The sequence below is a fragment of the Crinia signifera genome, chromosome 3, assembly GCF_055691185.1.
Source record: "Crinia signifera chromosome 3, ASM5569118v1, whole genome shotgun sequence".
Taxonomy (NCBI): domain Eukaryota; kingdom Metazoa; phylum Chordata; class Amphibia; order Anura; family Myobatrachidae; genus Crinia; species Crinia signifera.
The window spans coordinates 138,664,661-138,875,124 of NC_139219.1; the positions used below are offsets into that span (position 1 = coordinate 138,664,661).

Genomic DNA, 210,464 nt, shown 5'->3' on the forward strand with positions numbered 1-210,464 from the left:
ACTCTTCCATCAGGATCTGCTGATTGCACCTGGGATTCTGCTACTGCTACCAAAACCTGGTCTTGATCCTCCACATTACTTTCATTTGCTCTTCCACTATATATATATAGGACCTACAGGTGTACATTGCTGAAATTAATAGACAGCTGTCAGATGAAAAAATCTACAGGAAGCTGCATACAGACCCTACCATCAGTTTTAAAAAGGAGATCGATATCATTCTTACCAATGCAGTGAGTAACCAACTTATCACCAATACAGTGAGTGAGGCTCTGCAAAAAGAACATCCTAAAATACCTGCACTGTATACTATCCCTAAAATGCACAAGGATGCGGCCAACCCCCCTGGAAGGCCCATCATAGCAGCCCGAGATTCACTGTACTATGACATTTCTAAATATCTTGATCATTTTTTGCAGCCATTAATACAAATGCACCCTAGATTCCTGAAGGACACGACAGCATTTCTTTTGAAATTACAGACATGGTCGTCTTTGCAAAAACAAGTACTTTTATGTACTATTGACGTGTCAAGTCTTTACAGGAGTATTCCGCAAATGGCAGGAATCCAATCCATCAGACGATTCCTCTCTAACAATATCCACTACACTGGTCCTGACCTATCATTCTTCATGCAGTTGCTGGAACTGACATTGACAAGGAACTATTTCCTTTTCAATGGGGAGATATACATACAAAGCTCGGGGTGTGCGATGGGTTCTTGCGTGGCCCTGAGCTTTGCTAATGTGTACATGTTTGAGGTGGAGAACAACTTCTTTTTCACGGATTCATCTATTTCATCTAAGATTGTAGGATATACTCGCTACATAGATGACGTGTTTCTGTTATGGTCTGGGACTCAGGAAGAATTTACATCAGTCATTAACAACATCAATAGCATGGACTGTCCCATCAAGCTTACCCACGAGTGTAGTTACAGTACTGTCCACTATTTGGATGTAGAAATCACACAGGACTCAGGAGGCCTGTTATCCAGCTCCATGTTCTACAAGCCGACTGACAGGAACACACTTTTACAAGGAAAAAGCCACCACCCTGAGTCATTAAAAAGGTCTTTACCTTATTCACAGTTTCTACGAGTCAGACGGATTTGCAGTAACCCCGAAGATACTGAGAAGCAAATGCATAGCATGTTGTTGAAATTTCTCAAACGAGGGTACAATAAAAAATCTTTGATGCAGGCAAGAGCAAGAGCCCTAGCCATACCAAGACAGCAAGCATTAACAGCCAAAAGGGATCAATCTACGAAGCAGTCGATTGTATGGACACAAGAGTTCACCACCACCAGCTCCCTGCTCATGCAAAAAGCGAAAGCGATATGGCCCATTGTGACACAAGACCCTTTGCTACCCTCTTTGAAAGACACCAGGATTCTCCCTTCATACCGAAGGAGCAAGAATATTAAAAATGTGGTGGTTCACAATGATGTCACGGACATGTCAGTTAGCAGACCCAGTCATTTCCTTACTCGAAAGCCAGGCAATTATAGGTGCACAGGGTGCACGACGTGTAGTACCATGGAAACAGGAGATAGATTTAGCCATCCACATACAGGCAAACAATACACCATTAAGTTTCCCTTGACTTGCACCAGCCGTTTCGTGGTATATCAAATAAAATGTCCGTGTGGCTTGCTATACATAGGCAAGACCTCACGTCAGATAAAGGAAAGACTGGCGCTTCATAGATCCCACATACGGGCGGCAGTTGAGGGTCGAGCAGCGGACCAGCCAGTGGCTCGCCACTATAAGGAATTTAAACACAGCATCTCCAATATCAAGTTCAAGATGATTGATTGGGTACCACCCAATAGAAGAGGCGGCGACAGGGATCGCATTCTGCTCCAGAGGGAAGCCTTCTGGATTTTCACCTTACAAACAGTTTACCCTAAAGGACTTAATGAGATGCTGTCATACACTTCCTTTCTTTCAACCCCTCAACGTATGCTCCCTTTTGACCCATTAATCTGTTCGTTTGCAGGTTCTGATTAGTATATGATGCTGTGGATTGATCACAGTATTTGATCACCATGATAGAAGTTTATCTCATGTCTCAGAATGTGCTGTTCATGATTTTGTTCTTTCTCTCTCTCCGTAATTTGGTATATGTTACATATACATTCCCCTCTGTTTTTAATACATTTTTCTTTCACATTTTCTTCACAGATGTTATTGCCATGTTTCCATGCTCCCCTGTACCCCCGAAAGGAATCCGGCCGTCAGCGTGACTTAGACAGCTTTCTGGACTTCTCCCAGCGGGTAGGTGTAAGCCGCAGCAGTGTGCGCTTGGTTTCTCATGGCAACGTACAAACATCGGGTGATAGCCACGCCCCCCCGGGGGTTGTCCGGCAGTCAATGCAGTCGCGCGTGTATGACGTCACCGGACCCTGGACGGGATGCGTGGCCGGTGCTGGGTGCACGCAAATTGTAAGTCTTGTCTTTGTACTATAAATATGTGTATGTTTGCAATAGTTTCTCAGGTCTTGATAAAAGGGGTAGCTCCCTGAAACGTTGGCCGTGGAAACTGTTTCTTGGTCGTTATTGCTGTGATATTATCAGTCTTTGAGTGACATCCGTTTTTTTGGGCTTACATATTGTTTACATTGGATGCGCACCAGAGCCAGCTGCAACTCACATTTAGAGTGCCGGACACCTTGGACACTTACTTATATATAGATAGATAGATAGATAGATAGATATCTATATATATATATATATATATATATATATATATATATATATATATATATACATACATATACATACACACACTTAATTGGTGGTAGCGGCACTCCGGTCCAATGTAGGGTGAGTCTTAAAGCCTAGCTTGTTGCTTATTTCAAGTACTGCCACATCCACATTCCTATATATACCGAGTATATATAGATATCTATCTATCTATCTATCTATATATATATATATATATAAAGACCAAAAAGACACACTCTCCAGACTGTTTGATGCAAAATAAAAAGCTGTGTATTTGTATTCACATAAACATCAAATGTAAAAAGAAGGTACTCAACGTTAGCGTTTCAGTCCATAAAGGACCTTCCTCAGGAGTTAGACAACAAGGGCATCCATTTGGGGTGAAGCACAGCGTGGACCACACAGCAGGTTCCTACAGCCACGCTGTGCTTCACCCCAAATGGATGCCCTTGTTGTCTAACTCCTGAGGAAGGTCCTTTATGGACTGAAACGCTAACGTTGAGTACCTTCTTTTTACATTTGATGTTTATGTGAATACAAATACACAGCTTTTTATTTTGCATCAAACAGTCTGGAGAGTGTGTCTTTTTGGTCTTTATATACATGGACTTTGTTTCTTGTAAGGAAAGTTCTGGACGTCACCCCAACGGTTGAATATTTTTTGTATGGAGTGCGATCTTATTGCATATATATATATATATATATATATATATATCCACACAATAAAGATGGCACTCACCAGGGCTTGATAGCTCATATCAGACTTGCTACTTTAATTCATCAGCAAAGTATACACAAATACATACATGTCAGGTCAATGTTTCGGCCATGTAACGTGGCCTTACTCATGACCACATCAAGAGACAGACAAACAGATCCCTACTGATAGGACCACCTCTTATACCCGTTACCGGCAACACCCACTTATATAGTATAAGAGGTGGTCCTATGAGTAGGGATCTGTTTGTCTGTCTCTTGATGTGGTCATGAGTAAGGCCACGTTACGTGGCCAAAACGTTGACGTACATGTATGTATTTGTGCAGGCACTAATGCAGACACACAGTTGTTCTAGATTCTCTAGAACAACTGACTTCACCTCCCACCTCCCTCCCAAATTGCCTTTGCATCTCCCCCAAATCGCTAAGCCCTATAACAGTGGCATCCCATGCACCCTATATATAGTTAGACCATGTCTGTCTATGTGCCCTCCCATCCATCTGTCTTTGACACCTCCCATCTGTCCTTCTAAACCCCTTCCCATCCATCGTTCTGTGCCACCTCCTGTCTGTCCATCTATGCCCCATCCTGCCAGTATTATGCCCCCTCCTGTCACTATGCCCTCTGCCCCCTCATGTCCGCCCACCTGTCTGTTTATGCCTCCATATGGTTCTTTGTCTGTCCACCCATTCTCCCTACCATCTGTCCGTCTATACCCCTAAATGGTGCTCTATCCATCCGTTCATCTGTCTATGCCTCTTCCTGTCCATCTATGACCGCTCTTGTCTATCTGCCAATCTATGCCCTCTCCTGTCCATCCATCTACACTCTCATGTGGTGCTTTGTCTGTTTATGTCCCCTCCCATCCATACATCTATCCGTCTATGCCTCCATATGCTCTGTCTGTCCATCAATGCCACCAACATCCATCTATCTATGCCCCTATATTGCTCTGTCCATCTGCCTCTCCCGCCTCCAAGGCTAGTCTATGGCCCCCGTCCATCCATCTATGCCTTCACTCCTGTCCTGTGTTCAATTAGGGTCTCTTAACCTCGTTACTTCTCGCTCTCTCTTTTCCCTCTCCCTAACACTCTCTCTTGCTGCTCTTTTCTCACTTTCCCTGACATTGTCTCTCTCTTTCTCTCATTCCCTCTTTTTTTTCATGAAAGCCCTCTCCCTTTCTTTCCCTCTCTAGCTCACTCCCCTCTCTCTCTCTCTCTTTCTCTCTCTCTCTTTCCCTCCTCGTGACACACTATTATTCTCTCACTCCCCTCTCTCTCTCTCTTCTGCCCCTAAGGGTAATTTTCGTGACAGAAGCATGGGGTTCGGGGCTTTCAAGATTTTGCTATGGGATGCACAAATTTCTAGCTATACCACTGCACACATACCACTGACGCTAAGCCAACACTACTGCATACCTCCCAACATCACCCTCTCCAGGAGGGACGCAATGCTCTGTTCCTGGACTTCTCTGGAATGATTCAGTAAGGCTCACTAAGTAGATAGAATGTGCTGCTTAACGAGCCCTCTAACGCTGCCTACCAGGTGAGAGAATACCCACCCCCTGCTAAAACGCAAAGCGGAGCGGAGACCGCCAGTGTTAAATTCGGGATACTTAGGGGGTTATTTTGGTTCAATCTTTCTGAAAAATTCCTTCTTAGATGGACAAAACCATGTGCACTGCAGGGGAGCAGATGTAAAATGTGCAAAGAGAATTAGATTTGGGTGACTTATTTTGTTTCTGTGCAGGGAAAATACGGACTGCTTTATTTTTACACTGCAATATAGATCTCAGTTTGAAGTAAAACCCCACCCAAATCTAACTCTCTCTGCACAAGTAACATCTGCTCCCCCTGCAGTGCACATGGGGCCTTATTTTGGTTCATTCTTTCTGACAAAATCCTTCTTAGATGGACAAAACCATGTGCACTGCAGGTGGGGCAGATGTAACAAGTGCAGAGAGAATTAGATTTGGGTGAGTAATTTTGTTTCTGTGCAGGGAAAATACTGACTGCTTTATTTTTACACTGCACTATAGATCTCACTTTGAAGTAAAACCCCACCCAAATCTAATTCTCTCTGCACAAGTAACACCTGCCCCACCTGCAGTGCACATGGTTTTGCCCATCTAAGAAGGATTTTGTCAGAAAGAATGAACCAAAATAACCCCCTTAGTCCTCCTTGTTTTAAAGAGTATGGCAACTTTGTAATGGCTATCCAGAGGCTATCTGTCTATTTACTAACCAGAGACTGGGGACAGAAATATTATTAACCCCTGATGAGCTACCTACTAACCTTCTAAAACCACGGAAGCCAAGTGCCGGTATATAACAAAGCACAATAATTAGGATCTACTAACCACTGGAACTTTAGAAACCACTGGCCGGTGAGCATAATTCTATCTGTATTTTATTGATTATATATTGTATTCTTTATTCTTTTTGTTGTCTATTTTTATCAATTATAGTTTTTAATTTATATACTGTCGCAATTGGCTATTAATTATTCTATTCTACATAATTGAACACACAGTTTCGAGCGCTGTCTAATATCCATTTCTTCTGTTTTTGACCCTTGGGGATTGAGTATCCCCACCAGACAGGTGCTAAAACAGGGTATATTCCCCTAGCACTTAACAAATTCTCATTTCTTGTTTTTCTTTTAAACAATACAGCATCATATTATGTAGAATTAATTAAATTGCACTTTGAAGATTGGTGAGTGACCACATTTCTCTGGATTTAGATAGATATTCCATTAGACCAGTGGTCATGGAACTCGGTCCTCATTACCCCACACAGTGCATGTTTTGCTGGTAACCCAGCAGGTGCACAGGTGTACTAATTACTCACACACACATTTTATAAGGTGCGCAGGTGGAGTTAATTATTTCACTTGTGATTCTGTGAGGAGGCCTGCACAACAAGCACTGCGTGGGATAATGAGGACCGAGTTCCCTGACCACTGCATTAGACGCTTGCCTGTCAAGAAAAGGTTACATGATATGCAAACACTACTAGAAACATCTGTTTGAGTTACAATTTTGTTTATGTGTAATACCACTCTGCACCACACGGTGGCGATGACATGTTAATGATACACCAGTACGGAGACTGGAAGAAGCGCCGTAACTTGTGCGTCAGTAACCTACGACAAAACGTCGCCGACGACGTTCATCTTATGTTATCTCGTCCTCCCGGTCGCCAGGGGCCGTTGTTGCCTGCACTCCTCCGTCCGGTCGGTGAAGCCAGGGTGCCCGTGTTACATCCGGTTCCCCAGTTCACGTCTGTTTAGGACTTGTGTGTGGGGCGACGTCACTCCGGGCCAGTTGTAAGCCGTTCGCGAAGATCTGGTGCGGGCGGCCGAGGCTGGAGGCATCAGGAAGAAGTGAGCGGGACATGTAGGGGCGGCCCCATGTGGTGAGGGGAAGTTATCACCTGCAGAGGTGCGTCACCCCCCACCTGCTGCTCCCGCACCCACCCTGCGCACCGAGGGTAGGGGCCCCCCTACGGCAAGCCCATGTGTTCCTCATCCCCAGCCTCCAGTATCTGACCAGCACCGCTTCCCCCATGAGGGCACAGCCCACATCCTCTCACTGTGCCCGCCTGTGGACAGCAGTGGAGTAACCCGGTGTATCCCTGTGCTCCATGAGCTCTGCTCACTGCATAGCTCTGCCTGTACCTGCTCCCCATTAATAGTTGCTGTGGCGGCAGGAAGGGGTGTGTTACAGACTCTGAGCAGAGAGAGTCCCGCTGGGACCCCGGGCAGCATGGAAGGACTGTCACTGAGTGATGCTGAGCAGAGATACTACTCAGACCTGTTTGCCTACTGTGACACTGACAGCACCAAGAAGGTGGCATCCAATGGGCGAGTGCTGGAGCTTTTCCGGGCGGCTCAGCTCCCCAGTGAGGTGTCCCTACAGGTAATGTCTGCTGATCTCTGTGGTGCTCTGTGCTGTTGAATGAAGCAGATCTTGCTCTTGGTGTTGCATTCACCAAATAACGTGTCTCCCAGACAGGAATACTGTATGGGCAGTGAGGGAAATCCTTACAATCTGGCTTCCTCCCCCTGTACAGCAAGAGCCAAGCCCCTGTATAACCGTTTTCAAATGCTTAAATTCAGGATGTGTGTGTTTCTAGTGCAAATCGAAATGCACGTCGGTATTAGCAGACAATTTTTGGAGAAAGTTCCAGCGGAACTGAGCAGAAAGCCAAATGCTGGTTACCTTTATTTCTTGTGTAATTCTGTAGTAATCCTCTACCTAACCCTTTTTATTAAATATTGTCAGAGTAGTTTCAGGATAGAACATTTTGTTAATTTTCTATCTTTCTCAACTAATTTATATCTGATACATGTTCTGTTAATGTGTTGTTCAGATTAGTGTTTTGAGAGAAGTTGTTCTATACTGCTTAGGAAATAGTGATGATGTTGGTAGCATTGGTTGTTCTCTCTGCTGGTTAATAATACCTGAAACAGTCCAGCACTGAAGTATAGCAATCGTAAAAACTTTATGGGGCAATTCCAATATGCTATGAACTTACTGCAGAGCCTAAACTCAACACTGGTACAAGAGATTGTCATTGTTCATCCATTTGAAATGCTTTTGCTAATGGAGGGAAAATATTTTGATTTGTTTTTGTTTTTTTTAGTAATCAATGTTAATTGTCTTTTAAACTATCGGTGTTCAATTAATGATAAGAATATTATGGCCATTCTTTCAACAGTCTGCATATAAAGTATTAAGTAAATGATCACATAAAGGGAGATACTCATCTGATTCAGCATGTACTGCCCACCTGCAGTATTCAGTTGTTTCTGCTGATGGGTGCCCTAACATTTCAGTTCATTACCTTTGGAGTTGGCAAGCCGAAATGCGCAAAAGATCACCTGAATTTGGGCTTTTTGCATTACGCCCCTTAGTTTGGTCGTGTGTGTATATATATATATATATACACTAAAAGATAAGATGAGAGCGCTCCATTGTGCAATATCACAAAAAGCTTTTATTTTAAGAACAAAGTTTTTCTTCGGTAAAAACAGGTACAGGTTGAGTATCCCGTATCCAAAATGCTCGGGACCAGGAGAATTTTGGATAACGGATTATTCCGTATTTCGGAATATTTTAATATTTCAATGATGTATTTTGAAGTATCTTGCATTTATGCTGTATAAACACATAATATACACACAAATATATTTTATTACCACATAAAATACACACAAACATATTTTAATTGTTCAAAAAACAAGGTTTCAAAACGTGAAACAAAATGTGTGTACTATCTCAGCACTGAATTTGAATGCCAAGCAATCATTGTCTTGCACATATATAGTGCCAGTTACATATCATGTCCCCAGTGATGCTGTTACATATGTCCCCAGTGAGTTTTTAGCAAAAAAAAAATTTTTTTTCACTTTCTGGAATGTCCGTATTTCGGAATAATTCGGATAACGGATATTCGGATACGGGATACTCGACCTGTATATAGTAACGTACCACAATGAGCGGTATAACCACCGCAAGATATTCGCATGAAACGTGTCTCAAAACACGTGTTGTAGGAGAGGTTACACTCAGGGTTCTCTGCGTCCCAAACACGTCTGGAGGATAGACTGCAATGCCAGGCCACGCCCCAACGCGTTTCGTAATCACGTACTTCGCTGCTGGATAGGGCGGCTCCCTGGGGTGGATTGCACATACCAGACAGCGCCTTGCTCTGTGTGCCAGCATTAGGCCTCCGATGTCAGGCTGCGTCCTGGCAGGCCCCCGCTCTGACCGTCTCTTGCATATCATGTAAGGGCTGTTCGCTGCATCTTCTGGATCCATGTGTATGCGGTACTGTCATGGTGGCTGGAGATGGAAGTCATGGCTCCGGGTATGGGTGGAAGTCAGCGCTGATGGCGGAAGTGACACGGTGGTGTCTAACGCTCCCGTCTGCGCATGTGCAGCCTTTTGGGGGCTATTTAAGTAGTGCTGAAAGTATCCTGTACTTGGAATTATGCACTTCCTTCTATATTATGGATCCTACTCCCCCTAAGCCTTTAAGTGCCATGCAGAGTTAAGTCCTCATAGAGGCACTTCTATTTGTTTTCTGCTGGATAGTTTAGTGATACTGTAGGTCTTTTTGTCTATCTTTAGTGTGTCTAAAGCTCCTGGAAAGAAGACTGCAAAAATTAGGCATGTTTCTAAAAACTGTGACCAGATTTTCTCAGCTGAGAAAGGGTGTAATATCTGCAAACAATGTAGTGAGTCTGAGGCACAGCCAGTCAATTTACAACAACTCATGGAATGGATGAAAAAATCCTTTGTAACTAAATATGAATTAAGAGACATTTAGTGGTTGAAAAGAGCTAGATCCCAGACAAGCTTAGACCTGGAATATGACTCAATCACTTATATTGGATGTTGATGACTCAGGGGAGTCTGAGTTGGAATCGGGTGAAATCTCTGAAAACGACAGGTCATTTAACCTGGAGATTGAGGATAGTCTTCTAAAACACATATTTAAGACAATGGATTATAAAGAGAAGGAAACTGTGGAAGATCACGATTCTCTATTTAAGGATAAAGTTGTTAGAGCCAGAACCTTTCCTGTTCAGAAAGTCCTTAAAGATGTAATAACTACCCAGTGGAAAACTGTTGATAAAAAGTTTAGTAACTTTAAGAGATTTGAACGGATATATCTGATTAAAGATGAGCTGTTTAAGAAATGGACATCTGTGCCTAAAGTTGATGCAGCTGTTTCAGAGGTAGTGTCTAAAACCACTATTCTACTAGAGCAGGCATGTCCAAAGTCCGGCCCGGGGGCCAATTGCGGCCCATGCCATCATTTCAAGTGGCCTGCAGCCTCCAGCCAGAAGCGGGCGGAGCATCAGATGCAGGTTGCACAGCAAAGAACACTAAAGGTGGGGTCCTGGCGAGCGTGCCTTTACCTTGCTGTCTGCAGCAGTGAGGAGGTGCCGGCCGCCACAGTGAGATGTGTTTGACGGCTTTCGGGTGAGTGTGCGTCCAATCCCTGGCATTCAGAGAAGGGGGGGGGGGGGCAAGCTACAGGACAGAGTGAATGGGTGCAAAGTGGGGAACATACAGTGAATGGGGGGCAGGCTGGGGAATATAATGTGAAGGGGGCAGAGTGGAGGACATACAGTACAGCGAATGGGGGCAGGCAGGGGGACATAAAGTGAATGGGAGCAGAGTGGGGGACCATTCTGATGTGATTAAGGATTCAAAGAATGTCAGGCTGAATGGTCGGCCCCCACACATTTTCACCTTACCAAATCTGGCTCTCGTCGCAAAAAGTTTGGACACCCCTGTACTAGAGGATGGTGCTAATTTAACAGATGGTATGGATAGGAAAATAGAGAGTGCTCTGAAAAGATTGCATAATACCTCAGCAGTTTCACTTAAAGCAATTGCAAAAGCAAGTCGCAATGGTATCAACTTCCACATCTCTTAGATTGTGGGGTTTGTCTATTTCCACTGATTTTGAAGAGAAAATTTCAAGGCAATTTCTTCAGAAAAGTTTAAACACTATGGTAAAGGCTATAAAGTTTTTTTTTGAAGCCTCACTGGATGTCAAATATGCTGCCAAATTGATGGCTGCAGGGGTCACAGCTAGGCGTGCGATTTGGCTTTGCAGTTGGTCTGAAGAGGTTAATTCTAAAAACTGATTGCTGTAATTACCCTATAAGGGTTCTCTGCTTTTTGGGAATAAACTTGATTCACTAATACAGAGAATGTAGTGTGGCAAGTCTGCAAGATTGACTGCTATATTTTGGCCTCCAGTCCTGAGGCAATCTCCTAAACCATATTTTAGAGAAGCTGTAAGCTACAGTCCTGGAAGGCAATATAATAGATCTGCCACAGGTTCACAGAGACAGTCCTTTCACCAGCCTGTCAGAAAAGGTCATAGAAGATTCTACAACCACAGTCTGAAAGTCCCTCCAGTAGGGGGGGGGGGGGGGGGGGGAGACTACAGAAGTTTGTGGAACAAGGGCAAGACTCTATTCAGGACAGGTGGACCCTGTCGGTTTTGAAAGGGGGTTACCATATAGAATTTGAGAAATTTCTCCTAAAGTAAAGATTTCTGAAGTCAAGAGATCCAGAGGTGCCAGACGAATTTCAGGCCTTACATCTGATAATTTAGGATCTCATAATAACAAAGGCCTGTTCCCCTCAAGGAGAGAAGGAGGGGCTTCTACTCCAAGATGTTCCTGGTCCAAAAGTATTCGGGGGCTTTCTGTGCAGTTTTGGATCTAAGGAATCTGAACAGAAATACAAAAGTAAAGAAATTTCATATGGAAACCCTAAAATCGATATTGGGAATAAGTAGACTTGAAAGACGCATACTTCCATGTACCTATTTGCACAGAAGATTCCTTCTTCAAGTTATTTGCCTCCTGTTGGCCTCTCCGAGGGTCTTCACAAAGGTCCTAGTAATCTAATCGCTCACCTAAGACCTCGAGGGTATAGCAATATGGTCCAACCGAGACTATTTTATAATTGCTGCAAGACATAAGTGGTGGATCCGGCAATAGGGAAAAACGTTTTAATTTTACAAGCACATGGATGGTTACAACTGAGAAAAGAGCCGGTTAAACCCTGTCAAAAATTCCTGTTCCCGGGTGAGATGGCGTATGAGAATCCTCCAAAGAGAAGTCCTGCACTTTATAAAGAAGGACATAAGCTTAGATTACAATGTACAACTAAGTCAAAAGGCTAGAGACTCCCTAAGCTGGTAAGGATGCAACTAGAAGACCGAAACACCTCTCTTTCTTAACCTCTCTAAACATTATTAACGGCAAGCTCCATGGTTTAAAGAGCTCATCTGCTGGGAGAAAAGCAAATGTCTTCCAACCAGAGAGATGTGAACAGTATCGAAAGCAATATGTCCTTTTCAGGACAGTATTATGAATACTCACCTGAGGGTACAGACAACACGAATGTGGTAGCTTATATAAATCGTCATGGTGGAACCAAGAGTCCTTGTGGTAGGTGGTCTCCGGTATCCTGTCTTGGGTAGAGCCAAGTCTGCTTTCTTTGTCGGCACTACACATTCCAAGCGAAGACAATATAGTGGCAGATTTCCTCAGCAGACAACAGGTACTGCCTGGGGAATGGGAGCTGTACCAACAGATATTCACAGAAATAGCAACAATATTCAGTGTGCCACAAATAGACCTACTGGAAACTGATCAGAACAAGAAGGTTCATCGGTTTTATTCAAGGTGTCAATGTCCTATGTCAGAGGGAGTGGATGTTTTCTCCCTGAAATGGGACTTCAGCATCGGTTACGTGTTTCACCACTTCCCGATTGATCTCCCGCATCTAGAGGAAAATCAAAGAGTGTCAGGCCACGGTGATTGTCATTCTCCCCTTCTGGCCCAGAAGAAATTTGTTCCCGATGGTTCTCAGAATGACGATACAAGGTCCATGGCGTTTATCAGTAATGCCCGATCTTCTTCAACAAGGGCTCACGTACGCATCAGGATATCAGAAATTAAGAAACGTGGAAATTGAGCGGTCAATTCTAGAGAGGAAAGGAGTATGACCAAGTAGCTCAGTTACTCATAAAGGCAAGAAAGAAGGTGTCTTCAGAGATTTACTATAGGAACTGGACACAATGTATATCAAGGGCGGTGTCTTACCCTGAAGATGTCAGGTTCAGAATTCCTTGCATTTTACAATTCCTTTATGAAGGCTTTGAAATGGGTCTGGTGGCCTCAAAGTCCAAATTTCTGCATTATCCGTTCTTGTAGACCAGGGGTAGCTAACTCCAGTCCTCGAGAGCTACCAACAGTTAACGTTTTCCAGGTCTCACAGAATCATAAATAAAACAATTAGCTCCACCTGTGGATCACTTATAATGTGTCAATCAGTAATGAGTGCACCTGTGCCCCAGCTAGGTAATCTAGGTAATTTCACCCCTCTTGGCATCGAGCAACCCCCCTGGCAACAAGCAGTTTCACCCCCCATGGCAACGAGCAACCCCCCTGGCAACAAGCAAGCATTTTTAATGACATCCACAAGAAAAAGCAGGGCTGACCCAGGTTCGGTGTAAATGGTGCAGACCCAGGTCGAAGTGCTGTGTAAATGGGGTATAAAGCAGGGTCAGATCCTGGAAACTGCAGTGTTCAAAGACCAGGGTCCGACCAGGGATTTTGGTGTAAAAGTGGTATTACACAGCACTTCGACCAGGGTCGGACCTGGGTCTGCCCCATTGACACTGAACCTGGGTCAGCCCTTGAGTATCCCTTATCCAAAATGCTCGGGACCAGGAGAATTTTGGATAACGGATTATTCCATATTTTAATATTTCAATAATGTATCTTGCATTTCTGTTGTGCAAACACATCAAACGCATGAAATACACACATATATTGTATTTGTTCAAAAAACAAGATTTCAAACATGAAACAAAATTTGTGTACTATCTCAGATACTGAATTTAAATGGCAAGCAATCATTTTCTTGCACATATATAGTGGCAGTTACATATCATGTTCTCGGTTGTGCTTTTACACCCAAAAATTCACTTTCTGTAATGTTTGGTTTTCGGAATAATTAGGATAATTAGTGTTCACTCTAGGACGCAGGGCGCCCGCGGGAGCAGACCGGGCCACAGCCGGGGGTGGTCTGGGGCCGCCGGCGTCATCAAAGGGGCGTGCCCGGGCCGCCGGCGTCGTGAAAGGGGGTGGGACCGGCCCCTCCGAAGCCACTATGCTGCCGGGGAAGCGCCGGCCATCGCCGTCTACGGCGACACGGGGCGCTGCGAGAGGGGCAGGGCGCATTTTGCCCTTTAAAAATCTGGCAGGGCGCAGCGCCCCGCCCCGCTAACACAGCCTAGCGTGAACACTAGATAATGTATATTCCAACCTCAACCTGTGTGTGTGATATATATATATATATATATATATATATATATATATATATATATATATATATATATATATATAATGTCCAGGTGATGATCGGCACTCAAGGGGAGGATGAGAGTAGATGGCCTGGGTGCCTTCTTAAGTCATAACCGGAGTTAATGCTGAATATAGCTGGATGTAGCAAGCGGGACTCACAGGACTTGTCAAGTAAAACAGATGACACAGACACCTAGTCTGGTAGCAACGTTTCGATCTTTACTGATCGTTGTCAAGCTCAAAGCAAACAATGTACAATAACATATATAAATACCTTTTCACCACACCAAGTGAACGGGTGTCAGCTTCCCACGGCGATTCAGGATCAGGTGACGTCACCATCCGGCGACGCGCACCCGCCGGTGCGTCCGGAGCCGTTACGTGGGTTGCTAGGCGACCCTATACACAAAAACAGAGAAGTGTCAAACAGCATGTGTAAAACATAACACAGAATACAATCAAGCATGTGTAAAACATAACACAGAATACAATCAAATACGAGGATAACATGTAACATGTCCTAACATAATGCACAATGAATAAATGCTATATAGAGAAAGCGTGTAGGACAGAGGCACATGGGCAGAGAGGTCGCAGGAAGGGTTTAATAGAAACAAGTTCTCACAGGAATGGGAGCTATTTATTAGTAAGGATAAAGAGTACCCCGACCTGTACATCTGAAACAAGGCTTCAGAGGAAGCATGACATACTGATACTCTCATTGAGTCCAGCAGGGGTGACGGTGTTCAGCTTGTGGATCCACCGGGATTCAATCTGCAGTAATTTCCTGTCCCGATTACCCCCTCTTAAGTTTTTGGGGACCTGATCTATTATGGTATACCGAAGGGTAGCAAGACCATGTTTGAATTCCCTAAAGTGTCTTGCAACGGGTTGTTCAATGGGTCCAATTTTGCCCTCTAAGGATAATCGGATGCTGGAACGATGTCCAGCCATCCGTTCCTTAAATTGTCTAGTGGTTTTTCCTACATAGAGGAATCCACATGGACAGCGAATAATATATACAACATGAGTGGAACTGCATGATAATACATGTCGGATGGGAATTCTGGCGTTGGTATGAGGATGGGCATTCTGGCGTTGGTATGAGGATGGGCAAATGATGGACCTGTTTCCATGAAACTACAAGTGGTGCAACCGATGCATTTATAGCATCCAGGTTTACGGGTGAGGAAATTTTGTGGAGGGGTACAAGATTGGTTGGTAACATCGTTATGGATGAGCCAGTCTTTCAAGTTTCGTGGCCTTTTGTAGCTGGGAAGAATAACATGTTGGGAAAACATGTTGAGATCCGGATCTGCCGGTATCATGGGCCACAGACTCTTTGCAATCCTACTCACTGCATTACTGGCGGTGTTATGCTGCTGGACAAAAGTAATTTTTTTGTTTAGCGGAGTGCGGTTTTTCGCAATAAGAGTTTGCTGCCGCGGTATTGCAAGGGCTTTCTCTTTGGCTTTGAGTAAAGCCTGCCATGAGTAGCCTCTGCACAGAAAACTCTTCATCATGGTATCTATTTCTTTCTTTGATTCCTCAGGGTTATCGCAGATGCGGTGCACCCTAAGAAACTGAGAAAAAGGCAGACCTTGTTTGGTAGATTCAGGGTGAGCACTACTGGCATGGAGCATAGTATTGCGATCCGATGACTTTTTATATAAGCCAGTGGTGATTTTGTTACCTATGACAGTGAGTTGTACGTCTAAGAAGTGAACCGATTGTTCGCTAATTTCGTACGTAAATTTGATGGAAGGATGGGCAGCATTGGCTTCAGCCATAAGTTGAATGAACTGATTTTTCGACCCAGTCCATACCACAAGCAGGTCATCTATGTATCTAACAAATAGGTGGATACATTTAGATACAATGGGGTTATTGAAAAACATCTTATTCTCAACGTTGAACATGAAGCAATTAGCAAACGCAGGAGCTACGCAAGATCCCATTGCGCAGCCCCTGCGTTGGACATACCATTTACCGTCAAACATAAAGTAGTTCTTCTCCAAGGTTAATGTCAAAAGTTGAAGAAAAAATTCAATGTGAGGTCCTTCATAGGAAGTACTATTGGATAGCAACAAACGTGCAGCCTCAATCCCTTCCTGATGGGGAATGTTAGTATAAAGGCTTACTATATCCATGGTACATAAGAAGAAATGATCAGGCAAATCTGTCAGGGACTGTAGTTTCAAAAGTAGTGCGGTAGTGTCCTTCAGGTAAGTCGGTTGAGATTGGATGCTGGATTGGAAGAAAAAGTCTAAATATTTGGCAATTTTGTAATAAATGGAGTCTCTCGCCGCTATAATAGGGCGTCCGGGTGGATTAGCCATGTCTTTATGTAACTTTGGTAATGAATATAGCAAAGGAGCTATGGGATATTCTTCGAAAAGAGCTTTGGCTGTATTCGGATCAATATGACCGGACAGGGTTGCTTGATATATATATATATATATATATATATATATATATATATATATATATATATATATATATATATATATATATATATATATATATATATATTGTGTGTGTGTTCCCACTAGGCTGTTTTAGCGGGGCTCTGCGTCCCTTTAAAACAGCCTGGTGCCTGCCCGACTGCTTGCATGGGGCAGCCCAGCGCCGCCTTAGACGGCAATGCCTGGCACTTCCCCGGCATCACGGCACCTTCCCCCTGTAATGACGGCATCTTCGGCGGGGCCAGGCCCGTCCACTTTAGTGACGGTCGTGGCTGGGCCCGCCCACTTTAGTGACGTCTGCGGCCCGGGACCGGCGCCCTGCCCGACAAAATTCCTAGAGTGAAAAAAAAAATATATATATATATTCATTCACTCACTCACTCTTTGGGGGGGAAATTGTCCCTCTGTCAGGCTGCTGAGTGGGGAGATGGAGGGGATGCTGGCCGTGGCTGCTGTCGCCAGCACCGCCTTCGTATCCCCCCTCAGCAGCCTGACAGCTTCTCCCCCCCTCTCAGCAGCAGTAGACACCCCCTAATCCTGCAGCAGAGGGGACAGCGCTCAACCCGCAGCGGGACCATTTACACCAGTCTCTTCACGGGTCCTGGCCGTGTTCTTCTGCTAATGGATTTGCCAGGGACTTATAGTATAATCCCTGGTGCCAGCACAAGAGAAACTACATACGCTATGAGTGCCGCAAAAATATGTCTGCCGCTATTCACTGGACCCATTTATTTTCACACTAAAAAAAGCAAGGGTTTTTCATGTGAGCTAATAGGATCAGAGTGGTAAAAAAAGAAAAAAAATTGTGGCTGCAGCACTGTCGCAGGAAATTAGGTTTTTATTTTTATATAGTGGATTTAGAAATATAACTATTTAACCATAGAACTATCCTTTCACTTGAACAGTATATGTTTTAACTTGTGTGGGTTTGTGATTTATGCTCCACTCTGTCCTTTAATTGGTGCACTTGGCAGATATAATACCCAGCAGGTTTTTTTTATGCAAGAAGGAAATTTCAAAGGTGTCACTTAGCTTGCGCTGATTCAAAATGTCAATCCGAAGGTATATGGGTCCCCGGGATGGGAATGAATATCAATACAAATAAAATTCATCACATCAAAATATGGCAGTGGATTGGATAGCTTTGCACAAAAATTACCAGAGAGGGTGTGAACTGGTATAGCAACACAGTTCATATAGAGCATAAGAATTTGCAGAATACCCTGGGTGATAGCTGCTCCTCCTTGCTTCTGATGTATAAAGTGCCCGTGCTCTGTGCAAAATTAGCTGACTCTGCCGTCCGTCCACCGCTTCACCAACCTAGGTTTTTTTTATTTTTAAGTGCTGGAACTTGGTTCACAGATTTTATTTAGAAGAGGTGTGCCTTACCATTTTACACACAGACCAACGTAATATATAGTATGTGTGCACTTGCTTAAATATAGAACATAAATTATATATGTGCTAACTTTGGACCCATAAAGTTGTACAGTAATACATAGGGAGGGCCAGTCCCATTCCTAATTAGGTGCACCTCCCTATAGCAATTTGTGATGTGTCACTCCTTTTATAATCAGTGCTGCTCCCAATTGTAATATGTGAGGGTTTTAAGTCAAGAAAGAGAAAATGCAATTTTTGTAGTTTTGAAGTGATCATTGAACCTGATTTGTATGTCTACATCTCTTCTTTTAAGTGTTGTAGGGCCTCAGAAGTTCAGTTTGTTTTATGTATTGTAATATGCTTGTTTAGAATGCGCATTTATAAGATGTGGTTTTGTTGAATTTTTATTTTCTTTAAAACCACTATTTAATGAAGCGCTTCATTATGCCCCAAACACATTAGGAAATTATATTGGCAGTGGTCACTTTGCAGACGACAGTGCAAAAATATAATTTAATGATCTTGTTCAGTGATATCTCCAGGTCTCCTGTGGTGCATGCAGTTGCTGACGATCTTGTCAGATTGAGCTGCATGCATAGATGATGGGGGAGGGGAAGCAGTGTTATTACCAATGTGTGGAAGCACGCATAATACCCCTTTTACACATACAAGCACCTGGCTTGTGACCCATTTTACACCAGAATCCCCACAGCAAGCCGGGTTAAATGAGTGTTCGACCCTGCTCGCTACCCGGGTGCAAATGGGAGCGTGTACACTGCCTGCAATCCTAGGTTTTTGTGATGGAAAAGAGTAGTACAGGTTGAGTATCCCTTATCCAAAATGCTCGGGACCAGGAGAATTTTGGATAATGGATTATTCCGTATATTGGATATTTTAATATTTCAATGATGTATCTTGAGGTATCTTGCATTTATGTTGTACATATACATCAAACACATGAAATAAACACAAATATATTTTATTTGTGCATAAAACATGGTTTCAAAACATGAAACAAAGTTTGTGTACTATCTCAGGCACTGAATTTAAATGCCAAGCAATAATTGTCTTGCACATATATAGTGCCAGTTACATATCATTCCCTCAGTAGTGCTGCTACAGATGTCCCCAGTAAGTTTTTAGCAAAAAAAAAAAAATTTTGTTCACTTTCTGGAATGTATGGTTTTCGGAATAATTCGGATACGGGATACTCAACCTGTAACAATATTCAGCATACTACAAGTTTATAAACCATATTGCTCAGAGAGGCTTTAGTTATGAAGATTGTGTGTATAATCCCTAATAAATACAGTATATTTTGTACTAAAGGAATGCAACGGTTGCACACAGATAAAGTTAAAGGCTCTGTTTTGAATCTTTTTGGTCATGTCTATTTGTTGTCCATAGTTACAGCAGTGTCAAAATATCTTAAATAGTGTTTGTGAGAGATTGTTTGTACAGGTTGAGAAACTCTTATCCGAAACGCTCTGGGCCACGAGGGATTATTGCGAATTTCTGAATGTCTTTTTTTTTTTTTTTCATACTCACCTGGCCCCCTGCCAGTGCCTTTATTAGTCCCTCCAACATCCACGGTGTTCCCTAGCATACACTGCGGCCTTGGGATTCCTCTTCCGCTGCATCCCCCTGTCTTAAGGATGCATTGTGTGGGTGCGCCAATGACATCACTGGTGTGCCCGCGCAACGCATTTTTGGGACTAGGGATGCCGCTGAAGCGGAGTCCGATGGACACCGGTGGGCGAGGTAAGTATAATAAAAGGTGGAGGGGGTGGACAAAATAAAAATATTCTGAAAACCTACGGTTTTCATATGTGATATCAAACCTGTACCACCAAATTTTAAAAAAATAGCAAGCTAAGATGATACAATTTATAATTAGGCAATATAATTTCATTGGCGGGGGTCCCTGCCGCGAATAGGAAATAGCGGAGCCGTTCATTATATCCGCATATTTAATTAGCAGTGCATTAGATATGTGCATATCTAATGAGCCGCTAATTAAATATGCGCACCTTTTAATGAACGGCTCCGCTATTTCCCATTCGCGGCAGGGAGCCCCGCCGATAAAATGACAATCTCCTAATGGACCTTCCTCCGCGTCCTCCTCCTGAGCACTGACGCGCTGCCCGGATCCCCAGTGCCCCCGCTTTCTGTGCACCAGCCTCCTCCTGCATGATGCTTTCAGCAATCAGTCTGGGACCTGCCAACTATGCCCCCTGCCTACCATGCTGCCCGGATGCAAGGTACCAGGGGAGGGGGGGGGGAGCAAGCTACCAGGGAGGGGGTACCAGGACGGGGGGGGGGGGGGGGAGTGAGGGTACCAGCTGGCAGGTACAGGGGAGGGGGGGCAGGACAGGTACCAGAGGACACGAGGGGTTTAAACGGTATTACTGCAATGTGAATGGTACTTAAACGGTAATCTACTGCAATGTGAAAGCTAATACCGTTTTAAATACTGGTTATTTAAACTGCTTGGCAGTTGGCAAACAGCATTAGTTTCAAACCTGTTTGTTAATTACACATTAGTAAATGGACCTGGTATTTACCTTGCTACCTTAGCCGTTTCTTCTGTATCACTCATGGTAGTCTATTGCCCTTTTCAGACCGCACTTAAAAACCAGTGTTTTGCCGATTTTTAACTGTTTTAAAACGGTAATCTGTGCGGTCTGAAAGGTGCCACCGTTTAAAAAAAGCAGTTTAAAAAAAAAAAAAGCAGTTTTTTTTAAAAACGGTTAAAATGGAGGGTCCTACCCGTTTCGGACCCGGTATTTTGGCATCAAAATCGGGTCTGAAAGGGTATTTAGGACCCAGCCAACGAGCGGACTCAGCGCAGTTAATATTTAATGATTGCTCATTAAATATTCACTGCGCTTAACCCCCTGCCGTGCAGCCGGTACCTCCTGCATTGAGGATCCCAGCAGTATGTACGGATGCGCTTATAAAAAAAAAAAAAAGTGACTTTCGGAAAATGGCTGCCCCCATACGAAAGACAGTTTTTTTTTTAACAGGTTTTCCTATGGGGCAGCCATTTTCCGAAAGACACTTTTTCTTATAAGCGCATCCGTACATACTGCCTCAACGCAGGAAATACCAGCTGCACGGGGAGGGTTCTTAAAGACCGGGGGCGCTGAAGACCGCACCGGCTTTGACCCTGTATTTGGAAAATTTCTGAAAACGGGTCTCCCAATGTAAAAAAAAAACGCACTTAAACAGTAATATACCGTTTAAGAGATGCGGTGTGAAGGGGTTTTACCTGGCAGTCCCGTTTTTGGAAACGTTTTAAAATACAGGGTCAAAGCTAGTTATGCGGTCTGAAAGCAGCATATCCTAGCTGTCTGTGCAGTGGAAACCTGCAGAGCACAACCTGACTTCTTGGCTGTGTGCTGTGATGTAATTTTAAATCACCAATTTGTTTTATTATATAAATGTTATTGCGCATGGATAGTCCTAGTGGTTTAGCTGTGCCTTGTTTGGGAAGCTTTGTGAGTTCTGATGTCTACTTCCTTCTACAGCCATATGCAGGCTGATGGCATTGCTCCATTTTCTTAAGCATGATTTTCCATGTGATACACTTGCTGCGGTCGAGATTAGTGCTTCTGGCTTCACTTCTATTTATGCTGTCATTAAGAACAAAAACTATTGTATTATGGATCTGTAGTTACTAGCATGGGATAGCAGAGTTGATTTAACCCTTTGAGTGCCAAGTGAATTTGTCAAAATAGTTGTAAAAAATTTTTTCATCTTTTTGGAGGCTAGAAAATAAAGGCCTTCACCATTATTGGCACCTTTATATACATGATCATAGTTCTTCTGTCCTGAGTACCACTCTCCTATGGAATTAATTAGGTGATGAGATTACAATTTACCTAAAAATGGCTCACATTTATCACTGACATAAAGGATAACTGAATATTAGTAGATTATCAACCTAGGATAAACTAATAGTAAAAACCAATTCTATTACTTTGGCTTTGAACATCTATTGTGGAGAAATCCATTTAAACTCCATTAAAAGTTAAACACCATTGAATCCTTAAAGATTCATACTAAAAGTATCGAAACCCAGATGAAGTCTCTAAAGCAGGCATTCCCAACCACGGTCCTCAAGGCATACCAACAGTGCAGGTTTTAGTGATATCCAGGCTTCAGCACAGATGGTTTAATCAGAATCACTCAGGTACTAATTAAGTCACCTGTGCTCAAGCCTAGATATCTACAAAACCTGCACTGTTGGTGTGCCTTGAGGACCGTGGTTGGGAATGCCTGATCTAAAGAGACGAAACGCGTCGGGTATTTGGTATGATCCCTAATCCCAAGAAAATACTTCCATTTCAAGAAAACTTGTTTTTTTTTATGTGTTTTATATTTAACCCCTTCCTGACAGAGCTAGTTTTTGCGTTCCTGACAGAGCCATTTTTTTCAAATCTGACATGTCTCACTTAAGTGGGGATAACTTTTTTTTGCTTTTACTTATCCCAGTGATTTTGAGATTGTTTTCTCGTGACACATTGTACTTCAAGTTAGTGGTAAATTTTCGTCGATACAGTCTGTGTTTTTTTGTGAAAAATACCAAAATGTCGGAAAAAAATGGAAAATTTTGCGATTTGCAAAATGTTAAATTTTCTGCTTGTGAGACAAATAATCTTACCACTCAAAATAGTGAATAACTAACATAGACCATATGTCTACTTTATGTTGACATCATTATTTCAACTTCCTTTTAATTTTTTGGGACACTAGGAGGCTTACAATATGAATAGCAAATTCTCAAATTTTCAAGAAAATTTCAAACAATGATTTTTTTAGGGACCAGTTCAGTTCTGATGTGACTTTGAGGGACTTGTATGTGAGACACCCCCATAAATGATGCCATTTCAAAAACTGCACCCCTCACAGTATTCAAAACAGCATTTTGGAAGTTTGTTAACCCTTTAGGTGTTTCACAGGAATTAAAACAAAGTGTAGGTGAAATTTCAAAATTTCTTTTTTTTTGCAGAGTTTCAATTTTAATACATTTTTCTAACGAATACAGTAGATTTTACTAGAGAAATGTGACTAAAAATTGATTCCCCCAATTCTTTTGTTTTCATAAATATCCTATATGTGGCCCTAGTGTGCACGGTGACCAAACCACAGGCTTCATAATAGAAGGAGCACCTACTTGATTTTGGAGCCTCCTTTTTATGAGATTATTTTTTAGGCACCATGTAGGTTTCTAGGCACCATAAGATGCTAAAAGTTAGGAACCCCCCCACAAGTGACCCCATTTTGCAAACTACACCCCTCAGGGAATTCATCTAGGGGTATAGTGTACATTTCAAACCCCCAGGGGTTTCACCAATTTTGATACAACTGGGATGTGAAAATGAAAAAAATTAATTTTTCATTTTCACAGCTCAGTTGTATCAAAATTGGTTAAACCTCTGGGGGTTTGAAATGTACACTATACCCCCTGATGAATTCCCTGAAGGGTGTAGTTTGCAAAATGGGGTCACTTGTGGGGGGGTTCCACTGTATAGGTGCTTCAGGGGTCATTCAACCAGAATCTGTGCTGCAAAATCCAAAAATCACTCCTTCCCTTCTGAGTCCTGCCATGCACCCAACTGGTATTTTTTGGTCACATGTGAGGCATTGCCGTACTCGGGAGAAATTGGGGCACAGATTTTGGGGTGCTTTTTCTCCTTCATTCCTTGTGAAAATGAAAAATTTTGAGCCAGATCTGCATTTTTGTGTAAAAAATGTAATTTTTCATTTGCACAGCCCAGTTGTATCAAAATTGGTGAAACCCCTGGGGGTTTGAAATGTACACTATACCCCTAGATAAATTCCCTGAGGGGTGTAGTTTGCAAAATGGGGTGACTTGTGGGGGGGTTCCACTGTATTGGTGCTTCGGGGGTCTTGCTAATGCGACATAGCACCCACCAAAATTCCACCAGAATCTGAGCTGCAAAATACAAAAATCACTCCTTCCCTTCTGAGTCCTGCCATGCACCCAAATGGTATTTTTTGGTCACATGTGAGGCATTGCCGTACTCGGGAGAAATTGGGGCACAGATTTTGGGGTGCTTTGTCTCCTTCATTCCTTGTGAAAATGAAAAATTTTGAGCCAGAACTGCATTTTTGTGTAAAAAAATGTAATTTTTCATTTTCACAGCCCAGTTGTACCACAATTGGTGAAACCCCTGGGGGTTTTAAATGTACGCTATACCCCTAGATGAATTCCCTGAGGGGTGTAGTTTGCAAAATGGGGTCACTTGTGGGGGGGTTCCACTGTATTGGTGCTTCGGGGGTCTTGCTAAAGCGACATAGCACCCACCAAAATTCCACCAGAATCTGAGCTGCAAAATCCAAATATCACTCCTTCCCTTCTGAGTCCTGCCATTTTTTGGTCACACATGAAGCATTGCCGTACTCGGGAGAAATTGGGGCACAGATTTTGGGGTGCTTTTTCTCCTTCGTACCTTATGAAAATCAAAAATTTGGAGCCAGAACTGCATTTTTGTGTAAAAAAATGTAATTTTTCATTTTCACTGCCCAGTTGTATCAAAGTTGGTGAAACCCCTGGGGGTTTGAAATGTACACTATACCCCCTGATGAATTCCCTGAAGGGTGTAGTTTGCAAAATGGGGTCCCTTGTGGGGGGGTTCCACTGTATAGGTGCTTCAGGGGTCATTCAACCAGAATCTGTGCTGCAAAATCCAAAAATCACTCCTTCCCTTCTGAGTCCTGCCATGCACCCAACTGGTATTTTTTGGTCACATGTGAGGCATTGCCGTACTCGGGAGAAATTGGGGCACAGATTTTGGGGTGCTTTGTCTCCTTCATTCCTTGTGAAAATGAAAAATTTTGAGCCAGATCTGCATTTTTGTGTAAAAAAATTTAATTTTTTACACAAAAATGCAGTTCTGGCTCAAAATTTTTAATTTTCACAAGGAATGAAGGAGACAAAGCACCCCAAAATCTGTGCCCCAATTTCTCCCGGGTACGGCAATGCCTCACATGTGACCAAAAAATACCAGTTGGGTGCATGGCAGGACTCAGAAGGGAAGGAGTGATTTTTGGTGGTGGAATGAATGGCGGGTGCTATGTCGCATTAGCAAGACCCCCGAAGCACCAATACAGTGGAACCCCCCCACAAGTGACCCCATTTTGGTCACCAGCTTTGGGAGGGGGGCTGGCGCTGCGGCTGGCGGGGGGGTGGGAGGGGTGCTGGCGCTGCGGCAGCCGGGTGGGTGGGAGGGAGGGGGGCTGCCGGGTGGGAGGGGGGGGGGGGCTGGCGATCGTTGGTGATCGGTGCGGTATACGCACACACACACACACACACACACACACACACACACACACACACACACACACACATATACATATATATATATATATATATATATGTATATATGTGTGTGTATATATATATATATATATATATATGTATATATATACATATATATACACACACATATATATATATATATGTGTGTGTGTATGTATATATATATATATATATATATATATATATATATATATATATATATACACATTTGCCCATTATTTTTTATTTTATTTTATTTTTCACTTTTCCAGCAGCAGCATGATGATGCTGCTGCTGCTGCTGCTGCTGCGGGGGGGGAGGGGGGAGGAGGGGAGCGCAGCGTGCGCTCCGGACGTAGCGGTGGAGCCGCTGGAGCTGCTGCTGCTGCCGGGTGAGTGCCCGGCGGGTGGGAGGGGGGTGCTGCCGCTCGGTGGTGATCGGTGCTGCACCGATCACCACCGTTTTCTGTGTTACCGAGCGGCTTAGCCGCCGGTAACACAGGAAACGCTGTGATTGACTGTTCAGATTTGAACAGCCAATCACAGCGATCGCCGACCGGGGGGGGCACCCCTGCCCCCCCTGGGCGGCGAGGGGGGATGTCTGCTGTCAGGGACAGCAGACATCTCTTAACTGTCACCGCGTCTATAGACGCAGTGACAGTTAGAAACCATGACGTACATTTATGCCATGTGTCGGGAAGTACTTCCCGACCATGACGTAAATGTACGTCAAATGTCGGGAAGGGGTTAAGAAGTAGTCTTGGTTGGTTTTAATTGTATAATAAGTAGGAAAGACAGAAACTATTTCATTACGACTCATTAACCATTTATGATGGCTGTATAACACTATTGGGTTTTACATTGGATTGTGTGGATCCCACTAGAAGGGGATCTAGTGTTGTTAGTGGCCTTTACCATCTAGCGCAAAATTCTAGTGATATTGTCTGTATACAATATACTTTTTTATTTTTTTTTACAGATTTATTTTGAATTTATGTAACAAATGTGAGCAATGCTGACACTTTTGTGGATATTTAGGCAATCAAGGGGTTAAAAAAACAATTTGGAGAACATGCTGATTGCTGCAGTATATGGCTGCTCTCTGTTTATGCTGTAGCCTAGTTCTGTAAAGTGATACTTCAGCTATCTATCTTTTTTTAGACTGCTAATTATACTGCTATTTTACATAAAATATAGAGTAGATGTCTGACTACAAGATAACCTATATATTCTGAGTGTGATTTTTTTTTTTTTTTTTCAAAAACTGTCAAAACATTAGTGATGTCCTGTATGCATGTAGAATTAAGAGGCTGTTGAATACATTATATGGTAGACTGGTTTAAAGGAGCAGTGCAGGGAATCAGTGTAAGGAACACTGGCCCTGACAGATTGCTTAGTGGCACATTGCTATGCAGCACAATCTAAGCGTCTCTTAGAACGCACATCGCCCCATTAGACAAGATGGGAGGAACAGCTGAGAGATTTGTGTGGAAGTTTTCCCCTTCAGATCGGTTGTTGCTCAATATTCCATTTTTTTATAGTATAATTCTAGACATATTGGGGCAGATGTATTAAGCCTGGTAAAAAGAGAAAGTGTATGGTAATAGTGCACCAGCCAATCTGCATTGTTTTAAAAATGTTTAGTTGATTGGCTGGTGTGTTATCACTACTACTTTATCACTTTACCAGTCTTAATACATAAGCCTCATAAGGCTTTATTCACCCTTCTTTAAGTTCTTCTGCTATTTTGATTATTAAAATAAAAAGTATACAGCTTTGGGTATTTATGTAGTATCTGGGCTTCCGATTTTGTGATTGTATGCCTTACCTTAAGGCATACAATCAGATGCGATGCAATTTTGCATAGGATTCAATGTTAAGAAGGTCCTGTTCATTTCCCCACTATCCAAGTGGGCATAGAGTTGATTTTATATAGCGTGGCGAGCGCAGCGAGCCACCGAGCCCGAAGCGTGGCGAGCGAACGCATATTTCTTAAAAAGTATTCTGTGTCCCCTCGCGGGGCTCGCTACGCTCGCCACGCTTGGGGCTCGGTGGCTCGCTACGCTCGCCACAGGTTTATATCCAACTCCATGCCCACTTGGATAGTGGGGAAAGGAAAAGGACCCCTTTTTCCCATTGAATTCTATGTTAAAATGGACTCAGACCATTTTAACATTGAATCCTATGGAAAAATCTTGACCATCGCATACGATTTGGTCGCATGCGATGCGATGCAATCCAATTTCTAAATCGGACGCCCAGATACTACATAAGTACCCAGCTTTGTAATCTGCATAATGTGTTTAAATGGGTGACTAGGTAAAGAAAACTATGCCAGAGTAGTAATGTCATACTTATCTGGTCTCATCTTAAGCAGGTACTTTTGAGAATTGTGCAATAAGTTTCAGGGTGCACAAAAAATATTTACAAAGCACCATTTTCACCAGAGTAGTTTTAAGCAAGTTATATGCACTCAAACTATTTGGTGAAGCCGCTGTCCAGTCTGAGCAGGTATGTTTTGTACATGCTAGATGATTGTCTCTACTGCAGTTTCTACAGACTCCAAAGCAAGCCCATGAATTTGGTGCTTGATTTGTGGAAACACAAAGAAGTTGAAGTGGGCCAGGTTTAGACTGGCCATACACTTATGCAACTTTTCTGAGGGAGAAGTTGTATAAGACTTCCCTTGAACTGCCAGTGAGCTTCCCAGGTGGCAGAATCGCAAGTACTGCCAGATCCAATATCTTTAGTGCAGTACGGTGCAATCTAGGGGCTCCAATCTTAAATGCACAGGACAGTGGATTGGATCTAAAACACGTGCCAATTTTCACTCGATTCCTTGGCTTGAGGCAGAATCAGGGTGAATCGTGCAAAACAACGGTTTAGTGTATGGCCAGCTTTTTTTATTCTCATAGATGCATCCATAGGCCAGAAAATCCGCCACTTTTTTGTGGTCCAGTGAATTGCCATGATGGAGAAGGACACCGTGAGCATGGGTTCCTCGACGGCGCATGGAAATATCCTCCAGCACTTGCAGCAGGCATTAGTATGTGTAGCGTACCATATGCTGCTGCACATGAGATGGTGGCTACATGACCAGTCTTGGATGCATAAACAGCCATCATTTGCTTGTTACGCTGCACTTGCGTCGGAACTTCTGTAGTGGCGCACCTCCAACTAGGGTCAACTAAACCAACTGTCAAGCCCCTCTTGTTACACCAGTTCACTTAAATATTTTTTAGCTTTGGACAGTTACCCCACCAGGTTACCCCGCAAGGTGGTCGATGCTGTCCCACACCATATGGATCCAATGCCTCTGCAGTGCTCGAGGTATGTATGGAGTGGTGGGGGGAGATAGTGCATGCTACCGCTACACAATTTCTCTCCAGTGGCCTTTGTTCAGCTCCATAATGAGTTTCTGAAGGAAGTGAACATAAAAATTTATTTGGTGCACAGTGCTGCTTACATACAATTCTGATCTTCTGTGCCTTCATATTTTACAAGAACTTTAGTCTGAGATTACCGTTGACAACCAGAAAATTGTCTACTCTACCTATGCATTGTAAGTCTGGAAATTTTCAGTTTCTAAAAGCACACTTGTCAATTAAGCAAGTGCTGCTGTATTCCTGAGGCAGTACTTAATATGATCATGTTTTTGTGGGCTTAATATTTCAAACAGTCTGAATTATTGGCACACATCTATTCAATGCAGCCATTTTTTTTTAATTGAGTCTTTATTTACATTTTTTCAATAAACAAACATGAATTTACATTTATAAAACCCTCACATAACACACATTACCTGCATATACTACAAACAATACATACAATGCACTTTGCAATTCCATAGTTTATATGCCGGGATCCTCACACCTAGGAGGTCCTACAGGTTGGAGTATGGGGGGGGGGGATCTGCACGGGGGGTCCGATGGGGATTCGAAAGGGGAGAGGACATTGTGCCATTTCCCTATCGCTCCACTCCGGTAAAGAGTGTGCTATACTTCGTTATGTAGATTGAGTATAAACCCATATACTATAGGAATGGAGCGTTATAGGGAAGGGGTAAGGAGAAGAGATTCGCCAGTGGGAGATGTGTTTTCTCCTGATCCGCTTTCGATGGTTCATAGGACTTAGTGCTTCATATAATCTTTATCTAGTTTTCATTTATCGACATTCTGGGACAGTTCTCGTAGAAATTATATCCCTCCCCCCCTTTTTTTTTTTTATATATATATTTTTTTTTTATAATGGTCGGGGTAGCGTGACATTAGCATAGGATACTTTTCACAAGATACAAGTTACATAAAATATAACAATTAGAATATACCCTGCGCACATCGTCAACGTGAGACTCTACATACACAGTTGTGGCGAAAATTTTATAACAATCATTCGTTCTTTTTTTTTTTTTCCAAGTGAAGAACAAATCTGTGACTGTGAAAATGTACTAATGTACTGCCCGCCCCTATTTTTATTTTTTTTCTATATATATATATATATATATATATATATATATATATATATATATATATATATATATATATATATATATATATATATATATATATATATATATATATATATATATATATATATATTTTTTTTTCTATTTTCCTTTCCTTTTTCCCATTTTTAATTACTACTAAAATTGGTAACCTAAACTCCTGTAAATTTATACCATTTAGATTGATACCACTGGTGCCAAATATCGTGGAATTTGGTGAGCTCCCCTTTGGAGGCATAATAATATTTCTCATGCTCATATATCGCATTTACTAAATTAGTCCATTCTGTGAATACCGGGCCTGTTTTGGCCATCCAGTGCCGTGCAATTATCATTTTGGCCGAGGCCGTGAGGATTATTAGAAGAGAACGCTGCTCTCTAGATATGTGTCTTTCTTGCCAAATTCCTAAAACCATTTTTTTCGCCGTGAGAGTATCCTGTGGTGTCCCTATGTCTACCAGGACCTGTCGTATCTTATCCCAAAATTGACCTACTGAAATGCATGACCATATCAAGTGCCAGAAGGTGGCCCCCGACTCGTCGCACTTTGGACATCTATCAGAAACTGATCCTGCCATTTTCTGTAAGCCTACCGGAGGTGAAGAACATTAAATTGGACCTGTTGGATGCGGATCGACCCCGTTGCCCATTTTGGAGCAGCGAACGCTTCCTGCCACTGTCTATCCGTTAAAGACGGGAGGTCCCTGGCCCATTTCTGCCTTAGCTGTGGTATCCCCTTGTCCTGTTCAATTATAAGCAGGAACTTAATAATTTTTGATATCCGTTTTTTCGGGGTTTAGTTTTTCAAAAATAATTTGACCGGAGTATCCTCTAACCATTTGTCCCTCCCCCTGTCAAAAGACTTCATGTTGTTATTTTGGAAGAGTTCGCCCAGGGTAGTGATCCCATATTGGGACCATAGTTTTCCACCTTGCTGTTTGTAAACCTCCTTGTCTGTTGGCATCAGGAGAAACGATATGTCTGGATCTACTTCCTCATAATTACCCATTTTTTTTCAACCATATTCCATATTTTGATAGCCTGGATAATGATTCCCGGATATTTTTTCCGAACATTGCCCAAAAAGCAATGTCTGGAGAGGTGTTATATATGGGTCTATACACTTTAAAAGTCTATATAGATCTGGTGTGTATTCATCTTCCTGTATGCAGGAGCTAAGATGTACTAGTTGCGCCACCATATAATACCTTTTGAAATTAGGCAGTGCCAGTCCCCCCTTCTCTCGACTTCTCCAGAGGGTGGCCAGCTTAACCCTGGGTCGTTTATTGCCCCATATAAAGGAGGATAGTGTACTGTTAAGATTTCTAAAGTACTCATCCTTTATATAGATCGGAGAGTGCTGTAGAAGATACAGTATTTTAGGAAGGATGACCATTTTTATCAAGTTGACTCGACCTATTACTGTAAGGGGGAGTCTGGCCCATATCCTACATTTCGATCTTACCTCCTGGATAGCAGGGTAGATATCCCTAAGGTATCCTTCTGTTTTCCCTGTGACCACTACCCCCAGGTATTTAAACCCCTGTGTTTTTACTAGTGGATCGTATCTCTGCCCTACCTCCTGTGGTTCTTTTCCCAATATTAATAAGTGGGATTTATCCCAATTTACTGTTAAACCCGAAAATTTCCCAAATGAGTTGAGTTGTGCCACTACTACCTGGAGATCTTGCTCTGGATCCGCCAATCCGACCAGTAAGTCGTCTGCATAAAGTGAGACGAGATTATATCTGTTCTCTCTGGCCGGGTCCTGACTATATATATATATATATATATATATATATATATATATATATATATATATATATATATATATATATATATATATATATATATATATATATATATATATATATATTATATATAATGTGTGTGTGATCTACAGACCACCAGGTCAGGAAGAGGAACTAGACAAGAGCCTATTGCAGGACATCAATAAAATGGCATTAAAAGGAGAGGTGATAATCATGGGAGACTTTAATCTACCTGATGTAAACTGGGAGCTGCCTGTTGCAAGTTCCACCAGAAGTAGGGACATGCTGAATTCCTTGCAAGGAGCATCCCTCCAGCAATTGGTGAGGGAGCCCACTCGTAAGGACGCAATATTAGACTTAATACTTACAAATGGTGACAGAATATCTGACATAAATGTGGGTGAAAATCTGGGATCCAGTGACCATCAAGCAGTATGGTTCAAAATAAAGACAGAGACTGACTCATCGCACACAAAAACAAAGGTGTTAGATTTTAGGAAGGCTGATTTTGTAGAGATGGGAAACTCTGTAAGGGATTCTTTGGCAGAGTGGAAGAACTTGGAAGGAGTGCAGGATAAGTGGGAAAAATTAAAAAGTGCAATTCTAAAAGCAACAGAACTTTGTGTCAAAAGAGTTAGGAAAAACACAAGAAAAAGAAAGCCATTGTGGTTTGCAAAAGAAGTAGCAAGTATTGTGAAAGCAAAAAAGTTGGCCTTTAAGAAATTTAAGCAGACGCAGAAGAATGAGGACAAAGAGGTGTATCTTGTTAGACAGAAGGAGGCTAAGAAGGTAATCAGATGTGCAAAAGCTCAGGCTGAAGAGAAAATGGCCCAGTCAGTGGGTAAAGGGGGGAAAACTTTTTTTTAGGTATATAAGTGAAAGGAGAAAAACCAAAAGTGGAATAATTAGACTGAAGACAGAGAGTGGAAGTTTTCTTGAGGGGGACAATGTAATAGCAGATAATATTAATAATTATTTCTGCTCAGTATTCACTGCTGAAAGCGAGGGGAAGGGGCCACAGTTAAGTTGCAAGTATAGTCAGAAAACTGAGGGAGAGACAAGTACATTTACAGAGGAGAAAGTCCTCACAGAACTCTCAAAACTGAAAGTGGATAAATCAATGGGGCCAGATGGGATACATCCAAGGATACTAAAAGAGCTTAAAGGGGAGCTGGTAAAACCAATAACAGAATTATTCAAACAGTCACTAGCTACTGGAGTAATCCCAGAGGACTGGAAAACAGCGAATGTAGTCCCACTGCACAAAAGTGGAAGCAAGGAAGAGGTAAGCAACTATCGACCAGTGAGCCTTACATCAGTAGTAGGGAAATTGATGGAAACACTCTTAAAACAAAGAGTTGTAGAATATCTCAAAACCAGCAATTTACAGGATCCAAAACAGCATGGGTTTACTGGGGGAAGATCATGTCAAACAAATCTTATTGACTTTTTTGACTGGGTGACTAAAGTAATAGATCACGGTGGGGCTGTAGATGTAGCTTATCTAGACTTTAGTAAAGCTTTTGACACTGTCCCACATCGCAGACTGTTAAATAAACTTGAAAGCTTGGGATTGGATTCTAAGATAGTTGAATGGATAAGAGCGTGGTTGCAGGACAGAAAACAGAGAGTTGTAGTAAACGGAGTACAGTCAAAGGAGGGAAAGGTTACAAGTGGAGTACCCCAGGGATCTGTACTTGGACCGGTGCTTTTTAATATCTTTATTGGTGATATTGCAAATGGAATTGAGGGTAAAATGTGCCTTTTTGCAGATGACACAAAGGTATGCAACAGGGTAGACACGCCAGGAGGGGTAAAACAAATGATTGAGGATATAGGCAGATTAGAGAAATGGTCAAGAGAATGGCAACTACAGTTTAATGCCAAAAAATGCAAAATCATGCACTTGGGTCTCAGAAATCCAAAGACTCAATATAGTATAAATGGCACTATAATGGAAACTACTGAGGAAGAGAGGGATCTAGGTGTCACTATTTCAGGGGACTTAAAAGCAGGTAGGCAATGTAACAAAGCAATGAAGAAGGCAAGTCAGATGCTTGGTTGCATAGGGAGAGGTATCAGCAGTAGAAAGAAAGAAGTAATAATGCCACTGTATAGGTCATTGGTACGACCTCACCTAGAGTATTGTGTTCAGTTCTGGAGGCCATATTTCCAGAAGGATATAAATACATTAGAGACTGTACAAAGAAGAGCAACTAAAATGGTGCATGGCCTACATCACAAAACGTACCAGGAAAGACTAAAAGATCTTAATATGTATACTTTAGAGCAGAGAAGGGAAAGGGGGGACATGATAGAAACTTTCAAATATATCAAGGGCTTTAACAAGGTACAGGTGGGAGACATTCTTCACAGGAAGAGGAGCAACAGAACACGAGGACATGCACTGAAACTAGAGGGAGGAAGATTCAGGGGAAATGCGAGGAAGAATTTTTTCACAGAAAGAGTAGTAGATAAGTGGAATAGCCTCCCAACAGAGGTGGTAGACGCAAATACAGTAGTACAATTTAAACATGCTTGGGATAAGCATATTGATATCCTTACAAAAAAATAAGGATCAAATATGGTTTGAGGTAACATGTTTAAAAAAAGGGGCAGACTAGATGGGCCAAGTGGTTCTTATCTGCCGTCAAATTCTATGTTTCTATGTTTAGATCTTAACAGGCAGACGAGGGGCTCAATCGCCACTGCGAATATAAGAGGAGAGAGCGGGCAACCCTGCCGGGTTCCTCTGTTTAATGAGAAGAATGAAGATGTATATCCATTTATGGAGACCCTGGTCCGAAACCAAAGGCTCCCAGGGTGCCCCATAAATAGCTCCACTCAACCGAATCGAACGCTTTGTTCGCATCAAATGAGGCCACTGCTGCGCTCCTTCCTCTTACATTAGCATGTTGGACATACGTAAACACCCGTCTTAGGTTGATAAGAGTGGGTTTTCCACTCATGAACCCTGATTGATCATGGTGTATTATGCCTTGAATTACACGACTGAGTCTATTCGCCATAATCTTTGCTATTATCTTCGCGTCTGACACTAGCGATATTGGTATGTATGAATCAACTCTCGTCGGGTCTTTATCCTTTTTTGGTATAAACACCATGGAGGCGTCCCCCATAGATTCTGGCAGTTCCCCTTCCTTTGATACATCTTGACAGAGAGTAACTAACCGTGGGATTATAATTTTGGCATATTTTTGGTATACCTCGGCCGGCAGGCCGTCAAGGCCTGGTGCTTTTCCTGTGGGCAGAGCTTTGATTACATTTTCGACTTCCTCAAGGGAAATAGGCCTCTCTAGGGATGCCAATCCCGGGGCATTTTTTCAATCCCGGGATTGAAAAATGCTCAATCCCGTGGATCCCGGGATTGGCATCCCCACCAAAAAAAAAACATTTTTAGCATAGGACCCGACCCGCACATCTACTTACATTAGGGTGCGGCCGGGAGTGGGTTTGGAGGTGCACGGTGCCTCCCGGCAAGTGCACCTCCATAGAAGACAGTGGGCGGAGGCAGGCGGGCGGCAGAGAAGAGGCGGGCAGGCGGGCGGCGGAGAAGAGGCGGGTAGGCGGTCACTGGTGACGTGTGGCCTGCGCAGCGTGACCTCTACTGTCACGCTACGCAGGCCCGCACGCCAGGTCAGGTTACGGGAACAGCCGGGCAGCGTCTGAGCGAGTGCTCAGACGCTGCCCGGCATTAGACTGCGCATGCGCAGTCTAATCCCAAAATCCCGGGATTGAAATCCCGGACTTTTTTAGGCCGGATCCCGCCGATCCCGGGATTGGCCACACTAGGCCTCTCCAAGAGCTCCCGGGCTTCCGCGGACAGACGAGGAAGCTCAATGTCCTCCAAGAATTTCCCTAACTCCTCTCCATTCGGGGACACAGTGGATTGGTATACTTTTCCAAAATGGGCAACAAACTCGTCCGCTATTTCTGGGGTTGTGGTCAATATATCGTCCTGTTCCGTCAGGATTTTAAATATTACATTAGAGGGTTTGTCAGTTCTAGATAGATAGGCAAGTAATTTCCCCCCCTTATCGGCGTTGGAATACCATTAGTGTGATTGTAACTGGAGCCTTCGATAGTTTACTTCTTGAAGGTATTCCAGCCATTTAGCCTGCATATTTTGCCATTCCTGCTTATCTATATCTGCCTTACTTACCAAATATGCATTTTCTAATTCTAGGGTGCGCTCCTCCATCTTACGTGCCTTTGCCCGATGACATCCCTTTACATAGGCAATTTTTTTTAATAAGTATACCTCGAAAAAAAGCCTTAAAAGTATCCCATAAGCAGGAACTGGAGGTTGACCCCTCATTTAGTTCAAAAAAGGCCACTATCTCTTGCTCTATCTCATCATTATTGAACTGTGACAGCCAGAATGGTTGTAGCTTCCAATATCTCTACCCCTTTATCTCTGCTAAGTCTATCTGCATTGTTATTGGAGAGTGGTCCGATATGCCCCTAGCCTTGTATTCTATTTGAATTACTTTATTAATTATGGTGTCTGAGACGAGGATCATGTCTATTCTTGAAAAGGCACCATACGATGCTGAATAACACGAAAACTGAGTGAGCGTCGGATGTCTTATTCGCCATGGGTCTATCCAACCGATCCCTTCCAAAAACTCTGCAAACCCCCTCCCTCCCCTATGGGTTTTTGTAATACCTGTAGAACATCTGTCTAATTTTGGGGAGACTACGTTATTAAAGTCTCCTAGGCAGATAAGATGGTTTGTTGGGTAAAGAAGGGAAAATTCCACGGCTGCCCTCATTTCGTCGTATGAGAAGAGGGGGGGGGGATATATACATTTAGACGTGTTATATCCACCTGATTTATACAACTGTCTACAAAAATGTATCAACCCCCAGGATCAATCTTTATGTTACGCCCTTCGAATACTACCGTCTTCTTTACCAGAATTGAGACCCCTCTAGCAAGAGATGTGAAGGGGGCATGGAGTGTACCTAGCCATGGCCTTTTCAAGGCTGCGAGTTTGTCCCCAAACAAGTGAGTTTCTTTCAGGCAAATATCAGCCTCCAACATTTTACAGTGATTTAGGACCAGTGATCTCTTGACTTTGTCAATAAGTACTCTGACATTCCATGACATGAATTTAACCATAACCCTTTACTTTGAACCCCTTTCCCTTTTTTTTAATCTTTCCAACTTTCCTCTCTCCCTCTCTCCTCCCTTCCCGTCTTCCCCGTGCCACCCCAGATCTCCCCCCTCCTCCCACTACCATCCCATAGTGGGAGTTTTGGTTTGCAATGTGCACACATATAACAACAATACAGTACAAAATAACCCCCCCTCCCTCCTCCCCTCCCCCACCCTGTACTACCCGGAACTCCTGGCGTACCTATTTCCCCCCCTATTGCCCTACTTTCCCGAGGGCTATTTATAATTGGCCACCAATTGCGTGGCTGGCTCTCCGTTGGTACCCAAATATCGATCTCCTATACATTGAACTCCCCCCCTCCCCCCATGCACCAATCCTTACTACCCAACGCATCTATGAATCTTATCAACAATTATCCGGGCCCGGCCAGTGCTGGCAAACTATTTCCTTGAAGAGTACTGAGAGAGAAGAAAAAAAACACAACCACAATATATCAAGGAAAAACTTAACCTGCACTCTGCCAGACAGCACCAGAATGGGGCTACTGTCGAGCTTTTACCAACTTTTCACAGAGAAAAGAAAAAATATCACAGCAAGCAAAACACCCTTATAGTGTATATCTTTGGCACAGTCATTGTCATATTATTAAAGCAGCGGACCACTTGTTTGCAGATTGGCCAACTGTTTTAATCCAGGATAAGTCCCATCGAGCCACCTTGCGACCTCTCCTGGGGAGAAAAAAAATTGGTACTTATGTAGTATCTGGGCTGCCGATTTCTAAATCGGGTCGGATCGGGAGATCGCATCGCATCGCATGCGACCATGCGATTCGATGCGATGCGATGCGATGCGATGACCCGATTTTTCCATAGGAATCAATGTTAAAATGGACTGAGTCCATTTTAACATGGAATTCAATGGGAAAAATGGGTCCTTTTCATACCCCTACTATCCAAGTGGGCATGGAGTTGGATATAAACCTGTGGCGAGCGTAGCGAGCCACCGAGCCCGAAGCGTGGCGAGCGAAGCGAGCCCCGCGAGGGGACGAATACCGTCCCCTCGCGGGGCTCGCTTCGCTCGCCACGCTTCGGGCTCGGTGGCTCGCTACGCTCGCCACAGGTTTATATCCAACTCCATGCCCACTTGGATAGTAGGGGTATGAAAAGGACCCATTTTTCCATAGGAATCATTTTAACATTGATTCCTATGGAAAAATCGGGTCATCGCATCCGATATCGGATGCGATATCGGATGCGATGCGATGCGATATCGCATCGCATCGCATCTGATTGTATGCCTTAACTTAAGGCATACAATCAAAAAATCGGCAGCCCAGATACTACATAAGTACCAAAAAATTTAGTAGACCTGTTTACTTCGACTCTTAGCTTGGAGGGATACAGCATCGAGTATTTCAACTCTAGCTCTTAGCCTGATTTTAACCTCCCTGAACTTTGATCTCTCGCGCTGAACTTCAACTGGGAAGTCTGGGAATGCGGAAATCCTTTTCCCGCTATGGCCAAAGTCATCTTTATTCCTTGTCAGGCGAAGTACTGAGTCCCGATCTTTATAATTCAGAAATTTGGCAATAAATGTACGAGGGGGACCCCCAGGAGGATTCGGTCGCGCCGGCACCCGATGGGCCCTTTTCTACCACAAACTGTTAGGAGAATGACTCCCTACCAAAGGCCTGTATCAACCAGTCCTCCAGGAACTTTTCCGGGTGGCTCCCTTCCACTCGTTTTTCCAGGCCTATAAATCTAATATTGTTCCGGCGAAGTCTCCCCTCAAAATCTGCCATTTTTAAACGTATATCGGACAGTTGGCCAGACATCATTTTTACTTGTTCCTGTATAGTGGCAACCACGTCTTCCACAGAAGATACCCTGTTTTCAACCTCCGTAACTCTTTCCCTGGTTTTCTGAGCATCGCTCCTCAGTAGCATTAAGTCCGACCTGAATTTTATTAATTTGATCTGACAAGCGGGATTCGCATGTATTTATCGCCTCTTACACCTGCTGGAGAGTTACCTCAGTGGGGCGCGGCTCACCAGGCCCTTTCGATGGGGTAGTTTGGGCGGTGTTGGGCTGTGAGTTGGCAGTTGTATTACCCTGTGTTCTTGCATACTTCTCTAATCGGGCTGCGGCGGTGTTTTGCCCGGTCTTGCCCATTATCCTTACTGATGCCCTTACGGATGCCAGCTATTCCTCTTGAATATTAGGCTAAGGGGATTGGTCTGGTACACTGAACGAAGTTCACCAAACCCTTTTGCCCCTGTCTGGGTGCACCAGGTTGAATTTTAAGCACAGTCAATTACCATAGATTTATCCCTGGCTTCTCTGCACCTGACCCCAGGTAGACCTATACCTGATTTGCCTGTACTTTTCGGCCAAGCAATTACAGTCTTATATATATTTTGCCGGTACCTTTTTGGAGCTTTCAGCTGGCACTGCTCTTATCTCAACTGGGTAAACGAATACAGCTGCTCCCCTGGGTTGTCTGGGAACAGGGTCTCGGGCAGAAGAAATGATGTGGAGATCCTGATGCTTTTCTGTCGCTGCGACCTCCCCTCGCCTAAAGACTCTTGCAGCTGTAAACCGCGCTGCTTCAAGGCTCCGGCTGTAGTGCTTTCTGCTGTTTGAAGGGTATGGCTTGCAGGCGTTTTTCCTGGAGCTGCTTTCAGCGTCTCCTTCGCCCGGATCACACCGCTCTCTCCCTGCTTGCCACACGAACTTTGCGGCCCCGGCACGCTCTGGGGGGGATGTCTGGGTTGAGACTGCAGCCGGTCTGTATTGGTGCCTCGCCGCTTGTCGCCGCTGCTCTGTGTTTGCTCGTCTGCCCTCTCCGTTTGTCCTCTGGAGACGGACGGAAGCTGCGCCGGGTGCCTGACGCGTCACTCTCTCTCGCGTCACTCACGCTCTCCCAGCTCACGCGACGCCGGCCCTTCTCCGTATCCAGGTCTCAGCAATGACTCGGCTGCACCATCTGGCTGAGCCCGGGTAAGCGAAGCTGGTGGGTTTGCTACTTTAGCCTTTAGATACTGCAGGTGCGTGGGGGGATTATGGAGCTCATTTCCACAGGAGAGCCAGCTCCTTCCTCCCTCACTCACATGCCGCCGTGGCCGCGCCCCCAATGCAGCCATTTATGACCACATTAAAGGCATGCAGATTCGACCTTTTTAAAAAGTCACTTCTGCATTTTCAAAAATAGCTGATGGATTGTTGAATCCATTGACAATCTGCGTCCGTTTTTGACAATCCGCAGCTGGACCGACTGTCGGATCATTTCCGATAGTCTGAAGATTGAATTCAGAATTCTGACGGTCTGAATCAACATTGCGTTCCCCCCCCCCCCATAACCTTCGCATACAAATATTCAAAATTACTGTGACAAAAACATTGATTATCTGGATATTTTCTAGTTTAAGACCATAGGGTAGACAGGCCTTGACTATGGTGGCCAATCTCGGGATCAGCGGGATCCCGGGATTTGGCCCCAAAACTGCTGGGATTTCAATCCCGTGATTAGAGTTTCCAATCCTGGGATTTCCCGGCTGTTCCTGATACCTGGCCTCCGGCTCTGCACAGCGTGACGGTCAGAGGTCATGCTGCGCAGGACAAGTCACTGCACCCTGACTCTACCACACACTCCTGCTCCGGCCACCGCTGCACTTTTAAGTTAGGGATGCCAATCCTGGGAATCCCGGGATTGAGCATTTTTAAATCCCCGGAAAATGCCCCGGGATTGGCATTCCTAGCCTTGGCATATTTTATGACAGTGTCCTATTATTTTTTTTTTCATACCTGCAAATCACAGCTGCCCATTCCTGGGCCGTTTTTCCAAACCTAGGATTTTGGTTTACAGAAGTCTATCCCAGGGTTGCATTATGGATTCCTATAGGGAGTGGTGAGTGATGGTGTGTGTTAGAGATCAGTGAGGATGGATGTAGGGAGTGCATACCTCCCAACTTTTGAAGTTGGGAGGTCGGATGCGCACAGCGTCTATTCTCGGCAAGCTGGGGGGGCTCCCAACTGTCCCCCCCCCCCACCGCGGGACAATGGCGGGACGCGGGAACGTCCCCGAATATCGAGATGTTCCCGCGGTAAGCGTGACAGTTGGGAGGTATGGGAGTGTGTACACGGCACTTAATATTATGCCAGCAGCCATAGATACACAGCGCCATTATAAATGTAGTGCAGACTACCAGCCAATCAGAGCTGGAGGTTCTGAAGCTTATCAGGAGCTACTGCTGCAGCACCTTCTTTGATTTGTCTGCTGGTCCTCTAAGTCCGATTGGCTGGTGAATAGAGCTACATTTAAATGGCCATGTCTGTGTGTCTATGGCTGCCTGCCTAAGCACCATAAAGATCACTTTCACCAGGTTTGGACAGTTGGGCAGAGCCTGACGCAAGTGCTGCTAATGCTGCCCGGTACATCTGTGCATGTGCAATCCAATCCTATGAATTCCAGCAATTTTTTTGTGCAAAAATCACAGAATCCCAACAATCAAATGCTGGGATTGCCCTCCCTAGCTTCAGCCGATTTTGGTAACATTGGATGGCTGTCACATCATGCAGTCTGAATGTGAAAGGAAAGACTTTATTATTGTGAAATGGCCTTAATAATGTGCATATTGGTTTCACAGATAAAATACAGATGTTGTTCATAGGGAAAGGATTAAATGAGCGCATTAGTTAGGTTGTGTTTATCTTTCCCTCTTGGGTGTGCTCTTGGAAGGCACGCTATAGCAAGGGGAAAACCTGTTTGGTTGCTTTTTTTTGGCTTTGTTTATAGAAAGCTGTCTTTCACAATTACATAGCTGATTTAATCTAATGTGGTTCATGGTAGGTATATTTAAAGGGATTAAACGTCTTAATTTAATTTAAGATGTTTTTCTATAGTGTTGTAATGTATACAGTTATTGAACCACCTGTGTTAAATATTAACCTGATCTACAACCAGTTATGATCAAAAATACATCTTCAGATACATTACAGTAATGCATTTGCTTATGGTCACTTATTTCTTTTTTCATAATTCCTATACATAATGAAAACTTGTGCGCAACTTATTCCCAAAGAGAGAAATTCTTCAGACAGAAGCTGACTAAAGTCATTCATTAGTGTTTCCCGTACACTCTGTTCCTGAGCCCTTAGTAACTGTTGTATGGAATGTTACAGCTCAGACAAGTGTAGTTCCTTTCTCTATTTATCAAATGCAAACACCTCTGTCATGTACAAATGTACTGATTTGAGCTTTTTACAGAACACAAATGTCCTTTTTTTTTTTGTTTTACTTACAACGCTTAATTTTTTATAGACTTTGAAACCGAAAGTCTCTGTATGGTACAAGTTTTAACCTGTCATCTTAAAAGAAAAGTTTTTATTTTCAGTAGTCATGTATGGGACATTGGTACTTGTTTCATGGAATGGCTGTTTTGCATCACTACCTCCGTTCCTATTCGGTTTTTTATTATAATTATTATTTTATTTGCTTAATCAGCTAGGAAAACATTTTCTGCAGGAACAGAAAATTGAAGTGCGGAAAAAAATATTTTTATGCCAGTTTGATAAGGACTGCCCCCTGATAAAACCCGTACATTCTCAGGGAGTGATTCAGTTGTTTGAAAGATTTAGATCCCCTCTAAAGTCTTTGAGCTAATTCAGTCATTGGCCAGTATTCAATGCTCCCGATTCACCGTTTTTTCGGTGAATCCGGCTGATTTCACTCCTTGCGGTGAATTTTCTTCACTGAAAATATGATTCGCCCTATTCAATGTTCCAGTGTTCCCTCTAGAAATGAGGGCGGGCAGGGCGCCGCAGCGCAAGGGGGGCAGACCGGGCCCGCCGACATCACAATTGTGGGCGGTCCTGGGCAGCGGTGTCACGAAAAGGGGTGTGCCCGGGCCGCGACGTCACGAAAAGGTGGTGGGCCCGGCCGGCGCCGTCACTAAAGGAGGCGGGGCCGGCACCCCTGAAGTTACCGTGCTGCCGGGGAAGCGCTGGGAATCGCCGTCTAAGGCGGCGCTGCGCTGACCTGTGCACACAGCCAGGGCACCGGGGTGCTGCTAGCAGGGCAGGGCGCAGCGCCCCGCTAAAACAGCCTAGCGGGAACACTATGTTCACTGTTCACCAAAAGCAAACCGAGAATGCCAGCCAGTTCTCCGTTTCATGCTCGCTGTAATTCGCTGGTGTATTTCAATGGGGTTTTCACTGGGATTCGCCGAGAGTGTCTTCAATGCTCAAATGGAGAACTGCTTTCTCCATTGATTTTTCGGGTACCTGTTTCCTAGAATGGCGCCAGCAATAAAAATTGTATCCATCGAGTCCTAAAAAATCGCATGCAACCAAATCGCATGCGATGCGATCGATGCAATTTTTATATTGGAACCAATTTTAAATGCCCCCCAGACCCCAATTTTCATTGTATCCCCACCCTGATGGGTCAAATGCCCCCCATTGTTAACGCCACCCCACGATGAACACCAACCCGAAGCGTGGCAAGCGCAGCGAGCCCGCGAGGGGCGGCGGTACTCGTCCTCCGACCTTTTCATACCCCCACTATCCACGTCGGAGTGGAGTTGATTTTATATAGTATGGCGAGCCCCGTATGTCACAGGTATTACGTGTCCCCTCGCGGGGCTCGCTGTGCTCGCCACACTATATATAAAATCAACTCCACGCCGACGTGGATAGTGGGGGTATGAAAAGGTCGGAGGACGCGTACCACCGCCCCTCACGCGCTTGCCATGCTTCGGGTTGGCGTTCATCATGGGGTGACGTTAACAATGGGGGGCATTTCACATACAAATTAACCATTAGGGTGGGTATACAATCAAAAATTGGGTCTATTGGGCCATTTAACATTGTTCCCTATGTAAAATCGGGTCCATCGCATCAGTCGCATTGTATGCCAGTATAATGGCATACAATGGACCCGATTTTATATATAATTTAATATAAAATGTGTTGGCTTCTGTTACTACTTTCAATAGATGGCTTATTGCAGTTTGGTTTCTTTGTATTTTTCATGTTTTTATTTGATTTTCTCAGTATTTTAGTGTGTTCCCTCTTCCTCAGTTTACTTCTTTTTTTTTTTTGCACACTATAAATCATTTTACAAATTTGGTTTCCTTTAATTAGTATTTGTAATATTTTTTCAGATAATGGAACTCTGTGGAGCAACAAGACTTGGCTATTTTGGAAGAAGCCAGTTCTACATTGCGCTGAAGCTTGTAGCAGTGGCACAGTCTAGTTTGCCATTGCGAGTTGAAAGTTTAAACACTGGTAAGCATGGTTTCTTAGCCTGATCGCTTTTTGATGTCTGTCGTCGAAAACCAGCCATCAAAGACACTCGCCATATTCCATCACATTCCGAGATCCTCTTAAATGGCGAGGTTTGCCTTGAATGCGGCGAGCCCGCTGCATTTTATGATGAGCCCCGCCGTTTTAATGGGCACACTCGCTGTTTCCACCTTGCTGAATAGAACCAGTGAGGTGGAAACAACAAGTGAATACCGAAGGTGATCTACAAGCACTGCTCACAGTCATAGCATATGGTCATTATTGGGGAACCATTTTGGAATACGGCTGTAATGTAACAAAAAGCGGAGAAAGTGAAGCACCAGGAATACTTTCCAGATGCACTGTACAGTTATATTACCCAGTTATGTTTGGTTAATGCTAACAGCGTCTTTTCACACCTTAACTAGACCTTATCACCTGAGAGCCTCTGTTTTGTTTTTTTCCTCTCTCTCTCTCTCTCTCTCTGGTACTGGTTGCATTCCGTTTTTGATCTCATTTACTTTGGATTTGTTATCATTTTTTTTCATTGTCATTTCACACATTGCTTTTTGGGGGCTTGTAGGCTTCTTTTCTCATATCATATTGGTAATGAATATTGCATATCAAGTACATGTTGTAAATATTGCGACCATTAATTACTGATTTGTGATTTTTGACAGCCATATTTGTGTTCTCAAAACATTTTATTTTGCTCATGAGTTGATGATAATTGTACATATATCTGTACAGGAAATCTCTCTCCTTCGTTTCCGTTCCGTGTATGTAATAGGTAGTAGACAGTGGCCCTCAGTGGCTTGAAAGCTAGTCACCCCTGGATCGCACATTAGTGAGAAGCTAAGGTGTTAGTGATTTTTAACCCTTTTCAGTCTGGGTGGAAAGAAACAGAGGCTAGGGGTTTAAAACTGTTACACCTGGAGAAAAAAATATTAAGTGGTTAAAAAAATTATTATTTTTTTTATTCCATAATTACATAGTTTGCCACACCAACTTAAGTGGGGCATCACCCAAAACTCATCCCTAAAACTGACTAATTGTAAAAATAGTTACCTATATTGTGCCTTTAGTTTTACTACATGCAGTCTATAAATACTAGAGACCAAGATACAGTAGGTAAAAATGACTATTAAAAGTACTCAGAAAAGTCGGCTTACTGTTGAATTATTGATCTCTACTTCAGCTTCCATTGCTGCTCAGTTCATCATGCTTTGAATGGTTAATTACTAATGTTTTTTGCCTTTGCTTTTTGTGGTTTTATATGTATATATGTTATGCACACCTTTTACTGCATTACAGTTGTTCTGCATATAGCCATTGGTTCATCCATTTATTCTTTCCAGTAAAGGACCTGCCTCTGCCAAGATTTCTTGTGTCAAAGAATGAACAGGATTCAAGACATCAGTTTCCTCATGGCTCAGAGGGTGACAACTCCGCTTCTTACTCAGGGGTTATACCTCCTCCCCCTGGCAGAATACAAGTCAAGAAAGGTTCAGTTAGTCATGATGTTATTCAGTCACGTGGTCCAACGGAACAGGTAGGATTTATTTAGGTTATACCATTCTATATTTAAGCTTAGTTCAAATGATGAAGTGGCAACATGCAATTTGCTAATATTACTCTGCAGAAGTTGTTTTACAGCAGGATATCATTTTGTCTTAGTTGTGTTTCTTACAATTGAAACTTTCTTTTTAAATTGAAAGGCAGAGATTGTGTGCATAATAGGTAACCAAAAAAATGAAAAATGAATCCTGGCCTTGTATTTTGATGTCATCTATTTTTTTTTTTTTTTTATAATAATATTTTTTTTATTCAATAAAAATTCAAGCGTACTTGTTTCGTAGCACGGCGCCCAATTTTTTCATCTTATGGCATCTTATGGCATCTTATGCCATTGCATCGCATTGCATGCCATATAGCCACATGAGATGCGATACGATTTTTGATTGTATAAGCACCCTAATGGGTGATTAAAATGTTAAATGCACCCCCACGCCACCCCCACTATCAACGCGAACCCAAAGCGCGGCGGTACGCTTCCTCCGACCTTTTCATACCCCCCACTATCCACGTCGGCGTGGAGTTGATTTTAGATAGTATAGCGAGCCACCGAGCCCGAAGCGTATTCCGTGTATGCTCACCACGCTTCAGGCTCGGTGGCTCGCTGCGCTCGCCACACTATATAAAATCAACTCCACGCCGACGTGGATAGTGGGGGTATGAAAAGGTCGGAGGACGCGTACCGCCGCCCCTCGTGGGCTCGCTGCGTTTGCCACACTTCAGGTTGGCGTTTAGTGAGGGGGCATTTAACATTGTAAGGACCCATCTGGGTGGCTGTACAATAAAAAATCGTATACTATTGCATTGTATAGCATACAATGCCATACAATTTTTTATTGTACAACATTGCGTCCCATCACATCACACACCATATTCAGTCTTATGGTATCCAGTGTGATGGGCGCCGTGCTAGGAAACCAGTACCAATTCAAGATTGCAGGTATATACGCAGTTTTGCAACTTTAAAACTTTATTTCATTCCCCAATGATCAGCCTTCTGAACTAATTAATTTTTTCTTATTTTAATGTTAGGAGTCCACCTCCCCAGTCGTATCCCCCCAGCAGTCCCCTCCTTCATCTCCACATTCTTGGAGGAAGCATAGTCGGCATGCCAGTGGTGGAAACAGTGAACGGCCTGTGACAGGATCTGGTCCGCTCTGGGCACCGTACAGTGAAGCACAAACAGGTATGGTTTGTAAACTGCCCTGAGATCACCTGAAGCAACAACAACAAAAAAATTTAGTCCGAAGTGAAATTTTTTTTGTCTTTTTAAATTCAGCTTCTATGAAAAGTTTTCTTTTTTATATGATAAAGTTGTTCAAATTTTATTTACAGCGCATTTTTATTTGTTTTGAAGTGTCTTTAATGCTTTTACAGTTGTGTTCCTAAATATGACATGCTTGGATTCAGCAATACAATGATACATTTCTGAAGTATAATATTCTTGGTAGGTTTATGTTGCATTTCCACCATATTTTATAATTTGCAGCAGTTTAGACTCCACTTCCATCCCTATAATTGTCTCAAAAAATAATAAATGAGAGCTTTAACCCTGACTTCTCACAAAAGCCTCTAATGAACTTTCCCAAGGTTCAGCTAGAAACTATGGTGCCTCTTCACAGATGAGAACCACAAGTAATTCTTGGATAAAATGCACATATAATGAACAGTGGAAAGTGGTGCTGGTTTCCATTTTCAATTCAGTAGGTCTCGACCACAGTTGATTTGTTTCGGGTTCCAACACATAATGTAATTTAAAATATGGTGTAAGAGAACCATTCAAAGCAATGAAGAGAGGGGTGAGTAACCCCTATAAATACAGGGCGGACCCAACTCACAGGGAGAAATGCTGTGTCTATAAGGTTTCTTTCAGGTCAAGAAAGTATCTTTATCTTTCTTGACCTGAAAGAAACCTTTATAGACACAGCACTACTTCTTCTCTCTAGCAAAGATAAAGATACTTCTATGAGAGAACTGCAATTTACACCCGTGTGAGTACGGTACTCTTACCGAGAGGGATCATTGCCTTGGGTATTAAATGTTCGAATATATGGAAATATGTATATATGAATGTAGTGGTTATAGTGTTGTGACAAACATTAATTGGATTTACACAGGTATGACACAAGTGTTGCACTAATATTAGTAATGAAAAAAAATCTGAAACTGAACAGGTCCTGTAAGACACGTTCCTGCAATAAAAAAGAAAATCCAGTTTCAATTGCATATTGAAAGTTACTGTAAATCGGCATAGTGGAGAGTATCACAGCTTGGGCTATCTTCTACCTGACAATGGCCGATCTGGTGCAGCTACACAGTGGAAGCATAGTGCAGCCTCAGTTACTTTCTAACCTCTGAACAGTGATGAGGCCGCATTTGTACTCAATTGCGTGGCGACTTTGCAATTACTTGACACGTAGTGCAATCGATCACCCAACCACTGATAAATGGCTGGATAAGATTGCAGTATAGTCTTAAATGGCATCAAGGCATCTGAATTATTTTCAGTTTTTACTTCTGTTATATGAGGACTATAAAGGTTTTTTGTTTTTTTTTAGGGGGATTCTGGTATGATTTAAAAAAAGGTTATTTGTCATACAGAGTGATATTGTTCCATGTAGGACTGACTCCTGCAACAGAACTCCTAAAGTAGGACATACATGATTTTAAACTCTGTAATCCATGCATATATTCTGATTTTGGTTGAAATTTTGTTACTGCACCACTTAAGTCTGTTTGATAACATAAGATTATCAGAGATCGTGGTAATAGGATGAACATAAGTAGCAATCTGGATAAAGGCTAGAAGACTAAGGCTAGCAGGAAACAAAACCTATTAAAATGGGAACATGATATTTAATTGCTTGACAATGTGATTAAGCCCCACCCCTTCCACTATAAGCATAGTAATTATGTGATTTAGCAGACCAACAGTCGTGACCCGGGATTGAATACCCCCTAAAACTGTAACACCAAGCCAACAGTTTGGGACCTGGTGAATGACTGGTCCAAAATGCTAATACAATAATAAATCCGAGATTAAAAAAAGCTGCAGGTGACATGACATAATGTAACAACATCTGATGTAAAGTCAAACATTTGATATATAATATACATTTGATATATAATCTAGCACACTTGTGAGTTGGACACCAAGGAGAGCACATGTATGCTGGAGTGGATAGAGGAATTGGCGATAAAAACCCATTCCTCAAATAAGCAAATTTGCTTGTTAAAGAACGATCCTCCACTAAGAGGCTACTATTCCTCACCTTATCAAATTGTCTACTTATAATGAGGCCTTAAAAATCCTCCCTCTGCTTATTTATAAAGTTGTAGATCAATTGTTTTCCCCTGATGAAGTTTCTTGATAAAACAAAATGTGTTGGGTTACTGCTACAAATTGTGATTGAAAAACAACTGTTAAAAACCGTGAATTACTTCAGCCACAAGGAGCCGTGTAAAAGAATTGTCAAAAAAAACTTTTTATTGGACTTTTTAATAAATATTTTTATATAAACAAATGTATTTTTGTATATAAGTACAATAATCATAAGTGTATTGGGCGCTAAGGAAACACTATTGGTTGGTTGTGCGAATTTTTAAATTAAAAACAAAAAAAAGATCACTAAAAACTAAAACAAAATCTCTAAAAGATGCTCACCGAATGCACAAACAACTTCTGCTGATTAGTGATTTACAGCATGCCTATATTCTGTTTGCTACCATTGCTGTATCTGCATATGGAATACTACACTACAGTGTTTTCCTAGAAAACGAGACAAACTGTACAATTCCATTTCCTATGTAGACACAGGTGTGGTCGCACACAGAATATAGGCATGTCACATTTTAATTTGCAAAGATGCTTGTGTATTTTATTCATACAACTACGTGACTAGGATGTATTCTCAGGAAAAAAAATAGATGCCCAACACGCAAGGGACCTTTCAGCTCATGCAAGATGTCAGAGGACACAGAGACTTTGCTTGGATGCCTTTTTTATTTTATTTAATTATTATAACGTTTATATAGCTAGGTATTGCCATTTTTGGGCTCTGGAAGGACTTCTTTGACATTGTACAACCAAACGGTTTCACTGGGGCTTGCTTGGATTTGTATAATAGATTCTAATATGTGAAAGATTGTTTATGGGCTTGCCTTGAGGTATTTTAATAACTACTATGTATTAATGTGACTTGATTACTTTTCATTTCATTGCAGGTAGTTCATCTGGGGAAGGAACGTGGCCAGCACACTCTCCGCTTCCACATCAGGAAAATTGGGTCAGTTTTGCAGATACCCCACCAAGCAGTGCTCTTTTAGCCATGCATCCTGCCTCTGTCCAGGTGTGACATTTTATTAGTTGCGTATTCATTTGCTTTATTTGATTTGCTTCATTCGGATGGCTTCCTTTTTCTTTCATTTTGCAGTGGTTTACTTTTGAATGGACAATATAATGTTTATTAGCTGTTTTGGCACTCAGAGTAACTTTAACTATGGCTTTTATACCGATTTGTATTCAAAACATGAGTGATTCAGTGTTAGGGTTTTCAGCCAGTGACCAGAAGTATTAATTAATATACTTCATTATAATCTTACCTAAATTGTTAAGGGTGTTCTTACTAAAGAAGAATTCTAAATAATATGCATTGCCCATTTCAGAAGTTTTCTCTCACGGTGAGCGAATTGTGTGTGAAATTTATATTTACTAATAAAATTATTAAGTATATCTAAGTTTCTGGTTTCAGATAACCTATTTTGATGATACAGTAACTTGAAATTACTGAACAGAAAGTCCTTCAGTATACTGTTCTGATATAACTGAAAGCCACACAGTAAAGTACATATTACCAGTAAAAGTTATTTGGCCATATTTGGTTTGTTTTTGTGTTTTGGTACTCCTGTTGAATAATTAACTTTTTGGGTCAGCTAATGTACCATTAAATGCAATTGTAGTGTCTTGTAACTGGCTTTATTGTAGTTGTCCAGGTCAAATTGCTTTGCTTTCATCCACGTGCACTTTCCACTGCTTGGTTCATGCTGCTTTCACTTTTGAATTCCCCATTTGTTCTTTTGCTTTATCACCAGGCAAATCCTTTTACACAATGGAAACGCACGCACACAGGCTGATATGTCATCTTATGCGTATTCGTTCCTCAGCATTGTTTTTAAACCTTCTAATATATCTAATTTGAAAGTAGAAAAAAAAAATTCATCCCACATTGCGTTAGGACAGTCTCCCCGCTCTATTGTAATGTGTGATTCAGGCTGAGGAAAGAAATAACTTCTAATTCCAGGACCAGACAACTGTTCGCACTTTGTCATCAGCCTCCACTACAAATGAAATCCGTAGACAATCCACTAGCTATGATGATCCATGGAAGATCACCGATGAACAAAGGCAGTATTATGTAAATCAATTCAAAAACATTCAGCCGGACCTAAATGGATTTATCCCAGGTAAGGACTTCTGTGAATAATTCTCAACTGCTTAAAAAGTTGCATGCGATCTAGCGTATAAAAATCTCAGCATTAATCAGCTGGAAGAATACGGAGTGCTGTTTTGAAATCTAGACATGTACATTAACAACTCGAAATAGAAAATCACTATTAAGCTTATTTATCTGCTATATTGCCACCAAGGGCATACAAAATGTCAACCACAACAGGATTAGGATTTTTTTAGGGCAGAGAGCTGAGCACAGAGAATGGCAGATCTGTGAGCTGAAGGCATGCCAGAAAATAGGTGTGGCCTTTGTTTTAGTTTTAGATTAATAAAACCAGGGACTTCACAAAGCAGAGTGTGTTTGATACATACTGTATTACAAAATGAGTGCATATAAGGCAACACCGCTTCCTGGCAAAGTCTGATTATCAGCAACAACAACCAAACTGGGGGCGCAGATTCCAGTATAGGTTTGTGTTACTAGACTAGTGCTACTAGATGAACTATAGGCTTCTGTTCATCCATTTGTCACATGACAGATCACATTATTAATAGTTCAAACAGTGCTGAAAACAACATTTACATCTAGCTCTATGCACAAAATACAGCAAATCTTAGCCCAGGGATCTATGCAAACTGCTACAGAAACACAACAAATGATCCTACAAGGGTCCTCTCCCTGACTGTCCATAATGCAGGAACAAGGGCAGTGGCAGTTAGTTACTGAAGGTAACCACAGAGTGGAAGAGCCGTTTAGGAGACCATTAATGAGGGCATTTAACGGTACTTGTGAGTTATGCGGGCTGCCGATTTTGTCCTTAAGTTTAGTTAACTTAAGGACACCCGACCGACGCGATGCCCGCGATTTAGCCCCAAATCGGGGGCATCGCGTCGGTCGTGGCCGTTATAAGGGGCCGCGACGCGATGCCCGCGATTTCCCATAGACAGTAATGTTAAAAGACGCGATGGACCCGATTTCCCATAGACAGCAATGTTAAAATAAAATGACAATGTGAAATTGGCCAATATGGGCATTTCACATTGGATATGTTTTAAAAAAAAATGTTTCATGGCCCTCCACGACCGTTAACGCCACCCCGCTATTGACGCCAACCCGAAGCGTGGCGAGCGCAGCGGTACGCGTCCTCCGACCTTTTCATACCCCTACTATCCACTAGGGCGTGGAGTGAGAATAGAATAGTGTGGCGATCGCAGCGAGCCACCGAGCCCGAAGCGTGGCGAGCGCAGCGAGGGGACGCGGATACCTTCACAGGTATCCGCGTGCCCTTGCGGGCTTCACAGGTGTCCGCGTCCCCTCGCGGGGCTCGCTGCGCTCGCCACGCTTCGGGCTCGGTGGCTCGCTGCGCTCGCCACACTATTCTATTCTCACTCCACGCCCTAGTGGATAGTAGGGGTATGAAAAGGTCGGAGGACGCGTACCGCCGCCGCTCGCCACGCTTCGGGTTGGCGTCAATAGCGGGGTGGCGTTAACGGTGGTGGGGGGCCATGAAACATTTTTTTTTTTTAAAACATATCCAATGTGAAATGCCCATATTGGCCAATTTCACATTGTCATTTTATTTTAACATTGCTGTCTATGGGAAATCGGGTCCATCGCGTCTTTTAACATTACTGTCTATGGGAAATCGCGGGCATCGCGTCGCGGCTCCTTATAACGGCCACGACCGACGCGATGCCAGCGATTTCGGGCGCGATGAAAAAATCGGCAGCCCGGATAACTCACAAGTACCCATTTAACTCTCTCTGTTCTGGGAAGTGTTAAAGGTGGCAGTATAGGAATACAAGGAGACTTCCACAGGATGCAGCTGCTTCCATGCAGTAGTTCTCTAGTATTCAATTTGTCAGATCCACTTCCTGCCCCAGCAGGCTTGCAGTCCATGGAACATCACAGGGGGATGGTCAGGAAGGTGGGCTCAACCAGCAGGGAATACGGGGATTATCTCACTAGTGAATCATGGGTGCTTCTGTGGAGTTGATGCTCATTAAAATCTTTGTTACTTGTGTATTTTCATGGCGCCCATTAAGCAAATAATGTAGTGTCCTTTTCAGAGTAGTGAGATCGCATTGCATGCAATTTGCATGCAATGATACTCGTTCAGTTTCACTGCACCCTTGCCCGCGGATCGCATCGCACGCAAATCTCATGCGATGCGATTTAGCACAACCCCACTACTCCACACCGACGTGGATAGTGGGGTCATGAAAAGGTCGAGAGGACGCTTCTTACTACAGACTCAAACCTTTGTGGTTGGGGATCAGTGACTTTCAGATATTTGTTCCAGAGTCTTTGTCTATAAACATCCTGGAGCAACGCGCCGTGTTCTACGCTTTGCAACTGGTGCATCCTCTTCTAGAATTCAATTGGACAATGCCACCGCAGAGCATACAGTATATTAATCGACAGGGCAGCGCCATGCTGGAAGTCAGTTGGGTCCTGGTTTGGGAGGAGGAACATGCCAGCGCCGTCTCTGCAATATTCAGTCCGGGAGCAGACAATTGGAAAGTTGGCAAGATATAGATCCTGGAAAATAGGCCTTTATATCTGAAGGTCTTTTGCATGTTATCCCAATGGTGGAGCCTTCCACACGTGGATCTAATGGCATCTCGCCGGAATCATCAGCTATTAGAATATTGTTCACGGACAAGCGATCCGGTAGTGCAATTACCAGTTTGTGTACCTGTTCCCTCCTTTTCCCTCTGATTCATTACCTTTCTGCTGCGCATAAAGAGAGACTGTCAAGGTCATTTTGGTGGTTCCAGATTGGCCCCATTGTGCTTTGTATTCAGACCTGCAGAGGCTTCTGATAGACCAGCCCTGGCCTCTTCCTCTTAGGGAGGTTCTTTTGAAGCAAAGTCCTTTTATCTTTCCGGACTTAAAGCGTCTACTTTTTAATGGCATGGTTGTTGTGAGGGCCCTCTTGAGATGCAGGGGGATTCCCCAAGCTTTCATTCCGACCATGCTTAATGCCCAAAATGAGGTTACCTCAAAACACTTTCACCCCATTTGGGATGCTTACTTCTAGTGTGAAAGTAAGAGGGTGGCCCCTCCTGAGGTTCAAGGTGTCTCATCGCTTGCTGTTCCTTCAGAGGGTCCTTATGCCAGATATTCAGATGTTACAAAAAAAAAAGAAAGGGACTTCAGAGGACACAACAAAGGGACAGGAATGCAAATTTAGTAAACCATCATAATACAATAATGTTGGTCTTTAAAAATGCAAATATGGTTGACCCACGGTAGTAGGAAAATTCACATGTGCTTAGTGGTTTGTCTGTCATGGACAATCTAATACTGAGAAATCAAGACATTATGGGAGATGGGCTCTGAGTTTCTCTATTCAATCTATCTACCCCACTTAATGTTTTGAGATGAAGTGGCTGAAAAATACTTCCAACCTGCAGTCTCTAACAAAAGTGCTTCTACGCTTTATTTCCAAGCACAGCAGCTAATTTCCATTCTTGAGCTATAGCTGCTTTTGTGGTTATCCGTATATAGCCTGTGATATATTTATCTTCTAGAGAGAGGCTTCTAAGGTAATGAGGTAAGGGACACTATAGGGTCAGTCATTACTGGTTTCCTCGTAACTTTACTAATTCTAGTAAATGCTTAAAAAAAAAACAAAAAAAAACCTGTAGTGTAATTTTCGGTACTCTTTACTTAGAAGGGCGCCCACGATTTTGATCGTGGGCATCGTTAGTAAAAAATCTCGGGCATCTCGGGCATTGAATGCACTAAAAAATCGGGTGCGATCAACCGACGAGATGCCCGAGATTTCCCATAGGGAACAATGTTAAATGTCTCAATTGACCCAATTTTCCTGTTCAATGCCTCAATTGACCCGATTTTTCCATAGGAAACAATGTTAAATGGGCCACAGAGGCCAAATAGGCACCCTGAAGTGTATAATGGCCACCCGAATTGTTAACGCCACCCCACGATCAACGTCAACCCGATGCGTGGCGAGCGCAGCGAGCCCGCGAGGGGCGGCGGTACGCGTCCTACGACCTTTTCATACCCCCCAATATCCACGTCGGCGTGGAGTTGAGAATAGAAAGTGTGGCGAGCGCAGCGAGCCCCGCGAGGGTAAGCGGACAGCTGTGAAGCCCGCGAGGGGACGCGGATACCTGTGAAGGTATCCGCGTCCCCTCGCGGGGCTCGCTGCGCTCGCCACACTTTCTATTCTCAACTCCACGCCGACGTGGATAGTGGGGGTATGAAAAGGTCGTAGGACGCGTACCGCCGCCCCTCGCGGGCTCGCTGCGCTCGCCACGCTTCGGGTTGACATTGATCGTGGGGTGGCGTTAACAATTCGGGTGGCCATTATTCACTTCAGGGTGCCTATTTGGCCTCTGTGGCCCATTTAACATTGTTTCCTATGGAAAAATTGGGTCAATTGAGGCATTGAACAGGAAAATCGGGTCAATTGAGACATTTAACATTGTTCCCTATGGGAAATCTCGGGCATCTCGTCTGTCGCATCGCACCTGATTTTTTAGTGCATTCAATGCCCGAGATGGCCGAGATGGGCGCCCTTCTAAGTAAAGAGTACCTAATTTTCCTTATTTACCTGCAGCACTCCCCCCTCCTATCTCCCTGTCAATTGCTACCATACTGTGGAGGGCAGTAGCATGTCCTCTGGGCTAGCTTCATCCGTAAACTTCCCTTCCAATGCACTTTTATTGAACCAGGGTTTTACAACTTTACTGCAGAAAGTAATACTACTGTATGTGCCTGCCCGCTTGAGATAATGACTTTGAACAATAGCCACTGAACTATGGGCATATTTTTGAATGCATTCTGTATGCATATTAATACTGTTCTATGGGGCAAGGTTATACAGAATGACAAAAAATATTATTACAAGAGTAGCTGGAAACATCTTGGAAGGAGAGGGAAAAAGCATACTAGAGGACAAGATAGTATTAACCATGGTAAAATGTACACATCCTGTCTCTTATGATTAATGCTCAAAACATGTACATATAATTTCTGAGGACCAGTTTACCATATAATAGTATTGCAATATGTGCAGGCTACAGTAACATGGGAGGGGCACACAACAAAATTTCTGACACATTATACAAGGAAATATTACTGAATCGGACATCTCCCTATTAGTCTACACCAACAGATGTTCCATGCTTTGTAGCCGCTTTGAGTGTAAAGCTGCTCTTTAATGCAAGTGTTTGCAATGCATGTATGCTCTATTTTACATGCCTCTGCCAATGGTAGTAGATTAGAAGGTGATTGCAGTCTAAGTAGATCAACAAATAGTGGTCTGTAATGCCCCTTTCCCACTGCAGCTCTTAAACGGTAAATTGCCGTTTTTTCCCCACTATTTACCATTTAAGGCTGCAGTGGGAAAGCGCCAGAGTTGATTTACCGGTTAAAGTTAACCGGTATTTCAACCCATTTAAAAAGCAGAGTCCTACACGTTTAGATACCGTTTTTTAGGCAGTGGGAATGCCTCTTAAACGGTATTTAAAATCCCACACTACTTCCCCCTCCCCTGGTACCTGCCCTGTGCCCGCCCTCCCCTGATACTTACCTGCATGGGGGATCCGGGCAGCGGGGTTCACACACTGCTGAGGAGTAAGCGGGGTCCGGCATGGGCACAGTACTTTGGGTCCCTCTGCATGCTGGGCAGTGGGGACGCAGCGGGGTCCATCCCGCATGGGCACTGTGCTGGTGGTGCATTCAGGGTCCGGCCAGTCCCTGTAGCTGATGGGAACTAATAGTTCCCACTATGCGCATGTCTAATGAGTGCTGCCCATATCAATGAACCGCTCATTACATATGTGCATATGTAATGAGCGGCTCATTGATATGCATGGCGCTCATTAGACATGCGCATAGTGGGAACTATTAGTTCCCATCAGCTGCAGGGACTGCCCTGACGCTGAATGGACCCTGCTGAACCGCCAGCGCCCACAGCACAGTGCCCATGCGGGATAGACCCCGCTGCGTCCCCACTGCCCAGCATGCAGAGGGACCCAAAGTACTGTGCCCATTCCGGACCCCGCTGCCTCCTCAGCAGTGCGTGAACCCCGCTGCCTGGATCCCCCACGCAGGTAAGGATGAGGGGAGGGTGGGCACAGGGCAGGTACCAGGGGAGGGGGGGTTATATTACTGGTTAATTACCGTTTTGTAGCTTTCACAAGGGGTGCAATGTGAAAGGTACAAAAACGGTAATTAACCAGTAAAATACTGTTTACTACATGCAGTGGGAAAGGGGTTACCTGCTTTGACCCGTTTAAAAAAAAAACGGGTCAAAGCAGGTTTGGCAGTGGGAAAGCAGCATTAATCACCCCTTATTTATAGTCAATGGACTGCTTGAAGGCCTGTTTCAGGGAAAAGCAGGAACAAGCACAATGGGTGGATATTTGATCATGCATACATACCCTTAAATGGCAGTATATAAATAGCCACAGATATAAGGTCTCTAGAATGGCAATAAAACACAGACAACATTATTATGCTGTTATGCATGATTGAGTTAATCTAAAGCTACATTAGCAATGCATTATTGTGTAACACCTATTAGTTATTAATCACTGGACAAATTGCTCTTTCTACATGGTTTTAATGTTTTAAATAAGTAAAATAAATGCAGTATATTTAGTATGCAAGCTATAGATGCATTTTTCTGTAAGTCTTGTGGTGTCAACCAGTGACCCCATAAACAAGGATTTTGGAAGTTCAAAGCCCCTTCAAATTGTAACTTTTGCCAATTTATATATTAATTTGTGTAATAAAGAATGTTTTCTATTTAGGATCTGCTGCAAAGGAATTCTTTACAAAGTCCAGACTTCCTATTCCAGAGCTTTCTCATATTTGGTAAGTTTTTTTTGTTTTTTTTTCTTGTTTTTGTTTGGTATTGATGTACAGGACAATTGGATTCTTTGTTCATGCATTTTAGGCTTGCTAGAATTTTACATGACGACCAAATTTAGCCATTCAGTTTTTGTGGTGCTTCCACATCTTAGTGGCCACCGCTTACGCTACGCCACCCTCCTGTGTCCACGCCGCCATGTATTTCTTTTAGTAAAGTTGTGGCAAGGGAGGGGACATTGGTGCTGGTATTCCGCCATTTGGCTGCCCCCCAAATACTCTCCATTTTCTGCCAAATATCCTTACATAGCTGCGAACGTAACTACCGTAGCAGTGACCGCAAAGATGAGGAAGTATCATTTTTGTTTTTATTCCAAAGTGCAGTCCGTATGCAGAACGAATAATAATGTTGTACCTGTGCTGTGTGTCAGGGACCCACAAGGATTGCAGAACTGCCAACTCAATTATACCTCTGCCACGACCAACAATAATCTTAAAACTAATTGAACCAGGAGAGTTGTGGGACCCCAACGCCTTATACACTAATTGCACTAAAGTTTAGCAATATCCACATCCACGCAGTCAGGGATTATGATCCCTCTCGGCAATTTAAAAAAGGAGTACTATTATTCAATTGCACAAGGCCTGAATTCACATGATCATGCTAATGAAACCTTCCAGAGCAAAAAAAAATTCCTTTATCTGTCTCCTAATGAACAAATCGGACTTGAATCATAGAAATGAATCTGCTTATAGCTAAATGGGCAGCAGATTCCTAATCCACTTTAAAAACAATATAATACCAACTACTGTATCTAAATATTGAGATTCTGTTCTAATTTCTCTGAACCCCACACCGACATTCAGAATACACGTATCCTGTATGCTCTGATAACGAAATGTATGGCTAACTTATTATTTATACTTCAATATATGGATAGTGAAATGATTAATTCCCTGAAAAGCATAATTATTTTGTAGCATTAGGAGCACTTGTGTGTTTAAATAATATATGCAGAGTAGTCTAGTAATAATATAGCCCAGCTTCAACTGCAGTCAGAGAAGAGATTCCAGCACAATTGCTAAACTTCCCCACGCTAAATTATAAGGATATTAAATGTCTTAGAATAGGTTTAACTACCAAAATGGTTTTCCTCACAAATCGAAAAAGTGGATTTATATTCCATGACCCTCTTGCACCCAAGTACTGCCAATTGTACAGCAAAAAAAAATGTAATGTCCAACACCCATCTAAAGGCCCATACACACTGGGCGAATTTGAGAAGAAAATCGCTCAAAACACCCAGTTTGAGCGCCTTTCAGCTCAAGCCGCCCAGTGTGTATACCCCAGCGAAGAGCGCTGCTGCGCGCTCCCGCATCATCGCTGGGAAAGCCGCTCATCTGCTGGTAATACCAGCAGATGAGCGGGTTTGAGGACTACTTTGCATAGCGCTGCGCTATGCAAAGCCTCCCTCTCCCCGATGGGCAGGGGGAAAACGGCTCAGTGTGTATGCACTGAGCGGCTTTTCCCCCAGCAATGAACGCGATCATCGCTGTCCATACACGCTAGGCATGGTCGTCCAGTGTGTATGGACCTTTAGAGAGAGTGTCAAAATAACTATATTTAACAATATCCCATCTGGCAATTTTTCTAACAGAATTAAAAATGCTTGGTAAAATTAACATCCCAATTTTCTTAGGTGCTTAACAAAGTTGTACATTACTACCACAAAAAAAAAAATCTGCATTATTATCCATTTTATAATGGAGAAAAAAAATGTATCAAGTTGACATTTGATTACTGTTCCGCATACATAATTAACACAGGAAATCTTAAAATCTTAAATCTTTAATGTACTGTAACTTGAGTGCATAATTTAAGTTGAGTCAATAATCACATTATTTTTCCTGTATTGGAGAACTTTTTCTTGCTTTCAAAGACTGTTTTTCAGACATTTAAGTTGCATTACCTATGTGTTTTTCCTTGCGACCTACGTGGTATGTTAGTGTTGCTGCAAGAAGTAGTGTTCATTCTAGCACCCGCAATCTTTGAATACCCATGCAGTTCCTTTCCCCTGCCTGGGGTGTCACTGTCTGCTGTAGTGCTTCTAGCACAGTGTGGTCTGCATATCAGCACTGATATGCAAACCAGACCTGTGCTAGAAACACCACAGCAGACAGCGACACCCCAGGCAGGGAAGAGGAACTGCGTGGATTTTCAAAGATAGCGGGTGCTAGAATGAACACTAAGAAGTATGCATTCTGTGTGGTTGCAAACTCATGAAAATGTAGGACTAATGGTTGCTGCTCTACAGCTAAATATAGACTAACTGAAATCCTTGTTTGATGAAGAAGAATACAGGTGTTTGAGACTGGAGAACAGTGTGTTAAATGCCCAGTGCTTGAAGCACTTCAGAAATGCAAGACTGCAAAACCAAGTTGCATAGTCATCTGCAAACAGCCTACACTGTGGCTCGTCACAGATTTCAACCTATTAGTAAGTTAGTGTCGCCACAGTCAAAAAAACATAGACAAAAGTGATCTGCAAACTGTAACATGCATAGCAGCAGTGGATATTGGGTATATTATTCAATGTAATGAGGAGGAACAAGATGTACTTAAACTCCTCAGAGCCCAGGGGCCATGAGTGGTGGTGGGGTTTGGTGGAATCAGCCAGAATAACCCCCCAGAACCGGTTGTCTATCTTCACTTTAAATTTTGACTGTGCGGTTTGGTCTATGACCAAATACAATACAAGTGACATAGTCAAAATTGCCTTGCTTGCACAGTCTATTCTATCCATGCGATACCAACCTCGTGGGGATGTGAATCAGTATCACAAGCAGGGTTAAAATTTTAACTAACTTTCTATCCTATTTAGTCAAAATTGTAACACAAAATCACACCAGGTGTACACAACTATTTAAGTTTTTTATGTTAGTGCCTAGAAAAAAAACTGGGTACTTATGTAATATCTGGACTCCCGTTTTTCTTATGAGACCGCGTCCCCTTGCGGGGCGCGCTGCGCTCACCACGCTTCGGGCAAGGTGGCTCGCTGCGCTCGCCACACTATATAAAATCAACTCCATGCGTAGTTGGATAGTAGGGGTATGAAAAAATGGGGTGCATTTAACATGGGAGTCCAGATAATACATAAGTACCTAAAACTGCTAACTAATGACGATTAACCTAGGGTTTGTGTGTTCAATGTGCATTTTTGCTGTAACTCAAAATGTAGGGCAAAGTAATTTGAGTTAAAAGTTTGGATTCGGGATGGTTGTGATTTATTTAATGAACACCTGTGAAACTTCTTTCTATTAAGAAGCCGCGATTAGAAAACATTAAATACATTGACAATATGTTTATTAAATAATGATTTTTTTCAAACAGTTGAAATATTTAACTGAAATTGCTGTTCTGACATCCCGTATTAATAAAATAAGAAATTGTAAAAATCTGAGAAGGATGGTGGACACACCTGGTCGATGTGGAATAACCCCCTGTACATGTACTTGCATGTGACAGATTTCCATTTAACGGTCTTCTCCAATGTCTAATGAATTATTGGAAAATCCATAAATATCATACTGTATGACACCCAAGTGGTGTGTTTTTTTTTATTTATTTTTTGCTGATTTATGTACCCCTTGTTTTGAAGGTCACTGTTAAAAGCAAAATCATATTAAACCTTAAGTTTTTAACGCTCGAGTAGGAATTCCAGTTTAGTGACAGATAATTTGCACATAGTTTTCCTCAGGTTATAGTTCTGTTATTAGTCCTGTGATTAATATTACACCTGGATTATGGCCTATAAACACTGCATTAGAGGCAGAGGATATGCACTATAACGATATTGTTCATTAAGTTATTGTTCATATCATTAAGTTAGTACAAGCGATAACAATGTGCACTCCCTTGGGTCGTTATCCACCTCCTTTGTCATCTCTATGTACAGTCCAATTTTGCCAATGTTTATGACTAGGTGCATATTGTTCAGCTTGAATGAAAGATAAAGATACATTTTTCATAAAACAAGATGCTCAGTGGTAAAGCAACTCTGGCCAGTATTCAATGAGAAAAATTTGCCTTGTTTTATGGCTATTTTCGCGTTAGAAGGAGCATTTTGCTCTCCAAAAGTGAACCACCCTATTCAATGTGATATTTTCGCCGTCTTTTTAAGTGATTTTCGCCGTGTCTCTCCGTGTAGCAATTCTCCATCTTTTCATGGAGAACTGGAATGTGAACTTTTAAACTAAAAGTTTTTTTTTTTTTTTTAATTTTGGTGTCAAAAAATCAGGATTTTTTTTCTGTGAAGGGGCATGTTATTTTTATTCATGTTCTTTTAGCACATGAATATATATTTAATTAAAAAAATATATATTTTTTTAATTTATTTTTTTTATTTTTATTTTTTTACACAGAGCAGCCAGCAGGGGGCCGGAGCTCTCGAGCCGCTCATTAGATATTCATATATGCACGATCGGATGCAGTGAATACACGGTCCCCCGCTGGCTATAGGGGGGGGGGGCAGCTTGTGCTGCCTGGGTCCCAGGGAGCCCTCCTCCCCTCCACATATGTTCTGGGGCAGCCAGGGAGACTTTAATCTCCCTGGCTGCCACTGTCCCCCGGCTCTCTGCCGCGGACGCTCGTCCGCTGCAGGGGTTAAAACTCGCCACGAGTGGCGGCGAGTCTTAACCACATTGAATATTGGGAGCAGGAGTGGCAGCGAGCCCACGGGAACAGGGCGAGTGCATAAATCTCTCGCCATGCACAGAGCATTATTCTCATTGAATACTGCCCTCTGTCTTGGTCTTTATCTTTTGGAATATTTCAGTGTCTGTATGCTCTATATCGTTCATTCTATGGGCAGTATCCAATGAGTATCCAATGAGCAAAATCGCTCGCTGCCCCTGACGGCGAATCTTAACGCCGCAGGGAGCCGGGGGATGGTGGCAGGCAGGGAGATGGAAGTCTCCCTGCCTGCCCCAGAATATATGTGGGGGGGAGGTGGGCTCCCCGGGACCCAGGCAGCACAAGCTGCCCCCCAGGACAGCTAGCAGGGGACCGGGTAGGAGACGCTAACACTGCTCCTGATCATGCATATCTAATGATCGGGAGCAGTGAATATATAAATATTTAATGAGCGGCTCCCGGCCCCCTGCTGGCTGTTATTTATTTATTTTTTTTAAACCCATTATTTTAGAAGTTCACCATGAAAAGATGGCGATTGCTACATGGTGACACACGGCGAAAAACACTTAGAAAGCAATTTGCTATCTTCTCCTTGAATACACTCGGCAAATCACATTGAAAAACCACAGCGAATTGCGGAGACTATCAGACGGCGAATTGTCCGTCATTCACTGTTCGCAGACGGCGAAAAGTGCACGTTGAATAGGGTGATTCACTTTCTGACACAAAAAATCACCTTCCAAAGCGAAAATAGCACAAATTCACCATGAAACATGGCGAATTGGCCTCATTGAATACTGCCCTATAGCACCGGGGAGTTCAAGGGAAATCGTTAAGGATATTGGGGCAGATGTATCATAGCAGCGCTTATCGCGCCGCTATGATACTTCCTGCTTCGCCTCAATAGCGAGGCGAAGCAGGAAGGGACATCGACAAGATGTATTAACATCTTGTCTGCCGAAGCGGGGGAGCGTTAACTCCCCCCTTCGGCGATGTCCCTTTCTGGAGATAGCGCATCAGTATTAACTGATGCGCTATCTCCTGTCCCCCGGCCGGCCGCACTGGGCATGCGCGGGATCTCGCGTGATCCCCAGCGCAGCCCAGACCTAACAGCAGGGACAGCGCTGTCCCTGCTGTTTAGATAGGGCTTCGCCAGCCTGATGCTGGCGAAGCCAAAGTAGGCTTCGTGCGGAATGGTCAGCGATGCTGACCGTTCATACATTCGGCCTGCTATCATTTTGATAGCAGCGCCGATATGGACAGGGGAGCATAGCGCCCCTGTCCATTACCGCACGCTAGCTCCATCATACATGGGGGAGAAGCGGTATCAGTGCACATAACGTGCGCTGATACCCTTCTCCCCCATAACGACGGATAATACATCTGCCCCAATGTTAGCTGCCTCTTATTGCATGGTGTGTATGCAGCTTTACACTCACTCGCTGGACAAGAATTATGAAAAATAAAGGGGCGTAATGATCTTAAAGCATTTTATTCATGGGATTTTACAAGCACTGCATTTGAAAGCTGCAATTAAAAAAAAAAAAAAAATATTTAAAAAATAAGTCTATTTTCATTGTCCATCATAAATGTTTGTTCTAGAATCCACAAATGCAGAAAGTAGCAAACTACCATCATAATGTTGATATTTTGTGAGCAATTTTACAATGTGTTTCTTATTTTCACTGTAGATTTATGTATTTTTATTACTTTTTCATTGCAGGGAGCTGTCAGATTTTGATAAGGATGGGGCATTGACTTTGGATGAGTTCTGTGCTGCTTTTCATCTTGTCGTGGCTCGAAAAAATGGATATGATTTACCTGAAAAACTGCCCGAAAGCTTAATGCCTAAACTTATAGATTTAGAAGAGACTGCAGGTATTTGAAACTAGGAGTGCCGTGACACAATGCAAAGCGTAATCAGTTCTATAATAATGTATGGTGTGGTGGCTGTTTAGAGCACACGCACTGCCCCCAAAGATGGTGACCTTTCTCAAAGTTTTTTAACTTTAAAGTTGCTTGTAGGGGAGCGATGGGGACTTTTGACCTCAGTATCTATTTTCAGACTCTAAAAATGGAGTTGAGTATTGCTGCCTAATGCCCTCTTGTCGCACAGCCATATTTTGGCTGGGTACCGGGTCCCACTACTTCCTAACCCACATGGCTGATGGGGGTTGTGACATTGTAGGGTCTACCACCTGCTGCAGCACCATATCCAAACAGAACCATCGGCACCATGTGGCAAATTTAACATGGCCTCTAGGCACCATGTTTGAATTTAATACCGGTGCAAGGCGCCAACTATGTAAAAATGTGAAATGTTAATGTGTTTTGATGTGCCGCAGCAAGGCTTCTTGTTATCCTCATATATATATATATATATATATATATATATATATATATATATATATATATATATATATATATATATATATATATATATATATATATATATATATGATAAACACAACAGCGGCACTCGTGAGGAAATTTTCAGCGTGTATTCAAATAAATCCAACGTTTCGGGGCTGGTAGCGCCCCTTTGTCAAGGTGTGGGTAACGTTACCCACACCTTGACAAAGGGGCGCTACCAGCCCTGAAACGTTGGATTTATTTGAATACACGCTGAAAATTTCCTCACGAGTGCCGCTGTTGTGTTTATCCTTTATTTATTCGCTGCGTCCAGAAGGCACCGGAGGTGGCTGAAACCCGTTGGGTGAGTGCCGGGCCGCCCCCCCGTACATATATATATATATTTCCCCCCCCCCCCCTCCCCTTGTTTCGTGTGTGTGTGTGTGTGTGTGTGTGTGTATATATTTATTTAAGGGGTATCTAATTTAAAGCAATTAAAGGACCAGTCTTTTTTGTGCAAAAAGTGTTATTAAGCTGCTTGTGGAGATACCATCTAGTTCGTGGGTGGTGGTGTAATGATTCTTTTGACTCAAAGTTACCAGTAATTTCTCCCCTTTTTTTATGCGCAAGTCGCAGTGCGTGCGATCACAAATGATCAGATTCCCTTTATGGCCAAGCATTTTCCAAATCTCAGGAAAATATAAAAGAAATGTGTATAGCATTTTTGCTGCCTTTTGGGGGTGCTGAATGATTTATATCAGATTTGACTATCTAAAAAGACGTGTGCACCTAGGTTTAACAGCAGTTATCTTATTTGTGATTGGTGAGAGGGGTTTGAGTTTTGGAATTGAATGTATTTGTTTTAGCAAGATATAGCATACTATAAAAAACAATATATATATTCAGTTACTCTACGGAGACAAGTGGGAATAGTAAAGCAATAGGTGTTTTCACAATATAAAATCATACTTCTAGACCCAGTGTATACTGTGATTAGAATAAAACTGTATTAAAAAAAGAAACCATACAAACTTTTTAATGACTATCGGCTTTTGCGTGTAGTTCACAAATGATGGAGTTTTTAGATATCCGTTTTTTTATTTTATTTTTTTTCCTAACCCAGAATCATCCTATATATGTTCTATTGGAACACGTTAAAGCAAAATTATCATTGTTTATGAATATAGACTCTGATGTTATTATCTCAATTAAACCTTATTCATGATGTTATTTTTAGTAGTAGACCTGTCTTTACACTCGAGCCCTCACAATTTTGTATATGTTGAAGGACTGTAAAAGACGAATATTCTATGTGTGTAGATATAGTAACAAAAATTATTTTCTTCAATTACGCTGCCGCCATAGCTGGTGAACAGTCTGGTGAGGTCGGATTTTCGAGTTCTCCTGTAGATCCTCCTCCTAGTAAATCACCTTCCATGCCATCTTTGAACCAGACATGGCCTGAAATGAACCAAAGTAGTGAGGTAAGAAATCTTTCACATGTCTAATCTTAACATATTAAAGTTTGATTTTATTGCTTCTTAGAAATGATGTACTGTAATTATAATTTTAGTAAATGCAAAAATAAAAGGCTGTATATTGTAGTTTATGTTTAGGTAATATGTGAAGGGTAGTTTACTCTATAATTTGGCAGTTTCAACTTTAAAAAAAAAATGTAGTTAAAATAATTATATCTTAGTACTGTGTACTCCGTTAATATCAGTAGTGGAGAACATATATATGTTTCCTCTAAAACCAAACAAGGGCATTCTAGCATTTATATTGTGGAATTGAATAAACTATGTCCCTTTTATTTGTCTGACTGCGTCTGTGTACTTATAGTAATGTTTGGTACTTAAGCTACAGTTATCTGTTATGTTTTAACCTATATGGCACTGCCGACACTTTGTGGTGCCTTCTAAATTTAATACAAATGTAATTACAAATGACAAATTTGTCTATGAAGGGACACTAGTATCGGTAAAAGTAAGCAAGCAGATCACTATTATGCAATGATACATCGATACGATTCAGTACGCTGCTCATTACTTTGATACTTTAAGGGACTGATTTGGTTGCAAACATGTAACCTGATCATGTACATTTACCACAGTGTAAGACTGAAGCAAATTAAATAATTAAATTCAGGCCTTCAGCTCTGAACAAAAGGGAGAATGTTTTTGTTTAAATTCCAGAACAAATTACGGATATTCGTACTGCTTGGACAAAGTGTTTGGAAATATATTTTACAAATGGTAGTAGGTACTTCGGATAAATGTTCAGCAGATGTAGCTGGATGACCAATTCTAAATGAATTGCTTTGGGGTAAAGTGGCTACCTCCTACCATATGTAAGTTGAATGATTAAAATGGCTTGTACATTTCTGTCTGAATTTGTAAGGACATTTTTAAACAAGTCAAAGACTGCATATGTTTTGCTGTACTGTATAATGAAAGTGTATTTTGGTAAATCTTTGGGGCAGTATTCAATGCCACCTGCGAGGGGGGGGGGGGGGGTATGCCTCCCGCACTGGCCGCTCACCCTACTCAATGTTCCGGGGGAATCCTTGCCGTCAGAGGACGGTGAGGATTCCCCCAAACGGTGAGGTTCGCGGCTAATGCAGGGAGTCCGCTGCATTTAAGGTGCCCATACACTAGTAAGATTTATCTTCAGATCTGGCTGGTTGGAACAAAAACATGGTTATGGATGAGTGACAGTTTGTCAGTTTTCCAGCATTTCTAAGCAAATGGTCAACTGTCATTTGCGCTCATCCATAACCATGTTTTTTGTTCCAACCAGACAGATCTGCAGATAAATTTGAGTGTGTATGGCCACCTTTAGCCACAAGCCTCGCCGTTTTGGTGGGTACACACGCCATTTCCACCTCGCTTTAAAAACCCAGCTAGGTGGAAACGGCGGATGCAGGTGGGTCAGTTGAATACTAACCCGTGAGCAGTGACAGCGAGCTATCAGCACTGCTCCTCTTCACAGCTCGCTAAAGAGCATTGAATATACCCCTTAGTTTCATTGTCCCCCACACCCATAACACACACATTTATTATATCCCCTTTTTCTTAATCAGAGTTGTAGGTGCTAAGTAATAGGCTAACTTTCTTCCTGTGCGTGCTTATGCTTGATGGTCTTCATTGGGAGATTGTGCATGTTCCTCACTTTAAAAATAATGAAATGTGTGCTCATATCTCTGCACAGCCTGTTATAATGTGTATGAAAGAACACAGGGAATATATTTTTTTGGCAGAAGTAGTAAACCTGCTTAAATCTACACAATTATTTTCTAATTCCCATTGTTAATAATGGCACTGTAGTGTAGCTATAGCTTTAGGATAATCTTTTTGCCCTTTGAATGCTTTGCTAATCTACAAGTTGTTACTAATTCATATACAGCTTTGTCACTTCATGCTGGCTGTTTTTCTGCCTTGTGTAAAGCACTAGCTGCTTTGCCTGGCATAAAGTGAACTGTTATTTGTTAGCCCATATCGTATCTCTTATATGAACTTAATAGTAAAGGATGAGCATGTTTCATTATTTTTGTAGACGCGGTGTGTTTGCTTTATAAGTCAACTGACTGAAGCATCTATGTTTTGCATGATACATAACCTCTGCCCTGGCTTGTCGCTCTTATAAACTCTATAAAGCAGCAGTGTGATGGAAAGCACATTACTGGGGTGTCACACTTTACATTTTGTTCTCCTTTATTACACAGTTCTTGTTATCCTGTCTCATTAATCAATGATATCAACTAGTTTAATTTCTGCAGATAAATGGGTTACACTGCTAAGCATTTAGATTTGCCAATTACAAAAGAGATCCTACATGTCCAAAGACATTGTATGCATAGCACTTGATGAATCTTGGCTCCATTATAATATTAGACTTTCCATTCCTGAGGCCTGTAGAACTGGCACACCTTACAGTGTAACCCATGAGTGTGGGTTTAATTCTGCTTGGATCTTTTCCTTTCCTCTTTATCATGCTGACCTGTGTCTCCTCTGTCTGTTCAGCAGTGGGAGACATTTAGCGAACGTTCTTCAAGCTCACAAACTCTGACCCAATTTGATTCTAACATTGCACCAGCTGATCCTGTAAGTCAATCACGTAGCTTGCTTGTTTGAAATTAATCAATGTATTAACACTGAATTCTGTACATTATATGAGCTCAATAATTCTTTATTGCATGATCAATGACTGCTGCTATCGGTGGACAGTTCTGATTGTTATATATTTCTGCTGGAATGTAATGAGTTTAATCTTCCTCTCTGCGTTTACAGTTTCTTCTAGTAGGACACTGGACATAGTGCTATGACATGAACGAAATGAAAAGCATTTAAATGTGTAGAATTCCTAGGATAAATTTCCCTAGACAGAGCTACAAACACGTGATCTGGTTCCAAAAGAGTACATTGCTGTAGTAAATAGAGCTGCAACCACATAGAACACATCCCAAAACCTAGCAGACAGTGCTTTTTTTGTATTTTTTTTTTTTAAATTATTATTATTATTATTATAAATTTTTATTTTAAGTTACTTTTCTCTTTCCAACTAAAAGTATACACATTTCCTTTCATTCATGAAACAAATGCAGTTACTGTTTAAAGCAGGGGTGGGGAACCTCAGGCACAGGGGCCGTATGCGGCCGCCGTAGCCAGTCTGAGTGGCCCTCCCACCCGCCTGGCAGCTTTGTCGGGAGTCAAGTACAGGGGAATTCTCGCGAGATTCCACTTAATCAACAGTAGCCGGAGACTGTCAGTAGCCGGAGACTGTCAGTCCTATTCAGCAGCAGGCTCCAGAGCGTGGGACGGCTGCAGCAGGACAATTTGTAAGAGAAAATTTTACATATGGCCCCCCACCCCTGGTTTAAAGCAAGGGCAGATAGAGCAAGTTTAGTCTTTGCTGGTATTTACATATACAACATGTATAATAATTTATAAAGTCCTGTAAATAATATCTGCATAAGCACAACGGTGTTCTGAACTCCAGTGTTAAATAACTAAAACCTGTGTTTTCAATATAATCGTGCACATCCTACTGCAGCCGTTGTTAAACTAAACATCCTAGCATGCCCTGCTACAGTTTTGCCATATGGCCATGATAAAACTGTTGCAGGGCATGCTGGGATGTTTAGTTTAACAACAGCTGGGGTGCCAAGTTTCTCTATCACTGTCCAGAATTGTGACTTACTGATGAAAAGAAGACCTCTGTGACTTGATAACAGGCTTGTTCTTTTATATGGTTGTGGTATATTCAGGTGTAGTACCTTTTTTATAATATAGAATAGTATTTAATATACTTGTTTCCTAGCAGGGCGCCCACTAAGCAAATAGCTTAGTGTGCTATTCTGCGTAGGAAAATCGTATCGCATTGCGTACCGTCTATAGTGCTGTGTGATGTCCATGTTAACTGCACAGGAGTGTTTATACAATGAAATATTGCATAGGATCGCATGGCACCAAATGCAATGCGATATTTGATTGTACATGCCATGAGATGTGATGGGTGCTTACAATTGTAAGCACTTGCACCTACGCCATTGTTTAGCGTCAACCGCAGTATCCACGCCACCCCGAAGCGTGGCGAGGGGCGGCGGAATGCGTCCTCCAACCTTTTTATACCCACACTATCCACGTCAGCGTGGAGTTGATTTTAAATAGTGTGGCGAGCGCAGCGAGGCGAGTGGACGTGGATAACTTTGCATGTATTCCGCGTCCCCTCGCGGGGCTCACTGTGCTTGCCACACTATCTAAAATCAACTCCACGCCGACGTGCATAGTGGGGGTATGAAAGCACCCATCACATAGCATCACATCTCATTGTAATCACCCATCACATCTCATTGTAAGCACTCATCACATCTCATGGCATGGGTGCTTGTACAATCAAATATCGCATCGCACTCATCGCATGGTAAAAACGTACCATGAGAATGCGATTTCACTACGTTTGCATATGTAAGAAATCTGGGTGCCCTGCTAGGAAACAAGTACCTATTTTGATTTCACTTTTTTTTTCTTCTTCTGAAACCCGTCCATTACTTTTGCAGGACACTGCTATTGTTCACCCCGTCCCCATAAGAATGACTCCCAGTAAAATACATATGCAGGAAATGGAGCTAAAGAGGACTGGAAGTGGTGAGTGATCTGCACTTCCCATTTACTTCCTCTTTGTAATTAAAAAAATTAAATAAACAGCATTTAATAGACCTATAAGCACTGTCATCTGATAGTAGAAAAACATGTATATTACTTTAGAGTTGGTCATCACTTTAGCAGACGTGTAATAATTGTGTTGAGTTTTGCCTGTTTGTATTTTATTTTGGTTCTTTAGATACTGCTAATCCCACAAGTCCTATGAACATAAAACCACAGGAGCTAACAGAAGAAAGCAGCATAAGTTCCTCTGTTAAATTTGTTTCTGGAAATCCTGTTGGTAAGTACTTTTTCTGCTTAGTTTTTTTTTTTTTAATTTGACGTAATATTTTATTACATGTAATGGGTTTTAATGTATCTGACCAGTTTTTGGTCAAACACATGTACAGTAAGAATGCGCTGGCTTCGTAACTTGTGACATTGAAAATCTGGAGTTAAAGCAATTTTGAACCTGTATACATTATAAAATCTGATGCTGCAGAATTACTACATTTTTTAGAATGCGCCTTCAAGAGCATTTTTTTTTCTTTTTAATTAATGTGTGATTATTTTATCTGTTTGCATAATGAATTGATAACCTGTTTCCTGGCTGTAAATCTGAACCTGTGCAAACCCTTGGAAGACACTGTATGAAAAGCTAAGCTAAAATCCCATACAGTTACAAACTAATTGATGGTATACAGGTTGAGTATCCCTTATCCAAATATCCGTTATACAAATTATTCCAAAAACCAAACATTCCGGAAAGTGGAAAAAAAAATTCTTTCTAAAAGCACTGATGAGTACATGATATGTAACTGTGTTTGTACAACGTAAATGCAAGATACCTCAAGATACATCATTGAAATATAAAAATATTTTCAAATATGGAATAATCAGTTATCCAAAATTGTTCTGGTCCTGAGCATTTTGGATAAGGGAAACATGAAGTACAATTGTAAGATGGCGCCTCTCTTGTTGATCTCACAATTAGATCAATATAGCCTACATTCCTTAGAAGCATACAATAGAAGTCTGTATAGTTCAAAAATTTAATGGTATTATTCCAGACAGTATTGATGTATTTTTCTGGTATTTCAAACATTTGAAGATAGCAAACAGGAGTCCCCAACACGGTTTGTCCCGTACCGGGACTTCATCAGGGGTTTGCAAGTATGTTATCCGTGACAATATTTACAAGATGAGTATGGTCTTAGTATACTGGTTGATAGGTCCTTATATAGGTGGAATACCTGAATATAAAATGATATGACACTTGTTCTTCACTTCTCCCACTATCTGGATCAATGTTATTTTGAAGAGGAAAATAATCTTCTTAAAAGCCTTCTAATGCCATCCGAAAAGATGATATGAAGCAAATTAAGAAGTTGAAGTAAAATATGGAACTTCTTATCCTTCCTGTAAGGCCGTACCTTTATTTGATTAAAGTTGTGGTAATGGCATCGTTGAGGACTGGATGGGCTCAAAAAGATATTTTGGTCTGGCTTAGCCTCCTTTAGAGATAAAATTGCAGGTATACGAATATAGTCTGTGCAGATGCAGTATGTTGAAAGGGCAGGGTCTCCTCCTGGAGATGTGCTCATGTGTGCTGCACTGCAAGAATGGCGTATATATACACAGTATCCCTTATCCAATATCGGTTATCCAAATTATTCCAAAAACCAAACATTCCGGAAAGTGAAAAAAATATTCTTGCTAAAAGCACTAATGAGGACATCTGTAACCGCACTACTAAGGACATGATATGTAACTGGCACTAAATATGTTTCAGGAAAATGATTGCTTAGCATTCAAAGTCAGTACCTGAGCTAGTATACAACCTTTGTTTTTCATGTTTGGAAACCTTGTTTTATGCACAAATAAAATATATTTGTGTGTATTTCATGTGTTTGATGTGTTTGTATAACAAAAAATGCAAGATACCTCAAGTTACATCATTGAAATATAAAAATATTTTGAAATATGGAATATTCCTGAGCATTTTGGATAAGGGATACTCAACCTGTATACAATATTGCCAATGTTCGTGCTTCTAAGCAATATTGTTTATAGTGGCAATGATAGTGGCAGTGAAGTGTATCAGCTAGTGTGTATGGGGCTTAAGAAACCTCTCTCAGCTTCATTTTGTTTTTAAAATTTGCCTAAAGTAGAATCTGATGCGTTTCTCTCCTTCTTTTTTCTTTCTTTCTTTGCAGTAAGCACATATGGAGTTTTTGGTTTTGTATGCTCTATTAATGTATTAATGCACTAGCATTAAAGTTACATTTTTTTGTTTTGTACTTTCTGTAGCAGATGGATATAGCAGCTCAGACAGCTACAACACTGATCCTGAAGAGATTGGCAATGTGGTTGCTAGGCAGCGGTAAGTGCTATATTATGTATTCTTTGTGTTTAAACATAGCAAGATAATCTAAACATTTTGCAGTTTTTTATAATATTAATTATATAATATTTAAAAAAAAATGTAGATCGCCCTGTTTAAAAAAAAAAAAAAAAGTGGATAACCCAACCAATGTTTTAATCCATAAGACTGTTCGTTATATATTGCATATTTTAGATAGAGAGAGGCTGACGGATGGGAGACTGAGGGACAGATTCAGTTATGAGCAAGGTGCTGCCGTAGTCTTAAGGTTCCCATACATGTTGCGATTTTAACATGCGTTTTGAACTTTTAAAGTTCAAAATGCATCGCATCGGTTAAAATCGCACCGTGTACCTGCGGGGATGCGATGCGTGTCCCCGCGGGGACAATTTTGTATAGCACAAAAAGTATCTACAGGCAGTACTTTTTGTGCTACATCACATCGCATCAGTTTTGTAGTACATGCGATGCGATTAGGTAACTAATAACCGTTCGGTAACTATATACTAAAAAAAGGATACAATCGCACCCACACAGTACAGTAGATCACATCGCATCCCCCTACAAAATCGCACGGCACACATATCTGCACGTGTATGGGCACCTTTAGTGCTACGTTTCGTTCTCTTTTGTGCTCACTGCCTGTGGAGGTGCGAGCAGAAATGATTGTAAACACCTTGCTTGTTTTTTTTGTTATGTGCAGACAAATATCTCCAAGGTTATTGTACTATATACGGTAGGACACACTGGGACCCTTGTCTGTGCAACATTTTATAAAGATTAAAACAAAAGGTTTTATTGTTATTATACTGTATGGCCATATTACAGACCTGACCAAATTAAATTTGAAGGTGCCCATACACGGTACAATTGCTGGGTGCGATGAGATGGGCGCCTCATCGCACATCTCATCGCACAGCTCAAAAAGTATGTGCTGCACTTACTTTTTACTAGATCTCATCTCATTGCATGTTGTAATAATGGCATTGGTTACAGACCTGTACTATATAGCCATGCTCACTGCACAGGCAGCTGTCTTTGCTGCACACTCACTGGGCAGTTAGCAGCTCTTGGTATTTAATCTAGATTCACATTAAGTTAATACTGAAATGGACTCCCCTAAGGACACCTTAGTGGAATCAATCATTCTATGGCTGGAAGGTGATAAAAAAAAAGGAAAAACTACTGAAACTGTGGAATTTTAGCAGCTAGGTCTTGAGGGAGAACTGGCCTCTAACACTGGTGTCATAGCGGGATCAGTGACAGGATATCTGGTAGAAACAGACTCTGGAACATCACTATATGCAAAAACCGCTGACAGCTCCAGCGATTATTGAGGAATATCTGAGGGTCACCGCAGAGAAAGGAAAAGCAGATACCGCAATCTTCAGTGCTACTAATGCACGTCATTATGAGCCTCATAAAGGCTGGAATACCTATTCATTTGGACACTCTATGAAAGACCATTCTGCATTGTTTTTTGGGCAAAGTCGAAGTTGATTAAAACATGTGGAATGTATTTCACAGGGTCATGCCCATATTAGATGAAGCATTAAGGGTGAGCTCTAAAATAATAGTTACTGTATTGTCAGTATTTTCACTTTGTGCGTGTCGGGAGTTATGACTTACTAAAGTGGTAACGCTCATTATTTAAACATTAATACAATCGTAATCATTTTATTTATTTAGTGCTTTACTCCAGCAGGACTATTTCCGACGGGTGAAATAGTGGTGGGGGCCTATTCAATGCTGTCTTTCTCGACAGCATTGAAAAGGCATCTCCGCAAAACAAGCCCAACTTTAAAAGCAGTCAGGCTCTTTTTGCAGAGAACGACTGTGGATTGTGCAGCTCACAGCAGGATCTCTGAGATCCACGTCCGTTTCTCGCCCCCGAGACTCGGGTGAAATTCTGGCCAAATCGGACAAGTATATATGGGGATCTTAAGAAGCAGAAGGAAATATTGTCACAGCAGCAGCCAATTTAACGGGCGCCCTTTAAAAAATAAATCCCTATTGTTAGCGTCACTAAAATGTTGACCCTTTCCAGTCCTAATGAGCAATTTTTAGTTTTCATATATATTACTGCAAACATTCAGGAACTTCTAAGAACCAATTGCATTAAATGAAGCTACTACATGGGGTAATTTTCATTTGTCGGTTATCCAGCTATCCATGATATTTAAGAAAACATCAGTTAAACCACGGTTTTTGGAATAATTCGGATAATGGATGCCCGGATACGGGATACTCGACCTGTATATACATTAAATATGTTAAGTTAAAAAGGTCATGTACAATTATGAAATTTCCTTAGAATTTAGGAAAGGTAAAAAAAAAAGCCTGAACATGAGCATGTGACCCTGGCAACAGAGCAAAAAAAAACAGAGCAACTTTATTTAGTCCATTATATGTAATGGACATTACAGCATGTGGTATAATATGGGCATTACGGTGTACATTTTTGGCGCACTCCTTCGTCGCGCACTGACCCTGTTTTTAGTGTGTGTGGTGGCCAGGTTAAGAGACTTTTGTTGCAATGAGTGTCAATAGGCGGTGCTAGACACACACCCTATGACAGTGCAGCGCCCCACTTTTTATTGTGAAGTCCCCACTCGCTTACTTCTTGATGCCACTCTGTTAGAAGAAAAATTTTGGGGAGAGCACGGATGTAAGACTTATGTGGGTTGTGCAGTATATATGTCACCTTCATAGGTGTAAGGCTAAAGCTGTTTACACACGGGGAGCGATTTCAGCACATATCGCTGAGCGACCATATTGCCAGTGATTTCATGTGCTGTGGGAGATAATTCACCAGGAGAGCTCTCCTGCAGCCAGCCCTTCATGGTCGCTGGTCACAGGCGCATGCACCTCCGATTATGGCTCAATGTGCTGTGCACCAGCGATTTCTAGTCACAATGAGGTTGAGACAGAATAGCTTGCAATTTTCAGCCAAAATAGCTGGTTGCTGATGAAAACAGTACACTTAGCAATCTATTGCTGAGCGATTTTTAAGCAAAGATCGCTCAGCGACCAAATTGCACCGTGTGTACACAGTTTAAGAGTGACTTTCCTTTCATTCAGCAGGACACATTTCTCTTTCTAAATATATTTACAAATTAAGAAATGTACAGAAAAGCGGTGATTGTACAGGTGACTTCTAGTATTTTAAATGTTTCTCTGTACATGTCTTTTCTTATATTACAGGTCTCATTCAGGCACTTCTCCAGACAATACAGCACCGCCGCCCCCTCCACCAAGACCTCACGCCTCACATTCTCGCTCCTCATCCTTAGACATGAACAGGACATTTGCAGCCTCAACAGGTGAGGATCTCCCCCTGTCTCCTGGGTAACTAACACATAACTTCAATAAAAAAAAAAAAAATGCACCACTACCTCCTTGGTCTTAAATATACTAAGTAGATGGACTGTTCAGTTATAAAGATGACGGGGGGGGTCATTATCTCTTAATTTCTATGATAGGTATGTGTCCAGCAAAACAAATTCCAGCATGAAGGAAATTTTTGTATGATTATTTTATTGTGTGCACCAGGGATTTGGTATATACAGAAAAACGAATTGCAAATCTAACCATAGTCAGCCGTATAAACAAAGAGCTGGTTACTGTGTTCCGGACAGGATAATATATACAGAACCTATAGTTGCCTTTTATGCTTCTCACCACCTCTTACTGTTGTGTTGCATCATTTCTTTTAATAGCATTTGGATCACAAACCTGTAGTTAAAAAATATTTTCCTGCTCTCCTGGAACGGCCAGGAGGTTCCCATTAATCGTGTTGAACTACCCCCCACCCCCCATTCCTTTACATCCATCCGCACAATCCATGCCCACCACGCATTTGTAGACTGGCAGGGGACGGGGCAATTATGTGATACACACTGAATTGCATCAGCGCTTTTTAAAGCTGGTAATCTGGGCATTTTTTTTTTTTTTTTAGTGCCATCTTTATTTAATATTTTACTTTTAAAAAAACAATGAAAACTGGTTTACATTCATGACGTTTTTCAAATTAGTGTGCAGTGGTTAGAACATCAGAGCGGTGTACATCTGCTCCACCGTGATATGGGCATTTTAAAGCAAGGGGCGGAGCCATGATGAGACAAGTGCATCTCCACGCACCCGCATAAAGCTATGAAGTGCATATATATTCTTATACTTTTATTATTTGTGGTGTAATAGAGTTTTCTCTACATACTTATGTTACTATTTAATGGCACATTAAATAGTAACATTGTGCTTTGAGGTGCACGCCCTGACCATTGTTGCAGGTGACAAGTGTCAGGATAATTTGCAATGTTAGCACCCCCTTTCCAGTCCCTTTCCTGTAACTATGCTTAACGTACACTTAATTTATTTTAAATTTACATTAATGGCCTCCTGATGTACAAACCAGTAAGTGTTTTATTTCCTTTTAATAACAGGACAGCCGCAAGCCACAACCGTTACGCACCCTCCTGCTGTTCCTCCTCGCCCACTGCCTACACAGGTATAGTCACATTATAATGCAGAGCCATCTGTAGTCTTGTGAGTACTGAAAGAATGTTAATTACTGTATCACTACAAGATACTAACCTAGCTTTTTAGGTGTGTGTTCAAAAGATCTATTTAGTAAAAGCAAGTATAGAGCAACTTTATATCTGTGCATTATGATTCGGAAAAAATGATGTGCTATGTTTTTCATAGATATGTGACGTTCTACAGTAAATCATTACCTTGTGTACTGCACATTGGGAATGCACTCATGGTTCTGCAGTTCAAGTCCATTTCTGTATTGTGTGACCAGATGTCCTCACGCACACACTGTTGCTGTATAGCCACACATTACTATGCTCTTGATTTATTGAAATGTATATTTTGTTACCAATGTTTCATGTCAGTGGGAACTAGAGCACTTCCATAAACTAGTAGTTTGTCCTGTTGAATCTGCTCGAAGTCACTGAAAGTAAATAAATGATTTAAGAAATATATTAAAATCTAAATTATAAAGAAATATGGCACACTGGGTCTGATTCAGATGCCATTGTTAATGAATTACAGCTGTGATTCCATGTGCAGTTTAATGTGCAGAAATATGCTGGTGCCATCGCCAGCAGCCTCACTAATATCAGCTTGGGAACTGAGCTGCTGGCTCCATGTTTTCTGCATGTAGGAAGACACGCACAGGAAACCGCTATGACACACCTGCGCTTTTGCCTCCAATTCGTTACCTTCTACAGTACAACTTCCTCCTGTGCAACATTTGTAAATACTTCCTCCCTGCGAGCATCCTTGCAAAAGTACCTTTTATATGTGTAATATTACACTGCGTCAGCTGCACTCATTAACAACCAACACCCATAAAGTGCTAGCTGATATTGTGTCCATTATTGATCTGTATTTTTGTTTCCGATATACACTGAGGGCCTCATTCTGGTTCACTTGCAAAAACAAATTCTCTCTCTAATGGACAAAATCATGTGCTTTGCAGGTGGGGCAGCTGTAACGTGCAGAGAGAGAGTTACATTTGGGAGGGGTTTGTACTTTAAACTGATATCTATATTGCAGTGTAAAAATAAAGCGGCCAGTATTTTTACTCTGCACAGAAATCAAACACCCAAATCTAACTCTGCACAGGTTACATCTGCCCCACCTGCAGTGCATATGGTTTTGTCCATTAGAAAGAAAATTCGATTTTGCAAGTGAACCAAAATCAGGCACTGCGTACATAAGGAGTGTGATAGCATTTACTATACAATACAAACATACTATAATAGCTGCACCCGATTGTGTACTGTAGTAACGGAATGATAATGCCTCATAACATACCATAGGAAACCCATGTAGCCAAGCTGATACTTATGCAGACTGATCAGCGTGTATGTAGAAGGGAATTTCTAAGAGCAAAGAAAAATGTTAAAGGACTGACCTTTGCTAAGCACAAAGCCTAACATTTTGTTAAGAAAGAGTAGATCGAGGTGTTGAGTGCTGCTGTCTGTTTATGGTGGATCACAGACTACTAAGAAATGTAAATTTGGTTGATAAATGTAAGCTCCTCGATGGACTGGTTCAAGAACACTACTGTATCCCTTCAGCTAAGGAACCATGGTATATGCCTGCCTGGAACTGATAATGCATGGCCAATCTTAGAAAGCTTTGTGTTAAGTAAGTTTTGTTTATATGGTGCAGTGGTCAGGGAACTCGGTCCTCATTACCCCACACAGTGCATGTTTTGCTGGTAACCCAGGTGCACAGGTGTACTAATTACTCAGACACATTTTATAAGGTGCGCAGGTGGAGTTAATTATTTCACTTGTGATTCTGTGAGGAGACCTGCAAAATATGCACTGCATAGGGTAATGAGGACCGAGTTCCCTGACTTTCTCCAATAGGGCTCAAGGCACATTCGGTGTGTCCAGTTGATGTCTCACAGCAGTGTATGTCCATCCGATCCCCCTTGAGCTGCCCGATACGTTGTATGTGCTTTTTTCACATGTGATCCGGAGGGGGTGAATCTGAAGATCATATGTGCAGCACATATGATCACGGAATGTGATTGAATGCACACAGGGCAGTGAATCGAATGTCAATACACAGCTGATTTGGCCAGCATTCATCTGATCTGTCGGAATCTGATAAAAACAGGCCAAATCTGACCTGTGTATGGGGCTCTTTAGTAAGCCTAGGTGTGTACATTCTAGTCCCTATAGCATGCCCAAATTCCACATCTTTCTTCTTGTGCTCTTCACAAAGTAGCTAATTTTATTTCTGTAGGAGGTGATCTGTACATCCTCCCTCACCAAAGGCAGTGCATCCCTTAGAGCACCAATGCTTTCACACTAGTGATTTTTTTTCTTTGTTAATTAGAATTATACCAATAGTATTTGGTGGCCAATGTTATTTCCTTACTCACTACTATATCTACAATGATTATTTTAAAGGAAAATATTTATTCATTCAATTCCAGCAAAGTGTCTCTGTGTGCGGTATGTATGACGATATACTGTGACATATGTGCTGTGCCCTTTGTTTCATTATGTGCTTATTCTTGTACTTCTCAGACATCCGGCTCACACACACATCGATCAGTGGACTCTGAAGGGGTTTTATCTCTGCCTAGTACTTCTCCCAAGCAAATACCAGAGCAACCAAATTTTGCAGACTTTAGCCAGTTCGAAGCATTTGCATCATGTGCAACAGAACAAGAAGCTGAGGATTCGGAGAACCATCCAGAAGTTTCACAGGTTAGTCTGTTAGAAAAAAAAGTGTCCTTGCTAACAAAATGTCTGTGTACAGTTTAATTTACAATCTGGTATACAAATGCTAAGAACTAGATCTGTATCCTTCCCCTATTAGCAACATTATTATTATTATTTTTTTTTTAAAGTAGAAAAGTACATGACCTTCATATCTCCATAGGTTGAGAAGCCACCAGCGGACGGTGTTCGAGGTGCCAAGTTAAACGGACGTGTTGAGGACAAGCCAGTTACAACTGTCCCTACCAATCTGGTATGTAGGATTGTCGATGTCTGTACAATACTAGATGTTTTAGTCCTATGATCCAGAAATATGAAGTATTGCTCTGAAATCCAGTCTGAGGGACACAGGTAGTCTGGGCTGCTGGTGGGAGCATATGAGCTGGCATTTAAATTAAAGTGATTTCTGCAAGCCTAAGCTCCTCCCTTTTGTTAGTATTTTTTATTTGAGTGCACTGCTTTGCAGCAGCTGGAGATTGCTTTCAAAACTCCTGTTAATTGAGATAAGGTTTTTTTGAATCCGCTATTTAACATCCTTAACGGGCATACACACTTACAAGTCTTCCGCCACATGTGTTGTGCCTGATGTCACAAGTGGGCCCGTCCAGAAATAGCTCTAATTTCAGTATAATGCTGTAGAAAGACAGTGTCTGCATATGGGAATTTTTATCGGATTCATGATCACTTTTACTAATAAGCCCCCCAAAAAATATTGTTACAAATAATATCATGGAAAAACATAATATATAGCAGCATGGAGAAATTACAACTTTTTCATCAGTTATTCTAAAAATAACCCTTCATTTCTCCTTTGCTAACAAAATAACTTCTACACAAATGTCTTCATTTTCAGTGCATTATTTATTTAGAATTTTGCGATGGCTAGTTTCTGCAATAAATGTTTTCTGAATAATACCAATGTATCTATTTTCCTACAAAATCCTCAGGGAAAGGTCAGCACGCCACTTGCTCCTCCTCCTAAGCCTATTCGAAGGCGATTAAAATCGGAAGATGACCTCCGACCAGAAGCTGAAGAACCCAACCAGAAACAGAGTAACGTACTGGCCCCCCAGCCAACTATCCCAAGGTAATACTATAGTAAATACTGACATGTCAGCTAATGTTATTCTTTCAGTTGTTGTCTTAGTATAATGTATACAAGCTTTTTTTATAAACATTCTTGATTTTAATGGCTTTAAATATAAAAAACTAAATGGTGTGAGATGCGCTTCCCTGGACACTGCTGGGCACTCCAGCCGAGCTGCACATTTTAAGCTTAAAGCATAATCATCACAAGAACTTTATAAACAATGTAACAGATCGATAGCTACATGCACGGCCAGGATAAAATTATCTAAAATAGGCATGTCCAACGTTGGCCCTCCAGATGTTTTGAAACTACACATCCCAGCATGCTTTGCAATAGTTTTAGCATTCTCTAATAGCAAAACTGTGGCAAAGCATGCTGGGATGTGTAGCTTCACAGCATCTGGAGGGCCAACGTTGGACATGCCTGATCTAAAACATTTTATATGCCAAAATAAAAAAAATGTACTGTACATAGAAGTTCATTTAAGAGTGGTGAATCAGGCAGTAGGGAGGGGTTAGACATAGGGATGGTTAGGGTTAGGCTGCAAAATGGGGGAGGGTTATGGTAAGGCATTAGGTAGGGAGGATGCCACTGTCGGTCTTCAGATCGCCGGCATCCCTACCATCGGTCACGCATACGTGTTCCTAAGAAACTCCATGGTAATTCTATACACTACAGCTAGATTTCCATTTGCTTTCTTCATGTTTGCAGTGCAGTGTGAGATGCAGGAGTGGTGAGATCTCCAGGTATGAGATAGGTATGTCAGGCTTGGGTCCCAGTTAACATTCATGGATAACATGTGTGATTTTAGATCAGCTGGAAAAGACAAGAAAGCAATCCAGGCTTCAATACGACGCAATAAAGAAACAAATACAGTTCTGGCACGGCTGAACAGTGAATTACAGCAGCAGTTAAAGGTAACCCCACTATTTTTGTACACTTGAAGACAAATTCCGTTTGCAGCTAGTTCCATCCACAGATTCCGCAGGCTATATTACCACACACATTGCATGTTATTTTCTTCAAGCACGATCCTGCAAGTTGTGCTATTTGTGGCAGTGTTGCTTCGGTACTTGTGTATTATCACAGCGCCCCCGATATTAAGTTGCACGATTTTTAATCGCATCACATGTCATACAACCGATGCACAGCGATACGATTTAAGCCCCCTATACGATTTTAAATTGTATAAGCACCCTAATGGGTGCTTACAATGTTAAATGCACCCCCACACCTCCCCCAGTATAAACACCAACCCAAAGCGCAGCGAGCCCGTAAGGGGCGGCGCTACGCGTCCTCCGACCTTTTCATACCCCCACTATCCACGTTGGCGTGGAGTTGATTTCATACAGTGTGGCGAGTGCAGCGAGCCACCGAGCCCGAAGCCTGGCGAGTCCCGCAAGGGAACGCGTATTACTTTACATATATTACGCGTCCCCTCGTGGGGCTCGCCACGCTTCGTGCTCGGTGGCTCGCTACACTCGCCACACTATATAAGATCAACTCCACGCCGACGTGGATAGTGGGGGTATGAAAAGGTCGGAGGACGCGTACCGCCGCCCCTTACGGGTTCGCTGCACTTGCCATGCTTCGGGTTCATAGTGGGGGTGGCGTGGGGGGTGCATTTAACATTGTAAGCCCCCATTAGGGTGCGTATACAATTTAAAATCGCATGGCATTCTATGCCATATACAATGCTATACAATTTTAACATTGTATGACATCGGGGGAAATATCGCATCGCATGCCTTATGGTCTGTGATGCGATGTGCGCCGTGATAGTACACAAGTACCGTTGCTTCGTTATTCTACAGTGGGACACTAATGGTGTGTACACACGGTAAGATTCCCTTGCTATTCAACTTAAGATTTGAGTTCTATGCAATCTTTGCTAACTGTACTATTTATATACAATTCATACAATCTACATACGATTTGCACTATATAGTCATTGCTACCCTGTCTATCTGGGTTTCGATTTGTGCTGTCATAGGAGCGCGCATTGGGATCTCAAGGTAAAAAACCTGTGTGATCTGCATGCAAATTTGACTAAATAGTCAAAATCTTATGTCATATCTCACCGTGTGTACACAGCATTAGGATAGGAGCTTGAAAAAAGGTGCAAGCACTGATTAAATCGAGGAGAGTGGCAAATAAGATTGCATAACCGCATAGAAGGCAATTGGTGATCACAAGCAAAGTATTTTAGGCTCTTAAAAGTTGTCAAGATTAGAGCTCATTGATTTTATTCACCCTGAGGTACTGAAAGGCAACGCAAATGCAACACTGCAAACGCCTTCATATTAAATTACATACAAATGTGTCTTTTTACAACTAGCCTTATACGCCATATTGCATAAGATGCTTAATGTGTGTGAGCTGCCCGGTATTGTACTAATCTGCTGGTTCCGGCCGCGACCCAAAAATGTGCTAGTCTACATGCGATGTGACAAGGACGAACCAGGAGTCTGAGGATTAATTTAATATTAGATACTTGTGTTATCTGTGCAACTGAGGGCCAGATGTATCAAGCTTCAAAAGGTGATAAAGTGGAGAGAGATAAACTACCGGCCTTGAGTCTTTTTGTACAAAGCGTAATGGAGTGACACAGATATGCAGGTGTCAAGCAAATCAAATTAATCAGCACAAACTACTGGTGCACCCTGGTGACATATCGGATTGCAATGAAACTGCATTTTGGCAAAGAAACACGCTTGACACTAGCAGATTTTTTGGTACTTGTTTCCTAGCACATCGCATGCGATTAGATTTTTTTAATTGTACAAGCAATGTTAAATGCAATGCCACCCCCACTATCAATGCCAACCCGAAGCGTGCCAAGCGGCGGTACGCGTCCTACGACCTTTTCATACCCCCACTATCCACATCGGCGTGGAGTTGATTTTAGTGTGGCGAGCGGACACGGATTACTTTACATGTATTCCGCGTCTGCTCGCCACGCTTCGGGCTCGTATTCTGCGGGGCTCGCTGCGCTAGCCACACTATCTAAAATCAACTCCACGCCGACATGTAGCGCCACGCTTGGGGTTGCCATTTTTAGTGGGGTTGCCGTTGACAATGGGGATGCATTTAACATTGTAAGCACCCATTAGGGTGCTTGTACAATTAAAAATCGCAACTCATACCATTTACTGGCATGCAATGCTATGCGATATTTCATTGTACAAGCACTCCTGTTAATTTAACATGAATATCACATCGCACACCAATAAGTATGGAATGCGATGGGCGCCGTGCTAGGAAACAAGTACCGATTTTTTTCAGGACCTGACGCCACTGATCGGGGCGGTCTGGTGCGACTGCAGGTGTGCACCCTGCGGGGCTTATTCACACACATGTTGCGTGTCTGCGCATGTGCAGACATAGGCTGTGTGCACCCACGGCAAACTTTCAGTTTGCGGAGTGCACGCACCCTACACGGCGTGCGGGGGGCACCGGGCTGCCCCATTATCATATGGGAACGCCCAGCGTTACATGGGCGTTCCCATGAGAATGCTGGGTGTTCTCATGGTAATGAGGCGGTGAAGCGGGGGGCTGGCAGCTGACATCACCGGATGTCAGCTGCCCATCCATATCCGTCCCAGCGTGCACGCATATGGAAGGGACTTAAGTCACTTTTATATGCGTGTACCTTCCACATCTTTCGATGGTCGGCGACCATCGAAAGATGTGGGAGGTTACCCGTGGCATACGAATGGATGTTTATGCTAAACATCCAATCGCAGCCTGTGCGGGCAAACCCGCGTTGCGGAGAGGGGCGGATGGGCAGACATGCGCCGGGTGGGGTTTGGTGGATTTACAAGGCTGCGAATTCGCAGCCTTGCAAATCAACCAGAAAAAAAACCTATATCTGTATTTAACCTTGTCAGTATTAGTACATTCAGTTATTACAAATTCTATTTTATTTTAGGATGTTCTTGAAGAAAGGATATCTTTGGAAGTTCAACTGGAACAATTGCGGCCATTTTCTCACCTGTAAACGAATGGCCACTATGTGATAACAGCCTACCTGCTCTATACCAGCCCCTGGCTTCCAGTTCCGCACTACAATGATGATGTGCCTCTGTTCCTTTGCCATATTCCTAGGACTTCACACTAGTTCAAAGAACTGATAACCATCTGACCTATGCCAACCCTGAACCTCCCTTACAGTGTCTCCTAGCATGCACATTATAATGCTCTAGTCATGTGTAAGGGACACTACAAGATGCTTTAAGTCTTATTTTATAATATGGTGCAAAGACCATGTGCTGTAACCCGTAGCAACAAATCAGATATTACGCTTTAAGCAATCTACTTCAATTTAGACAATGGAAATAAATATTTTGGAGCCCACAGTGACCAGAGATATTTGCACTATGTTACTTCATACGCCTGATAGAATCCGTCACGTATACACTGAATAGTGTGCCATGAATTGCGTTCACTTCAGAGAGCTTCAGGCTGGATTGTTTTTATCAATCCGGATGGAAAATCCTCTATTTTGTACAATAATGTCTGTGTACCAAACACATGACTACCCTAATGTATATTCTAGTGAACAGAGGGTTTAGGTCCATTAGTATATTGAAACCTACTAACTTCAGAACAGTACCCAATAGTATTCCATAGTTCATAAAATAAATAAATATCAAGGTGAATCGCCAATCATTGCCATGATCTACATGAGTTTTAAACTAGCATTTGTATCTTCCTATTGTGTTTGCACGTCTGAAGAATGAATTTGAACAATCCCCTCGTCAGTGCATATTGCACTTTTTTTTTTCCTTCATCCATGTTCTGACAAATCAGTCTTTTCCAAAGCAGTATGTTTCTGGGTTATTTCCCACCTTGCCCGAAGGCCTTACTCTTTTGACATAGACAGGCTTTACTAATAGCAACAAACTCCCTGAGTGTATCCTGCTCTTCAGGTTGATGTACTGTAATAGGGTTTTGTTCTATATTGTATTATAAACACCTTTTGATCTCATATGTAAATTTGCATTGAAAGCTGACTAACAGCAATTATTGTATTTAATAGCTTATTCTGGCTGTGGGATCATAGATGTTACAGTGCATGGATGTATCTCTGCAGAATCAGAACTAGCAAAAGTGTGATTTTTACACCAATAAAACAGCACAATATTTTAACCATTCTGATGTTTTCCTTTCTGGGTGTGCATAGAAGTATTTTGGTGATAGCAACTCTGGGTTGTTAGTTATTGTGCCCAGGGATGCTGGGTTTTGTTTACTCCTGTTATCTCGGGTCCTCCATTTCTAATAATCCTCAAGAATTTAGCATTGTGCACTTGATTATTGAAGAGCTGAAAGGGATCACTCAGACAACGTTGGCACTTGCAGAAAACCAGGTATCAAAGTGCATGCAGCACTGGAGTCAGATGGAGAGGCTCGAACAGATCCAGCTCTGAAAAAAAACCACTCTTCAGTAGCCCATAGGCTAGATAAGGGGTTCTCAAACTCAGTCCTCAGGACCCCACACAGTTCAAGTTTTCCAGGTCACCCGCCAGATGCCCAGGTGCACTCATTACTGACTGACACATTTCAAAAGATCCACAGGTGGTGCTAATTATTTCACTTGATTCTGAGAGGAGTCCTGCAAAACATGCACTGTGTGGGGTCCTGAGGACTTATGCTGTGTACACACGGTCCGATTTCCTTTCCGATGTTGACGATATAGTCAACATCAGATCGGCATCGGATGCGATCCCGATCCGATCCCGATGCGCGTTCATGTATCGGAAGCCAGAAAGTCTTGGCTGCCTTGTCTATATAGTGCAGATCTGCACCATATAGTCAAGATAGGATGCAAATCGGATGTGCCTTAAGATCCTATCTGATCAGATCATGGATAGGATCTTAAGGCACATCTACCATGTGTACACACCATTAAGATAACCTTTGGACTAGATGGTGTTACAGTAGCCACTGATGGGAAAGGCTACTGCTGTTGTATTTATCAAGCTTTGTATATCTCACAGCATAGCAGCCCCTTGCTTTTCAGTCTGAAATGGGAGGCACCATGGCAGATGTTCTGTGAAAAATAGGCACTTGATATGCTATCAAAACCCATATGCTACCATGTTCCTTCAGTGTTGTCATTACCTATAGTTTGTGTGCACTCTTTTCTGAAGGTGCCCATACACGTTACAATTATTGCATACAATAATGTATATAATATCGCATCTCATCACATCTCGGTTTTGCACATACTTTTTGTACTAGATCTTATCTCATCGCAAAACCGAGATGAGATGCAATATTGTATACAATAATTGTAACGTGTATGGGCACCTTTTAAGTTTTCCGGTGTACCTGATAATATTAACCCTTTGAGTGCCAAGCAAATTTGTCAAAATGTGTGTGAAATTGCCAAGCAAACATTTTTATTCATCATAGTGGTGAGGGTTTTTAGGTAGCGCTCCCCAGGAAAAACTCGCCCAGTGGGGAGCACTCCCTAAAAGAAACCCGCCACTGAAGGGGTTATTGAGCTTCTGGAATTATTTCACATTACCCATGGAGCATTTTAAGAGAGGAGAGGACCTATGTGCAACCCTCCTCTCTCTGGCATTACAGAGTCCACTGAGCATGTTCAGGTCTCCTGGAAGATGGCGCCTGCGCATGAGCAAATCACTCGGAAATGCCCACAGCGGCCATTTTTAGAATGATTTCGGTCTCCAGAGGTGGGATGCTTGGGCTGTGTGGCCCCCCTGGTCCTAGGGGCCTGTGTGCACCCTGCACCCATTATAGAAAAAACAACAAAGAAGAATGAGCGCTAACATAACCCTAGATCATGGGTCTTCAAACTGCGGCCCTCAAGATGTTGTGAAACTACAAATCCCAGCATGCCTTGCTACAGTTTTGCTATAAGGGAGCGTTAAAACTGTGGCAAGGCATGCTGGGATTTGTAGTTTCACAACATCTAGAGGGCCACAGTTTGAAGACCCATGCCCTAGATCAACGGGGTTCCAGCTGCTGACTCAGCGGGATAACCAATCGCTAAAAGCCAGACAAGAAAATATCAAAGGAAGTCATGCTGGGAACCACTCAATGTAATTAAACCAAAATTAATTTATCAATAGGAGAAAAAGAAAAAAAAATCGATAAAAATGGTGAGTAAAAATGAAAAGACTTCAATTGCTTTGTATAAAATTAAGTGTGCAGAAATCACAGGAGTTTGTTTCCTGGATATAGACTGATTGATGATCCACTGAATTTCAGTCATTCAAAGCATCTTGAGACAAGGGCAGGTATTCAATGCTGTTTGCGAGTGGTGACAGCGAGCAGGGCTTCCTGCTCGCTGTCACCACTCACCCTGACAGCATTGAACACAGCCCCCTCATACGCCAATTTCCCCTCGCTCCGTTTTTTGAGCGAGGGGGAATTGGCGGATGCGGCTCCAGAAGCAGCGAGACTCGCGGCTAAAAACTGCGAGTTTTCTGCAGTAGCCGCGGGTCTCGCTGTTTTGGGGAATTCTCGCCGTCCTGTGACGGCGAGGATTTCCCGAGAACGTTGAATAGAGCGAGCGGCCGGCGCGGGGGTTAAACAGCGAGGATCACTGGTTTTCTGCAATCCTCGCTGTTTAACCCCCTCGCCGGCCGCTCGCTGCGGCATTGAATACCCCCCAATGTATCCATTAACTGGAGAGATTGCTGAAATGGTAACTGTTGCTAAAAGCCAGAGTACCTTGTTATTAAACAACTTCTGCCCAGGTTCTCAAGTCACTCCCGCGTGTCGGCCGGCGTTGGATGGATAAAAAGATATGCAGAACTGACGGGTTTCCTCGCCTTCGTCTGTCGGCGGCTTTATCAAAGATCAAGTGTGTGTGTGTGTGTTTATTTCTTTTCATTTTTACTTACAAAATAAAAAGAAAAAAAAAAAGATAAAAATGGTATCGGCCGGTACCTATATGTACATTTATTAAATGTTATGATATAATTTTTTATGCCTATATCTTATCTTTGAATAATATAAAATGCTTTATTAATTATCCATTCGACTGTCTTATTATTATTAATATTGATATTATTCCTATTGATAAAATAATTTTGGTTTAATTACATTGAGTGGTTCCCAGCGCGACTTCCTTTGGTATTTTCTTGTCTTCCATTATAAAAAAAGCCTATGCTTGGCACAGAACGGATTATTAGGGTAGGGAGAGCTGTATCTCAAAAATCCAGTGATCGATGTTTTCACACTATTTACACATTGTGTTATTCTTATTGCAATCAGTTTTAACATTATTTTAGTGAAAAACATTGATAAATATGCCCTTTATACCCCTAATGAAATAAATGCAATATTATATTGGACAGATTTTAACCCTTTGCAAGCCAACATCTGAAATATGCCAGCGTTGCTTACATTTGTTATATAAATTCAAATAAAAAAGTTGCGCCAAAAAAAACTTTTTCATATAAGGGAAACATTACAGGTCATTATGATGAATAAAAATGCTTCCCAATTTTCACACCTATTTTGACATTCACTTGGCACTCAAAGGGTTAAGAATTTAATTTACAGTAAGCAAGGAATGGGTTATTGAAGATTTATGCAATCATTTATACATTAAGAATATGCCCAGCAAATTAGCAATTTCATGAAAGATTTTAATTTAATATACGCCAAGTTTCTATTTTTATTCATGATTGGTCATGCAAAATTTCTAGGGGATATTCAATTAACCCTGATTATTTTTCTCATGGAAAAAAATAAAAAATAAACTAGGTTGATTTATTTAATTTTATTTGATCAGGCTATCCAATTAAAGCCCATTTTTCTGGGCAATTTTTCAGACAATAACATATGGGATCAGGGATATCTATCAGAATTCCATATGTTATTGCGGTTTTGAGTGCTGCTTATAGGAATTTTGCTCTTCTGGTGTAATACACAAATAAAAGCGAATTATTGCAACGGTTTCTAGTTTCCAACAATGCACTCTTGTTTGATTTATCACTTAATACTGGCATGGATAGCCCTTTGAATTGCAGAGAGCCAGGTAAACTTGTCCTCTTCTGTCGCAGTAGAACAGATCCACTGACGCTTTGGTCCTCGTAGAACAAACGCATTCTTTGCATCTGTAACAGCAAAATAACAATAAATGTTTACTAATTTAGATTTACCACAGTAATCTTCATAAAGGTCATTTGTATTTATCTGATTTTATTCTTGCAGTTTTATGTTCAGTGACCAATAACTTGTACATATATAATTGACAGAGACAATAAAATGTGTGTATATTACTCTTTTTTTACAGTGCTTTCTTCAATAGGTCTCAAGACGCTTAAAATATAGCACAGAAGCTTTTCATAAAGTAGAGAGAACATGGAGATACTAAAGGGACAATAAGGAAATGCTGGTATTTGTGTAGGTTCATGGCGGCACTTCCCTGCAGATCGCATCGCATGCAAATATCGCATGCAATTTGCATACGATGCGATTTAGCACACCCTCACTATCCACATCAGTCCGAAGCGTGGTGTCCTCGCAACCTGTTCATACCCTCACTATCCACGTTGGCATGGAGTTGATATTATAAAGTGTGGCGAGCGCAGCGGAAAACAAGCCCGAAGCATGGAGAGCGGACACGTATTACTTGATGTGTATTCTGCGGGGCTTGCTGTGCTCGCAAGCCCCGCAGGGTAGCCAGATCCACAGTAAGTCACATGGCTAAAAGCTGAACAAAAGATGAATTCTGGGGGATTCTAGGTACTGCTCACGGGCCACCTATAGATTGTAGCAATTGAGTAGGGAAGTATGGAAAAAGGAGGTTTATTCAGATACCTTGGGCCCTGGTCATGTAGGGATTTTATTGTCAGTAAGCCAATCTTGAAACATCGCCATTTTACAAGCAGCCAGTGGAGGTAAGAGAAAGTGTTCTGCTCCTCAGATTAAATAATTCTGTATAGCAACCAGGTAACCATTAGCCTGTGTCCAGGTTTTGAACATGTAATAATTATCGTTAATTGACCCTTTTTACTGTACAGACCATTCAATAGCATGGAAGGATCACATTACAAATAAAATTATTTGATGGGAAAGAGTCTATTGTCAATAGGAAGAAGAATCTGCAATACTGTACCAAATGTTCACAATTAATTTGTTTTGCAATGACTCATTAACATTCAGCAATTCTTCAGTGGCTTTAATGTATATGCTGTATTTACACTTACATTTAGTGTCTGCAATGTCTTCCATGAGTATCCGTGGAAGGGAAACCGATGCCATAAACTGGTGGGAGGTCTTTGATGTGCGCTTAAAGGGTATATAGGATATATGCCGACTGGATATCACCAGAGCATCGTTGAATAGAAAAAGGCTCAAGTCACTGATGTGGTTGTAGATCCTGATATAAACATTATAAACATATGGAAATCAGAATTATCAGAACATTGTCATTATTGAATGCACACAATATGTTCCAAAAAATACTAGTCAGAAGGGAAACCAGGAGTAAATGAACAGGGGGACAAAAACATGAGCACCAGTGATTAGGTGATCAGCTTCACATTGTCCTTATCAGTCAGCCTTTGGCAGGTATAATGTTATGTTTTCCATGAAATAGCAAAAAATACAACGCATGCATAAAAAATTTCAGCCAAATTGTATATCATGCCAAAGCCATTAAACTAGTTTAAAAGATAATTATTGCCCTATATCTACGTGTGTGTGTGTGTGTGTGTGTATTATATATATATATATATATATATATATATATATATATATATATATATATAATCTCAAAAAATGGGGGATACTGTAAAGCGCTAAACAACCCAGATTTATCTGTATATAAGTCCAGATCACTTTTTGTCACAGGAAGATCCTCTTCCGACCACACACCCTTAATAAAGGTGACTGCTAAATTTTTTCCTTTTGAGGCGTTGTTACGACGTCTCGGGTGAATGTGTACTAGAAGAAAGAATGAGAAAACAGCGCTCTCTAGTGTGGTAAGTTGAAATCTACAACTGATTTCAAATTAAATTGTGCGTACCGTGTTTAAATTATAATTGTGCTCATCATAAATGATGTCTGGTTCTCCTGTCCTAGTGGGTTACCAAGATGTCACCTGGATACTGCAATTTGCCTTTCAAGGCAAGAATTCCCCCACAGGCATTTGTTTCAATAAAAATTACTAAATTAAAAAAAAACAATCATCTTCATATACCCGCCATAACTTGAGAGCGTTGGGGTTCTTCTAAGGAGTCTATAAAGGGTATCCATTTTTTTTTAAACAGGGTTTTAGTCGCGTATAAATTTCGTGTTAGCGAGCGCTTGTCAAATAATAGAATTTGGAGTAGTTTGCTTTTGAGTTCGCACAAAGATGGGGTGGAAGATTCTGTCCAGTGCAAGAGGATGGTTTTTTTTGCTAGTGTCAAAATAATGGATATGAGAGGGGTGAATTGAGTCATGGTATATGGGATCGTCCAGTTATTGAAGTTGAGGCATAGACATGAGGGTCAGGTGGGAGGTCAGGGTGATAGTGATTTGATGAAATGGAGGACCTTACGCCAGAACTTTAGTATTTTTGAACATGCCCACATGCAATGCAGGAATTTGGCATTACTCATTCCACATTTGTGACATTCACCTGTTGCGTCTATGCACAAATGTTTGGTTTGGGCAGGGGCGATATAAAGGCGATGGATTGTCTTAAAATTTACTTCTTGGAGGTAGGATGACTGGAGTATTTTAAGAGAGTCTGTGTACGTTGCAATCAGGACTGCCGGGGAGGTCACGCCAGGTATATCCGTTACCCATGATTGACATAAGCTCTCACTGGATTTATCCGGGAGTGTGTCTAACAGCATGTCATATATGTAAGAGCAGTGCTATTTTTCAGCAGGAACTCCGTTCCTGAACCTCTAATTAAATATGACATCATCAGGAACTGAAAATCTACTTTTCATAAGATAAATTGTATTTTAAAGTCACCTGTGAGTGCCTTTGTTTCTAAATACAATATATAGATCTATCTCTCTCTCTCTATTATATATATATTTTTTAATTTAATTGATCCGCCCCCAGACCTGGAGTTCCTGGACCTATTTTTCCAGAAAAATAGTACTGTGTAAGAGGTTTTAAATCTGGAGTTATAAAGCTTCATAAAGGTCTGGGTAAGAGGATCTGGGTGTGTAGGGGATATTATATGAGAGATTATGGGGTTTATATAGTGACGGGCTTGGAGGTACATAAAGAAGTGTGTGCTCTGTAAATGATATCGGTTTTGTAGTGACTGAAAATAGAAGAGTCAAAAGAGGGTCAAAGAGCTTGGTGGCTTAATCTAGGCCTTTATGGGACCATTCTTTGAAGTGCGGGTTGGACAGAGATGGGGGAAATCTGCGTGAAGAAATTGGATAAAGGCTCTTTGCACTGATCTGGAAGAATCCATCATGCATCCGGCCAAGCAAAACAACTTTCCATGAATGAAGAAACAGAGGCAAAGACGTTCACTACATATGTGCAACTGGAAAAACACCACGCCATCTATCTGCAAACACATTAACCCACTGTGATTACATACAATGCCAATACGGCAAAAGTCTCCTTTTCATTTGGGCACACCTTGTTTTATAAATTATAATAAATGACAGAAGGGTGCAGCACTCCAAGCTTCTTTAAATTAATACTTACCTTTTAAAATAGCAATGTTTCAATGCCAGTGTGGCATTGTCATCAGGCTGAAACAAACAGTGCACAACATACCTTATGCAACACATCACAGATCATCTCAACTCATCTGCGTGCCGTCTTCGGGGGGCGGTGCGCACCACTGATGCACCTTTCTGTCACTTTTTGTGCGGGCACCCAGCAATGATGAGAAGTCAGTGGTTTTGCCGGTCCCCTGGACATTGGTTGTTGCATATTGTGAACTTGGATTGGGGTAGAAGAGGGGGGCCAAATTACATTTTCTTTTTTGGGCTCCTTGGTAACCACAGGGTGACATCGGGGTTGTTGTAGGCGGATCCAGAGGACCGTGGCACCAATCAGCAAAGCTTTCAAAGTTTCCCAGGATGCCTGGTCCCTCTCCCCTATAACCCCGCCTCCATGCTCAGCCCCACATTTTTTTGGGGTTCCAGTAGGAAGCTGAAGCACCATTAAAATCAGCTGAGATTACCTCAGAGATCATCCCAAAGAAGCTTTTATTTTTACACTGAGCATATGCAGCTGGGTTGCAACTGCCATCAATCACTGACGGCGGTGTGGCAGCTCCCTCTCTCCTGCCGGCACTGGAACTCCCCCATGACCACGGTCAAGAGAGGTACTCGACGAAGGAGCCTTCTACCTCAGACAGCGTGGCCGGAGTGCAGGCGCCAATCTGCCACCCAGATAGCTGTTCTTTCTCTTTTCCTGCTCTCTCAAGAGTCCGGCAGCCTCCCTAAACTATATGTCCTACAAATGACCCCTCTTTTAGTAACCAAACAGGACTTAACATCCCTAAAAACTGCTATCTCGCGCTTTATCTGGCATAGAAAACGCCCGAGAATCAGCTATAAGAAACTATCACAAATGCCCTCCAGAGGGGGTCTTAACCTACCCAATATTAAACAATACAATCTAGCTTGTCTCGCACGCTATGCCTTGGACTGGGTGCGGTCTTCGGGTATCTACACAGACGTAGCACTGGATTCCCAGCTCTGCCCCCCCCTACTCCCTGGCATACCTTTTACATGCTAAACCCTCCCTATTGGGAACCCTAACACAAGACAATCCACTTATACTTTCGACTGTGCAAGCCTGGCAAAAGATTCGGAAATCACTAAAACTCCAGCACTACCATTCCTTATTCCTACCCTTAACAGGAAATTTGGATTTCCAAAATGGGAAGGCTCAATCCCCTTTCATAGAATGGAAACGGATGGGGATTGTGGTCCTGCGAAACCTATTGGATACCTCCAATACCCCACTCAAATTTGCAGAAGCTTCGCAAAAATATAGTCTACTACCTAGACATAGATTTGCATACTTCCAAGCATCTCACTACCTCCGATCCATACTATCCAAACTACACGCCAAAGACTTCACAAACCCCCTCGACTCCCTTTACCGCACTACATCATATTCTACATCCATTATCTACTCCCGTATTCGAACAGAACTTGACCCGGAAACAGAGATCCCAGAGATTGCCAAATGGGCCACAGAAATCCCCTCATACTCCCCGGAGGCAATCGTGAGGTCATTCCAACTTAATCTGAAACTGATCTCGGCAAGTACATACCAAGAAATGACATATAAGATGCTCCATAGAGCATACTTGACACCTAAAAGAAGACACGCTATGGGTCTTTCAACAGACTCTAAGTGCCCTAAATGTCTTACAGATAATGCTGGCCTCATGCATTGCTTCTGGGAATGTCAACCCGTCCAGAAATTCTGGAGAGACCTCTGCTTTTATGGCACAACAAAATGAAATATCTCTTTCCAATGCACCATCCCTTGGGCACTCTTTGGCTGTCTAGCTGATCAACCCCAAATTCCCAAATATACTAAGAAGCTGGTGATGATCCTGTCCACAGTGGGCAGGAAAGCCATACTGCAGCAGTGGATTCACACTGCCGCCCCCACCGTTGATATGGCCACGACACGACTTTTATTTTTATTCACCATGGATTGGCTGGAAGCCTCCCTTCATAAAGAAAAACTTACATCTTCTCTCTTTCGATGCTGGGAAAAATGTATACAGACCCTACCCCCTCAAACTAAAACAGCAATACGTAACTGTTTTCACCGCACCACGTGGTACTCTCACCAACTACTGGCCAATAGCGACCCTATTCTCCTCTGACCAACCCTAATTCCTTTCCCTATATCTGGCTCAACCTATGCTAGTGGCCTCTCTGTGGATGGACCGATGGCTTCCGGATACTGAAAGAAGGTGATGCGTTGCTCTTGTTCTCTGTTAATTTGTTTTGTATAGTTTGGTTAACTATTATCCATATATGTTAGAATTAATAGTAAAATAAAATGTTGCAGTTCTATGCTATTACATCAGAACACATCAACATCCCTTGGCAGACAGGGCACTTTCTCTCAAGAATCTGCTGTACAATCTACATCCCAGAGATATCGTGCTGATATAACACCTTGTCTATGAGTAATTTTTCTACCGCAAGGATCAATCAAGAAGACTCACAGAGACTATTTAACTTCATTGTACTTTATTAGTGCTTTACATACACAGGACTATACGCTGTCAAGATATCATAGTCATTATAGCATCACTAATTGTTGTCCCAATTTTCATCTTCACTTTTCTTGTTGTATTGTGTTTTATACGCTAACTCTCAATAAAAACATTTTGGAAAAAAAAAGAGTCCGGCAGCCATCTTCTGCATCGCGGCCAGAGTCTCCTAGAGTGCGGGTACAGTCTCCCCAGTGAAATCGTCCACACGCTGTAACGTTTTCACAGGCACCTTCATCCCACTTAAGCCCTGTACACATGCATCGATTTTTCCCGATTCGATTTTGCTTATAGATTTGCTTTTACAAATGTAAAATCGGGTGCATCACATGCCATTATAATGACGTGACCCGATATTACATTGTAAGCATTGTATGTAATGTTAAATTCCTATGTAAAATCGGGTCCATTGTATGCCATTATAATGGCATACAATGCAACCAATGTGATGGACCCGATTTTACATAGGAACCAATGTTAAATGGCCCCCCATACCCAATTTTTGATAGTATACCCACCCTGATGGGTAGTTTCTGTCAAATCCCCCCCCCCCCCCCCATTGTTAACGCCACCCCACGATGAACACCAACCCGAAGCGTGGCAAGCGCAGCGAGCCCGCGAGGGGCGGCGGTACGCGTCCTCCGACCTTTTCATACCCCCAGTATCCACGTCAGCTTGGAGTGGATTTTATATAGTGTGGCGAGCGCAGCGAGGGGATGCGTAATACCTGTGAAGTAATGCTCACTGCGCTCACCATACTATATAAAATCAACTCCACGCCAACGTGGATAGTGGGGGTATGAAAAGGTCAGAGGACGCGTACCGCCGTCCCTCCCGGGCTAGCTGTGCTCGACACGCTTCAGGTTCACGCTGATCGTGGCGTGGCGTTAACAATGGGGGGGCATAGAATGAAAAATGGGGGGCATTTAACATTGGGGCCAATGTAAAATCAGGTCTCAGGGACCATTTAACATTGGTTCCAATGTAAAAAATCGGGTCGGTTGGGTCAATCGCATTGCATGCAATTTGGCCCGATTTTTGCAACCCGATTGCATACAATTAAAATCAGTGGCGCCGTGCTAAGAAACAAGTACCGAAAAATCTACTGTGCAGCCAAAGGAATATCGAATTCGATCTAGTAAATTGAATGTGTACATTCGATATCTAATGCAAAAGTACAGATCTAATGCCAAATCGAATGGAAAGATGTAATGCCAGATATAATAGAAAATCGAATCTAGCATCGAATCATAAGCAAATCGATGTGTGTGTACAGGGCTTTACTCCATAAGGTACAGTGGTTGATCGGGGTTCAGTATCATAACTTTGCTTCAGCCAGCTACTTTGGTAGTGATTGTGTATGTGACTTAAAGTGCTAGTCTATTTCTTTTCCTGCTCTGTCAGTAACTTGTTGCTGTCCCTGTTTTCTCTTATATCTTCTAAGGAAGATTTAGAGGTTTATCGGTACTTGTGTAATATCTGGGCGCCCGATTTTTTCATTGTATTGCATTGCATCGCATTGCATCGCATTGCATCGCATCGCATGCAATATGGTGGCATACAATTCAGGCAATGCGACTTTTCATTGTAAAGACCAGATTTTTAATTGTATAGTCACCCATGGGTGATTTCATACCCCCACTATCCAACTACGCATGGAGTTGATTTCATATAGCGTGGCGAGCGCAGCGAGCCCCGCGAGGAGACGCAGAATACATGTAAAGTAATCCGCGTCCGCTCGCCTCGCTGCGCTCGCCACACTATATAAAATCAACTCCATACGTAGTTGGATAGTGGGGGTATGAAATCACCCATGGTTGACTATACAATTAAAAATCGCATTGCATTGCATTGCATTGCATTGCATGCCTTAAGTAGTGGCATGCAATGAAAAAATCGGGAGCCCAGATAATACACAAGTACCGGTTTATCCTCTCATCCTCTCAGGTCACATACATTTGGTGTATAACTCTAGGTTTTCCTCTCAGGTTATACCTATTGTATACTGCCATTTCCCCCCCCCCCCTTCCTTGGGTTAATTCATTATGTCCAAATGGGGGCGCATTCAGAGTCTCCCAAGCTCTTGTCATGCAAGGCTTGTGCTGCAGTCTTGTCTGAGCAGGATATCATCCAGGAGGGGCTGTGTGTCAATTGCTATATCCCCCCTGGCCAGTCCTCTGCCACATTAGTTTTCCAACAGTTGTTGGGCACCCTAATGCAGTGGTTCCCAACCCTGGTCCTCAAGTATCCCCAACAGTGCACGTTTTCCAGGTCACCCGGCAGGTGCACTCATTATTCAGACACATTTTAAAAGATCCGCTAATTATGTCACTTGTGATTCTGTGTGGAGACCTGGAAAACATGCACTGTTGGGGGTACTTGAGGACCAGGTTTGGGAACCACTGCGCTAGTGGATTGCCTTCCACCTCCTATAGCAACACCCCCTGTGGTACAAACCCCTCCGCCATGGGTTGATACCTTATGGACCACAGTACAGACCTTGGCACAGAATATGGTAGCCATGCAAAAACTACTGCCTAATACCTTGCTGGCTAACCATGACACTCCAGAGGTTTTTAAACTACACATCCCAGCATGCTCTGCTTCAGTTTTTCTATTTTGGCCATGCTAAATCTGATGCAGAGCATGCTGCCATTTGTAGTTCAACAACAGCTGGAGTGTCAAGGTTAGCCATCAAGGGCCTAATACAATGCAGCCTGCTAGGCCTCAGTGGCTGCTAAGCCCTATATCTTTTCGTGCTCTATGGATTCTACAAAAAGGGTTGGCCAGCGAACAAACAGACGCTTGCTCGCTGGATCCACATGGCAATTCATCAAGCCTACCAACAGGCTAATCTTCCCATACCATTGTCAATAAAGGCACACTCCACCACAGCGGTAGGTCCATAATGGGCAGCACGCCGTGGAGCATCTGCAGAACAACTGTGCAAGGCAAGGCTGCAACGTGGTTGTCTGTTCATAAAGTTCTATGCATTTGACACGTTCACCTCCCAGGTCGTCGGGTACTTCTGACACCTCAGGCAAATTCCCTCCCTTAAATACGGCTTTGAGAAATCCCCTATGTCATCCTGTGGGAACTATGGAACCCGAAGAAGTAGAAAATGAGAGTTATGGTAGACCTACCTTAGGCTAACTCGTTCTTCGAGGTCCATGGTAACCACAGGGCACCCCCCCTAAAATCAGCCTGAGGAAAATATAGCCCACTGTGACCTTACATGACCTTAATCATGTCTTTGTGCTATAGAAGTATGTATGGGTACTTGGGCATGTGTTCTATCTGACCTCTTCCTTCTCCGTTTCCTGCTAACGGCTGGCTAACAAAACTGAGGAGCTGAGCATGGAGGCAGGGTTATAGGGGAGAGGGACCATGCATCCTGGGAAACTTTGAAAGCTTCACTGATTGGTACACGGTCCTCTGGATCCGTCTACAACCCCAATGTCACCCTGTGGTTACCATGGACCTCGAAGAAAGAGAGTTAACCTAAGGGAGGACTTTTTTTTGCACCTGAGCTCACCACCCACAAGTTCCGCCATGGGGTTCAACAGTATATAAACATTTCTGGTTTAAGTCATTGGTGTCTGCATGCAATAATTACAATACAGTAGATTAATCGGCACAAACAACAAATTATCTAAGCACTACATTACCTTAGGGATGCACTAATGTCCTCATTGGTACAATTGAGTAGATATACATCTTGCACATGAATAAGATGTCTATTTGCTTCTACTAAATTCTGCAAAAAAAACAAAAAAACATGTCAATGTTTTTTACCATTGGAGGGAAAAAATACATAGTTGAATAGTCAGTAGTAGGGAAGCCAATCCCGGAGCATTTTTTCAATCCCGGATTTCGGGATTGAAAAATGCCCAATCCCGGGATTCCCGGGATCCCGGGATTGGCTTCCCTAATTTAAAAACCGCACCCCGGCCGCCCCACATATTTACTTACATGTGGGGTGGGGTGGGGTGGGGTGCGGCCGGGTGTGTGGGTGGGCAACCGGCCAGCTGGCCGGGTGTCTGTGGAGCCGGGCAGCCCAGTGTGTTGGCGGGCGTCAGGGGATCCGGCGGGTGGATGGGCTGGGAGCCGGCGGGTGGATGGGCAGGGAGCCGGCCGGGTGGATGGGCGGGTAGCGGCTAGCAGGGCGGGCAGCGAGCCGGGGGTGGGGGGGCGGTCTTCTGGGGAGCCAGCCGGGTTGGTGGGCGGACGCATGCTGCACAGAGCCACACTGGCTCTGTGCAGCTGCTTGGCCTGCGCAGCGTGACCTCTGTACTCGTCACGCTGCACAGGGATGCACTGCCGGGGAAGGGAGAAGCCGGGCAGCGCCTGAGCACACGCTCAGACGCTGGCCGGCATCCGAAATCCCGGGATTGGAAACTCCAATCCCGGGATTGAAATCCCGGCGTTTTAGGGGCCAAATCCCGGGATCCCGCCGATCCCGATCCCGGGATTGGCCACCCTAGTCAGTAGCATACCTTGCAACTTTTTTCTCCTTGGAATAGTGTCCTGCTGTGCCAGAGCCGCATCCAACCAGTAAAAAGGAGGTGTAGCCACATGAGGGGTGGGCGTGGCCTTGGGTGGAGGAGGAGCTACCCTCTGTTTTAGTCATTTTGGGGTATGCCCAGAGATCCCCAAACAGCTGGGCAGCCCCTGGCTCCCTCCCTGCACTGCAAGATGCCATGCACATCTATTCAGTGATTACCGGCTGCTTTCCAGAGTAGAGCAATGGTGATCACTGGCTCCTCCAACTGTCCCCTGCACACAGGACGCTGCGATCCACATGTGTGACAGCGGGACAGTGTCCAATTAGTGGGACTGTCCCGCTATAATAGGGACAGTTGGCACTGCACAGCCTGTGATGTTCGGCTGTGCAAATAACCACCTATTATATTAATGGGTGTGGGTTGTTAGGTCTACACCAACTAGGTCGACAAGCATTGGGTTGACACCACTAGGTCGACAGATGGCAAAGTCGACATGTCGACATGGGTCAAGGTCGAAGGTCAACATGGGGGTTTTCCCTGTGTTTTGAACTTGAATGTCAACACAGTCGACACAGACACAGTTTGAAGTGCTCGCGATGCTTCAGGCACGGTGCCTCGCTACCCTCGGCACACTATTTTATTCTCCCACCACACCCTAGTGGATGGTAGGGCATAAAATACCGCCTGTCGGCACATGTCGGGTAAAAAAAAACAGTGAAAAAACCCATGTTGACCTCGCGACCTGTCGACCAAAAGTCATGTTGACTTTTTTACCTGTCTACATTCTATATGTCGGTATTTTGACCTTGTCTGGATTTTAAATGTCGGCATTTTCACTTTGTCTGGACTTTGACCATGTTGGGATTTTGTCCTTGTAGGAATTTTAAATGGCGGTATTTTGACCTTGTCGGGATTTTGATCGTCGGTCAATGGTTGTCTGTATTTTGACCGTCGGGATTTTGACTGTCAACCTAGCCCATGTCGACCTAATGCTTGTGTCAATGCTTGTCGACCTAGTTGGTGTAGACCGAATGACCGTATCCCGTATTAATATAGTCAATATCAGTAGTTTTCTCTTGCACCTCTATGGGGTACCTGGGAAAAACTAGCAAAGTTTCTGTCTGAGAGTGTCCTTCTGGCTCAGCACAGTACAGCCTAGCCGCTAATTACATCACCCTCTTATAATAGATTTCTTGGCACAGTAAAAGGGATCTAATCTCTACAATTTACAATGAGTTTTACATTCATTATGTTAACACCACTTAAAAGTGGACACTGAAAAAATATTGACATTTTGTGAATGTCGCAAGGAAGCCTAAATATAATTACAGCCTAAGTGTCAATAAATATCAGCGAATTTTACTTTTTTTTTTCATATTTGTTCACATGAGGACATCTGGGAGGAAAGTCTGGGCAGACATCTTTCCAACTGTATAAAAAGAGGCAACCACTAAACCCACAGGGATGTGTATTTTACTGTACTGTATATATTCCCTGATATTTATTCACTCTGTTCCTGTTATTATTATTATTTTTTTCTCTTTGACCAAGAAGGGAACGCCAAGCGGTGCACACCAACCTGATATATATATTATGTACTTATGTTGGAGGTTGTGGAGGGTACGCCATAGTGTGTATAACCACTATTGGGAATCTGAAGAGCCCAGATTCCCAATACCCTTTTCTCAGACTTCAGTTTAATTCTAACTGCAGCTTAACCATAATTTCATGGGTTGACATTCTGACATTTTTATGTCGACTGTTATGAACATGCTAATGTTATCATGTTGACATTCTGACCACGGTGCTGAATTTTTTTCCTTAACCCTTTAAGTGCCAACTAAATTTGTCAAAATAGGTGTGAAAATTGCCAAGCAAACCTTTTTATTCCTCATTGTGGCCCTTATTCTGATCTCGGCGGTACGGCCCGCGTGCGGCCGTACCGCCGATGTTTTCACTCTGCACATGCGCAGAGGTCACTCTGCGCATGTGCAGGCGAAATCGCCGCACAAAAATTTTATACGCCGCAAAGGGGGCGTATAGGGGCGTGAGGGGCTTAATAGCCTCATTTCCCTATGCATACGCCCCGCGTTTCATGGGCGTTCCCATGCAAACGCGGGGCGTATGCATGGTAATGAGGCTATGACGCCAGTGATGGGGGCGGAAAGCTGACATCGCCGGATGTCAGCTCTCCGCCCCCATACAAGCTTTCACACGGACGATTGTCCGTGTGGTCTAAGCTTGCGTGAGCTGGTGGAGCGTGCGGCCCTGCCTTCGATGGTCGTCGACCATCGAATGCAGGGGGCAGCTCCCACCATGGTGGAGGCGTACGCCCCACCATTTTCATGCGGATCGCCAGCCGTCCGCGTACGGACGGCCGTGGCGATCCGTCTTGTAGGCGGGGATTGGTTTGTGCGGCCGGAGCAACGTATGCGGCTCCGGCCGCACAGATCAGAATAAGGGCCAATGATCTGTAATGTTTACATTATATAGGAACTCTTTTTTTACACACTTACATTTTTTATTTGAGTTCATATAACAAATGTGAGCGATGCTGGCATTTTTAGCAGATATTTTGAACATTTCAACAATCGGGTTGTTCAATGTGCTTTTTTTTTTTTTACCAAAAAAAAACTAGAAATATGCATAGTTGGCAAATGACAGAGTTGGAAGTTTTGTTCTTGATGGACACTGTAACTATGAAATGCAAATGTACACAACCGAACCTAGACTGAGCTAATCAGATGATTATAAACTCCTGTATGCTAATGGAGAACATGTAAATTCACAATTTGCGCCAGCATGATCTGGTTATGCCTTAAGGTGCCCATACACTAGTCCGACTTGTCCTAAGGCAAGTCGGATCAGTTTGCCTTTGAAAGACCCCCAGCAGCCCCCCCGGAGGCAGCTTACAATTTGGCACTTGATGTGCCAAATTTTACATGCAATAAATCGCATACGATTTATTGCATGTATATCCCTGGGGAGCTGTCAGAGGCGGGAGGTGGGCAGGGGGGCCCCTGTGGTGTGTGGCGAGCAGCAGGGTCCCTGTGGTGCTGGGCATTAAGTCAGCGGATCCCTGCAGTGACTTGGAACTAACTAGCGCTATTCGCCGGGCAACAGAGCGGGAATCGCTGCTCAATTTGAACACACTGGTTGGAAACTGATTGGCTGAATCTCAGCCAATCAGCGTCCGGCCAGTGTGTTCAAATTCAGCAGTGCTTCCCATGCTATTCGCCGGGTGAAGGCGCGGGAAGCAATGCAATTGATGGGTCCGATCCGACAGATTGAACCTGCAGCAGACCGCGCATCGGACCAGTGGGGATGTCAAACACATCTGATTTGGGCCAATTTTTCTGCTTGATTCGTCTGGATCAGGCAAAATCGGCCCAAATCGGACAAGTGTCTGGGAATCTTTACCCTGTGTGAGTTCTTCTAAACATCCTATAGAACTAATTTTCCCTACATTTATTATGAATACTACAATGAATCACAAATGTTTTTATTTTACTTCGTTTGTATACTTTATAAAGCTCATCTCAAATCCAATAATTCACCAATGAATAATAGTAACAAATATTACTTACTGGGCAGCCCTGAATGTGTTTCTGTATGTGTACCAGCTCAGTCTCCTTCTCCAAACTAGCCACCAACTATTAAAGAATACATTTAACTGTTATTATAGTCACCACAGTGAAAATATATATCATAGTGTCTTTTATAGAGGACATGATTAAAATGAATTTAGCGTTAATAATTAAAATACAGAATATGCCATTTCCCCTACAGGCCATGTTTAGTTGGTTATCTATGAGAAGGGTTGGGGCACCTTCACATCAATGTTTCATAGGTTTCAAATCAGCAATAAATACTTTTCTGTCACCCTTAATGCAATGGGTACAAGCTTAGGAGTTACATTTGTTAGAATGACATTTTTAAAAGGAAGAGACCAACCTGTACAATATAATCCTTGTACTGCTTTATTTGTCCTATGGCAGCATTTAGATCTTTCCGATCGGGGTGCTCTGGAGGTGTATGCAGGCGAAGAGCATACAAAAGATTCACATACTCTTCAAAGCGAGTAGAAGGGAAAAGCAACAACTCCTGTAAACTACAGCAAAACACAATAACAAAGCTACAAAATTAAAAGATACCCATGTATATGGACTAGCAAGACCATTTTAGGCTTTTTGTATCCATACAAGAGAAAATCCACTTGGTAGTGAAAAAACCCAGATACAACTATTCTGCTTCATGGCTTCATTGTTGGGATTAGTGGCAGCTCCAGAGGTGGGGCTGAAGCCCAGTCCACAATATCAATAGGGGAGCCGCACCCAATTGCCTCCCCAAATACTGGCAAACATCAATGGCAATTGGTGATGCTCCACTATTGTGGTGAGGTCACTCTGCTTTGGTAGGATAAGGCTGTATCCAGCACATAATTACTTATCTGATTGTGAACAATGTTGTGCTGTACATTTTAACTTTACACCTTGGCAAAACCAGGTTGCACAGCAGGTGGGGCTGATTTGAAATGGGCACATTAGATTTGGGAGAAGCATGCCCTGGCTGAAAACTAAATTATAGTGTAAAACCAAGCATCTGTGGGCTATATGTAAAACCAGGGATGGTTTAAGGGCCCCTATGTAGGCTCTGGCTTTATGCACGAGTGCAGTGCACGTTTGCAGGTCTCTGGGAACATGGTGCCCATGCCCTGTTCCCCAGACATCTCTATTGTGCCATGTGCAAATCACCAGGAAAGCGACTGTGATAGCCATTTTCCCTGTGATTTATTTCTGCAACGTGGAACTACGAGGGATTGCACAGATATGCTGTACTTTTAGATTGCTTTGCTTTTCTTTGCCTGCAGTGGTGCAATTAGGTTTTCTTTTAACATGCATAAAAACTGTACGTGGTACCGTGCCACGAGAGGCATGGTCATATGTCGCCCAGGGCATGTACATGACACTACCATTTCACTCTGGGCCTAGGGTTATGCTCAGTGGTCTGGAAACTGCTGGGCTGCCCCTGGTTACTGACCGCCCAGCACTGTGATGCATTCGGTGGCACAGCTCATGGTGTCGGTGATAGGGTGTACAGCATACTGGCTACAAATTAGTACCACCCTACTTGCACCACTGATTACATATGTAATACCAAAGGTCACAGGAATTAGGAAATTTATAATATGTCAAGCTGCAATTGGCGGTGGGGTGGTAAGGGTACAGCATACCGGCCTTTAATTTCCTGATGGTACCCTGTACCACCTTATCTGCTCCACTGCCAGGGTCTTCAGTTAAGCCAGCTCGATGTGGTTTACATTTGGTGACTGTACTGGTCATGCCATGGTTTCAAGACTGTCATTTTGATTTTTTCCCTAAAAGTCGTTCTGATATATAATGTAACTTTGGTTGTTATCTTGCTATAGGATGAACCCATGACCAACTATGTATAAACCAGAAAGTATTGCATGGTGCTGCATACAGATGTATCCTCATACATCTTTCCTGTAGTCATGCCAAAAGGCCCCTCCTGGCATGCCATGTCACAACAGAATCTTCTAGCTTTGCCTGTATTTTTTGCTTTTACATATGCCAAAATGCATCTTGTCCGTAATGTGATGAGGAAACACAAGGAGCCTGCTGAGTGCTGACCAATTGTGTATATCTGTGAGTGTCTGAATCTATACACAAAGTCGCACCTTGTTTCCTATAGAAGTTCTGCTCTGTATACAGACTCAGTCACACATAATATACAAGTGTCATATACTGTATCAAATGAATCTGCCCCATCTCCTCATGCATCCAGGTCGCATTGTGTTGCAATGGCAACTGAGATGCCTTTTTGGCTGCTTTCTCACACCTCATGCTGCATGATGTACTGAAGCTGGATGTATAAGCACACATATGTACCTTATTAGTTACATTTACGTATATAGTTTATCTGTTTGGAATTCTATAGCAATAAAACTACTAATAACATGATAAAACTTAAGGCCCCCATACACCTGAAAGACATTGCACCTAATCATATAATCTCAATGGATTGTATGTACACAATCGTACAATGTCGGCCCTGGGGGATTGGAGGATTGGTCTTCTGATCTGACGTGCTGCATGTCAGATCAGTTGGGATTGGGAGCGGGAGCAGATTGTAATTTGTCATTAGATGGCTCACATGACCCTGGACACTCCCTCCCTGACTAGCAGAGAAGAGAGGTGCAGCTTCCGGACGTCCCGTGGCAGTGAAGATGCTGGGAGCCGCATAGCGGCAGATGGGTGGGCGACTGAAGAGAGCGGTGGACGTCCTTTGCACAATTCTGTCACTACAGTTTTCAGAGGATTACTGCATTAGGGCTATTTAATAATGGAGTAGAGCAACAGATGTGAGCAGATTGGTAGTTGCTGGCAACCTGTAAATTAAAAAACTGGATTTTTTGTACCTGTCCTTTTGATCCTAGTAGGCCAGCCTCCTATTTAAATGCAGCTTCAATCATACAGCAGCTGGATTGTATGACAGATTGTGAGTACATTGTGTGTCCGAAAACCACCAAGCACTGACAGGCAGTTGAAGGGAAATTGGACACAATCATGATTGTAAAGCTGGGTACACATCTATACAATCCCTGTTTTCTTGCGACCATTCGACCGGCTGTAGACGCGTCGGACAGTCCACAAACAACAGCCTATATGCACGTACACACCTGTACAATTTTACTTGCGACGTCCGATGTTCTCCCATCCAAACAGTCGCAAGAAAAAGATTGTACCACCGTAAACAATCTCTCGATTTGGGCTATTGACACAATATATATATATATATATATATATATATATACACAAAATTATCATAATGGGCTGGGTTAAGGGCATACCAAAACTGAAGAGGCGTGAGTACAGAACCTAAACAAAAGTCGGGGTATGCGTCTACAGTCAGCCGGCAGTGTGACTATGGACAGATACGGCAAACTGCTATAAAGACAGGGGAAAACGTCTACAGTCAGTTTGAGCTATCTGTCCATAGTCACCCTGCTGGCTGACTGTAGACGCTTTCCCCTGTCTTTATAGCAGTTTGCCATATCTGTCCATAGTCACCCTGCTGGCTGGCTGACTGTAGAATGCGTTCCCCCATCTTGGGGTGCATGTATATTATTATTTCTTTAAATACACAGGGGGAGAGGTGAACACTTCTTGTGCTGTAGGAGACATCATGCAGCTATGGAACGCCCACATGGACCTTCCAGCTTTGGCAGTATAGTCGCAAGAACGGCCAGCCTATCGATCGAACGTGCGTACACACTGCACTTTTGTTCCGATATGGGCCCGTCCTGTCGGATGAAAATTAAACAGCACTGAACCTTCGTCCGACCGAGTATGGACGGAAAAGACCGTTTTGGGCCGTTTATCGATCATACAGAGCGAGTCGGGACAGCGTACACACCTATACAATTGAACGGCCGTCCGACCCAAAATGGAAGAACGGCCCGACGATTGTATATATGTGTACCCAGCTTAAGACAGGTCTTTCTGATGTATGGCCACCTATACTTTTATGGTTTTAAGAAACAAGATTATAGGAGAACTAACCTCATCATTTTAGTTAAAACAGTCTGGTCATGCCTTTTTAAGAAGGCTCTGAAAATTGGCATTGCTTCCCGGCACTACAAAGAAAATAAATAGCTTTAAATATTTTCAGCAAATGTTTAACATTTAATATACCGAAGGTTTAATAATTGAAATAGCATCAATATCTTGGAGCTCAGCGAGTCTTCCCCAGGCTTTACACTGGCTCTTCTTCCAAATCAAACCTCTCACACTCACTAATAAAGCCCCTCCAATCTCATCTTCCCCCACACTCTTGCATACTATGGCAGCAGCCTCTCCTAACTATTTACTTCCCATCTCCCCACTAATGGAACTCTCCCGTTACCCATCAGACTGTCCACAGCTTCACTTCTTAATTAAAGCCTCCCAGCTCTTAACCACTGATCTATAATCCTTCTCGCTGTCCCTGTCCTGTATCACTCCTTTCTTCCAATCCGTTTAGACTGTAAGCGCTCAAAAAAAAAAAATCCTAGTATATGAAGGTATACTTGGCCAATGAAGCTGATTCTGATAAAGGGTCCTCTTGCTTTACTTGACTCTGCCATTATCTTCTACGCGCTGGCGCTGCCTGTAATGGCACAGAACCTCTACATTCAGCCAGTACTGTCTCTGTGCTCCATGTGCAGCAATGTTTCTATAGTTCGTATCCCATGTTCTGAACTGGAAGTCTTTTGCACTTGTTTTGTTTGCATTGTTTCTGCTTTATGTACTCTGAAGTGTCGCAAACCCCTTGTTGCCACATATACATAAAGGATAATATTAACATTAATAATACCTTGTCAATAGTTTTTAGAATGACTGTGTAGTTGTTGAAAAAATTGTTGTAGGTCTTTAGCCGTGATCCAAACTTCATAAAAACATCTCCCAAGCACTGCGCCGGGCCCCATTCCTGCAGCCTTTCTGCCAACTCTGTTAACAGTTGGCTGAAGTAAAATGAAATATGGTAAATATGATGACAAGTAATGTTAATCATATACTTTAACTGGTAATATAGAAAGTTATTTTATAACTTGTGTTGTACTAGACCACAGGGTCTAATGCAGGTTTGGAGTCCTGAGTTAGACCCCTTTGCTCCTTATATAACTGCATTATTATGATCCAGTAATTCGCTATACAATGCACCGTAAAATGAGGGGGGCCTACGATGATGCAATTAAGCTTGAATCATACCAAAAGACGTCAACTTTACTTAGAAAATGGGTTTCAACAGGCAGATGCAGGCATGCTCTGAGAGATTTGAAAACTCTTCTGGGAAGCTGAGAGCACCACCCAAGATCGAGAGCCACCTGGCCATTCGGAAGAATAAGCCAGTGTGATCCGGAAGCACTGGCTGACTTGCATTATGCCATCAGAGATGAACAACCATAAATGTAACGTGCAAATTACTATTTTGTTCTTGTTAGAACTCATCAGTGGGGGTCGATTACTTCAGAGCGTTAACATTGTTTTTAATACATGTGGTGTCTGCCTGGTCCAGGGATCAGGGCAGTGTATCACAGCCACAGCTACATCGGAACACAGCAGTCAGCATCCTCCTCCTGTATCTGCCCATAAGACTCGCATTGGCTAATTACACAGGTGTCTGGGGGATGGGCAGATATAGAATGGAGACACTGACGACTCTGTGCCGGGGGACAGCTGCAGGTGTGATATACTGCGCTAATCCCTGGAGACTGCCAGGAACAAGCATAAATGAAAAACAACATTAATGGTAATAGTCAAAATTGATCTGCCCACACAGTCTATTTTTGCTTGGGATACCCACTGTGGTGCACATGGGCATCACATGTTGTATGCACACGGTGCAATATGTACTATATTTGCTACCAATATGGACTATATAGCCCACAACGATAGTTCATATTGCACCGTGTGTATGCACCTTTAGGGTTTTGTATTTCCATACCCACAATCCCTTCCTCCTTTGCTGTTTGTGGAATATCTCATTAGTGCAAGATTATGGTTTCCACTGTGTAGGACTTGAAGAATACCATTTCCAGAATTACTAGCTTGCTTTAAAGGCTAGCACGAATAGGGAGACCTATATTGGTTCTGAGTTAACAAAGTATTTAAAGCTTAAACATGGAATAATCACAGCACATGCCTGTTGACTTGTAAAATACTGAGAATATCAGAGAAGATGATCTGCAGGTTAGCGATGCTTAGGATGGCACGGTTTGAGGAAAGTGCAGATTTCAGTGGAGCAGCATACACATCTCTGACAATCTCTAGGACTTGCACATATTCTCTCTCGCTCCTCAAGATTTCTCGAGCACATCTTGAACGCTTGTCTCCTAGATCAGCCAGTAATTTATTATCCTGTATTCACAAAAAATATGTTACTTTTCTGATTGTTTTGTATGTACTATTTAACTAAATTATTCTATATAGAAATTTAATATGTTAAAAGGAACTTTGAGACTTCCATAGACAATGAGGGGTAAATTTAGTATGAATTGTTTTACTTCTAAACACAAATGCTAGACATCGTTGGAACGAAGATTCGTGTTTGGTCACGTTTACATTCTTGGGTGGGTTCAGCCACTTTTTCAAACATTTACTAAAGCCAAGCATGGGAATTTGAAAACACGGGTTAAATAACCAATACAGTCAATGCACCAGTGGCCAAACTTGGGAGTACTTTCCATATGAAACAACATGGAACAACGCGAAATTAACAAAATTTTTGTTTGCAAACACAAGTTAGAATTAGGCAAACTCAGACCAAAATCCACTTTAGAGTGACTTTCCCAGTCACTCTAGTGCAGGGGTGTCAAACTCAAATTCATCGGGGGCCGCATCAGCAGTTTGGTCACCCTCAAAGGGCCGGTTGTATCTGTAGGTCCCCCTGTATAATTATAATGCCATGACACCACAGGCTGCTCCCCCTGTATAATATAAAATGAATGCCATGACACCACAGGCTGCTCCCCCTGTATAATAATAATAATGCCATGACACCACAGACTGCTCCCCCTGTATAATATAATAAAAGTAATGCCATGACACATTAATGATTATACAGGAGGAGCAGCCTGTGGTGTCATGGCATTATTATTATTATTATTATTATTATTATTATACACGGGGACACCTCAGGAAACAGCAGATATATATTTTTTTTTTATTGTGTGTGATCCTCATTGTCACTTACTGTTTCTCCGTCTGTCCTTCACTGCTTGCTGCGGCCACACTGTCCCCGACTCCCGGTCCAGCTTCCCTGCCTGCTCCTACTTCTCTACAGACGCATGGGCGGGCGGCGTCATCGTCATGACGTCCCCACCCAGTGTCTGTCACTGCCGGGCATCAGAGGGAACAGGCGGCCGGGCCCTCCTCCACGTAGCCGTGGAGGCCGGCGGCTATGTTTCTGTAGCCGCATACATATGTGCCTACAGGAACATGGCTGCCGACAGTGGAGGAACAGGTAAGGCGGCCGCGGTGGGGTGGGTGAGAGGAGGTGGCCTAGGCAGGAGCTGGGACACACTGCCCTGCGTGCTATCTCCTCTTGCGGGCCACATGACGAGGTCTGGCGGGCCGGATTTGGCCTGCGGTGCTCTAGTGTGTACCGCGCTTAAGAGTGAGATAGCTCTCAGACAAGTAGTGGATGGTTTATGTTGCATTGTCCTCCGATTGGCAAAAAGCCATCTGACTCTTAGCCAATCAGGCATATAGTGCAGGAATCCATGTGTGGCATGCATTGGCTGTGCTGTACAACAATTTAATGAACCATTTCTACCTCTTGGGCAAATTTTACATCTACAATTCAGGGCTATGGTTGTCTTTAAATACAATTTTTTTTTGTTTTTGTTTACAGCACCACATGCAATAAATAATTAAACTAGGGCATTACAAATTAAGTTTCCAAGACACAAACCTACCAGCAATGTCAGTTGCTGGAATCTGGATTCAGAGGGACTTTGAGAGAGTACAGCTTTATCAGATGAGATGTCACCGGCATCGTCTTGCTGCAATATACAACACAGCGGTACTAGCATCACTCATGCATTTCTGAAACTTTTCCTACAGTAATGTTTGTGCTGTGTATTCTTTTAGTCATTACTCTTCTAGCTTTTTTTTTCCTCCAAAATATATTTTATTGAACCTCAAAAATCAGAGATAATAACAAATACCGAAAATAAAAGCATAGTATATTACGATTGAGGAACAATCCACCATTTTCCAATATTTCTCGCCAATATACTGTAGAATGATCAAGAAAAGATTAAATAAAGTGACTCCCGCTGTCATACATTAACAACGAAGTGAGTGCCAAAAAAGTTAACTCCTATAAGGATTCAATTACATGGAGTAAATATACAATTCACAGCGAGACCACTACTATACAGCAGTCATAAATAATAGAATCAAAAAATAATCAGTAAATGGTATTGGTAAAAGCAGTAACGGAGAAAGTAACTATAGCCACAACAACAGAAAAAAAAACTAAGAAGGAAAACAAGATATCTGCCCGCACCCATCCCCAAGCCGTCAACCCATCCACGGACCGATCCAGCCATCCAGCAGGCGATAAAGATAGGGGAAAAGAGAAATGGAAGAAGTAATAGAGTGAGAAAAGGAAGAATGTAAAAAAGGGTCAGTTATGGGTGGTTAAAGTGCAATGGGGGTCCTGTTTTGAAGGGTTTGGATAGTGTACCATGAAGTGGATTGGAAACCGATCTGAATTGCCAACCTTGTACCAGGCGGTAAAGTCTGGATGTATTTCCCCCAGCATTTAAATAAGGCTGTGCAATTCCTTGTGCAGGGAGGTTTCCAGCCAGTCCATGGTAAACACTCTTCTAGCTTTTAGACATTGCTGTTTGTATGTATTGCTTCTGGGCAGGACATGAGTTAGTTCTGACGGAACACCGATTTACATTTCTAAAGGTACATAATGAAGATATTAACCCTCAGTATCACCATTTACTCTACCGATCTTTTCAGCAGCTAACTGGTACAGTAATGCTGGGTACACACTCAGCGATTCCCGCGTCCTCCAATATAGTTATCTATATTGGAGGTGCTGCGGGATATAGTGCATACACACTGCCTGATAGCGGTCAGTGACGGCACCCATCCCCCTGCTCCGTACTTGCATTCCCTGACGAAATTGTCAGATTGAGCAACATGTACAGATTACAGGGGGGGACATTCGTGAACATCGTTATTGATATTGAGTGTACACACTGGATAATATACACATGATATTGGTAACAATATATCACCCAGTATGTACCCAGCTTATGTTAAGCAGCACAATGAAACACACACAATTAAATAAAAATGTTACCATCATGTACAAATGTTGACAGCATGTCAACAGGAAAATGTCAACACGATGGTAATGTTATTCAAGGCATTTTAATGTGGCATTAAAAATGTAAGTATGATGCTTTACATCATCAGTACAGACATAGCTATCATGCTTTAAATAACATTATGGGCCCCATACATCAGCAATCACAATTTATGGATTTCCAGATACAGGGATTTTTTGGCCAGATAAATGGATTTTACAATCTATCTGACTTTGCCCACACATTACAGATTTATTTCAGTGATCGGCAGATTTTTTAATCTAAAGATTGCATCTTCATATCTGGAAATTGCCCAATCGATTGTCATTTCAGCTGTTCATAATATAAATAGATGAAGAAGACTAATTGGGAATGTCCACACATATAAAAAAGATCCGCAGATAATACCAGATTATTAAGCATGTTTAAAAATCTGATTAAGCAATCGATTGGCGATTTGTTTGGGATTGCCAAAAGGGGGAGCCCACACATCTAAAATTAATTGTGGCAATCATCTCCATATCTGAAAATTGTCACAATTAATTGCTGATGTATGGGGCCCTTTACTTTTGTGTGAGCATTCTTTGTCTGCATTCTGTTGTCCGTATAGTTTTCAAAAATATCATGCCAACCCCATTTAACCATAGAAAAGATAGAAGTGGACTTCCGGTTCCGGCGGGCATGTGAGAAGCCGCAAGGAGACACAGCTCCGTGGAGTGGTGAATCGGGCGGCACCCCAGCACCACCGCTGAGCGGTCTCACCCACGGGGAAGCTCCCCCACAGCCTCCGGACCACCGCCCGCTGCATGGAGAGGTTTCTCTCTCCAATGCCAGGACGCCAGCAGACACGCTGCACAAGTCAGCAAAAATCCAAGATGGCGGCTGCAAGTGCAAAGCCTCCCAGACCTGGGAAAACAGACCCAGCCAGCCCACGGACGCCAGCGCAGCACTTGCAGACACCTGAGCCCTGCACCCATAGCCTCTCTACCGCTGAATCGCCTCAGGAAGAGAGGGGAGACACAACAAGCCGGGCTGCTGATCCAGCTACATACCAGGACATGGTAAGAGCTATCAAAGACACTATCACTCCCTTGTTTCAGCAGCAGGCAGACACATTTAAAGCCTCCATTGTGGAGCTTAAGGGACACTTAACACAACTCACTCAGCGTGTCTCCCAGAATGAATCACAAATTGGGGCTATGTTCCATGAGGTGCAGGAGCTGAAAACACATAATACAGCCCTCTAGAAAACCTGCCACATGATGTCTAACAAAATAGACGACCTGGAAAATAGGTCTAGAAGGAACAACTTAAGGCTGGTGGGGCTGCCTGAATCAGTAAGAGGACAGGCGCTGCAGCATTTTATAAGGAATACCCTGCCCGATCTCTTAGATGTAGCCGCTGATTGCACGGACATGGTAGTGGAAAGAGCCCACCGTCTAGGTCCAGAAAAGGAGGGAACCAATGCCAGGCCCAGGGTGGTCATATTTAGAACACTCAACTACCTCCATAAGGAGCTACTCTGGGCGGCATCACGCAAGATTAAAGGCCTAGTGTGGGACACCCATAAGCTGCATTTGTTCCAGGATTATTCAGCGGAGGTCACCAGGGCCAGGAGAGAATTCTCAGTGATATGCTCCCAACTGATAAAAGATAATAAAAAATTCGCACTAATATACCCGGCCAGACTGCGCCTGTTTGAGGATGGGTCGACTAAAGATTTCTCTACACCGGGTGATGCTCAGGCATATTTGGATGAAGGAGTAAACCGCAGCCCTTCGAGGGAGTAATAACAAAGGGACTTAACCGTGGGAATCCACAACTCATTACCATACAAGTTTAAGACAAAAGGACTCATGACTGTCTGATAAGTATACCCCCCATACACAACGTACCTCCTTACGGGGTAGGTCTGCTACACTTCACCGCAAGACACACCAATTGGAGGGGAAGTCAGAGTGCTGGACTTTGGGACTACGGTGGGGCCGCAGGATTTATGCAGGGCCCTTCCTGCTCCCTGAGGGATAATTGAACTGGCGGATCCCTCCAAACAGGTTTACTATAGGAGTCCTGTCATAATATATTCTGTTTTTAGGAGTTGAAAGTTTTCAGATTATATAATGGGTGCCGGCCCGTCTTGCTACTCCGGGAGGATCAGCGCGAGAGAGATGAGCCCTGAGAGGGGCCTTTACCTCCGGAGGTCTAGTATTAGGCAAATTGTTGCCGAGGAGAAAGACTTTCTCCTGTTTGGTTGTTCACGTTATGACCTGGATCTCATCGAGGTCCCGGTTTGTTTAATGTTTATTGTTAATTTTGTTTGCGGGGAAGGGAGGGGGAGGGGGGAGGTACAGGCGGGTAGATTTGCAGGTCCTGGGGCAATGGTACAGACGAATGTTAGAAATGTTATAAGATGTCAGTCTTAAGGTTGTGCTCATGGAACGTGGGTGGAGTGAACTCTCCTATAAAACGTAAGAAGATTATTATCTACCTTAAAAAACAGAAGGCGGACATCGCCCTGTTACAGGAGACTCACCTCACTGACACGGAACATGCCAAACTTGGGTCAATGGGATATGTTGTGGCAGCTTCGGCTTCCTTTGGGTCAAAGGCCAGAGGGGTGGCTATCCTTGTGAAGGCCTCCCTGAACGCCAAACTTACTCCAATTTACACTGACACGGAAGGCAGGGTGCTCATTCTTAAAATACAGGTCCATAACAAGGAGTACACTATATGTAACATATACGCCCCCAACTCCTCCTCTAGACAGTTTTATCGTAAACTTATGTCCAAGTTGTACCCCTACTCGGATACTCCGTTGATTATAGGAGGAGACTTTAACATGGTGGCCAACAAAGTGCTGGACCGCTCGTCATGCCCTAGAAGACTACCCTCTCCACCAAAAATAGATATTAAATACATTACAGAACAGTTACATCTGGTGGACTGTTGGAGACTACTATATCCGACAGATAATGATTACACGTGCTTATCAGCCGCACATGGCACCATGTCCCGTATCGATTATGTGCTCACTGCTTCCTCCATGTTGTCTCATATCTTAGACGCGGGCATTGAGCCGATATGTATATCGGATCACTCGCTGATATGGTGTGACATAGCCACCTCGGTAGACACTGGGACTCACCGCCAATGGCACTTTCCGGCATATCTGTCTTCCTCCACCAGGTTTCGCAATATGCTCGAGGCAAAGTGGGGGGAGTTTTACCATAATAATAATGGTCAAGACTTAGACCCTTTAGTACTGTGGCAGGCTGCGAAGGCAGTACTTCAGGGGGAAATTATGTCATATGTAGGTAAACACCGTAGGGACAGGGCTGCCCTGGTCCTAAAAGCCCAGGAAGAACTGACAACTTCCTTTGCCCAATTTAAAAGATCCCATTCAGACATTGATAGACAGAAATATGTACAAGCTAGATCCCAATTCGATTCAATCCTAGCGGCAGAAGCCACTAAAAATATTTCCAATTCCAACTTCCAGTTCTATAATAATGGCAACAAAACGGGGCGGTATCTGGCCAACCTGTCCCCCGAAAATAAACTGACGCACAAAGGCAGTGAAATTTTAGAAATATTCAACAAATTCTATACTAAACTGTACAGCCAAGATAATATTGATCAGCAGTGGCGTAACTATGGAGGGTGCAGGGGATGCAACTGCTATGGGGCCCGGACCTATGGGGGGCCCGAGGGCTCAGCAGGCAATCCCCTGCACCCTTAAGAAAGTTTTATTAAGTATAGCCCTGGCAGCGCAGTGTAGCGTCTGTCCTGTGTGCTCTAAGCCTGTCCTGTACATCCTCTCTGCCTGGCCCGCCGCGGTGTTATGGAATGGATTGGTCTATGAGGGGAGGAGCCGGTCTGGATAATCCAGCCTCTGCTCTCCCCTCTTTGACACTGCCGGGGCTCAACGTCACTAACTGGTGACCAGCCCCGGCGCGGAAATGGTGGAACAGTCTGTGCTGCCGCTGGTGTGGGAACCCGGGCCTGGCAGCGCACAGAGACGCTGATCTGGAGATCGGCGCTGCTGAGGAGACGCAGTATAGAGCTGGCGCCGCAGAGGGGACCCGTGCTGCTGGGGAGATTTGGACGTGATGTATGGAGCTGGCGCCACGGAGAGGACCCAGGATGCTATGCCTGAGATGATGTGGAGATCTGGTGCCGTGCCACTGCTGGAGGTACCAAGCAGTTTATACTGAAGGAGGGGGAGGGGTACTGTGCTACCTGTAAACTCCTGCTTACTCTCCCCCCTCTTACTCTCAATCTCTCTTTTTGTTCTTTGACTTGCACTCTCACTCCCATATTCTCCTCTCTCTCATCTTTTATCTCTCTCTTATCTCACCTGCCCACTCTTTCCCCTCCCCCACACCTCCCCTTTCTTCGCTGTCTGTCTGTCTCTTTTTTTGCTCTGTCTCACTTTCAAGCACTGCCTCTTGCTTCAAGGACACAATCTATCACTGTTTCCCCTACTCTCTCTCACTTCCTCTACACCTCACTCGCCCCCCCCCACCCCCCAACACTCACCCATCCTCCTCCTTCCTCACCTCTCTTCTATTTCTCTCATTCCCCCTCCCCTTCTTTCTCTCAGCCCTGTCTCTCACTCCCCCGCCATTGCTCTGCACCTAGTCTCTTTCTCCTCCTAATCTTCCCCACCTCTTTCCCCATGCTTCCACCTCTCTCTTTCCCCCACTCTTTCTTTCCCCCATCAGTCTAAGTACCTACCTGGCGCTGTCTCTCCCCCTTTCTCTCCCAGACTCTCCCTCCCTGACATTCTCACTGACTCCTGCTCCTCTCCCTCTCTATCTGACACCCTCTCACTTTTTCACATTACCTCTCTTTCCCTGACAATCCTCCTCCCACCTCTCTGACCCGACACCATCTTCATCAGTGTCTCTCACTCCCCTTATTCTGCCCCCTAAGGAGCATTGTAGCGACAGCGCCACAAGGGGGGCCCCTTTTAAAATGTTGCTATGGGGCCCCAAAAGTTCTAGTTACGCCTCTGTTGATCAGGCCAAAAAGGAGGGATTCTGGGGTTCAGTGGACATACCCGATATCTCGGACTTACACAGGGAACGTATTAGCGCCCCTATCACTGAAGAAGAAGTCAAGCAAGCCATCAGCATGCTAAAGCCCCTAAAGGCGCCAGGTCCGGACGGGTTCTCAGGGGAATTCTATAAGATCTTAGCCCCAAAGGTGGGGGAGACATTAACCAAAGTGTTCAATGCTATCATCTCCGGTGCACGGGTGCCATTATACTTCAATTCGGCAGTGGTTAAAGTGTTACCCAAACCGGGTAGGGATATGGGAGACCCGGGATCATACAGACCGATATCTCTACTTAACGTAGATTACAAACTATTGACTAAAATCATGGCGGAAAGGCTAAAATACATCTTGCCAACGGTAATTAACCCGGACCAAACGGGATTTATATGCGGCAGGCACTCCGCAATAAATGTCTGCAAGGTATTAGCAGTGATTCAGGGTGTGATGGGAGGGGAGAACCCAGGTGACCAGGCAATTATATCTATGGATGCTGAAAAAGCGTTTGATATGGTCACCTGGGATCATCTTTTCGAAACACTTAGCCGTTTTGGGTTTCCATCACCTTTTATAGACCTTCTTAAAAACTTGTACTGGCACCCGCGCACCCAGATAGCTTGCAATGGATATCTTTCTGCCCCTTTTGAGATACAGAGGGGGACTAGACAGGGATGCCCCCTGTCACCTCTCTTGTTTGCTCTGGCACTAGAGCCATTGGCTATTGCATTACGAAACTGCCAGGAGTACAAGGGAATAGGAGTAGGCGCCACGGAGGCAAAGATTTGTCTTTTTGCTGACGACATGCTCCTATTTGCCTCTGACCTAGAAACATCCATGCCAGCGATAATCAATGTAATCGAATCCTTTGGATCATTTGCGGGATATGCGGTCAATGTAAGTAAGTCCGAGATCTTGTGGATAGGGAAGCGGGGAACACCTCAGGGGATGCCCTCGATCCTCAGCCAATTCAGGGTCACTACAGAATCAATTAAATACCTAGGGATCCAGATACCGGGAGACCTGTCTAAACTATACCAGTTAAATTTCACCCCCATTGTTGACAAAATTATAAATATAGGTTATTGTTTGTGTGTAGCGCTCTGCCCTTACAAATAAAAATGGCAATAATGAATAGATCTGTACCCCTGATGTGCTTTTATCTTCTAATTTATTGGTAAATATGCAGTGTCTATTTAAAAGCATACACCTGATTGGTCACAAATCTTGGTACAGTAGGAAATTGTACTGTCCTGCTATGCTCTAGTATCAGATATATTAGTAGCAAAGTTTGCCGTCAGTGTTCCTGAGGAATGACTGACTCGTTCGTTATCTTGTGTCTGCTTCTGCTGTGTAGAATAAAAGAAGCAGCAAAGGAAGTCTTTCTGGTAGCGGCGTCCCGCTTAACAGTAAGTGCACTCTGACGTTTCTTCAGGTACCCCTTTCAATCTCTCAGTGATCGGCGTGCCGTACTGGTTCTAAGATTTTCGGAGAGGGGGGGGGGATGGTGCAGCTTAGGCGAGCCGGGAACAGCGGTCACTGCTTCCGTACGAGCCCGGAGTCGGCTGCACTGCGGCCGCACACCGTGCTCCCGGTGCTAGCAGAGCCGTTACGTCAGAAGGTGGAGATGGGCGCTTGGACCGTGTCTCCAGTCTTCAGCGTTGTTCCCCTTGCCTCCTGCCCGGTGTCCCTCCTGCCTCGCAAGCCCCACCTCACTCCTACTCACCTTCCTGCGTCTGCGGCGGGCACTGGATCTTCCTCGAAGATCCAGTGCCCGCCGCAGACGCAGGAAGGTGAGTAGGAGTGAGGTGGGGCTTGCGAGGCAGGAGGGACACCGGGCAGGAGGCAAGGGGAACAACGCTGAAGACTGGAGACACGGTCCAAGCGCCCATCTCCACCTTCTGACGTAACGGCTCTGCTAGCACCGGGAGCACGGTGTGCGGCCGCAGTGCAGCCGACTCCGGGCTCGTACGGAAGCAGTGACCGCTGTTCCCGGCTCGCCTAAGCTGCACCATCCCCCCCCCCTCTCCGAAAATCTTAGAACCAGTACGGCACGCCGATCACTGAGAGATTGAAAGGGGTACCTGAAGAAACGTCAGAGTGCACTTACTGTTAAGCGGGACGCCGCTACCAGAAAGACTTCCTTTGCTGCTTCTTTTATTCTACACAGCAGAAGCAGACACAAGATAACGAACGAGTCAGTCATTCCTCAGGAACACTGACGGCAAACTTTGCTACTAATATATCTGATACTAGAGCATAGCAGGACAGTACAATTTCCTACTGTACCAAGATTTGTGACCAATCAGGTGTATGCTTTTAAATAGACACTGCATATTTACCAATAAATTAGAAGATAAAAGCACATCAGGGGTACAGATCTATTCATTATTGCCATTTTTATTTGTAAGGGCAGAGCGCTACACACAAACAATAACCTGTACCTAGTAAACTTATACGGATTAGTCACACCGTATTAAGTGTATGCAGCTAGCCCGCAACACTTCTACTCAGTGCGCTGGTAACAAGAAATATTGTATAGACCAAAATTATAAATATACTAGGCAATTGGAATAATATAACCCTATCTATGATGGGTAGGGCGGCTGCCCTACAATCCATAATGTTTCCAAAAATTTCTTATTGCATCCAGATGTTACCTATAAAACTAACGGGGAAGGACATGGTTAGATTAAATAAAAGTTTCTTTCAATTTCTGTGGCAGGGAAAGAAGCCACGTATGGCAAGACATAAGACATTTATCAGAAAGTCGGAGGGGGGGTTGGGGGTTCCAAACATTGTGGCATTCACCCAGTCAGTATTCCTACGCTATATCCTGGACTGGCTGTTGAACAGTCAGCTATATACCCACAAGGCTCTGGAGGGAGAGTTGGTAGCCCCGCATGCTCTAGCAGCACTGCTTCATATGCCAAAGAATATACTTCCTTCAGGGGTCTTGAATAACATAATGTTTGCTGACACCTTTAGGGTATGGGTAGATATCAATAAAAAATTAAGACGAAATCACACTGTCACCAAATTCGCTCCATTGTTGGGCAACCCAGTCTTCCCTGCAGGAACTGCCTCGGCAGGTTATCGTAGATGGGCAGAAAAAGGAATAATATCTATTAAGGATGTATTTGATCCCGGGGGAAAAGTAATGTCTTTCCAAGACCTTAAAGACAAATACATGATACCCAACAGTGATATGTTTATGTATTTCCAAGTGCGCCACTATGCGCAATCGCTACCACCCCCCATGTTGAATCCTGACCTTCCAGATACTCTACACTCGATATTTGTACTCAGCACAACTGGACCGTTCAGATTGAAATATATATATAGTGACCTTTTGCCGGCAATGCCGGATAAAATTTGGACTGATGCAGTCACAGCATGGCAAAAAGACATACCGAGTATTGTAGAAGCTAAGACCTTTATGAAACCGATGGAAAAGACCTTAAAAATACTCAAATCTGCCCAATTGCAAGAGGTTCACATTAAGACCCTGCACAGGTCCTATATATCACAGGCGCAGAGGAAACACTTTGTGCCAGGAGAATCGGGAAGGTGTCTGAAATGTAGAGGCATGGGGGCGGACTTCTTTCATAGTATGTGGGATTGTGGACGCATCAGAAAATTTTGGGACAAGGTAATGGGATTTATAAATAGAATATGTCATTTACACCTGACCAAGGACCCTCTGGCAATGCTTTGCACAGATTTCACAAACTGGAACCTGCAGGGCAGGAAAACCGAACTTAGGCCCTTTCTCACTCTAGTGGTGACGGTAGCACGGAAAACGATACTAAGAAGCTGGACGGTGCCCTCACCACCATTTCTGCATTCAGTAAAGCAAAGTTTATTAGATATCCTTCATCTAGACAGGCGATCCACAATCCCACATATAGAACAGGGGGTCAAAGGCTTTGTACATAAATGGGGGGTATACATAGATTCACTGGACGAGGAAACACAACAACGTATCTACTCTTTATACGAAGGCACAACATGGTACTTGACCAGATCTCTTAGTAGAGAATAAGTTGCACTCAGGACCTGATGGGGGGGGGGGGGGGGGGAGGGAAGGTAAGAGGGTAGGGAGTTCAAGTGGGGTAATTTAACTGAGGGCATGTTGTTATTAAGACATATACTTGTATGCCACGATATGTTTTATGAGAAGAACACAGAAGACACCGAACAACATATCTTGTTAAACTGTCATGTTTTATTTTATGTTTATCATGCTCATGTGTAAAGAGACAGTATATTCTGAATACATGATGTTCAAATGCAAAGCGAGATTGCTACTGTTAACAGTTTGTTATTTACCTGTGCTCCGACAAAACCAAATAAAAATGTTTTGGAAAAGATAGAAGTACTTTATATATTTGAGTTATGAAATGGAACTGAAATAATAAAAATTCACAGAAACTAGTCTTTGACAGTTTTGATTCAATTGTTCCACGCAGTTTAATATAACAAACACTTGTGCAGTATTTTTATAATCACACGTGCGGCAAAATTGCTGTGTCAGGCTGTGGAGCGCTCTCTGTGGCTACTTGGCGTGTCTCTCTTTTATTATAACTAGAGGCCCATGTGTCATTGTTTCCTCCTCTGGCCCCTGTGTAAGCCATGTATATTTCTTCACCCCCCTGTGAGAGTCATGTATCCCCCTTCCCCTTGTATGAGCCATGTCCCAACCCCTCTTTCCCTGCGTGAATTATATCCCCCTCCCCCTCTATGTCAGCCTTTTCCCCTTTCTCTAGTGTCAGCCATGTCATCCTTCCCCATGTGTGAGCCCTGTCCCTGTTCCCCCTGTGTGAGCCTTGTCCCCTCCCCCCTGTAGCAGCCTTGTTCCCCTTCCCCTGTGTCAGCCCTGTCCCCATTCATCATGTGTGAGCCCTGAAAACCCCTCCCCTGTGTAAGTGACATCATTGTTGGGTCACATACCGTTTATGTGGCGTATACTAATTCCCACAACTGTGCTTGATGCTCTCCTGGCTCCCTCCTTTGCATGCAATGACAGAGTACATCACCCTCCTCCCTGCATTCTGCTTCCCGGGAAGCTGCTCCTCAGTCAGTGCAGCCTGCTGAGAACCTCAGAGTCTAGGTCACAGAGGGGAGAGTCGAGCTGCTGCTGATCGGAGCTCCTACGCCTCTGCTTGGAACGCAATGGAGCAGGCGCACGGCATAGTGGAGGAGAGGAGGCTGCGGCGCACCCTCTCTTCTTCTCGGCTCCCAGAGCCGCCCTCCCTACGCCCCTGTTTTGTCTGTCCACTACACTGCCTGTGTGAATGGCAGTGGGCAGCAGGTGCTGAATCACCAATGAAGGTGGGACATGGAACCCACGACTACCATTGTTGAGGGGGGTCACTGCCAGAGACTAACTGCTGCTGTGCAGTGAAGGGGGAACATACATACAAATTCACTTACTCAGGACAGGGTATCATGTAATAATTGTTATAATAAAGCATGCAGCATAGACCTCACTAATAATGTCCATCTGTCTTTTCAAATTATCTTTTTTAAAGGCATAAAGAGGAGATCCTAAAAGGCCCATACACACTTGGCGATTATGCCCAGCGTGTATGGACAGCGATGACTGCTGTCATCGCTGGGTGGAAAGCAGCTCAATGCATTCACACTGAGCGCAGTCAGCAGGGAGAGGACGGCTTTTCATAGCGCAGTGCTATGCAAAGCCACCCACAAAGCCGCTCATCTGCTAGTAATACAAGCAGATGAGTGGCTTTCCTGGTGATGATGCGGGAGCGCGCATTACCGCTCACCTCTCATTGCCTCGGCTTTGAGCTGAAAGCCACTCAAACTTGGTGTTCACACAAAACTTGAATGTTATCCTTGACTATATGAAATGATGGAAGATATACAGGTGAAACTCGAAAAATTAGAATATCATGCAAAAGTTCATTTATTTCAGTAATTCAACTTAAAAGCTGAAACTAATATATTATATAGATTCTTTGCATGCAAAGGGTCAGATGTGCTAAGCTTGAAAAGTGATAAACCAATCAGCTCCTACCTGTTCTTTTTTCAGTAGGCTCCAGCAGGAACTGAGGCCCTTATTCTAGTTCACTCTTTCTGACAAAATATTTCTTAGATGGACAAAACCATGTGCACTGCAGGTGAGGCAGGTGTAAAACCCCACCCAAATCTAATTATCTCTGCATAATGGCCCTTATTCTGAATCGTGCGGTACGGCCCGCGTGCGGCCGTACCGCCGATGTTTTCAGTCTGCACATGCGCAGAGGTCAATCTGCGCATGTGCAGCCCAATTCGCCGCAGACGTAGTTCGTCCGCCGCAAAGGGGGCGTATAGGGGCGTGAGGGGCTTCATACCCTCATTTCCCTATGCATACGCCCCGCGTTTCATGGGCGTTCCCATGCAAACGCGGGGCGTATGCATGCTAATGAGGGTATGACGCCAGTGATGGGGGCGGGAAGCTGACGTCGCCGGATGTCAGCTCTCAGCCCCCATACAAGCTATCACACGGACGATTGTCCGTGTGGTCTCAGCTTGCGGGACCTGGTGGGGCGTGCGGCCCTGCCTTCGATGGTCGCCGACCATCGAATGCAGGGGGCAGCTCCCACCATGGTGGAGGCGTACGCCCCACCATTTTCTTGCGGATCGCCAGCCGTCCGTGTACGGACGGCCGTGGCGATCCGTATCGTGGGCGGGGATTGGTTTGTGCGGCCGGAGCACCGTGTGCGGCTCCGGCCGCACGATTCAGAATAAGGGCCCCTGTTAGGATAATCTGGCAATGCATTTAGCTACTCTGATTAAGAGATAGAGTTTTTATATTCTTGACTGTCCTTGTATTCCAGCCAGGGAAGCCATGTAGTCATAAAATCCGATTGTTTATCAACAGAGGATAGCATCATGTCCTCCATGTTCATATAGTAATCGATTTTAGTGAACCAGAATTTTCGTGTGGGAGGGGTTATGGATTTCCATAATGCTGGAATTACGGCTCTTGCGGCATTACTTAAGTGTCTACACAATGAAGATTTGTATAAAGAGATTGGGGTGGTGAAGAGACCAAGTAGCCAAAAGGCGGCGTAGAGGGGAGGGGGGTGTGGAGTATGCCCTGTGAAATCTTAATAACTTCTGACCAGAAAGGCGTGATGAGTGGGCATTCCCACCAGACATGAAGTAGTGTCCCAGTAGCTCTTTTGCATCTCCAGCAATTTGCTGAGATATTGGGGTTCATAATATGTAATATAGAAGGATATCTGTACCATCTCATGATTAATTTGTAGTGGGTTTCCCTGGTTTGGATACAGATAGAGCTGACGTGGGCTTTCATAAAGATGGATTCCCATTCTTTATCCAAGATCGTCAGACCTAAATCTCTCTCCCAGGCCTTGGTGAAGGTCGAGGTTATATCAGAGTTTGATTTTTGAAGGATTTTGTACAGTAATGAAATCGTATGAGTAGGGTCGCGTGTGGCTACACATAGTCTCTCAAATGGTGTCAGCTTGCCAGAGGCCAATGAGAGTCTAGAGTTCGTTTGTAAGAAGTGTCTTGCTTGGAGGTACTTCCAAAAGTCTCTAGGAGGGATCTCCCACTTAGTTTGGATGTCAGAAAATGAGCACACTCCTAAAGACATAACCAACTGACCCACCCTAAAGATACCCACTAAAGCCCATTGGGAGAAGTCAGGGATGTTTGTACCGGGTTGGAAATCTGGGTTGTATATAAAGGAGGACAGTGGACCAAATTTGGAGGATATGTGGGGTCTATGACGTAGAAGTTTCCATAAGGCCAGGGCTGGGGGAATGGTGGGGTGGGAAGAAGGGGGTTTGGGGAGTGTGGGAAGCCAGGGGAATATCTCTGGATATTGTTGTACACATACGCCTTCGAGTTCAACCCACTGCTTATTGCTTCGGCTCCTCGTCCAATCCAACATTCTGTTTAAGTGTACGGCGTAATAATAGGTTTTAATATCTGGCAGTTGAAATCCCCCTCGAGAGACGGACCTAGTGAGAATATGTCTTTTAATCCTAGGCCTTTTACGGAGTCAGATAAATTGTTGGGTGAGTTTTTGTATGGTTCTGAACCAAACTTCTGGGACAGATATTGGTAAGGCCTGGAGGATATAACGCAATTTAGGCAGGGTGTTCATTTTGATGATGATTATTCTCCCCAGCCAGAATAGTTGTTTGTTGTGTCATCTGCTGTAATCTGCTCTAAGTGATTTAAGAAGGGGTATTATCACTTTTCAAGCTTAGTACATCTGGCCAAAGTGAGATATTTTAAGACTTTATTTGTTATAATTTTGATGATTATGGCTTAAAGCTTATTAAAAATTGAATATTACATGAAATCAATAAAAAAAAAAGATTTTAATTACAGAAATGTTGGCCCGCTGAAAAGTATGAATTACTGCCTCAATGCGGCGTGGCATGGATGTGATCAGCCCGTGGCACTGCTGTGGTGTTATGGAAGACCAGGATGCATTGTTTGGCCTTATGTCTCTCGTCTTTCTCTTGGCAATGCCAAGGTCAGGCGAGTTTGCTTGCCAATCCAGCACAGCAATCCCAAGGTCAATGAACCAGGTTTTAGTACTTTTCGTAGTGTGGGAAGGTGCCACGTCCTGCTAGAAAATGAAGTCAGCATATCCATAAAGCTTGTCTGCTGAAGGAAGCATGAAGTGCTCTAAAATGTCTTGTTATACGGCTGCATTGACTCTGGACTTAATAAAGTACAGTGGGCAAACACCAGCAAATGACATGGCTCCCCAGATCAACACACACTATGGAAATTTCTTACTGGCCTTCAAGCATCTTGGATTGTGTGCCTCTCCATTCTCCAGACTCTGGGACCTTGGTTTCCAAATGAGATGCAAAATTTTCTCTCATCAGACGATGTTTGTTGTTCAGGAGAGGCTTGACAAGAGGAATACGACATTTAAAGCTCATGTCCAGGATCCGTCTGTGTGTGGTGGCTCCTGATGCACTAACTCCAGCCTCAGTCCACTCCTTGTAAATCTCCCCCACACTTTTGAACGTCCTTTTCCTGACAAACCTCTCCAGGATGCGGTCATCCCTGCTGCTTGTGCACCTTTTTCTTTGATACAGCACTTTGAGAACATCCAACTTCTTTTGCAATTTCCTTTTGAGGCTTTCCCTCCTTGTGGAAGGTGTCAATGATGGTTTTCTGCACAACTGTCAGGCCAGCAGTCGTCCCCCTGATTGGGAATTCTGCTAAACCAGACTGAGAGACCATGTAAATGTTGAGGAACCCTTTGCAGGTGTTGTGGGTTAATTAGCTGATTAGAGTGTGACACTTTGAGCCTACAATATTGAACCTTTCACTATATGCTAATCTTCTTTCTATAAACTGTAAGCCATAATCATCAAAATGATAACAAATAAAGGCTAAAAATATCTCACTTTGCATGTAATGAGTCTATATAATATATTACACCTTTTAAGTGTTATTACTGTAATAAATGCACTTTTGCACAATATTCTATTTTTCCGAGTTTCACCTATATACTCAGCATTTCCATAATTAAAAAAAAAAAAGTATTGTTTATGAAAAGCTTTTCTGTACTTCATTGTTCCTCTACTGTATTACATTCAGTTTATATGTTAAGCACCTTGAGCCCTATTAGAGAAAAAGCACTATATAAATAAAATAATTATTCTTATTGTATAAAGACCTTTGTCTCACCTTTAAGAATGCCGACAGTGTGTCATCAGTATTTCCTTCTGACAACAAGCGCGCTTTCTGCCTGCCACATTTTTTTATAAGAAAACCAGAAATAAACTCCAGTGGATGATCCTACAAACATTAAAGAGAAATAACTGTAGATAACCTAAATTAAATGAATGGGAACGGATTAAAAAAATAAAAAATCACTGCAAAATATAAAAAAAAGCAAAAAACATTTTGATGGCGGAAAGCAATGGAGTTTACCGTCAGTGGTGATGTCATTGACACCTGGTGTGGCCAAAAGTACCCCCCTTGAAAAAGGGACGTGGCCTAGCAGGAGTCCCCCTCTAACCTCCTACAGGGGGCAACCTCGCAGGAAGTCCATGATCACCTCACATAGTATAAATTTTGTATATAATTTGAGTAAGTGCATATGTGTAATTTTAGTCCACATCGGGGATACATTTAATATTTAAGCTCTTAATAATGGGGCCCTCCTCCCACACCAAATGTCACTGGTGCTGCTTCCTTGTCTCCCTCCTTTCAGTATCTCAGACCCCCTCTGCTCTGCCATACCGTGGGCACAGGATCATTGATCACTGAATTGATTCCCTCCCACAAACCCTGCTAGCTTTAGCTAGTCACCCTACACTTGCCCTTGTTGGCTCTTTTAAGCCTAGAGGATATTGTGAAAGATATCGCTCAGAAAGGGGCTTTCAAAATATCCTCTAGTCTAGTGTGTACACTCAATATTGTTAACAATGCAAGCTCCTCAACTATGATTAATGTTTGCTGAACATGCAGATCAATTTGGCTATATAGCCGAACGACCTGCATGTTTAGCGGGTCCCGGTGACATCACTGAACAATATCGGTGGCCGATTTCGTTCAGTTTGTATGCACGATATATGCCACCCGCAGCCGATATAGTTAACTATATTAGCCTTGGCCAAGTTGGATAGTGTCTATGGGACTTTACCCTGGAATGCTGGATTTGTACTTATTTTCTAATACAAAGTTACTGTTCATTGTTTACCATGTACTGCACTGTGCACACGATAATGTGATTATAAATACAAGTTATTAATAAAAATATTGATAAATATTTATATGAGAGATGCACCATCATTGTACATGAGTGTCCATTTGTCAACATTGTATGCAGACATCTGTGTACATGTGCAACTCTTAAAGATTTGCCTCTATTCACCGTTGGCGCAATGCATTCACAGCAGCGACTGTTTGCACCTGTGATCGTATAATTTCTATACATTACAGTGTGAATAGTCAAGGATCTACATTGTGCATGTAGTCTTCACCAAACCAGCAGCGGATGAATCAGTATTAATAGCTAATATGTAATAAAGCTGTATGGTAGGCAGATATTTAGAATTCCTTGTATTTTGTAATAGCTGTAACATTTTCACTGGAACTTCCAGTTACCGTTTCCTTACATTTTTCTCTTTAGAAAGTTCCACCAGAGCCTCAGTTAAAGCCTCAGCAACCTCATGATATGTCTGCACCTTTACCATAGGCATGGTGTCATACATGAACTGTCCTATACATAGGAAACATATTACATGTTACAAGAGCATTATTCATCACTAATAACTTGCACAGATTATATATGCTTTCCACCAATGCACATCCTGATGGAGTGGTTTTAGTAAAGATTAAGCAGGTACAGGTGTACTCACTGTTATACACACACTGGTAAATAGAGAGAAGCAGGGTATCCTACAGCTCACCAGCTGGTAAATGTGGGTAGGTAACAGGTAGACTAGGTCTGGCTGTAGCTAAGTGGAAGACTACTGTCTTCCACTATGGCACTCTCAGACAGTCTCAAGATGGCTCCACACAAACTTAGACGTAGCCTTGGTTGCCATCTTGGTACAGGAAATGAAGCCTACTCCACTTGAAACACATTCATTTTATATACAACAATAAGACTGAGCTTGGTGTAATTACCTGAATCATGCTAAGGTTAATGTGGAAAACTCCACACCTTAGCATCTACTTTTCTAACATCCCTACAGCTCGCTACAGCACTACATCTCTTTCACTATAATCCGGTCAATGTGGCAGCATGCATTCAAAGGGGTCCATCCTATTAGCGCCGAAAGATGCAAGGTGCCGTTTAAATGCTGGAAACGGCACACAAATTAAGGTGATCTCAGACCCTTTCTGGGCCGAATTCGCTTAAAATTGCTTGCAACCCTTTGGAGGTGTGAGCACTCTTAAGCAAATTCAGTCCACCATAAAGTGTGCCCAATACCGTGAAGATTCGCGAGTGTGAATCATCCGCATCTAATAGTATCGACCCCAATGAGTGTTAAATCAGAACATAAACATTTACATAGTATACGACAAAGTGATTATAAAATAGTAAGGCTATACTGTATATATACACAGAGTGCACTCACCAAATGTTCTTGATCATAGTAAAATCATCCTTTATTAGGTCATCTTTAAAAATTCGTGGACAAGGTTTTTTTTAAAGATGACCAAATAAAGTATGATTTTACTATGATCAAGAAAATCTGGTGTGTGTACTCTGTCCCTACCTTCTATATTTGTCACATTGGACTATGATGTTAGCCTGAGTATTGAGCATCCCAGTTCTATAAATGCAAAAAGTGAGTGTGATATATATATATATATATATCATACGTGTCATTACCTATTATCCTCCCAGATACATTTCTCTGAAGATCACTGATGTACAGTTTCATCTGCTTCCTAATCATGCAGAGAGCATCCTCCATCACACTGGCAAGCCTGCACCAAGCCTGCAGCTTTACTTCATTGAAGTATAGAAGTGGAGGGGATTCATTCCTTCCAGGTACAATCCTCCATTCACTGAGAACTGGCGATAAGCACATTACATTGATGTAGACATGTTGAAGGTTGATGTAAAGAATTGAGGCGACAAATTTAGTCTCCTCATGTTTCTTAATAATTTATTTGTATTTATTCAGAAATGTACATAAAATGATAATCATCTTTTCAGGTTAGCGACAGCAGGGGCAGCTTAAATCATTTTAAATAAAGCATATTTTGTAATGATGTCATCACAAGTACTAAGAATTACTTATAGAATAGAATTTAATTACACAGCAATGAAAATAAAGATGTTGCCGGAAGAAGCCTTCTCATATTGAAAATTCCAACTTATTCCAAGACAAAATGACAATATGATGTAAAACCATAGCAAAACTTACTATGTTGGTAAGAGCCTGTGGCTATTCCAGTTGGCGAACAGAAGAAGACGCCAACAAGATGAGACAGATTCTCAAGTATTTCCATTCCGGACTCTACAATATATGAGACACAACATGACGATAGGCTGCATTCAATGTGTAATGTACATCACCTACAAATGTTTTGAAATCAGTGCACAAGACTGGGAAAATAGAATTATTCCAATATAATTCTATCAAGTTTAAACCACAAACTCTGGTCTCCTATAGTGGAGAAAGACACGTGTGAGCTCAACTACTGTTATATGATTATAAGCTAAAATAAACTAGATATAACAAACGTTTCAATATATTAAATACCATCTTGAGACTCACGTTTTGATAGGATGTAATCATTATGCCAATCACAACAGTTATGATATCGACAGTGAAATTGTCAGCATGTGCAGAATGTTGACTTTATCAAAATGTCTATATGTGCATGGACCAGTAGAGTTAGGATTAGGCCCCAGGGGCAGGATTGGGCACTAAGGGGAGGCTTAATGTCCAGGATTATGGTTAGTCACACTTGCCACAGTATCCACCGGAAGTCATCCTGACATTATGGCTCTACAAGCAAGACACCGCTGGATCTACCAAACCAGGGAACACACCACGGAACCACCAGAAATGTTTTGTCAACATTATAAACATTTTAATATTTTACCATGTTGGCAGTGTTGGTCATAATGTCAACATGCGGCATGTTGACAAAATATAATCACACACTCTCTCTTTGATAGTAAACCAGTCCCATGCAGGTAATCAAATTATGATTTTACCACTGATACCCATTTCCCTAAAACCCTCATACCCTTCCAGTATGATATAAATAATGTAAACAAGTATTCCTTCTTGAGGTGTTGTATCCCAAATGATGGGGGATACATTAAAAAAGTGACCCACTCTCACATTATTGTCGTGCCAGGACTAAAAATGACCCTCCTTCCCCTAGGCAGAAGTATTTCAGATTTGAATACTTCTTTAAGTGGCGGATGAGCATTTTATACAAGTAAACATTCCTTTTTTGCTTACTGGATTTTAGGGACACTTAATGGGGAAAATTTACTAAGATGTGTTTTCTACTTCACATGTGATGTTGCTATGGGCAACCAATCAGAATCTACTTATTTATTTAGCTCCCTCTAGAAGATAGTAAACCGGATCTGATTGGTTGCCCATAGCAACATCACATGTGAAGTAGAATACACATCTTAGTAAATTTTCCCCAATATCTCTACCCCAAACCTCCAAAAACCTAGGTTGTTCAGCGCTATGCTCATAGTCTCTAGAAGGAAGGGGCACATTTTTTTCTTGCCGTTATCTCCACACAATGGCAGTAACACTGCAGCTGGATGTTCATGTTCTCTCTATTTTAGTTATAGTAAAAAATAGTCCAGGCTATATATTATCAGTTATTTTAAGCTTCCTTGTTAATGGGTCTACTCATTTACTAGTTTCTGCCAGTATCAAGTAATGGACCAATGCATTATTATGGACCCAAGCTGTGTTGAGCAAATCCAAGAACTAAAAGTTTCAGAGGTTGCCTGCGGGAGTATTTGGTTATCTCATTATGTTCCCAAATTTTTTGTTATAAACAATGTGCCACGATCGTCTAATAAGATATGGGATCTGGGATAAGTTCTAGCAAGTCTGAAGGGCTGCTTGCTGGGGATTATGCTTTGCGTGCTTAAGGCATATTAATCATAATAGCCAATTAGTGCCGGCATTGGGGGATTAGGGCACCAACATTGGGGCTTATAGGATAGCCCTTGCAGAACCTATTAGCAGCAATAAGTTCTCCCCATAGATGGCACAGTTCCCTCAGCAGCTCAGCAGAAGATCTGGAGTGGGAAGAAATAACTTATTGGATCCCTTCGCCCCCTCCGGCTTGGCATACCCTCTGGCAGAGCACATGTGTAAACTCAGTTCATGCAGGTGCATTAACACTGCAGGGTCAGATGGAAATCAGCCACCACGAACACGGAGCAATACTACTTTATTGTTATAGCCCACCACAACTCACGTTGACTTGGATAGTTAATCATCAGGGGCCAGTTGCCCTAGATCAGGAATTCCCAACCACAGTCCTCAAGGCTCACCAACAGTGCAGGTTTTGTAGATATCCAGGCTTGAGCACAGGTGACTTAATTAGCATCTGAGGGATTCTGATTAAACATCTGTGCTGAAGCCTGGATATCACTAAAACCTGCACTGTTGGTGTGCCTTGAGGACCGTGGTTGGGAATGCCTGCCCTAGATAATAAATAGGATCCATAACAAACAATACCAATCTGCTAGCTTTAAGCTGTTGCAGATTTGCACTGCAATAGGAGACTAATCTGGAATTGTGCTCTTTTCACTTTTTTTTTTCACTTTCAATCATATAATCTGCTCTGTTCCACAATGAGTCTTAATGGTGAGTTTACTCCATACCTCAGAAGGTGCTCCTTCACTCTACCCAACTCCCTTGGCAAACTGCTCATCCACTGCAATTGCAACTCCACTTACTTCTGAAAACTATGTGCCCCACTGCAAATATTTGGTCCATTTATGCAAATTGATACACAAAGTCCTCCAGTTTGTTTCCTTTGCTAAGTGTTCATTTTTCTGTTGTAACAATGGGGGTTATTTTGGTTCACTATTTCTGACAAAATCCTTCTTAGATGGACAAAACCATGTGCACTGCAGGTGGGGCAGATGTAAATGTGCAGAGAGAATTAGATTTGGGTGACTTATTTTGTTTCTGTGCAGGGTAAATACAGACTGTTTTATTTTTACACTGCAATATAGATCTCACTTTGAAGTAAAACCCCACCCAAATCTAATTCTCTCTGCACAAGTAACATCTACCCCACCTGCAGTGCACATGGTTTTGTCCATCTAAGAAGGAATTTGTCAGAAAGAGTGAACTAGAATAAGGCCCAATGACCTTAAAGGTTGTTGTGAATACAAATAAAAGCTGTAGATCACTTTTTAATGCCAATTTTGCCTCGCATTAATACGATACCTTCCAGCTTTCCATGATTTTTTTAGGACAGATGTGGGTTGACTATCCCATGATCAACATATCTGTCCTGGTTTGTGGCATCCACTGCTCCTGATGAAGACGTCCTGAAGACGTCGAAACGCGTTGAGCTGAGCCATATTCAAGACCCTGATATCCACCCAAGTCCCATCTTCCACTTGGACCCCAATTAAGAGCCTGAACCACCTTGCACCAGGCTCCACCACAGCGAATCTATTCCGGACCAGCTTCCATCACTTTGGGACAATTGGTCCCCACCTCTTCTGGCAGTGAGTCACGGCGGTGGCCATTCCATCTTCCACCCACCATTCCTGCTGCAATTCACCTGAGGCACAGGTCCATACCTCCTTGGCAGAGATTCACGGCGGTGGCCACTCCATCTTCCACCCACCATTCCTGCTCCAAGTACATCTGAGGTACATTGGACCGACAAGCTGGGAATTAACCGGTACCATCTCCAGGTCCCCAGATGAGACCCTGATGTTCTAATCATTACTGGTGGTAATTATAACAAAATTATTGGCACATGAACTACCGTCATTTTTTCCGGAGCTAAGTGCATGCATTAACCCCTTCATTTATATACTTTTTTTCTTCTTCAATCCCCCCAATTTTTTATTCATTGCGCAATATTTTTTAATCATAAGTATTTTTCATATTTTATTCTCAGAGAGTACTCTCTTTATTTGTTATATGTACAATAAATGTATTTGTAATTTACTATACTAAGTGTGTAGTGGTCATCATTCAGAACTATCCAGCGCTGTATACCTTTCTTTCCTTTGTGGCATCCAGATGCCTGCATGTCATGCGTGACCACGACGACGTGGTTATTTCCCCACAATGCCGCAGCCACAACCCCACTGCAATTATTAGTTCACCCATGTTGGGACGTAAGTTCTTACATACATGTACAGTTACTCATTTTCATTTTAGAAGCCATCTAGGTTTATAGAAACCATCATGAAATAAAATGACCTGCTTATAAGACTTGCCTTACCTGAAGCTGCCAGTGGGACAAATACGTCAATATGACCACCATCTTTCTCCGGCACCACACAGCTCCCCAGCTTTTCCCAAAACTCTCTAATGTCAGGGCTTAGGACACTCTGAGAATTGATTATAACTTCTGTATATATGTAAATAGAAAATAAAACAAAATCTATAAGTATAAATTAACTGTTTGGAGTATATTTTTCTACATGAAAACTATAGGACTATGGGGTTACATTACTAAATGGCATTTCTATTGAAGATGGGACGTTGGTATTGGCAACCAATCAGATTCTATCTATTCTCTTCTAGATGGTGCTAAACAAATAAGAAGTAGGTTCTGATTGGTTGCTATTGGCAACATCTAATCTTCAATAGAACTTCCATCTTAGTAATTAAGCCCCTAAAAGTATTTTTCCTATTTAGAGATTTGCAGTAAAAATAATAATACAGTATATGTGACAGATTATTGTAAAACATATAGGGGTAAATTCACTAAAGCTTCTAAAACTGAAAAGTGTTTTTGCCCATAGCAACCAACCAGATTATGTTGATCATTTCTCTTTTGCAGTTTCTCAGGACCCCACAGAGTGCACATTTTGCAGGTCTCCTCACAGAATCACAAGAGAAATAATTAGTGCCACCTGTGGATCTTTTAAAATGTGTCAGTCAGTAATGAGTGCACCAGTCGGGTGACCTGGAAAAGATGAACTGTGTGGGGTTCTGAAGACCGACTTTGAGAACCACTGCTCTAGGGTGGCCAATCCCGGGATCGGGATCGGCGGGATCCCGGGATTTGGCCTAAAAAACGCCGGGATTTGAATCCCGGGATTGGATTTTCCAATCCCGGGATTTCGGGATTATATGCGCATGCGCATATCTAATGCCGGGCAGCGTCTGAGCGAGTGCACAGACGCTACCCAGGAGTTCCTGATCCCCAGACTGCAGTCTGGAGCTGGTATGGGCAGTCCGACCTGCGCAGCGTGACCTCTGACCATCACGCTGCGCAGGTCGGATTGCCCATACCTGCTCCAGAATCATCTCTGACCTGGATAGCGTCGGCCGCCCGCTCTGCTGCCCGCCCGCTGGACCGGACCTGGCAGCGTCGGCCGCCCGCTGGACCGGACCTGGCAGCATCAGCCGTCGGCTCTGCTGCTGCTGCTACCACCGCCGACGCCTCCCGCTCCTGTCTGCCCTGCTCCCGGCCGCTGGTGTAAGTAAATGAATGTGCAGGGCGGCTGGAGCGGGGGGGGGGCGGGGGGACTGGGACTCGGCTTCTTATTTTATTGTTTTTTGGCCTAAACTGACTTAGAGATGCCAATCCCGGGATCCCGGGAATCCCGGGATTGAGCATTTTTCAATCCCGATTCCCGGGATTGAAAAAATGCCCCGGGATTGGCATCCCTACACTGCTCTATTGCATCCTAGAAAGCAGAAAGGATTAATGGGGTAGATCAAGTTAGGCAGCGAGCATGGGAAATTGCTGGGCATGAGTCGCATCCTGGCTGTGGCTGTGTTACGGCACACTAACCACGAAGACATCAAGACACTTTAAGAGTTTTTATTTCCCTAGGGAGTTCATCTATTAAACAATTGAGTAGAGGTTGCAACATTTATATTGTATTACACCACTAACGTACGGCAGAGTTTTATAACATTGCAGCTTTTATTGAGGGAATTATTTTTTTATTGTATGGTGTATTAAATTCCTGGTACACCTAAGTGTACCTGATTATAAAAATGATAGACAGAAATAAATGATAGGCTAGGTTGCCCAGAGTAATTCTAATAGGTCCAATTTATGTTGAAATGATGATACACAAAAAGTTTTTTTTTTTATGGCCTGTGATCTCCCGTGAGCCTCCAGGGACCTTCACGGGTGTCAGGATCGCATGCGGTCCTTTCACATGTGATGGCATCCCTGTTCCCCACTGCCAGGAGGAGGGTCCAAGGTCAGGCCTGCATGCAGGTCCGACCTCCAACTCAGGTCCAATGCGCACGGGACTGCGAATCGGGGCCGAGGGGTTAGCAAAAGGCATCCGATTTGGGCCAATGTCACGGCCCGATCCGTCGGGACCGGGTGAAATCGGCCCAAATCGCGGTAGTGTATGGGGGCCTTCTAATTCCTAGTTCTGATCAGATGGATATCTGGTTTGGGTAGTGGCAGATAAAGGTCAGATGCATCCTTCATTCATGACACAATCTTCTCCTGCCCTCCGGCTACACACACATACACATTACATTATGAAATGTGATGTGTTTCATATTACACATGTGACATACTGCTGGTATGGTCCATTAGATTTCAACCTAAGCTGTAATTGAAATAATACCGTAGTTTAGGCTAAATGACACAATTAAACCAAGGATTAGTAATCAGGCTGTTTGTCAGGTTTAGATATTAAGAGATCCACAGTCTTACAAAAACGAAATCTTGTTTTTATCATTCCCATTGTAATGAATCGGGAAAATCTAAAACCCCATTAAAGCCAACATTTCAGCTAGATGCCTTATGAAAGGTGACATTTTGTAGAAGCTTCTGGCTCCATTTATATTATGATGCCATTTACTGACTTGTATATGCTACTCTGTCTATCCTGTATGAATGATCCTGGCTTATTCCTTTCTAAGCTGTTCCATGTGATGCCTTGTCCGGACACAATATAATGATAATACAGCCCCAGTGCTAACCCTGTAATAAGTGTATCTGCTGGGAATCTCCATCTGTTATCAGCCCAATGCTCTGCACGGTACGCCCGTCCAATGCTTTTTCCACATAGAAGAGTACACTTTCAGGCGTCATCCCACTGTAGTCGTAAACAACAGGAATCACACCGGGGTTAACACTATCGAGAACCACCTGCAGAAACAAGACAGGAAGAGTTTACTGACATTTACACTGAATATTGGCAGTCATACCAGTTGACCATATATAAAAGAATGGACCTCATAGGCCGGTATGTGGGATGATATCAGCACAAGATGAAGATGACTGGAATTACAGGGATGTGTATACTGATAGCGGAGACTGCTACGTTGCCTGGTAGCTGTATGGGTGTTCTCTCCAGCTATATTGTGCCTGAAAACATCAACAGAACAAAGTGTTAATACACAAGTCATGCTACAGATACCAGTATACAGCTACAGAATTCTAAGGTATGGGCTGTTATAGTAATACCATGAGTGTTAAAGGCCTCATGGAAATATAAGTCTTTACAGTAAATTAGGTACTGTGCTATATGTCGTAAACCAACTATACAAAATGTATATTTATTATTTATGTTAAAACTTAAAAACCTGTAGCATGCTTACATTCTACAAGATTTCCATTGACACAGATTACGCAGCACAGGCATATTTTCTACAATTAAATTGTTCACTTGTATTTTTAGAAAATGTACTGATGAAGTTTATTGGTGATATACTGATCATATGTTTCCAGACTGGAAGACAGGATGAAATATTTAAAAAGATGGCTGAATGCAATTTTCTCACATCATGCTTACAGTATTTAATGTACATTATAGAAGATGCAGCTGAGAATTTAACATACATACATACATACATACATACATACATACATAGGTTTTGTGCAGTATACAAGCAAAAGCCATGCATTGCACACACTATTTTCCTCTTAACAATTCACTGTAATATAATATTTTCTTCCCCTCTACCTTTCCACCCTCTTTTCTAACCTGCTCCCTACCGATCAGAGGACCAACTCCACCCCTTCTCCTCTCTACCTTGCCACCTCTATTCTAGTCTGCTCCCTCCGGTCCAGAGAACAAGACCAGCCCCCTCCTTTCACTTTACCCTGTACCCCTGTGCAGGCCTGGTCCCTCTCTACCTTACCACCCAATATTCTGGTCCCTACCATCAAGAGGACCAGGCCCATTCCCATGTTCCCTCTACCCTCGTTCTAATCTGCCTGGAGCTCTAGTAAATTCATGTGGAGTGCAGCGTATAGAGGGTTGTAGTGTAGTTGTGTTATCCCAGACTCTACAGACCAGCTTTAAAACCTTGCAGCCTTATCAGTGAGCTGGGTCAATTCTAGCTTGTACCAATTCTTCCAGATCCTTCTACATGTAGGTGGGAGGACAGGAAGTGAGGAGGGCTAAGGACAAATGAAAAAAGGACATGCAGTTGTTCAGTGGGCTTAGAAGAGATGCAGGACACCGGCTAGTATCCCAGAGTCCGTGCTGGGGCCATGGAATAGGTGAAATTTGGTTCCATGGTCCCTGGCCCTATGGAGGAGTGGGGAGCAGCATGTGGGTGTTGCTATGAAGATAGAAGAACCCATGCCTGCAGTGTAACGTGGGAACCAGAACCTTCAGTGTGAGAGAGATATTGCAGTGTGAAGGCAGCAGTATGCAAAGATTGGTGAAAGGAATAAGGGGGATCCCTACTTTTTGGGGTACCCTAAAAGAATGATGAGAGTTGTAAGTCTTGGGAGAGGATGATCTGGGTGGGGTTGTAAACCACGCAGCTCGGACATGCCCCCCCCCCCAATCGACGAGTCCATGAGATATACAATATATATAATAATTTTGTATCAGGAAAATGTTTTATGTTTTAAATGTACTTATTTTTAGGTTAGTACTTCAAACAATATTGATGGAATGATATTCCACACAGTCACAGTAGTGGGAGTTATCCAATATCAGATAATGCAACATTAGTTTGAAAATGTACTATAAAAATTAGAATTAAATGATTACATTACAAAATCTTTCACTAGTTAAAGTCAAATGATAGTTTGCAGGTCTAAAGCTCCATTCACACTAAACAAGTTCCTGCCGATGCCAAAATTGTCGGTGGCGGGGACCCGGCAGGGTGCCGGCATTGGCAAGTACATACACACTTGCCGATGCCAGGGGAAAAGGGAGCGTCAGTGATGGTCATGCTGTGGCTGCAGCATGACCGTCATAAATGTGGACTCCATCGTCTGAACATGTACAGATTAGGGAGGGGATCGTTAACAACATCCCAGTTGGGACTCACCTGCTACAGACTCGCCTTCCTATGAGGTGAGTCTGTATTGTCAGAAACAGCCGCTGACTTTTTCCAAAACTGCGCCATTTTGATAAATCCATGGATTTTCATTAACTCGACAGTTGGAACATTGAATATTGAAATGTAGAACCATGTCCCCTCGCTGCGCTTGCCATGCTTCAGGCACACTATTTCATTTTCCCACCATGCCCTAGTGCAGGGGGGGCCAAACCGGTCCTCGAGATCTACCAACGGTCCACGTTTTCCAAATCACCTAGCTGGTGTACAGCTGTAGTCAATGCTGTCACATTTTCAAACATGCTGCATTCATTCCTACTAGAGATCCACAGGTTGCCTGGAAAACATGCACCGTTGGTAGATCTTGAGGACAGGTTTGGCCAACCCTGCCCTAGTGTATTGTAGGGCATGAAATACCGCCTGTCAGCGCGTTGGCTCAAAATAAAATGAAAACCCCCATGTCGACCTAATGACCCTGTTGACCTAATAACTCTGTCAACCTTCAGTCATGTCGACCTTGTGGTGTTGTCCTAATGCTTGTCTGTCTAGTAACCGTAACCCCTAATTACTGTAGATCTTTTATACCACACCAACAGTACAGCAAGGTGTGTCTAGTTCAAGGCAGTACAGTGTGCTTGGTCCCAGTTATTCTCTATATTTTGTAGATCAGATTCTACCTTTTTGGCAAAGAGCCTAATGATTGTTGGACAAGCTTCTTTTTCACAGCCAATGTGAAACTGGGGGTGTTGTTATCGTCCTCCTTCAGCCGACTAGTAAGGGTCTTATCTGAGCCTTTTTTCTGTCCCTAAAAAATAAGAAATATATATAGCTACTTGAATTATATGTTGTTATATTTTTAGGCTATTTGGGGACATTGGAAATACACCGGGGTATAATGGATGCAGAGGAGAGAAGTCATTTCGGATCTTACTGATGTGTTTGTGCTCCCTTCCCTTAGAAACTCATACATTCCAGATGCAATTCAGTTATGTTTAACAAAGTTTAACATGGAGAAATATCGTTGAGGGCTACCCTTGCAAAATCATGACATACTAGTTTGTGGATAAAAACACATCAATGTTTGCTGAGGGTGTTGTACAAAATCTACTTTCATAAGATGGAGCTGAACCATAACAAGTGCAGTTTCCTGGATGATGATCCTGGCCCTTATTCAGATTTGATCGCAGTACAAATTTGTTCTCAAAATGGACAAAACCATGTGCCCTGCAGGTTGGACAGATGTAACATGTGCAGAGAGTTGCATTTGTGCGAGTTATTTTGTTTCTGTGCATGGTTAATACTGACTGCATTATTTTTACACTGCAATTTAGATTTTAGTTTCAGCACACCCCACCCAAATGTAGCTCTCTCTGCACATGTTACATCTGCCCCACCTGCAGTTAACACAGTTTTGCACATTTTGAGAACAAATTTGGGTACTTATGTAGTATCTGGGCTGCCAATTTTCTTATTGTATGCCTTACCTTAAGGCATACAATCGCATGCGATGCGATGCGATTTTGTATAGGATTCAATGTTAACAAGGTCCTGTTCATTTCCCCACTATCCAAGTGGGCATAGAGTTGATTTTATAAAGCGTGGCGAGCGCAGCGAGCCACCGAGCCCGAAGCCTGGCGAGCGAAGCGAGCGGACGCAGATTTCTTAAAAAGTATTCTGTGTCCCCTCGCAGGGCTCGCTACGCTCGCCACAGGTTTATATCCAACTCCATGCCCACTTGGATAGTGGGGAAAGGAAAAGTTACTTTTTTTACTGTTGCTAAGTACAATATCATTCAATGAAGGATATTATTGAACTATCCTATTTCAGATTGAAAATTCTTTCACAGTTGAATCCAGTGTAAATCTTGTTAAATTATTATAATTTTTGAATTCTAAAGTCATGCTCAATTATGTCACATTGAAAATAAAATTGAGTAGCAGTGTGTGGCTTTTAGTTATTAAAACACAAATGTCTGGGGGGCGTGGCCTAGCTGTGCAAGAGATAGGACACCATTACAGGGAGCTCCTGCATATTTACCCCAAAAAATCCACTTCTCTGCCCAGCATATCTCTAAACCTTAAAATCCTGCGAGAAGGAGTTGCCCCAGACGACCTCCGATAGGCGGCTGACGGTGCTGCGGAGCCGGGGGGGGGGGAAAATCTCTCCTTGCGGGTTGCGGCCCTCAGCTGCTTTGAAGCCGCGGCCTCAGGTGATTCCGGGCGCCCAGAGGAGAAGCTCCACGACCGCGAAGACATCAGCAGCGGATCCCCCGTGGCTGCCAGACCGGGGGTCTCTTCGTGGGGTGGTGAGTAGAGAGAGCGCCCGCCGCCTTCCTGCAGCTGCCCTGAGTCTGAGCTCCGTAGACGGGAGGTGCGGAGGTGCACTCCCTCACCCATAGAAGCGGCGGACATCTTAGATCCGGCCGCTCGCGCCGGAGCGATACCCCCCTCTGGAGCTCCCCGCTACTTCTGGGGGCTTCCCCTGACCGCCCCTGTGCCCTCCGGAGGGAGCAGATTAGCACTAGGCAGACGAACACTCTCTAGCGGAGGCCCGGAAACGGAGGCCTACCGCGATACTGAAACCGGGGCCTAAATTTTACACGCAGCCGCTGAGCGGGCTCCACAGGTGCTGGGAGGCGGCGGAGGGGGATTCCAGGCCTCCTTACCTCTCCCCAAGCACAGAGGTCTCTTGACCAGTCTTGGGGGCATCCCTGAGAGTACTCTAAAGCCCTGAGGAGCTCCACAGGACCTCAACCCACCAGAAGCCCTGCAAACACCCTGGTACCTTCACTCAAGTGGTGGTCAGGGGCCACCCACTGATCCCTGCAGCAGCCCAGTCCCCCAGGCTGGTTCATTGCACCTAGATAACCTCTGGACTCAGTGAGGAATTTACAGCCGACAGGGTGTCACCCAACCCCCACTGAATATTGGTATACCCAGCAAAATTCCACACTGACCGCATTGTTATTATTACTATATCACTGACCCAGTGATAAATGAGACTGTGGCGCCACCTAGGAGTGCTGGCTCTAACTGCGACCTATAATCTTAATGCTTCTCTAAGAGCTATGTCCTAGGCGGACAACTCCACACCTGGATAAGCTCTCTATGTAATCTAACACCTGTCACGCCCAATCACCCCGCCTCTATTTACTGGATCCTGATCTCCCCCCAACCTAATCGGGGAAGCGCTGTAGGCCCTGAAAATGCCCGGGAAACGCAGCAAGATTTCTAAACCAGTCCCGCAGGTGGACTTCTTTAAGTCCCCCTCCCTGGGCTCTAAGAAGGGAAGTGAGACGAGGTCACAATCACCTAAACCTCATTCCTCCTCATCTACGCAGTCCACCTCGTCATCGATGGATCCTCCTCCTTCAGATGCAAAGGCCTTGGATGACAACCAAGCCCTTACAGTAGGCTCCATGAAGCTTCTTTTATCTCAATTTAAAAAAGACGTGTCGGAGGAATTTAAGAATACCTTACAAGAATGCCAGAAATCGATTGACGACTTGGGGGACCGTACAGATCATATGGAATCCAAAATGGGTGAGTTCGCCTCTTCCCACAATGTCCTGATCTCGTCCCACGAAGCACTGCAGGCCGAGGTCGCTTCCCTGCGAGACAAGCTCTCAGATCTGGAGGACAGGTCTCGCCGAAACAACATCAAACTCAGAGGGGTCCCGGAAACAATCTCCAACAGCAGCCTGAACGACTTCGCAAGTGACATTTTCCGGAAACTCCTTCCAAATACCTCATCCTCAGATCTACTGATTGATCGGATCCATAGACTGCCCAAAAACAAGGGTGCCCCGTCTGAAGCCCCTCGCGACGTCCTCATGAGGATCCACTTCTTTCACATTAAAGAAGCAATTCTCAAAGCAGCAAGACCCTCAGAGGAAACGACCAAAGCCTTAGGCCCTATACAAATCTTCGGAGATCTCTCCCGAGAAACGCTGGCCAAAAGACGTTCCTTTTATCCCATCACTGCTGCGCTCAGGAAGGAAAACATCCTCTACAGATGGGGCTACCCTACCAAACTGCTTATAAATAGAGGCGGCTCGACAGTAGTCATCTCAACCATTGAAGAAGGGAAGCATTTTTTATCAACCTTGAACCCCGCTAGATCCTCGCCAGGCCTTCCGTCGGGGAGTGGACTTCAGCTGGACTGGTCCGCCCCGGACACGGATCACTAGAAGCGGTACCTTGTGTTATATTTCTCCCTAAGGCCCCCATGGGCGTGTTAACACTAGATGTAGAATTTAATTTATCTAGTAAAGTTAGTTCAATTAGTCTATTTTCTTAAAATGTTGTTCAGGCCCCCCTGTAGAACAAGATACTGCCGTCAGACCTACGTTCTGTCGATACCTTGCAGTATTTGGTGCTAGCATTTGGGTGGCCCAGAGACTCTTTATTCTCTTTATTCACTATATTTCTTCAATGTTGAAAATGTTTTTATATTAGACAGGTTACTGTTGTTTCTCTTATTTTCCATGCCTTCTCTTTTTTCCTTCCTACCCATCATCTGGACTTTGTCTAAATGTCCAGGTGTGGTGGCTCTCCGCCTACTCATCCACTACCCCCCCCATCGATGTTCCGAGTTGCCATGGTTTGGCATCCTACTACCCCCCCCGACAGGGGGTTTCTGTCCCACCCAACCCCTCTCATTTCCCACTCCTCTCCCTCCCTCCCCTGTCACTCTTACTGCATACCAGCGGTTCTCGCCTTTATATCTGACTATGGTATCGTTTATTATATACCCACATATAGATTATGGTTAACTGTCTCTCTATAAATGCCAAGGGCCTCAATTCGCCAAATAAGAGGAGGTTAGCACTAGATTACTTTCATAAACAGAAGGCCAACATTGTGGCCGTACAAGAAACACATTTCATGGCCTCCGCCCCTCCGAGGTTCCATGATAGACACTTCCCCCACTGCTATACAGCCAATGGCCCAGCTAAGAAGGCAGGAGTTGCAATCTTGATCTCTCAACAATGCCCCTTCTCCCTCACTTCCCAATTCTCTGACCCTGAAGGTAGATCTTTGATTTTAACGGGCCTCTTAGACAATAAGGAAGTGACTATAGCATCCTGTTACGCCCCCAACACCAAGCAAATTGCATTCTGCAGGAAACTCTTCACAAAGATCCAGCAATTAGCTAAAGGAGCCATACTACTACTAGGAGACTTTAACTTAGTTCCAGACCTATCAATAGATAACTCACGGAACCAGTCCTTGCTCCGTAGACATGCCCTCCCCCCCTCAAAGAGTATCAAGCAGTTACTCTTAGAATATGACCTATATGACGTATGGCGGGTTAAAAACCCAACGGTGAAAGACTACACCTTCTTTTCACACCCACACAGTACATACTCAAGAATAGACCTAGCCCTCTCGGATAAGTGGTCTGTCAACTCTTTTTCCCAGGTCAAAATACTCCCTAGAACGTGGTCAGACCACTCTCCGCTGTTGCTAAAGTGGGACATAGCCACTAGAATAATCACCCCGGGTCCTTGGAGGCTAGGCTCCCAAAGCCTCACCCACCCAGAGTCCCACAAAGTAATCCAGGAAGCCGTGGAGCACTATCTCTCAGAAAATTCCTCAGGGGACACCTCCACATTCACCCACTGGTGTGCTCTCAAGGCGGTGGTAAGAGGATCCGCGATCCAGATAGCTGCAAAGCTTAAAAAAGATTATAGGAAAACCTTAGAACAAGATGAAATCGCCCTGGCTTCCTTGGAGTCGGCCCATAAGGCAGACCCAAATGACAAATCCCTCTTTAAGCTGCTAAACGAAACCAGAGACAGGGTCAACGGTCACTACCTAGCCACGGTACACCGCAATATTGCTAGGCTGAACCAAAAATACTACCTCCTTGGCGACAGGGCGGGAAGGATGTTGGCTAGGAAGTTGAGGGGCAAGAGAGCCAAAGAAAAGATCCACCTGATTTACTCAGAACACGGAGCGAAAGTATTTGACCCCAACGAAATAGCTAATGTCTTCTCAACATACTATTCTAAACTATACAATCTAAAGGGGGACCCCAACACCCCCCAGCCTGACGCAGAAGGAATAGAGAATTTTTTTGACAAAATCTCCCTACCTGCTTTGCCCCCGGAGGCCCGTTTATCCCTTAACGCCCCCTGGACCTCGGAAGAGGTACAGTGCGCCATTGATTCCCTACCGATGGACAAGGCCCCAGGACCAGATGGCTTCCCATCAAATTTTTATAAAACATTTAAATCCCAATTATCCCCTACACTTGTCAAAGTTTTTAATGAAGCTTCTGAAACTAAGAGTTTCCCCCCAGAAATGCTTGAATCCCGCATAGTTACCATACCCAAACCAGGTAAACCTCCTACCTCGGTCCAAAATTATAGACCCATTGCGCTTCTCAATTCAGACCTGAAGCTTTATGCTAAACTTGTTGCAAATCGAATAAGCCCTCTCCTCCCTTCCCTCATTAAAAATGACCAGGTGGGATTTGTCTTAAATAGGCAGGCCCCAGACAACACACGCAGGGTTATAGACGTTATTGAACATTGCTCAGCAGAAATGACCCCCCTATTGGTCCTATCGTTGGACGCCGAGAAGGCATTTGATAGGCTCCACTGGGGCTTTATGCAATCAGCCCTGGAAAAGTTTGGCTTCCAGGGACGTATATTAGACTCTATTTTGGCCCTTTATTCTCAACCCTCCGCTAGGGTATTCACCAATGGCTGTACATCACGAAGCTTCCAAATCTCCAATGGCACTCGCCAAGGGTGCCCCTTATCCCCCTTAATATTTGCTCTCGCAATTGAGCCTCTAGCTGAACGCATTAGAAGCGAGAACTCCATACTAGGCCCGATAATTGGTAATCTTTCCCATAAAATAAGTTTATTCGCCGACGATGTCCTATTATGTATCTTAGACCCCATAAACTCCCTTCCTGCCCTACATAAAGTATTGAGAGAATATTCTGAAGTTTCATATTATAAACTCAATACAAGTAAGACGGAGGCTCTACCGTTAGGCCTACCGCAAGAGCTAGTCACACAGCTGAAAGAATGCTATAATTACTCCTGGCAGCTCTGCTCTCTAAAATACTTAGGAATACAATTGGCCCCCGGAAAACATATCATTGATTGTAATTACAATCCCTTACTAAAGGTTTTCTCTGATTTAACTAGGGATTGGATGCTACACGATGTGTCGTGGCTGGGGAGAATTGCGGCTGCCAAAATGGTTCTCCTTCCAAAATTGATGTACCTTTTCAGGTCCATTCCAAGACTTCCCCCTAAGGCCGTTCTTCAAAGATTTAACCAATTTATATCTAAATACGTCTGGAAGGGGGCTAGACCCAAGGTAGCAAAGAAAACCCTAATAAAACCCAAAACAGGTGGAGGTGTGGCATTTCCCGACTTAGAGCGCTACCTTACTTCCTGTATCCTAAACCAAGTTAGGGACTGGATGTCACCTATTGATCAAAAACCCTGGGTAGTCCTGGAAAGCTCGTATTCCCACCCCATCCCATTGGTAGACTTACTGTGGCTACCCCCTACTATAGCGCGCCAAATCACAACACAATGTAAATCTGTCCAAGTAACACTTGACGCCTGGCATAAAGTCGTAGAAGCTACAGATAGAGCAACTCTACCAGCCCCCTCTTTGTCACTTAAATCCCTTAAGTCCCTAATCCCTATACCCCAGCTGAATAGATGGGTAGCTCAGGGTATATCCTCAGTTGGCGATCTCTACATAGAAGGACACCTCAGATCGTTCACGGATATACAGAATAATTATAACATCCCAAAGCAGGACTTCTTTATATACTTACAATTAAGAAGTTGGCTCCAAGCACACTTACCAGCATCAAGCCAACCCCCCTTTATACCTACATATTTGAAAAATTTAGCGAGCACCCCCTCTCATAAGGGGGGAATCTCTAAATGGTATACCCAGCTCACGCCAGCCTCGGATGGGCATAAATCGCCTTCCCAAACACAGTGGGAAAGAGACTTAAAAGTGTCCCTCTCTGAGGAGGACTGGGACGGTATCTTCAAGTCGTGTTTTAAGATCTCACGTTGCTTACACCACTCTGAAATGTTTTTTAAACTTATCCACAGAGCCTACTTCACTCCTGAGAGATTGCATAGGATCTGGCCATCCACCACGAACCTCTGCTGGAGGAGATGTGGGCGGGTTGGAGACCTTATCCATGTCTTCTGGGAATGCCCGGCCTTGCGGCCCCTCTGGGCGGAAGTATTCCTCCTGATAAGCACTATCCTCTCCCACCCTACTGCCCCAGACCCAGCACTTGCACTGCTTCACATTTTCCCACCATATTTCTCTGTTGCAGACAGATATTTAGTTGGCCACGTGCTCATAGCCACCAAAGCTATGATCGCCAAACAGTGGAAATCAGAGGTCATCCCGACAGTAGATTCCATACGAAAAAAAATCCACAAACACTATACCTTTGAAACCACCGGCTCGAAATACTCCTCTGCACCAAGCTCAATAATGATGAAATGGTTTGGTTGGTCCCTCTACTGCGATAAGGTGGGCGCCACAAACCTGTTAAGCGACTCTTCTGAGGCCTCTACTTTAACCTCTTCCACGGTTGGCTTTTAGCCTTTGATCTTTACTGTATATTGTTACCCTATTTACTTCCAGAGTCAGATGATACACCAACTGATCTAAATACTGGTATAACCCCGCTCTTCCAGATCAGAGATATATATCAGTTCAAATATGTCTGCCATTAGATAAGCAATTCGATGCAAATGTTCTCTGTATCTCTCTTTTGTACATGTTCCCTCCCTTCCCTTTTTCCTTTCTGTACCCCCCCCCCACCCCCCACACAAAATGTCTTACAAACGAAATTTCTTGCAATAAAAATTTAATGTGAAAAAAAAAAACACAAATGTCTAAGTGTTTCAAGGTTTAATTACTGCTTAATTAATAGTACTAATTTTGTATTGGATACATGCTTTTTTGTTGTTGTTGTTGTTGTTGTTGTTGTTGTAAATAAGGCTTATCATATATTCAAGCCAAGTTGTTTTATTCTCTTAAATAAGGCAACTGACCACAGAAACTGGTGACGGTCCCTTTATAAGATTTCTGATGAATAATTTCTATTATTATGTGTTATGTTGCTATATAATTACTGAGTACATATATGTACTTAGTGAAGGAAGACAGATTTTTTCTTAAAATAAACATAAGAATTGGGAAGGATCAATAGGCAATATCAGTTCATCAATAACCATATGTATATGAACTGCATAACGGGAATGTAAGTGAAAAAGTTATACAAAGTTTTTAGAATGTCAATGCAGGAAAAATCAAAAAAGAACTTCAATTTCACTCACCTTGAACTGCCATAGTGTAGCCTGTACAGCAGCCTGGTCAGAAAGGCTCGTGGAGTTCGATAGTGCTAATTTGGATTTTATAGCTGATCTCCAATCGCCGCTCATCCAAGGAGGTCTGGTCTTAATGAGTTCTCCTGAAAAACAGGGTTGCAATTTCTTTCCCTAGAGAATAGATAGTATAAAGAGTCGACAGTGTCTAGGTCGACAGTCAATAGCCCACATGGTGTCAAGGTGGACATGGTTGACATGAATAAAGGCCGACATGCATTTTTCATGGAATTTTTTGTATGTCAATTTGTAGATTTTATCACAGGGACTTGGCATGCCATGCTTTGGACCCTTTACTGCTCCCAGTCGGAGTACATGTGAATGATAAAATTATAACATGTGAAAAAGTTTAAAAAAGGAAAAAAAAATCTAAAAACCTAATGTAAACACTTTCCCGGACACTGTCAACATATCTGCCAGAAAAAAAAACAGTGATGCAGGAGGGGGAGGACAGACATTAATGAAGGAGGAAAAAGAAAGAGTGGGAGGATAGAGAAGTTTGAAGAGGCAACATGATCGAGGAGGATGATAGAGAATACCATGTATTGTATTGTAAGTTATTGTGGTATCAGCTTGACACACCTTAACTTATCAAGTTTCAACACCCTGCACAACCAGACAACACATTCTTTATGAACTATAATCAATTGATATTAAAACCCACACAAGTACAGGTAGAATATACAAACTCCACACAGTTAGGGCCATGGTGGGGATCAAACCCATGACCTTAGCGCTGTGAGGCAGTAATGCTAACCATTACACCGCCTGTGCTGCCCCACATTGTCATTGTCATACAGACATGTATTCATTATCTCCTTCAATGATTATTGCAAGTCACCTTACTGGTCTTCCCAAAAATAGATTCTTATCATCAACAATGTATTTTGAATGCAGCTGCCTGACAGACCTGCCTTGCCAATCGTTTAATGTCTGCTAATCCGCTCTGTCAGTCCCTCCATTAGTAACAGCTACTCTACCCATATTCAATATACAATACTAATCAAACTGCACCAACATAAATCATTTTGCTTATTTCAAAATGTCTCCTAACCTGACTCTTTCTTATTGAACCTCAAATATCATATTCAAAACAAGTCAAACATTGAACAAAAAAAAAATTGTAGGAGGTCCAAACCACAATTTTCTAACATTTTCCAACGTCTCACATCATTAACATAAGTCAAGTAAATATCCTAAAACATTCAGAAAAAATTAGAAAAATAAAGGGAAATTTAGCTCATTGTAATGCATACATTATCAAATATGTTATGTTTACTTATTAAGAGTAGGATTCATAGGATAATTGAATTGAAAAGAAGAATCACATACCGTAATACCATCTTATTAAAGAAAAAAAACTATAATAATACAAGTAGCTGTTAATAACATAGAGGAAATCGTTATGACTATATGACATTGGATAAAAAAAACCTAAACTAAGTTAATTGAAACACAAAGAAAACCCCCAAAAATACCTATATATATGAAAATGCCTGCCCCAAATCCAGGGCCGTCAATCAATCCATGGACTGATCCGGTCAAATAGCAGGAAGCAAAAAAAAAGGTAAGGGAGAGTACAGAAAAATTCTGTGCAAATACGAGTGTATATATAGTGGATTTATATATAGAGTGGGTTTAAGTACAAATAATGGAATGGAAAGGATTTGTAATATCTTAACCTTGAAGCTTAACTAAAATGGAGTGCAAATAATGAGTGTCTTGGAAATAAGCAAATTTGTGGTATTGGGAGAAGATTAACCCCTTCAGTGGAGTTTTTTTTTTGGGGGGGGGGAGCGCTCCCCACTGGGCGAGTTTTTTATGGGGAGTGCTCCCTTAAAAAAAAAACCACCACTACCTCCCCAGGTCCGGGCAGCGCCGCTGCACTGTCAATCAGCAGCTGCCCGGACATGCGCCGCCGTGTCCCTGTCCCTGGCAGCCGGCTTTTTATAAGCCGTTGCCGGGGATTTCAATAAGAAACCCAGAGGGGAGGGGGGAGGAAGAGGGAGGAGGCGGCGCCGCAGAGGGAAAACAGTGGCAATCCCAAGAATTTTCCGGACTTGCCAGACTGGGCACTGAGGCACAGCCCGGAAAATTCTCGGGATTGCCACTGAAGGGGTTAAAGCGCATTAAAACACATGAAATACACACAAATACATTTTATTTGTGCATGAAATAAGGTTTTAAAACATGAAACAAAGTTTGTGTACAATCTCAGACCCTGAATTTGAATGCCAAGCATTTGCAAAACAGGAAGAAGGTTTATCCTAAAGAGCTCTGGATACAGGCTAAGTTCTCCACAGTCCTAATTTTTAAGTTGTCTTACTGAGAATAAGAGCCATAATTCTGAAACGTATCAAGGGACCGGTTCCCACTTAACGATAGCTTCATGGCCACAAATCTTCACCTTTATGGAGGTTACTGATTGATTATAAAGTACAAAACTATATATAGAACATTCTTCGCTGTATAGACCTCGCTTTAAGGTCCCTTTTGTGGTACCCCTGATGAAGTTGAGTTGCTTTGAATAAAAAGACTATTGTCCTGAACGGAGTCTACGTCTCATTCTATACAAGGATTGAATGATTATATTATGTTATAAATGATATTATATTGAATGATTATATTATGTTATAAATGATATTATATTGAATGATTATATTATGTCATTTAAATACAATGTCATTTAAAACATTTCAGAAATGAAAAGTGCAAGGGGGCCCCCCTGTCTAACGTGACCCGGGCCCCCCCGAAGGCTTAATCCGGCCCTGCTTGCCCATATATAGCCAGAGCTTCAGACTTTATCAAATTGATTGAAATACCCACAAAGGAAGAGAAACGGTTAATGGTATCAATTGATGTAGGAACAGAAGGTTTAGGGTTAGATGTAAAGGGAAGTATGTAATCTGCAAAAGCAACAACATACAATTCTCTGGTACCTATTTGTATACCTTGACATTCAGGTAATAACATAATATATCGAATAAGTGGTTCAAGTGCTAAATTGAATGGATGATAGGATACCACCAAAGAGGGATTTTTGCCAGGTTTTTGTAGCAATGATTCTGCATCTTTCATCCACACACATTACCGATTCCAATTCACAACTACAAAACGTGTTTCGAGCTGTATCCACTTTGTGGAATACCCTCCCACACAATAAACGTTACTTGAAAATTTACCTTACTGGACAAGTTTATCAGATTCCAAAACCACCCAAATAAGCTTTGTAAGCTACTCAATTACATCCCATCTACACAGTCCACGCATAATTTCACATATTTTCTCTTTCTTGACTTTCACATCCTCCTGACCCTTGGCCAACACTGCTGGATGATCAAATCATACAATGTGATACATATGGATGACCGGTGGTTGGGATTCTGGCAGTCAGAATATCGACACCAGCATCTCGAGGTAGGGAATCTTGACAGGGGTCAAATAAGTATACTCAATTGATTATACTCAATCCCCTCAACCATTTGCACAGCCTCATCTTAATCTTCCCCCTCCAGCAGCCTAAACCTAACCCTGCAGACTGTCAATAATCCTCTTCGCTAGTGACCTAACCCCACACTCTGTGCCTTAACCTACCTCCCATTACCAAAGCCTAACACCCTCTTCTAAGTGCATACCCTGCAGTCTAACCCTAATCTCTTCCATCCCCACCTCCCCTCTGGCCTAGCCCTACATCTCCATACAGCCCATTAAGAACCTCAGCAAACTTGCTAAACCATTATACAATACATTCAGTACTGATTGTGTTCAGGGCTTTCCAACCTATATTTTTTTTTTATTACTGCTGTTTCGACTTGTAAACTGTTTAGGAATATACTGTGATATCAAATAAGCAATATAATAATAATACTACTCATAATAATAATAAATAATAATACCACCGCCACCTTACGTGGTCATTTTTACATTCTTCCTCTTATTAAAGAAACAAAATGTAAAGCCTTTCAATGTTTATGGTTACTCTCTATGCACTCTTCCTCACCATCAGTACAAAGTCCCTTCCTCCTCATAATCTCCTTCACCAATCAGAGTTTATGACTGTGTGTGTAAGCATAATAGTACACATACAATGAAAAACATTTGCACTGACAACATATAGATGAAAGTGGATAGCTATATTTCCTGGATTGGCTTTGTACTGTATAGGGCTAAGCAGATTGCTTGGGCAACATTTTGTGTTATGTACACAATGATACTGAATGTCAAAAGGTTGTGTTGCCAAGTTTCTTTTTAGTTTGCATTAAGATAACTCTGTTTAATCACTAAACTAATTGGAAACCATGGAAATGTCATTACACATCCAAATACTTTGTAGGGGAAAAGAGTTAACTTTGTTTGTTTAATCTGAGTTGTTCACTATTTAAATGAATAATGCCAAACACAGTATTGACTAAATGCACCAGCGATTTTGACCAAGCAATTTTGTCTATGGGCGATTTTGACCATACTAGAATTAACATACTTGCTTGGTATTCATTGCAGATCTCCTAGTGAATATCTCCCTCAATAGTGAATAGCAACGATTTTGACTAGACAGCCAGCGATCTAGTCAAAATATTCTTGCCTGGCAACTCTTTTACGAAGCGATATTATAGGGTGAATTGTCTAACCTTGACAGAGATCTTTACTAGCCAAGCAATTTTGACTATGTAGTCAAAATCGCTTAGAAGGATCGCTCTTTGTGTACACCCCTTTAGACTGCATTGCTTAAAAAAAAACTAAAAAAACAAAACAAAACAAAAAAACACTGAGACAGGTCAGCTATCCATCCATTCACTAACTGCATTTAAATGTTTTTTTTTTCTTATCTAGAGGCGACTATACAGTATGTTATAATTTGTTGCTCAAAGTATCAAAATATAAATTGTATAAAAAAGTATCAAAATAAATTGGAAATCAGCTTGTTTTTGTGTGGAGGTTTATTGCAGTGTTTAAAGTTGGGTGAGCTTGACTGTATTAAACACATTGGGAAAATCATTAGCTGTTGAGTGAATTGCATATGGATTTTCACCTGCCGAGCACCGAAAAGGGGGTGCAGCTGCGAGAAATGGCCTTGGATTGCCCTTCTCGGCAAAACGAGCCCGACTGCTTTTAAAGTCGGCCTCGTTTTGCCGCGATTCCTCTTCAATGTTGTCGGGAAAGACAACATTGAATAGGCACCCGCCGCTATTTCCGATGGGCAATTGGAGATCTCTCCTTTAGTCTGTCAAGGTATACCTATTGGCTCAATACCCGTCATTAGTTAATAAGTATCCCACCTGCTTCAATCCATAAATAAATAGCACAGAAAGTTGTTCTTTCTTGAAGCATCACATCCTTGGGCATTACTAGAACTTTGTGGGCCCCAAAACAAAACCCACACGCACCGCACACACATGCATTTTGCCCCCCCCCCCCCCACCACCACTACACACACAGGAAAAAAGCCCTGCATCAGTGTCAGTGACTGTGCGCAGGTGGCATGTGGCTGCGTGACCTATGATACCAATTCAAACCACTGTAACACCATCTGTAAGTTCACAGGTCACATTACCAGGAATTGTGATGCAGCATTGTGTGTTGGGACTCTAGCAGCCACACTGCACCCACTACGGTGTGGCAGCCTTATGTGGACAATGGAGCGGGTCTCCATCTGGTCCTGCATGGCAGCCTGAGGACTGCCGTTTTCTGTGCAATGTTTGCTGAGTTCTGTGCAGTGTGCTGCTGTATGCAGAGAATACACCTGAATTGCCTGTGCTTAGCTGGCAGTGTACACTGGCTGAGCTTGAATATATCCCATGCTGAAAAATCCCAGCCTACTTCTATGGGTTAACAACCAGGCTCTTGTGGTGCTCGAAGGGTAATTCCCAATCTTCATTCAAAAACCTAACCTCCATTGCAGCATGAAACCCGGAACTTCTGCCAGGGACTCTGGTGCTGCTCTCAGAGGTGTGCCCTTCCCCCTGATCTTTAGGGAAAAGGGAAGGGGTGGCAGGGAGCAGGCAGATACTTCCTTCTCACCAAAAGCCATGAAAGAGCTGCTACAATCCTATATGGTGTGTCTGGGTGCAGAGGTAGTCTAGGTCCCATAGAAGCCACATCCCCTGCAACCATGGCAGTTACACCATTGTTCACATAAGTTGTAGCCTTCTGAAAACACCTACACTGGCTCTCAGTGTTTACAAGAATCCAAATCAAGTTACTCACTCTTGCTTCAAACAAAGCCCAAACTCCTACATATGCACATCTCTAATCTCAGCTCAAAAGGGTTCGGTACAATATCCCATGGAAAGCTTTGCTACTCTGCTCCTAAACCTACCCCTAACATCTCTCCCCCCTGCAGCCTAATGCTAATCCCACAGCAGTACTTACCTTCGGGATACAACAGGCTCCTGATGGCTGGGATCACAACCGCATTCTTCACCGTGTGCCTTGCTGGTAACCATTTTGAGGAATATGCCACAAATATTATTGAATAAATATACCCCTATGCCATACATAGTCCCATCAAAAAACACTTATATGCATACATATGTCTTTGAGTTTTGATCTAGACACACAACTACTCACGCTTATACAGCGAAAGCCTTTCACGGAGCATCTTGCGCAGCCATTTCTCCTGCAGCCTTTCCTCAAGCTCCTCTTTACCTTCCTTAGGGTGGTTTAATGTGCCATATGTCTCAGCAGCTTCCCTCGGAGTCAGATAATCTAGGCTACATGCACAGGAAATATAGTGTCTCTTCCAGGCTCCATACTCATTGTCTGGTGGAGTGTATGGCAAAAACCAGCCAAACTTGGTGCACTTCGGCATCCATAGACAATCCTGTCAGGAACATTTACATTATCTTTTAGTGACAATAAAAGTTGCCAATATTGGCATTAGTGTAGGGGTAAACCTCGGTGTCTAGCAGTCAGCAAGAGCAATGTCTACAAGCAGGTCATCATCTATTGGGAGCACCTAGCAATAGAATTATGAAAGAAAAAACAGGTTATCTCTAACCGTTTTTGCTCATATTCCGCTTACTGTTTGTGGATGCGGCATAACAAACTGTAAGTATAAAGCCAATCGTCATGGTGTTTTATGCACCTGTGTCTATGATCCTACATAACTCTGCACAAGTTACATCTGCCCCACCTGCAGTGCACATGGTTTTGTCCACCTAAGAAGGATTTTGTCAGAAAGAGTGAACTAGAATAAGGCCCTATGTTCCTCAGATGAAAGAATGAGAATTTGATGATGTTATATTTTCTTTTATTTAATGGTTTTTCATCCCAATTGTTTGTGAAATATATACTGATATAAACATCAACCGGTTGCAAACTATTGTTATATTGTGCAATAAATCTTTTTGTATATATAAGTATTTTAGAGTATTTCAGTGTTGAAATCATATGCCAGGTCTCATAATAATTAGCGCAAAAATTTATATATTCAGGCATCATCTATTTTTTTTCCTAAATATTTTTATTAAGGATTGAGCATTATAATATGTACTTGTTTCCTAGAACGCCACACCGATTTTGATCGGTTCGGAAAAATCGCGTCGATCGCATCGCATGCGACCAAATCGCATGCGATGCGACCGATGCGATGGACCCTATTTTTACATTGAATCAAATGTGAATAGGGTCCCTGGGACCCTATTTTACATTGGATTCAATGTAAAATTGTCCCTAGACCCCAATTTTAACCCCCCTGATGGCTCAAATGGCCCCATTGTGAACGGCACCCCACGATTGACGCCAACCCGAACCGTGGCGAGCGTAGCGAGCCCGCGTGAGGCGGCGGTACGCGTCCTCCGACCGTTTCATACCCCTACTATCAACGTCGGCGTGGAGTTGAGAATATAAAGTGTGGCGAGCGTAGCGAGCCCGAAGTGTGGCGAGCGCAGTGAGGGGACGCGCATTACTTCACAGGTATACGCGTCCCATCGCGGGGCTCGCCACACTTTAAATTCTCAACTCGCCGACGTGGATAGTAGGGGGTATGAAAAGGTCGGAGGACGCGTACCGACTATGCTCGCCACACTTCGGGTTGGCGTCAATCGTGGGGTGCCGCTCACAATGGGGGGGGCATTCATTTATAGGCTTGACGGGGGCATATACAATGAGAAATGGGCCATATTGGCCCATTTCCCATCGTTAGCTATGTAAAATGTGCTTAATCGCGTCTATCGCATTTGTGCCATTATAATGGCACAAGACCGACGCGATGAACGCGATTACAATGTTAAAAATATTTTATTTATTGAACCCTATGGCAAAATCGGGTCCATCACGCCGGTCGCGTGCCATGTTAATGCACGCGGCCGACGCGATCAACGCGATTTTACCTTTGCCGGCAAAATGGACCTGATTTCAAAGGAAATTGGGTCCATCGCGTTAATCGTGTACCTTAAGTTAAGGTTTCACGATTACTCCCGATTGTGGCCGTTCTAGGAAACAAGTACCTTATAATATTACAATCAACAAAATGCAGTTGTAGGAGTTACAATAATACAGTATGGAATCAATGTACATTGAGTAATAGTATTTCTTATCCAACTTTGCCGAACAGACAAATAACAAAAGGTATAGGTGAACACGGCCGGAGGGCCACCAAAACGTGAGATGGCTATGACGCTGGAAGGTCTATCGGGGCATCCCCTAAGAGATTCCTAGTCTCGTACCATTGTGTGGACCTAAAACATTTATAAATCTGTATTTTAAGATCATTTGATAAGGAGTCAATAAAGCCCTCCCATATTTGAAAAAGTTTCTCTGTGCGTTCCTCCTTTTGTAGGGATGTCTCCACCCACTCCATATGAAAGACATGGAAAAGTTTCACCCTAAACAGTTGTACGGTTGGAGGGTCCGCATGAATCCACTGATGTAGGATGCATTTGCGGGCCACTGCCGAGATTATAAGCATTCCTTTTTTACTGTCAGGTATTATTGGTGTATTGGGAGGGAACACGCTCCAGCAAGGCCCACTCCGCCATCAAAGGCAGGCTGTTTAATAGGTAGGTCATAGAGAATCCCTGCACCTGTTTCCAAAAGCAGGATATGAGAGGACAATCCCACATACAATGCTTGAATGTTGCCCCCGAACTACCGCACTTTGGGCATGCATCAGCTTCAGAAATGCCCATGACATAGTGTCTATGTGGGTAGAGATAACCGTTGTGATAAATGTTGTAAAACATTTCCCTTTACATAGAGGAAGGCATTGTCTTCCAGGAATAATGGAATGAGCGTAGCAGGTGTTTAAATGAATATTGTGGGAAGATCTGCAACCATGTAGATATGCCTGTTCGCATGGTGTCTAGGGCAATTGGAGTATGTAATATTTGATAAAAGGTCGAAATGGCTTTTCTTCCTGATGTTGGTCTAAATAGCAGCATGTCTAGGGCATTAGTTTTATCAGTAGGTGAGAGATATTTAAGAACCAAGCTCACGTAATGTTGGGCTTGATACATGGCTAGAGCCTGTGATCGGGGAAGCGCATATTTTTCAGCCATGTCTTGGACCCTCAAAGGAGCTGATGCTGCGTCGTTTACAAGGGCCTGAACATGCCTAATCCCTTTGTTTTTCCATGATTGGAAAGGTTGTGATGCCTGGCCTTCTTGGAATTCTGGGTTCGCCATTAGTGGTAGAAATAGGGAATGATGGCTATTCAGTTTATGTTTGTTTCTCGTGTGGTGCCAGACTGTCCATGTCGTTTGCAGAAGGGGATTTTGGGCAATTGAGGGTGCAATCTCCTTTTTGTGGCAATGTAGAAACGCTGATAAGTGTTGATGAGGTAGGAAAGACTAATCTATGGTCGTGTCTGTGTGATTAGAAGTATCATGAATCCAGTCCCTTATGTATCTAAAGATACATGCCTGGTTATAGATGCGAAAATTGGGAAGGTTCGTTCGTTAGTTACAGGTTGTTGTAATTTCCTTGGTAGTTTTTTTTGCCAAATAAATTTGCGGAATATCGTGTTAATGTGTTTTTCGTCTGTGATAGATAATTGAAGTGGTAACATTTGTAATGGATATAAAATCTTCGGGAATGTCATCATTTTTAATAGGTGAATGCGTCCTAAGTAAGATAACATTAAATGTTTCCAGTTTTCTAGCTCATCTAGAGCTGACTTTATGGTTTTAGTGATACTTAGGCATGTATATTTTTGGGTATATAAATTCCTAGGTAGTTTATTGCACTTGAGGCCCATCTAATTTGGCATCCTCTAGCCCACCCAGGCCAGGTTTGAGAGCCCAGATAAAGCCCATGGGATTTATGCTGATTTATTGAGAATCCAGATATAGAGCCATATTCCTCTATTTTTTAAGGATAGGTATAAGAGTAGTTTTGGGCTTGGAGATATACAAAAGCAGGTTATCTGCGAAAGCTACCACCTTAGTTTCCTTCGTCCCCATAGTTATTCCATGGAAAAATCATCTATTACTTTAAACTGATCCCTTTTGTGGCTGTATGCTAATTTATAGGCATTGTAATATCAAGCTTACCACAAAATTGTCACATAGTAATAAAACAGCATATCTTCTCACTCTCATTTTCTAGGCCATACATGTGATTATATCAAGCAACAATTTAAAAAAATAATGTTTATTTAAAGAAAGACGTTTCTCTAAAGTGAAGGTTGGTGGATGTTCCTGTGAAGTTTCCAATTTTGCACAATGCTTTGGTGGGCACTTGCAGTTTGTGGAAGTGTAGTTACCATCACTAAGCATAACATTGAGGCCAACTATACAGTTTTCTTATCCTCCCTGCCTGGCTCAATTCTCTTGTCTATTCTGCAGATATATAAAAAAGATGTCCAAGTACTGCCGAGTGACAATGAAGGATACATAGCTCTAAATAGTCATACTTCAAGAACCTAATCTACTCTCAAGCTTCTTACCTCTGGCGTCTCTTACACCATCAATGCTCTCATCAACTCCCTACTTCACATCCATTATTGACGCCAAACATCAGGGCGCCACATCCCAACAAATCCTCGACAACCTTCACCCTCCTTCCCCTGAAATGCCTCCCCATCCATCTCACCAACTCGGACCTTTTTCTCACCCTGTGTCTGGAGATTAAGTGATGTCCCTCCTCCAGTTGAGCACATCTACACTTCCCCATTTGACCGTATCCCCTCTGGCCTCCTCTGCTACATCTATCCTTCTGCCTGATCCCAATTTGCCCCAACTCAGTCACTAGCTTTCATCAGACACTGCCCACTCTGCTTTCAAGCATGCTCTTAGCTGCCCTATTGTTAAAAAACTATCCTTGATCCTAAAACTCTCTCCAACTAACAACTCATCTCTCTCCTTTTTTTGCCCCCTAACTCCTTGATAAAAATTGTCCACAACTCTATTACTGACTTTCTATCCTCCCATTCCATGCCTGACCCAGGCCAGTTCTGTCTCTGTAATCTCAACGCCACTAAAACTGCAATTTATCCTTGCCTCCTCCCTCTACTCCAAACCACAAATTTAGTACCTCCCCTTACTTACAATACCTTCACTGGCTCCAGTTACCATTCTAAATACAATTCAAGCTTCTCACATTTTAGTACAAAACCCTTAAAATGTTATACTTCTTACTCCTACCAGCCCTCTTCACTCCACAAATACATGACACCTCTCCTGCCAACGGTTTACTCCCACCCATTACTGCATTCAATGGTACTTCTTAACACTGGATAATGTTTTCAATTTCCCCACAGCATCCCCACAAGGAAGAGTGGAGAAACAGCCTGGAAACTTCTACAATAAAGTTGTTGGCTGCTTATGGGCTGGGAGAGTGGTACCATGCCATGTCATCAATGCCAGTGTCACAAACTGTGGTGAGCAGAAAATGGTGTCTCCACTTCCTTCCTCCCTGTCAAGAGGACCCAGGTGTAGGCCTACCTAATGGGCTACTGCAAGACCTGACTAGTATAAACAAATACAGTCCATTAATGGAGAATGTCTATGATATTAATAAAAAGCTTGTAGCACTATACCTGCTCAGAGAGGAACTTCCAGTGCCAGCTGACTTGCGCCGCTGAACAAAGTTCATGAGGACTGAGGAAGGACATAATGTACAGAGAGAGAAACCTGGGCATAACTGTGGTAAAGTCTAATTTGGCAACAGGAACCTCTTCAGTAAAGCAACCCCATATAAATCTATAAGGAAATGAACAACAATTATTAGTAACTTACTTTCAGATAAAATGTACGTAATAAGTCTTATATTACTACAAAAGTAAAATACAACAGTAATAATAAAATATATATATATATATATATATATATATATAGAAAGCAAGGTTCCTAGTAGACCGCAAGGTAGCCAGGAACTACACGTCACTGCAGCACTTAGTGAAGAAGGTGAAGTCTTTATTGCATAGCCTCAACGGCTCATTTCGGGGTTACTTCCCCTTTCTCAAGAGGCAACAACAAGTACAACATACAATGTGACAGCATGCCTTTAAATAGCAGTTATTGGCGCCAATTCGTTGAACGCTGGACATTACTGCTGAGCCCGTATACCTGTGATCAGGTCCAATGGCAATGACGTAAGTGGCTCACACCCACAGCGCCATTGCCCTGGAGACCAAGCACGGTCTTCGGCTTGCAGAGCCGGCGGCAGCGTCTGGATCTCCTAGGCCGTCTTGAGGGCGCCTGAAGTATCCAGTACCGCAATCGACGAGCTCATTCGTCGATTGCGGTACTGGATACTTCAGGCGCCCTCAAGACGGGATTCCATGGTAACTTGGACGCGGGTGTGAGCCGCGTCTGACTCCATGTGATGACGTATGAGGGTTGCCTAGGAGATCCAGACGCTGCCGCCGGCTCTGCAAGCCGAAGACCGTGCTTGGTCTCCAGGGCAATGGCGCTGTGGGTGTGAGCCACTTACGTCATTGCCATTGGACCTGATCACAGGTGTACGGGCTCAGCAGTAATGTCCAGCGTTCAACGAATTGGCGCCAATAACTGCTATTTAAAGGCATGCTGTCACATTGTATGTTGTACTTGTTGTTGCCTCTTGAGAAAGGGGAAGTTACCCCGAAACGAGCCGTTGAGGCTATGCAATAAAGACTTCACCTTCTTCACTAAGTGCTGCAGTGACGTGTTGTTCCTGGCTACCTTGCGGTCTACTAGGAACCTTGCTTTCTACAAATTTCTACAAGGGCACGCAGCTTTACTTCATTTCTTCGTGGGAAGTGCCGGTCCAGTGTCTGCATATATATATATATATATATATATATATATATATCACCAACAAGGGTATATAAACACTTAGCTATAGCTTAGCTTAGCTGTTGCTGAAGCAGCCCATAGAAGCTGAACGCAAGCGCAGTACAGAGGTTTGCACTGCGCTTACGCCAGTCCTGGTGCCTGTCATCATAGCACAGGTGCCGGGAACTCTGCGGTGACCGGGAGGAGAGGCAGCGACAAGGGGGGTGCCTGCATCGTGGTACCCCCATGGTGGCTGCGGCCAGAAGCAGCCCCATACCCCCAAAAGGTACGAGCCGCCACTGACCAGGACCTAACCAATCTCTGGAAACCAGTACTTTGCGGCTATGGGGCATGCATAAATTAGTACCCATGGAGTTCTGTTAGTAGGGAAAGGGCCAATTCATGAGACGGCCAGTTGCATGCCTGTGATAAACAGCTATTCACAGGAACAGAAATTTACAGGTCATCACTAACAAATTATTGTGAATCTAATATGTATAGTATGCACGAGAAATGGGGCAATCTTAACAGCCCTGCAGGCACTGGGACAAAGCAATACATGGAGTCCCTACCCACCAATTCATGGTTATAAATGAAAAAAAAAAAATCATACATTATCCTCTTGTGGTTCCACATTGTCTCTACACATGCTTCCATACAGTTAATGGTGTTCAGCATTGGTGGGGATTAGTTCAGTCATCCTCCATCAGCATGCTGACAGCCACTTACTGTTTATAGCAGAGTGTGATGTGTAAGGAAACCTTGTAGCGCTGTGACTTCAAAGGAGTGCAGAAGCCCCTATATCATCTGCTGCTGAGCACACTTAAGGACCGGACATCGACCTAAAACCTGTGAGTGTCTAGCAGGGAGTTTGTTCACTTACTCCATGCTGTAAGCTCCAGACTGACACCACAGATGACGGTTATATGTATCCCTTCACCCTTTTTATACTACATGTTTTAATCCATTTTTTTTTAGGTATAGATTTCTTATTACAAATTATACAGCCCTAAAATGTTTTCTAACACGCCACACTCTGATTTATATAATCCAGGGGAAATGAGTGAATCCTGGCATCAGCGACCTTATTGGTGCGCATTTGAATTCCTACATTCAATTTCTATATAAGCCATTCACTTTCTGACTGCACACTTAGAATTAGGCAGAGAATGCTTCTGTAATTCAAAATCAGGTCAGCCAGGCAGCATTCTCTACCTGCATGGCAAGAAGCAGATGCCCCATATCTCTGCTTGCCTGGACAGCAGCCCAGTACAGTATGCCTATGCATTAATATATGAGACCACAATGTCCTTCAGTCACCAAATACCAGCTTCCACACTTACTTCAGCTGTGACCTGCTGCTCCTCTTTAAAATAGAATGCAGAAATTGTTTGCGCTGCTTGTCTGTCCATAAGTCATACCAGTGACCTATGAGATTAACCCTCTCATGAAAGAGCTTTGAAGAAAAAGCAAAGAGAGTGTTAATGATAATGGGGTAACTTTTAATAACTTCTTTAAATTTGATTCACATATGGCAGGGGTGGCCAAACCTGTCCTCAAGATCTACCAACGGTGCATGTTTTCCAGGCAACCTGTGGATCTATGGTAGGAATGAATGCAGCAGGTTTGAAAATGTGACAGTTAGTAACGACTACAGCTGTGCACCAGCCAGGTAACCTGGAAAACGTGGACCGTTGGTAGATCTCGAGGACCGGTTTGGCCACCCCTGACATATGGCATGAGAAAAGAGCATTGCTGGTTATCCACTTGTGGTCAGGATGTTTATTGTAGGGAATGTTACTCATTCATCTCTTGCATATTTGTGGTCTGCTATATGTCTGTCCGATATGCATTCGGACACTGTTGGACCGATTTGGATGAAACCAATGCCAAGTAGCTTGATTGGATAGAGATTAGGTTCACGGCCACTAAGACCCCAAATCCTGATCTGTGGTGGTCCCGCCACTACTCAAATTGGGTCAGGGAAGCAAGATACAGATGAAGCTGCTGCTGGCATGGAAATCGCCACCCCGTGCCACGGAATGAGGCATGCGTGCATCGGACACTTTCACGTGCCTCATTACTGGAGTGGAGAGTGGTTGAGAGGTTTGTAAGTGAATGTGAGAAGCATGAATTGTATTCCTAAAAGCAAGACGGTGTAAGTGGACATAGTACGTTTGAAAAAAAAAAAAAGATGTGTTGGGCAGCAGCACTGAAGATAGATTGGAGTTGAGAGAGGCGTTTGGCAGGGAAGCCAGATAAGAGGAGATCACATTATTCCAGTCTGAATATGACAAGAACGTGGATGAGGGTCTTAGCAGTATCCAGGTTGAGAACGTGTCTAATCCTGGATGAAAACAGCAGGTTTGAGAATGGTACAGAATGAATAGTTTGAGGATAACTCCAAGACAGCGCACACTTGGTGGCTATAGGACATAGTTCTCATCAATACATTATGAAATTGTGAGAATGGAGGTAATGTGGGAGGGTGGAAAGGTGATCAGCTTAGTTTGAAGACATGCTGAGTTTAAGAATGTGTTGGGATATCCAAAAATAAATAGCAATAAAAAGACAATTGGAGATACGGGGAAAGCACAGGGGAGGAAAGGTAGATTTGAGTGTCATCAGCATAGAGTATTTTGTAAGTCAACAGAGCTAATGAGCTTACTTAAAGAGAAAGAAAAAGAAGGGACCAAGAGCAGAACCTTGGAGGACACCTATAGTTGGGGGAGGTGGAGTTATGAGAGGAGACAGAAGGAATGGTCAGAGAGGTAGGAAGATAGCCTGGAGAGGGCAGTATCATGGACACCATGGAGTGAGGGATTTGCAGAAGGAGTTGAGAGGTCAAGGAGAATAAACAGAGAGTAGTGGACCTTGGATTTAGCAGTAAGAGGTCTTGTAGATTTTTGTGAGGGCAGTTTTAGTGGATTGGAGAGGATATAAGCCAAACAGAATGAGTTAAGCAGTTAATAGGAGAGCGGTTGTAGATAATACACTCAAGGATTTTAGAGGCAAAAGTAAGATGAGAGATGTGTCGGTAGTTGGAGAGAGTGTTGAGATCAAGCATAGTTTTTTTTAAGAATAGGGAAGATGAGAGCATGCTTGAAGAAAGAGGGGACAGTGGCTGGTGTGAAGGAGAGATTGAGGAGGTGGACAAGGTGAGAACATGCAGAAAAAGAGAGTTAGCGTGGCATGCAGGAGGGGATAGGGCCAAGTGGGGAGGTATATTGTAGGGGAGCAATGGATGAGGACCATGAATTCCTCACCTTGAACAATACATGTGGAACATTCATAAAATGAGAAAATTAGAGTAAAATGCTAATATTGCTTATAAAGAAATATGTACACTTATTTTCTCTTTTCTGGAGATGTAGCATTTTATGTAAGACACATTATACTTAAAATGTTTTAAATGTGGTTCATAATTATGTCCATTACCAAAAATGTAACCTGGTTTACTGCCGTGACCCATGTCAGGGCTCAGTGGAAACAGCTGAGGTGAATCTAGGAAAGGGGAGTATAAAAAAGGTGCCCATACACAGATTTACATAAACACTGATTTGGCCTGATTTCACCCGATTCCGATGGATCAGGACTATGGGCCTTATTCTAGTTCATTCTTTCTGACAAAATCCTTCTTAGATGGACAAAACCATGTGCACTGCAGGGTTGAATGTAAAATGTGCAGAGAGAATCAGATTTGGGTGAGTTATTTTGTTTCTGTGCAGGGTAAATACTGGCTGCTTTATTTTTACACTGCAATATAGATCTCACTTTGAAATAAAACCCCACCCAAATCTAATTCTCTCTGCACATTTTTCATCTGCCCCACCTGCAGTGCACATGGTTTTGTCCATCTAAGAAGGATTTTGTCAGAAAGAGTGAACCAAAATAACCCCCTATATATCAGAGGTGTTGGATATTAGAGCCTAGCGATCTTATGGGCAGTACATAAGCTGAATCAGAATCGGACCATCAGCAGCACATCACGGGTGCATCCAAAACTTTGAACTCCCCTGGCAGCTCCCTGGGATTTATCGCATGTTTAAAATGTCACATCAAGTAGGAGGTAGCCCTCCTGTAAGCTGCTGGGGGAGTTCAAGGGGAAAACAGGCCGATCTGTTTTCCCCTTAAGTCATCAAACCCTTATTCTACTTACAAATTAATGCCCAGCTTGGGTTCTCCATGTTCAAATAGATACAACAGGGTTGCCTACCCTCCCGGAATGGCCGGGAGGGTCCCGGAAATTGGGTCCTCCTCCCGGACCCCCGGAAAGGGGGAAAACCCTCCCGCATTGCCCATCATCACCGGCGGTCCCCGGGTTAAATTACTCAATCACGGCTTTTTAGCTCCGTCCCCTGCCGTGCATTGACTGAAATACAAGCATAGCACAGTGGTGGTGGGGGGGGGGGGGGGGCTGCTAAAATGATGAGATCACTATAAACACGCCCCTAATAGGACAGCCAGCCCTGTGGCTCCGCCCCGAACCGCCCTTTCCCCTCCCAGAGATGGCCCCGCCCCCCTGCTTTACTGAGCTGGCTGCCCTCTCCGGGAGAAAAAGTCAGCAACTATGAGATACAAGCTTATTGCACTGAACGATATCATTAGAAATGTTGTTCAGTGACATCACCGGGACCTCCGCCAAACATAAAGTCATTAAGGACATTGTCAGATTTGATTGCATGTTCAGACTATAGGGGTTATCGTTAACAATCCGAGGGAGCAAGCATCGTTAACAATATAGCGGGTACAGACTGAATTATATTCATGATGATATCGTTAAAGATATCATTATCATGCATATAGTTAACAAAAATCGTATAGTGTGCATCCACCTTAAGATATACTTAATTCAAAATACAGACACAAGTCATAATATCTTCTGGTACTGCAAATTAATTTATACCCAACTAAAATCAGACCCTTAATTCTTAATGTCTCCGACCCCTTGAAGGAATCAAGGCAACCCACAAAAAATATAATTCGTAATAAGAGAAAGCAAAAAACTATTTCTCTAGTTATTGTTAAGTGGGTTATTTTAAATATTGTACTTTTCTATTGTTATCTTTTGTAGGAGACCTGTAAATCCTATTGCAGTGGTTGTGAAACTGTGTGATAAAACCAGGGCTGGTGGCAGTCAATCTTAAAATATATACATATAAGTGAATCCTGTCCCTCATCATATACACTATGTGGAAGAAAGTCATTGGACACCCTGGTTTAACTCTGAAAGAATGGAATCTTCCTGACAAAGTGAATATGGACTCTTCCTACATGTATAAATATGGAAGCAAGCGCCGTAGCAGATCATTTGCTAATAAAATGATGGACAGGAAATGCACTCGGTTAGCTGCGGCTCACAAGCCTCTGATCACAAAAAACGGTACTTGTTTCCTATCTGGGCGCCCAGGTTTTCTACGTACGGCACCGTAATGAAATCGGATCGCATCGCATCGGATTCGGTACTCGATGATGTACGATGGCATACGATGCTATCCGATCCGATTTCATTTTAAATTGGATCGCATGCGGTGCACAATGCTGTACGATGGCGTCCGATCCGATCCGACTACATTTTGTATCGGATCACATTTATTTTATTCAAATATTTTATTTGAATTAAATTTTTTTTTTTTTTAAATAACCATTTCAGGCCCTGGTCACCACCACTATCCACGTGATCCCGAAGCGTGGCGAGCGGCGGCGGTACGCGTCCTCCGACTTTTTCATACCCCCACTATCCACGTCGGCGTGGAGTTGAGAATAGAAAGTGTGGCGAGCGCAGCGAGCCACCGAGCCCGAAGCGTGGCGAGCGCAGCGAGCCCCGCGAGGGGACGCGGATACCTGTGAAGCCTGCGAGGGGACACGGATACCTTCACAGGTATCCGTGTCCCCTCGCGGGCTTCACAGGTATCCGCGTCCCCTCGCGGGGCTCGCTACGCTCGCCACGCTTCGGGCTCGGTGGCTCGCTGCGCTCGCTACACTTTCTATTCTCAACTCCACGCCGACGTGGATAGTGGGGGTATGAAAAAGTCGGAGGACGTGTACCGCCGCCGCTCGCCACGCTTCGGGATCACGTGGATAGTGGTGGTGTCGTTGGTAATGGGGCGGTAAATTGCCATTATCAGTCCACTGAAAATTGCAATCAACTTTTTTGGTCCTTATACCAGACTTAGGTCTACATTTATTAAGTCGACACCGTAAGTCGACAGGGTTGAAGGTCGACATGACTTAAGGCCAACATAGGCCAAGGTCGACATGGGTTTAGGTCAACAGGCATTAGGTCGACAGGAGTTTTTCACTGTTTTTTGTGGCAAATGTTGACACAGTCAACATGGAGACAGTTGAAGTTGAACTGCACACACTATTTTCTTCTACAATAACGTCCTATAAAAGCGGGAACAAAATCGGATCGCATCGCATCGTTCAATATCGTGTATGTGCATTTGTGGTATCCGATGCGATGCGATCCGATTTTAATACGGAGAATAGCATGGTGCGCAATTAACGTAGCGGGCGCCCAGATAGGAAACAAGTACCCAAAAACCAATACAAGACAGAGACTTTGTTGGTGTAAGGAGCGGAAAAACTGGACGGTGGAGCAATGGAAACAAGTTCTATGGAGCGATGAATCACGCTTCACATGGTTTCGATCGGATGGGAGAGTGTGGGTATGGCGATTGCCTGGAGAACGCCTGTTACCAGAATGTGTAGTGCCAACAGTTAAATTTGGAGGTGGAGGCATCCTGTTCTGGGGTTGTTTCTGCTGGCATGGTGTGGGCCATCTCGTACAGGTGCATGGGAACACGACATCGCGCGACCTACCAAGATATTCTGGATAACTCCATGTTACTTACGTTGTGGCGTTCCTATGGGAACGATTGTGTGTTCCAGGACGACAATGCGACATGTCATGTTTCGGGGGCTACAATGGAGTGGTATGATTAAAATCGCGTCACCCAACTAGCGTGGCCTGCGTAAAGCCCTGATTTGAACCCCATAGAACATCTGTGGGACGAACTTGAGCGCAGGTTTTGGTCACGATTGCCTCGCCCTTCTACACTACCACAGTTGGTGACTGTACTGCAGGAGGAATGGCACACAAACTTGTGGAAAGTTTACCACGACGAGTAGCTGCTGTTATTTCTGCAAAAGGTGGACCTACCCCCTATTGATTGTAAATAAACGCATGGTTTCCGTTGACATGTGTTGTCCAATGACTTTCTTCCATGTACTGTATCTGAACTTAAGGATGACACACAAACAAAATTTACGAAATTTCATATTTTTTGTAAATGTATTTTTCTTTTGGCCTTGGGGTGCTTTGAAAACTATTCTGGTATACTAGGGTGACTTGATTAAAAAATGTTTGGGAACCACTGTCCTATTGTAATGTTATATTTACATACATAATAGCAAGGCAGTGAAAGTGACTCATTGCACAAGGCAATCTACCTACCTGCTTGCTTTTCATAAACTAATTAAGTAACAGAAAATTATGTGATTTTCTTTAAAATATGTTCCAACACATTGGTGTATATTCAATGCGCTTTGGCGAGCTGTGACGGCAAACAGTGCCGATAGCTCGCCGTCACAGCTCACGAGTCAATATTCAACTCACCCCACTGCACTCGCCATTTCCACCTCGCTGGTGGAAACAGCAAATGCGGCCATCAAAATGGCAACGGTCTCCACTCTGCATTAGCGGCAACCCTCGCCATGCGAGGAGTCCCCTGGAACATAGAAGTGGGTAGCGGCCGGTGAGGGGGTTAGATGGTGAGGATAGCTTGTTTTTGTCAATCCTCGCCGAAAACAAGCCTCCCTCGCTGCAGAAACTTCCTCGCTGGCCACATTGAATACCGCCCATTATGTTTTTTTTTAAAAGATATATGAAAAGTTTAATTTCAAATTCACCCTAAAATAATTGTCAAAGTGGTTCCAGTTGATATATCTGCAGTGTGTATATAGGCAGTCAATAGGTCTACCCCAAAAGGTCAACATGCAATATGTTCACATGGTCAAAAGGTTGACATGAAAAAAGTAGACACAAGCTTTTCCTGTTTTTTATTTTTTAAACCGCTTGTTCTTACTTCACCATCCATGTTGGCACAGAGGGAGAATATAATATTGTGCAGAGCGTTGCAAACCATGTGAGGGTACATGTTACACTTATTTGGGGACATGTCGACATTGACAACACAAAATGTGAAAAACTCATGTCAACCTTTTTAATGTTGTCAGTTTGACCCTGTCCGCCTTTCCCTATCCACCTATTGCATATAAACCTTTTTTGGGTCCATCTATACACTGTCCATCTAATATCCCACGCCCCTTAAAAGACATCAAACCCCCAATTTAAATTTCAGAATGGAACAAAGAGAAAAATATATTATTTACTATTAACGTGACATTTTACTGCAGCTCTGTTCTATGCCAAGTATCATATTCCCACTGCAGAAGTCCCTCCGGCATATTTTCAACTTTTACATAATAGAAAATGAAAAAGCTGAAACTGCAGTAATTTAAGCTGCAGTGACATCACTGGCCTCTCCCCTGAAGCAAACCTGTCTATTCAGTATATTTATGCAATTCTGACAGTCACTATCTGCACACTGACATTTTATCATTTAAATTTTTCAGACTCAATGGACAACTAAATGAAGTATAAAGACTGCAGCTGATATGTTGTTGGATTACGTTAAATCTCTCTTTTGTGATTACAAAGAGTGACCAATATGCAAGTTGGACTATCTCACATTGGAATGATTAATGGTTAATTTACCTGTTTGTTGAAAGATGTGCTTGCCATTGGTGTCCAGGCGCTAAAGCGTGTCTGACTGCTCACAGTCTGATCTAACGCAGTACTGTTTCGTAAAGACATCTCTGTCTCTCCAGCCTGGATTCCCATACTGTCCAGCTGCCATCGTTTCACACTGTGAGGACTGTTCCTCCGAGGACTGGTCATAGTGTCTGCATCACACATACAAATACATGTGAAATCATGAAAGAGTTAATGAGGTTCAGAAAATATGACATATGCTATAATCAGGGCCGGATTAACAATGGGCCTGATGGAGCTACACAGCTCCAGGCCCACTCTCGAAATAGGCCCATTTTGTAGCTGAGGGCCAGGGCTTTCCAACAAGCTAGCCCCCTGGGAACCGGAGATACCACCAGGCAAACCTGGAACGTTTTCCCCCTAGGATAACATGGGACCCGCTAATTCCGACCTCCACCCGGTTCCATCGGCTGCCAGTTCCCCCTCCGGCATCACAGAAGCTCGAGGTTGATCTCAGTCGAGCTTAAATCGCTGGGCCTTCAATCTTATACCAGGCTGGTCCATATGGGTTCATTGGTTCTAGAGATATTGCGGGCAAACCAATTGTTTTCAGTTCTGAAAAGTAATCTCATGGCTGTTCATGTTGTTTGAGGACAGATTTCTCTGGAGCCAAACGGCCCAGTTTCACGGTACCAAAATCATTCGAAGCCTACATGTAAATGTGTCAGTTGGTTCCGAAGATATAGCTGGTTGTTTAAAGGGGGGCAGGGTGTTTTTTTCTCCCCCTCACACCAGAAAATGCAGGTAAAAGGGGCCAGTCCAGGAATGTCCCTGCATGATCCTGGGACCATATTCCTGGGTAAGTCCCTGCATTTTCTGGTGTGAAAGGGGTATTATTTCAAATAGCAGTGCTCTGAATACAACCGGGCAGCCCCCTGCTCTCTACCCGGCTGTCAATGGCTGTCATTTCTGCCCGGCGGCGGCTGTCCCCAAGTTACCACGAGCATGTATTCCCCATTGGCAATGAGCATCTAATCCCACATGGCATCGAGCATGGAACCCCTGGCAATGAACATGAACATGAAGGTAGGCAACACTTATGTAGCATAAATTTGAATAGGCATTATGGGGTTTGGTATAATTGGAGTTTGGAGATTATGTGTGTCTTAACATGTAATGGGCATTATGGTGTAAATTTTTAATGCACGCTAATGCCCCTATTTATGAAGCATATTGTGCATTATTGCTCAATCTGTTTGGTATAGTGCAGGCATGTCCAAACTATGACCCTCCAGCTGTTGTGAAACTACAAGTCCCATCATGCATTGCCACAGTTTTGCTATTATGGAATGCTAAAACTATGTCAAGGCATGCCGGGATGTGTAGTTTCACAACAGCTGGAGGGCCACTGTTTGGATATGCCTGGTGTAGTGTGTATTTTGGCTCAATCCATGTGGCACAATGTGAATTTTGCCTTAATCTGTGTGGCATAACGTGAATTGTGACTCAATCTGTGTGCCATAGTGTGAATTTTGGCTCATTCCATGTGGCATAATGTGTAAGAGGCACCTTTGGAGTGCACCCGCCAATATATATCCCTGCATTTTCTTATGCCAGCCCCCTGCCTTTTCCAGGCATATATAATTAGTTGAAAGTATTTACACAAATACAGACACACCCATGAGCAGACCACCCAACCAGAACACTGGTCACTTCCCCCACCACATTATTAGGTGCTGGCCACAACCCCTAATATTGTGCATAATAGGCCCTTGATCATTCAGCTCCAGGCCCATTTAGACCTTAATCTGGCTCTGGCTATAATGACTATAAAGTCAAGCATAGAAAATACATAGACAGAAGATCAGCCATACATTACATAAATATGCACAGTTCAATAAACCATAAACATCACAGTGGAATACTCTGTATGTAACTAGGCATATATGAAATACCAGTAAAGCTGTTTACACATGCTTCTATTTTTACCTGTTTTCGATTCAATTTTGCTTATAGAAGCAAAATCTAATCGAAATCTAATGGTTTTTAGGACACTTTCAACTGGCATTCGATACGATGCGCGCTCCAGTTTTCTCTATATCGAAAAAAAAAATAGACTGTGCAGCCAAGGAAATATGTACACTGTGCCTTGAATGTAAATCAAATTAGATATCGAACTTGAATCGAATGCAAAAGTGCAGATCAAATGTGAAAACAAATGGAAAATCAAAAGGTATTGGAGAGGGGAAATTGTAATTGAATCGAAAGCAAAAGCAAATCGATGCATCTGTACACACCTTAAGCCTACTCGAAGAAAAGGCTTTGAAAGCTAGTAGATGTAGTTTCACTTGCTGCCAACAGATGGCAGTGTTTTGGAGTCACACGGACTATATATATATATATATATTTTTTTTATATATATATATATATATATATATATATATATATATATATAAAACAAGCAGGATGGCCGGCACTCCAGTTTAGCAGGGTTAAAGCCTCGGTGCCTTTCCAAGAGAGAGTTAGCCAGAACTCACTCTAATACAAACAGCGTGGGATGGACGGCACTCAAACGGACTTCATAAATTGGAAAAAAGAGAGTAGATGTATAAAGTGCGCACCAGCTGCAGGGGTGGTTCTATCCCTAGGGTGTTTCTCTGACACCCAGAAAGACAATAGTGTGAGAAAAGAAGTGGGATCAACCTCCACCAGCGCTAGATATAAAATAAACAACTTCCCTTGTTGTATTTGTGGGGCACCGGCAATACACTGATTCTCTTCGGTTCACATTCAGGTGTACATGTGGAGAGAATACATAATCCACATAGTGTATACCGGTATTTTAATTGCACAACATCAATACAACAATAATGACAAATAAAAACAAATGTCTGCACACAATAAAATCCAAGGAGCAAGTACAGATTGGCAAGATATATGCAGGGAATTACCAGCTATAGTGTGAACCATACAAGTATAGTTCAATCTGCGCATGTGTATAGTCACCAGGTGGCCCGGGTACCAACAGGATCCAAACACTGCAATAGGTAAGACGTCCTCCACAATCCGTCCAGTCTCCCTCGCTTGGCCGCCGACGCGTTTCAGACCCTATCTGGGTCCTTTTTCAAGGCATAGTAGGTGTGCATTATCCAAGTCTTTTTATACCATTCATACGGGTCCCACGACGTCACACGCCGCCGCTGTACTGCCCGGCACTTCCGGGTATGTCGCGGCAGTCGCGTCATTCGCGTGATGACGCACATGTTTCATGCGTCATCACGTTATCCCACGATGGTACTATGGGCGTCTGAAAGCTCCGTAGCGTGATCTCATATGGGTCACGTGATCGGAGATCTGTGCCACTGTCCGTGTCCATAAAGCAATAGCAGGCGGACCCCATATGGAGTCACCTGACCCACAGACGGATGATCTCCATAGGTTGATTCCAGGGCACTTCCGCCCTTACCTCATCCCTACATGTAATAATATGACCTTTAAGGGAAATGGAAATATGATATAAATAAGTATATAAATATAATTAAAAGCACGCATCATACTGCTAAAATTCATAAAAAGATAGAAAGGCCAGAATAATTAAAAATTCAGAGAAACCACTTTAGCTCAAAGTCAGAGTTGATACCATGGGGTTTTAAAGTATTAAAATTATAAATCATCTGCATTTCTAATTTGGCTAATTGCACATCCATATCTCTCCTGCGGCAGTGTCCCTCTACATATTTTATACCCAGAAATATTTTAATCTGTGTAGGGGAGCTGCCATGATGTATTTTGAAATGCTGTGATAATGAGTGGGTCTCTACCCCCTTTTTTATATTTCTAATATGTTCACTTAATCTTATTTTTAGGGGGCGAGAAGTTCTGCCTATATAAAATAAATTACATGTGCAGCCCACCAAGTAAACCACGTTTTTCACATTACATGTGATAAACTCCTTAATATGATGTTCTATTCCATTGATGAGGATTTTCTCTACCTTTCTCTCTCCCTTAATATTTATACAGGCACTGCAGGTCCCACACCTGTGGAACCCCTTTGTTCTTATTTCTCTTCTCCCTGTATTGGAGGGATGCATACTTCTGGTTAGATGGTTCCCCAGATTTGCAGCCCTCCTGTAAATAAAGGAGGGTTTGGCAGGTAGGTCCATCCCTATAATTGGGTCTTTTCTCAGTAAATTCCAATTTTTTCTGATCGAGGATTCCAATTTTTTATGTTGACAGCTATAGTCAGTTATGAAGGCGTATTTTTTTTAAATCACTTTGTGCCGGTTGCTTTTTATCCTGTAACAGGGTTTTCCGGTCTATCAAATCCACTTTTTCTCTATCCCTTTCTATATTGGCTACATTATATCCACTTTCCTTAAATTTTGCCACCATAGTAAGAGATTGTTCTTTATACATTGCATCCTCAGTACAGTTTCTCTTGATCCTTTTTAGCTGTCCCTGGGGTATGCAGTCTAGCCAATTCTTATGATGGCAGCTGTCTATGTTGATGTAGCTCTGAGAATCAGTGGGTTTAGTGAATGTTTTTGTTTTTAATTGGCCTTCTTCCACATAAATTGTCAGATCCAAAAAATTCACTGTCACCTCACTAATAGAAAACGTAAACTCAATATTCAAATTATTAGAATTAAGGTATGTACAGAATTGATTCAATGCGGCATGTCCTCCCCTCCATAAAAACAGCACGTCATCTATGTACCGGGTCCATGACACCAGGCTCGCCCCAAATGGATTATTATTCCATATAAAATCACGCTCCCAACCGCCCATGAAAAGGTTGGCGTAACTTGGGGCGAACCTGGTGCCCATAGCCGTACCGACCCGCTGTACATAGAAATCTCCCTTAAACATAAAATAATTGTTGTTTAAGATAAAAGTCACAGTTTGTATTAAAAATTCCTGGAGGTTAATATCTAAAGTGCTGCTGCATAAAGTGCTTTTTATGGCTTCGATCCCATGTTGATGATTAATGATCGTGTATAAGGACTTAACGTCCGCTGGATTATCAACCAAAGTGTGGTGTCTTTATTGTTATTTATGAAGTCCGTTTGAGTGCCATCCATCCCACGCTGTATGTATATATATATATATATCTGTATCTATATATTTGGGTTGATTTTTAATTAACCTCTGTTACTGTGATCATAGCTTTCTCATGCACCCTAGATAAGCTCATTTACCTGAAACCTGTGAGAGCTGCCCCTTTAATACTAATTCTAGTGCTGTGTTTGGGATGGTCTCACCTTTTAAAAGCCATAAGGACATGGCAGTTGAGCTTTAACCCAGGAAAATAACACATGTTCATTTTAGCTATGATGTGCAAACAGTTGCCAGGTTCCCATGAAAATCAGTTGTTAGTGTAGGACTTGCAGTGAAATGGGGTCCCTTGGCGATGGGCTGCAAGCTTAAATGCATTGATCAATTCATGAACTAAAACCCCATTATTTATTTAATTGATTATTTGAATGTTAAGGTGAGTTAGTTTGTTGTAGTGAGTGCTGTATTTACTAGAGTGTGTGGTCACAGGCCAATGCACCCCATCCTGGGAAGTGGGTGCTGTTTGCACCCCATTCTTAGGAATGGCGAGTGTGTTGGTACTTCTGTATCTATATATATATATATATATATATATATATAGATAGATACATTATATATTTAGAATATAATCAAACTAAAATGGCTTTGTTAATGTTTTATAACCACATTTTCATTAACGATGGTAGATGTCCTTGATAGGCAAGCCCCGCCCCTTATAAATATTCATATCTTTATATTTTGCTTATTTTTCCCTATTTTTCTAAATTTTTGTCCTTAACACATCTTACATTAGAGGGAAAACGTACCAGACTAATTGATGCTTTTTTAAATTGTTTTTATTAATCGTTGGTTTTTCACTTAATAAAAATGCTTTATTTTTTCCTCCAGAAGTCCTCAAGCCAGACACGCACAATGATCCAGCCCCGATGCCCCTCAACTCCAGGCACCGCACTAGGTAATCCTGACGGCAGTGTCAGTGTCAGAGGGATATGGAACGCATGCTTCCGGGTGCATTGCGCTCCAGTGACAGTGAATGTCGAGGCGGGGTGACGTCATCTGAGGCGGACAGCGGGCTTGCGGTGACGGGACGGCGGGGAGTGCACTGTTTTCTTGTATGGTATAAAGGTAAGATCATTTGTAATGTTTATTGTCCCTGACGAAAAATCTTTAAATAAGATTTGAAACGTTGGCAAAACTAAACCCAAAGTCTGGTCTTTTTATTGCTGTATGGAATCCTGCTGAGTGCCGCCCACCTTGCTATTTGTATTTTGGACTGTCCGTCTTGGGCTCTCTGGGGAAGGCACCAAGGTATTATTAAAAGGTGACAGGAGTGCCAGCCATCTCGACTACTATATATATATATATATATATATATATATATATACATACACCCACAATAGTGTTACTTGGCGTCCTTACAATAAATGGTGATTCCTGTCTCTCTTTCACTTTATAATATACACACAAATAACAGTTTTTAAAACATATAGTATTTATTAAAAAAGCTTTTAAAACACTTTTACGAGTTAAGTTCTTTTCACTGAGGTATTTTTCACAAGATTGTGGATGAAATGTAACCCAACACGTTTCGTCTCGTTTAGTGAGACTTCATCAGGGGTATTAGTATTTAAACAAATCTTTTATATATTCGGTTAAGGTTCTTCTAATTCTAAGACAAATTATTGGCTGACCATCTAGTAAAGTGAATGAACCCTTCTGTACTGGGTCGATTTCCTGTGATGGATTTAAGATCACGATAATGTTTGCCTTGGTAGGGTCTTTATAACAATGGATGTGGAGAACCCTTTAAATGGGGGATGAGATGTTCCCCTGTTCGACTGGGTTATTCCCCCGTAAAAGGTTCAAGGGCAATCCAAATTCTGATTGAATCAGGTAATGGCCTCTGTATATCCTCTAACTCGTAGTAGGGAACTTGTCTCCTAACAGATATTTTTTCAGAATAAATGTTTTAAAAGATTCCTGTGGTATAGGTGCATGTGTTCTCAGAGTTCATCAGAGTCCTACAAGCAAGTCTTTAATAAATGCTATATGTTTTAAAAACTGTTATTTGTGTGTATATTATAAAGTGAAAGAGAGACAGGAATCACCATTTATTGTAAGGGCGCCAAGTAACACTATTGTGGGTATATCAGGATTTGGGAGCCACACTAGTAGGGGTCCTAGTGCTACTGGCGACCATTGTTTAAACTGTTATAATTAGCGCGATATAGGAGATTTTGTTTTTTTATATATATATATATATATATATATATATATATATGGTACTTGTTTCCTAGCACGGCCACACCGATTTACATCGGGGTGGTCGTGTCGGAAAAATCGGGTCGATCGCATCGCATCGCATGCGATTTGGTCGCATGCGATGTGATCGACGCGACCGACCGATTTTGGACCCGATTTTTTGATTGAATGAAATGTAAATCGGGTCCCTGGGACCAGATTTTACATTGGATTCAATGTAAAATATTCCCAACCCCCCCCAAATTTACCGGCGTAAACCCCACCCCACGATAGACGCCAACCCGAAGCGTGGCGAGCGCAGCGAGCCCGCGAGGGGCGGCGGTGCGCGTCCTCCAACCTTTTCATTCCCCTACTATCCACTAGGGTGTGGAGTGAGAATAGAATAGTGTGGCGAGCGCAGCGAGCCACCGAGCCCGAATCGTGGCGAGCGCAGCGAGCCCCGCGAGGGGACGCGGATACCTGTGAAGCCCGCGAAGGGACGCGTTTACCTGTGAAGGTATCCGTGTCCGCTCACCACGCTTCGGGCTCGGTGGCTCGCTGCGCTCGCCACACTATTCTATTCTCACTCCACACCCTAGTGGATAGTAGGGGAATGAAAAGGAAAACGTACCAGACTAATTGATGCTTTTTTAAATTGTTTTTATTAATCGTTGGTTTTTCACTTAATAAAAATGCTTTATTTTTTCCTCCAGAAGTCCTCAAGCCAGACACGCACAATGATCCAGCCCCGATGCCCCTCAACTCCAGGCACCGCACTAGGTAATCCTGACGGCAGTGTCAGTGTCAGAGGGATATGGAACGCATGCTTCCGGGTGCATTGCGCTCCAGTGACAGTGAATGTCGAGGCGGGGTGACGTCATCTGAGGCGGACAGCGGGCTTGCGGTGACGGGACGGCGGGGAGTGCACTGTTTTCTTGTATGGTATAAAGGTAAGATCATTTGTAATGTTTATTGTCCCTGACGAAAAATCTTTAAATAAGATTTGAAACGTTGGCAAAACTAAACCCAAAGTCTGGTCTTTTTATTGCTGTATGGAATCCTGCTGAGTGCCGCCCACCTTGCTATTTGTATTTTGGACTGTCCGTCTTGGGCTCTCTGGGGAAGGCACCAAGGTATTATTAAAAGGTGACAGGAGTGCCAGCCATCTCGACTACTATATATATATATATATATATATATATATATATATATATATATATATATATATATATATATACACCCACAATAGTGTTACTTGGCGCCCTTACAATAAATGGTGATTCCTGTCTCTCTTTCACTTTATAATATACACACAAATAACAGTTTTTAAAACATATAGTATTTATTAAAAAAGCTTTTAAAACACTTTTACGAGTTAAGTTCTTTTCACTGAGGTATTTTTCACAAGATTGTGGATGAAATGTAACCCAACACGTTTCGTCTCGTTTAGTGAGACTTCATCAGGGGTATTAGTATTTAAACAAATCTTTTATATATTCGGTTAAGGTTCTTCTAATTCTAAGACAAATTATTGGCTGACCATCTAGTAAAGTGAATGAACCCTTCTGTACTGGGTCGATTTCCTGTGATGGATTTAAGATCACGATAATGTTTGCCTTGGTAGGGTCTTTATAACAATGGATGTGGAGAACCCTTTAAATGGGGGATGAGATGTTCCCCTGTTCGACTGGGTTATTCCCCCGTAAAAGGTTCAAGGGCAATCCAAATTCTGATTGAATCAGGTAATGGCCTCTGTATATCCTCTAACTCGTAGTAGGGAACTTGTCTCCTAACAGATATTTTTTCAGAATAAATGTTTTAAAAGATTCCTGTGGTATAGGTGCATGTGTTCTCAGAGTTCATCAGAGTCCTACAAGCAAGTCTTTAATAAATGCTATATGTTTTAAAAACTGTTATTTGTGTGTATATTATAAAGTGAAAGAGAGACAGGAATCACCATTTATTGTAAGGGCGCCAAGTAACACTATTGTGGGTATATCAGGATTTGGGAGCCACACTAGTAGGGGTCCTAGTGCTACTGGTGACCATTGTTTAAACTGTTATAATTAGCGCGATATAGGAGATTCTGTTTTTATATATATATATATATATATATATATATGGTACTTGTTTCCTAGCACGGCCACACTGATTTACATCGGGGTGGTCGTGTCGGAAAAATCGGGTCGATCGCATCGCATGCGATTTGGTCGCATGCGATGTGATCGACGCGACCGACCGATTTTGGACCCGATTTTTTGATTGAATGAAATGTAAATCGGGTCCCACGGATACCTGTGAAGCCCGCGAAGGGACGCGTTTACCTGTGAAGGTATCCGTGTCCGCTCGCCACGCTTCGGGCTCGGTGGCTCGCTGCGCTCGCCACACTATTCTATTCTCACTCCACACCCTAGTGGATAGTAGGGGAATGAAAAGGTCGGAGGACGCGCACCGCCGCCCCTCGCGGGCTCGCTGCGCTCGCCACGCTTCGGGTTGGCGTCTATCGTGGGGTGACGACGGGGACATCTATAATGTGAAATGGGTCATATTGGCCCATTTCACATTTTTCACATTTTCTCACGATTTCAATGTTAAAAAATATTTTAACATTGAAGCCTATGGAAAAATCGGGGGCATCGCGTCGGGACCAATGTTAATGGTCCCGACCGACGCGATGCCCCCGATATTTTACCTTTCCCGACACAATTTCAATGTTAAAATATTTTTTAACATTGAAGCCTATGGAAAAATCGGGGGCATCGCGTCGGTCGCGTCGGGACCAATGTTAATGGTCCCGACCGACGCGATGCCCCCGATATTGTGCCTTAGCCGGCAAAAGGAAATCGGGTCCATCGTATGGATCGTGTACCTTAACTTAAAGGTACACGATCCATAAGATTGTGGCCGTGCTAGGAAACAAGTACCATATATATATATATATCATTTACCCAACACCTCAGGGCTGACCCGACAGCCGTTTCAACCAGAACCCAGTCCGGTTTTCTTCAGAAACCAGAACCGGACTGGGTTCTGGTTGAAACGGCTGTCGGGTCAGCCCTGTTGACTACATTTGAATATGCTGTACTTATTTTGAATACAAAACCTTTCTTCATCTAAACTGAGTGCTGGTCTGGTCCTTTCCTACTTTACTGAGGTTGGGTAAGTGCTGTATCTAATTCATTTATGGACCCTGCACCACAGATATTTTTCTACAAATTGAGTGCCGTTCTGATACCCTAATATATATATATATATATATATATATATATATATATACACATACACACACACACACACACATATATACATATACTCCAGGCTGCGAGCACCCACGGATTTTGACGCAAGTAAACCAAAAAACAACAAAGGTTTAAATGCAAGCTTTCGGGCTATTTTATATCAGCCCTTCGTCAGGCGACACACATAAAAGACATACAGCTTAATGCTCACTTCAAATACAAATGTACATACCACCACGTTCCCTGCCGGCATGGCCCGCAGCCTGTGCATCCACAGGAAGTTCCGGGAGTCACCTCACCTCTCCTCCCCGGCAAACACAGCTGTTCGGTTACCATGGCGACGTGGGAGCAACTCAATCAGCTGATCGCTCGCACAAACTGGCTGCGATCATGCTGTAGAGAGCTGCAACAAGAAAAGTATTTCAGTATATAACGCATACACTTACAGAACATCTGCTACATAAAAACATACATTTACATACATAAACATACTTGATACATAAAATGAACAGTGGGTACGGTGTGCGATTCACTGTATTACATAAACTAGGGGAGCCAATATATTTGTCAGCAATCTTGAATCGAAAGTTATTTTAGTTAACAAATATGTTCATATTTAATTGCTCATTCAGCCCCTTGGGTTTCACTGTATGTAAAAGGTATATCCACTTGGACTCCAGGCGTAGAGACTTTTATTGGAAAAAAGGAGTGTCAGCGCTGGCTATACCAATGATTGAATCAGACGGTTCTCAAAATATAACAAATTTAATAAACATATAAAATACAATATAAATGAAAATAAATGTATTGGATAAAAGGTGTGAATCAATTGGCTGAATGTCCAATTATAAATCTTAAAAAGTATATCACCGGGATATTTGGGCTTGGTGGCATTTATAAACTGACAATCAATGTTACCATCCTGGGTGGTCTGGTCTCTAGATGTGTCCAGATTGGTGACTGGGAGTGTCCTGAGTTGTCCTATGTTTTCAAAGACTCACGGTTCCCACTTGTGCAGAATTCCTCTTATTTTGCTGGAATAATTAGGGATCAAGAGGTTATCCCAAAAACGATTGGTCCAGTTGAGTGGCGAGGGACATCTGTGGGTAGGTCGGACAAATCACCGGTTCAGCAAGGATGGTGTCAGTATGCCAGGATAGTATTAGCTCAACGCGTTTCCCCGGAAGGTTTGTGCATCCGGCTTCCACACTTGCTCCTGAGGAAGCCGGATGCACAAACCTTCCGGGGAAACGCGTTGAGCTAATACTATCCTGGCATACTGACACCATCCTTGCTGAACCGGTGACTTGTCCGACCTACCTACAGATGTCCCTCGCCACTCAACTGGACCAATCGTTTTTGGGATAAAAATTGATCCCTAATTATTCCATCAAAATAAGAGGAATTCTGCACAAGTGGGAACCATGAGTCCTTGAAAACATAGGACAACTCAGGACACTCCCAGTCACCAATCTGGACACATCTAGAGACCAGACCACCCAGGATGGTAACATTGATTGTCAGTTTATAAATGCCACCAAGCCCAAATATCCCGGTGATATACTTTTTAAGATTTATAATTGGACATTCAGCCAATTTATTCACACCTTTTATCCAATACATTTATTTTCATGTATATTGTATTTTATATGTTATTAAATTTGTTATATTTTGAGAACCGTCTGATTCAATCATTGGTATAGCCAACGCTGACACACCTTTTTTCCAATTTTTCAACATATTGGGGTCTGACAACCCCGTGTCAGCTGCTGTTTGGTTGCGCACCACGCACACACATTCTTTTTCCTCAGTAGGAGACTTTTATGGCGGTCTTCTCATCTTTTGTCCTCAGGCACATGATCGATTATTACATGTTTAAAATTAGCTAGACTGTGCTTCATCTCACGGAAATGGCTAGGCATTGGCCGACTTCACAATCGGCCAGTGTGTTTTAATGCTGCGGCTTATTGCAGAGCTTTTCTGGTGAAATGCATTGACCCAGATGAGTTTGTTTTCATTTTTATTTACCTTGGGTATAGGGTCAACGGTATGGTCTGATTTGGGTAAATTTTATTTTTAGTAATTTCCAGATCACTTCTGGAATAGCCTCGTTGCATGAACTTGGCAATCATGTTATATAATGCTTGTTCTAATTCACTGAGTTCACTGGTGATTCTATGCACAAGCAACATTTGTGAAAAGGGGAGACCATTTTTCAGGGGAGCAGGATGGTTACTTGAAGCCAATAGGATGCAGTTGTAGAGGCTAGTCACATCGGCGGTGCTGAGAATGCAATCATCAGGCACCATCCCAATCCTTGCCAATTTGGCTAGCAAGGCATTGGTGTCCTTGAGGTATGAAGCCTCAGCTTGAATGCATGGCTGCAAAAAAGAATCCAGATAAATAGAAATCTTTTGATAAAGCGACCCTCGGGCCTATATTATCGGCCGTCCTGGGGGTTTACTACAGGATCACTGATTTTATATACCCGGTACATCGATGACCTCCTGGTATGCTGGTCAGGAGGGTCGCAGTCTCTAATGGATGTTATTGAAGAACACAACAAATCAGGGTCCCCGGTAAAATTCACCTTTACCATACATGCCACACAGGTCCAGTACCTTGATGTGGACATTAAATTAGTGGATGGACATTTTGTCACATCGCTGTACAAATCACAGACCACAATAACATACTATTGGCTTCAAGTAACCATCCTGCTCCCCTGAAAAAGGGTCTCCCCTTTTCACAAATGTTGCGTGTGCATAGAATCACCAGTGAACCCAGTGAATTAGAACAAGCATTAGATAACATGATTGCCAAGTTCATGGAATGAGGCTATTCCAGAAGTGATCTGGAAATTACTAAAAATAAAATTTTAGCCTTACCCAAATCAGACCATACCGTTGACCCTATACCCAAGGTCAATAAAAATTAAAACAAACTCATCTGGGTCAATGCATCATCTCCCCCCGCTTAAACAGGGGGGGTGAAAGGTCGCTGCTGCTTTTACGCGCAGAATGCAGGTGGATTCACCGTTTAGAAACTTTAGCGCCCAGGGGTCTTAATGAACATCCGGGTTTCTCTTGTTTTCTGTAATCGTGCTTAAAGTATGAATCATATTTACATGTTTTTTCTTTTTAGCATATACTTACCTCCAGTTACCTCATTTTGACATGCTGTGTTATAAAATAGCATATGCCGTTACAGCAAAAGACCACTACATTAGATTAATATCAGCCATTTCGGCAGAGGTATCCATGCTCTTTTTAAGTCCAGTTATTTGTATGTCTCTTTTGTATATATGTACATCACCATGGTTACTAATGTATTGTTTCTTTTGATCACATGACACAGGCTAGATTCACGTCTCCTGCGTCGTCCGGAGATGGTGACGTCACTTTTAGGTGCCCAGATGGACGTGGCAGGGAACGTGAATGGATCCTTCAGGTATTTATTCTTGTCTTGTTGTATGTATGCTTGTCTCTTTTGCACCTTGACAAAAAGGCCGGACGGCCTTGAAACGTCAGCTTTAATTGCATAGCCTCTGGTGTGGTTATTTCTGGTTCGAGTGCTGCCGCTGGTGAATTTATACAGGAGCAGTTCAGATTTGACTGCTCACGGAAGGCACCCCGGTCATTTGACCACCTGTTGTTCATGCATCTTTACCACTGCACAAATTTGAGAGTGCCGCCTCGAGGATTATATATATATATATATATATATATATATATCTATATATTTATGCTAAGGCTTCAGTGTGTCTGTAACTTCATGCAATGTAACCACATTAGTTGGATGAGGATGCATACGATATCCTAGCAGTGGGGATGCTGGTGCTCAAAAGACCAACCCGGCATCACCATAAGTAGAATCGCAACAGGGGATCCACAACCTAACCTAAACCTACCTGCTTCAGACAAACTATAACCACTACCTCTCCTGGTCTGGGTTAGGGTCGGGCATACTTACGTACCGGATGCCAGCTGTCAGTATTCCAGCGTCGGCATACTGACGTTTTTCGAAGTTCCGGCAATTGTGTTCTGATGCCGGTGTCGGTATAGTGAAGGCATATTTGGTTTGCTAATGGACGATGCACTGCAGGTGGAGCTGATGTAACATGGCGCTAGTTCTAGGCTCCCTTCCCCTCATACAAAAAAAACTATTTTATTGCTGTAGGCACCCGTTTTGGGTGTGTGTGGCAGAGAAAATAACTACAAAGGTCCAACAAATCTGGAGGTATGTGCTTCAGTTCAGGCAGTGCAGAGGCACAGTAATTAGCATTGCTACCTCACAGAAGAGAGGTCATGGGTTTCATGACAACCAGGACCCTATCTGTGTGGAATCTCTATTTAAGTAGGTTTCCACCCATAATCTAAAAACATACTGGAAGGTATTAACTTCTGACAAAAAAGTGGGTACTTGTGAGTTATCCGGGCTCCCGATTTTTTGATTGTATGCCTTAAGTTAAGGCATACAATCAGATGCGATGCGATATCGCATCGCATCGCATGCGACCATCGGATGCGATGACCCGATTTTTCCATAGGAATCAATGTTAAAATTGACGAAGTCCATTTTAACATGGAATTCAATGGGAAAAAGGGGTCCTTTTCATACCCCTACTATCCAAGTGGTCATGGAGTTGGATATAAACCTGTGGCGAGCGTAGCGAGCCACCGAGCCCGAAGCGTGGCGAGCGAAGCGAGCCCCGCGAGGGGACGGTATTCTGTGTCCCCTCGCGGGGCTCGCCACGCTTCGGGCTCGGTGGCTCGCTACGCTCGCCACAGGTTTATATCCAACTCCATGCCCACTTGGATAGTAGGGGTATGAAAAGGACCCCTTTTTCCCATTGAATTCCATGTTAAAATGCCCTCAGTCCATTTTAACATTGATTCCTATGGAAAAATCAGGTCATCGCATCGCATCGCATCCGATGGTCGCATGCGATGCGATGCGATGTGCCCGATCCGACCCGATTTAGAAATCGGGCGCCCAGATAACTCACAAGTACCAAAAAGTGTGTACATGTGTCTATGTGATAGGGGATGTGTTAAGCGTCCCAGCGGCCAGGACCAGCATTCACAATACAGACACCAGAATCCAGCAGGTTAGGCCAGGAAAGTAGGTTTAGTCACTAGGGGGATACTTAGGGATAGGCTGTTGGGAGGTAGTGTTAGGCACTAGTGGTGAGGGGAGGATTAGAGTTAGGCTGCCGGAGGGGAGGATGAAAAACTCCATGTTGACCATTTGACTGTCTACCTTGCCCATGTCGACCTAATACTTGTGTCCAGTGGTGTAGCTAGGTGCCACGGCGCCCGGAGCAAAGGCATGTTTCGCGCCCCCCCCCCCTCCCCCCCAATTTGTAGTAGGTGAGGCTCCTGCACAGTGAAAAGTGGGCATAGACCAACATTATACCACACACCGTAATGCCCATTGGACATTTTAGTGAACTCTGTAATTCCAATTACACATAAGCCCACACATGATGCCCATTACATACTATATAACACACCGCAATGCCCATGACATACTATATAACACCGTAATCCCCATAACATACTATATAACACACCGTAATGCCCATTACATACTATATAATACACCGTAATGCCCATTACATACTATATAACACACCGTAATGCCCATTACATACTATATAACACACCGTAATGCCCATTACATACTATATAACACACCGTAATGCCCATTACATACTATATAACACACCGTAATGCCCATTACATACTATATAACGCACCGTAATGCCCATTACATACTATATAACGCACCGTAATGCCCATTACATACTATATAACGCACCGTAATGCCCATTACATACTATATAACACACCGTAATGCCCATTACATACTATATAACACACCGTAATGCCCATTACATACTATATAACACACCGTAATGCCCATTACATACTATATAACACACCGTAATGCCCATTACATACTATATAACACTCGGCAATGCCCATTACATACTATAAAACACTCCGCAATGCCCATTACATACAACACACCATAATGCCGATTACACATTTGACACATAAGTGCCACTTACCTCAATGCCAGGGGCTTCATGCTCAATGCCAAGGGGCTTCATGCTCGATGCCAAGGGGCTTCATGCTCGATGCCAAGGGGGCAGTAGGGTGCAGCAGGGTGGGCGGGTGCAGTAGGATGCAGCAGGGTGGGTGGGTGAGTGCAGTAGGATGCAGCAGGGTGGGTGGGTGAGTGCAGTAGGATGCAGCAGGGTGGGTGGGTGTCTGCAGTAGGGTGGGTTTGTGGGTGCAGCAGGGTGGGTGGGTGGCTGCAGTAGGATGTAGCAGGGTGGGTGGGTGGCTGCAGTAGGATGCAGCATGGTGGGTGGGTGGGTGGGTGGCTGCAGTAGGATGCAGCAGGGTGGGTGGGTGGCTGCAGTAGGGTGGGTTTGTGGGTGCAGCAGGGTGGGTGGGTTATGTGGTTAGGAGGGTGAGTGCAGCAGGGTGGGTGGAGGGTGGGAGTACACCATAGTTACAGCCAGGCGCCCCCCTGCCTGTGCTGACAGAGACAGTGTGTGTGTGTGCACACCTCCCCTCTCCTCCCCCCTGCCAGTGCGCACACTGCCGCCCGCTCACGGCTCTCTGCGCTTTGTCGGGGAGAAATATGCGGCTACTTAAAATTCATATCTCCCGCTGGACCGCTAGCCAATAGGCGCTCGCGGTCCAGCAGCCATCAGTTGATTGGCTGCTGGACCGCAAGCGCCCATTGGCTAGCGGTCCAGCGGGAGATATCTCTGTCACCGGACGGAGTGGGGAAGCGGGCGGGGAGGGAAGCTGGCGGGCGGGCAGGGAAGGAAAGCTAGCTAGCTGGCTGGCTGGCGGGCGGGGGAGCTGGCTGGCGGGCGGGGGAGCTGGCTGGCTGGCGGGCGGGCGGGCGGGGGAGCTGGCTGGCTGGCGAGCGAGCTGGCGGTGCCACAGCACAGCTCCGGCGCCATGCAATCATCCTGCGCCCGGAGCGTGTGCTCCGCCGGCACCGCCCTCGCTACGCCTCTGCTTGTGTCAACCTAATATCCTGTAGACCTAGACCCATGTCAACCTAGTGGTGTTGACCCAATGCTTGTCGACCCAGTTGGTGTAGCCCTAACAACCCACACCCCACCAGTCATCTGTATGTATACCATGATAGGAGATAGAGAATTTTCACCAGGGCATGGACTGATGTGAATGTGACTTCTGTAAAGTGCTGCATACATGATATTTGTGTGCTATATAATTAACAATAAATAAACACATGAGAGGAAATGTATAGAATGAATAAACACAGTGGCAACTTTTTTGTGTAAGAAAAGAAAAAGAAAACTGGTGATTACAATATACTGCCCCCTGACCTTTATTATTTCGTTAGAAACAGGGCTACAAGCTCCCAGTGACTCAAAGTTATTAGTGTGATACTTTTACAGTATATTTATTTATTAACAGTTTCTTATAAAGTGCACACATATTCTGCAGCGCTTTACAGCATATAGTCGAACATTCACATCATTCCCTGCCCCAGTGGAGTTTACAATCTATAATCCCTACCACATGTACATGCACACACAGACATTCTAGGGTTAATTTGTTGGGAGCCAATTAGCCTACCAGTATAATTTTGGCATGTGGGAGGAACCGGAGTACCCGGAGGAAACCCACGCAAGTACGGGGAGAATATACAAACTATGCACAGTTAGGGCATCGAACCCATGACCTCAGTGCTGTGAGGCAGTAATGCTAGCCATTACACCATCCGTACTGCAAGTTGTTGTTTTTTCCGCAACTTTATAACCAGTAAATGTCCCCCTGCGCTTTCCAAATATTCCTGTTTTTTCATCCTAGCATCCCTCATAAACATTAGGTAAGTTATTTGGGCTCAATGTTACAAATATAAGCACAAAACACTAGAACCTCATGTTCTATACACAACCAATAAAGTGCAATAGTCATGCTCTCTATGCCTGAGGTAACACTAATCAGTGAGTGCCTGCCAAGCAATTCATGCACATCCATGTTGTACAGTGACTGCTATCTTGCCACCACACGTGCTGCCCGCGTATGGGACCTACCACTGCCACTCTTACCTTGCTCAGAGCTCCGTGCACTGCTGGGGGCGGGCCGCATTCGGTTTCCTAGGTGACGTGGGACACGCCCCCTGCCCCAGTGTAGGCTGCTATTTGTGTGTTTATAGCGTGGATTACAAGTGTTGTCAGGGTGCTAAGAAGCGCAGTTGGTGTACTCTGGATAGAACTGTGCGAACATTTTGCAATTCAGTCAATAGAAAGGACAACCTATCTAACGACATTTTACTGTATACGAAATAGGACAGATTATTCCCTTCTCAGGGAAGCGGCTCAAGTTATATTCATTAGCAGTCCAACTCCATGCAAGTAAATAAAATGTCAAGCTGTACTCAGGGTGAGGTTTTGTTAAATGCGATATTATCTTGATAGTTTTATTACGGTAGGAAAGGACAGTATTGTCATACCATCGGATTATCACCTTTGGACATGGAAATTGTACATTTTATAGGACTTTTTTTGGTACTCTTTACCTAGTACGGCGCCCGTCGCGGGCATCGCGGGTACATTTATGTGCGTCTGCGACGCGACCGACGCGATGCCCGCGATTTCCCATTGAAACCCATGTTAAACATGGAAATCGTGTCGGTCGCGTCACGGCCGCACATAAATGTACCCGCGATGCCCGCGACACGATGCTCCCGATTTCCCATAGGAATCAATGTTAAAAGGCGCGATGGACCCGATTTTACTGTTAAATGCCTCAATCCACCCGATTTGGCCATAGGAATCAATGTTAAATGGGCCACAGAGCCCATTAACCCTTAAATGCCCCCCCAAATTTTTAACGCCACCCCACGATCCACGCCAACCCGAAGCGTGGCGAGCGCAGCGAGCCCGCGAGGGGCGGCGGTACGCGTCCTCCGACCTTTTCATGCCCTACTATCCACGTCGGCGTGGTGTGAGAATATAATAGTGTGGCGAGCGCAGCGAGCCACCGAGCCCGAAGCGTGGCGATCGCAGCGAGCCCCGCGAGGGGACGCGGATACCTTCACAGTTATGCGCGTCCCCTCGCGGCCTTCACAGGTGTCCGTGGCGACGCGGACACCTGTGAAGCCCGCGAGGGGACGCGTCTACCTGTGAAGGTATCCGCGTCCCCTCGCGGGGCTCGCTGCGCTCGCCACGCTTCGGGCTCGGTGGCTCGCTGCGCTCGCCACACTATTATATTCTCACACCACGCCGACGTGGATAGTAGGGCATGAAAAGGTCGGAGGACGCGTACCGCTGCGCTCGCCACGCTTCGGGTTGGCGTGGATCGTGGGGTGGCGTTACAAATTTGGGGGGCCATTTAAGGGTTAATTTGACCTATTTGGGCCCAAATCGGGTACATTGAGGCATTTAATAGTAAAATCGCGGTCAATCTGCCGTTTTAACATTGTTCCCTATGGGAAAATCGCGGTGATCGCGGGCATCCCGATTTACCCGCGATGCCCGCGATGACTGCGATCACCGCGATTTTTACCCCCGACGCCCGCGATTTCAATCGCGGGCGCCGTTCTAGGTAAAGAGTACCCTTTTTTTTTACCAACAACATCCCACAAAAAACACACCCAGACCACGGATATTGGATTAAAGAGTGGTGATTGCTGTTTAAAAACATTTATCTCTCAGTTACTCAGCATATATTCAATTGGTTTGCACATTTCAAGACCATGGTAGTCCAAGACAAAAAGTCAAACGGACTACACATTCCAACCTATGAAGATTAAATCCAAGTCTTCCCAGTGATAGCGGTCACAGACTCCCCCATGCACACTATAAAGCTGGGTACACATATGTACAATCGTCGGGCCGTTCTTCCGATCTGCGGACGAACGGCCGTTCGATTGTATATATGTGTACGCTGTCCCGATCCCTTCGTTGCGATCGATAAACGGCCAAAAACGCTCTTGGCCGTCCACGGTCGGTCGGTCGCAGGTTCTTTGCTGCTTAATATTCTTCCGACAGGACGGCTCCATATCGAAAGAAAAGTGACATGTGTACGCACATTCGATCGATATGCAGCCCGTTCCTGCGATCATTCCTCCCAAAAGCAGCACGCCCATGTGGGTGTTGACTAGCTGCGTCATCCCTCCATCAGCGCAGCATGTAAACAACAGGAAGTCTTCTCCCCCGTACTTTCCGCGCCATGCTGTTAAAGAATATTCGTTGTGTGTGCATTCCTTTTGAAATAAATAATCGTTGTGTGTGCATTCCTGACAGATATAGTTATAGAAGTAGATAGATAGATAGATAGATAGATATGTGATGTTCATTGTTCTGCATAAACACTTAACATTTATTAAGAAATACTGACAAAAAATACTGTGAACACTTTGTTTATTTGGGTGGTCGGACCTGAACAGAGTATCACATACAGGTGCTTGCGTTAAGGTGTAGCAGGAACGCCCACCCACCCAAAAAACATAAAAACACATTTGAACATGGTGGTGTATGTAGTGGAAAGCGGGCCCACGGCAGCAACGCATCACATGGGAACATCCCGGCCTGCTCACATGTGATGCGTTGCTGCCGTGAGACTGCTTGCCATGACATAAGTGCCACGTGTGAAGGTTTAGCAGGAAAGCCCACCCATCCAAAAAACATGCAGTATATCAGCTGTGGTACCTGCCAAAATCTAAATGTGCAAATGGACATATTTTCTCTATACAGGTGCTTGCGTTAAGGTGTAGCAGGAAAGCCCACCCACCCAAAAAACATAAAAACACATTTGAACATGGTGGTGTATGTAGTGGAAAGCGGGCCCACGGCAGCAACGCATCACATGGGAACATCCCGGCCTGCTCACATGTGATGCGTTGCTGCCGTGGGACTGCTTGCCATGACATAAGTGCCACGTGTGAAGGTTTAGCAGGAAAGCCCACCCATCCAAAAAACATGCAGTATATCAGCTGTGGTACCTGCCAAAATCTAAATGTGCAAATGGACATATTTTCTCTATACAGGTGCTTGCGTTAAGGTGTAGCAAGAACGCCCACCCACCCAAAAAACATAAAAACACATTTGAACATGGTGGTGTATGTAGTGGAAAGCGGGCCCACGGCAGCAACGCATCACATGGGAACATCCCGGCCTGCTCACATGTGATGCATTGCTGCCGTGGGACTGCTTGCCATGACATAAGTGCCACGTGTGAAGGTTTAGCAGGAAAGCCCACCCATCCAAAAAACATGCAGTATATCAGCTGTGGTACCTGCCAAAATGTGCAAATGGACATATTTTCTCTATACAGGTGCTTGCGTTAAGGTGTAGCAGGAACACCCACCCACCCAAAAAACATAAAAACACATTTGAACATGGTGGTGTATGTAGTGGAAAGCGGGCCCACGGCAGCAACGCATCACATGGGAACATCCCGGCCTGCTCACATGTGATGCATTGCTGCCGTGGGACTGCTTGCCATGACATAAGTGCCACGTGTGAAGGTGTAGCAGGAAAGCCCACCCACCCAAAAAACATAAAAACACATTTGAACATGGTGGTGTATGTAGTGGAAAGCGGGCCCACGGCAGCAACGCATCACATGGGAACATCCCGGCCTGCTCACATGGGATGCGTTGCTGCCGTGAGACTGCTTGCCACGACATGCACCATGCTTCTGGCCTCCAAATAAACAAGAAGGAGATAAAAAGTTAAATAAAGTACACAAACTATTTTTTGACTTTACAATGCAAACCGTTGTAAATTTTCTCATATAAAGAGTGTACTACTGCTACGCCTTTTTGGATTTTTGAAATTTTTTGGGCTACGGTATGGACTTTTCCTTGTGTCATGTTTTCTTGCATTGTGCTTTCGTCGCTGGACGTGTCAGGTGATGGTGTGTTCTTCTCCCCCTCTGCACTGACATCTGAAATCTCGATGATATCTATAATAAGTACAGATAAAGAAAGGTTTACCTTTCCACAAATGTTACGTCACTATCCCATAAAGATGATTTGCAGTATACACTCACCATCTACACTGCTGGTGATCGCAATCACTTGGTGGCCCTCTGCGGTCCCTTCCATCGGCTGCGCAGCCTGGATATCATCTATAGTGACAAGGTAAAGTGACATATTACTACCCCTTGTTGTGTGTATAAAACATGTGTTGTTCTGTTGGTGTGCTGGTACAAAACCTTACCTGTTGTACTCTCCTTCTTTATTTTTAGGTTGGAGGCCCTGTCTCTGCCTTCCTCATGTCTTCTCCTGGGATGGATTTCCTCTGAGTAAAAACAAGCAACATGTCAGCAAAACACACAAAATGTAATGGATCATGACAGTATATTAATAAAGCTACCTAGGGCATTGGACTCACTTCTTTTAATAATTCCACGAATTTTCTTGAGCTTGGCCTGCTCCTTGTGCTTCAGGTCCGACCACCGTTTTTGGAGCTGGTATTTGGACCTTCTTTTCCCAAACTTCTCCTTTATCTCCTTGCATACACGCTGCATAATAATTTCTTTTCTATAATTTATAATTTGTCTTGGGGTATGTTTTTCTCGAACAATCGTAGTCCCTTCTATCCAGCATTTTGACCATCAGTTCCACCTCTGCAGATGACATGGCGGATGCGCGCGTCACTTTTTTCTCCTTGTTGTCAGCGATTTCCTCCCCCATATGCGGTGGCGCCAGACCCTCCGACATGGCTCCTCGATGTCCCGTGTCTGTGTGACGCGAAGCACGTGAGTGGGGCGGAGATTCGTGTGCTCATCCAATCACTGTGTTTCAAGCCACGTTCAGCACGAAAGAATATTCCGTCGTTGCTGTTCGAGTGATCGGAGCTGCGCTGCGAATTTTCCGGACTATTTATCGACATTTCTTTCGGTGAGTATTAAAACAAAATGTGTAGTTTTCTATGACAGGGACTTCAATCTGTGGGCCATGGGTATGCTGGGGCTTGTAGTGACCGTGTATCCTATGTCCCACAGAGTTTCAACTCCTGTACTATAGCTACAGTATATCTAGTGGCCCACAGACTGAACACCTGTACATTAAATGGTTTATGGTGTGCTTTGTGTATCAAGAAAATAATATGCCTTTTTATTTTATTTTTTGGAACAGAAATTCAACCATGGCAGAAAAAAATGTCGAATTTATGAAGGACTTCATTGAGGCCTACAGGGATCAGAATTGTCTCTGGAATACCAAATCCAAAGACCATTCCAATCGGCAGAAGAGGCTATCTGCTCTGGAGGAGCTGGTGAGGGTGAGCCAGACCTACTACCCCACAGCAAATGTAGAGTGGGTCCGGACTCGGATCGCTAATATGAGGACCGTATTTAAAAAGGAACTAAATAAGGTGGAGTCCTCAAAGCGGTCTGGGGCAGACCAAGTCTATGTGCCCAGGCTGTGGTACTACGACCTGCTGGCCTTCACGGTGGACCAGGAGCTGCCCAGGGATTCGGTCAGCAACACTTCAAGGAACCAGCCTGCCCCCTCCACCTCCGCGTGCAACCAAGAGGTTTCTGATGACACCATTTGCGGCACAGTAAGTAGACGGATTTTATTTTAAATTTTTTTTTCAAACCAGATAAATATAACAGCAAGTACAGTATAAAAATTGTGAACATGTAAAATTAAAAGGGTGGGTATCGCCCCCTGCAACTGACCTCTCTGTTGGGCACAACAGAGAGGTCAGTTGCAGGGGGCGATACCCCCCCCTTTTGGTTATACATCGTCAATTTGACCTTCTCTGTGGCCCTAATTCTGGTTCTTCTCAGTAGTGGAGCTATACTCTTATCCGCCTGAGAACACAGTGATCAATATTCAGACATCGCAAGTGCATTTACCACATTTTTTGTATTTGGAACTTTTGGTTGGCATTGGTAATCCCTGGTATCTACACTGTTGTAGTCTTTCTGGCGCGGATTATTGTAATATTTTTTGTTGTCTAAAATTAACGGAATAATATCATTCTGCCAATCCACAGCGCCAACACCAATAAAATACTGCATGTATTCATCCCTGTTAATTTAGCACGCATAGATGCATTTCTGGTGTTTAAATTAGTATTTGGTATGTCTGGTATCTAAATAATTAGTTTCCAGAGATGCCAGTCATAACGCCTCTTCAACTAGCTCACTTTCATCCATGGCAGCAACATGGTGGTGTATGGGCTGCGTTCTTCTGCGTAGATATAAAAATATATGGAAGTCTTAAAAATCGATAGTGATACATCATTGTCATCTTGTTTTGTTACAGCCATCGCTATTTGCCGAGGATGAATCTTCGGCATCGCTGGAGGTGGCATCACAGCTGCCTTCACCGGCCCTCTGCTCCACCCCCACACCAACCGCCATGACCAGCGCTGAACCGCAAACAAGCGCTCAACCTCCAGCAGAAGCGCCATCAAGAAGAGGGCGCAAAAGGCCGAGGCAGACTCCAGATGCTGCGGACGTGGCAACCACCAAGATCCTGGAGTCTGCCAACAGATTGATGAGCATGGATGAGGATGATGCGGACCGGGTGGGGAGTGTATTAGCTGACAATTTGCGAAAGTTGGACCCGGCTACAAGGGTGGAGGTAGAGCGCATATTTTATGAGACGCTGTACCGGGCCCGTGTGGGGACTCTGTCCCGGAACACACGTCTCACCGATGAGCCCCCTCTGCCTAGGGTTGAATTTCAACCCATCAGCCCAGCTCCTATACCCCAACAAGCGGTATTTCACCCGGTGCAATATCCCCACTATCAACATTTACAGCCACCAACTGGGCAAAGGCAGCACCAACCGGCAACGTTGGCTAATACGCTCCCACCAGGTCCACCTGGTGGCCCCTTCCAGAGTTTATTGGAAAGTCCATCTCCCTCCCAACCACCGATGGATACAGGGGATTATGGGGTGGGACAAGTTTACCACCATATGTAAATATTTTATATAGTTTATTTAAGTGCATTATTGTTTTAAATATTTTTATGTTTAAGTATTTCTTTATTATTTATTTACTTGTTATTTATGTTATATTTTTTATAAGTTTATAAGTTAATAATTTATATAAAAATTAAAAATTCTGTAATCTAGTTGGTGTCCGTGTGAAAATATCATTTACCATGCAGGGTGACTATAGGGCACAGATATACATACGTACAAAGTACCAGGAGAAATTGGCATAGAAATAGGTGTGGTGGAGCAACTACTTGCTAGTACATAAACACCAGTACTGGGTACAGTCTGCACTCCAGGTGCCGTGGCATTGTGCCCTCCAGGAATGCCTGGCACCTGAGTACTACCACTCACTTGCCGTGATTCGGCCTCCACCTCCCCCTCCTTGCTACAAGAAGACGCAGAGGACAACTTGTGCGGAACTGTGAGTATACAAATTTTATTGGCAAAATATTGATTATTACACACCAAAAAACAATATATTTACAATGACAAAAAGGTACATTTTTAAGCAATCATGTCATTCTGCCACTCCACAGCCCCAACACCATTGAAATAATTCAAGTACTCGTCTCTTGACAACTTTGCTTGCGTTGATGCATTTCTGGTGTTTAAATTAGTTGCCAAAGCTGTCAGACCAATAGGCTCGTCAACAACTTGGCTGTCGTCCACTGTAGCCCCCAGTTGTTGTGTGTGCACCGCTTTTCTGCGCATGTAGTTGTGCAGCACACAACAGGCCAGCACCACTTTGTCAATCTTATCTAGGCGCAGATTGATGGGACTGTGAAAAATTCTGAATTTATTACTCAGAATCCCAAACGCATTTTCAACCACTCGCCTGGCACGTGACAGGCGATAGTTAAAAATGCGTCGTTCCCTGTTCAGTGCCCTTTGTGGGTAGGGTTTAAGGACATTAGGGTGCAATGCAAAGGCCTCATCCGCCACAAAAACAAAGTTCAAACCGTGCTCATTTTCAGTCCGCTCTGGCAGATTCAGTTCATTTTTTTTCAGTTGGTCGTGGAAAAAGGTATTCTCCAGGGCTCCTCCATCTGAAACTCTACCATTTTTCCCAATGTCCACAAATACAAACTCGTATCGGGCATTAGCGATGGCCATTAGAACAATGCTGAAGAACCCCTTATAATTATAATAAAAAGATCCACTCTTTGCAGGGGGCATGATCCTGACGTGTTTGCCATCGATAGCTCCACCACAATTAGGGAAATTCCATAGATCACGGAAATCACGTGCAATATTTTGCCACTCCTCCTTGGTCGATGGAAACTGCAATATAAAAGTATATGCGTATTAATAATCTGTTTGGTTGATTTTAGACCCATCAGCCCTCCCCCATTGCAGCCTCAAAGCTATTACCCGCCTTATCAAAATGACCCCCCACCCACTGGTGTAAAAGATTAAATCAACAGGCATTGTAAAGATATACATATAGGGTACAGGTATGTGCACAGCTATACATATGGGGGACATGTATGTAATTTCCATATTTACCTTCATGTATTTGTCCTGAAGAACTTGGACGATGGCATCACAGGTGTCTGGTATTATCAACCCCAGCGCTTGAGATGATATTGCGGTGGTGAATCTCAGGTCGGCAAGGGTCCTGCCTGTTGCCAGGTAACGCAGCGTTGCCACCAGTCTCTGCTCTGCAGAAATGGGCCTCCTGAAATAGGTGTCCTCTCTCTCTATTAAAGGGGTAACCAGTGTCAGCAGCTCCATAAAGGTAGCGTCATCCATACGGAGATAATTCCTGAAATCATCAGGATTGTTCTCCCGTATCTCCTGTAGCAATGGCATGTGGGAGAAGGTGTCTCTCCTCAGAAGCCAGTCTCTGGTCCAGCAGCTCCGATTCTTGGTCCTTTTTCTTTTTTTAATAGCCCGCAATCTAATGGCCATAGCAGCCAAAATGCACGCACGAGCCTTCCTTCTCCTCAAGCTCATGATTAAAAAGGCCCAAATGCACCGATAGACGAACGAACGTACGTACGTATATCCAGTACAGCTAGCAATGATCTGAATAGTCACGGCTCTATTCACTGTACTACACGAACGATTCTTTGTTCCGTGATCACGCCTCGTTTTGGTATGCTCTTTTAAATCCAGCCCATTATGATAATGTTGTGTACATTTTTATCGTGCGAATAGCCAGAACGGGAGAGTGTGTACGGTGGTACAATCTTTTTCTTGCGATTGTTTGGACGGGAGTACATCGGACGTCGCAAGTAAAATTGTACATATGTGTACGCGCAGATCGGTCGTATGTTTCGGACGGCCGAACGTGTATTCGGTCGATCGAACGGTCGCAAGAAAAATTAAATTGTACATATGTGTACCCAGCTTAAGCCCCAGGGGCAAGATGTACTAAGCCTTGAAAAGGGCTAAAGTGGAGAGTAATAAAGTACCAGCCAATCAGCTCCTTGTCACAGGCTGTTTGAAAAATTACAGATAGGAGCTAATTCATTTTAGCCCTTTTCAAAGCTAAACTGGACTCCAGCGTGGCAGAGGTCGCTGTAAGGAGCTAGCCTGGTCCAGCATTCCTTATACCCCTTTCACATCGCACCTAATTATCGGGTACGAGCTAGTTTCTTGACGGTTCGACACGGTAATTAGTGCTATGTGAAAGGGTAACGTGGCAATACGAACCAGTAAAAAAAGGAGGGTTCTTACCGGTTCGTTGCTGTGCAGTGTGAATGGGTTAAACGGGTCGAGTGTCCCTTTCCCGTTCACACTATGGAGGAAGCAGTGCCAGCTCTAAGTACTGCCTTCTTCCCCACCCCCCAATGACACTCCTCCGTGCTCCCTGATGTCAGCGAACCGGCAATATTGCCAATTCGATGTTGCAGTGTGAACAGACCGCACATGGAGGGTCACACCGGGACGGAACCAGTTAAAAGTCACTGTGCGACCCTGCATTCTACTTTCAACTGCAAGCTTCAAGTTCCTCCAGCACATCAGGTTTTCTGGATTTCTGTCTGTGAAAGTAAGTGAAATAATCACTGACCCTGTAGAATAGATGAACAGCTACACGTTTTTAGGGAATCTGTAAAACACGACCAGTCAGGGATATTGGAGGACTGGAGTTGAAATGTACTTGACTTCTGAGCAATGGAGAAAATTCAGTATGGACAGATAGGGCGGTATTCAATGAGGCTGATTCGCCAGGTTTTTATGGCGATTTTGTGCTGTAAGGTGAATTTCTGACTAAAAGGGTGAATCACCATATTCAATGACCAGATGGCGAATACATTTCAAGGTTTTTTTCGCCATGATTCACCGAGTAGCAATCGCTATCTTTTTATGGTGAAGTGGAAGGTGAACTTTTAAAATAAAGTGTTTTGTTTTTTACAATTGGTGTCAAAAAATCTGGAATTTTATTCTGAGGAGGGGCATGCTATTTTTATTCATGTGCTGTAAGCACATGAATATATATTTAAATTTAAAAAAAGAATATACATATATATATATTTTTTTTTACACAGACCAGCCAGCAGGGGGCCGGAGCCGAGCCGCTCATTAGATATTCATATATTCACTTCACCCGATCATTACATATGCATGATCGGGTGTAGTGAATATACCCGGTCCCCTGCTGGCACCCCCGGGGGGCAGCCTGTGCTGCCTGGCACCCGTGGAGCCCACCTCCCCCCCACAAACGTTCTGGGGCAGGCAGGAAGACTTCCATCTCCCTGCCTGCCACCGTCCTCAGGCTCCCTGCGGCGTCCGCTGCAGGAGCTCAAATTCGCCGGTCAGGGGCAGCGAGCCCCTGACTCGTTGAATACCGGAGCCGGCGAGGCTCCGGAATGCAGCGAGCAGTCGCTAATGTGCAGTGAATCCTAAACAGGATTCGCTGCACATCGCCAGTATTCACATTGAACACTGCCCATAGTCTTTTACCATGTTTTCAATTAATGAAAAAGTGCACAAATGGCACCAACCTGAAGATCTCTACATCTCTCAGTGTTTATTTACATTTGTGACAAGTGTTGGTGGTTCTGTAAACCAGCAGGGAACATTTTTAAGATATAGTTTGGGTATAGTAATTTCTTTAGAAGGCAAAGTAAAGCTGTGTACACATCTATACAATCCCTATTTCTGGCAACCGTTCGGCCGACCGTACTCCTGTCGGACCGTCAACAAACAACAGCCGACACGCGCGTACACACCTGTACAATTTTACTTGCGACGTCTGATGTACTCCCATCCAAACAGTCGCAAGAAAAAGATTGTACCACCGTACACACTGTCTCGATTTGGGCTATTGACACATCACATGTGACCAAAATTATCATAATGGGCTGGGTTAGGGCATAATTAAAAAAAAAAAATCGGCGTGGGGTCCCCCCCACAGCCGTAACCAGCACCAGGCTGAAAGAGCCGGGGCTGGTATTAAAAAAATCAGGCAACCCGACAAATAGGGTCATTTTGTCCCCCGTATTTTAAGAACCAGCCCCAGGCCAAACCAGCCAGCAGGGTAATGCCACAGCCGGGGGACACTTATTATATAAGGTCCCGTGGCCAAAGCATTCAGCCCTCTGACGGGTCAGCCTGCCCCTCCAGGACTTACCTGACCAGGCTGAAGCCTGGTGCTGTCCCCGGTGGCCACCGGGCTGATCATTGTGTAAACAAAATAGAATAAAAACTATTGTTTTTTCCTGTGGAACTATGATTCCCAGCAAGCCTCCCCCGCATGCTGGGACTTGGAGAACCACAAGTCCCAGCATGCGGGGCATTAAAGGGCCCGCTGGTACTTTTAGTTCCACAGAAAAAAAAAAATAGTTAAATAAATACACACTGACACTTTAGAAAAATAAAAGTTTAATACATACATTACACAAACACACTGATACTTACCTATCTTGAGCCCATCGGTAGGTCCCAGGGTTCGGTGGCTTGGTTCCGGGGCTCCAGGGCTGAAGAGTCCGGGGTCCTGGATCCAGAGTAATCCAAAGGGGTACCTGGGGAAGCAAATCCTACTCACCTGTCCTCTGGTGTCCACCCCAGCATCTTCACTTGAAGACACGCTGCTCCCGGCTGCAGTGGTACCCGCTCCGCCTCCGCTATACACTAGAGACGCAGAGACCCTTCTTCCTCTGCGTCTCTGCTCAAAATGATTTCTGGCCAATCAGGAGCCAACTTTCTCGGCTCCTGATTGGCCAGAAATCATTTTGAGCAGAGACGCAGAGGAAGAAGGATCTCTGCGTCTCTAGTATACAGCGGAGCAGAGCGGGTACCAGCAGCCGGGAACAGCGCGTCTTGAAGTGAAGATGCCGGGGTGGACGCCAGAGGACAGGTGAGTAGGATTTCCTTCCCCAGGTACCCCTTTGGATTACTACGGATCCAGGACCCCGGACGCTTCAGCCCTGGAGCCCCGGAACCAAGCCACCGGACCGGACCCTGGGACCTACCTACGGGATCAAGAAAGGTAAGTATCAGTGTGTTTGTGTAATGTATGTATTAAACTTTTATTTTTCTAAAGTGTCAGTGTGTATTTATTTAACTATTTTTTTTACTGTGGAACTACAAGACCCAGCGGGCCTTTTAATGCCCTGCAGGCTGGGACTTGTGGTTCTCCAAGTCCCAGCTTGCGGGGAAGGCTTGCTGGGACTCATAGTTCCACAGGAAAAAACAATAGTTTTTTTCATCTATTTTTTTACACAAAGATCAGCTCGATGCCCACCGCCCAGGGGCATCGAGGACAGCACCAGGCTTCAGCCTGGTCAAGTAAGTCCTGGAGGGGGGGACGACCCCTTAATTGGGGGGGTCCCCACTCCCCCAGGACCCCTGGCCAGGCTGACCAGAGGGCTGAATGCTTTGGCCGGGGGGACTTGTATAAAAAGTCTCCCCCCGGCTGTGGCATTACCCTGCTGGCTGGTTTGGCCTGGGGCTGGTTCTTAAAATACGGGGGACCCCTAGTCATTTTGTCTCCCGTATTTTGGGAACCAGCCCCGGACCTGGAGCCTGGGGCTGGTTTTAAAAAATCAGCGAAGCCCTATCTGGTTGGTTTCCTGATTTTTTAATACCAGCCACGGCTCTTCAGCCTGGTGCTGGTTACAGCCGTGGGGGGGACCCCACGTCGTTTTTTTTTTAATGAGTAAAAGGGTGACTAAAACGTAGTCGCAGTAACCCGTCTATATAGAAGTTTAGTCACCCTGCCGGCTGACTAAAGTTCTATATAGACGGGTTTGCGCCTAAATTTTAGTCAGCCGGCAGGGTGCCTAAAGTTCTATATAGACGGGTTTGCGTCTAAATTTTAGGCACCCTACCGGCTGAATAAAATTTTGACGCTAACCCGTCTATATAGAACTTTAGTCAGCCGGCAGGGTGACTAAACTTCTATATAGACGGGTTACTGCGACTACGTTTTAGTCACCCTTTTACTCATTAAAAAAAAAAACCGACGTGGGGTGCCCCCCACGGCTGTAACCAGCACCAGGCTGAAAGAGCCGGGGCTGGTATTAAAAAAAATCAGGAAACCCGACAAATAGGGCTTCGCTGATTTTTTAAAACCAGCCCCAGGCTCCAGGTCCGGTTCCCAAAATACGGGGGACAAAATGACTAGGGGTCCCCCATATTTTAAGAACCAGCCCCAGGCCAAACCAGCCAGCAGGGTAATGCCACAGCCGGGGGGGGGGGGGGACATTTTATACAAGTCCCCCCGGCCAAAGCATTCAGCCCTCTGACCGGTCAGCCTGGCCAGGGGTCCTGGGGACCCCCCCAATTAAGGGGTCCCCCCCCTCCAGGACTTACCTGACCAGGCTGAAGCCTGGTGCTGTCCTCTATGCCCCTGGGCGGTGGGCATCGAGCTGATCTTTGTGTAAAAAAATAGAAAACTATTGTTTGTTCCTGTGGAACTATGAGTCCCAGCAAGCCTTCCCCGCAAGCTGGGACTTGGAGAACCACAAGTCCCAGCCTGCGGGGCATTAAAGGGCCCGCTGGGTCTTGTAGTTCCACAGTAAAAAAAAAAGTTAAATAAATACACACTGACACTTTAGAAAAATAAAAGTTTAATACATACATTACACAAACACACTGATACTTACCTATCTTGATCCCGTAGGTAGGTCCCAGGGTCCGGTCCGGTGGCTTGGTTCCGGGGCTCCAGGGCTGAAGTGTCCGGGGTCCTGGATCCGTGGTAATCCAAAGGGGTACCTGGGGAAGGAAATCCTACTCACCTGTCCTCTGGCGTCCACCTCGGCATCTTCACTTCAAGACGCGCTGCTCCCGGCTGCTGGTACCCGCTCTGCTCCGCTGTATACTAGAGATGCAGAGATCCTTCTTCCTCGGCGTCTCTGCTCAAAATGATTTCTGGCCAATCAGGAGCCGAGAAAGTCGGCTCCTGATTGACCAGAAATCATTTTGAGCAGAGACGCAGAGGAAGAAGGATCTCTGCGTCTCTAGTGTATAGCGGAGGCGGAGCGGGTACCACTGTACCCGGGAGCAGCGCGATTTCAACAGCAGATGCCAGGGTGGTCGCCACAGGAGCAGGTGAGTAGGATTTCCTTCCCCAGGTACCCCTTTGGATTACTACGGATCCAGGACCCCGGACTCTTCAGCCCTGGAGCCCCGGACCAGCCCCGGAACCAAGGCCCCGGAACCAAGCCACCGGACCCTGGGACCTACCGACGGGCTCAAGATAGGTAAGTATCAGTGTGTTTGTGTAATGTATGTATTCAACTTTTATTTTTCTAAAGTGTCAGTGTGTATTTATTAAACTATTTTTTTTCTGTGGAACTACAAGACCCAGCGGGCCCTTTAATGCCCCCAGGCTGGGACTTGTGGTTCTCCAAGTCCCAGCATGCAGGGGAGGCTTGCTGGGACTCATAGTTCCACAGGAAAAAACAATAGTTTTTATTCTATTTTGTTTACACAATGATCAGCCCGGTGGCCACCGCACAGGGCCACCGGGGACAGCACCAGGCTTCAGCCTGGTCAGGTAAGTCCTGGAGGGGGGGCCCTTTATTGGGGGGGGGGGGGGTGCCCACTCCCCCAGGACCCCTGGCCAGGCTGACCGGTCAGAGGGCTGAATGCTTTGGCCGCGGGACCTTACATAATAAGTGTCCCCCGGCTGTGGCATTACCCTGCTGGCTGGTTTGGCCTGGTTCTTAAAATACTGGGGACCCCTGGTCATTTTGTCCCCCGTATTTTGGGAACCAGCCCTGGACCTGGGGCTGGTTTTAAAAAAATCAGCGAAGCCCTATTTGTCAGGTTTCCTGATTTTTAATACCAGCCCCGGCTCTTTCAGCCTGGTGCTGGTTACGACTGTGGGGGGGGGGACCCCACGCCGTTTTTTTTTTTTTAGTCACCCTGCCAGAGATGCTGCAGCTATGGAACGCCCACATGGGCGTTCCAGCTTTGGCAGTATAGTCGCAAGGACGGCAGCATATCGGTCGAACGTGCGTACACACTGCACTTTTGTACCGATAGAGGACGCGGTCTCATAAGAAAAACGGGAGCCCAGATATTACATAAGTACCGTTACCTTAATTTAAGGTATGCAATTACCCACGACGGGCGCCGTGCTAGGAAACAAGTACCCACTTCTATTAGGTCAGATGTCTCTTAGGCTGTCAATAACCCCATCCATAGGGCACATGAAGCCATCCAATGCTTTGAGCAGGTCATTGAGGTTACACATGCAATGGATCACTCAGTCGATGGACATCCATGGCCAAGGAAATATGGTCTAATCAAAATTATTAAGTGACATGCTCAATCATGGCTATCTTTGGACCGTGAGAATGTCTTGGGGACAGTTTGTGAACCACCGTTCTATTTACATTTTCCACCTCTATCACCTTGCCAGAAGATGAATGATCCTTTTACATTGCAGTGTAAGAAAGAAAAAAAAATTGTATTTTCCATGTACAAAAACAAAACACCTTACCCAAATCTAACTCTCTGCACATGTTACATTTGCCTGCAGTGCACATGGTTTTGCCCATTTGAGGGAAAAAAAAAAGATTTGCAATCAGGTCTGAATAACCCCCTACATGCATAAAAATGTTGTAAGCAAATATAAATGACTATTTTAAAATTTGCTACCCAATCTATACTATTTTCTAAAACTGTCCAAAAGTATAACTCTGGAAAACACAGTAATAATGGTAATCCCCATTCAAAATTAGAAACTGCCCCACCAGATTACAACAATCATCATTTTTTCCATCATATCTGCACCATATTTTTCTTATTGTTAACCTTAATAAAGGCAGAACAGTGGCGTTTTCATTCAGAAATACTGTACAAGTTTGTACCTGATTTCTATGTGGATCGAGAGCAACGTAAAAATAAAACAATGGGCCTTATTCTAGTTCTCTCTTAGAGGAAAATTCCTTCTCAAATGGACAAAAACATGCGCACTGCAGGTGGGGCAGATGTAACATGTGCAGATAGAATTCGATATGGGTGAGTTATTTTGTTTCTGTGCAGGGAAAATACTGACTGCTTTATTTCTACACTGTAATATAGATCTCACTTTGAAGAAAAACCCCACCCAAATCTATCTGCACATGTTATATCTGCCCCACCTGCAGTGCACATGGTTTTGTCCATTTGAGAAGGAATTTGCCTCCAAGAGTGAACTAGAATAAGGCCCAATATCTCATTATATACATACTGTAAAGGCCCATACACACTGGGCGACTGGAAACAGCAAGTTTGAGCGGCTTTCAGCTCAAAGCTGCCAAGTGTGTATGGCCCGGCGATGAGCAGCGAGTGCTTCTGCGCACTCCCGCATCATCGCCAGGAAAGCGGCTCATCTGCTGGTAATACCAGCAGATAAGCGGCTTTGAGGACAGCTTTGCAGAGCTCTGCAAAGACGTTTCCCCCCCACCCCCCTGGCAATGTCGGGCAGTGGGAAAGCCGCTCAGTGTGTATGCACTGAGTGGCTTTCCCCCCCAGCCATGACAGCGATCATCGCTGTCCATACACGCTGGGCATAATCGCCCAGTGTGTATGGATCGTAAGCCTGAAAAACTGGAGACCTTAATGGGTGTGTGCATATGGACAAACTTACTGAAGTGCAGGAATAATCAAAAACATCTTTATTTAAAAATAATACAACAAATCTGATTAAGACAAGAACTGTACAACATTTTTAGAATGTTCTGCAAAAATAAAATAATGGTAAGGTTGATCACATAACACTTCATGGTGTATTTGTTCTTCTTGGTCTGCAATGTCAGCACACAGTATGTGAAATCCAAGAAATACACTCCTTGCTTTTAACACCAGCATGATTGGTCAAGTAATACAGTACATATTTTGTAAATCACTGTCAAAAGGAATAGTAGCACAATATATTATATATTTGGGACTTTATTTTCAGATGCTCATTTATAGTTTTCGGTTAAATAGACACCATTGAAAAAGTAAAGGGAAAAAAAAAATATCAAATCTTTTTTTTTTTCCCCTCAAGTGAAGTTAGTGAAGTTCAAGAAAGCCATACCAGAACGAGTTATATAATATTCCTCTAATAATGACTTCAGGACGAGGTGGAGTGCAGACGGGGTATTTTCTGTGGTTTTTGTGATGTTCTGTCCCATTGAACCACTGCAGATATAATGTAGACAAAATAGATTTTTAGGTGTATTCAATGCGTCTGGCAAGGGTTTTTTTGTAGCGAGGATCGCTGAAAACAATCCATCTCGCCGTTTAACCCCCTTGCTGGCCACGTGTCCTATTCTATGTTCTGGGGGAATCCTCACTGTCAGAGGATGGCAAGGATTCCACCAAATAGCAAGGTTCACGTCTAACGCAGCGAGCCTTGCCATTTTGACGTCCGCAGTTGCAGTTTCCATCTTGCTTTTTAGAAATGGCGATATGGAAATGGTGAGTGCACGGGGTCTGTTGAATACTGAGGGCAGGCTATGATGGCAAGCAATAGGCACTGCTCTCCGTCATAGCTCGCCTGATCGGCATTGAATATACCCCTCTATCTTCTTTAAGATAGTAGCTAGAATCTGATTGGCTGCTAAGGGTAACATATCCAGTTCTAAAAACCCACACCCTAGTAAATTTGGCCTTTACAATTTAACGCCTGTGCACAATTGCCAGTTCACACAAGCACTGTATACTGAAAAAAAAAGAGAGAACGAATATAAAATTCTTGGGCTTCTTGATAAAAAAAATTATAATTAATTCTTTAATTTTGTTTTTCATAACCAAAAAGCCATGGTGAATGCCATTTTTTTGCTGGATATGGTTAGTGTGGCTCTAAATAGGACCATTGTGGTGTGACCCCAGGCAGATGTGACGTGTGAGTGCCACCTCTCTTGTCTATTAGGACACAGCGTTTAGCTTCCCTATAGATAGAGAGATCTTTGGAAAAATGATTTATTTAAATAACTGCCCCCCGCCCCCCTTCCTATAGTGTTGCAGTCTAGAGATAGAAACAGGACACTAAGTTATTTATTACAATACATATGCCTGCAAGTGCCTAACAGGAATGCTGTGAAATATTCTTTAATTTCAAAGCTACAAAATACCCAGTCACTACGACCCTTATTCTAGTTGAATCAGACGCATGAGTATTTTCGGACAGGAACAGAGTGTTCTTAGACCTGCCTTCCATACGGATCGCTCACACCGTCCGAATGCGGTAAGACGCCGACCGAGCGGACCGCGAGTGGATTTTTCATGTGAACACCTCCTCCATCTGTGGGAACCTCCCCCATCATTCGATGGTCACCGATTATCGAATGCTGGACCGAGTGGTCAGGCAGCACCGAGTGCTCCAGACCACTCTGGCAATTCTCTGTGCAAAAGCAGGGATATGGGTGGGCAGCTGGCGTCCGGCTATGTCATATGTCCGCCCTCACACGTTTATCATGGCTGGATTACCATACGTACGCCAAGTGTTTTCATGGGAACGCCCATGAAACGCGGGGCATACGCATATGATAATGAGCAAAATCAGCCCTTCACGCC

The 210,464-nt window shown here is 43.5% G+C and overlaps 2 protein-coding genes and 1 long non-coding RNA gene across 6 annotated transcripts in view; 2 read left to right on the forward strand and 1 right to left on the reverse strand.

Moving 5' to 3' along the window:
• The window catches only part of LOC146062582 (uncharacterized), a 24,767-nt gene extending 22,489 nt beyond the window's left edge, over positions 1-2,278 (forward strand). The window contains exon 3 of the long non-coding RNA XR_014471406.1: positions 2,187-2,278. This is a non-coding gene — a long non-coding RNA (uncharacterized LOC146062582). The remainder of the gene's footprint in view (positions 1-2,186) is intronic.
• A 4,310-nt stretch (positions 2,279-6,588) lies between these two features.
• Positions 6,589-87,173, forward strand: REPS1 (RALBP1 associated Eps domain containing 1). Of its 4 annotated transcripts, none has more exons than XM_083176584.1 (20): positions 6,589-7,369; positions 44,115-44,238; positions 45,594-45,787; positions 46,843-46,996; positions 50,035-50,159; positions 51,111-51,273; positions 58,052-58,115; positions 64,525-64,679; positions 66,519-66,637; positions 69,176-69,256; positions 71,212-71,299; positions 71,496-71,597; positions 73,607-73,679; positions 76,884-77,002; positions 78,122-78,186; positions 80,738-80,920; positions 81,096-81,185; positions 81,880-82,019; positions 82,834-82,939; positions 85,954-87,173. In XM_083176584.1, exons 1-20 carry the CDS (start codon positions 7,217-7,219, stop codon positions 86,020-86,022), a joined length of 2,367 nt encoding a protein of 788 aa, XP_083032710.1. In that variant the 5' UTR covers positions 6,589-7,216; the 3' UTR covers positions 86,023-87,173. The 4 variants fall into 4 exon arrangements, with proteins under 4 accessions (XP_083032710.1, XP_083032711.1, XP_083032713.1 ...); XM_083176585.1 differs by having other exon boundaries at positions 69,179-69,256; XM_083176586.1 differs by having other exon boundaries at positions 6,590-7,369; positions 50,035-50,096.
• Positions 87,174-90,319: 3,146 nt separating this feature from the next.
• Positions 90,320-173,604, reverse strand: ECT2L (epithelial cell transforming 2 like). Its single transcript, XM_083176588.1, has 22 exons — positions 173,014-173,604; positions 165,575-165,687; positions 163,013-163,175; positions 157,603-157,855; positions 150,988-151,121; positions 142,313-142,440; positions 139,569-139,701; positions 139,314-139,482; positions 136,630-136,758; positions 132,585-132,677; positions 132,044-132,229; positions 130,818-130,921; positions 129,382-129,492; positions 113,215-113,301; positions 111,441-111,655; positions 110,112-110,259; positions 109,319-109,392; positions 105,687-105,843; positions 105,320-105,385; positions 100,896-100,984; positions 92,216-92,388; positions 90,320-91,120 (listed from the first exon to the last, which is right to left on the reverse strand). The coding sequence occupies exons 1-22, from the start codon at positions 173,212-173,214 to the stop codon at positions 90,996-90,998; spliced, it is 3,051 nt and encodes a 1,016-aa protein (XP_083032714.1). The 5' UTR covers positions 173,215-173,604; the 3' UTR covers positions 90,320-90,995.
• Positions 173,605-210,464: the final 36,860 nt, after the last annotated feature.

Excerpts from the sequence above, each read along its gene's own strand:
- ECT2L (XM_083176588.1), bottom strand. The coding sequence starts at position 173,214 with ATGTGTGATGCAGACACTATGACCAGTCCTCGGAGGAACAGTCCTCAC. Across the intron at positions 109,393-110,111 it reads TTCTAAAAACTATTGACAAG|TGCCGGGAAGCAATGCCAAT; the intron begins GTATTATTAATG and ends TTTTCTTTGTAG. Across the intron at positions 105,844-109,318 it reads GTTTTAACTAAAATGATGAG|TTTACAGGAGTTGTTGCTTT; the intron begins GTTAGTTCTCCT and ends GTTTTGCTGTAG.
- REPS1 (XM_083176584.1), top strand. The coding sequence starts at position 7,217 with ATGGAAGGACTGTCACTGAGTGATGCTGAGCAGAGATACTACTCAGAC. Across the intron at positions 69,257-71,211 it reads ACATTGCACCAGCTGATCCT|GACACTGCTATTGTTCACCC; the intron begins GTAAGTCAATCA and ends TTACTTTTGCAG. Across the intron at positions 82,940-85,953 it reads AATTACAGCAGCAGTTAAAG|GATGTTCTTGAAGAAAGGAT; the intron begins GTAACCCCACTA and ends ATTTTATTTTAG.